Source organism: Sapajus apella, unplaced genomic scaffold, assembly GCF_009761245.1.
Source record: "Sapajus apella isolate SASKATOON/1434 unplaced genomic scaffold, GSC_monkey_1.0 scaffold2, whole genome shotgun sequence".
Classification (NCBI taxonomy): Eukaryota; Metazoa; Chordata; class Mammalia; order Primates; family Cebidae; genus Sapajus; species Sapajus apella.
This window is the reverse complement of record NW_022436942.1, coordinates 39,158,916-39,447,273: the sequence shown is the minus strand read 5'-3', so window position 1 is coordinate 39,447,273 and position 288,358 is coordinate 39,158,916. Positions and strand designations below refer to the sequence as shown.

At 35.2% G+C, this 288,358-nt stretch overlaps 3 protein-coding genes and 1 pseudogene across 7 annotated transcripts in view; 1 reads left to right on the top strand and 3 right to left on the bottom strand.

The window, feature by feature from the left end:
• The window catches only part of PTPRQ (protein tyrosine phosphatase receptor type Q), a 240,750-nt gene extending 199,332 nt beyond the window's left edge, over positions 1 to 41,418 (bottom strand). Inside the window, exons 1-17 of one of the 2 annotated variants that reach the window (XM_032296569.1) lie at positions 40,291 to 41,418; positions 38,530 to 38,660; positions 38,230 to 38,359; positions 36,738 to 36,888; positions 36,207 to 36,313; positions 33,791 to 33,885; positions 27,217 to 27,249; positions 26,600 to 26,762; positions 25,342 to 25,599; positions 17,006 to 17,166; positions 16,093 to 16,204; positions 15,223 to 15,449; positions 9,797 to 9,866; positions 7,682 to 7,881; positions 6,272 to 6,521; positions 4,450 to 4,578; positions 1,326 to 1,472 (exon numbers count right to left, since the gene is read on the bottom strand). In XM_032296569.1, the coding sequence (XP_032152460.1) occupies positions 1,326 to 1,472; positions 4,450 to 4,578; positions 6,272 to 6,521; positions 7,682 to 7,881; positions 9,797 to 9,866; positions 15,223 to 15,449; positions 16,093 to 16,204; positions 17,006 to 17,166; positions 25,342 to 25,599; positions 26,600 to 26,762; positions 27,217 to 27,249; positions 33,791 to 33,885; positions 36,207 to 36,313; positions 36,738 to 36,888; positions 38,230 to 38,359; positions 38,530 to 38,660; positions 40,291 to 40,483 (2,557 nt within the window). In that variant the 5' untranslated portion in view covers positions 40,484 to 41,418. Of the gene's footprint in view, positions 1 to 1,325; positions 1,473 to 4,449; positions 4,579 to 6,271; positions 6,522 to 7,681; positions 7,882 to 9,796; positions 9,867 to 15,222; positions 15,450 to 16,092; positions 16,205 to 17,005; positions 17,167 to 25,341; positions 25,600 to 26,599; positions 26,763 to 27,216; positions 27,250 to 33,790; positions 33,886 to 36,206; positions 36,314 to 36,737; positions 36,889 to 38,229; positions 38,360 to 38,529; positions 38,661 to 40,290 lie in introns of those variants that run through there. The other variant, XM_032296577.1, reaches the window with a different exon arrangement.
• A 5,008-nt stretch (positions 41,419 to 46,426) lies between these two features.
• Positions 46,427 to 79,297, bottom strand: LOC116563811. The gene is made up of 10 exons (XM_032296559.1): positions 79,217 to 79,297; positions 76,956 to 77,061; positions 57,418 to 57,465; positions 56,431 to 56,568; positions 55,885 to 56,017; positions 55,171 to 55,428; positions 53,601 to 53,811; positions 50,705 to 50,893; positions 50,277 to 50,582; positions 46,427 to 48,465 (listed from the first exon to the last, which is right to left on the bottom strand). Exons 2-7 carry the CDS (start codon positions 77,022 to 77,024, stop codon positions 53,630 to 53,632), a joined length of 828 nt encoding a protein of 275 aa, XP_032152450.1. The 5' UTR covers positions 77,025 to 77,061; positions 79,217 to 79,297; the 3' UTR covers positions 46,427 to 48,465; positions 50,277 to 50,582; positions 50,705 to 50,893; positions 53,601 to 53,629.
• A 4,160-nt stretch (positions 79,298 to 83,457) lies between these two features.
• On the bottom strand, positions 83,458 to 279,175 carry OTOGL (otogelin like). 3 transcript variants are annotated; one of them, XM_032296527.1, is made up of 60 exons: positions 278,682 to 279,175; positions 277,563 to 277,747; positions 255,060 to 255,157; positions 253,672 to 253,711; positions 252,563 to 252,611; positions 246,841 to 246,907; positions 244,630 to 244,728; positions 242,621 to 242,775; positions 233,717 to 233,838; positions 230,320 to 230,525; positions 224,220 to 224,347; positions 223,766 to 223,872; positions 218,599 to 218,705; positions 218,192 to 218,317; positions 216,980 to 217,088; positions 216,029 to 216,075; positions 215,337 to 215,482; positions 214,088 to 214,211; positions 212,549 to 212,726; positions 208,427 to 208,551; positions 205,007 to 205,216; positions 203,643 to 203,808; positions 202,929 to 203,003; positions 200,393 to 200,445; positions 198,627 to 198,789; positions 191,668 to 191,775; positions 190,777 to 190,915; positions 164,677 to 164,811; positions 158,507 to 158,656; positions 155,892 to 156,011; positions 152,726 to 152,842; positions 149,394 to 149,550; positions 148,705 to 148,731; positions 139,894 to 140,061; positions 137,905 to 138,183; positions 135,467 to 135,584; positions 130,886 to 130,965; positions 130,520 to 130,588; positions 126,041 to 126,114; positions 122,907 to 123,084; positions 122,490 to 122,632; positions 122,220 to 122,243; positions 122,034 to 122,126; positions 119,792 to 119,981; positions 116,860 to 117,074; positions 108,779 to 108,920; positions 107,660 to 107,845; positions 105,199 to 105,411; positions 104,633 to 104,737; positions 104,238 to 104,345; positions 102,804 to 102,905; positions 102,383 to 102,487; positions 102,258 to 102,298; positions 94,982 to 95,045; positions 93,888 to 94,066; positions 93,315 to 93,419; positions 90,629 to 90,748; positions 89,261 to 89,306; positions 85,245 to 85,324; positions 83,458 to 84,563 (listed from the first exon to the last, which is right to left on the bottom strand). In XM_032296527.1, the coding sequence occupies exons 2-60, from the start codon at positions 277,658 to 277,660 to the stop codon at positions 84,363 to 84,365; spliced, it is 7,179 nt and encodes a 2,392-aa protein (XP_032152418.1). In that variant the 5' UTR covers positions 277,661 to 277,747; positions 278,682 to 279,175; the 3' UTR covers positions 83,458 to 84,362. The 3 variants fall into 3 exon arrangements, with proteins under 3 accessions (XP_032152418.1, XP_032152428.1, XP_032152437.1); XM_032296537.1 differs by lacking the exons at positions 244,630 to 244,728; positions 246,841 to 246,907; positions 252,563 to 252,611; ... (2 more) ...; positions 277,563 to 277,747; positions 278,682 to 279,175 and adding an exon at positions 242,923 to 243,337; XM_032296546.1 differs by lacking the exons at positions 242,621 to 242,775; positions 246,841 to 246,907; positions 252,563 to 252,611; ... (2 more) ...; positions 277,563 to 277,747; positions 278,682 to 279,175 and having other exon boundaries at positions 244,630 to 244,696.
• On the top strand, positions 236,124 to 237,969 carry LOC116557249 (annotated as a pseudogene). The gene is made up of 2 exons (XR_004271442.1): positions 236,124 to 236,142; positions 236,852 to 237,969. The product of XR_004271442.1 is annotated as a protein FAM217A-like (transcript).
• Positions 279,176 to 288,358: the final 9,183 nt, after the last annotated feature.

The following is a 288,358-nucleotide window of genomic DNA, read 5'->3' as shown; positions in this document are numbered from 1 at the left end:
TCTATTTAGAAGCCCCAAAGTCAGCTGGTCTTGAAAGAGGACAAAATTTCAGGATTTGTTTAATTGTAGAACAAGAATAGAAATCAGTGGGTACATTGAGTTGGTTGAGAAAACTCTTATTAAGACCAAAATCAAGGACTCTGCTTTATTTGAAAGTATCCATAAATCTTCTTAGCTTCCTAGGAAATGTTTAAGAGTGGTTTTTATGGGGAAGATAGAAGAAAATTTAAGATTTAAGGGAGAAGCTATGCAATGCTAAGATTCTTCTGATAGAAACACAATGGTAAAATTTTAATACAAAAAAAAGAACATTTTCCTTATGAATATGTATAACTTTCTTATACATATACTGAAACTATATATATGTTAGGATTTTCATCTGAAATAGATAAAACATAACATTTATGTTCTTCCAACAAAATGTCAATGATTGTCGCTTTAAAGGGGAGAAGTACAAAATTTCCTAATACTTACTGCCCTCTAATGGTCAAATACTTGAATGATGAATGTATGACCAGTATGTCTCCGTGTGTGTGTGTGTGTGTGTGGGTGTGTGTGTACACATATGTATATTTCATTTATAAGTTACTATATGTTAGCTACCACACAAATGAAGGCTGGAAACTTTTCCAAATGTTAATGTGTTATAAGAAGTTACTGTTAATTTTTGTCCATAATTACAATCCCTAAGTAGAAATGAAGACATTTAACAAGTTCAGGGTAGGCCAGAAAAATATGTTGTGAAATAGTACAGAAACTTTTTTTTTTAAGTATAGTTCAACTAAAATAATGATATTTAATGAATACATATAAGGAAGTTTACTGAAGAAAAATACTATTATCATAATTTCAGTACATGCTGGTAAATCTGTATCATGCAACCACTCAATCTTCACTTGCTTAGAATACTGTTTTGATTATAAACATATTTTGTTGTAAGCACTGGGAATATAGGAATTCCTCTGAATAATAGTATGTGAGAAAAAAATAGATTCCACTTTTAAAAATGTAATTAAACAATACTAAATGTGTTTATCTTACAACTTCTTGAGGTTATGCTAAATTTTATTGTGAATCTCTAACAGGCCAATACTATATATGATATTTCCTAACCTTGCCTGATCTTAGGTCCCTATTACTATGAAGCATGCTATGAGTTTAATGTTCTGGAGAACACATGTTCAGAATGAATTAGGTAGTAATTTAATAAGGAAATAACATGATTTAAGTAAATATAAAACAAACTGCTTCTAATATCATGTTTTACTATTCAATGACATTCATAAGCATACCAAAAATATTTCATTCATTCCCTATGTTCTTACCATCTGGTGGCGTGAATACTGAAAGATTTGACTTGGGTCCAATCCCTGCACTGGTTTCAGCCGCAATATAGATGTCATACATTGTAAATGGTGTTAGGGTAGTGAATGCATACTTAAGGTCCTTTGTGCTGTTATCCAAAATGCGACCTATAAAAGTGGAAGATACCTATGGATTATTTTTTATCAAGCACGCAATCATTTTCACATTTAAGTACAGAACCAAGACAACAATTCAAGTGTTAAGTTGTGCACTAAAATTTGTTATTATAATATCAAAACTGGATATATTTTAAACATGTGTCTTAGTAGTACACTGATATCAATTTAATGAAAACAAATGAAAGAACATGAAAATGTTCCAGTGCTTAAAATTATTTTTATTTAATCAAAGAGCCCTTTTGAATTACCATGTTATTTTTGACATATTGAAAGGGGAAACATCAAATTTTATCAATTCCGAAAGTGACCAGATTTCAAACTCAAATTTATTCGATTAAAATGCTAAATAATGTCATTATCTTCTTAAGAGGATATTTTTAGGAAATATTTCTAGTTTAGCTTCTGAACAAAATTCCTTAGTCTGTTACCACAATTCTTTAAACCTTCAACTTTGCTTTGAATGTTTCCTTTACCTTCTTGCTCTAACTGCAAACTGGCTCTTTCCTAAGAACACTGCTTTTGTTCCCCTACAGCCACTTCAAATGGTGGCAGTCTATTTTTGCCACACAGCTCTCAAGTAACCAGGCCTTTCAGTATGGTAGACGTTGTCCTTGCTCCTCATTGCTCCATTTTATTCACTAATCTCCCTCCCTCCTTATAAAAGCCCACAGCTTTAAATTCTATGTTACCAATGACATCCACTAGGCCTCACAGTTGTAATCTACTAATCCAAGGGTCATTTACTCCCATGGTTTAGCTTTTGGTTCAAGGCTACCATCTTAATTTGTGCTGATTTTAATATCCTGAGAGATAGCCCTTAAATTGCTTAGATATTTCCTTAAATAATCTAGTTTTCTAAAATTTCAGCCACTCCCTCAAGATCATAGCTTAGACATTACTAACATCAATTATGGCATATCATTAAGAATGTCAGTTTCATGCACCTTTTTATAACCACTTTTTCCTATGTCCTTTACATTTCCTCTAGAATCCTAAACTGATAATTCTTTAAATTCACTGAAATCAACAATCCATTGATTTAATCACCTATTTTATTTTTGTTTTATTTGACCCCTCACCACTCGATTTCCCCTCTTTATCCAGCTTTGGTGTCAATTTCAATTATAATCACTGCCTTACACATGCCTCCAACCCCTTGCCCTTCTCTTCTTGAAGGGAGCTGGAGAACCTCACAAAACCATCAACTGATACCACTTTATTTGTAGCCAAACCTCAAACAAGCCCTACCTGGTGCCTGGAATCTTACTCAACTTACATAGTCAATGGTCCAATCACTCTACTCTTCTGAATGATTATCTTACACTTATCTTCTCTGCTCAGACCTCTAATATCTTCTGCCCTATCTTCACTCCCAGCTAATGGTCTTGCTTCCCATTACACTAAAAAAAGTAAACCAATTAGAAAATATTTGCCACAGGCTCCCACCAACACAACTATGTATTTACCAGCATCTATACCCATATACTCTGCCTTACAATGTATAAGAACAAATTATGGACAAATTATCTGTATTTTTATCTCAAACCAATCACTACATTTGAGAAAAAGATCTCACCTTCTGCCTACACAGACACCTTTCCAGTAATTCTCCTTTTTCTTACATCATTAACATTTTCCTTATTTTCCTCATTTCCATCAGCAAACAAACATGCTTTATATGTTCTTACTGAAAAGAAACCTGTTGACTCCACTTATCCCCACCCTTGCTCTCTATTCGCTGCTTTGCTTTGCAGCTAAACTCAAACGAGTTTCTACACCCCCTGTTCCAGCAATCTTCTCCCATTTACTCTTAAGCTAATTCAATTAGGTATTTACCCTACATGCTCCGCCATACTGGAAGCATGTGATCACTCCCATGTTGCTAAATGTAAACGTTGCTAAATGCCTCTCACTCGATTTATCAGCCAGCCTCACAAATGAAAGAGTACCTCAGATAAGTATTGAACAATAATATTGGATAGAAAAGACGTAGCTGTGTATCCATGTCTGTTTCTGTGTACTGGATGGGTGAGTGGAGGCAATTATCTTTTTTAGGAAGTAAAAAAAAATCAGAATTTTAAGAGCATGAGTTACTTAGGGATGAAAGGCAAAGGTTATTCATGATGGTGATGAGTGATTCATATCACAGAAATTGCAAAATAAAATAGTTGAAAGTCTGTATCTTTTTTGATGCTCCCAAATAAATGATACTATGTAGCTTTATGTTATTTAATCATTGTTAGAATAAAATTTCTTTCATAGAACCATAGGATCTCAATCAGGAGAGAATCTTAGACTTTACATAATTCACATAAATATTATATTAGACTTTACATTAAATATTATATTATTATATTACATAAAAATATAATATTTGAACCTCTCAAAATATCTCTGACAAGTGTATGCCCAGGTCCTGCTTCCTTACAAAGATGGAGAACTTGCCACTTCATAAAGCTGCCCAAAATTTTTAATATGTTTTCTTTTTTAAAGCAGTTTTAGGTCCACAGCAAAATACAGCAGAAGTCACAGAGATTTTCCATGTTATTTTTAGAGAGCTCTTTATAATTATTTTTTAAAAATGGGTTCCTAGCAGTAAATAGAAATCTGATTTAATATAGTCAAAGTCCATTGTTCTTGATGAATGAAAGCCAAGGTCTTCTTGTTCAAATATTTGAAGATGTGTAACTCCACTAACACTTTGGTCTTGAGGATTTATCACTAGTTTTTTCATGTGCTTCACATGAAATGTGGAACATGAATTGTGTTTTGTCATTCTTATACTCATTTATTATTTTAAATTAAAAAATCAGAGGACCTCACCTTCCTTATGACTTTCCTTTTGTTTGCTTTAATCTTAGGGTCTTTTAAAAAGAGTCTGATATTTTTAAAAAGAGTTTGATATTGGTAACATATTTTATGATTCTTACTCCAAAAGGCAAACATAAAACCAATTAAGACTTACCTGAAGGTCCATATAGTTCAACTCTATAACTAAATTTCCCTGTTACTATAGTTGGTGGGTCCCATAAAATTGAAAAGGACTTTCCTGTGATGTTGCCTGTTACACAGTTTTGTGGTGGTCCTTCAGGTACTAAAATGAGTATAGAAAATAAATACATAATGTATTTTAAATGAAAGAGCACCCTATTAAATACACCTAATAAAACACAAAGTCAGAGAAATAAAATAAAATACCGCACTTAAAAGCAGAGTTTTTTTAACTTAAAAAATAAAAAAAATGGAATATAATTGAAACTTGTGAATAACACAAGCTGGATTATCAGATTAATTTATTTGTAACAATTACTGATTTTATTTAATGCTTTATATTATTTCACTGTGCAAGTTTCATGCTAATATTCATTGTAATATATTTATTGTCAAGTTACATTGTCCAGAAACATTTAATACCTGCATTTATATATATACATATATATCTTGCAACAAAGGCTGGATATCTGGCTTGATAAACACCTTCTCTCTTATTAACGCAGGTAGAAGTTTCAAGAAAATAGCCCTCAAAAATTGACAATAATTTTTACTTTTTGTATCAATATTTGTATTTTGTTCTAAGAAGAAATTTATAACCTACAGTTGGAGGATTCAAATGTAGTATTGGTAACATATAAAAATAATAATGACATTTTAAATTAGTCAGTTTTTCATAGAAGTTTATTCTTTCTTTTAATTGAAATAAAACAATTCCAAATATTTTTCAAAACAAAATTAATGTCTACCAAATTTCACCTTGTATGACCCTCATGAAATTATTTTTTTATTGTATAAGGAGTATGGAAGAAGAAAATGATATAATTCAAACATGATATTTAAATTAACAAAACAATTCAAACATATGAAATGAAAAATGAAGCAAACAGCTTTGTTATTAGAAAAAAAATGCTTTAGTGAAATTATCCTATCAATAATTTTCAATAACTTCAGAAATTAGCAATTACAACCTAATGCCTGATGCTATGTATTATATGCATGATACATAACTGATATTAGATATGTATTAGATATCTAATATTAGATATTAGATATCAGTTATGTATCATGCATATAATACATACCTATATATAATGGGACTATATCAATAGCCATGAAATTTTATAAATATATCAAATATACAAATAAATACATATATTTACATGAATACTGATATAGTACCATAATTAAATATATGAATGCCTTACCTGAAAATATGTTCTCATAAAATTTAGTAGTAATAATAATATCTAATTATTCTCATTTAATTTTAACACTGCCACCATAAGGAAGGTACTACTACTGTCTCTATTTTTCAGATGAGGAAACTACAGTGCAAATAGGATATAAATAAGTACACATTTTAGCTACTGCTTGTATCTGATACTGAAATGTTAATCACATGTTTGTTCTGCTACTGCAGGTATCTTCGCTTTTGATAATGGCAATAACAGTGAGAGAAGGCTGTAGACAATTATCAATGATTTAGAACAGCAAAGATGATTACAAAAAATTGCTGAGATTATAAAGGATAAAAGCTTGTATTAGGATCATGGTTAGTAGCTCAAGAACTGTTTCTTTCAAATCTTCTTTCTCCTTTTAAATACTTATTTGTACTATAATATAAAAGAGTATAGAAATTTGAAGGAACCCCAGATGGGATGCCTATCGTATATTATTAAGGAAAAAAGTTACTGGAGTGTAAGGAAGATTAAAAATAAATATCTATATGAATAAAATAAAACATTATTCTCTAAAAAATTTAAATCTTTTTGTATACAAAAAGTGAACCATACCTGATTCCGGTGTTCTGACAATCGTACTATCAATATAACCTGCTTCAGTTGTAACTGCTGAAACTTCAAAAAGATATGTCGTATAAGGTCTCAAGTGTGTCACTACAAAACTGATAGGCTCTTCCCACACAGAGCTGATCTTATTCTGTGCCATCGTGCTTGATGAATACGTGGTACGCAATGGAGGTGTAACTCTACCAAGTGCTGGAGAAGGGCTGGCTGTACTCCATAAAAAAGATTCACTATTCTCCTAGTAAGTAAAATAATATCAATGAAGAAATTATGTTGTATTTCTTGGTGAACATGAAAATGAGAACATATCATTCATTTCTTTTTCTTTTATGCTATATATACACATATAACATGCAAGTTATGGACAAATTGGCTAGATTTTAATTGTACCCATTATGTCTGCAGTTTTAGAAGAGAATATATTTATCGTATTCCTTGTACCTTAGTATTTATGAATAGAATTTCAAGTGGCTTAAAATAAAGGTAAAACTATAGCAAAATTATTTGTAAGAATTTTTAACCTACCTGTTAACAGTGCAAGAGACAAAGAGCTGAAATAATTTTACTTTTGTGAATGTTCAAGTATAGGCTACTTTCTTACTGTTAATGATCGTTCTTTCTCATAAGTACTCTAAAGTACTAACATGCCACTAGCTCACGTGTTAGGTGTGTGCATGTGTTAGAAATATATCCTAATTAGAAAAATATTTTTAGACTTTTATAAAGTATTTACAACAAAAATAACTGTGACAGTTTTTTCATTAATAACAACGCAAAGATCGCAAAAATGATTTTAGGAAAAGCATTATGCTTATCATATAATAAATTATGATGCTTATTATGTAGTAAAGCATTACTATTATGAGGTTTATTATCAATGCCCAGAGTAATAACAAATTCTTTACCAAAGATATGTGCAACAAAAACAATCTACCTCCGCAAGTTTGACCTCGACTATTACCCTACATGTAATCTTCCCTCCTGCCACGTGGAAGTAAAATATTTTCTCCAATTATATCTTATACTTTTCCACCTCAGGGCTTTATAAAGTCTCCTCCACCTGGAATGCCCCCATCACACTATCTCTCTCTGTCCATGCTCCATGGTGTATCACAAATGCTACTCCTTTTATGAAGCCTTTTTAGAACTCCCTAATGATTTTAATCTCTCACTCTTGAATTCTCAAACCTTTCCTATATTCTACCTGAATAAGGCCAATTGCATATAGCATAATACTGTAAGTAATCAAATAATTAATAAAACTTTGTATATAACATGGTACCATAAGTAATCAATTAATTAATAAAATGGGTAAAAATACAGTATCTATATGTTAGAAGTGTGAAAATATGTTTATCTATGATTTTCAAGACATAGAAAGTGTTGTGTGATACTTACATTGCATTCTGGCAATTTCCCAGTCAAAATGTCCTCTACTCTGATTGAGACATCTTTCACTACTATTCCATTTCTGGCATGTTTGACACTAATCTTGAAGCTGGTAATTTTGCCATTTGGTTGCCGAGGTAAATACCAAATCAGGTTTACTGCTGAAGAGTTGTAGGCCTCAACTGTGAGATTCACCACTTTTCCTGGAGCTGGGGAAAAGAAGGATTGAGAAGGAAAAAATCTTGTTATAAAACTTAGAATTGCATTTATATAATTTCATGGTATATGAAATTAAATATACAATACACTGCATAAAATCTATTTGTGTAAGGCTTTTATAAATATATTTAATTAACCTGGGCTAATACATGCATTGATGAAATGCTTCAAATAAGTATGAAAAAAATTCAATCAATAGTTGTTTGTGAATACACAAAAAAGTTGGGATAAGCTTCCTATTTCTTTAAATATTTTGGAATAATGCATTTTCATTAGATGTGAAAAAAGTAGCAAATTGAATCAATTGTCCACCATTTTCACTAAAAAGTACATTTCTGGAATGTTTATAAATGCCTAGGGCCTAATATCAAGTGATACACTCCAATTGATTATTATTACTGTATTTAAAATTTTTTAAACCCTCAAAATCAACTTTCTTCAGAATTTCATTATGCTTTTCTATAACTTATTGATTATATAGAGTAATAAAAATAATAATCTGAGTTCTGTTTTAGTTGGCATGAAGCCAATATGAAGCTCAAATTAGGAGAAATTATGCCCATTAACTTCATGGTAATGTATGTAAAACTGATTGAGTAAAACACCAAGATCATTCAGAATATAAAATAAATGTGACAAGTCACTTTTGAAAGAAATCAAAACAAAACAAAACATCTGAGATAAAAACAATAAGTGATAATAAAGATGCCTAATATTAAGATGCCAAATAACCAGCATTTCAGTTTACACCGTACAGAAAAATGCTAAAATATAATTTATAAATAATAGTCACATAAATTACATAAGAAAGATCTTTGGAAGGAGGTCTATATATCAATGATATAAGGTAGTAATTAAGGGAGTTCAGGACAGCAGCATTCTAATAAAAATAAAACAAAATGCAACTGCTATTGGGAATAATGTTGGATAGGATGTTAGCAATGAGGGTGAGATTCAAAATACACTTTGATGATTGTGCTGGTAAGATTTACTGCTAGATTAGATGTGTACTGTGAGAGAAAAGAGTCACAGATGACATGAAGATTTTTCCTCTATGCCACTAGAAGAATGGAGGTATCTTAAATTGGTTTGATAATGACTAAATGTTATAGAATAATATAATAACCATTAAAACCCATGTTTCCAAAAGTCTATGTCATAACACGCCTGTGACTTAATGTTCAAAGGAAAAGGCAGGATATAAACTTGCATACATAGCACAAGCTAATTTTTGTTAATGTGTAGTCTCATAGATATATATTAATGGGGGAAATAGACCAGCCAGAAATGCACGAAAATGGTAAAAGAGTTTTTCATAAGTCTGTGGATAATTTTCATTTTGTTTTTTTATTCTTGTTTTTTCAAAGTTTTGTAAGATAACATTTACTACTCTTATAATCAGAAAGAATAATACATATTTCAATGAATAAATTAGCCATACGAAAGTACTCTAAAACTAATTGAGTGTCCATGCTATAAGAATTGTATGTATTTTAGTGTCATTTATACACACACACACACACACACACACACACACACACACACACACATATTTTGACGAAGTCTCACTCTGTCACCAGGCTGGAGTGCTGTGGCACAATCTTGGCTCACTGCAACCTCTGCCTCCCAGTTTTAAGTGATTATCCTGCCTCAGCCTCCCAAGTAGCTGGGACTACAGGTGCGTGTCACCATGCCCAGCTAACTTTTATATTTTTAGTAGAGACAAGTTTTCACCATATTGTTCAAGATGGTCTCCATCTCTTGACCTCGTGATCCGCCCACCTTGGCCTCCCAAAGTTCTGGGATTATAGGCCTGAACCACTGCACCAAGCCTATATTCTTATTTATTTTAAATGACAGAAACTCATGACTAGGTCAATTTAAAATAAATGACAGGAAAATTACCACTTTCTGCAGTTTGGAAGAGAAATGGATCACTAAACACTCCGATACCAGCACTGTTTTCAGCAGCAACCTAGAACAAAGCAAAAAGATTGTGTTCAAATGTTTTACTCCCTGAAAAAAGAGAATCTAAAATTTAAAAAACAACTTTGACTTATCCATAAGATAAATGCCAAAGATACTTTTGTAATACTGTCATGAAACAAGGTAAATATGGAGCTATCCATATAATTAACTTATAAAGTATTATTGTCAAAATTTTATAGATGAGAAAACTGGCGGAGAGAGGTCAAATATCTTGCCCAAGGTCACAAAGGAATAAATGGTAAAACAAGAATCCAGTCGCACTTGGGTTTATTTCAAAAGCTCAGTCTTTCTCTACTATATCCACTACATAAAAGATGCTACAGCTATTTCTGTAACAAATGCAAGAGACTACGTATACAGTACCTTAGAGTTCACAATCTAATCAGGCAAATAAATACTCAAAAACTTGTTTTAAAAATAAGTAGATTTAATTAATAATTTAAACTAAAAATTCTAGAATTTTAAAGATAAAAAAATTTGACTTCAACAATCTCTTTCAATTGATTAGAACAGACAGAGAAAATATCATAAATGAAATTAAGACTCAAGCTTTTGTAATTGCCATGACTGGAATCATAACTTGGCTTAACTGTAGCTCCACCAATTCTCAGATAAGTAGCTTCAAGCAATTTACTTAACTGTTGTAAGTAACATTTTTCTTGTCTTTAAAATGGGAATAGTAACGTATCTATGTTATAGGATTATGCTGAGGAGTAAATGAAATAGCATATGTAAAATGCTTAACAGGATTTTCCCCATAGCATGACTTATACTGAAGATATCAAATGTACCATGCCAAATACCCTTTGGAATTCTGCAATAACTAACATTTATTTGAACAGAGTAAAGGTTACACAATGATTTATAAAATGTGGGATGAAACGGAGACTAAGGGCTTCCCAATAGACCTTAAATAAGAGAATTCAAAGGAATAAAAATTCAAACTCCATAAAAATAGATCTAAACAGAACTAGGCTGACTAAATCACCTTCCTATCAGAAATAGTCTCTTATAGCACACATTAAAAATTTTTAATTATGCCCAATAGCATATATTGACATATTAATAATCTGAATATGTGCATGTTGACACAAAATACCTATATTATATGATACTCAGATGTCAGAAAAAGGTTGCCTATTCTTTAAGCTATGTTTCCTTCATAAAATAGTCATCAATAGTCTATTTTGACTTCTACATGGGTCAGAATTTGTTTCTTTCTTTTCTCATGGTGGGAATCATACTATTACTATTTGCTTTCTAGTTCCGACCGTGTTCTTAATTCTGCAAATAGGCATAGTTCCAGTAAGGAAAAACTTCCTGGCAAAATCTCTCCCAATATTTCTTATCCTCTAGGAAGAACATCTCAGTTATATAAAATCCCATATTTACACAGGTTTTGTATATTTTCTTCTCTATATTTAACTATTTTCAAGGCCTAAAGAAGATATTAATGTTATGTTGAGGGAGGATCCAGAAGATATTTGTATTCTTTATTATCTCTTGGAAATGTCATAGATATCCCTTAACTGGAAGCATTTTCCTATGACCTAACTAATTTAGCCCTGCTTTTTATAAGCTCATCTTTCTGTAGTATTCAAATAAGATTATGTTAAATTTTGCATATTAATTACATAAAGGACTAAACATTTTTATAAATGCAAAAGACATAGTAAATGTCCAAGAACTGTTTGTTGAAAGTAACTACATTGAGTTCACAATTCTTAGCAAAAGTGGCTCTTTAGAAATGTTCAAACCAATATCCAAAATGTCAACAACAGATATGTATATACAACAAGGTTGGAAGAAAAATCAAAAGTAAACTACAAGTTTAATTTAAAGATGAAATATTTTCACTTATAAAGGCAAAACTCTTTAATTTAAACAATTCATTTTTGAAAAAAGTCACTAAGCTAAAGTTTTTCAAAATAATTGACCAAGTTTTCTATTTCATAAAGTATCAAAGATAATTTGTAAAGACACTCTATAAAGTACAATGCGCAGAGATAGCTAAAACTGTTTTTAAAAGCTTTAGCTTAGTGACTTTTTCAGAAAATAAATTAAGTTTAAATTAAGTAATTTAGCCTTTATGAGTTTTGTAAGTAAAAATAGTCTACGTTTTTATTAAAGTTTTTTTCAATACTTTTCTCCCAACCCTGTTAGTTATATGATTATCTCAATGGATGGAGAAAAAACATTTGATTAAATTCAATATCCTTTCATGATAAAAACCCTCAACAAACTAGGCATAAAAGGAACATATGTCAAAATAATAAGAGCCATAATATGACAAACCCACAGCCAACATGAATGGAAAAAGTTGAAAGCATTCCCCCTAAGAAATAGAACAAATGTAGGATGTTTACTCTCACTACTCCTATTCAACACAGTACTGGAAGGCCTATCCAGAGCAATCAAGCAAGAGAAAGAAATAAAAGGCATCCAAATTGAAAAACACGAAGGCATACTACCTTTGCTCACTGATGACATAATTGTATATCTAGAAAACCCCAAAGACTGCTTCAAAATAATAATCATAGACTTGATAAACAACTTCCAGTGAAGTTTTGGGACATAAATTCAGTGTACAAAAATAAGTAGCATTTCTATACACCAGTAACATTCAGACTTAGAATGAAATCAAGAATTAAATTCATTTACAATAGCCACAAAATAAAATAAAAGATCTAGGAATACATTTTACCAAGGAGGTGAAAATCTCTACAAAGAGAACTACAAAACGCTCATGAAATAAATTATAGATGACACAAACAAATGGAAAAACATCCCATGATCATGGATTGGAAGAATTAACACACCATACCACCCAAAGCAGTCTACAGATTCAACACAATTCTTATGAAATTACCAATGTCATTTTTCACAGAATTAGAACAGCAATACTAAAGTTCATATGAAACCATAAAAGAGCCCAATTATAAAAGCAATCCTAAGCAAAAACACAAATCTGGAGCCATCACATTATCTTACTTCAAATTATACAGCAAAGCTATAGTAACTAAAATAGCACAGTACTGGTACAAAAATGCACATATACATTAATGGAAGAGAATAGAGAACTCAGAAATAAAACCACATACGTATAACCAACTGATCTTCAACAAAGTTGACAAAAATTAAAAAATGAGGAAAGGATATCTGTTCAATAAAAGGTGCTGGGGAAACTGGCTGGCCATATCCAAAAGAATAAAACTGGATCCCTATATCTCACCACACACAAAAATTAACTCATGCTGGATTAAGGACTTAAACATAAAACTTGAAACTATAAAAATCCTAGAAGAAAAACTAGGTGAATCTCTTCTGGACATTGGACTAGACAATTTATGACTGAGACGTCAAAAGCAAGTGCAACAAAAACTAAAATAGACTTAAATGGGACTTAATTAAACTAAAAAGCTCTGTGCAGCAAAGGAAATAACTCACAGAGTAAACAGAGAACATACAGAATGGGAGAAAATATTTGCAAATTATGCCTTCAACAAAGGACAGATATCCAGAATCTATAAGGAATGCAAACAATACAACAAAGAGAAAAATCCCATTAAAAAGTGGGCAAAAAACGTAAACACACATTTCTCAAAAGAAGACATACAAGTGGCCAATAAGTATATTAAAAATGCTCAACATTAAGAATTATCAAAGAAATGTAAATTAAAACCACAATGAGATGTCATTTTATACCAGTCAGAATGGCTATTATTAAAAAGTCAAAAAAAAAAAAAAAAGCAGATGGCAGTGTGGATGCAGAGAAAATGAAACACTAATATGCTGTTGCTGGAAATGTAACCTCTATGAGAAACGGTATGGAGATTTCTCAAAGACCTAAAACTAGACCTGCCATTCAACCCAGCAATCCCACTATTATGTATCTATCCAAAGGAAAGGAAAACATGGTAAAAATACAAAAAATTAGCAGGGCATGGTTGCGGGTGCCTGTAATCCCAGCTACTCGGGAGACTGAGACAGGAGAATCTCTTGAACCCGGGAGGCAGAGGTTGCAGTGAGCTGAGATTGTGCCACTGCACTCCACCCTGGGTGACAGAGTGAGACTCTGTCTCAAAAAAAAAAAAAGAAATAAAGAAAACATGGTATCGCAAAGACACCATCACTCATGTTTATCACAGCACTATTCACAATAGCAAGGTCATGGAATCAATCTAAGTATTCATCAATGTTTGATTGGATAAAGAAAGTGGGATGTATATATACCATAACATACTATGCAGGTATAAAAAAAAAATCATGTTCTTTTCAGCAACATGGATGGAGCTGGAGAACATGTCCTAAGTGAAATAACTCAAAAACAGAAAATCAAATAACATACATTCTCACAAGTAGGAGCTAAAAATGAGTATACATGGGCATAATAATGGAAATAATAAACACTGGAGATTTCAAAAATGGGGAAGATGGGAGAGGGTGAAGATTGAAAAATTACCTATTGGGCACAATGATTTCTATTTAAGTGACAGGTACACTAGAAGCCCAAACCCCACCATTACGCAATATACCCATGTAGCAAACCTGTACACATACCCCCAAATCAAAAATAAATTTAAAAAAAAAAACAAGATATTTCTTTGGAGTCTAAATTTTATATATAGATCAAGGCCATGTTCTTAGACCATAATATCTCAACACCTGGCAAAATTATTTTGACTGTTTGGTTTTATTATTTTACCCTTAGCTGTTATGGAAAGAAGTTTACAAAATCCAGTCCTGCAGCTATTAATCCTTCAATGAAGACTTTCTTTCCAATCTAAAGCACCAAAAAAAAAAAAAAAAAAAGAAATAAAAGAAAATATTTGAGCTCCCCTATGCAATTAGTATACAATTTTCATACATAAATAGTATAACAGATTTATTTCCCTTTTTACTTTGGTTCCTAGGAAATTGGAGAATAAAATTTGCAAGTCAATTTTTAATAACTGTGTAACATCCTACGGTTTACATATCTACATTCAAACTACCCTGGCCTCTTGTTTGAATTTAACCTTTCCTTCTTAAACTTTACATAATTTTTATTTTCTAGAGTATTATATTATATTCACACATGTATATATATAAATACAAAAATATTCATAGAAAAATAAAAAAGGCAACATATAAATATACATAAAAATTAAAATGAAAAGAGACAATAACATTTTACCAAGTTTTAAAATCCCAGGTGGGTGTGAGGCCATTTACTCTGACCACTGTTCATCAGTCGTGGACTGTATTTAGCTGTAAAGCCTTGAGAAGTTGGGAAAAACCTCTTACGCTTTTAAAATGAATGAAATGTTTCAATACTAAGTAGTCACATACAAAATAATTACCTTAATTTCATATGTTGTTCCAGGATTAAGATTAGTAAGAAGAACTTCCAGACTGTCTGGCTTTGCTCTAACTTGTGTATATACTGTTTGCATCCATGGACAAACTTCCTTATATTTGACAATGTAGGATATAATTCTTCCATTTGGATTAGTTGGTGTATTCCAAGACAGAAGAATCCCAGCAGATCCGACTCTTTCCCCGGCTAGGAAGACTGGAGGTCCTGGTTCTATTTTTTAAAAACTCATTTTGTTAAAAGCTCAAATAATTATGGTATTTTCACAAAAAAAACACGTAATAACAGTATTTACAAATGTAAAATTTGAAGTTTCCAAAGAGCAATATGAGTTTATACTCCCTAGAGCTCTGCTACTATAAAAAAAAATGCTATGGGGAATACCAAAAGCATTCTTTTATAAGAATGTAAAAAAATGGAATGCTACTAAATACTACATGCCAAATACACTTTTGATGCCAAATCATTTTTAAAAGAAATTCACTTAACTCAAGGCTTACACAGAAAAACTAACAAGAACAATCTTACAAATGGAATAATCCTTCCTGAGGAAATATAGCCAGTTTATTTTCATGGTTCTCTATTATTTAAATGTTAGCATTAACAGTCTCTCTGATCTATTTCCCAAACAAGTATAGAGTAATTATCTTTGCACTTTGAAAGTAAGGGAAGCTGAAGAAACAGCAGAATGCAGGTTCTAGGCAGATCACTTTCTTAAGTTTCCATTTTGGCTTAATTATTCTACACTGTTTTCATGAATTTAATGTACATGTTGCCAATATAAGTATTTCCATACAGTAGAATTATACTGACTCCAAATACTTTACTTAAAAACTAATTTAAAACATATACTCACTTGTTACATTTGTTGTCACTGTTCTGCTCATAGGTGAGCTGTATGTTGTAGCAGAAATTGAAGAGATGGTTATATCGTACCTAGTCCCAGAAACAACATTGGAAACATCAACCTAGAACACCACAAACAAATAATTGCATTAAAATTCTGGAAAGCAAGAGAGCTAAAATAAATCTAACACTTAAAAAATTAACACTTCACTATGTAACTCTGCACTGTTTATAACATCACAATGTTTCATATTATTGTAAAATACAGATTTGTTATATAACTACTTACCAAATAACTTTAAAATAAATATGTATAAAACATACTGTGTTATCCCAGCCTAAGTCAGCATTTCTATCCATCCTAGTTCACTGTCACAAGGAACAAATTCAAGTCTTGAGAAATCTATAGCCCATGGCTTAAAACTTGCTTTTAAAGAGTATATATGAAATACCTGTGTCTCTGAAGTCCCAATAAAAAGTAAAAGAAAAATGATAAGAAAATCCATCTTTATTACATTTTTCAGGCAGTAGAATCACACTGATGGCTCTAGAGAGAAATGTTGCCTGCATTAATGATTTAAAGACAGATCCTTCTGGCAAGTACACAATTAATGAGCCCGTATTACTCAATAGCTCTGCCTTTTCTTTGTTAAACTATTCATGAACGCTTGGATGACTGGCTGTAGGTTCAGGGTGAACTTAAAAAAAAAAAAAAAAGCAGCATAGATGTTGCTAAGGTAACAGTCCACCGATGCGCAAACTTACTCCCATCAATTTGACATCAATGTTTTTGTCTTCAACTTATGCTTTCAAAAACCCAACAAGAAGTAAGTTTTTGTAGTGGATTTTCATAAAGAACTTTTCTATTGGGACCAAAATATAAATACAACTAGGCTCAGCAAGTACGATAATGAAAACTATACCTGATATTCTCCACCTCCAAGATCTCTGATAGTAACAAAGCCACTGTCAGGAACAAGATCCACTTGATATCTTTCCACATGACCAGAGGGTAGTCTCCAGTGCAGAGAAAAGGAATGTGTGGAAATACTGAAGACTTTAAGTTTCCTAGGTTGATCTGGTTCTGATATTGAAAAACAGAGGTTTAAAATAAAGTTATTCTCCTAAAGTTTCAAAAAAAAATAGAAAAGAAAATCAATAGTATAGGTTTCTAGTTCCAAAATAATCATGTTGTTAAAAATCACTGAGTACAATAAATGATCTTTAACAATACTTGGGTGTTAGGCACGTAAATGTTTAACAATATCTAGTTTTTAGGTGTAACTATCAGAAATAATGTAACAATTAATTTTCTGTTTCTGGAATAGTTCTTATATGCCAAAATCTGTTGGTTGACCAGATTGTTTCTAAAAGCTTTAAAACTATTATTCTCAGCAAATTGACACAAGAACAGAAAATCAAACACTGCATGTTCTCACTTATAAGTGGGTGTGGGACAATGAGAGCACATGGACACAGTGAGGGGAGCATCACACACTGGGGTCTGTTTTCGGGGACTAGGGGAGGGACCGCAGGGGGTAGGGGAGGGATAACATAGGGAGAAATGCCAGATATAGTGACGGGGTGATGGAGGCAGCAAACTACATTGCCATGTATGTACCCATGCAACAATCCTGCATGATCTGCACATGTACCAAAGAACCTAAAGTACAATAAAAAATGTTTTAAATCATTTTAAAACAAAGTAAATATAAACTATTCATCCAATTACTTGGAAATTTACCAAACAGAAGATAATTGGAAAAATATATAAGCAATATCTTTCAGATTTTTTTAAGGGAGGGTATTTCTGATAAATATTTTTATTTTATCTTTCTAAAATTTTTAATGTCTTTTTCCCTTCCTATAGTGCTGATCTGATAAACGTTTGGTTAGATGCTTCTCTAAAGAAAAGTTTTCATATCAGAAATGAAATACAGTCATAAAATAAGTATCAATTGTTTTAGCCATTTCAACCATATTTTTCTATGTTTGCTTCTACTTTTTCAAAAATTTTGTTTATGCCGCCTGTATCTCCTTGAAGGGAGTTTTCACATAAAGTTCTTCTGATTGGTTGCCAGTGAGTCAAGTTTGCACTCTGCCTTATCCTTAGTACAGATTCCAGACAAACAACATAGGGAGAGGAAGAGAGATTATGAAGCCAAGCTTGTAAAAACATACCTGATGCAGATTCAATCTAACACTGTTTCTAAGAGAAAGGAGGCTGGAATTAATTTTGAACTTCATTTATCATTTTAAAACACCACTGCCAGAGATGATTTGAAAATGGATATAAGAAAATAAAATGCATATTTTCTAACAAAATTGATAGAGCACATAGCATATAACAGGAATCTTAACATAATAGGTCACTTTCTCGGTGTTTCAAGGGAGAATGTTTTTGAAATAGTTTTTCTTTATCTCCTTTGAAAATGCTTCTAATGACTATAACACAATGTTGTCCGCCATACCCAAGCTTACATCAGTTGATTAATGCTTACTCCAGCATTCTCAAAGTTCCAAGCATTCTCTTGGTATCACCTGCAAATTGTCCACTACACTTTTCTGGTAACTCTAGGAATACTGTAAACCAAAGGCAAAAGTTCAGAGAAATACCCAGATTGTGATGGGTAGAATTTCTTTGTCAGACCTATGCCCTCTATATTCTCAAGATTGAGAGAAAAGAGCTTGATTCTCCTCACCTGCTACATTGAAATAGACAAAAATCTACCATGACTGATCAGTCTAACCAACTCTAACTCACATTTACTGATTTGTGTGAAGGTTAGTATTATTTCTTCAGGGACTCCAGAAAGTAAGTAGTATCTATGAAGTCTTAGACAAGAAACTAATGAAGACATGGAATAAGACTTTGGAAGGAAAAGGAAGACATGAGAAGTGAAGCGCTAGTTACTGGGATGGTGGCAAAACAGGATGTGGTTTCCTGGACTGTGGTTTAATATTACATACTGAATGACCCTTGGCTACTAATGAAGTGTGTCTCCCTAAGAGAAGAAAGAATATATTGGTCTGGACAATTACCAATCTGATCAAGAGGGAAGGCCTGGAATCTTCACAAGAGTTTGGTAAAGGCCTTTCCAAATAGCAGAGTGTATGGAAGTCCTGGAATTGAATAAAAATTGGAGTAACTGAGGAAAGCCAGACTGAGTTCCTGGGATCAAATAAGAAAGGGGAACAGACTGATGGTCTTGTAGGTCATACTAGAGGTTTTAAGGTTTTTATTACCTAAATTCAATGGGAAGCCACTGAAGAATTTTAAGCAGGAGAGCATAAAGCATCAGAGCTTGTTTTTTGGAAAAATATAATTTTGAAATGTGGTATATAAATTGGAGTGAGGTAAAAATGGCAGTAGGAAGCTAATTAGTAAAAAATCATGGTAGTCTGGGCCAAAAGGAGGGAAGCTTGGCTCAGAAAAAGGTAGAGGAGCCACAGCCATGCTTAAATCATTATGGAAGAGTGCAGCTTTCTGGTTAAGAGCTAGAAGATTCAATTAACTGAAAATAGACTCCATAATAAATACATAATTTATTTTCCATGGAATTTAATCTCTCAAAAGATAGGAAACTAAAAAACAAAAATACTGTTCTTGACCTAATTCTTACTAACCAATAAAAATCACATCATGAAGTGGAAATGTTTGGAGTTTTAAGAGGAAAAAAAAAATTACTTCATATTCAATTTAATTAGGGCCAGCAAAAAGAATTCAAGGTTTAATTAGATGTTTCTTCCAGACAGTAATTTTCTAAAAATTAATCCTCAGAACCCTGTATCATTAGAGCTTAATAGATGTTCTTTAATCAAAACACTTTGTCAAATAAGTTCTTAAGCAGCTTTATTTATTGCAGGGTATTTCGAAGCCTCAGATATGCTAATATATCTTGTAATTCTCTAAAGCACCACTGTGCAATAAAACCATAAAGTGAGCCCACAATGTAATTTTGAATTTTCTAGTAGCCGCATTTAAAAAGTAAAAAGGAACATGTAAGAATTGTAATAATATATTTTATTTAACCCAATATATCAAAAGCATTATTACCATGTAATTACCATAAAATTATTGAGGTGGTTATATTAATTTTTTCATAGTAACTCTTTGAAATTTCACATATATTTTAAACTTACAGTACCTCTGAATTCGGACTCGGCATGTTCCCAGGTTAAACAGTCACATACTGCTAATCACTACATGTTAGACAGTACAGCTCTCACTATAGCATCTCTTAAATTTTCCCTTGGCATTTCAGTGAATTTACCTAAAATTTCCTTTAGCATTTCAGTGAGTTCACCTAAATTTTATTTTGAGAAGCTGAGAAATATGATCCTATGGTCTGTGTCTACACAGAAAACAGCTTAATAGAGTTGGGAAGACATCCAATATATACAAAATCTTACATATCTCAGAACATTCAAAAAGAGTCAGACCTATCAAAATGGTATCAAGAAAGGAAGACTACAGTGGGCAGAAATTTTTAAATAAAATGCTAAGACTTTAAAAGCTTTATCACCATCGTTAACTTTATATTTTCTCTGCACTAACACTGTATCTGACAAGTTTGGAATCTCACATTTTAATTTTTCTGTGATTAAATTATAGGTTGGGCATAATATATACTATGACAGATAATGAAATATTCAAGCAGCAGACATACAAAATAAAAAGAACTAAATCCTAGTAAGTTTATGATACACTACGCACTGTGCTTAGCACTTTCACATATTGTTTTACGTAACACTTGCAACAACACTGTAAATACTACTATCGACATTTAAAAATGAGAAAACTGAGGAAGAAAGAATTTAAGTAACTCCATCAAGTCTCATAGCTAACAGGTAAATGGTAGAGGCAGGATTTAGACCCAGGGGCAAAGTCTTCAAGTTTCAATCACTATGGTAACTGTGTGCTCCTCTAACTTTCACACAGTGGCTTACAAATAACAGCAGGTTTTAAAATACTAAATGAATGAATTAATATTTTAGAATAGATTCAACTACAAAATTGGATGATCTATAATTTTCTTTCAAGCCTAAGATTATTATTTAAAGTGACCTCTAATTTAGGTTTAAGGGATTCAGTCTAAGTATGTCCAATGCCAGGGCAATATATATTTATCAAGTGCCTGTAGCTTCCTCATATTTTAGAAATAGGCTAGAAATAAATTATAAATAAAATAAACATCCTCCAAAAAGTCAGCATTATACTGGATGCCACCAGGGCATAAAAATCTATTTTTAACAGAGACACTGGGCACAGGTCCTAGAGTTGGATTACTGGGTTCAAATCCTGACTCTGCCATATAAACAAGACTTTAGGCGAAATAGTTAACATCTCTGTACCTCACTGGCCTCATCTATATGGAGATGATAACACCTCCCACGTAGTTGTGAGAATAAAATAATACATGTGAAGTGCTTAGAAGACTGCCTTGAACATAGCAAGAAATAAGTACTAAACGTAAGCTATGGTTAATAGTCGATTGCTATTTCCACTATTTTTCTCTAAAAGCCCTGGTCATCTCTCAGTCAAGCCATCTTGTTAACCTGTTTTTTATTTCTTAGCATAGCCCCTTCCTCATATCTACTCAGTCAATGCTTTGCTCAAAATGGATCCCCAAGTATTGCTCCATCGTCACCACCCTTCTCTTTATAAAAACTAAAACAGCAAGATGTTTTTCTGCTCTGGAGACCTCCACCAGGGAACTTGGATTACCATCTTTTCCCATTTCCTTTTATTATACTCGTCCCTCAAGTCAGTGTGCTATTCTAACAGGGACTTCAATTACTTACCTATAATCTCCCAAACCATCACCTAAACCACACTAGGCAACCAAAACATCAAGTTCTTACTATTTCATAAGTGCTCTTTAAGTAAAATGAAAACAAATATTCTGTATCTTTTCTGAAACTTTCCTGATATTGATACCACCTTGGTCACTTTTTCTTCTGACAAAATTTTCTCTAAGTGAGCAAATCCTGCCATCACACTAACCATACTCTTTCCTTTGCCTGTGTATAAACAAAATAATTTTTTATATTTTTCCTTCAATCTTTGCTCAGTGATCTATTTGATCTTTGTATGTAACCAAATATATCTGCATTTACCACTAGTTGTAATTTGGAGGACCTGTAACAATTTTCTAACAAAATTTTGGGGGGCCTGTAGCAATTTTCTTTTTTTGTTTTTGTTTTTTTTTCTTAGTTGTACTTTAGGTTCTGGGGTACATGTGCAGATCATGCAGGATTGTTGCATAGGTACACACATGGCAATGTGGTTTGCTGCCTCCATCCCCCCATCACCTACATCTGGCATTTATCCCCATGTTATCCCTCCCCAACCTTCCCACCCAACCAATGTCCCTCCTTTGCCTCCCCCAGAAGACCCCAGTATGTGATGCTCCCCTCCCTGTGTTCTCACTGTTCAACACCTACCTATGAGTAAGAACATGCGGTGTTCGATTTTCTGTTCTTGTGTCAGTTTGCTGAAAATGATGGTTTCCAGATTTATCCATGTCCCCACAAAGGACACGAACTCATCATTTTTTATGGATGCGTAGTATTTTATGGTGTATATGTGCCACATTTTCCTTGTCCAGTCTATCATTGATGGGCATTCGGGTTGCAATTTTCTAAAAAAAATTTTGATTGGCTCAATTGGGAGGATCCTACCAGCATCTAGTGAGTTAAGGCCAGGGATGCTGCTAAACATTCTACAATTAACAAGATATATCCTCACAATGGAGAATCACTCAGCCCAAAATGTCAATAGTGGTGAGGCTGAGAAACCCTGCCACAGACTAAAACTTCTAGAATGGATTCCACTTTACTATGTTTGATCGTATACTTTACCTTTCATAATACTCTATAGAAAAAGACATTTGACACATGATTTAACATATTTGCTTTTTAGGAATAGGTGAGATGTATAATATCTGTTTAATATAAACAGATGTTTCTCACCTTACAATGGGGTTATATCCCATTCAAAATAGATAATATTTTCCACTTATGATGGGTTTATCAGATGTAACTCCAATGTAAGTTGAGGAGTGTACTAAATACAAATTGTGTTGCATCATTGTAAAGTAGAAAAATCATAAGTTAAAGCATTGTAAGTCATAGATTATCTGTATAAATAGAACAAAAATATGTAAAGTGTTAATAGAATGTTTAAAAGCCAAAAAGAATCTCAGAGGTCATCTAATTTAAATTTCTCAAAAAAAAAAATAAATAAATAAATAAATTTCTCCGAAACTTGATACCCGAAGACAAGAGGTAACTTACCTAGGAGTACTCAGCTAACCAGTGTCAAATCCTGGAGTACAGCTGGAATATGAATTCCAAACTCATTCCTTATTTTGCATTATCACATATATATCACATTTAGGAGAATAATAGCGTATGTGTTAAGCAGAATAACGCCCAACCCCACAAAAGATGCCCCAATGCTAAACCCTGGGACTGTGACTATGTTGTGTTACATGGCAAAAGGCACTTTGCAGATGGAATTAAGATTAAAAAACATAAATAGAGATCAACCTGGATTATCCAGGTAGGCCCAATCTCATCATGCCAGCCCAAAAAAGTAAAAGAGGAAGGCAGAAGAGTCACATATGATGCGGGGAAAGACAGGGAATTTGAAGCCTGAGTGGCAGTCAACCCTCCTTTGTTGGAGACAGGAAAAGGATCACAAATCAAGGAATGAGGCATCATCTAAAAACTGGAAAGAACTGTCAGCTAACAGCCACCATGGAAATGATTACCTCATTCTACAACCACAAAGAATTGAATTCTGTAAACTACTTGAATAAGCAAGGAAATTATTCTCTCCTAGAGCCTACAAAAAGAAACACAGCCCTACTAGTAACTTGATTCAACCAGAGAGAAGTACATTGGACTTATGACCTACAGAACTATGAGATAATAAAATTGTGTTGTTTTAAGCCACTATCTTGTGATAATTTGCTATAGCAAAAACAAGAAACTAAGAAAGTGTTGACAGCCAAATAATAAATACCCATACCCTGAGTTATCACCATATGTCTGGGATCTTTGGGTCGTTTGTCTAATCCACAGCCTTAAAGATCACTTAAGAGTAATTCCCATGTGTTACTCTTGCAATCTTGTTCTTTTTTGAAAAATTTAAAACATTCATAGGCTTCGCAGCTTTCTTTGAATTTAAAAATTACTCTCTAAATTATTCAGGATAGGATTTTATTCTCTTTATATATTAAAAAAACAATAAACTCTTTCAATATTGAATTGCTTATAGTTCCAAAAATATACCATATTCATTTACACATCCATAATTTTGCATGGGCTGTTCCTTACCTCTGTGAGTCCTCCTTTCCTTGCACCCTATATGCTCTCGATCTGATTAGCAAATTCCTAATCCTTTTACAGATGTTACGAGCCCCAAAGAGCTTTCTCCATTGAGGCCATAGAGCTAATCTTTTTCTCTTCTATGCAACCACAGTAACTTTGGACATCCATTGCTTAACCTGTCACATTGACTTATACTACATGTGTTTCCATGCTTGTATTCTTTACTATCCTGTGGATATCACAGACTGTGCTTTTTCATGTGTATAACACATATTAGAATGTCAAAGACAAAGAACAAATTTTTAGAAGAATAGATGATCCCCAAATATACCACATAATTCCACTAGCTATCTCTAATTTGAAGTGAAACTCAATATAACATTAACTTTATTTATTGATTACTGTGTGTCAGATAATGTTTATCCTATTTATATTTCACGTTATCTCAAAAATCTGCAGAACAGGCCAGGTGCAGTGGCTCACGCCTATAGTCCCAGCACTGTGGAAGGCTGAAGCGGGTGGATCACCTGAGGTCAGGAGTTCGATACCAGCCTGATCAACATGGTGAAATCCCAACTCTACTAAAAATACAAAAATTAGCCGGGTGTCATGGTGTGCACCTGTAATCTCAGCTACTCGGGATCCTGAGATAGGAGAATCACTTGAATCCAGGAGGCAGAGGTTGCAGTGGGCCGAGATCGTGTCATTGCACTCCAGCCTGGACAACAAGAGCGAAACTTCATCTTGGAAAAAAAAAAGTCTGCAGAACAGCTCACAAAAATGAGTACTTTTATTCTCTGAAATAGTCTATAGAGTGTATGTTTTCAAATTTCAAAAAACTCTACTGAAATTTTATCTTGAACAACACAATATATAACAGAAATGTGAATGTCTTAAACACTAAAGAGAATTTGCATACCTGCAACAACCCTGGTAAATGTGCCAGGTCCTCCAAGTTTGTCTCTTATTCTGTGTATCGTGATGTTATACATTCCACGAGGAGTCACATCTGTAACTGTGTGTTCAGTCACCATTTCCCAAATAAGATAATCTTTTGCAAATGTTCTGTTTGATATATAAACCTCATAATGAGTAAAGCTGGTCTCTGTTGTATTCCACATTAAATTTGAAGAAGTATATGCAGCTTTCAAGGTTAAGCCATAAATCCTAGATAGTTCTAATGAAAAGGTAAATTATAAGTAAATAGAAATTACACATCTATTAGCAAAAAAAAATGATTAATATTATAATTTAAATATCTATGTAACCGTCCTTTAATTTACTCATGTATAACATTCTATATGTTTATCTCTGCGAACAGAGAAATAAGACATTACGTATGGGTTTTAATCTAAGTGGAACAACAATATTCTCCCTAGCTCCCAAATATCTTTCCTTAGTCAATCATAAATGACTCGTAATAAAGTCATTCCTTTAGATTTGTGCCTCTTGAGAGCTTGTAGCCATACATATCCTTATATGACATGATCAGAATTGTGTTAGCTACCACCAAGCAGATAGCTAGATGCTGAATGAAGATGAAAGAGAGTAAGTTAGAGAGGGAGCGAGGGCTAGGAATAAGGGCACTTCCAAACGCGGCTTTTCTTGTTACATAAAGTTTTTACCATTCCTATCTTGCTGAATTTTCAATCTGTTCATCAATGGAACTAATGCTGCTACTTGCATTATCATTTAGTCTCCACAGAGAGGCAACCTCGCAAATTTTCACAAGAACTGTTGATAACTAATACTATTACTTCACTGCACCCAAAAACATTACAAAACCAATTTACAATAAATTTACAAACTTGGGGAAAGAGAAAATAGAAGTACTCTGTTTATTAACCCTCAGGTCAGTAGAAAATGAATTGTGTTTTCTTATTATTATGGCATAATATATATACATGTGTACACATATGCATTCCATGTATGTAACATATATGACAATATGTACCTAAACACATATATGCATACTTTGGCTTCAGATTATTTTTTAAAACTGTGTATAAAACTCTCAATATATCTAGATATACAAATACTTTTTTGAGTTCTCTTAATCACAGATCATCATCATTTATCAGCTTTTATGTCTTAAAACAACTATAATCATGTTTAGTCAAGACACTTTCAAGTGCTACAGCACTATAAAACTAACACTATTTATGGTCTTTCCTTACTTGTAGGCACTTTTTTCACAACAGATACACTGTAATCTTTGCTTTCAACTGTCTTCGCTTGAAACGTGTAGTACTCCAGAGTCAAATTTTTTACTTTGGCTTTGTTGCCATGAACAATGACCTTAATCAGCTTTTCCTTTCTGGGTGGCAGCCAGTAGGATATCTAGAGAAAGAGAAAGGTAAATTTATATTTCCCAAAGTTTAAAAAGCACTAACTCTGTAATAATCATATTTACAGTAATTACTACTGCAAGTTAGGTGTTATGATCCTTCCTATGTTCACTAAGGAGTAATTATGGGCTAGTAGAGGCAGAATAACTCAGTGAAGTTCACAGAGTAATAAGCATAGTGGATTGTCTTAGAAGTTTATGCACTAAAAGACCATAGTCTCCAAGTGCTTTTAAATTTCATATACATATCTATCTATATATATATACACACACACACACACACACACACACACACACACACATAAAACAGAAATACTGATTTTAAATGTATATACATATAATAGATATACTACATAATGAGTAGGCCTTACTCTTCTGCACATCTGAAACAAAAAAATTATGTATAAATATATTTTAGAGATAGTTAATCATTATGGTAGTAATTCCTATGTACTTTCTCAACTCCATGTAAACAGAAGACTATAGGAAGAGAAGGAAAAAAAATCAATGGAGTCCCAAGTTTCTGGCCTAGCGGAGAATATCATGGCTTTTCTTTGGCTGCCCAGAGAATGGGAAATAGGGTGCTTCTGCACACGTTCTGACTCCGGCTAAATGAGGAGGGCCCCATGTGTATCACTACCATAAATCTAGAGTGCCTGCTAGAGGGATTGACATCTCTCAATTGGACAGGTACTTAGGCAGATTTCCTTCTCTGCCCCTATTCCTTACTAAGAAAAAGGAAAGCAGAAAGAGCAGAACAAAGAGTTTCTGTGGAGCAATTTGTACAACTACCTTTGCCTGAACAAAAATGCCAGAGTCTCCCACGGGTCAAGTATGACCGCAGAGAGTGATCAAGCTTGGATTATCTTACCATCACCCCACCCAAGAAGGCTAGTCACTGTGCATGCAGACCTAGCTGCAAAACTCAGTAAGATACGATGCCAGAGGAAAGAGCCAATAGGAGTTACAAATGTTGATCCAGACCTGGGTCTGCCATGTCAAGGAAACAGATAATAGAAATAACCCCAACGTCCTCCAGAGAACTCACATATGTGACACAGGAGAGAGCTAGTGTTTGAAGAACTGTTAAACAGATGTCAGCAAAAGCCAGTCAGTATAGTCAGGGGAGTAGTAAAAAACAACATGAGAGAGAACTGCAATAATAGACACCTGGAATAGAAATGGCACTCTGAGTTCTTGTGGCATAAATTAGTGAATAAATGATAAATTCGCACTTCTTTCTGGCCCATCTTTCATCATAACCTAGGCCAAGTCTATGAATTATTCATTAAAGCTCTGAGAGTGAGCATTGCCTTTGGAAATTTTCAGTGGAGTAATCTGATCATTCCAATACCCTGGAGATTTTTTAAATCCATTAAAAGCTACAATCTTTATTCTTCTTCACTCCATACTTCATGTTTGTAGAGTGGAAAGAAAGATACATCAATTTTATAAGTTATTTTAACTTTATTATGTTTTGAAAAACAGCTATTATGTGGTAGAAATCAAACAAATTTCCTAAGCAGACATAGTTATCACTGTCCTGTGGGAAAAGTGCTTCATTAATGAAGATGATAATCCTGAGGTCTAGAAGCATACCATTGCTTATTGATTCATAAGGTGTCCATGATAATTACCTTCCTTGTCTGACACATGGAGTGTGTAGAATGCTGAGAATTTCTGATATGATAAAGGATGGCAGGAGAAAATACCATGCAATCATAGTAGAATACAATCTTAATGAAGTGCTAAATTCAGGCATAGTCACATTAAGACATTACTGAAGGATAGAAGGAAAAGAAACTGTAGTGATCTAATGATAAAAGTATTTGACTAAATTTTTTAAAATGCAATTCAAAAAATAGAGGATTATCTCTTCCAAAAATTACATAGAATACACATGCCTAATAGAAATGTAATTTATGCTTTATTTCTGCTTTTAAAGCATAGTTTAGAGGCATGTGATGATGAATTTTAAATGATTAGAGAAATGATCCCAATTATGCAAGTGCACTTTGCTAAGCAACCAGGATACTGTTGCCTAATTCATTAAAATTTAACAAATAACCTCACTGGCCAAGAAAGACTCAGATAACCATTAGTGATATAATGTGGTCAATAATAATATTTTGAACCTTAAATATTAATATGTTTCCTTAAAATCAGTTTCACTTAGTAACATACATATTTGCATCTCTCAAAAATGTGCTCATATACATTTAAAAGTAATTGTATGGCTATATATTTAACTGACAACAAATGATTTTATGGCCTCAGTTAACCCCATAGAAGATCATTTCATTTGGCATTTGCCTCAAACTATAAGAATTAGAACAGACAGGCACGGTTAAGAAATGTAAATTTTTTACAATTGATATTAAAAATGCGTAGGCTTTTCACTACGGAATACCTAGACCGAATATAGCAATGAATTGAACCATGCTGGAAAGGATGAAATTTTTCACGAGTGATTTATTATTCAGGATGCCCGTATCATTGAATGACAGTTACAAATGACAAATAGAATACTAATTCCTGACTTTGTGACCTTGCTAGTGTAGAATATCCTCACCTCTTTTCCATGAACATCAATAATACCTGTTATTAAAAAGTCATCTTAAGTTCCACCCTTTTCTGATAACTATATTCAGTATTGATATGTTCTCTCTATAATCACTCCAAGCATATATGGAAACACCAGGTATATAAAGTATTATTTACTCATCATTTATTGAACATCTATTAAAGGGGGTTAGCATTATTTTGGTACTAGGGATATTGTGTAAACAATAGAGAAAGGGCTTCTGATTGTAGGAAACTTACCTTTCTCCTGTGGCACCTGATAACAGGCAACTAAATAAACAAATGAATGTGATAACTCAGCTAAATAATAGAGTGACTACTAAGAGGGGTTTTATTTAGATTTGGTAATCAGGGAAGGATATGAGGAGATGATATTTGATCTGAGGACTCAATGCCAGAAAAAGGTTAACCAAAACTCGAGGCAAGATGCCCATGTAAAGTGAATGTCAAGCGTTAAAATCCTGTAGTGGGGATGTGCTTGCCATGTATGAGGAGGAGAGAGATAGATATGACTGAGACATAGTGACTGAGTGAGTTGGATAGTTAGATAAAAATCCAATCAGGTGAGGTCTTGTAAACTATGGCAAGTATAGATTTTATTCGAAAAGCAATGAAAATCCTTACACGAGTTGTAAGGAAATCACAAATGGAAACAGAGAAACCAGTTAAGAGGGGAAATGCTATCATCCATCATCTAGGCTGCTGATCTTGATAAGAAAGGATAGTGACTATGACAAGAGGAGTGCAGAGGAGATGCAGAAAAGTGAACACATTCAGAAGCTGTTTCAGAGGTAGAAATGGCCAAAATAGCCGACAGACTGATGGATAAGTGAATAGGAGGAATCAAAGACAGCCGAGCAAGTGATTGAAGAACAAAGGAAAGCTAAAAATTCAACCTTTTATTCATCAAAATATGTATTGATTCCTTCTATGCATTAGACATTGGTCTCAGTAATAGTAGATCACAGTGATCAAAGTAGGCAAAACATCTGACAACATGGAATTCGCATGTCAGAGTGTTTGCCAAGTGCATTATCATATTGAATTCTCACAGCAATTTTGTTGAAATAAAAATAATCTTCATTTGACAGATGAAGGACTAGAGCCAAAGAAGATAAAAATTTGCCCAAGGTCTCAGAGTAGGGAGTGAAGACAGAATTCAAAGCAAGGAATTCCAAGGCCATTATACTATACTGCCCACCACACCTTGTAAAATAATCGATAAACTGAACATACACATGTATATATGTGTATTGCCTTCTGAAGCATAGCTTTAGAAGACAACCATATGAGGTCTGGAATGAAGAAACTGTGAACAAATAAAAGTAAATACTACTTTATTCGGTACATAGTATAATAACTTTGGAACTCCACTCTTAAACTAAAATATTCCTCAAGGAAATGGCATAGGGATGCTAGCACTTGTGCATCAATAATAACAATCAAAGACAGCATGTTAAAAGTAACACAGAAAAAGTTAAAGGGAAGTTTCATAACAAGCTCTGTGTATGAAAATGTCATTCCCTGCAGATGGGATCAGAGAGGCACCTATGAGGAAGTGGGATTTGAGCTGGACACTGATGGGCCAATTTTTGCCAGTCTTCCACTTTATCATTTAATCTATATAACAATAGTCACTCTCTGTAACTGAGTTGTTCAGTATGATAGTCACTTGCCACCTGTGTCTATTGAGTATTTAAAATGTGTTTAGTATCAATTGAGATGTGTTCTAAGTATAAAAGAGACACTAGATTTTGGAGACTTCGTATGAAAACTGATATAAAAATATCTCATTAATGCTTTTTATACTGCTTACATGTTAATATTTTGAATATATTGAGGTAAATAAAATATACTACTATAATTAATTTCACTTTTTTACTTTTTAAAATATTTCTACTAGAAATTTTAAATTGTACCTATGACTCACTTTTGTGGTTCACTTAATACTGTATTTCTATTGGACAGTGCTGCTTATAATAAAAACATATTCAGCGTTCATAAAAAAACAGCTGAAAGGTATAAAAAAAGGAATGGCAAAATTACCTGAATATTCTATGTCAACTACCTGATATTTTCTAAATTCACAATGAGTTCTTTTACCTCTTAAATATGCAAGCCAATGTTTATCTTCATGCTAGGAATAGACTATACCTTCAGTTCCATTACAGTTCTGAGATTCTTTTTTTTTGAGACGGAGTTTCGCTCTTGATTCCCAGGCCCAGGCTGCAGTGCAGTGGCATGATCTAGGTTCACTGCAACCTCCACCTCCTGGGTTCAAGTGATTCTCCTGCCTCAGCCTCCTGAGTAGCTGGGATTACAGGTGCCCACCACCACACCAAGTTAATTTTTTTTTCTGTATTTTTAGTAGAGATGGAGTTTCGCCAGGTTAGCCAGGCTAGTTTCAAACTCCTGACATCAGGTGATCTGCCTGCCTCGGCCTCCCAAAGTGTAGGTATTACAGGCGTGAGCCACTGCCCCAGCCAGTTCTGAGCTCCTTTTAAAGGATATAAATCTCTTTGTACTCCCATCACTCATGAAAAGAAAGCCAGCAATCAAATACTTTCAGAGAATTACTCATTAGAACAAATATTTGGTGTTCAAATGAATTTCACAGCTTGTCCATACTAATAAATGTGCCTTATCTTTTGAACTCTCAGAATGCTGGGCAAAACAAATAGGATTTCTGGTTTGTAAAGAAACTCATATTATCAAATTTATTACCAGAATATTGCATGCAAGTATATCACTAAGAGCTAAATTCTTCTGAAAAAAAAAATTGATTGAAGTTAATATATGTGGATTTAGTAAAAATTTAAGATATATGTTTCCTTATGTTCTCTATAATATAGACTTTAATGGCCTTACATGCTAAACAGACCCCATTATTTTACACTGTTAGAGAATTTTTCCAGAGTTTGGTGTTCTGAGGACCCTGCAGAGCCAAATGGAATTTACACTGAAGTAGCAGAATTGATAATACTTGGTGACTGAAAACTGTATTTGTTTAAGATTGTTCCCTTTTGAAATTTACGTTGATGAATCATTCAGATCTTTAACACATAGTACTCCCTTTCATTTGGTTTTAGGGAAAGAGAGTTATCTGCTCTTCCCAAGAATAACGATACTTAGAAGCTTGATCTAACCTCTTCTAGTTCTCTAGAATATAAGCCCCATGAGGACAAGAAATTGTTGAAGGAATGAATTTTTTTTAATTTGAATGTTGAATTTGTTGAATTAATTTGTTTCATTCTAAAAATCATTCAACTAAGTGTAAAGGCATACATATTACCCCCATTCATTAAAAAAAAAAAAAAGGCTTCCTGCTACTAATTTCTTCAAATCTTAAATGCTAAACATTATAATAAAGTGGCCAGCTTCATTCGTTTTGTTTCACTGGATCTGGATTGGCTTTCTACTCCAACCTGGGATAATCACATTCCATTTTCTTCTTTGGGAACTTAGGGAGAAATTATCTTTCTTGGTGCCCATTTGCGCTTGGGAGTTGTGTATGGGATTCTTCTACTCACTACATGGATTGCTCAGCAGAAAAAGTTGGTCTTCAGAAAAAAAATAAATAAATAAGGCCAATAAGCAGAAAGAAGTAAACAGACAAAAAGAAAATAATCCCTGGGTTCTCAATAATCTTAAAATAGCCGATTCCAATTCTTTCTAACATCTAGTTATTCTTGCTCTTGGTCTTCATAAGGGACTGTGGTATAAATATTTTTTCCTTTATTGCTTAAACCATTTTAGGTTGTTTTCTGCTATTTGCAACTAAAGTTACCATCTCCTATCAATAGAAACATCGATTACCCACAGACTACCAAGCAATAATATTACACTAGAAGCATTTCCATTTGCAAACCATAAGATGCAGAGTGGGCATAGTTTGTCCTCATGCCCACTGCCAGCTTACATCATTAACAAAAAAGCAATGAAAATGTACATATTTACCTGATGAATAACAGGCACAGTTGGAAAGTGGCTCCTCTACATCTTACCCTCCTGCTTTCTAGATTGAAAGTCTCCATCCAATTAAATCTCTAGGATTGGACTGAAAGAGTGTGTGGCACATCACTTGGCTGTGACTTCTGGAGTCTTTGTATCAGCCAGTGCTGTCACAGGAGCATTATCCTGCAGTACCACCACTCTTTCATTCACTTGCTTGGTACTACACACGTACTTGTTTATGTCCACCAAAAACCCAGGCTCCTTGAAAATCAGGTATCAGTTTTACACATATTTAAAAACTTTTGATAACCACTCTGTACTTTTAAAGAAGTCCATACAAGAATAACTTGGGGGAGAAATCCTACACTAACAGGTGGCACAATAATTTCTAAAACCATTAATGTAAAAGGAAAGACAAAAAGAAGGAGTGAAATGAAGACCTGAATAAACATCAAGATGGTATGAGAGCAGGAATGTTCTTTACCTGAAACTTTTCAAAGCCTCCTTGTGGTAATTTCCAAGACAAATATGTCATGTTTTCTTCTTGCCCCAAATTAAACAAATATGATGGGTCTGGATCTAAAGAAATGAAATAAGACACTGGTACTCTTTTAAAAGACATTTCTACCATTATGTTATCTAGGCTGAACCAATAACCTTGACTTTGAAGAGTACTATATATGAGACATAAAACCTAGGCATCTCCAGTCAATTTTAGTACTATGTGACCATGCGCAAGTTATTTATCCCAAGTCTAGGCTTTCTATCTCTACAAGAAAAGAGAAAACAGAATTTTCTGGAAAGCTTCTTCCAATAATAAAATTATGGTTTTCCACATTTATTTTTCTTATAGCAGAATCCAATTTAAAGTTCTTACAACTGGTATTGTTTACTTATTATTCATATACTACATAAAGAAAAAAATATTTCCCCCTCCTTAAAGTCACATTCCTTTTCCCTGAACCACTTTACCTGAGATGGTTCTAGAAACTTATTTTCCTAATTGGTAACATGTCTCTATTTCAAACCTATATTTCAAATTAAACTATTGTATTGCTTTCCTCAACTAGAAGAAATGTAATATTAACATCTTATTAAAATAATTTCACCTTTAAAATTCAAATTTTGAATGGGATGTTTTTGTCCCTAAATATATATTAATTTAAGTTTGTTAGAATTCATCCCTGTGGCAGATTTAAACCTGAGTCACTGACTCATACTCGTTTATATTCGATTTTTCTATAATGCACATTCCCTTCCAGCTGGAATTTATTATTCCATAATATATTTAACTCTATTTTGTACATTTATTAATATTTCATTTACTTCCAAATTGACTTGAGGGGGTTTGCAAATAAATGAAGGTAGCTAAAAAGACAAAAATTTTAATAATATACAATAGAAGACAAAAGACAGATTGCAATATGGGAAACATAAAAGAAAGTTACCAGCCTTGTTTAAAAACAACGTAGTTAAAAAGGCAACAACATTACAAACTATGGAAAGTATTAGTATCAGCCCCAGGTTACAAATAAGGAACTTGCAGCGCAAACAGAAGATGATTTTCACAAAGTCACAGAGCTAGAATGGGTAGAGTTAGTCATTTCTATAACATAGTGACCTTTCCACTGAAGCACAATGGTTTCAAGGTCAGAATTTGATGTCAGAGAAATGTGAGTTCAAATTTCTGCCATCTTGTATAAGTGACTGAAATTCTCTAAGCCTTGTTTCATTTGAAAAATATGTTAAGAGTATACATCTCATTATGATTGGTAGAATAAAGTTTGTCATTCTGAATTAAGTGATATAAAGCATAGAAAATGCTTAGCAGAGTACCTGATAAAGAGGCTCTCAATGTGATGCAATCAACGTGATGATGACAATGGTGTTGATGTTGGTGACAGTGAGAATGACAACACCCAAATCTAAGCAGAAACTAAGCTTTCACTGATACATAATTATGAGCTATCCTTTTTAAAAAAATTAAAAATTTTTTTCATCTATTTCTGATGTTTCTTTGAATGGTCTTTATGAGAGGGAGTAGGGTCATATCAGCTTCAGATACCTGGGTTAAAATTTCACCTTCAAGAATGAGTTATGGACACCTCTGAGTCTTAAACTAATCTTGGGTAGCATGCAGAGATTTGATACAGTGACTGAAGTACATAATACCACACTTGTGTATAATCATCCCTCAAATTTTTTAGTTTATTTTCAAAGAATTGATTTGACCATTGCTGCATTTTTAAGTGCCTCCCTTCCTTCACAAGGCAACTTCTGAGATGAAGCATCCTCTCATAACTAAGAGGACCTTGGTATTGCGCACACTTTCATGGGACTGGGCCCCACAAGTAAAAGGACTCTCTGAAATAGCTGCATATGCTCAGAGCAAGCATATATGTCAAGTTATACTAATAAGGTCAGAAAAGGCAAACAGAGCCCAAATAATTCAATCAAACGACAGTATTTTTAATTTAAAAATTCAAAAAAGTCTATTTTTTTATACCCCAAGTTTATTTTCATAAAATGGTAATAGAGTCCACATACTAAAAAAATATTATTTCATGACAATTAAACCTTAGGGCTTTAGAATACCTTACACATTCATGAAGAGTTTCACATTTCATTTTAGCAACAGGTTATTTCACCTAGGTAGTAATAATTATTCTCATTTCCTAAGTGAGAACATAGTTGTTTTGCCTGAGGTAACATAATTAATAAGTGATCGACACAGGAATATATCTCAGACATTCTCCCTGTAAATGCAGTGCTCCTTCTCTTCCAGCGTATCATAAGCCACTTTCTAGTCATTAATTTCTAATTAGGCATTGGCCTTAAATATAACTATTTCTTTCCTCTTTTTGCCCATGAAAAGTTAATTAAATATAAAATGAACTTACAATTGCTAACCATGAGGACAGTAGGATGGCTTCTTTTCAGTCCCTTGTTAGACATAATACTAATTAAAATGTTGGTCCCTGGAGAAAGGCTATTAAATGTGAATGTCCTACAAGTTAAAGAAAAGTGACACATTAAAACATTTAGCTTAGACACATGTGGAGAACTCCATTTTCTCACCTGCAGAAAAATTTTTATGTTTCATTTTAAAAATATCTATCATGGAAATAATTTGCTATGCTTAAGCACAACTGGTTAATTAAAAATCATATATCTCTTCACAGAAATTTTAAGTCAAAAGAGTGTATATCATACATATACATATAATATTCTGAATTATTATTTATTTTCAGAAATAATTTTTTACAATGTGTCAGACTTAGTTATTCCGATCACACTGGAGTCCAAAAATTGTCTTGTAAAATTTTCTAATTTCTGTTTATAATAACCCATTAAGACAGTCTTCTAAAACATATATAAAATGCTAATTTTGTGTTCCATGTAACTTGACATAATTTATTTTATTTTCATACCTTTTAGTGGAAGGAAAAATTTCTTCTTTCGTTAAGTTTTCACTGGATATTGAAATAATGTACCCAGCCAGAAGACTTCTAGCTAAAGGCCAGCTAACAGTTACTGCATTTGGGTCTCTGCTGTGCTTCATAAATTCAGCGGCACTCAGGGCTATACCATTTAAAACAGACAGTAAGATAACATTTTCAATAGCACAAAGCACCTGCCAGCACTGAACCTCTCTCAGGAATTTACTCTGTGCAAACCCTGAGGATAACCAAAGCACTCCTTTTTTCAAAATATTTTATTTTATTTTAAGTTCCGGGATACATGTGCAGGACGTGCAGGTTTGTTACACAGGTAAACATGTGCCGTGGTGGTTTGCTGCACCTCTCAATCCATCACCTAAGTGTTCAGCCCCACAAGTATTAGTTATATATCCTGATACTCTCTCTCTCCCTCTGTCCCCTTGGCAGGCCCAGTATGTGTTGTTCGCTTCTCTGTGTCCATGTGTTCTCATTGGTCAGCTCCCACTTATAAGTGAGAACATGAAGTATTTGGTTTTCTGTTCCTGTGTTAGTTTGCTGAGGATAATGACCTCCTTTTATTCTACCTGATAGATACGAGAAGTAAAAAGTACTGTTTAAAAACAGCCAGAATTATTTTCAACTTTGAAATAAAATATATGTGTGCTTTAAGGGTAAGAAATGTGTCCAAGTAGTATTGTACTCAGAATGTCCCTGGCCTCTAAAATGCAAGAAGCAGATCGTATCTTAGCCTTGTATAACCACTGATTTCAGAAATATTTAATTATTTTTAGGACTCATCCTAATTAAATACCAAAGAGTGCTGAGGTTAACTGGTAAGAAAGTTAATTCCAATCTAACTATGAAATGCTCCCTTCTTTCCTGAGGAAAAAAGTTAAATAGTGTATAATGGGCATATTGTCTCCTCTTTAAAATTCTTCCATTTTTGAGAAAGGAATAAAATTGTGAAGATATTCTCTCTCAATCTCATTCTTTGCTATACGGTAAAATAATATCAGACATGGCCAGGTTCTAAATATATAAACCAATGTGCCCATTGCACCAGTGTGAAGATTACCAAAATAGTTTAGTAGAATAGCTGACAATTTTACTTTACTAGGTATGACAGTTTATACATTTGCATGCTTACTTTCCAGTCATCCTTTATTACATATGACTACCATGAGAATAAACTGTTTGTCCTGGCAAGGTGGCACTTCGCTGTTGGCCTAACAGAAAAATGCGGACATTAAATCACACATGGAAACTCTGGCCAGACCACAAGCAGTTAGCAATGCTACCACCTGACAATACATACTAAAAGGATGTTGTGATAACCCATACTAGGGAAAAAAATAAAAGATACAAGAGACACTACCCATAAAGAAAACCTGAAAAGAATGAACTACTTACTAAATCTTCCCTTAAAGGACCAAGGACAGGTTTGAACATGAAAGAAATGCCTCTGGTGCTACATAGGCTGTACCTGTCTGTATTTCTTTTCTGTTAGGAGTTCTGTCCTTAAAACCTTTTTTTTCAGTCTGAATTGAAAAGGTGTACACTGTGGCAGGATCCAGGTTAGAGAATGTTGCTGTTTCTGGAACTACCTTCTGAACCTATCAATCCAAAAGAATACATTATCATGTATGTATTTAAGAAAAGCTCCACAATTGAACGCAATTGGGAATTATTTAGTTTCACTACTATCCAGTGAAAAAATGCAGTGATGTTGATTTCAGCATGAAAAATTCAAGCTTAATTCCTCCAAGAACCATTTATAACATACCATGAAAGCAGCAGCACAGTTTATGCATGTGATCTCATAATGCTGAAAATTCCCATCAGCTTGATTCCAGAGAATTTCTATGGAAAAGTCTATAACTTTGCCTTCATAGATATTCAGTGGTGCTTCCAGACCTACCCACATACAACACACTTAAATTCCTCTTGAAAATTTCCTAATTGGTTTTTTAACTTATCCCTTAAAAGGGAATAAAAAGCACAATGTCAAAAAGAGCAATTGTTTATTAATTAACCTATGCTTCTATTCTAATTAAAAATAGTTATTTACACATACAATGACAGTTTGTAAAATATGGTAATCAGTTCCAATACTGAAAGCCATTGTAAACACCATCACATACAGCTAATTTTGATTCTGCAGCAAAAAAATTACGTAGGAACAAATTCACTGAAGAAAACACACAATATGTAAAGAAAAAAAAAAGAGATTAAAACTTCCCAAACTATTAGCATAAGCTGAAAACACAATAGAGAAAGAAATAGGAATTTAGGCAAAGAAGTGAAAGAATTCCCTTTGTATCAAATATTTGCTGAAGCTAACAATAAATTGTATCTGATGAATATTAATGTTTATTTTTCACATTTTAAAGATTTAATCTAGCATAAGAAAAGCATTATTTCAGAAAGTGGGGAAATGGCAGCTTTAAACTATCATCTTATATATTGATTTATTTTGCTGATTGATATCACAATATTGATGTATTTAGATAATGTAATAATTTTGTTTAAAGACAAGAACTGTCAAATATAAAGACTGTAGCCCATAAAGGCTTAAAAAGTAAGGAAGAGAGGAAGAGAATACAAACACTAAAAGTACATAGAAATTGAAAGCAAAAATAAACAGGTATTGAAATGATTATAAATACGCTAAAATGCTATCAAAATAATGTGATTTCTGACATCAGTTTGGGAATATTTTATAGACAAGTTGAATTTAAACAGAAATGGAAAGGTTACAACCTGTGGGGAAAAAAAGGTACATGGTAGCCTAATGATGTAGGCGGATATACAGAGAGACAGAAAAAGCAAATAATGAGAAAACTGAACATGTTATAAGTCAGAATTACGTTTTTAGGACTCCATGAGATTTTTGTTTGTATGGCATTTATTACTTTTCATTATTTATTTCTCCTTATACCAGATGGACATTTTAGAGAAATTGTTTGTGTTCCAAATGTTCAATGTTAATATATGCAGAATTTTTAAGTGACTTAAAGAGAAAATAAATATGACTCTAAAAATGCAAGTATTTATATAAACAAATACACAGCACATATGTATAGTAACAAGAATTAATTTTAAATATTCAAAAAGCTTAGGAAAATATACAGTTTTTTTCCAAACAAATGTCAGTATGGGATTACTAAGCACAGTCTTAGATCATGTGCTCTAAGATATTATCAGCTCTCCTAGACTCAAAAAATATAATCTTGTTCTCATAATTGGCTTTAAATTAGTCACATCCCTCACTTTTCAATAAAGTCATTTAAAGTTTTAGTTAAAATGCAAGCATTTCTTTCTGTAAAAGGACAGATAAAAAATTTCTTCACAGAGTTTCAACTTCACATAGAGTTAGCTCTACCTGTAAACAGGCAATGAAAGATGTGGTTCAATAGTGAGGCATTTAAAATTATCTTAAAAGTTCTTTGAAAATCATTGCATTAAACTAAGTGTAGGCTACTAGTTTGAAATAGTACACAAAATTGAAATCAAGAAAAAGCTTTGCAAGTCTTAAAATACTTACATGTTGTTACTGCAGGGACATAATGCGTATCACTTAATTTAGTCCCGCTGATAATGGAAACAAAGAAATTATATTCTGTACCTGGGGTTAAATTGTCAACAGTTAATTTATTATCATGGTGTAAAGGCATGGTGACATTTGGCCCCCCTTCAATTGCAATATGTATGCCATCAAACACTCCAACATTGGACATTTGAACAAATGAGATTACAGAGGTACTATGACTTTCATAGGGGATAAGAATCCAGACTAGTTTTGGCTCTGAAATATAAAAACGAGATTTAAAATTAGTACTTTTAAAATGTCAGTCATATTTCTCTGCATTTTATCTAGCACATTCCAGAATTTGTAAGAATATTAAATGTTTATACATTAAACTTACGTTTACCATACTAGCATTAGATAGAGAAATAACGTAGATATTCTGACAGACAATACATACATATATACTAGAAGCACATAATTAACTTTCATTTATTGATTCTCAATAAAAATCTCAAGAAACACTAATCTGAGATTTTTTCATTATTTTTTACCTTTTAATCTATTCATTAAGTAAATGTTTTTGAGAACCTATATACAAGGATTAGTGCTCAAATAAAGTAAATAAGGCCAGGTTCTTGCTTGCAAAGAGTTCTCAATCTCAGGAAAGAGATTCATAGACTACTAACTAGAATCTCAAATAGTCAGAGCTGTGCTAGCGACATGAATAAAAAGTTGCTTAGAACAGAGAAGGAAATCACCAATTTTAGCAGAGACCTTTCGGGAACGCTTTCCAGAGTTGAAGATATTTTATCTGATTCTTGAAAGTACAAGATTACCAGAAACACTATGTGTGAAGAGGAAAAGGGAGTAATGAATGAATTCCAGGAATAAAGAAAATCGTGGAAAAGGCATAGAAATCAAAACGGACATTGCCATGTGTTCAAGGAATACCAAGTTCTTTTAACTCTTTAATAGCAGGGTTTTCTTTGGTAAGTTACTTAGCCACTCTGTGCCTTGGTCTTCTTCTCTACAATGGGAAGGAGACTAGCATCTACGTTGCAGAATCACTGTGCTGATTACATAAGAAATTGCATTCATAGGCCAGGCGCAGTGGCTCACATCTGTAATCCCAGCACTTTGGGAGGCCGAGACAGGTGGATCACAAGGTCAGGAGATCGAGACCATCCTAGCCAACATGGTGAAACCCCATCTCTACTAAAAATACAAAAATTAGCTGGGTGTGGTAGCAATTCCTGTAATCCCAGCTACTCGGGAGGCTGAGACAGGAGAATCTCTTGAACCTAGGAAGGCAGAGATTGCAGTGAGCTGAGATTGCATCACTGCACTCCAGCCTGGAGATAAGTAAGACTCTGTCACGAAAAAACAAAAATAAAAATTTAAATTTAAAAAATTGTATTCATATATAAAGTACTTAGCATAGCGTCAAGCATGCAGCAGGCACTCTGGGTGGTTAAAAGAGGGGCTGCGTGGGAGGAATGAGACTGGGCATGCAAGGGCTGAATGCTGTCGGCAAAGGGCTTGGCATGCCATGCTGTGGAGGTCAGACTGCATCCTGGAGGCAACAGGGATCTTCATCAGGCATGTAATTTCATTTTTAGAAACACATTTTTGGCAACAGTTTGGAGGAAGGATTTATTTACATTTTACACTCTCTTTGACCTCTGCTAAAGATTTTGATTGTATCTCAGCTCTCCACTGTGATATTTAAAGCAGATTTAAAATTTGAGATAATTCCTAGTCACATTATTTCTGCCTCAGGTCAATTTTAATTTCAATTCTATTTGTGGATTATTGGGATAGCATCCAGTATTTCCTTAAGCCTGCATTTCTCCCAAGCAGATATCTTCTGCTAAAATATACATTCTGAAAAAGATTTTTTTTCCCTACACAGCATAATTAGATGGACTTTCTTTTTCAGTTTTATTTGTGACATCTGGTTTGATGCAATGGAAGCTGTTCCAAGTTACTGGAAAAACACTTGATAATGTTATTCTGCTACTTTTCCCAGAGCCAGTACTTTATGAAATAATGTCCACACACACCTATAATGAGAATTCTAGAACATAAAATCAATACAATAGCCCACAAATTTTTCTGAGCTGTAACTTGCAACTTTTTGCCTTTTCCATTCTTGCTGGTGATGAGGAAATGTTCAATAAATGAACCATAACCAATTCCATATGGTGTACTACTGGGTTCCAACGCACTTTTATCATAGTTTTCCTTCTCCAGTTATATTATTTTAACTTTTATTTTTCCATCATCACCAATATTTTCTGTGGGTTTTCTCTTTAAATTCTGCACAGCAAATTGCTTCAGGTTCTGAGGCTACCATTAAATAAAGCACACCAAAATCTACTTCAGTTAAACAAAAGTCAAGTTACTCTTGACTTTTCCAAAACCAGAGTAACATCCCACACACAACTAATACATCTGAATTTGTCTGCAGTGATCTATGAAAGCTTCCATGTGTGGCTTGAGCAGGAATTAAAAGGTCTTGGGATGAGAAATGAATGATGAGTATAATCACAGAACCAATTCTCTTCCATGCTCTTGGACACTGAAGGCATTTTCTAAAATGAGAAGAGACTTTAAACAGGCATGATCTAATGTAGGTTCCGAAAGTCTATAAAATTAACGTCACCCCCTCTAGTAGGTAAGCATGGGGTTTTCCATCAATTCCACCTGTCCAGGAAATAAGCTAAACTGGGTAACACATGAGACTATAGAGAGTCACCAAGGCTGGAAAGGTGTAGAAGAGGACAGAGTTTTGTCTTGTCTTAAAAAAATATGTCCTGATCTAGAAAAAAATCACGTGAGAAAAGATTTCAGAAAACAAAAGAATAAAAGCAACATATTGCCACATATTGGGGACTTTCTGCAGGTTTCTACCTCTGGACTGTGACTTCTATCCTTATTCCTTGTCCTGCAAAAGCTTTATCAAAAGAAACGGTAAGATCAGGGGCCATATAAGGTTTTTTTTTCCAATATGAAATGAACAGAACTGGGGCAAATTCAAAGGCTTTTTTTTATAGGCAAGGTAGAAGGAAGTCTGAGGGATGCTCCTATCATACAATTTATTCTCCTATAGCAAGAGAGGAAAAAAGGGAACTCAAACACCAGCTCTCCAATATTTCTTTTTCCCTCAAGAAAACCTGGGTATAGTTAATTCCTCCAACAAAGAGATCACACAGACTGCTGAAATGGCTTTACTTCCACTATTGATGGCCATCGCTCCCCAAGGCCGCCGCTCCATTCCTACTGAGAGATAAAAATCACAACAAACACTCTCATAGTGCTCATTTGGTTACATTACCTTCATAAAACAGATAGGCTTATTATTATTCCCATTTTAGAGAGAAAGAAGCTGAGAACCAAAGAGCTTGAGTGACTTTGCAAAGGATGTAAGAAGCTGCTGTGTCATGGAGCTGGAATTTAAACTCAGGCAATTTAGTTCCATGGTCCGTGCTCATAAGCACTGCCTTCTTCCCAAGGGCACATTTTATGGTTCAGGTGCACAGTCATAGCTAAAGATCAAGTTCTGCTGGTTATGTTTAAGACAAATTAGAGAGAGGCACAGACAGATAAGTTTCAAAGGGGAAAGGGAAGAAAATGTACGTGTAAATTTTATTGTCTTCTACATGCTCATAAAAGGCAAATGCGTCTCTTGCTTGACTATTTCAAAGTATAGGGCAGAGAAAGAAATACAATGTGGTGAATTATGTTTATCAATAAATACCTGTTGAATTAATACATGCAAAAAACTTGTTCCTCTGTACCTTGGGACAGATTAATATTTGCTTTAGGATTTTGAGGCAATAAAAATACTGCCTGATACATAGTCTGGTGATGCTAAATCTGATCGCCAGCATAGGAATTGAATAGAACACCCATGAGAAATAATAGAGTGTTTGAAGGAACTAAAGATAATTACCCAGAAGGAAAGAAAATACAGGAACCAGGAACACCTTATGGATGTCTCTAAACATTTGCAGCCTGCCATATGAACCATAGAGTGGACTTGCTTTGTCATGTTCTAGAGAGCAGACTAGGTCCATGACAGGGAAAATTTTGGAAACAAATTACAGAGCGCTGAATGACCACAGATACTGTGCTGGAAATTATACGTCCCATGAGAGCACTGGCAAGATCTCTGTCCTAACTACAAACCCCAAAATGCTATTATTCTTCATAGAATTTGCATCCATGTTGAATACCAGTTTGAAAAACAAATAGTTGAACTACATACAGCTAGGAACTCTATTTAGGCTGGAGATATGGAGCTGAACAAGATTTCACAAGAGGTCTAAAAAGAGAGGTAAAACAAGTTTATATCTTAGATGGCAGATGGATTGAAATATGCTAAGTACCCTAGAGGCAAAGAATTATAAGGCTTTTGATTTTGATCAGGAAAGAAATTTAGAAATAATGTATTCAATATCTCAAATTTTTTGAGAGATAAAACAGGCCCCGGGATGATATGGGGATATTCTCTAACCTCAGACTGCTAAAAAATGAGCTAAGAAGAAAAATCATTTTCCATCTTCACAGTTTACTCCTTCTGCTATGACAATAAGTATTTAGTGGGTTGTTTTATAGGCATGAAATAATTCTTCATGGTAATATCTCTTTCTTAGTCTTCTCTTTTATAACTATTTGATATTATAATGATCTTTAGGTAGCTTTTCTTAGAAATTTAAGCATGGAAGTTCCACGTGTACATTTAGTTTTAGTCTTTGGATGGTTAAATAGGAAGACATAGTGCTGGTTGAGTGTGGATATTATCATTGCATAATTTTTTGGACCAATTCTTATTTTTTCAATCACACTGCCTTTATTGTTAGCTAGAATGCCTGTAAGATCCAAGAATTTTCTCTTCCTGTGTCATCACCAAGCACCCAAATTGCTCAAGTCAAAGGCCTAAGTTTCTCCCCTTCACTCATCAAAAGCAGCCCATTTTGGACTTCCTACTTCCACACAATAAAATATGTCTCCTCCTTTCCCTCTGCACTGTCCCTACCCTTGATTAACATAATCTTTTACCTGGGTTTCTGTAATATCATCCTACCTAGTTCCTTGGCTTTCAGCCTTGCTGCTTTACAATTCATTCTTTACATATGGCAAGAGGGAAATTTTTGAAACATAGGTAAGATTGTCACTCTCCTGCATAAGACCCTTATGGCTCCCATTTCCCTCAGAACAAACTCAAAAGCATAGCCTACTGGATCTATGTGATCTCACCCCTGAGTGCCTTTCCAAGATCATTTCTTTCTACTTTTCTCCCTTCTGATTAGATGCACCCACATACACTCCTCTTTTATTCTTAAATGCACTAAGCTCTTTTCCTGTCTTGCATTCTTTATGCTTGTGTTCATGCCTGGAGTACCCTTTCTCCTGCCCCATGCCAGCTCCTTCTTATCCTTTGGCCTCCATTCAAATTTAACCTCCTTCCATTGCAGCCCATTTACAGTAGAACGCACCATCCATTTTCAACTACTCTCTATTGCATCACTTTCCTTTCTCCTCCTAGTATTTAACACAATCTACATATATTTATTGTATTTATGTATTCAATTTACAAATATTATTTTTTCTCCCTCCCTAGTAACTGCTTAATGATTACTTGAGTTAATTAATCATATTTAAGAAAAAACATGGAAACATCATTTATTTATTTATGACAGAGTTTCACTCTGTCACCCAGGCTGGAGTGCAATGGCACGATCTCGGCTCACTACAACCTCCACCTCCCAGGTTCAAACAATTTTCCTGCCTCAGACTCCTGAGTAGCTAGGATTAAAGATGTACACCACCACCAGGCTAATTTTTGGATTTTTAGTAGAAACAGATTTTACTGTGTTGGCCAGGCTGTTCTCGAACTCCCAACCTCAGGTGATCCACCTGCCTCGGCCTCCCAAAGTGCTGAGATTACAGGCGTGAGCCACCACAGCCAGCCAGAAATAGGCAATATCTAATGTAGATGATGGGACTATGGACGCAGGCAACCACCATCATGGCACATGTATACCTATATAACAAACCTGTATGATCTGCACAAGTACCCCAGAGCTTAAAGTATAATAAATAAATTTTAAAAGAAAAAAGCCTCCTCTAGCTTTTCTAGGTCTGCTTAGAAATGCTTTTTCTCTGGCCTTTGCCTACGCACATTCCGTTTGTTCTACTTGCAGCATCCTTCTCCCTCCCTACTGCCACCTGCTGGCTAATTTCTACTCCTTTATGATTAAGCACATCACTTACCCATGACAATCTGCACCCTGAGTTTGGGCTAATTGATTCCTCTCTACGTTCCTATAGTATCCAGAGCATAACTGCTATAATGGTAATTATAATGCAGCGCTATCACTGTTAACTTATTTGTCTCATTTCATTAGTGCATAAATCTACTGAGACTAGGTCTTCTTCATCATTGTATCTCTAGTGCCTAGCTCAATTCTTAATACTGAAAAATAATTCATTGAGTGAATGACGAATAACAAATATTCTTTGGGAAAAAAGAATATTGCCTCAAGCTTAAGAGAGTAAAGTAACACTGGATTACTAAATCCTGGACATGCACTGGTTTATCAGCTTACAGTAAATATACACAGTAAATGACCCAAAAAATTAATAATGCAGACTCACACTGTACCTTTTATGAAATAAATAGGTATAAGTCCTAGAAGATTTTAAGTCGACTTCAAAATTAATAGATATGTGAAAAATCCTCCTAGTCCATCTGTCAATTAAAAATGAAAGTGCCTTCCTAAAGTGTGAATGACCCAACCAAACAATCATTTGCCAATGGAAGGATACTTTGTCTGAGCTTGGGGAAGAGAAAACATCTGCTACCTAGTATCCAATTGGAAAAATATTTTTACTAGAATTTGCAATACTGAATACTTGTATGTTAAGCACTGGCTTTTAGTAAGCATTAAATTGTATCTATTATTGTTATTATTTTCAAAGAATCTTAAATATTCCCAATAAGTATAGGAAGGTTAATTAATCTACGGCTGTGCACATGAAGATTTTTCATTCTACCTACTTCAGCCATAGGGTGTTTTAATTTTGGCTGTTGAAATTCCAAAGAACTTTGCAACAGCATGACAAATACACAAACAACACACACTACACTTACAAGGATATACTGCCAAAATGTGCTTAGCTTTGCATTGTTTTGTAAGAAAATGTCTTATCTTTTAAAAAATACTTTTATATTTTAGGGAATAAATAGAATTATTAATTAAACAATCGATTACTTTAATGATTATGTTCCAGACAAAGATTCAAAAACTGCTATGTGGAGGTTAAGAGGAGGGTAGAAATACATTTGTCAAAAATGCCATGATGAGACTGCCCCCTAGAGGTCAACACATTACACTGTGTGAGAAAATAATGAACCAAGTACTGTACAACTGATTAAAATATGCAGACCTGTTCGTTGGGTCTAGTGTTACTAAAAAGAATTTGGTGAACTAATATTCATATGATAATTTGTTTATCTTATGATAAATAAAGATAAATTTATTTTCCACCTAAGGCTATGACAAAGAATATGTCTTCTGGGACTTCGGTAGAAAAAAAATGCAGATTGGAATAATTAAAGAATTCATGTAAATTTAAATAAATTTAGTATTTTGAATACATGCTTAGAATTGTGATTCAACATTCAAAAACATGTTCAACTTTATTTGTACTTGTGAAGAATTAACATAGTAAAATATTAGCAAAATTATACTTTGAAATATGCAGTTTATACTATTTATTATCATTTTAGATTTTGGGGTAAGTGTGCAGGCTTGTTATAAGGAAATATTGTATAACAGTGAAATATAAACAGAAACTATCAGTTTAGATGTTTTTGAGTAAAAGGCAACACACAGCCATGCTTACCTGTAATGACTGAAAGTGGTTTTTCCAAGCAACTTAAAGTTCCTCTTTCTGCTACACTGAATAGATATACTAGATAATGATGAAAAGGCTTAAGATGTCCAATTATTGTTGCTGTGTTGTGTTTCTCAACAAACACCTCTTCTGATGTATTGTTTTCAACATCCAAAACAGTAACAAGGTAATGATGAAAAAATACAGGCTCTGGAGGATCCCAGTGTAAAAATATTTCTGTTGGGGTAACACGTGTCACTCTGAAATTTTGGGCTGACAAAGGGCCTGGGAAATAAAAACATCCAAAAAATACATTGTATTAGTGACATGATTTGGCAGAATAATCTCTCAATTTTCAGTATTTCCAGATACTCTAGCTTGGAAAGGAAACAAACACTGGGCTTCAGTCCTGGCTCTTCCACTTTCAAGTTTCACTCCCTGAGAAAATTACCTACCTTCTTCGACTGTAAAGCAGGAATTATATCAGTAGGTACCTCGTAAAGCTTTCGTGAAGATTAAATGAGATGAAGAATGTAAAACACTCGGCACAGTGTTTGACACGTGCTGTTGTTCAATAATTATATTACTATCCTTACCACCAAAACGGCATGTATGGCATTCAGTGATCACACATTATATTACCTCTTCTGCCTTGTCAGGTTAGAGGGCAGAAACTTTGTTATTCACCCTTCATTCTCATTATCACTGCTACACAGGCACTCATCCTCTTATAGAAATGTTTCCCTACTCTAACCATTTCATCCAGTGCCAGTGATTGTCCTAATGAATGCTTCCAGATTACTTTTCTTAATATAGTACCTTGCACATGGCCTCAAACCTATATTCATCCCCCATTCCTCAATATATATGTACTAACACATTATTGATTCTTTTTCTAGGAGCAACAGCTCAAGAGTTACAATAAGATGATTTGGGTTCTTGTGTGGCTTTGTTGCTTAACAAAGCATGTTACTCTAGTCAGTTTACTTAACATTCTGGAAGTTTCGTTTTCTCATTTCTATATAGCTACTCCCAGGGTTGAGGCAAGGACTGAATGAGATAATCCATTGAAAGTGCTTTGTAAAATGTAAAACAAATGTTAGAAACTATAATCTTAATGGATTTCCATTGCTTTTAAGGTCAAACCCAAGTATCTGAGACAGATACCCCTGGCATTCCCAAATCTGGCACCATCTACCTCCCACACTGATTTTACCTTCACACCCAAGTAAATTCTTTTGTCAATCTGCACAAGTCTTCTTCCACAAATTCTTATCTCTGCACTTCTGCTCACAACATGCTTTTTATTCCTTCAAGTTTGACTCTAAGCCTCTCCTTGTCATGAGTCTTCTCCTGTCATCTACTGTATGAATCCAAGTCAGTATTTTTTAAATGCACTACTGGTTGGATATTTAGTTTATTATTTTGCTGTATAGTTTTGTTTACTTTTAATTTACCAATTCTCTCCAGTGTGAGCCTATTAAAGACAGGGATACATAGCTGTTCCTTTCCTGCTCTCAGCTCCATAAAATTGAAAATTCCATAATATTGGAAATTCAGTTCCATAAAAACTTATTGATCATCTCCTATGAGACAGGCACTAGTCTAGCTGGTACTATAAAACAAATAAGACATAGTTTCTTTCCTCCTGGGGTTTGTAGCTTAACAGAAAAACCAACACATAAACACATTCATTATAAATTATTTTTTTTTTTTTTAAGACAGAGTCTTGCTCTCTCACCCAGGCTGGAGTGCAGTGGTGTAATCTTGGCTCACTGCAACCTCTGCCTCCTGGTTCAGCCTCCCAAGTATCTGGGTCTACAGGCATGCACCACCACCCTTGGCTAATTTTTGTATTTTTAGTAGAGACAGGGTTTCACCACGTTAGGCAGGCTGGTCTTGAACTCCTGACCTCAGGCAATCACCTGCCTCAGTCTCCTGAAGTGCTGGCATGAGCCATCGCACACAGCCTAAAATCATCAAATATAGAAGTGGGTTCAGAGTTATATGAGAAAACACCAGACCCTCATAAAATATCTGCCAATGACAGTATTAAAATTTTTAAAAATTGTGTTTTCAGATGTCTTGTTACTTACGTGTTTCTACAGTGAATATTGGACTTAAAGTAGTCTTTGTCTCCCATTCATTTATTGCAAAGAGTAAAAATCTATAAATGTGACCAGGGAACAGTTGGGTAATTGTTTTTTCTGTAGTATTTGGGGGCATGCTTTCAAAATGTTGCTCTTTTGTATAATCTAAAGAATATGTAATGATAATCTTATATCCCAACTTCACCCACTTATTCAAATTATTCCAAAACTTCAAATTATTCCAACTAAATACAACTTCTGTTGTTCCAACATCCTTTAGATAAAACAAAAAGCTTTCTTGCAGAGAAGGTGCTGAAAAAATAGGAAAGAGAATGATTTTTAATTAGAAATTATGATTCCATAATGAAAATAATGAAATAAATATTAAATAATAAAAAGATACACGAATATAAGAAAGTAATAAAAATAATTACATTCATATTCACAAACATATGGCAGTGGAACATGACAAAAAATCTTGTAAAGAAATAGTTTGATCCAGTTGGATTTTGCTGTAAAATGTAGCAATGTGTTTCATTCTTGGCTAGCAATGAAAAAGAAAAGATTTCATTTTTCTTAAGGCCAAAAGATGATCCGTCTGCCCATGTAAGAAGACCTTCTTTCTGTAATAAAATGAAAAAATTAAGCCAATTAAAAGGAAAAGTCCATTATCTTCAATCACTGCATTTTAAATATGTATATTTGAAAATTTTAGTCATAACTTTATTATAAAATTTTTTAAGATTTAAAAATCATCAATCCCTTAATATTTTTATGTAGATTTCCTTCATGATAAAGTAGCTGAAGCCAGGCCAGTTGCTCATGCCTGTAATTCCAGCTACTTGGGAGGCTGAGGCAGAAAGATTACTTAAGCCCAGGAGTTGAAGGCTGCAGTGATCTCTGCTTCAGCCACTGCACTTCAGCCTAGGGGACAGAGCAAGACCCATTTCAAAAAAAATTAAAAAGAAAAAAGAAGAAGAAGCTAGAGACAGAGTTCACTTTCATTCACTCATTAGCCATACATCTTCGGGCAAATTGCAAATCTCACAATAAGCCTCTATTTTCTCATCTGTAAAATGAGTATAATAATAGAACCTACATCTCACGGTTGTTGTAATGGTTAAAGAGGCAGTACATTCAAAGGCTCAACACAATGAGGCACAGAGAAATTATTCATTAAATGTTAGTTATTTCATTTGAAATCATCAAATAAATTACATGCATCACGAGAGGTTGTTGATACCTTCCTGCTAAAGGATGTCCTTGGTGAACGTCACCAACCCAATTTTCACAAGTAATAAATACCTCTCTAGATAGTCACATATCTACCCTCCTTGAAAGGGGTGGCGAAAAAGAAAAGTCTACGCTTTGACCCAATTCTCCTGCATCCTAATGATATTTCTGCCACTTATTATCTACTCTTGGGCAATTACTAATCTTAGAAACTAAACTTTCTCACCTGTGCAATGGAAATAATCACGACTACTTTGCATCATTTTCAATAGGTTTAGAGAGTATGTTTGTAATACACCAAACACATAACAGCTCCTTAAAAAATAAATGTAGTACTTATAGAGATAATGAACACCATGAAAACAGATACTATGTCTGTATTTTGGTTATCAGACCATCCCCCAAAAATCAAGCGCAGTGCCAACCTAGCTGTATGGATGAGAATTAAAGAGACCTGTTTCCTCTGGACATTTTAAAGAGCTTTAAAATGGTACATTCGAATTCCACCTAACAATGAAGAAATGCCATAAAAGTCTGCTTTATTGCATATGTATTGCTACAGTTTAAAAATAGGCATAGAATCAAAGACAGTATTTCAAATGATTAGGGCATGAGAGTTGGTCAGACAGATACAGGTTCAAGGCCTGGAATGGGTATTGATAAGTTATGTGCCCCAGGATCTCTCAAAGATCTGTTTTCCTTGTATAAAATGGGAATAATGATAGCACCTTACAACTATACGGTTGTGAGAACTAAATAAACGTTACCTATGCAGGCCTCCCAAAATGGAAGAAAGAGACTATTAATCTTTCATTCATTAGGTTCTTGCCGAGTACCAAATCCCAATTTGAAACTAGGAATGGAATGCTGAATAAGACATACTCTTTATCCTTGAAGTCCAGTAACAAATTTTAACTTACTCAGCACAGATTTACTTAAAGGATTGATTACTTTCTGAACCTACCATGGGGATTATGATGTAGGAGGTAACTTTGATGTCAACCTCAAAATATTGTGGTTAAGGGTAGCATCTGATGCATGTCCATATAGGCAACTGAATATCCCTGTGCCCCAATTTCCTGATATATTATGCTAACAATAGGAAACACTATATACACATTAAGGGGTCTACTTACAAAAGAGACTGACATACTGAGAGAGAGAGTCTGAGATGTCTAAGATGAATTGGGCTTCAAAGGATCTTTATTAGAACTTTATTCATTGCCTATTAAAAGATAAAGAAAACTCAAAAGAATAACTTTTAAACGCAGTTAAAGATTCCTAGGGGTTTTCCCAAGCTTATGCAAAGCTCCACAGGAAAGTTGCTATCAAATTGGTAGGATCTGCCTGAGATCACTATAGATAAGGATATCTCATAGAGAATAGATTTATCTTTGAGTGCCAGGAAATAAAAGCCAATAGATCGTCAAGAATAAAACACAGACTAGACAGAGATGACTATGTTAGGTCTTGGGTTTTTCTATAAAATGCTGACCAAATGAAGTTTCATGAGACATTCCAAAGTGTTATTTCACTAGTGTTAAATAAAATCACAAGATCTTTCTGTATTGCTTTTAGTAAATTGAGCTTCACAAGTCTTATGTGTGGAGTAAAAAGAAGAAAATGGAAAACATTTTTCATGTTTTGGGGGTTCATATAATTGTACTGTTCGCAGAGGTGAAAAATAAAGGAAGTGAAACAGGTTTGATTGGAGGGAGAACGTAAGCTCAGTCTTGGCAATGTTACAGTGTCTGCAAGAAGTACCAGAGGAATGATCAGAAGAAAATTAGATATATGCCTGGACTCATAAAAGGAGACTAGACAAAGAATTTAGGAATAATTGGTTTAGGTGGTAAATTGAGTGAAGAAATGGATGAGATCATTCAAATGAACTTAGATATAGTCTGGGGAATACCAAAATTAAAACAAAATTAGGTTTAAAAAAAGATGCCTATAAAATATATTAAAATGGAGTACCAATAGAAAGAGAAACTGTATTGAATTATTAAAGAAATTAATGAATAAACAATGCATGAATGAATATAGATAATAAAGTTTCATTTGTCACAATATATGTATTTCTTTCTATTTACTGACCTTCACATCATTAAGACCAGTCCATATTATTACTTGTTTGACCTGAGATATGAAAATATAAAATTTTTTTCCTCTTTATTTTTTATATCCACAAGGTGTGCAGAACTTAAGGATAATTCACAATGTTGCTGGGCTATATTCCATGGCTTTCTTTCCTTGCTAATTCTATAACAGTTATTTTTTAATGCTGCCCATCCTTGTGAACATGATCCTACCAAAAGAAAAATGTCCTGTTAAAGATGAATTCAGTAATATAACATTTCATAATTATATTTATTAACATGTATACAAATTAATTATGAAAACCTCATAGTATTAAGTGTACATCTTCCCTGTACTACTCTCAAGCCAATAAAAACACTAAAGCTGTGTTTATTAATCAAGTAGCAAATGAATTACCACCAGTTAATAGTTTTTAAAATAGCTTTAAGAATTACACAGAATTATTGTCCAATTATAACTTCACTAAAATTTTTTTAAAACACAAATGTTTTTCTAAGGAAAACCTTACTTTAGCTTGCCTTTCCTCTCCCTTACTTTTGTACTGGTAGCAAACTTTTTATCATATTTTAGGTTTCTTTTTATTTTGGAGTACTAGACACAATGCTTGCTAAGAATTCTGCTCTCCGATAATTGACTTTGAAAGTGTTTACCTTCCAGAAAAAGCTAGAATGCTACTTAGCTTTCATGCACCACAGATCATGCACCACAGAAAGACTGGAGAAAATAGCAGCCTGTTCAGAGAAGATACTGCACATCAATTCACACTGATACTCTACCAGTGCCTCAACCCAACATAGTCGGAATATGTGAGAAGGATCTTCTGAAGATCTTCGTCTTTTTTTTTACCCCCACAGGAGATAGGATGCTTAATTACCTTATTGTATTTTTTCTTACTATTTGAGTGTTTCCATACTTCACTTGTAAAATATATTTTGTCTTTTTTACTATTCCTTTAGGGGATATTAAAATGGGACTCCCAGACTGTCACAAAGAGTGTCTTGCCCTCATCAGCTATATGATTCTGTCCCCTTCTACCTGTTCCCACCTATGGAGGAAAGACATGAAACTAGGAAGACCCCCAGAATGGAACACATTCACCTTTCCCTGAAACTTTTCCTAATTTTGCTCAGGTCTGATCATAGATGAGTAATAGAGAAGCTTTAAATGGGATGAAAGATCAGTGTGTTTGTAATATATTGTAATGGATCTTTTAATACCTGAAAATCTTACTGTTTGTTGATTCATTAAAGTAACCTAAAATGCTATGGAATTTGTATGACCCATTGTCAGAGTTAAGAAAAAGAGACCCACTCAGTACAGTTTAAAGGGAGTGCTGGGAAGAAAATAAAGTTGGTAAGTTGGTTTCTACCATTACTCTTCTAAGTCCAGCTTATTCAGTAATCAGTCAGATACCAGAATGATACAGTCAAAAAAAGGAAACTATGCTAATTTTGTTTACAAGCAGTCTGCGGTGATTTATCCTTTCAAAAAGAACAATACAACTGCCAACTTATCTACAAAATACATAATAAATATATAATTAATGATGAACCAAATATATCTATACCTGTTTCAACTTGAACATCCAGTCTCTGAAATATGTTTATGAAATCCAAGTGTAACTGTTTGAATTCAAATGTGAAAGCATATAAAGATGCAGGTTTTAAATTACCCCACTCAAAAACCATAACATTATTTTGCATAACTTGTGAAGAATTATTAAAAGATATTGACACTGATATGTCTTTGGAAAAGGGCATGCTCCAGTTAAAAGAAACACTTGTACTTGTTGCTATTGTTTTAATATTGCTAGCTGAGATTCCATCTAAAAAGTCAGGGAGAATGGTTAGTACAGATTCAAATAAAATTGAATGAAACACAGTTACAAGATTACAAGATGGGAAAACATATTATCTACCTATAAAATATTTTCTAGGCTATATGGGAGTTTCTTCTACTCTATATAGAATGAATGCATTAGATTACAGAGCCACATTACACTTTTTACATAATCTAGCTAACATTTAAAATCTCCATCATACCTATCCATTCATACTAGTACACATAAAATACCAAAATTGAAAACTAATTTCTTACCTTTGTTTATCATTTTTTTTAAATTCTGAGATTTATATTATGTAAAAATAATACTATTATAATTTTACGGTACCATTATATACCTGTTAAATACTGTAAAATTCAAATTATCTGGTAATGAAAATTTTACCTTTTATAATAGATAATACAGTTGACATAATTGATCAACATATATATTACTTACGAGTTTGAAATAACTTTTCACTTAAAATTTGTCCATATCTCATGGACTGCAAAATGATGTGATAGTCTTCATTTTCCTCTACTGTTATTAATTTTTGATGCCTTTGTGAGTCTGTAAGAATACTTTTTACATTCTGTAAATAATTAGATTCATCTGCTTAAAAAATGTTTATTCAACATTATCTCTATGCCACTCACATTAAATAAAAATTTGACTTTTGTATATCTCCTTCATAAGAAGCAGTTTTTCAATACAGAATATAAACATATACATGAAATGTTTATTTCTATATAAAAGATATTATTTTTTAAATAATTACTCTCCTTTGGTATATAAATTCTAAAAAGACAGTCATTCCTATGAAAAAGTTAAATACTAGTTTGATCAACTACTTATTGAAGATATTTCATAAAATGCTAGCATTTTATATATTAATAAAATAAGAAACCCTGATAACTATTAGGATCCTATTTAACATGTGGTATTTGGTAACAACAGATTTACATTACGCTTACTTGTTATCAGAACCAAGAAAAGGTTTCTTACTTCTTGAGCAAAATCATTAACAAGTTGATATTTTAAAAAATAAAATTCAGGATTTCCTCCCTTAGGAAATTCATCCCACTCAATAAAAACTTCTGTTGTTTGCTTATTCATTGGTTTATAATGAAAATTTTTTGAGATCTAAAATGGAAATGAGAAGAAACTGTAAAAACCAGTAAAAATGTACTCTTCGTTGTTCTTTTATAAACAGATTTATTAAAATGACACCTGAAATATACCAAATTATAATTTTAAAACATTTCAGTGGTGTCAGTGTCTACACATGAATTACTCTGTCAGTTATTCTATTTATAACTTTGAAAATGTAAAGCAAATAAAATAAGAACATGGAAATTTAAGATCCATGACTCTCGAACTAGGAAACATGTGTCCCTGGGTTCAGGGAAGGGGAAGAGACCCAAAGTCACAGGAAAAACACAGCAAATCCTCCTGGAATTCCAATTGTAAACATTGGTGATAATGTCTACAAAATGGAATTACTTCGCAGACATTCTTGACAACACATTTGCAAAGAAAATACATGTGGGTACAAAGTGTTTGACACTGGGTCATTTTAGACCCTCATTTCATTTATATGTAATGAAAATATTAGCAAACAAAGTACGATACACCACAGGTTCAGGGACCCTTAACGCTCCCTCAATGACAAAAAAGACTTCAACTCTCAGGAGAGTAATATTCCTACTATTCCTCAAAATTCCTACCAAAAACGACCCTGAAATGCGCTATTATACCCTTTTTTCTAGATTCTGACTTATCTCTATGATCATCCAAGACACAATTTTTAAACAATAAAAATACATATGTGAGTGACACCTAGTAAAGAAAACTTTTTTTCTTTCTGTATCCGATATTTAGGATTATTTTACTTCAATATACTCCTCATTTTCCAGAATGATAGACTCAATGCAATCACATCCTGCCCGTTAGCTAATTATTCCAAAGAGGGTGCACTCAAAAATGTCTTACCTTAACAACATATTGTAACCAGAGCAGTAGAATAATTAATTTCTCCATCTGGAAAGTAAAGTGTATGCAGTTCAGTTGAATATGTATATTTTTAACTTCAAAACTAAACTATTGGACATTTTTTAAATTGAGTGTAGGTATATCATTTTAATGTCACATCTTTTCAATTTAGAGTGACTGCTCATCCAATTAACTGTTAAGGCATTAATAAGTGAGTGCTGCATAATTTTTCCACTAAATAAAATTGGAAACATTGGTACTTTCCAACAAATAACAACTTGTTTCTAGAAACTGCTTTAATTAAGTATAAAGGAGGTGTTGGAAATAAAATGAATTACCAGGCAATTAGACAAAATTACATCTCATTGTGTGAAAGTATTTAACCTCAATTAATGGAAATCTAGAACACCTACGCAACTGCTGCTTCTTTGGAACTAATTCCTTACATTTTAAAATTACACCATCATAATGAAAAATATTTCACAATACTGCTGATGAAACTGAAACTTAAATAGAAAAAACGTTCAATATTCATTTGAACTCAATTTATTTTTTAAATATATTCCTCTAAAAAACTTGCCTAGCATTTCATAGAAACGTGGAGACCCGAGGACCTAAAAACTTTTATATTCAACTTAAGGTACAAAGAATAAAAGAATACTCCTGTATTTTATATATGTTTTTAAAACTGAAAATACCATTTTAATAGTAAACAGGTCCCCAGGATCAATTTTAAAGCTCCTTAAACCTCACTCTAAAGCAAGTTTCTTCCTATAGAATCCTCTTTAGTTCTTATTAAGCAGGTGTTCAATTCAGATAAAATGGAATCCAGTTAAAAATAAATGCCTAATAATTAAATCCAGACTTTTCCACAAAACTACAAAGCTTTAACCTTGCCCATTTTGCCAAACAACCTGAGGTGTTTTATCCCTAGGGCTGTGATATTAATTTCCTCCTTAAACCTAAGCGTAAACTAGAATTTTGAAGGCTGTGTGCCATAATAAAAATGCGAAAGTGGAAAGCTCCTGAATGCCTGCTCTTTAAGTCCAAAACCCCACTCAAATTCAGTTCTGTGAGTCACTGTGTTTGCCCTGGGTGTGCGTAAAGACCCCTTGCCCTGACGCGCACTGTTTTAGAGTCAAAAAGCGCCAACTTTTGAAATGGGGAGAGAGAGGCAGAGGATAAACCAAAGGAGGTTTAAACAATAGTTCGACTGGTGGAGAAAGAAGGAAAGAGCAGACACCTGGAAGAAGTCAAAGTGCAGGGGATGCCCGGCTGAGAAGTCTCAGGTGCCGCGGAGCTCCTGCAATCCGCCCTGACCCACGTCTGGCCCCAGCCCCCGACCTGCAGGCGCCCGGCGCCTGTGCTTTGGCAGTTTCGCGTGCCGGGGCAACTTGTCCGGGAGGTGCTGGCGCTGCTTGGGGTGAGGCGGCCCAGGCTGCCCAGGATTCCTGCCTGCGCTACAGCCCACCTCGCAGCCTGCCTCCTTTCAGCCTCCTTCTCTCTCTCTGCTCCAGCTCTTGCTGCAGCTGTTCTGGCGGCTTTCATTTGGGCCAGTAATGCGCTCTCCCTGCGTTGGGTTAATTAAGCGATGGTTTCCATGGAGACAGACAGGCAGCCTTGGGAAGGGAAAGGAGTGAGAGGCAAGTCCCAAAACATTGAAATGTGGAGGAGAATTGCATTCTGCATGGAAGAAGGGAGGAAAGGGAAGGGCGATGAAGGAGAACGCGAGTGGGAAACATTGGCATCTCATTTAAAAACAAAACAAAATAAAAAGCGGAAGTCGACTATATAGCTGTGAATAGCCTAGTTTTGGCTTAAGATAAAATATGTGGCTTTGTATGAAGCCCCGCTCCTTATTAACGTACGTGTGTGTGTGTGTGTGTGTGTGTGTGTGTGTGTGTGTTGCAGCATTTGACAATGCTGACTGAACCCGGAGATCTCAGCTTCCCTGACATCTCCCTTCCCTGGTGCTTCTATTTGCTTAGTCTGCGTCACTGTGTCCTCTGACATTGCCAGCTTAAAAACTGAGTTGACCCGTGGTGCCTTCCTTAACTGTAGGCTATTTCATTCACTTTTGTGATTTCAACCATATTCAAGATTTCCAATCATTCCGTCTCGGATTTCATGTCTTTCCAGGGCTTCAGAGAAGTATTTATAGCTCCAAGATGGGTATCTCCATCTGGATGTCCCTACAACTGATTCAAAACCATATTTTCAAACCTAAATTTGTAACTTCTTTCTCCAGCCCATTTCCTGAGGAAAGGATCCTTCACCCAAACAATCAAATGAAAATCGCCACCTCTTCATTCTCAGAGCCTTTTCTCACCACCCAATGTCACTTTATCCTCCAAATCTCTTTGATTCCACTTATAAACTGCCTCTTAGGCTGATTAACTCTTCATTATTACTACTGTCACAGACTTAATTGAAAACTTTAAATTTCTCTCTCTCTCACACACACACACACACATGCACGTGTGCTCTTGCTCTCTCTGTCTAGAAAACATGTATCATGTTTAGGAGTTTGTACCTCAGTGCAGTTCCTGTGGCTCCCTTTATGAGCTAAGCATCTCTGCAAATTTTGTTGTGGTGAAGAGTAAGCTTGAAGAGTGCTTAGCAGAGCATAAATACTTAATTGAAAGACAACCAGCATTGGTTCACTGCAGCTACTGCTAATACACTAACACTTGGATTATATCTCCTTGTTTGATACTCCCAATCTCTCTTACACACTGCTAGCCAGTGTGATCTTTCTGAAATACACACATGATACTATATAACCATGCATGGAGCTGTGAATCTTTGTTGTCTATAATATACCTCTCACCAAATTCACTTTTCAACCACATCTCTCTCCTCTCCTCCTTGGCACCCTGACTTATATGTACTCTCAGTGAAGTAACGGGCCATAAACATTTACATCTCTGTAGATCTTTGTTTATATTGTAGCATACAAATTTACTTTTTATACATTTATGTCCTCAGCTAGATTAGGAACTCCATGATGGCAAGGACCATTATTAATTCAAGCATAGTTATAGATGTGAACTATATTTTCATTCCTGGGGATTCTGCATATCTTTTGAGCCTTTACAAGTAGAAGGTATTGGCCAAGCATGGTGGCTTGTGCCTGTAATCCCAGCACTTTAGGAGGCCAAGACAGGTGGATCAGATCACTTGAGACCAGAAGTTGGAGACCAACCTGGGTAACATGGCGAAACCCCATCTCTACAAACCCATCTCTGTAATTTTAAAAGATAAAATGGTGGTGTGTGCCTCTGGTCCCAACTACTTGGGAGGCTGAGAGGAGAGGATCACTTGAGCCTAGGGGGTTGAAACTATAGTGAGCCATGATCATGCCACTGCACTCCAGCTGTGGTGACAGAGTAACATCCTGTCTCAAAAAATAAAAATAAGAGTAGAAGATGTCAAGGCAATTATACCACAAAATGATCTTATCACCATTGAATTAGCTTCTAGGCTTTGAGAAATATGATCAAATTCAAAATCCATCAAGTAGATTGAATAATGGGTATATATTTTCAATATGGCCTTCTACCTCTCATTTGCTCTGTAAACAATTTTATTTTAAATATGTAGCCTTCATAACATTATCATCAACTGTTGTTTACATCAGTCTCTCTATTAGGTCAATAAAGTAGGTAGCAAGCTAATCAATAGGGTTTCCTGCAAAATGTTTTCCTTGCTGAAGAGATGTCCTTTGAAATAATGCGGATTTCTTCCTGCCTTACCCTTTTATTAGGCCCTAGTAAATTAAGTATAGGGAAATTAAGTGAAAAAATTTAAAAGAATTATGGGTTTTCACTTTCAAGAGGAAAAAAAAGTATATCTTTAATGATATTTCAACATGTTTATTCCTAAGGAAAATAATTTATTTGCCAGATGGAGAAGCATAGATAAAAGCCATTTAGGCAATTAATGGAGGTAACCACTATCCTATGATGTGAACTCTCTATTTTTAAATATGTTGTTTGGAATCTCAATTATATATCTTTTATTGTGTAAATAAAGCCCATATCTTCACCAGCTGTTGGGTGAATATGTCTTCAAAACCACATTGCTGGTAGAAATGTGACAAATATACAAGTAAGTACAATAACTACCGCTTTTCTCATATTCAACTTCCCGTCATTTATTCATTCAAAAATATTAATTAATTTGAGACAGGAGACCAAGAAAAATGGCCACATAGAAGCCTCCACTGATCATCCTCCCAACAGGAATACCAAATTTAACAATTATCTACATAAAAAGCACCTTCATAAGAACAAAAAATCAGCTTAGATACCAGCTCAGCTATAGTCAAGAAGAGCATTGGAATCTCCAATTCCAAGCCTTGGCTTTTTTTTTTTTTTTTTTTTTTTGAGGTGGAGTTTCACTCTTGTTGCCTAGACTAGGGTGCAATGGCATGATCTCAACTCACCGCAACCTCTGCCTCCTGAGTTCAAGCAATTCTCCTGCCTCAGCCTTCTGAATAGCTGGGATTATAGTCATCTACCACCAGCTAGCACACATGGCTAATTTCACTATGTTGGCCAGGCTAGTATCAAACTCCTGACTTCATGTGATCCACCCACCTCGGCCTCCCAAAGTGCTGGAATTACAGACATAAGCCACCACACCCAGCCTAAGGCTTGGCTTTTAGATGGCATCTCTGGAACCTTCCCTGACCAGAGGGGAGCCCACTGCACTGAATTGTGAGTCCTAGGCCTGTCAGCATTCACCATAAGCTGACTGAGGAGCCCTTGGACCTTAAATGAACAGTGGTGGTAACCCTGGCAGTATTCCCCATGGGCCTGTGATAGTGGTGGACAAGGGGAGAGATTCTTCTGCCTAAGGAAAGGCTGAGGAAAGAGTGGGAACAATTTTGTCTTGTAGTTTCAGTGCCAGCTCAGCTGCAGTAGAACGACCACCAGGTGGATTTTCCAACTTCAGGCCCTATTTTCTAGTCAGTATCTCTGGACCTGTCTGGGGCCCAGGGGAACTCACCACCCTTAAGAGAAGGATACAAACCTGGCTGGCTTTGTGCCTGCTGACTATAGAGCCCCAGGGCCTTGAGTGAACATAGGCAGTAGCCAGGTAGTGGTTACATAGGGCCTTGGGCAAGACTCAGTGCTATGCTGGCTTCAGGTCTTACCCAGGGTAGTCCCAGTTGTGATGACAACAGGGGTGCTTGTGTCTTCCCTCCCCCAGCTCCAGTCAGCTCAGTACAGAGAGAGAAAGGTTCTATTTGGGGGAAAGTAAGGTAAAAGAACAAGAGTCTCAGCCTGATAATTCAGAGAATTCTTCTGGATCTTATCCAAGATCACCAAGCGGTATCTCTGTGAGTGTCCAAGAACCACAGTGTTACGGGGCTTACAGTAACCCCTAATCCAGATATGGTTGCAATGACCAACAACTTAGATCATTACACCCAAGTCTCTTTGAATACCCTGGAAAGCCTTTCCAAGAAGGACAGGTACAAGTAAGTCCAGACTGTGAAGACTACAATACATACCTAACTCTCCTAACACCCACAAGCATTAAAACCATGCAGAAGAACATGACCTCACCAAATGAACTACATAAGGCACCAGGCCCAATCCCAGAGAGACAGATATGTGACCTTGCAGACAGACAATTAAAAATAGATGTTTTGAGTATACTCAAAAAAATTCAAGATAACACAAAGACAGAATTCAGAATCCTATCAGATAAGTTTAACAAAGAAATTTAAATAATGATAAAGAATCATGCAGAAATTCTTGAGTTGAAAAATATAATGATCTACTGAAGAGTTCACCAGAGTCTTGCACCAGTGGAATTGATGAAGCAGAATTAGTGAGCTTGAAGACAGACTTTTTGAAAATACACAGAGGAGACAAAAGGAAAAAGAATTAAAAATGATTAAACATGCCTGCTGGATCTAGAAAATACTCTGGAAAGGGAAATCTAAGACTTAAATGGCCTAAATGTAAAATAATAATTATTGGCCTTAAATAGTATGTAGAGAGAGAAATAGGAGTAAAACATTTATTCAAAGGGATAACAGAGAACTTCCCAAACCTAGTTAAAGATACCAATATTCAAGTATAAGAACATTATTGCATGCCAAGCAGATTTAACACAAAGAAGACTACCTCAAGGTATTTAATAGTTTAATGATGACCTTTGGGAGTTCGACTTACGAATAATCAAACTCCCAAAGATGAAGGATGAAGAAAGGATCCTAAAAGCAGCAAAAGAAAAGAAACAACATACAATGGAACTCCAATATATCTAGCAGGAGACTTTTCAGCAGAAACCTTACAGGTCAAGAGAGAGTGACACGAAATGTTCAAAGTGCTGAAGAAAAAAACTTTGACCCTAGGATAGTATATCTAGTGAAAATATCTTTCAGGCCTGAGGGAAATAAAAGTACCTTCCCAGAAAAACAAAAACTGAGGAATTTCATCAGCACTAGACCTGTTTACATTTACGAGAAATGTTAAAGGGAGTTCTTCAATATGAAAAAAGAGGATGTTAATGAGCAATAAGAAATCATCCAAAGGTGGGGAGGTTGGGGAGGGATAACATGGGGAGAAATGCCAGATACAGGCGATGGAGGGATGGAGGCAGCAAAAACCACATTGCCATGTATTTACCTATGCAACAATCCTGCATTATCTGCACATGTACCCAAGAACCTAAAGTACAATAAAAACAAAACAAAAAAAAAAAAAAGGAAAAGAAATCATCCAAAGGAACCAAACACACTGGTGATAGTAAATACACAGAAAAACACAGATTATTATAACAGTATAATTGTGATTTGTAAACTACTCATGTCTTAAGGAGAAAGACAAAAAGATGAATGGATCAAAAATAATAACTACAATAACTTTTCAAGACATAGACAATACAATTAAGATATAAATAGAAACAACAAAAAGTTAAAAAGCAGGGAGACAAAATTAAGGTGTAGAGTTTTTACTGGTTTCTTTTTGCTTATTTGTTAGTGTATTTATCCAATCAGTGTTAAGCTGTTGTGATGGTTAATACTGTCAACTTGATTGGATTGAAGGATACAAAGTATTAATCCTGGGTGTGTCTGTGAGGGTGTTGTCAAAAGAGATCAACATTTGAGTCAGTGGGCTGGGGAAGGAAGATCCACCCTTAATGTGGTGGGCACAATCTAATCAGCTGCTAAGAATATAAAGCTGGCAGAAATATGTGAAAATGAGATGACGGGCCTATTCTCCCAGCTACATCTTTCTCCTGTGCTGGCTGCTTCCTACCCTCGAACATCAGACTCCAAGTTCTTCAGTTTTGGGACTCGGACTGACTCTCCTTCCTCCTCAGCTTGCACACAGCCTATTTTGGGACCTTGTGATCATGTGAGTTAATACTTAATAAACTTCCCTTTATAAAAAAAATAGCCAGATGTGGTGGTGGGCACCTGTAGTCGCAGCTACTTGGGAGGCTGAGGCAGGAGAATCACTTGAACCTGGGAGGCAGAGGTTGCAAAGAGCCAAGATCACGCCACTGACTCCAGCCTGGGTGACAGAGCAAGACTCCATCTAAAATAAAATAAAATAAAATAACAAACTAGAAAAGGAAGAGCAAACCAAACCCAAAGTTAGTAGAAGAAAATAAATAATAAAGATCAGAGCAGGAATAAATGAAATGAAGAAAACAATACAAAAGATCAACAAAATGAGAAATTGTTTTTTTGAAAGATGAAATTGACACACCTTTAGCCAGACTAAGAAAAAAAATTAAAAAGAGAAGAAAATGCAGACATTACAACCAATACCACAGAAATCAAAGGATCATTAGAGGCTACTATGAATAACTACATGCCAATATATTAGAAAACCTAGAAAAAATTGATAAATTCTTAGACACATACAATCTACCAAGATTGAAACATGAAGAAATCCAAAACCTGAATAGGCCAGTAACAAGTAATTACATTGAAGCTGTAATAAAATGTCTCTTGACAAAGAAAAGCCCATGAACTGATAGCTTCACTGCTAAATTTTACCAAACACTTAAAGAACTAATACCAATCCTACTCAAACTATTCCAAAAAACATAGGAAAGGAATCCTTCCAAATTCATTCTACAAGGCCAGTATTACACTTATACCAAAATCAGACAAAGATGTATTTGAAAAAGAAAACTGGGCCAGGTGCAGACGCTCATGCTTGTAATCCCAGCACTTTGAGAGGCCAAGGCAGGTGGATCACTCGAGGTCAGGAGTTTGAGACCAGCATGGCCAACATGGGGAAATACCATCTCTACTAAAAATACAAAAATTAGCCAGGTGTGATGGTGTGCATCTGTAATCCCAGCTACTAGGGAGGCTGATGCAGTAGAATTATTTGAACCCAGGAGGCAGAGGTTGCAGTAAGCTGAGATTGCACCACTATTCCAGCCTGGGAAACAGCAAAACTCTGTCTTGAAAAACATAAAAATAAAAATGAAAAAGAAAAGAAAAAAGAAAACTATCAGTCAATATCCCTGATAAACACTGATGCAAAAATCCTCAACAAAATACTAGCAAATTGAATTCAACAACACATTAAAATGATTATTCATCATGAACAAGAGGGATTTATCCCAAGGATGATGGTACAACATATGCAAATCAATCAGTGTGATACATCATATCAACAGAATGAAAAACAAAAACCATAAGATCATTTTAATTGATACTGAAAAACCAATGATAAAAGTTAACATCTCTTTATGATAAAAACCCTCAATAAACCAGAGATAGAAGGAACATACTTCAACATAATAAAAAGCCATATACGACAGACCCACAGTTGGTATCATACAGAATTGGGAGAAATAGAAAGCCTTCCCTCTAAGATCCAGAACACAACAAGGATGTCCACATTACCACTGTTACTGAACATAGTACTGGAAGTCTTAGCTAGTGCAACAAGAGAAAGAAATAAAAGTCATCGAAATTGGAATGGAAAAAGTCAAATTATCCTTATTTGCAGATGACTTGGTCTTATATTTGTAAACACCTAAAGACTCCACCAAAAAATCTATTTGAACTGATAAACAAATTCAGTAAAGTTGCAAGACACAAAATCAAAATACAAAAATCAGTAGCATTTCTATATGCCAACAGCAAACAATCTGAAAAAGAAATTAAGAAGGTAATCTGATATACAAATGCTACAATTAATATTAAATACCTAGGAATTAATCAAAGAAGTGAAGGAACTCTACAATGAAAACGTTAATGAAAAAAAGAGCGTTAATGAAAAAATACATAAATATATAGCACTGATGAAAAAAGAAGACACCAAAAAAATGGAAAGATATTCCATGTTCATGAATGCGAAGAATCAATATTGTTAAAAAGTTCATACTACCCAAAGCAATCTACAAATTTAATGCACTCTCTATCAAAATAACAATAATATTCTTCACAAAGGTTGAAAAAAAAAAAACCCAACATTTGTACAGCACCACAAAAGACCCAGAATAGCCAAAGCTATCCTGAGCAAACAGAACAAAATCAGAGGAGTCATATTAATTGACTTCAAATTATACCACAGAGCTATGGTAATCAAAACAGCATGGTATTAACATAAAAACAGACACATAGACCAAATGGAACAGAAGAGAGAACCCAGAAACAAATCCATATATCTATAGTGAACTCATTTTTGACTAAGGTGCCAGGAACACACACTGGGGAAAGGATAATCTCTTCAACAACTGGTGCTAGGGAAACTGAATGTCCATAGGCAAAAGAATAAAACTAGACCCCTAGTTCTCACCATGTAAAATAATCTAATAAAAATGGATTAAAGACTTAAAACTAAGATCTCAAACTATGAAAATACTCAAAGAAAACATTGGAGAAACTCTCTCAGACATTGGACTGGGAAAAGATTTCTTATGTATTCCACAAGCAGAGAAACTAAAGTAAAAATGGACAAATAGGATCACATCAAGTTAAAAAAGTTCTGCACAGCAAAGGAAATAATTAACAAAATGAAGAGATAACCCACACAATGGGAGAAAATATATGCAAACTATCCATCTAACAAGGGATTAAAGTAACCGGAATATATAAGGAGCTCAAACATCTCTTTAGGATAAAAAACAAATAATCTGATTTGAAAATGGACAAAAAAGTCTGAATAGACATTTCTCAAAAGAAGATCTACAAATGGCAAAAAGTCACACAAAAAGGTGCTCAATGTCACTGATCAGAGAAATCCAAATAAAAACCACCATGAGTCAGTATCTCACCCCAGTTGAAATGGCTTTTATTCAAACGGCAAATGTTGGCAGGAATGTGGTGAATATAGGAAAAGCTTGTACACGGTTGGTGGGAATGTAAATTAGTACAACCACAATGGAGAACAGTTTGGAGGTTCCTCAAAAGGTAAAAATAGAGCTACCATATGATCCAGCAATCCCAGTCCTAAGTATATACCCAAAAGAAAGAAAAGAGATATTTGCATTCCTATGTTTACTGTAACACCATTCAAAAGATTTGAAAGCAAATGCCAGATATAGGTGAAGGGGAGGAAGGCAGCAAATCACGTTGCCATGTGTGTACCTATGCAACAATCTTGCATGTTCTTCACATGTACCCCAAAACCTAAAATGCAATAAAAAATAAAAAGAAAGCAACCCAAGTGTCTATCAACAGATGAATGGATAAAGAAAATGTTACATGGAGTGCTACCCAGCCATACAAAGAATAAAATCCTGTCATTTGCAACAGCATGGATGGCACTGGAGGTCATTACATTAAGTGAAATAAGCCAGGGACAAAAAGAAAAACTGCATGTTCTCACTTATTTGTAGGATCGAAAAATCAAAACATTTAAACTCATGGAAATAGAGAGTAGAAGGGTCGTTGTCAGAGGCTGGGAAGGGTAGTGGAGAGGGTGGAGGGAACTGGGGATGATTAATGGGTACAAAAAAATAGAAAGAATGAATAATATCTGGGATTTGACAGCACAACAGGGTGACTACAGTCAATAATAATTTAACTGTACATTTTTAAATAACTAAAAGAGTATAACTGGATTGTAACACAGAGGGTAAATGCTTGAGATGCTGGATGCTCCATTTATTCTGATGTGATTGTTACATATTACATGCCTATATCAAAATATCTCATATACCCTATATATATAGCTACTGTGTGCCCACAAAAATTAAAAATTAGAAAATATATATTGATCAATAGCTTGATTTGTTTCATATTATATGCAGCTATTGTACCCTAAAATTAAACAATTATGATTTGTCAATTAAAATAATATTAATTTAATAATAAAATATAAATAATGAAGTAAAAAGAAATTTTAACATGTTAATTAATTGAATGCATACTGTGTGTGAAGCACAATACTAAATACTGAGGATCTAGCAGCACCTGTGATTGGTTCTCATCTTCATGGAGCTTACATTCTAGTGAGTGTTGTATACTCTAATACTGTACACAACTTTAGCTCCTCTTTGTTCCTGTTGTTACTACCTAAATCCAGGCCCTCTTTCTCTTTAATATGGATGCCTGTCATCCCTTCTTATTAGACTGATCTATAAACAGTTGTCTCCAGCTCTAGCTTTCCCCTCACTCTAATCCATTTTCAACTGTCTATAGATTAATCTTCCTAATGGTCAATTCTGATAATGTTACTTTCTTGCTCACAATATCTTCAAAGGCTCCTTAGCCTCCCTAATTCCTTATTCTGCCCATTGAAGTCCTCCACGAACATTTTCAGCTCACTTTATACATCTTCAATAGTTTCCCTTCTATTTCATCTTTTTCCTGAAACCTTTACTAGGAATCTCTTAGTTCATAACCCCTTCTTCTGTGCTTCTGTGGCATTTAGTGCCTCTCATTGTCACTCATGAAATCCTACATTGTATATAATTATTTGTATGTATCTTATTATCCCTACCAGGCAGTACACTTCCTGAAGGGAAGACTTGTATCCTACTGATCTTCCTATTATTCATAGAGCCTAATCAATATCTTACATAGTAGGCACTTAATGAATGTTTCTAGAATACTTGATGAAGATATATTATAAAGCTGTCCATCTTCTTGTTTTTAGGTGCCATTGAGACTTAAACCTCTGCAAAATATTTAAAATGTTTTTGGAAAAGCAAATATAAACTTTAACATAAGTCATATCACTCTGAAAAAAATCACCCATGATTTACAAGATTACTGTAACCTGACATTATCAATCATGGTTTTGCTTTGAACACAGAGTCCTTTTCAGAATTCTTGGCAGTATCCATAAGGATTTTTCTTTCTTGATGCTTTACTCTTTAGAGAAGCCAAGATCCATCACATTCTGGAGTGTGGAAAACTGAACTTTTGTAAGGTTAAAATGAAATCATACTTGAGAATTGAAGACTAGCATTAAAACATCCTTCTTTAAACCTGAAAAAAAGCAATGGTACAGCTTTTTGTCTTTCCTGGTCTCATTGTACTTCCTGTTCTTGCAAGTCTTTTTTACTGTCCTCCTTTAAAGAAAACATTTTACTCAAAAATTTGTCACAAAAATAACACTTTCATAATCTGTAATACATTTCAAAATTAGCCAGATTTCTATCACTATTTAAGGAAAAGCCATTGTTGCTATAAAATTCATAAGCTTTAATTAGGTGGCATGAAAATGAAAGATGGGTTAGCAGCATTATCCATCAGTATTTGGTTTCCTAAACAGGAAGCCAAAAGGTTTATTTATTTATTTTAGTTCGATAACTAGGCTTCGCCTTTTCTACAATGTAAAATTTCCTAAAAATTTATGGTATTATTTTTCTAGCATATTCATTTACACAGTATAAAAATAGTTATTGCAACAGATCTTTTATGAAAAGATATTCAATCAACCAAATTAATCCAAAGTAATTTACTTTGAGTGAATATGGTATATTTAATAAAGTGGCTTTACTTCAAAATCCAAGATAAATATTCAGACTTTTCTATATTCATTGTTGTAAGTTAAAATTCAAATATCATGTTAAAAATTGGGAATAAACAAAAAGAGTTTTTTACGTCTAAGTTGGTGCTTGTGAAGTAATTCAGAGCCCTGGTCCATTTATAGCTTTCCCGATAGATTTTTTCAAGGCATATTCCAGGACAAGTGGGAATTTATTTCTGAAAGGGATTATCAGCATATTTAACATGCATAATTAATGAATTCAGTTCAGCAACACTGAGAAATTCTGATGAAGAAAGTATCTTGAATGCAGGAACATGGAAGAAAAAACAGCAAAACCCTGACTGCAAAGGCTTTATATCCAGGGGAGAAGATCCATTATCCTTACACTTTGAAATGTCAGAGAAAAAGAAGAGAAGAGTAGAGGATAAGTGAGCTCTGTGAGGTTACAGGAATGGGCAATGGCTCTGACTTGTCCAAGGGTAAATCTTTAGCCCCTATGATAAGCCAAAATCTAGGATAACACCTAAGATTCCCACCCTCTGGTACTCACACTCTATATCATTCTTTTCCTGTGAGGGTGGGTGAAACCAATGAATTTAATGGAATAGTCACTTCCATGATTATGTTAGGTTATGTAAGACTTCATTGCAGTAGAACAAAAGAGGGGTTTTTCTGCTGGCTTTGGAGAAGTCAGTTGCCAAGATGTCAGAGGGCCAAGTGGTTAGCACATGAGCATGGCCTCCAGTAGCTGAGAGTGTGCCCCAGCTGACAGCCACCACAAAAAATGGGGATCTCGCCGGGCGCGGTGGCTCAAGCCTGTAATCCCAGCACTTTGGGAGGCCGAGGCGGGTGGATCACAAGGTCAAGAGATCGAGACCATCCTGGTCAACATGGTGAAACCCCGTCTCCACTAAAAATACAAAAAATTAGCTGGGCATGGTGGCACGTGCCTGTAATCCCAGCTACTCAGGAGGCTGAGGCAGGAGAATTGCCTGAACCCAGGAGGCGGAGGTTGCGGTGAGCCGAGATCGCGCCATTGCACTCCAGCCTCGGGGACCAGAGAAAAAACCCGCCTCCGCCAAAAAAAAAAAAAAAAAAAAAATGGGGATCTCACGCCTACATTCACAAGGAACTTAATTCTGCCAACAACGTGAATGAGCCTGGAAGAGGAAGATTCCAAACCTCAGATGAAACTACAGAATGAGCCAACAACTCAGTTTCAGCCTGTAAGACAGACCATGAGTAGAGAACCCAGCTAACTTACATTCAAACTCCTAAGCCCCAGAAACTGAGATCATCAATGTGTTTTGTTTTAAGCAACTAAATGTGTGGTAATTGGTTTTACAGCAATGAAAAACTAATACACACTCACAGTTACTGTGATTGGCCAGTCATTGCACTGGATTTTTTGAAATAGAGCACAGAGATAGATGTTCTCTTCTTTTTGTGGGCAAATGCATGAAGGTTGTTGCCTCAAAGGTAAAGGGCTGTGTGAAAAGTTGCAGTTGCCCATGGAGCAGCCTGCAATGCAGTGGGAAAAAAAGAAACTGGCAGAGCAATAGAAACAGAGATTAATGCATGCAAGTCCCCACATTTCATTCTCTCCTGCCTATCTTAAGTTTGGTTATTGTTAGAAGGAAATATTTATCTCAAATTCTTTGAAGGACATCTCTTGGAGTGAATTCATGCTACAACTACTACCTACCTCCCGTGGGTAAGTAAATATGACATCATAGGGATTTGAACTCAGGCTACTTCTAGAGACTGGTCTCCTTACCACTAAACACATGAAAAGCAATAGAATCTCTCCTTACTGATTAAGTAATTAATTTCCTCTTCCTTGATATAATTAAACCAGCTGCTGTTGGAGCAAGGAAATGAATACAACTATAACTAGATGTATTCTGGCACTACTTTTAGCATAACACTTTTATATGTTATGCTATGTACTCATTCTACAGTTAGAAATAATTTCCTAATTGTTGATTTTGTCAGGCATGGTGGCTCACACCTGTAGTCCCAAAACTTTGGGAGCCTGAGGTGGGCAGATCACTTGAGCCCAGGAGTTTGAGACCAGTTTGGGAAATATGGCAAAACCTCATCTCTACAAAAAAATTAGCTGGGCATGGTAGCATGTGCCTGTGGTTCCAGTTGCTCAGGAGGCTGAGTTGGGAGGATTGCTTGAACCTGAGAGGTCAAGGCTGCAGTAGGCCATGCAGGCTGAACTCCAACCTGAGTGACAATACAAGACCTTGTCTCAAAAAATATATATATTATACATAGATATAGATATAGATTTTAATATACTAATTTTAATATCAAATAATTCTCATGCATTTGACTACACATTTATTATCCTAATATTATAGGTCAGCTTATTTCCTTAAGACTCCTTTGCACAATTTTATGGATCTTTTGTACAATATTGATATTTGATTTTCAAAATTTGTGCTGTTCTAAAATAAAACAAGTGATAAGACTTGGAGTGCAAAAAAGTATACTATATTAATTACAAATTATATAGTTCTTCTCTTGAAAATAAAGAACTAAAAAATAAATGTTCATCACAGATGAGGAGAAAGCACAATGTTCTATTTCAACTTGGTATGCCACATAGATGTGCAGACCATGCATGTTATTTTAGCCAAAATCAAGTTGCTGAATATGCTCAGATTTATGCCATGACAGATATAAACAGTGACCTTTTCCAATATTTTCTTATTCTTAAACCAAGCAAAACAATTATGATCTTGGCAGATTTTAAAGAAGAAGTTGGAGTTTCTCTTTTAAATACAAACATTATTATCTTCAAATATGAGTTACAAATTTCACATAAATTACAATTTAGCCTCCTCTGCTCAAGCTAGCCAATATTTTTTTCTCTTCTGAAAAATGTTAGAAATACTTGTTTGAAGTTGGTATTACTCAAAATGGCTAATACTAAAAAATTTTTTTAATCAGAATTGTTTATGTATTGCTTAAATAGTAAAATGTATGCCTTGAAGAAATTTTGGTTTTTTAACCTTCGGCCAAAATCACTATTTTCTAAGAACCTCACTATCTCTTTACAAATAAAACCAAACAAAACAAACTCTAATTTTCTTAGATTCAAGATAAACACTTGCTTATTGAAGAGAATTTTGAATATATACAAGTAAAAAATATAGAAATTCACCCAAAATACCACCAGCCCAAGATAGCCAATGTTGAACATATTCATGTATTTCTTCCCAAGATATTTTCTGTGTAATGTATACATATCTTATTTTTAACAAGACTGGAATAATTAAATTATGTATCTTGTTTTTTCATAAAACATTTTGTGTCAGTAAAGAATTTTTTTAAAATATGATTTTGAATTAGGTATAATAATCCAAGTTATAAATGTCACAATTTATATAACAATAACCAAAAAATAGAATTGTGGAATATTTAAGTTGTTTCCAACTTTTTGATATCAGAAAAATGTTCAGATATGTCTTCAAGTATGCATGACAGTACTCCTTAATGTATACCTGACTAATGTTTCTCTAAACATTGAAGAAAAAGAAAAATAGAAAAAAACAAAAACAAAATCACAACTAAAATTGTGCAACAGAATAAAATTGAGTTTATTTACAGAAGAAAATCTGTAAAATAGAAAAAAAGTCAACCAACAAAAGTGAAAGGAGATAGCTAACATACCTTACATTTCCAATTCTTGAACTCAGAGTTTTGAGATCTATACCTACCAGAAACTGATCAGGGACCACATTGTTATACAACTATGTGTCTAAAAGTAGCTAAAGTTTCCCTCACTCCAACAATCTCCCTGGCTTTCTATTTTTATTCAGAGATAACAGCTCCCAGAAAACAACAGATTCTAGCCCACTATATTTTATTAATTGGTGACCATGAGACAAACATAGTAGATTAGAAAGAATCAGGAATAACAACAACCAAAAACAGCTGTTGTACATAACGGAAACTGGAACTTTCTCTATATTTTGACAAATCAGGATATTGGAGAAGCATGAATAGAGTTTGGAAAAGTGGCCACCTCTGTATAAAAGAGAAATGCTAGCGAAAGTATGGAAATGAAATAGAAATCAACTTTATCATCCTGCCCTATACTTTGAGATGTGAGAATAAAATTCGAAATTCCTCAAGCGGTAATAGAGTATAACCAAGGGTAACCCAGATACCCTAATCATTAATAAACAGTCAAAATGACATGAAAATAAGCCATATAACCTATGGAATATGACTGCAAAGAAAAGGAAAGAGAATAGCATCCTAAAACTTCAGAGGAATAACAGACAAATTAATATAAGCACCATGTTGGAAAATTTGGGAACAAAATACAGGAGAGTTTGGTTTTCTCTACAGAGTGCAAAAGACATGTAGAAAAATATTTAGAGGAAACAGCAGTTTGGTATAGATATAAAACAACCGGAGGTTACAAAATTCGATGATATAAAAATGACATCAGATAAAAAATTAATGCAAGTAAACTAAAAATTCTGCATTCACAGAATTATAATCAACACTAACTGAAGTAGAGTAAATATGAATTGGTATTATGGAAGGAAAACTTGAAAACCTCTGTAATTATACAGAACAAAAAGACAGGTGAAATATGAGAAAATGTCAAAGGTATGAAAGATAAACAACATACATATAATATTCCTGAATATAAAATGAGATTAACTGAAATGAAAGCATATCAAACAAAACATACTAGTAATATAATACATTTTATGTATTTAGAAAAAAACTGCGTGAAGATTGAAATATTTCAAATGTCTTAAGGAATATCGATGGATAGAGAACTATAACCATACATATTTTCACAATATCGTTGAATTCAAACCTTGAAAGAAATTTTCAATAAGCAACAATTTAGGAGACAAAGTAAAATATCTATAATGGAACCAAACATCAGCTAGAACCAGACTTTTATTTTGCAATACTAAATGCCCAAACACAGTGAAGCAATGTCTACTTTTTTGAAAGTAACTATGACCTGAAATTTTTATAACCAGTTAATATATATATATAAAATAAAAAATATATATACATATCAAGTTCTTTCTATGTGCTTAAAGTTCTACTAAGTGCTTTACATATGTTATTCTCATTAGCCTGACACTATTTCTATAGAACATTTGAAAAAATATGAAGTGTAAAATTGTTCAATTTATTTAGTCACAAATAACGTTATAAAGATTTGATGTTGTACCTATTTGATCTGAGAACCTCAGACCTTAGCTGTCATGCTATACTATGAATAAAACCTTAGAATATACAATCCATGTGCCTTTCCAGAGAAAAATCACTCGATGTTACATATCAAGCAACCAAGAAACAAAACAAACATAACAATTCAGAGATGGTGACAGTAGCCTGACAGTAAGGGTTATAGCTAATTCACACATAGAACTATTAGGTTGGGTTACAAAAAATACTAAGCCTATTTATGTGTTTGTGTGTTTATGTGCATGCATATATGGCTTTTAAGAGAAAATATTAATATAGACATATAATTAAATATGGATATAAAATACATATGGTTATAAAGGCAGAAAAATTTAAATTACATATTCTTTAATAAAAAAACATAGCCTTCTATACTTTTATCTATCCCTAAATTTCTGTAAATGCTGTATTTTTTAAATAGATGACTTTTTTGTAATATAATAATAAAATTTTATCTTTAGCTAGACATTTAAAACTTTCTCATTAGCAGCTGTTAGTGAATAAATTCTGAGAAATTTCTTCCCCCCACAAAGATGCAATGAAAAGACAAGATTCCAAGAGCTACAGCCATTTATAAGACTTTATTAGAAAACTATGAAGGCTAGTAACACAACAGTAGCTAACTTTTGTACAAATTACCACATGGTGCCTTCTCATGGCAGATATCTTAGGAAAACGCATAGTGTCTGGTGGGTGACAGGAAAAGCCTCCTGCTTCTAACTGCAGAAATTATAAAAAACAGCCTCCTCCCTCTGGGAAGATGTAGCCCCAAACAAGAGGACCATGACTTCATCTTTATGCAAAGAAAAAAAGACTTTCCTTCCTCTGGGTAGAAACAGCCCCTTGTCAAGGCACATGTCTTGACTTGAGGAGCCTGATCTATAATTCAGCACTACCTTTCTTCTGTAAGATAAGCACTTTTATACAATGCCCAAACTGTAAAACCATTCACAGCAATCCTGTCTGGGAATATTAGCACAAATATAAATCCTAACCCACTTGAATTTGGTCAATGATACTTATTCTATATTTTGAAATTATCTGAGTCTACATGTTGTATAACAACAATAAAATCCTAAGGCACCCCTAAAACAACTGAACAGGTCCCCTCTGGGCAAAGGGGACCGCAGAGAAACCTAAAAAACTGAATTCCTGGCCACAGTGTGAAAGGAGGTCATGCAAGTCTCATTATACCTCCTGCCTTTTGGACTTTAGGTACAACTGACCAGCATTAACATTGAGATGAAGACCATAAGACTGACAAAACAGACTGTGTGGCAATAAGATACCAAATTCTAATCGTAGTCTGGTATAGCATCAACATGACAGATAGCATATCCTAAAGGAAATAAAAGTAAATCTTACCCCAAAATATGTCTTTGACATATTGTAAAATGGTCCTGCAAAGTCTTCTCTTGTGGGGTAAATTTGCATCTGTAGAGAATCTCCTCTTTCTATGTCTTTCCCAGATCTAGGAGAGATTAAATGAGAGTCTAACATTTTTTTAAAGATGGTGTTTCGTTCTGTTGCCCAGGCTAGTACAGCGGGTGGCACAATCTGAGCTCACTGCAACCTCTACCTCCCGTGTTCAAGCGATTATACTGCCTCAGCCTCCTAAGTAGTAGCTTGGATTCCAGGCATGCACCACCATGCCCAGCTAATTTTTGTATTTTTACTAGAGACAGGGTTTCACCATGTTGGCCAGGATGGTCTCAATCTCTTAACCTTGCTATCCACCCGCCTTGGCCTCCCAAAGTGCTGGGATTACAGGCATGAGCCACCACACCTGGCCCTGACACTTTTTTAAGGTCTGAAAGAAGACAATTATCTACTGTCTCTGAAAGCTATAACCTGGAGGCTTCATCTACATAACAAGGACTTGTTCTCTACAACTGCCATTATTTTAACTCAAGCATTTCTTTCTACTGACTTCAAGTCTTTAGACAGAACTTAGCTCTTTCAACCAACTGCCAATCAGAAAATCTTTGAATCTACCTGCGATTTGTAAGACCCACACATACAATATATCCCGCCTCTTTAGGCCCGACCAATGTATATGTCCCATGTATTAATTTATGTCTTTGCTTGTGTCTCCCTAAAAGGTATCAAATCAAACTATAACCTATGTTAGGCACACTTTCTTAGGGCCTCTAGAGACTATTCTTTGGGCCATAGTCAATTGGCTCAAGATAAACAGAATAAGCCTCTTTAAACACTTCACAGAGTTTTGCTGTTTTTGGTCTACAATATCATAACCACAAACCTTCACAATATATCAATTTTAATTAGTTGATATATCTGGATTTCAAATATTTAGTGTTATTTTCTGTGTAATGTGAACATTAAGCATAAAACTTAACATGGTAATTGTCTAAATAAAACCCCTCAAAAACCTTACAGTTCCTATTAAGAGCCTCTTTTCTCCTGTTAGGCATAGCAACTCAAGAGACCGCCTTTCTCTTCTACTTTTAAGCTTCACTGAATTGATAAATTAGTAATTAATTTGCATTCACCTCTTAAAACTAACATGAATTACAGGTTTTATTTTGTTTATAATTCAACTTTTAAAAATGGAATCAAAATTCCTAGGTTATATTCATTGTAATATAACCTTTAAAAGGTAGTGTTAGGTAAGTTAAATTTTCCAAAATTGTTTGTTCTTCTAGAGCATAGCTTAAAATTACCAAGTAAGAAAATACACAAAGGAAAAATAGACAAAAGAACAACTACAGTAAGTATGTAAAAATGTTTCAATTCAATGGCAAGCTCAGATACATATACTAACATCATATGAGCTGATATTTTTTGCTTATCATATCAGTGAGTTCATCTGTTACTATATAATATTGATGATGATAAGGGATAAAGGAAACAAACTCATAAATAGTGTTTGTGGGAGCAAAAGTTGATTCACCAGTTATGGAAGACAAATCTGGCAACAGGAAAAGAAATTCTTCACATGTTGATACCATTTGATCCTTCAATTCCACTTCACACTTAAGGATTTATAAAATGAAAAAATAGAAACAAATCAAATATCCATTAATAGACTGGCTAAATCAATTGTGATATTCACTTAATGGATTACTATATAGCATATAAAATTTCTGCTGCAGAAAAGTGCACAAGAATATAAGAATTTTTACGAATTTAAAAATTACAGAAATATATGTTCAAGATCAGGAGAGACAGAGAGAAAGGAAAAAATAAATAACCAAATATTCAAAATAAATTATTTGTGTGACTATTTTGTTTTTACTTTCTACAATCAATACACGAGAGTCTGTTTTTTACTATTCTCCCTCCCAACATGACAGAGTATACAGTTAAAAGTCTTTATTGATTTAATAAGCAAACATTTGCATCTTGTAGTTTAAATGTTTATTTCTGAGCCTATCAGGAAGCACATACGTATGTATATGTACACACAACACACACACATGCAGTGTTAAGAGCTGTGAGTGGCCAGGAAAACTGGGAAAGAATGGCTATAGAGGTTGAAATAGAGCCTGAGCTGGGGAAGACTGGGAGGAAGTAACTTAAGGAAAGTGAGATGAGAGAGGAGAGGATCAAAAGCAAGTACAAGGCAGATTGTTAGACAGCAGGCCACAATCACACAGACATACCTGGAAAGGCCAAATGAAACTCCTACATCTTGGAAAGATTGCTGGGAGTGAGGAACGATGGTGAGCAATTCACTGGCTGACTTCTGGGCCTGTCAAACATCTGTCAGAGTTCACCCCATAGGGTATTAACTCCTGCTCTTTCCAGCTGCATTATCCAGCTCATGAAGGCATTCATGAGGGCCCGTGAGTTTTTCCAGAAGTGGTGGTGGAAGCCAGAGCTCCCACGGCAGACACTAGGCAGGGATGGAGTCCTTCCTCCACAGAAGTAGAGTGAGCAGTGATCAGAGGAAGGTGAAGAGGCCCATGGTGGGGACTGGGTCAGCTACACATGTGCAGTGCTATTCCTGTGTCCACCGTCTGGTGGGAAGAATCTTCCATGAAGGTGGAAGCAGAAGCGGATCCAGCACCACCAACTGCAGAAACATGAGCATGAGCCAATCTCTGCATGAGCAGAAGTGGAGGGGTGCATGCATCAAGAACAATTTATCACCTGGCAATCCCCTTTCAACACACTTCACTATGCTTTTGTACATAAGAAACACCAATTCATTCATAAATTCAGTGACTCATCATTTGACAGGCTGTAACTACAGTCCATTGTATAGCCCTATACTCCCTTGGCTCTATGACTTCCATCAAGGTTCCAGACTTTACTTCAACATCTATGGCCATTCTTTCTCAGTCCTTTTCTCTGGCCATTCTTTTTCTATATGAGTCCTTAGATGTAAGAGGTCTTCAAGACTCAATGTTAAATCATGTTTTCCTCTCACTGTATACTCTTGCCCTAGCTAACTTTGTCTATTCTCATAGTTTCATACAATTTATATGTTAACAAATCCTAAAAATACTTCAACGAAGATGTTTCTTGAGCACCAAACCAATAGAAATAGCCATGTTCTGATAACGGCACTCAGTTGTCTAATCAGCCATGTCAACATGCTCAGAATTGGATTCTAAATGTTCCCCATCCCACCCCTAAAATTCACCTTTCTGTTCAAGGTTTATTCATTCAGCTGCTGATCAAACTCAGAAACATTCTCAAAACACATTTCTGTATCATAGCGATTATCAAGTCCTTGACTTACATCTTACATAGTACTTTTCTCCCTCTGAAATATATCTTGTATAGTACGTTTCTCCCATCTGCACTGCCACTGCCATTTCTCACCTATCCTATAGCAATAGCATCATATCAGCCTTTTTGTTTATTGCTTAGCTTCCCAGTTCATCTCACCAGCCTCATTCTATATCACACTCCCCATTACTCAAAACAAACAAACAAAATTCTGTCTATCAGTTCCCTCATCGGCCTTTGTCCTTTCTTCTCAAAATACCTTAATATATGCTGTTCTCTTCTCTTGGAAATGCTTTATTGGTTGATTCACACTCGTCCTTCGGGTCTCAACTTACACATCAATTTCTCAGAGGCCTCCCTTTACTTTTCACCCAATCTCTGGCGTGTGCTGCATCCCACGCTGCATAAGGTTCAAAGACATAAGAGGGAATGGCAGGGGATAAAGAAAGATATACAGACAGACATATAAAGGTGGGCCAGGCGGTCCAAAAAGCTGATGGTGTCAGTCTCTTTGGCTCTGTCCTGCCTCAGAGTACTTTATTTTATATGTTCACAAAGCACACAGCAGAGGGAGGGTGCAGTTACCCAGAACAGCCTGTGGATATAATTCTCATATTTCAGTTAACATACCTCAGCTAACAACTATCTTGCAGCAAGGTCAGTGAAAGCTGGTTATCTTTTGCTAGGCCCAACTGCTCTTCTCCGAGACATACACATTCCCCTATTATGGTTTCGATTCTCTGGAGTTCACCCAAAGTTCACAGCAGCCTTGCTGCTGAACCCCCTAGAGGGGTTGGGCTACTCTGGCTCTCTACACCAACCCAAATTAGATTTTGCTATGTCACTGTTTCAGCAACCTCTACTCTTCCCTTGCAGCATGTCTCATGACTTAGAAGTGTTCATTTATTTATATTAGTATATGTTTATATCTAATTTAAATATTTGAAATGCAAAACACTCATAATTCAAAAATCAAAATGTATATTAAGATATACATGGAAAAGTCTCATTTCCATCCCAATCTTCATCTACCCTGATCCACCTCCACCACTGGTTTGTGCCATTTTATTAGCTCATTGTTTACTTCCTATGTAAAAATGATTATATTTTCTTATTTGAGCCCTTTTTAATTTATAACACCTAGCATTTTAATATGCTGTTCTAGGTTTCAATACTTTATTCAATTTAAGAATATGTTTTAGAAATCATCCCACACGAAATATACATTTCTTTTTCATTCTTTCTTCACAGATGTATAGTATTAGATATGTGGATTAACATACCTTATTCAACTATTGTTGGCTCTTTTCTATTACAAATGATGCTGTAATTAATAACCTTCACAAATACCACTTTGTATTTGTACAGAGGTGTTTGTATAGGATATATATTCTAGAGAGTTTGGTCAAACCAAAAAGCATTGCTAGGTTTTCCCTAGGCTTTCTACAATTTTGTGTTATCATCAAGGACATGTAAGAATGCCTATCTTGTAATTAAAAAAAAGAAGAAGAAGAATACCTATCTTCCCAGAGCCTTAAAAAATAAAAATATCATTAAACTTCAGAATTTTTACCAGTCTGGTAGGTGAGAAATTGAATTTTGGTGTCTATTGAATGTGAAATATTTTATTAATTAAAAGTGTGCTCAGTTATGTTTTTTGTTAAAGAACCCACTAGTCTAACTTCTTTTTCTTTCAACTACCAGTTTATATCTATGGCTCATTTTTTCAATTAGGTTGGTAATTTTTTTCCTTTCGTGATTTTTTTTCAGGAGTGCTTTATATACAGGAAGATTAGACTATGTCAGTGATATGCCACAAATATTTGGTTTTACCTTTTTTTGACTTTTTTTCTAAGCAGAATTTGTCTGCTTTCCATTTTCTTACTGTTAAATTTATGAATCATTTAGTTGGGGTATCTGGCTAATGAGTCACAATTAGAATGGCTCTCCCCAGTCTAAAATTTCTCCCCTATTTCCTTTTATAATTCCTATGTTGTTTTCTTTTGTTTTTGAACATTTAAACCTCTGATTCATTTGGAGGTTATCCTATTGCCAATGGATGTATGAATTCAAATTTTCTTTGTCTAAGTAACCATCCAATTATCCAAGCACCATTTATTGAGAACCAATTTGCACTCCTCTGCTGATTTCAGGGCCATCTTTATCATATGCCACATTCTAATAAGTTTTGGGATCTCCTTCTGTAATTTCTCATATGTATGGGTATTTAAGGCCTGCTGTCTTACCAGACTCTATGTAACATGGGGGTTAGGACTGTGTCTGTTTAGTTTTGCCTGTGTCCCTAGAGTTTATAATAGTGCCTGGCATATGTAGGCCCTAAATACATATTTGCTATATTTACTGAATGTTTATGAAGTTCTAGGAGAATGTTTCCCCTTTATCCACAAATGGGTTTAAAGATTACTTAATATTTTTAATGTACTAACAAATACTTTACAGAAAATGAAAATAAAAAATGGGCAATAGACAATATACAACATTAGGTACTTCTATTTGAGATATATGACATTTTCTTTTAAGTTAAATATTAATATATTTTTACAAAATCATTTAATTATATATATGTTAACAGGAATCAGAGAATATTGAAATGTTAACATTTCATGAACATTTATATTAAGCACATACAAGATAAATCAATTTCATATACAGTAAACACTGGGATTTGCAGATGCAATGTTAATTTTTTCACACACATTTAAATAACCCTAGGAATCCAAAATATTTAGTAAGTTGCAATATTTTGGGGAAGCATGATTTTGAAATGAAAATATTATTATGTGAAAGCACATCGTGTATCTCAAGCCTAAGCCCACCCTTAAGGCCCAGTATCTGCTTTGCAATGCGACTTTACTGTTCTCTTATTGATGATTGACTTCACTTGATGTAGGGCATTCATTCCTTTATACCAAGTAGAAAATTTGGACAATTTTTAATTATAGGAGGCAAAGAATTTGGGGATTCCCAAAGACCTCAAGACATCCTTCAAGTGCAGCATTCCATTTTAAAGTTATTAATACATGCAGATAAATTTATTTCATTCTTCATAGGCTAAGCAGGAGCATTAACAGCAAAATAGCACTCAATTTCAACAGTATGCAAGTACATCTTCAAGATTAAATGTTAATAAGACAGTAACTAAATGTTAAATGCTGACAACACTTTTAATAGCAGTTTTAATGATATAAAAAATAAAAGTTCAAGATCTCCCTTCTCTACTTAGCAAATGATGCTACATTTTCCTTTTCCTTACTACTAGAATAACAGTGTATGGGGGGGGCATTTTTCAAATATGTTGAACTTAAAATGCTTAATTGTATACAATGCAAGCTCTTTAAGAATGAAGTATTCTGTGATATACTCTTACCATACACTGTTGAGGATTTTTAAAGTGACATAGTACTGGAATAAGAGAGGCCTAGAATGTAATCCAACTGTTAACATGAATTTACTATATTATTACACTGAATAAATTGGTATGAGTCACACAGCTTCTCTGGTTACCTGTTATAGCTGCAAATTGAGGGGAATATATAATGAGTTCCCTAATAACCATTCAGGTTTTAAATAATCTATTATCTGTCTCTAGGCATATCATTTTTTATTGCTATCTAGAGGCCAGTTTTAACTAATCATATTTACCAGACTAAGGAGTACAGACTAAAGGGTATCTTAATCTGGATAGCTGTGGCAGACTTTGAAAATTAAGAAAAAAAGAGCTATTGAGTGAAATTGAAGGAATTTTGCAAAATAACCTTCCAAACAATGAGAATATACCATATCTGTACCAGGTTGCAATTAAATACCTAATAGCATTTCAGCTGAACAACTGAGTCATTTGATTTTCTAAAACAGAGTAAAGCAATAAATCTAATTTTGTTATTGAAACTATGTATATATTTTGAACCAATTGCTAAATTTCCACATTCCAAGTCTGAAAAATACAGTATTGTTAAACAGCATAAATCTGCCACGTGCCTAAGTAATAGTGATAAAAGTTAACTCTATTTGACATTATGACATTGTATACAGTTCTTGGAACCCAAGAGTTTAATTCCACTGGCAGGTACAGTCTATGGGTTCCTGGAGAGTGTACATGATTTCAGTGCCATTTCCTGAGCAATACAGAGGCACAGTCAAGTTTCGGATTCCATTTTCACGACAACACTTGCAGAATCTTAGGTGACTTTCAATATTGATGTTATATATGGTAGCTGATGGGCATTTGCCATCACAAGATGCAACATTTATCTGTAAGAAGTGACAATGAGAAAAAAGTCTTAAACTTTTAAAAGTGTTGGTTATTATTTGATTCCACTAAGAAAATCAGATGAAAAGCTTTCTTCCTCATCACTCTAACCCTCAAGCTCCTGCATGTTGGAAGATTGTGAAAAACAATAAATGAAATATCAATCATACAAGTCAAAGGGATATTCCATGGCAATGCTCAACATAGCAGTGTTGACATAACTTCAAGTTAAATGTGCACACATAACTCGACATATATATTTATATATATACACACACACATATATGGAATATGTTAATCACAACATAGTTATCTATAGTAACCTGTGTTATATCACGGCTCAAGTAGACTGTAGAATTGAGCAGGTCATATTAAAAGAGGCAGAGTTAGAAGCAGGACTCTTTTTGCTGAGTAAAATTGCAGAGTGAAGACAACATGTTGTCAAATACATTTAGATTCAATTTCTATCCGTCCCGATTGCAATTATCATTCAGAACTGTTGATTATGCTAAGAATAATTTATACTTCTTCATAAACAAAATTGTAATATCAGAATGTAGGAATAATTTCAGTTAAATATTGTAGGTGGTGGCATTTTGTTGGCTTACCAACTTATTCATCCTGTAACACATATACTTTGAGATGTGTACCATTTATGTAGCAAATGACATTTTTCCACTTACAGGGCTTTGGCTCATACAGTCCTGTTTCCTTATGATTGATTTAATGATCACTCTCTGGCATATTCTTTCTTCTTGTTTGCCTGATAAAATATTAAATGTATTTATTCATCAAAAGGCCCATGTTAAATTGTTTCTTAATTAAACATATGAATATATTTACAGTTAAAACTTCCCTCTTACATTTTTATATGCAATATTTACTTTTGCCTTCTAAATCTTATGTTTTGCCTTTTAAGTCATATTTTCTGGCTTTACACTTACTGATTTCCACTTTTTATCTTCTTGTCTTAGAATAACTATCATAATTAGAAATCAGAAATATTCCACACATGTAATAATGCTAACATCAACCTCTATGTGGCATATGTGTTTAAAATAATTTTTGAAATGAACCATCTTTACTATGACCTATAACATGCCTCACCCTCTTCTTTCTATCACCTTCCTCCCCTTACTTTCTGTGCAATAGCCACATTTTACTATTTCCTCCACTTTGAACACTCTTCACCGTCTGGGTGGCTTCCCAAGGACCTACTCAAATGACAACTCATCACCAAGGCATTTTCTAAGCTGCCACTTAAGTTAGCAATCCAGCTCCTCTCAGTCTCCATTCCTTTCATTCTACATTATTTGTCTTCATGCCACTCATCACTGCCCGACATATTAGAATATATTTATGAGTTCGTTGTTTCTTTCCCTTCCTGATAATGAACATTCTCCAGGCACATATTGCTTCATTCACTATTATGGTCCCAGTGGCTAAAAAGATCTTCATGATGTAGGCACTCAATAAAAACCCAACAAGCTAATTCATTCAGTAAATGAAACTGGGACAGCATTAATTTATTGTTAGCTGGTACCAAGAGGCATTTCTAATTAATTTCTCAAAAACTTTATTGTAACAGATTTTATTCAACACAGAGCCTGTGATCATATGCAACCTCCACAATCTCTACAACATAGGCTAGTCTTCAGATAGCAAAGGCAGCAGAAAAGGGTTTTCTAAAATGCCAGCAGGAACTATATTACGAGTCATTTCACGTTAGATGAGAGAAACTGAAGTGGCTTGTTGTTATTCTGCAACTTCAAAGAACTTAGCAGAGTTGAAAGATCCTGGGCCCAGACAGTGGACAGGCCTAAATTTATTATTGACTAGTATGATCAGCTTCTCTCTGAACCTTCTAGTTCTCATCTGTAGGGAAAACATACTGCCTCCCAGAACTGTTGTGAGGATTAGTTGTGGTCCTGTCAACAATGTGCTTAATAGAGTATCAATGTGTGGCAGGCAATAGTGGTCATTCATATGATTAGTCACAAAGTTGTTCCCCTGTCTGCCCTGAGATAACATAAATGTACTCACTTCTCTAATAATTAACACGGGATGCAGCAACCAGGACCTTAACATTGTCATGTGACTCTATTCCTGTATCTCTTACTTAAGGAAGAGTCTAGACTCTGAAGAAGATGGAAAAAAAAAGTGAAATCTTAAATTTCCTCATATTCTAAAGCTAAATTTTATTCTTTGAGTCCCTGATACAATGACTATTTGATACATCTTAGTTTATATTTGATTTAGAGAATATGAATTAAAACTTGCTTATCTCTAATGAACAGAACATTTTTAATCAGTGTATACCTAACTAAAGCCTTAGTAATTAAAAAATATATAGGTGATATTATACTATCCCCCAAAGTCTTAGCCATAAAATTATCATGGGTTGAATTATGTTTTTTAAAAATGCCTGTGTACCTTAGAATGTGATGTTATTTGGACACAAGATCTTTGCAGGGATAACTGAGCCAAAATGAGATCATTAGGGGACTTTGATTCAATAGTCCTGATGTTCATGTAAAAGGGGAAATTTGGAGGCAGACACAATAAAGAGAAAACACCATGTGAGCATGAGGACGGCTATCTACATGCCAAGGAAAGAGGTTTGGAGCAGATCTCTTTTACAATCTCTCCAAGGAACCAATCCTGCTGACATCTTGGTTTTGGAGTTCTAATCTCCCTAACTGTGAAACAATAAATTTCTATTTCCAACCACTTTTTGGTTTGTTACAGCAGCCCTGCAAACTAATACAACAACAAATTAGATGTCAGGCCATCCTATGTTGGACTTGTTTGCTTGTTGTAAGTGTGTATGTGTGCACTGAATTTGGCTTTTTACACATTATTTAAATAAAAGTTCAGTCATTCTAGCCCTGCCACTTCAGCAGAGCTCCTCCTTCATCCTCTGCCCTTTCCTAAAACTTGTCCTGGTAATGTTCCAGAATACCAGGAAGTGTTAAGAAGCAGGATATGAAATCAGGTCCGCAGTAGATTTCCAGCCTTACCACTCATAAGAGGTAGACTTAGACAAATTATTTAACCCCACTAAGCTGAAAATCAAGATAATATCAGAACCTATTTCATTGGATTTGGGGGAGAATACATCATAATATATTACATATTATATATTGTATATAGACAGTATATAGTACAGTATATTGTATTAATATTTTAATACATTCTAATATTTGGTTCAATATGACTCTATAGATCTAAAAACATAAGACTACTTTTACATATGTATGGGATTTAGTCCTTCATGAAATAAATTCAGAAATCTCCCTCGGGGGCATGCCTGTTCATATCTAAGAATCCGACCCAATAGCATGGTATTATTAAATTGAACTTTGTTGTCCCCCTTTCCTAAAGCCTTCTCTAAATTTTAAAATTACTGTCTATGCCAATTTTCTGAAAATTCCTATTTTTATATTGAGATAAACTCATAAACACTTTAGAAAGAAAAAGCAAATATGGTTTCATGGATAACCCTCTATTCTATTTCATTTTTTAAAAGTATTCAAAAGTACTATGAAATAGTAATCCCAGCACTTTGGGAGGCTGAGACGGGCAGATCACTTGAGGCCAGGAGTTTGAGACCATCCTGGCCAACACAGAAACCCCACGTCTACTAAAAATATGAAAATTAGCAGGTGTGGTACCTGTTATCCCAGTTACTCAGGAGGCTGAGGCATGAAAATTCCTTGAACCCAGGAAGCATAGGTTGCAGTAGGCTGAGATTGTGCCACTACACACCAGCCTGGGCAATAGAGCAAGACTCCATCTCAAAATAATAATAATAATTGGCCTGGCATGGTAGCTCACGCCTGCAATCTCAGCACCTTGGGAGGCCAAGGCGGGCAGATCACGAGGTCAAGCGATCGATACCATCCTGGTCAACATGGTAAAACCCCATCTCTACTAAAAATATAAAAAATTAGCTGGGTATGGTGGTGTGCACCTGTAGTTCCAGCTACTCTGGAGGCTGAGGCAGGAGAACTGTTTGACCCCAGGAGGCAGAGGAGGCAGTGAGCCGAGATTGCACCGCTGCACTCCAGCCTGGTGACAGGAGGGGGACTTTGCCTAAAAAAAAAAAAAAAAAATACTATGAGATAGGCCTTATAATTCAAGCTAATAAAAAATATATTGCATTCAGATAACTTTAATTATGAAAATAATTATGGGAATTTTTATGAAAAGGATAAAAATACAATTTACTAAAATGATATTATCACAAATTTATTCTACAAAGCTATACATTTGTTCAAACAGGTTTGAAAAATACTGCACCCCATATGTTGTCTTTGGAGTCACAATGCCATTCTAACTATAATCTACTTGTTGGTGTAAGTTCACCATGGTTCAAACAAATACGTCGCAAGACACTTTTAAATTTTAAATATATTGAAATCTAATGAAATACCTTTCAGGATATGCCACAATAAAAAAAATTAATATTTAAATTAAAATTAATCTAAACAAAAACACTTATTTACACTCCAGAAGTTAAAGATTAAATCACAAAATTATTAACCACAATATTCAAAAACCTTTATGTAATATATTTTATAAAATTTGTTTTTCTCTTTGCATCATAGGAATTGAATTTTGTGAGGAAAAACTGTAATCACTATGAGCAATTAAAACTAATCTATGAAGTAAATGCATGGAAGATGCTGTCACTTACAGATCTTGCAGCAGCCTTCATTATAAAGCTTCACAATCCCTTCATTCTAGAAAGAGAAAAAAGGAGTAAAGTCAAAGAATATGGAGTTCATCCGTGTTCTCTTATACTATAATAGAAAACTAACTTTTCTAAAACTTTTATCAAATATCACAAAGCCTTTATAGAAAAATAATTGGAATTTAACTATTACTAATAATAATTTATTTGTTTATAAAATCCGGAGTAGACATTTTGTTTAAAATTACATTATTTAGATATTGGTACTATGGAAAATAGTGAAAAAGAATTATTTTAAGTAAAAGAACACTTTAAATGTCACAAAATATTTTTACTAAAACAAAATAATAACAGCTTTTCTAACTAATGACCATTACATATTTTCAACTTCTTGAAATAATCTAATTCTATTTGACTTGAGTTTCTGAATATAACTGAATGTTAAAATGGCACATCTTTTTCTTTAATATTTTATTATTTACAAATATTTCCTTCCTCAGAGGACACTTGTCTAAGACTAAATTCTTACAAGAATTGCTAATTGCTTTAGCAACCTGCTAAGTGCAATTTGATTTACTCTATAAATATTAGTCTGTTAAATATGATGATGGCCAAGTTTTTTCCAGAGCTAAAATTTTGCAACTTTAGTACATATTATAATATCTAGCTAGTCAGCCATCCAACATCATTGGAAAGGTACATTCTGAAAAAAAAATTCAGTAAGACTAGGCTGTACTGTTTCTCTATATGACAGAACAAAACTTACTTTTATTAGGAATTATTATTGTCCAAAAAAATAAAGCTACAAAAATCATGAAAACTAAAAACTATATCATGTTCACAAATCTACTCCCCCAGTAAACTCTCCTCTGAGAGAATAGGGAAATTGATAGAGCAAAACTTAAGAATAGGCAATATTGTGACTTATACTAAATATTTCGGTAGACTGTGACCAGAAAAGCTAAGGTAAACTTAATATAGGCCAGCACGCACTAAACTCGAATGACATCATAAATCTTGCTGTTTAAGAAAGAAAATTGGCCAAGCTCTGATTCCTTAGCTTATTGATCCATATTAAAGGGAAGGCCAAAACTGCTGATGAAATGATTTTTCAATAATCTTTGGATCTATACATTAAAAACCTAACAATTGCAAAGTATCTATTCAAAGACAGTCAAATTTACCTGGAACACCATATATAACTCAAAATTTCAAACTCAACAAAATAGAACAGAGCTTTTATTTAGTCATGAAAATAACATATTCATCACAATGTATAATCCACAATGTAAATATGACCCTAGAAAATATCAATGTATATTTTCTAAAATATGTAATACTAAATTTTCTTAGATATAACAAAGTACAAACCATTTTGCATTCAGTCTCATTAAAAGGGGGACAGACCATAGTGTAGTTCAGAATTATTGCCCCTTCATCAGTTTTAATACATTCATATGTGGTGCAATTGTAGTGCCAGGTACTCCCTTCCTAAAAATCAAAAAGAAAGTTACTGTTTAGCATATTAAAATCTGCTGTATTTCTTAAGTACAATATATTCTACTCTACTGAATAAAAAGTCAAATCAAGATGCAGAGGCTTCTTGTGACACAAAATGTTCCATCTGAAAATGACCCTAAATTTATCTAAAATGATTAAAAATACATATAGATGTATGGTGTGTACTTCCCTAAAATGATAAAAATACATACACATGTATGGTGTATTTGTATATGCTAGGTTTCACACTAGAACTGAGAGGTAAATGTGAAACAAAATAACAGAGAGTGAAGAAGCAAATAGGTGTCTGTTTCTACTAGAAAATTATCTAATTTAAGTGTCAAAGGTCTTGCTCTAATATTTCCTCACTAATTATAAAACAACAAATCACATTATTATATACCTCCTTTCTTGAGATGTGTTTATTCTTCCTGCTACTCCCTTATTGCCAAAAAGTTTAAAAACGTATTTAAATGACAGTGTTTATTGGTTTGTGAATCTAATTTTGCATAGCTTACAACATTTTAAAATTTATCCGTATTCCTTCAAGAAATATTTAAATATAGTAACTGTTTCACTTCTGATTTCAGAATTTCTACTGAAAAGTAAAGTCAAATGAAATAATTGTTAATCTATATTTTTATTTTATAACTCACATCTAAAAAATAATAGTAGTTAATGTCAGCATTACTTAGGCAAAAAGGAAAATTTGATGGAAAATATGTCTCTTTTTCATTTTATTCTATTTTTTTAAGAAGGTTAGCCAGGGTCGGGGGCATGTTGTTCTAGGCCTCCTCAATTTATCATAGATTTTGCCATAAACTAATTAAGGCCATTCTTTTGATAAATTGGTACATCGGACCAGGTCGCCAGCTCTGATGAAGAAGGCTACATTTTTTGAATCTCAAGTAACTTTCTGTGCCGCTGGACAAATTGACTTAATTCTGTACAGGCAAACACTTTGAATCACAAGGCTTTTTATTGTCACTCCATCCTTACTACTATTCATGATTCAAACATCTACCCCTGTTCTGAATCAGGATGTTGACACTTTGTGGTTATTTTCAGATGAACAGTAACTGCTACACTCTTGAAAACACTTAAAGGAAGTGTAAGCATTTTCTGAATAGTCGTCAACCATTAACCTGGTAAAACATGGGCTTTTCTGTTTATTTAGGTATTAGACCAATATGTAGACATAATCTTAAAGGATTTTAAGCAGTAATGAAGAAAGTTTGGGAAAGGAGAAGGCATTTTAAGGACATGAAACCTTACATTACATGCTCTTGGTTATAATTTTTTTTTTTTTTTTTTTTTTTTTGACAGCATCTCCCTCTGTCACCAGGGTGGAGCACAGTGGCGTGATCTCAGCTCAGGCTCACTGCAACCTCCGACTCCCTGGTTCAAATGATTCTCCTGCCTCATCTTCCTGAGTGGCTGGGATTACAGACATATGCCACCATGACTGGCTAATTTTTGTATTTTTAGTAGAGATGGGGTATCACCATGTGGACCAGGATGGTCTCAATTTCTTGACCTCGTGATCCACCTGCCTCGGCCTCCCAAAGTGCTGGGATTACAGGCGTGAGTCACCACATTCAGCTGCTCTTGGATACTTTTAAACATAATAAGTTCATTGGATTCAGGCATTTTTTTCTTTTGCATTTTTAAAAATATGTATTTCTAATTTGTTTGCATATTTAATTTTGTCAAAGCTGAGAAATTCATGAATTGAATTTATAAATCAACTCTTCATTTGCAGCCAAATGAAGTATTTATTTTTAAAAAGAAAGGGTGAAGAAACCAATACTGATTTGTACATAATAAAAACGTATGTATGTGTTTACATACATATACATATATTTTTTTTCCTTGACACTACGTGCTCACGTGTATTTTTGTACATAATATATATTGGCTAGAAAAATGTCAATTGTCTATTCAAAGAATTCTATCTCTGTGATAGGTTATATTTATCCTAATCTGTTGATACCTCTGATAATTTGCTTTAAGAGATAAAATTTTATTTTTGGAATTTGCATAACAAAATAATAGTAATAGTCAAACTTTGGCTTGAAGATATCTTACAGATCAGTAAAGAATTCTAATGAACCTACTTTCTTGTCTCTAGATTCTAATTTTATGTATAGCTTAAGGTCTTCTATGAACTTCAATTAGAAAAGATCTATACATATTCAAATTCAAGGAACAGTAATATTTATCTGAAAACAAAAATTGCTGTCACATAAAAACATTAATTGTTCCTTCCCTTCACAATCAGAATTTCTCAAAGCCTATTTCTTACATCTATAAAAAAAGGAGTAAAGATCTATGATACAATAAGTTTGAGACATAAGTGAAGCATTTTTCTTTACAACATAAATTATCAGATACTTTACAATGTAACAAATGTAACTGTGTCTTGTGTGCTGTAAGTGTACTGTGTTTATTGCATGCAGTGCAGTGTGTGTGTGTGTGTCTGTGACATTTTCTGAACTTATTACTCAAGAACACCTCCTTCAAGAAATAGCACAGTGTTACCTTCCATGAAACATACCGCATATGTAACTGCTGTTCCATTTTCCATATGAAATTTACAGGATACATTTCTGCAGGTACCACAACAATCATAATCACTTTGGGATGGAGTGTATACCTGGTGCTGCATATAATAATGATATATTAGATTAGCGACACCATATCAATAGTTTTAATGAATTACTTGGGGAGAATTATTTCTTCTAAACATAACTAGAAGCTCTCTCCAGACAGCTGTAAGAATTTCTAAGGCTGAATATGAGAAACTTCCAATAATAATTGACTTTATATGGTTATATTAGAAGTGAGATAGATATTAACCTTTAGTTCTGACAGCCAAATTCATCAAGCAGATCTAACAACCTCAGGTAAAGCAATATGGCAAGCTGTAGATAATAAGGCTCCTGAAGTTCAAGGTCATACACAGGAAAGTGAAAGTATATGTTTTATAGATGTATTACAGAATAGTAGACTACTAAAGAACTATACAGTGTGTATTTTCAATTAATGGAGTATTCACTGTTTTATTCCATAGTTCTGTCATTTTTTAATACATTAACTCTCACCAGAATGACTTATAAAGAATACTTACAACATCACATTTTTTTGAACAATTCAGCAGTGTAAAATTCAGAGTGTGAAAGCCTGTATGGTTATCTTTTTCTTCCAGACACTCTATTGTACAACAAAAATCCCCTTCCAAATACTTTATCATGGATTGTCCAGGATTCAATACTGATACTTCTTGAAATACACACACATCATCCTTTTCTAAGAATAGAAAAAATGGTCAATAAGAAAATATACTATTGAATTTTAATCCATCACTGGAACTTATACTTGAGTCTATGTTTATGTTGTGATGTACCAATTTTTCAAAACTAATGAAGATCTTCACATTTATGTATTGTTAATAATCCAATAGTTTACTTGATAATTAATGTAGTACTATTCCTTAACATAAAATAAAAGTTTATCTGTAAAAGCAACTGCTGTTTACTGATTGAACTTCCTCCAAAAGCTATATTTTATAGCAAGTTTGGAATATGAGTTCTTGGCCAGGCACAGTGGCTCACACCTATAATCCCAGCACTTTGTGAGGCTGAAGCAAGAGGATTGCTAGATACCAGAAGTTTTAGACCAGGTTGGGGAACATAGCAAGACCTCAACTCTCAGAGAAAAAAAAAAAAAAAAAAAGCTGGGTGTGGTGGTGCACATCTGTAGTACCAGCTGAGGTGGAAGTATTGCTTGAGGCCAGAAGTTCGAGGCTGCAGTGGGCTAGGACAGGGTCACTGCACTCCAGCTTGGGTGACAAAGCAAGACTCTGTCTTAATAAAAACAAATTAATAATAATAACATAATGGACATAACTTCATACTCTTTATATGTCTATATTTTTAATTAAATATGGACATATTAAAAAGTGCCTAATATCAACTTTAAAGTAACCCGAGGCTTCTGAAAAAATATTTATATTTCTGTCCTGTTATCCAGGTCTCAGAACATTTAGAGATACTACAAAAGAGGAACTCAAAACATAAAATACATTTTAATACTCAAATATTGGCAAATGGCTTAAAATGTATAATATGTGTCTCAAAAAATGAGATTTTAACTTAATAATAAAGAAAAACAGATGCCAATAATATTTATTTATAATTTAAAAGTTATAAAAGACATAGTTACCACAGAGATACTGTATGCATCCACAATCACTCTGGAAGTTATGGTCTATTGTAGTAAATTCTCCCTATTGGAAATATATGACTATTACTTACCATTTAACTTATTATATAACAATTGTTTTATATATATATATGTACGTATATATACACACATACACATACATACTCAGTGATAACATCTAATAAGTTCCTTATCACACAGCCAGATACTTTAGAATCATATTGTTTGATTTTGAGCTTCTGTAGGGCAATCAAAGATAACATTTGCCAACCCTGGGAACTTTGCTTCTGGAAATGTTCTCAATCTGCTCTACGGAGGCAGCTCGGGGCCTGATGTCTGCACCTGCACAAAGCTGCTATAGTATATACAGCAGCAACGAATGAGTATAGTATAGTGGTTAATAGCAGTCTTACAAATGGAACTGCCTTTGCGCCAGTCCTGGCTCCATAACTTACTAACTTTTTTATTTAGGGTACATGACTTAATCAATCTGCTCCTCACTTCCCATATCTGCAATATGGAGATAACAATACTGCCTACCTCTTAGGATTGTTGAGAGAAATAAATGGATCAATATCTGTAAAAAGTTTGGAATAGGGCTGACACACAGAAAGTGCTATAGAGCCTTTTGCTGTTAGTACATTGTTACTATGACAGATGCTCAAACCTTGCCCTATCAGGACTGACAGAGATTCTTCCTACCAAATACAGGACCAGGCTTAAAGTTTCAAGAATGGTATTTAAAGCATCAGCTTTTTTTGGATGCATTTAATTTTCACATGACATTAGTAATAAAATGAATTTGATTCTTGACACAAATAAATGATTCCAATACATTCATATAAAAGGCATTTTTTCTCATAAGCTAACAATTTCTTGCTTTTCATGTGGCTTATAAGTTGTAAAGTAGTTTTATGAACATTAATTCATTTGATGTTTTAGGACTTTAGTCATTAGACAATACCAATGGGACTTGAAATAAATGTTAGAATAATGTAGTTAAAAAATAAATCAAATTCTCCCAGTGCATGACTACTCCAAAGATTTTAAAAAGATGGCATTAGGCTCACATTAACTCTTTTAGGTAACATATATGCCTGTTTTTTAATAGTTAAAGCCATAATGTTAACTCTGTTTCCTTGAGCTTAGGCTTAAATCTATCCTTTTATACTCATATCCTTTGAGCCCTTATCCACATATTAAATTACGCTTTTATTCTAAGTAGCCAGTTTGACCAAGAGGAAATGCCTCTTTGATTGCTCTACCAATATTAAATATTACCTGAAAAAATATGGTAATTTTTACTCCCAAATGATCATCCCTCTCCTTTAAAGTCTGCAGCAAAATCACTTTAGGCTGCTTCCACTTTGGGCTATCATGAAGAGTGCTGCTATGAACATTCAAATATAAGTTTTTATGTGGACATATGTTTTCATTTCTCATCAGTATATATTTAGGAGTGAAACTGCCAGGTTACATAGTAACTCTACATTTACCTTTCTGAGTAATAGCCAAGGTGGTTTCCAAAGCAGCTGCACTATTTTACATTGCCATCCGTAGTGTATAAGAGTTTCCATTTCTCCACATCCTTGCAAATGTCTTTTTTTTGGGTCTTTTTAGTGGGTTAATACAATGGGTTAATATACATGGAAAGTTATGTATATTTGGGCAAGATGTGCAGTGATATCTCCCTATAGTTCTGATTTGAATTTAAGTGATACTTAATGATGTTAAACATCTTCTCTTGTGCTATTGATCATCTGTATATTTTATTTGGATAAATGTCAAGGTATATCCATATGATGGGATATTATTAACAATAAAAAGAAATGAAGTCATGACACATGCAACAACATGAATTAGCTTTGAAAACATGCTAAGTAAAAAGAGTCAGATACAAAAGATCATATATATGATTATCTTTATAGGAAATACCAAAACCAGAAATACACAAAGAGACAGAAAGTAGAGTGGAGATTTCTGAGAGCAGGAGAGTTTGGAGAGAAATGAGGAATGACTACTGATAGGTACAGGGTTTCTTTTTTAACTGGTGAAATTCTTCTAAAATTGATTGTGGTGATGGTTGTGCAACTCAGTGAATATACTAAAAGCCACTGAATTGTACACTTTAAATGGATGTATTGTATGTTAGGTGAATTTGTTTCAATAAAGCTATTATTGAAAAAAAAATTGTAAAGGCCTAAAATACTCTTTTTAGGTTGAGATACATTTGTCTATGTGAATAAATTAATGTGATATTTTAAAAAATCACCTTAGTCACTGAAACAACATTAACCATTATTCAGAGTAAGTACCAGGAACAATGAGTCAGATAAATGCTTGTGTAGAACCATGAATGTTAAAACTAGATCATCATGGATAGAGGGTTATATATATTTGGGTAAGATGTTCAAAGACATTCAAGCTACCAGTTATGTTCTGTGTGTCTAGCACAGTGCTAACAATATAATAATCATTAAATAAATGCTTGGAATAGTGAATGCCAAAATATGATTCATAATTAATATTCAGACATTGAGAGTTGGACTGGAAATAAGCTAGATGGGCCAGCATCTAGCACAAGTGCTGGGGAAGGAAAACACAAGAAAAGACAAAGTAGAGAATGGTAGAAATCCACTAAGGAAATAAAAATACAGAGTTAAGGTCACAATGAGACCAAGGTTAATGAATGAACGTAGAGACCTCTACCCTCAAAAATTTCAAAGGGTCTAGAACAAAGGAAGTATAAAATCCCATAGGAAGAAAGGCCAGGATTTTCTTGTTACATTTGAAGTTATTGAAATGACTCAAGATGCTATGTCACGTTTTCCAGGCCAAAAAAAGGAGCTCTGAATTAGGTTGATTACAAGTCAAATACCAGGACATCTACACTCAGCTGTTCCTCTGGCCATTGGAATGTTTGTCCAAGGACCTAGTAATCTTGGACTGCTGGCGTGCAAGGATTGAAACCTTAAAGTTTTTTAAGATCGCTCTCTCTCTCTCTCTCCCACCCTCTCTCTCTAGCTTCCTATCCCCCTCTCTCTCTCTTCCCTCTTCCCTCCTCAACACATTTGTTCAATGTTACAAATGGCCAAGGTCTTTCATTTTGCCCTCCTAAATTAACACCGACTTCACAATACCCAAGATGTTTATACATGAGTGGCTATACCAGTATCTTTGCTGATCTTCTGCACTCTAATGTTTTATTGTCCATATCCTGCTATGCACTAATAGAAACATCTCCCTCAAACACCATTTTCATCATAATTTCCATCCTATGCACGACTCTTTCCTCTTCTATCATACAAAATTTGCACGGAGCTCCGCAGGGTAGGATTGTGCTTTTTCAAGTGTCTAGCATGATGACTGCCCATAATTGATCATCAACAAATGTTGATTGAATAAATAAATGAAAATAATGAATGAATAAATCAAATGAATAAATCAAATCTGAATTCCTCAGCCTTGCCTTTAAAGCCCTCCTGGCCAAGTGCAGTGACTCATACCTGTAATACTAGTACTTTGGGAGTCCAAGGTGATAGAATCACTTGAGGCCAGGAGTTCAAGGCTGCAGTGAGCTATGATTGTGCCACTGTATTTCAGCCTAAGCAACAGAGCCAGACTCTGTCTCTAGAAAATAAAAATATAAAATAACACCCTCCCCAAATATAGGAATTTGTATAGATTTTTATATCTCATTCTTACTTCAGTTAGCTCTTTCTGCATACACCTATTACCTCATACCTTTGTGAATTTACTTCTCTTTCTATTAGCCCCTGCCTGGAATCGTTCAACTGCTTTCATCCATTATTTTTAACCTATCATGTTCTTCCAAGCTTTTCTTGATGGTCACCATCTCTAGAAACTTCTTCACAATGATCTCTATAATGTGATCGACATCCTGAGCATCATGTTTAATTTGTAACAAATTATAACAAAGTGATTTAAGACATTAAGTTTTAATGTGCTCCCCAAATTTTATTGTTAAGATATCTATACTACCCAAATTGCTCTACAGATTCAATGCAAACCTTGTCAAAATTCTGGTGAGATTTTTTACAGAAATAGATAAAACAATCCTCAAATTTGCTTGAAACCATAAAAGACCCCAAATAGCCAAAGCAATTTTGAGCAAAAGGAGCACAGCTGGCAGCATCATGTTACCTGACTTCAAAATGTACTACAAAGCTACAGTAATCAAAACAGCATGGTACCAACGTAAAAACAGACACATAGGCCAATAAAACAGAATAGGGAACCCAGAAATTGATTCATACATTACAGCCAATTAATTTTTGGCAAAGTTACCAAGAATGAACAGTAGGAAAAGGATAGTCTGTTTAATAAATGATGTTGGAAAAATTGGATATCCACATTCGGACAAATTATATTAGACCCTTACTTCACACAACATACAAAATCAACATACAAAAATCAACTCCAAGGGGATTAAAGACTTAGGTGTAATGCTGGAAGCTATAAAACCACTAGAAGAAAATATAGAGAAAAAGCTCCAGGATATTGGTCTCAGCAATGATTTTTTGGATATGAACCCAAATGTAGAGACAACGAAAGAAAAATAGACAAATGGGAGTATAGCAAGCTAAAAAGCTTCTGCACAGCAAAGGAAACAAGCAACAGTGTGAAGAGACAACCTACAGAGTAAGAGAATAGATTTGCAAACTGTACATCTAAAATGGGTTAATATCCAAAATACATAAAGAACTCAAACACTTTAATATCAAAAAAAAAACCAAAACCAAATAACCTGATTTTTAAAATATGCAAAGGCTTGAATAGGCATTTTACAAAACATATAAATGGCCAACAAGTATATTTTTAAATGCTTAATATTAATAATCTGGGAAATGCAAATTAAAAACACAATGAAATATCACCTCACATCTGTTAGAATGGTTATTACCAAAAAGACAAAAGATAGCAAGTGTTGGTGAAGATGCAGATAAAGCACCCCTGCACGCTGTTGGTGGGAATGTAAATTAGTATAGTCATTATGAAAAATAGTATGTATGTTCCTCAAAAAATTAAAAATAGAATTACTATATGATCTAGCAATTCCACTACTGGGTATATGTCCAAAGGAAACAGAATGACTATATTGTAGAGATACCTGCACTCTCATGTTTACTGCAGCACTATTCACAATAGCCAATATATGGAATCAACCCAAGTGTCCATCAAAGAATGAATAGATAAAGAAAATGTGGTATATATACACAATGCAATACCATATAGACTTAAGAAAAGAAGAAATTCTTGTCATTTGAGACGACATGGATGAACCTGGAGGACATTATGTTAAATGAAATTAGTCAAGCACAGAAAGACAAAGAACACATGATCTCATTTACATGCAGAATCTTAAAAAGTTGAACTCATAGAAGGTAGGGAATAGAATGGTGGTTACCAGGCCCGCGGTAGGGGAGTAAGGTTATAGGACATGTTGACCAAAGGATGCAAAATTTCAGTTAGATAGGAGAAATAAGTTCAAGAAATCTATTTGATAACATAATGACTATCGTTAGTAACAATGTATTGTATTTTTAAAAACTGATAAGGGAATAGCTTCTGTGTTCTCACCACAAAAATAAAATGATGTTGTGAGGTAATACATGTGTTAAGTAACTCAATTTAGTTATTCCATAATGTAGACATATTTTAAAATAACGTCCTATACAATAAATATATGCAATCTTTATTTCTTAATCTTAAAAATAGGCAAATAAATGAAATGAAATTAAAATAAACACAAAGATTGTACAGTGCTTCCAGTTTGCCTTTAGAAAACCTATGTGTCCTAGAAAAGACAGAAAGTAGAAAAGGGATAGCTCTAACTTGTAAAGGGGAAAAAAATAGGGAAATTTAAGTTTTAATGTGCCAAAAAATAATGCTTATAACTAATACTGATTGAGCCCTTCCTATATGTCAGACACTAAGCATTTAAATTATGTTAATTTATTTACCGCCTATGATAAGGTATTGCTGTTATTTTTATGTTTCAAATGAGAGAAGTGAGCCACAGCTAGAGAAAGGTAGAAACAAGGCAGTCTCACATTCTCTTTCATTCTTGTTTCAAGTTGTGCCTTGGCTACATTTTCTAAGGGAAATGAAAGAGTTAAGGCTGAGCAGAAAGAATAAAGAATACACAAGCATGCACACACAAAAAGCAATCCTTGGTTGGAATCCTGAAAATCTCAGTCAATAATTTATTCTCTTGGACCTCAACTTTCTCACTTATAAAATGAGGTAAAGTACTGACTTGGTAAAGATTCAATAAGATAGTATACCTAATACGTTATGTAACTGTGAAGAACTAGAGAAATACATGGCATCATAATTCTACTCTTGTGTAGATGCATATACTGTGTCCTCACGAAATAATCAAATGAGAGAATTATTATGAGAATTACTTGTAAAATTTAAACATCCTCTGTAAACCATAGATGAGAGCATCATTAAAAAAAAAGTTGGATTAATGCTTTTTAAATAAAACAGTGGCATCCTAGGAGGGTTTCTGTTACTTTAAAAAGTACCTCATTCATTCTTTATAACATAGCTTTGAACTGGAGATTCTGAATAAATTCTCTAAGTGTACATATTGTTTGAGAAGGAAAACAAAGTAAAATGTCTTTGCAAAATAAAGCATGTCTTCTCTAACACACAGGGCCAGGAATATATTATCTTTCTGAAGACTTATCGGCATATCATGAATATAAATATTTAAAGAAAACAAAGACTTGTAAAGCAGCACGGGATACATTTAGTGATTAAATAAGTGACACCAGAGTTATCCTTGTTATTTCTAAAAATTAAATCCTTGAAATTTCCATAAGATTTACATGTTTGTAGATAACTGTTAAGAAGATACAGGCAGTTCTGTTTATATTCCCTTCTCCTCTACAACAGATGTGTTATTAGTGCACTTTCTTAAAGAATCATTAGAGACAACACTCAATATTAAGATAATTTTTTTCAATATTTTGCTTCAGTTTAATACCAGTAAAGTTAAATTGATATAAAACTAGTAGATTCTATTACCAGTTAAAAAAATAACATATTGTATTTTCCTATCTCAAGTAAAATATAAATTATTGGCTATTTCCTAATATCAGAGCACTTTGTTTTAATCTAGTTGAGTACAATTTGATATGGATAATTTTATTAGCTCTGAGAAGAATTTAGAAATGAGAGAGATAAAGGAAAAATAAACAGATTTAAATAAATATGACAAGTCAATCAAAATATGTGTTCTTACCACTTCACAAGTTGGCATAACAAGGTTTTCACAGTTACATTCTGAAAGGCAAAAATCAACATATTTACATTCCTCAAAATAATTAACTTATTATAATAAAACCTTAAAATATGAAAATTAGTTACCACAATGCCATGTTGGGCAACATTGACCAGATACATTTTCTTTCACAAGATTCATATCTTCTGTGCAGCTGAGTAATGGCATAGGACAAAGGTTTGGCTCACATACTAAAAAGAAAAATTACATGGGTAAAGATAAATTTTACAGACTTGCCATTTCTCATTACCTACCATTTAGTTCACTGCCATAAATGCATGGATTAAGATTTCCCAAGTGCTACCTCTCCCACCACCGGATTGCCATGTGTTGGTGAAGTTAAAACAATTGATACATAAACAGGTTCAAAAAGAGTACTGGTGCTAGGATAGCTCATCAAGTGAAAAACTTTGAAAATGGGTCTGATGTAACAGTCAACTAAGATGCACTGGGTTTCTTAAACATTGGACACATGGAAATATTTTTAAATAGTTAATATACACTTACCGCAGTAATACTGAGGACAACAGAAGTGTGTGCTATTAAGATCTACTGTAAGAAATTCCCCATCATTACATATTGGAACAGGTTCAGTGCAAGATTCACAAACTAAGGTGAAAAAAAAGCCAACAGTCAAAGCTGAGTTAAAAATGATGAATTATAATATGAGTTTAAATTATCACACACAAATCAAATCAAATCAATTTTGTTTAAGAAAATAGTAAAAGAAAAATAAGGTGTATCACCTTATTTGGTCACAAAAATGATAATGCTACCTGAGTATATTGCACTGTGCTTTCCAAGCACAGTGACATATAGAACACCATCTTACCAGAAAAGTAGAACATTCAGATTTCCTAGGTAATTTTTTCTTATTATGATCAAAATTTTATTTATTTATTTATTTATGTTTTCTTAATTCACTGTCATTGATTACTTGCATTTAGGGATGAAAATGTAGTAGGCATTTATTCTTTTGGGCTGTTTCAGCATGCCATTTCAACTTTGATAACTATTCTCTGGATGACCTTAAAGAAATGCACCACCCACATGGTTTTGGAGTGACTATCTTTAAAGATGCCTCACATCACGAGGCCACTCTGTAGAAACATAGAAGTAATCAGAATCCCTTTGGATGGAATTTGAGTTATATATCGAGACACATCAACTGAAGAAAAAAAAATGAAGTTGGCTCAGTCATTAGTTACCTCTACCTAGAGCAGCTGATTTCTCTCCTTCCTGGGGCTTGACTGTTCTGCTTTGTTTTGATCCTACTTCCCCAGATTCTTCCAATAATGGGTTGTGCTAAATCTAGCCAGAATCAATCAGTTTTGCCACTTGCAGTCAATGAATCTTAACTGATACAAAGAAAGTGTTTTGATTACTTCTGAATACTATATTAATTATCAAGCAATCTTTGATATAATAATTCATCTGAAAAAAAAAAACTGGAGAATTTTTTCTATTTCAATGTTCAGCTAGCCAGGCAGAATATTTAGCTCCAGTCATTTTCCAGACACTGTTTCTCCTATTCTTTTTTGAGGTCATGATAGCTCATACATGATATACAGGACATAAAGTTTTAAAGATGTCCTATAAAGTCTTTGCAGATCCCATTATTCAAGCTGGTTCTTCAAGGAAAGCCAGTGCTAAACTTTTCTTCAAAAAAATTAGGCATTGGCCTTATTATGAAAAAAAAAACTTGATTCAAATATCTGGGTTATATTTGGACTGATAGATATAGTTTTCGTTGATGGGGAAGGTATTTATCATAATTGTCTAGTCATTTAAAATGTCATACTTTATGATAGTTCTCATTCAGTTGAATTCCTATAACATCAGAATATTGGTTACCATCAGTCCCATAAAATTCACGTTAAATAAGAGATTTTTCCCTGGATCGTCTCTCTTCTTCCAAGAAATTGTCTCTAGAATACTCACCACAAAGAGGGGAAAAACAACAAGGTTCTTCCTGTTGAACTTGAATCATGAATTGGTCTTCTCTGCATTCTGGTGTTGAAACACTGGGGCATTTCAATGGGTCACATTCTGCAGAAACACAATGATATTAGAAAATTTGTATAGCCTGAGGTGATAAAATAATCACATTGTGTTTACTCCTCTTTGAATTTAGTAACAAATAACTTATTTTAAAGTTATTAAGCATATATGTATATATATACATATGATATGTACCAGGTTTAAAAAATTAGCAAGACAGTTCCACAATCTTCTATAATAAATCATTGTCTTGGAGACAAAAAGAATGAGAATCTAATTCACTGTTCCAAATAAACGGTGAACCTCATTCTTAATTTTCTATATTGATTACTTACCACATTTGTACTGTGGACAGCAAGAAAGAGGACTGTGGCCAACAATCAATTTTTGACTATTCGTACATGATGGGATGGTAGTTTCACACAAAGTCATGTTGCATCCTATAAATAAGAAAAACTGTTAAAATATTAGTGAACACAACTAAAATCTGCCAACTCAAAACAGAGAAATGACTGCCAACTCAAAGCAGGGAACTCAAAGCAGAGATATGACTCTCATTCTGCATGTTTTTACACTGCAGTTAACCCATTCAGCTAACAAAATGGACCATATGTGAAAATGCAGCAGTTTTGAGGTTTTTCGATTATCTTTCACCCTTGACTCATAAATCAATGATTTCAAGATCTTTCCTCTTCTCATGTTTTGTTGAGTGTTATTAATTGTAAATAGCCAGTTTTTCATGCTTATTTGACAAAATTGTAATGAAACAAAACTTACATTGAGAAAATGACATTTATGGCACATTTTAAAAATACAAATCATTATATGTGCTCTGCTTTTTCACAAAGAATATCAACATATTTTGTGGAATCAATTGACTATAAGGCTTCTGCATACATACCACAAACTCCCTTTGAACAGCAGGTCCATTTATCAATGATGCCCATGACAACTTCAGCTTCTCGTTCACAAACTGGAGTGGGCTCTTCATCACAGTCAGGTTCTATAGAAATAATGCTTCCATTCTCCAAACATTTGTATAGAGCACATTCATCAATGCACCCATTCCAAATCTCCCCAGCAGTGCGGGGTTGGTCTTCACTATCAGTGCATGCTTTAAAAAGATCAACAGTATTATAACACTCATAACCTGGGCACTAAAATAAATCATGCCACCATGTTTTGGTTTCAGACTGTGACATGACCCAGCAACATAGATGATGTGTCACAAGTCTATTGTTTTTCTCAGGTTTCTCTTTCATCATCCACTAACTTACATTTTTCTTTAATGAAAGTTTATACTTAGTCCACAGAAAATATTTTTTTCTCCCAGCTGGGTGCAGTGGCTCATGCCTATAGTCCCAGAACTTTGGGAGGCTAAGGAGGGAGGAATGTTTCAGGCCAGGAGTTTGAGACCAGCCCGGGCAACACAGAAAGACCTTGTCTCTACCAAAAAAAAAAATAATTAGCCAAGCGTAGAGGCATGCCTGTAGTACCAACTACTCAGGAAGCTAAGGCCAGAGGATCACTGGAGGCCGGGAATTTGAGGTCTCAGTGAGCTATGACCACTTACTCAAGCCTGTGCAACAGAGTAAACCCTGTCGAGAGAGAAAGAGAGAGAGAGAGAGAAAGAAAGAAGGAAAGAAAGAAAAGAATTTTTTTCCTTTTACAACCACCTGTAAATTTGTATGTCTTCTATAAATAAAATGATCTATTATTTTTGATACATTTTAAGTCCTGTCAATATAATTTATTTAGCCCAATCAAATTCAATAATATAAATTTAAATTAATTTGAAAATAGTAACTGTTAAAAATGAGTGGGATTAGAAAACAAGGTAGTCCCTATCTCCTATAACATTTATATCATATGAAAATTCAAAATAATTCTGCTTTAAAATCTAAAAGTAGAAAGTAGACAATCAAGAAAAATATTATTTAGTGACTATTATTTTTATGTAAAAGTTTTATTTGATGATAAATATGACCACCTAGTAGTACTTTTAAGGAATAATAATGATAAATGTTAATGATCTTATTCCCCCAAATCATAAATGATCAACCTTATCCCCAGCTTGCAGTGAGCTCTTATCCTATTTACTATAAAACTAAATCTCATAGATCTCTAAAGAACAAATATAAGCACACCTATATATCCTCAGAGTCTTCCACAGATACTTTCTATACTGGCAAACACAAGCTTATTTCTAAAACTATATATGCATTTCACTTCTCCTTGCCTTTTTCTTTAATTATTCGTCAATTCATTTTCTTTTGACCATAATAAAGAAGCCTATGACTCACAAGTCCTGTGCTGCAATTGTCTCAGTTTTGCACTTTTTCATCTGCCACCACCATGGAGACAATGATCAAAATAAAATTGTTTGAAAATAAAATTAGAAATACCAAATAAGTTCCCTCAGTGTCTTAGTCCATTTTGTGTCGCTCTAAGAAAATACCTGATAGTGAGTAATTTATAAAGAAAAGAGGTTCATTAGTCACACTTCTGCTGGCTGGGAAGTTCAAGGGCATGGCACCAGCATCTACTTAGCTCCTGGTGAGGGCTTTTCTCCTGCCTTGTACTATAGTAGAAGGTCAAGGGAGAGGTGGACAGATGTGTAGAGGAATCAGACATGAGGAGGAAGCTCCCTTTATGACATTCTGCACTTGAGGGAAAGATTCCATTTCTGCTAGAACTAATCCAGTCTCACAAAAGCAATAACTCATTCACAACCTTGAAAAGGAATTAATCTATTGATGAGGGCAGTGCCTCCATGACCTAGACACCTCCCACTAGGCCACACCTCCCAGCACTGCCACACAAGGGGTTCAAGCCTCAGCATGAGTTTTGGTGGGGACAAACCACATCCAAATCATAACACTCAGAGAATAATATGTAATCTGCCATTTCTTACATGCTTACTTTCCCAAGGCATCATGTTAAATGCAAAATGCTTTTTACTAAATTATGTAACCCCACGCTAACCTTATGAGATAAGCACTATAATTTTCCTCACTTTCCAGATGCATGACCTGAGACTCACAGGAGTAAAAGTAAACCACTAATCCATGAAATAACTTGAATTTGAGTTCAGTCCATTATCTACTCTTAATTCTTGATTTGCCATGCTCTTTCCCAGTTATTACAGGCAGAGGTAAAGATTAAAACACATTATCACTGATACTTTTATAACAATTAACTTCTTTTGAAATAATGTTAAAATCAAAAAAACAAATTCATTTCCTTTCTAACACTTAGGCTGTCTTTGATAAATCTTTGTTAGCACATCTCTCCAATGTCTCAAAAATTGTTTTTGTTTGTTTGCCAGATCCCTAAGAAGTCATTTGTGCTCTGCGTCTTACCACACTCTTTCTCTGGAATGCACTGGGTTGAATGTGGCCTGTGAAGAATAGTTCCATCTTTGCACACACAGTCTTCTCTTAAATTCAAACAGGAAGAGTGTCCATAGAACCATTGGTTCAGGCATGTTCTTGCTTCACAAGATCGCACACAGGGTTGATATTCCTTCCCTTCTGGACAACTCAGGGCTTTGAAGAATAGGGGACAAAATTTGCTAATAGTAAAAGCAACCTATTTAAATTTCTAGTAACAGAAAAAAATGTCAAATTTCTTTTAGAAAATAAATTTTGTAAATTTTAGTCTCTTCAAATTCCATTTTTCATTTACTCTGTAACCATAAATCAGAAATAAAGGCATCAATGTGTTTGGTTTTTTTTGCATATTTTTGCAATTTTTAAGCATCTCTAAGGGTCTACTGTTATTAGCTGTTATGGTGGGAAACACTCATCAGATGTACAACAAATAAATATGACCAACAGGCAGCCCAAGTCTGGTTGGAATAAACATACAATCAACTATTATGAAATTATTGCTCTGTGCAGTGAGAAGGGATAACAACAGTTTACTCAGAATTAAAACTGAAATACATTTTCAGTATATAACTCAACCAAATCATAAAAAATAAAAATGTCATATGTTTAGGTTTGATCCTTCACTGTCAAAAGAAATTACTATTGCTGAGCAGTTTATAAACGATGCTTTAGAAAATCCTTATGGATTGTCAATGATTGTAAAAAGTCATACTATTAAAAACTGAATGCTCAGCTGGTGGGATTATAAATTGGTACGATCTCAGTGGAGAATAATTTGACAGTGTCTAGTGAAATTGGAAATGACACGCATTCCCAGTGAATCAGCAATGCCCCTTCTGAATAGTGATTACCACTCAGGGAAAAAAGAGAGGAAAGGGTTGGAAAAGGCACACAGGGAGCTTCATGTGTGACTGTTTTATTTCTGAAATTGAATGATATAACTTTATTTGAGATATACTAGCTTCTTCTTTGCATTTTCTGCTTACTAAATTAGTTTGTGATAAAAAAATAAAAAGGAAGGAAAGAAGTGATTGCAAACATGAAATGTATTTATAATTGAAAAATATTATACAGTTAACAGTTACTTACAGCAGTAATCAGGTGTTCGCCACTGAATACAGATATCAAACTTGTTGCACAGAGCCACATATGCAGAAAGTGCATCACATTCATAATTCCAAAAATAGGTATAATTAATCCACATCTTTTCACAGAAGTCTTTTGGTGAAACCTAGAGAAACATTTTGCCTTGAAATTAGTTATGTACTTTTATTTCTCTGAAAGTCCTAAACTAGACTATGACTATTTGGAAACTCAAAGGGTAGCAAGTTAATATTCATTATACTTCATCAAAGACCTTACATTTTCAAAAATTCTTGATATTAAACATCACTCTAAACACATTTAAGTAAGATAATACCATCTGCACTAATCTACACAAATCTTTCTTATAAAAATGGAAAAGAAAATAGAGTATGTGGACCCAAGCAAAAATTTATTTCTAATATCCACTGTGGGCTACAACTGACTTTTCTATATACTGAATAAGAGTTTGAACAATTATAGATTAAATTGGAAGCTCCCAAAGCATTCTATAATGGTATACAGCACTGCTTATTAAATCAAGTTTATATGCTTCTCAAAACTTGTATTAATATTTAATGTTAGTTACATAATTTGTAAAATTTGGCACGCTTCAATTTAATTAGAGACTCATTTTTTTCCTATAGAATATGTTCCCTTTTGATGTAGAGACATCTAAAATATAAATAATGTAGCTTACTACAATATTCCATTTTTCTCTCAACTCATTATTCAGCAGGTACATGTTAAGTATCTAAATTTAGATGCCAAATTCTGATACAGGCCAAGGTAGCCAATCAAAATACTTAGCATTTTTCATAGCCCATCTTCTTTTCTCAGGGTCTGTATCTATAAAAACCAATGGCATGAAAACAGACATATAGACTAATGGGACATAACAGAGACCCAGAAATACATCCACATATTTACAGCCAGCCAACTGATTTTTGACAAAGGTGCCAAGAGCACACAATGGGGAAAGAAAAGTCTCTCCAATAAATAATGCTGGGAAAACTGGATATTCACCTCCAGTTGAATAGCATTAGATCCTTAACTCACATAATATCCAAAAAATCCACTCAAAAGAGACATGACTTAACTGTAAGACCTAAAACTACAAAACCACTAGAAGAAAACAGAGGAAAAGCTCTAGGACACAGGTCTGAGGGATAATTTTCTTCATATGAACCCCAAAGTACAGACCACAAAAGAAAAAATAGACACATGGGATTGCATCAAACTAAAAGTTTCTGCACAGCAAAGCAAACAGTCAACACAATAAAGAGATGACCTACAGAATGGGAGAAAATATTTGCAAACTACACATCTAATAAAGGGTTAATATCCAAAATACATAAGGAATTCAAACAACTTAACAAGAAAACCAATAACCCAATTTAAAAATGATCAAAGGACCTGCATAGATCTTTCTCAAAGAAAATGTGCAAATGTCCAGCAAGTTTATTATCATTCATCATCAGAAAAATACAACTTAAAACAACAATGAGATATTACCTCACAGTTGTTTAGAATGGCCATTACCAAAAGCACACACACAAAAAATATTTGAAGACGATGTAGAAAAAAGGTAACCCCTGCACACTGTTGGTGGGAATGTAAATTAGTACAGCCATTGTGGAAAACAATATGGAGGTTTCTCAAAAAATTAAAGATAGTACTATCATATAATCAAGCTACCCTACTGCTAGGTACATATCCAAGAAAATGAAATCAGTATGTCACGGAGATGTCCGCACATCCATGTTTACTGTAGCATTATTTGCAATAGCCAAAATATAAAATCAACTTACAGATCTGACAATGGATGAATGAAGAGAGAAAATTTGGTAAATATATACAGTGGAATATTATTTATCCTTTAAAAAGAAAGAAACCCTGTCATTTGTGACAACATGAGTTAAACCAAATAACATGATGTTAAGTGAAATAAGTAAGGCACAGGAAGACAAATACCACATGAACTCACTCAAATGTGAAAACTAAAAAAGTTGATCTTATAGAATCAACCAAGGAATTATGGTTACTAGGGGCTGAAGTGGTTGGGAAGATGTGAAAGGGCACATAAATTTCAGTTAGATGGGCAGAAGTCCAAGAGATCTATTGTACAACATGGTGACCATAATTAATAATGTACTATCGAAAAATGCTGAGAGTAGATATAAAGTGTTATCACCACACAAGTGATAATTACATGAGGTAATGCATTTGTTAATTAGCTAGATTTCATCATTCCACAACGTATATATACTTCAAAACATCACGTTGTACACAGTAAACACATACATTTTTATCTGTCAATATAAAAATAAAATTCATGTTTTTAAAGATGCAGAAAACCCCTAAGATTCAACTTTCTTTTTAGTGTTCTTTGTGAAATCTTCTCAGTTTCCAACCACCTTACTTTGCACAGAATACTTGCTTTGGTCATTAATCAAATGCAATGAAACTGATATTCTAAATCCTCCCTGACCTCAGAAGCCTATATTGCCATTAGGATGTCCACTTGCTTAAAGTGTTGTCTCCTTTAACTTCAAAGGTACCACACTCCGTTGCCTTTCCATCTATTTGATCACTGTCTCTTCTACTTGCCTCTCATTCTGTTTTACTACAGCCTATCCTCAATGGTAATGTTCTCTCACTGAAAATGCTCTCCCCAAGCTCATCTGTTCCCATGGTTTCTATCACCATTTGAGAAATTTAAACTTTTGTCTTGGTTTCTTCATGTGTGAAATAGAATTAATATTAACAACAACTACTACCTAATATTAATGTGAAAATTAAGTAAGCTATTATATGGAAAATGTACAGAAAAAAACCCTGGCACATCATAAATTATCATTATTTTTAAAAATCCATATACTAATAGCTCTTCAAACCTGATCTCTGGCCTCAACTCATCTCCTCTGAACTCCCAAATTATGCTCCAGAGTTTCTGCTGGATGTTTCTACTTTGACGATGCACACAACTTCATCTGCCCAAAATAAAAAATTGTATCCCTTCTCTACTTAGCCCACAAAAGCTGATTCTTCTGTATTCTCTACTTACTTATTAATTGATACACATTTTTATCATTTATTGAGTACCTAACTACATATCAGGCACTGTGCTATGCATAAGAATAAAGGTAAATAAAACAGACCTGTTTTTTGCTTATGGATCTCAACAATGACAAAAACAAAGCCTTTGAATAAGGTGAAGAGAAGCCACCATGCTAAAAAGGATTCAAAGAAACAAGTATTCCAGCAGGGGAAACAGCAAGAAGAATAGCCTTTTGGCAGAAAAAAATTCTTTGAATATTAAGAGAGCTGAGAGGAGGCAAAAATGGTTGGAGTTTAGCAAACAAGAAGAGCTTAGCACAAGATGTGGCTGGAGAAGTACATGGGCCACATCACAGAAGACATTGTCAGCACTGGTAAGAACTTCGGAATGTACTCTAAGTGAAAGACATTGAAGAATTTTAGGTAGAGAAATCACACAATCCTGTTAATAATTTTAAGAGATCATTCTGCCTGCTTTGTAGAGATTTGCAAATGAGGATGAAAGTCAGTGGTAGAAAAATGGAATTATAGGTCTTTGTCACTGGACCAGGCAAGAGATGATAGTTGTCTAGATTCAAATGGTGGTGGGAAGAAATGCATGGATATTGAAATATTTTGGGAGTGGACCCCATAAGACTTGGTGATAGCTTGGATGGCACAGATTGAGACTCAACAAGGCATGAAGAATTTCTTTATCTGGACATGTTACTCTGTGTAAGCTAGAAAGTTGAAGTCATCTATAAATGCTCACCCTCCCTTAGCACTAACATCTAATTGGTCCTTAAATCCTCCCCATTCCATGTCCCAAATGTCTCCCAAATGCCATCTTTCCTTTTTGAACATGCAGCTATCCTCACTTGCTTCTCCCTGACCAGCAGAGTCCACCATCATTTTCCCAAAGTAGATTTGCTTTAAAATAATTCAACAGGGGCGGGGTGTGGACAGAAGTGAGGAAGATAGGCAGAAAAAAAGAGAGGCAAATTTTTAAATGATTTTTTAAATCTGGGTGACGGACACCTAAAGGTTCTTATATTGTTCCCACCACTTCTGTGAATGTGTAAATATTACCGTAATAAAAGGTTACAATAAGCAAATAAAAACTACTCAAAGACCTTTTAATTAGCTACCTTGTTATACCTGTCTAGCCCATCTGCTTCAGGCCTTCATACAAATCTATTGAGCAAATTGTAATGATACTCCCATTTTTTTAGTTCTTAGCTTTCTTTTTTTCTTCTTGCAATAGGACTTTAATGAAAGTAACTCTTAGAAGCAGAAGGTAGAGAAGTGGAAACTTTATCTCAAGTTTGATTAGAGTTCAGCCCAAAGAAGTCTCTATAAACTCAAAATTTCTTTGAAGTATCTTTTTTGAAGTCATGCAAGTTTTACATTCTAGTGCTTAATAGTCTGTGTATTTTAAATAAAAATAATGTCTTAACGCTTGAGACTTTGAGAGAAAAAGAAAAGAAATACACCCTGCCTATCTCATGAATTAATGGATACTTTGGTATTGCATTCGATCCCTAAATATTCACTTAAGAAATCTGCAGTGAATTGAGATATGATGCCAAATATCAAGTTCAGCATGATGGCAATACTATGTCTTCTCTACCTCAGTTTTGCAATATCCAAGAACTATGTGAGTAACAAGAAAATGCATTTTCCACTATTGTATGCACTGTGCCAGAGTTATCACTGAATCATGATGACCAGAATGCAGTTAAAGATGTTGTCTGAAGACACAGGCTACTGTGTGTAGAATCCTCATAAGCTTTGTAAGAGTCTCTTTTAGTTTCTCAAGGAAACATATCTAGAGGCTTTGAGTACCTGAGAGTCTGAAAGTGCTAGTAGTTCCTACAGTCAATTATTTTTATCTTATTCTCAAACTTCTTTTATAATATTTTAACTTGGTCACACTTGAAAGAAAATCTGCTAAATAAGCCAAGTTTGTAAGCTCTTCTTTACCATTACAGTTAAAATAATTCATTTACATTATTCAGGTTTTATTTATCTTTTCTTTCCATGATGAAAAATTACATTTTCAACTCTGACTATAAAAATATTATAGCCATGGCTGGGTGTGGCAGTTCATATGTGTAATACCAACACTTTGGGAGGTCGAGGCAGGTGGATCGCTTAAGGTCAGGAATTTGAGACCAGCTCGGCCAATGTGGTGAAACCCCATCTCTACTAAAAATTCAAAAAATTATCCAGGCTTGGTGGCATATGCCTGTAATCCTAGTTACTGAAGAGGCTGAGGCAGAAGAGTCACTTGAATCAGAGAGGTGGAGGCTGCAGTGAGCCGAGATCACGCCACTGCACTCCAGCCTGGACAACAGAGCAAGACTCCTCAAAAAAAATTTTTTTTAATTTTATATATATATAAAATTATATTGACTATATATGTATATAGCCAATACCTTCTTTAGTTACACTAATTTATATCTCTGTAGCAGATAAAATGGCAAATTAACTTTCTTTTGTTGCAAAAGATATTCAAACTATAACACTTAAAAAAATTGTAAAAACTTATCCCATCATCTTTGAACAGCCTAAGAAAATATAAAAGCAAGATGTTCCTTGTGAAGAGAGTGTTGGATTTATGAGGATCTTGATGGACAAGCCTGACCTTCCAAATGATTCTAAAACTAGTTCTGAAGTTTTCAGCCAAGATTACTTATTATTTATAAAATAAACAATCAAGCAATATATTCTAGTAATAGTCCTTAAATTCTACATGATTGGTTTTTAGATTTTACCTTAGGAATAGTTTTGTAGTTGTTGATTTTGATTTTCCAGCATAAAACACAACATAACTTAGTGCTCATTTTATATTTCTACAATAAACAAAACCCACTCTTTAAGTAAGCATTAAGGTATCTATTATAATTGTTAGATTATCCATGTATGCTAGTGTCCAATTCCTCATGTATATTTGGATTTTAAATTTTTTTGCTGTCAAATTTACTGGAGGATTTTGTTTTGTTTTGTTTTTGAGATGGAGTTTTGCTCTTGTTGCCCAGTCTGGAGTGCAATGACATGATCTCAGCTCACTGTAGCCTTCACCTCCCAGATTCAAGGGATTCTCCAACCCCAGTCTCCCAAATAGCCAGGATAATAGACGTGTGCCATCATACCCAGCTAATTGTTACATACTGGAGGATTTTAAAGGAAAAGTAGAAGCTATCACAGACTAAATGGTATCGTATGTTGCTTCATTATGCATTGAATAGTCAAGCTGAAAGTTTCCTGATATAATCAACCTTTCAAGTTCCCAGTTAAAAATGCAATTTTAAAAAATCATGATGCTTTAAAAAAAAAAGACTAAAGTGGCACTGAAATGAGTTTTAAAGTATTTGCTATTTCTTCATGTTTACGTGTATGCATTTTAAAAATGTGAACATTTAAAACTTATTTTCATCCAAATCTCCAAGTAAAACTGAAACTCCATAAAGATATGCCATTTTCATCCCATGACTTCATACTTTTTGTGTTTTCCCTCAGGGAATGCATAGGGCAGCATCAAAGGTTATTCACAGTGAGCTCCTTCCTGACTTGACAATTCCCTTGCTTCCCTTCCCAGACTCTTCTCTTCATAGATATCGCACCAAACTCTTTCAATATTTTCCTTTCATGGCCTTTAAACCAAATTTTCTCTTGCATATACAGTCAGCCCTCTTTACCCAGGGGTTCCACATCCATATATTCAATCAACCATGGATGAAAATTATTCAGAAAAACCAATGTGAGAGCGATCTGGCTGCAACATGTCACCCTATTGACTGCCAGGATTGATTCAGATGATCTGGCTGGCTAGGCAAGTGTCCCATTACTCCCTCACCACTCCAAGTACATCCCTCCCAAAGTTGTGCATTCAGTTGAAGGCGATGACTATTCCTGATAGAGGACCGGTCTTCGGCCAAGGGTATACAAGCAGCTGCACTCCCCTGCTAGAACCTCCAAACAAGCGCTCAAAAATATTCAGAAAAAGAAATAAAAAGTAATACAAGAATTAAAATTATAAAGATGTAAAAACCAATACAGTATAAAAACTATGCACATAGCATTTATATTATATTAGGTATTATAAGTAATCTAGAGATTACTTAACATATATGGGAAAATTGTGTAGGTTATATGCAAATACTATACTATATTTTATAAAGGGACTTGGGTGTCCAGGGATTTTGGTATCTGTGGGGGTTGTGGAACCAACCTCCCACAGATAATAAAGGACCATTGCATTGATATCTCTGCCTGGAACTCCATCTCTCCCTCTTCTTTCCTGGCAAACTCATACTTCTAAACAATTCAAAGATCTAAAACTCCATGAAGCCTTCCCCAAACCTGTGCTCCTATGTACCTCCATAATGTATATTTTAATGTGTTTGCTCACAGACTTGCCTTCCTACTAGGCTCCTTGAGGGCAAGAAAAGCGTCCTATTCATTTTCTATCAAAGGAATCTAACAGTGATTTTATGTGCTAGATGATCACTAAATTTTAGTTAAATGATACATGAAATAGTGTATTTGTCCATTGTCTTTAGTAATGGATCTTTTTTTTAACAATACAGATTATTTAAAATTCCTATCTATCACTTAAACTCAGAAAGTTGGAGACTAATAAAGATGAAGTAAATTGAGTAAGTGACAGATTCTATTTCAAGTATATGCCTAAGAGGCCAGGATAATAAGGAACTGATTAAAGCCTCACTATCTTGGTTTTGATACTGTTATCAAATGTCATTGATCTCTGTCTCCTAGAGACATTTTTCCATAGGACAAACTTTCATTCTTTTTGAAAGCTGTAGATATAATTCTAACAAAACATAAAGAAAAGAAATAAAATTATCCTTCTTGTGTTTGTAAGCCTGTAAACAACAAATGATTCTGAATTCCGAACCATACTGACAGAAGCTTGGGGGTTTTGTTCTTAGTACAAGAACATCATAGCAAGAACAGTAATGTATTGGCCTTTACTCTCAAGATATATAACATGAAAGTATAATTTATGGTTGCTTCCAACTTACTTTATCATGACATGGAATGAAAATTCTTCTATTTAATAACTCAGTGCAGTGGCTGCAATCATGCTCAGTACAATTCCTAACAGGTCTTCTCATTGTTACTTCAAATGATTTCTCAATTTCCCAGCTCTCAATAAATAATCCTATGTCTTCCATATTTGTAATAATTGTGCCGTTTTGCATCCTTAGATCATCATCTGGATCTTCATTGCAAATTCCTTGAAAGAATATGTGACAGAAGGAAAAAACTTCACTTAAACCAGTGCAGAGAGCACAACAAAATCAGCTAAATAATTGATTTTAAAAGAATGAATGATTTACTGAATGAGATGCCAAGTTTATGCATCCTTGAACTTTTACATTGATAGAACTTTTTAAATCATGTTCTGATTTTTTGATAAAATAGTGCAGAACTGCCTTAACTCAATAAGAAATAAATCAAAGGCCTAGAAGTCAAGATATAAGAAAAGATCAGCGAAGATTAAGAAAGAAGATATTGATTCTGATCCTATATTCTTTCATTGCTACTACCATATTCTAACCTAGTAACTAGTTTTTGAGCCTGACAAGGTACTTTCTACAAGAATGGACATTTGGTGATTGGCTCCAAGGCTTCCGCTTCCCCATGAAAACTCTGCCTGAAAATATTAAATATTTTTATTTCAGGAACTATCAGTGCTCCATCACCTAGTGCACGACATCATTCCAGGTGAGGGCTCTCATTGGCATAAAGGTAATCTTCACTCCCTTGCATTAGCAACTGTTCCACATAATCCAGGCATAAACCAGCAAGCTTGTAGCAGTCACCTAGGCACATCGATTCATTCAACATTGGGACAACTATTGTCAAGCTCAGGACTTGACCTGGGAAATCGAGGACACAGACAATTTCCCTTCCTTGGGATGACATGACCTGTTGATGGCTATAATGGTTTGACCTGCTGCAGCCTCTATCTTCCTTGAGAAAATATAAACTGAAGAAGAGCTTACTTATCATTAAATGCAGGCAGAGCCAAGGAAAGTAATGATACCAGATCTATAATCATACCTTACCCGAATCCCACCCTACTTTAAGACATAATTTTTCTTAATTCCCAAGACCCTGGTCTATAAACTATATGAATACAAATTTTCTTCAAACATCAAATTTTAATCCCCAAAGAGATATATCAGGATTAACAAAGGTTGCAATGTCTCGCTTTTGTAAATACACAGGGTACTACGTGCAATTGAACATTAAAAAAAAAAAACTCAAGTGCACTACATTGTAAAATAGCTACTATTTTTTAAGTCTAAACTTTCCTGGAGAAAGGTAATAGCTAGTAAATATATGTTTTCACTGCAACTTCAGTCATCACTCCAGACTTCATAGTGCTGTGCAGAAAGAGATGTCAATATAGGCCTCTCAGTGCTCAGCCTCTGGATAACAGTCTTACTCACTATAAGTTCTTCAGCTAACACCTAGCCTAGTGGTCCTGACAGCACCCAGACTTCCCTTTAATGAAGCATATTTCTCTCATTGCAGAGATATAGGAATTTAGGGCATGAACTCTGGTTAGCAAAAATGTGATCCTAGCCCTCTCTCTGCAGTGTTTATTTAAGAATCCAGCTAGCAGAGTGGCTGTCTCATAAAGCAAGAGTAATAGTAAAGAAAGATAAAAAACCATAAAAATCAAACTGAAATAATATCCTTCAAAAATGGTAAGTTTTAGGTGAAAACATGCATTTCCAGTCTCAGTAATTACTTAATAATAAGTTTGAATGTAGTATATGTACTCAATAATGGCTATTTCCAAATAATAATCTTAAGTCACCATAGAAATTTATGCTATGTTTAGCATACTCTAAACAAGTGAGAAACTATAAAAACCACTTAAGCAAAAATGTCCAATAAATCTTTACATTTTTAAACAGGAAATTGGGATATTTTATGTAATTTGTTGAGGGCAAGGACTTATTCATTTCTGAGTTATTAGCATTAAGCATAATGTGATCCATAAATTTTTACCTATGGAAGCAGAAGGTGATCCATAAGCTTTTACTCAGTTAATATTTACTGAGATTAAAAATAGATACATTTGTACTAAATCAGCATTTATTGACTGTATGTATTTATGTGTTGTGTTTATATTAACTTTAACATGTCATTCAAACAATCTTGAAAGTAGATATTACTGTCCCCTTTTAAAGATGAGGAAACTGAGGTTCTCTTAAGAGCACACAGCTGTAAAAAGAATAACTTGTGTTCAACTTTCTAGCAGACACCAGAGCCAGTATTCTTTTTATTTCATTATGTACCTACAAATATTTCTAATTTGTTTCCTTTGACTTAAAACTCTTTATATACCTGTGTAATATATTGTAATATTAAACCTAGATGTAAAGGTACATCTAAGCTTTACATTTCATAATAAAACTAGGACAAATATTCTGTACGCTGTGTGCTTTCAAAATAACTTAAATAAGTTTTCCCTGATTTCAAGCTTTTAAAAAAAATTAAGAGGAAACAAAGACATGTAAGCCTTTCAAGTTTCTATGCCTCATTTGTATCACTTATAAATTGAGATAACACTAGCATCTACTTACTAGATCTTAAAATTAAGTGAGTTAAAATATGTAAAATAATGCCTGATGCTTCATTAATGCCTAATAAAGATGAGCTAGTGGAAATACAAACAGCATTGTAGTAATAGCATTAAGCATATATTTTCATAAAATACCCAAATTAAAGTGTTATTTCCTGTATCTTAGCACATTTATAGAAAATTCATTGCTTCCTTCAGTGTTTACATAGGAACTGAAAGTTAATATTATTATCTCAAATATGAAAAATTGGGCAACAGGGTCCAAAATGTCCAAAAATGGGGCAACAGGGCCTATAGTGTGTATGGAAAAAAAAATAAGACAAAATCGAGATTTGAAGGGCAGCACTCACCGCACAGTCCTTCTGTGTAGGATGACAAGTTAAATTGGGAGCTAAAATGAATGTCTATGATTCCTGTAAGATGAGACCACTTTATGATTAGTCCAGCTGGAGTAGTAATTACATACATTGAACCAGAATCCTCTATGGACAGTTCCTGATTTGAAAAGGGCAAAGGCACAACAATGGAATCCACTTCCACCTAGAATAACATAAATATACCTGTTGACAAATGCTTACTTAAATGTACAAATTAGGAGAATAGAGATTATTCCATTTATTCTTATTTAATGTAAACTATTTTTAATGTTTTTTTAAATGTATTTCTTACTGCTGCCACAGCTTCTCAGAGCCTTTAAACTCTTTTATTATTCCTTTGCTGTGCCTTGCTCTAGTCAATATTTGTTCTAACCTCATTGCTTTTCATTTTCCTCAAAATTTAACTTTCTTCCATGTTACGTACACTTTTATGTCTGTTTCCTTCAATCTATGTTTATATTGATAACACCATCCTTCTAATATGAATTTAAGATAATGTTATTTTCCAGATGTTTTCCTTAATCTGGATTCTTTCTTTGATCTTCTGAATCGTTTACTTAACTACAATGCTCATAACAATAATCTGTTAGGCTCATTAAAGATCAATATTCCCAGTGATTCTACTTTCTAGGTTTGCATTGGATTATACACTGTATTTTTAGCATGTACTATATATATATAATATATATATATATATATATATATATATATATATATACAGTCTATACAGGTATTTGATAATACTAATATAGGCAGTCCAAGAATTACACTTTGAAAAACAGTGCTTTAAATAATGGCAGTGACATAAACATGAGCTATAACTAGCAGCAAATTTCTTGAAGTTATGCCTCACCAACCATTCAATGTCTCATCTTTATATTTTGTTCACATTGCTGTCCTTGAACTGAAACATACTTTCTTTCCCTTCCCTCTTTCTATTCTTTAAGATTTGTGACCTCCTCCAATAAAGACCTGTTTGACCTGCCTATAAAGTATAAAACATTAAATTATTCTTCTTTTTATTTCTATGATATCTTGGTCATAATTCTATCACTGCACCTCTTATTGCTTTGTAATCAGCAGATAATTACATTATGCAAATTATGCACAAGTATAAGGTACTTGAGATCAGGATCTATGTTGTTTATCATGTTAAACTCTCACTAAGTGATTTTCAAAAATAATTTGTCATTAGCTGAATACAGTGCCTGACCAGTGAAGGACCAGTGATGAGTTCATCCGGGGCCAAAAAATAAGTCTTTCCACCCAAATGCTCCAAACAATGACATTGATCAGCTTTGTGTTTATTTCCCACCCACTTGCTGTAAGAATATCAACCTCATCAAACTCAAAGGTCTATGCATATGCTATCATTCAAATTAAGTACCTCACTGATATATTTTGTTTTACTTAATTAAATCTTTTAAATATCTTCTGACATTTTTTGGCTCATTTTAATATATTATTTTCAGTCTAGAATCTAAGGACCTATGCTAACAGGTGGAATTATTTCCAGAAAGCACATAGTACCTCAGTCATTTTAAGAAAAATCTTTACACATCACATTTTTTATAAATATATATACTTTAGAGAGAACAACTTAGAACTGAGTGAAGTACTCAGTTCATAACACACTCCTGTTTGGCAAACATATAGTCCTTGAGATAAGAGGTTTTCCTGCAAAACCAAATGGCTCCTTTCAAACTTTTTTATAATGTATTGTTCTTCCTTAATTTATTTCAAAAAGTTAAATATTTTTTTCATATGTTTCTTATTTTAGCTATCATTTATTCACCAAAAAATTAGTGGTGTCAACACTTCAAATCCACTCCTTCCATCTGTTCTTTTTTAATGGTCTTTATTCTGGTGTTCTTGGCTACTAAAATTTTCAACATTATCATCCCTCTCCTTCATATCATTTCCACTCTGTCTGATTTGAAACATGATATTAACTCTGACACAAAGAAGACTGGCTAATCACATTAAATCAGAGATCACTAGCGTATTTAACATGGTCCATGCAGTTAACCTCACAGGAGAAAATATTTGCAATAACTGGAAGATTATTGAGAGAGAAATATAATATTGAGAAACACATTTTTATATTGTCTATGAAATTATTATTATATATAATAACAATCAAATTCCACTGATAATACTTAATTTTTCCTCTTATTGGAAAAAAATGAGAAAAAATTCAACTTTGTTTTCTTACCTTTCTTGCTATCCGATTGACAATTATTTTATGTATAGATGTTGTCATATTTAACTTTTTAAAACAAAGACCAGAAATTCTTCCAGAGGAAGCCTTAATTTGAAAAAAAAAATAAAATTTCTTGGAGTTAAACATAATTGTAGTGATAAACAAAATGAATGTACTAAACATTTTACAAATACTCACTAGCTTTTTTAATGAGTTTCCATTCTGGAAAAAAATAAAGAAATAATTTTAAGTGCATTATTTCACTTTTTAAAACATTATTTGAATTAATATTATATGCCTGTAAATAGATTCATATGAAAGATTTTCAGAAATGTTTCTGAAACATTATCATAAGACCAATCTCAGTGAATTCTTGAGCTCCTTCCTCCTATGAGAATCCCTGATGTTGCAATAGACATCAGCTATAGATTTATGACAAAGTGACTGCAAAAATGAATTATGACCCACCTGATTCATGGAACATTTTTCTATATGAGCAATTATAATTTCACCAGGAATTCTTAGTAAGATATAAGAAGCCATGCTATATAATGCTGCATTATTTCCATCAAATGTAATAATGCTCAGTTCCGACAACATGGAACACCGACCTAAAAAAATGGTGGAAAGTGGATTTAGTCTATTAACTATTTCTATTTTTAGTAATAACTGCTTTTCAAAAAAAATCTGTTAAATTAGCTTTATTATGTTTGACAGGAAGCAACTCTAAAAGTCATATACTGTGAACCAAAAGCACAGTGTATACAAAATCAAAAAATTTCGAGAAAACTCAATTTTGGATTGATGAGGTGAAAGGTTAAAAAAGTAACAATCTCTCCAGATCAAACAAACAAAAAGATCATGATTTAGCAAATGCAGACTTACAAGGACATTCCCACTCAGGGCAGCAGATATCACTGTTCACTTGAACTGGCCTTCCTCGGAAACCACAGTCAGGCATTTCCACGTCCTTTGGGCAATTAAGAGACCAGTTGTATAACTGCCATTCCATATTAAGGCATATGTATTGGCTACAATTATAAACAGGATCAAATTGCTGAGGCTGTTAATGAAAAAAAAATTAGTGGGTTTTTTTTCCATTCTCAACTAATGTTTTTAACTGATTTTAAAATTTCACGTTCATGTTGCCCATGGTGTACATTTATTAAATACAAAATCTTTTGAAAGATAAAGAACTAAAATTTCACTACAATTTTTGTTGATGTATTTAATTTAACCTTTACCTTAATACTGATTGCTATTAGATTGCCCATATATTCAAACATCTGAAGAAAACAATGTTTTCCTAAATTCCCTAGATTAGTTTTTTGCAAGCAAATTTATACAATGACAGCTGACCTTGCACATTATGTTGTGTAAAGCCAGTATATGAATATAACTTCCATTAATGTCAACTTAAAAATTACAACTTAATGCTATCTAAATACTATCTAAACTTTTATTAATACTAACTAAATATTATCTAAACTTAATACTACCTAAACTTTTATTAAAAGTTAATAAATAACATCAGTTTGACAGTACCTAGAGTATATAATTATAAATTAATTTTTACATGTAACTCAAAATGTCTAGGTAAAAAAATAATAAATAAGTGGTAGATTTTTCAAAGTTTATAAATCATATTCCATTTAAATTATGGTAACAATTATAGCAATGCTAAACTAGACATTATTCTAATTAACCCATTTCATTCTCATAACCCTCTGAGGTAGATACTATTATTTTATATTTATTTTATAGATGAGTAAACAGGATAGGAGTTAAAGTAATTTGTCCAAGGTTCCACAGCTAGAAAGTAGTAGAGTCAGCATCTAAGTCCAGGCATTGTTACTCAGGAATCTGTCCTCTTGACCGTTACTCTCTACTGCATGTCTGGGGATTTTGGAATAAATGTTAACAACTATTTAGCAACTGTTACATACCATATACCAATAAAATATCTTCTTTCATTTGCTTTTCCTTAAATCTTTTGGATCAGTTTCTATCATTCCAATATAATACATGATTTTAAAATAAGGTTAAGACAAATTAGTAATTTTTTAAATAGTAAGACTCTTAAGTGAGGACTTCAAAATTTAAGAGTCCAATTTTCCAAAATTTTCTGTGTAAAAGTTGTACCAGTTCTCAGGTATTGACCTTACTTTTCATTTAGCAAGAAAAATAAAAGCAATTGGAAGAGAACTATGGCCCTCACAGACATCTAAACCATCTAAAGGATTTTAAACCTACCACTCTATTGAAACTCTTTTTAACAAGATCATGAACAACTCACATTGTTAAATCCAATGATCAATTCTCAGGTCTCATCTCAGACCTATTAATATATTCAGTATAGGTTATTACTCAAAATATTACTTTATAATTTTTTTCCTTGGATTTCAGATCACCTGCAGCCTCCTATATTTTCTTCTATTTCTCTGGTTAACATTATTTACATGTCTGTCATCTTCTCTCAGCCTATGAAAGTTGTAGTGACCCTTTTCACTTCTCTATCTGCACTTGCTCCCTTAATAATCTCAGTCAGTCTCATACCATTTATCCACTGAGAATTCCCCAAACTTTTTCTCAGCATGGCCTATATATGCTCCATATATGTCTACCAAATCTGTAGGTCCACAGCTTTTTGCTATCTGTGAGGAATCTCAAGCTTCATATGGTAAAACTGAACTAGTGATTAGACCCACCCCAGATATTCACTCCTCATGATTTCTCCATCCTGGTTGACATCAACCCGTTAGTTGCTCAAGGCAAAAGTCTTAGAATCTTTGTTGCTTTCCTTTTACTCATACTTCACATATAATCTTTCAGTAAGTTCTGTGGCCTCTACCTTCAAAATATATCCAGGATGCAGGCACTTTTCTCCATCTTCACTGCTATCACCTGAGCCAGGCCATCATCATCTCCGGCCTAAATTCCTGCAATAGCCTCCTAACCAGTTCTATTGTCTCCTTATACCTAATCCACAATACAGCAGCCAAAATGATCTTGAAACTACTCAGATAGTATAATTCCTTGACTCAAAAATATACAGCATCTTCCCATGTCATTTAGAACAAAAGCCACAGTCTTTACAATACAAGGTCTAACATAATCTACTTTATTGTCTACTATTTTATTCCTTTCTTACTTACTGGTCTCCTTGTCATTCTTTTAACATGTGAGGTACATTCTTGCCTCAAGGCCCTTACACTTGCTGGTCCCTCTGCCTGGAACATTGTTGCCCCAGTCCTCTACATTGTTCACTTTCTCAACATTTACAGACCTTTTCCTTAGAAGTCACCTTACCAGTGAAGATTTCCTGGCCATTTTATTAAAAATAGTATTATTTTTCTCCTGACCAGCACCTTCTGTCATTTTATATAACTTCATTTATTTTTCTTATTGGCTATCTCAGAAACTTCAATAGAACATAAACTCTGGAGAAGCAGAAATGTTTGCTTACTTTTATATTTTTTTCCATAGGATCTGAATAAGTGAATAATGCCTGGCCAGAAATGGCACTGAATAAATATTGGTTGAATAAATAACTCGTTTATCAGAGCAAATGGTATATTTGAAATAAGAAGATCTCTGCCCAAGTCTCAGCAGAGAAAACTGCTAGCTCTAGAGGCCAACAGCCTTTACCTTTTTCGCTTACCAGTGTATGTTTAACATCTTGCACAGTGACTGACATTGAGTAGATGCTTAATAGCTTATGAATGCCTGATTCACAGAGAAATCCAGACTAGATAACTCTTTATTAAGAAATCACACTTAAGATCTTTTTTCGATTTTGTTTTTTTTAGTGTGACTAGAAGCTAATTAATAAGAAATATCCGAAAGAGTTAAGAAAATACAATTGTTCCAATAAAATGCATATTTCTTATCATCTTTTAGCAAGGATAGACTAGAGAACATACCAAAAAAACTTTAGTAGCATTTGGATATTGACACAGAAATTTAAGAGAATGATATATGGAAATGACAAAGAACTAGAAGTTATTGTTCAGTCATACCTCACATTCCAAGCCTGTGGTTGGTGTTAGCATATCAAACACAGTGATGTCTGATGGAGTAATCATTTCCAAAACTGTCAGAAATGAAAATGTAATCCTCATTAGTGGAATCATTTATCATGTATGGAATTGACATGTGACAGAAACTGTGCTAAGAAATTTTATATGGATTATTTCACATATTCCTTCCTAAAATCCTGTGATGTTGGTAATAATAGTATTGACATTTTACCGATGAGGAAACTAAGCTGTAGAGAAATAAGGCTGTTAAGCAGCAGAGGCAGAATCTGGACTCAGAAATGAATTCTGATTCCAGAATTTTGACTTTTAATCACCATTCTATAAACACCTTCACCTTTTTAATGGTGCCAACAGAATTGTTGAACAGGTTACAGATAAATTAATATATCATTAACCATTCCTCAGGAGTTAAAAATTTTGTTGCATTTTGAAAATACATAATGAGGTTGACTCCTTTATTTTGGTGAACCTTGAGAATGTGTTCTTTGTAAGAAGAATAGATGTTGCTGTGGACCATGTGGAGACCCTAGTTGATGGGTGTGGTTTAGGGGTGACCCATGGAAAAGGGAGATGTGATTGGTAAACACATTTGTGAGGCACCTTCTAAAGGTGCCAGTATTAGAGGTACCTCTAAAATATTCAGTCTGAAAGATTACAGAAGAGCCACAATGAATGGCTGAAATTATTCTCAGCTATAATTGCAGTGCCCACAATTGATAATGTTTAAAAATAGCCTCATTAGTTATTGCAGCTATAACAAATTACCACAAATTTAGCAACTTAAAACAACACCAATGTATTAGCTGTTCTGGATCTCACTGTAGACATTTCTCAATGTATACATATTTCAAAACAACATGTACACAATAAATATATACAATCTTTGTCAATTTTTAAACTTAATTAATTTGTAAATGAAAGAAGTCCTAAAATCAAGCTATCAGTTGGACTGCATTCCTTCTGGAGGCTCTAAGGAGACTGTTTCCTGGTCTCTTCCAAATTCTACGAACTACCTGTACTTGGCTCATTGTCCCTTCCTTTACCTTCAAAACCACAGCACAATAGATTCAAATCAATCTCTCTCTCTTCCCCTTCTTCCTTCCCTTTCATTCCCCTTCTTTCCTCTAATTCTGCTATCACATCACCTTCTCTGACTCTAACTCTCTTGCCTCTCTCTTATAAGGACATCTGTGATTACATTGGCATCACATGAATATTCCAGGATAATTTCCCCATCTCATGATCCAGACATAAGCCAGTCAGCATCTTAATTTAGCCATATCTACAGCCATATAAGGTCATATATTCATAAAATCTGGGAACTAAGACATGAACATTTTTGGAGAACCATTTTTCAGCATACCACAGTGATATTTTATAAACTTTTACTTTTTCTGGCTTTGTGCAGTGGCTCTCACCTGTAATTCCAGCACTTTGGGAAGCCAAGGCAGGTAGATCACTTGATGCTAGGAGTTTGAGACCAGCCTGGCCAACATGGCAAAACCCCATCTCTATTAAAAATACAAAAATTATCCGGGCATGGTGATGCCCTGTAGTCCCAGCTACTTGGGAGGATGAGGCAGGAGAATAGCTTGAACCCAGGAGGCAGAGGTTGCAGTGAGCAGAGATTGTGCCACTGTACTCCAGCCTTGGTAACAGAGTGAGACTCCATCTCAAAAAATAAATAAATAAAAATAAAAAATTTTTTTAGCTAAATAAATTCTATAAATTACCCTCGTTTTATACTTATTTTATTGTTTCTAACTTGCAATGCAGGTAAAGTAGAACAAAAATTTCTACTTTTTTGTCCTATGTGCAATGTTGATATCTTAGATCTTGTATCATCTAAAGAATGTGATATTTAATACAGTCTTAAATATCTTTATTCCATCATTATAAACATTTAGGCAAAGGAAAAGAAGGCAACATTCTAGTCTAATCCAAGGACACAGTCACAAAAAAATTCTAATGACTGGGGCTGGACACGGTGGCTCCCGCCTATAAACCCAGCATTTGTGGGGGCTGAGGCAGGTGGATCACCTGATGTCAGGAGTTTGAGACCAGTCTAGCCAGCATGGTGAAACCCCATCTCTACTAAAAATACAAAAACTAGCCAGGCGTGTTGGTGGGCACCTGTAATCCCAGCTACTCAGGAGGCTGAGGCAGGAGAATCACTTGAACCCAGGAGGTGGAGGTTGCAGTGAGCCAAGATCACGCCACTACACTCCAGCCTGGGTGACAGAGTGAGACTCCATCTCAAAAAAAAAAAATTCTAATAACTGGGAATTTCAGTGGTCTTAATGAAAGAGTCCATTGTTATCTAAAATCATCAAAGGCTTATAAACATTATCTGGGTGTGGACTTACAATGACCAAGCTGTCTTGATAACTATAGCTTTGTGGTGTCTTCAAACTGAGAATTATGAGGCCTCCAAATTAGTTATATTTCAAAATTGTTTTGGCTGCTCTAGGTTGCTTGTACTTCCTTATGAATTTAGGGTTAACTTACCAATTTCTGCAAAGAAGTAGCTTGGATTTTGATAAGGATTGTATTGCGTCTATAAATACAATTTGGGAGTATTGCTATTTTAACAATATCAACTCTACTAATCCATGAATATGGAATTTCTTCAGCTTCTTAATTCTATCAATAATGTTTTATAGCTTTTATTGTACAAGTTTTACACTTCTTTTGCTACATATGTTCTAAGCATTTTATTCTTTTTGACTACTATAAATGCATTTGTTTCCTCCATTTCATTTTCAGATTGTTCAAGGCTGGTATATAGAAATATAATTGATTTTTGTGTATTGCTCTTGTATCCTGCAAACTTGCTGAACTCATATATTGTTGCTAATAGTTTTGAGTACATCTCTCAGAATAATCTAAGATTATATCATCTGCAATTAATAATAGCTTTATTTTTCTTATTTTTGAGGATGTGAAATATAGTTAGATTATCTACATATAGATTGTGGTGATTTAAATCGTTTTAGACATTTGAGATATATGTTGAATATTAATTTACAAGACATAAGAGAACTCAAAGTAGAGAGCAACACTTAGAATCATTAACAGTCTATGTCCCAGATGTTAAATCATGCAACCTTATTTCATAGACTTATTCCTCTTATAAATTGAATGACGTAGAAGTACCTCCACCTTCTCCCAAAGCGTGCTTTAAACTATAATAAATTCACTGATGCCTAAAATTCCACAACAGTATAGTAATTCCTCATCTCTACAAGGGTAATATCTCTCTCATAGGGCTCTTATCAAGATTAAATATATGCCAAATGCTTAATCCAATACCTGGCATATAATTAGCACACAAACGGTAGCTAACCAAAGAAGCAGCGGTACTAGTGATGGCTGTAGTAAGGCTATTAATTCCTTTTAAAAAATCCAGTTTCTTACCATGAGTCCTTTGTGATCTGCTCCTGATAATCTCTTTCACACCATCTTTTGGCACAAGTCCCCTCAAACTGCACATTCAAGACACACTGACCTGCTTAGGATTCCTTCATGTGACATATTCCTTCTCACTTCCAGACTTTGCACATGCTGTCCTTCTAATAGGAGCATAGGTCCCCTTCTCCTAGCCTACGCAACTCCTATCTTCAATTAGCCTTCTGAGACCTCCAAAATAAATATGGTGGCCATCCTGTGGGCTGCTTGTATTTTCCCCTGTTGTAAGATTGTCGTAGCCTCTGGTCTATCAGCAGTTTTAGGGTAAGGGCTGTGACTTGTTTACTATACCTCCTCACTGAGTGCCAGGACAGTGCTTGGTAGGGTTGATGCTCAATTAAACCTTGTCAAATAAACTGAAAGAATAAATATCTGAACTTAACCTACGTTATAATACATTGAAGAATAATACCGTAAGTTTAAGCCTCACTGTGAGTGGATTATTAAATCCTTTCCAGAGGCCAGTTTCAAAGTGCGGGAGGAAAGCAGGGCTAGGAGCCCGGAATGCCTCCTCCAGAGCCGGAGACAGAATGCAAACACGGAAATGGAGGCAGAAAGGAAACCCTGATTTACATCTATGTTTCATTAGAGCCAATTTAATCGCCATGAAAATTTAAGCGGGATTTAATCAAACCTAAAAGTAGAATTTAGGTTTTTAGATGTGAGGGAAGGCCAAGGAATCTATACGAACTGAAATAAAGAACGAGGTGGATCAAAAATAGAAGCCATTCACAAAATGAGGCATGCAGCCCAGCGCAGTGTGGCTCACGCCTGTAACCCCAGCACTTTGGGAGGTTCAGGCAGAAGAATGCTTTAAGGCCCGAAGTTCTAGAAAACATGGCATGCTGAGCCAATGAATGAGCTTAATGAATAAAAGTGACTGTTGGGTTTCCAAGCCCATAGGATAATATTAATAATAGCAGCTGTGATAAATGTACCAATACTCAAATTACATAATGCTACTTTTGTTGTCAAAAATTATAACAATACCTGTAAACATGGGTACAGTTGGCTTAGCTGGTGGTATTAATGCTGGTTCTGTGGGAATCACAGGTATGCCTACAAAGAAACAAAGATGCTCTTTTTAAAACTATATTTGCTTAAAATGAGATCCACATATTTCATAGAGGGCTCTTTAGCTTCAAGGAAAATGTTTTGGGAAAGAGAATATAAGAGGGATGTTAGTGAAAGATCTACATGATGTAAAAAGTAATTAGAAAAAAACCGCTATGTAAGGGATATTGAAGAAGAATCTTGATTATCTGTCTAAAACTTCTGTTTACAACCAATTGCCTCAGAGAGAAAATATGCAAGCATATCATTTTTCAGAGTAAATTAAGCAAGTTTCACACTTACAGTCTCCTGGATAAACACACTTGAGGGTGACCTCATCAAGGATCATATTTTTAGGGCAGTAGGGCAAGCATCCTTCAACCCTTTACATGAAAAAAAGAGTAAATCAAAGTGAAAAAAAGTTGGAAATACCAAAAAAGGACTGCATTTAACATATGCAACTAGGATATATTCTTCCTAAAATGCTTCTATATACCCTTGTCAAGCACTAAGAACTGCTCCATCTGCTACCAATCCATCATACTTCATTTTATAAAATCACAAGCTAGAGGATAAGAGACAGCTTTAAGATTAAGGCAGAACTTGAACACAGAATATTCAAACCATATACTTATGCTTGGGGCACACTTAGGCCATGTTGCATAAGTCAGTGGAAATGTGGAAGAATAATTTATTAATATTATGTTGTTGTTGTTGTTAAGAATAATTTATTAAGATTATGTTGTTGTTGTTGCTGGTGGTGGTGGTGGTGGTGGTGGTGGTGGTGACAGGGTCTTACTCTGTCACCCAGGCTGCAGTGTAGTGATGTGACCTTGGCTCACTGCAGCCTCTTCCTCCTGGGCCCAGGTGATCTTCCCACCTCAGCCTCCTGAGTAGCTGGCATGTGCCACCATGCCTGGCTAATTTTTTTTCTATTTTTTTGTAGAGATGGAGTTTCATCATGTTGCCCACGCTGCTCTTGAATTCCTGGGCTCAAGCAATCAGCCCGTCTCAGCCTCCCAAAGTGTTGGGATTACAGGCATGAACCCCATCACCTGGCCATTTTATTGAAATTTTAATCTGTATTGATGGCACTGTTGCTTTCCACTCTTATACTCCCCTCATATCCAAGCAGATTGGCGTGCTCTTTGACACTACCCTTGCCTTGACAGTGTTTGTAGAACAAATAGAGTACCTTCAGTGGCTCTCCCTGCCTGTTATTAAATCCTAAACTCACTGAAAAGATATTAGTGCTCTCTAGGTAGAAGGGGTGAACACAGCTGTAGCTCTTTTGAGAACAGGGAGAGGAAGGAGCAGAAGCTGTAGTTTTCAAGAGTACAGTGCCCTGAAAGAACATGGTTGTATAAGAGCCTGAAAAGATTCAGTTTCTAATCCTAGGATGTCTGGCCTTGGTAAGAATCCCCAGTCCTTGTTTGGAGCACAGAAGCCAAGGGAGAGTCTCAAATTTCAAGAGGCCATGTTGTAGGCCAAAGACAGGAGGGAACATGAGAACACTTTTCTTCTAAAGGAATGGAGACAAAATAATGACTGAGAGTACATTTTCTTCATGTCCAATTAAGGCTCAATTTATTCTAAATCAAAAGAAAAAAATATAATCCTTCAGGTGCAACCAACTCTAATTATTATACCACAGAGAATTCATGCAGATATTGTTATAAAAAGGCTTGCTCGTCTGCCTCTAGAATATTCTAGCAGTTTTTAATGATATATTTAAATATTTTAAAAACATTTCCATTGCCTTATCTGTAAAGAATTTGAATTAAGAGTACTGAAGGCTTCATTTCATTCCAGATGGAAACAAACTAACTCAACACTAAAGGTAAATGCTGCCCAGAAGACCCTTGTTCTTGTAGGCAAATCCAGGCAACACTTTTTAAAGACCAAGAAAAGTTAACTTCTGTCTTAATGAGGTTTAATGAAACACATTTAGCCATCTCTTAGATACCTCCTTCACAACTGATTTTTTAAAAACACAAAGAGCTCAGCTTATATAGCTATTTATTTCCTAAAATGAAGTTCAGTAATAAAACTTCAACTAGCATATGACATTCTTACTCTCTCCTAAACTTTGTGAAGTGGAAGAAAACAGAAAAAGGAAAGTTACTGGATCACTGAAAGCAGGGACTAGTTATTCATTATTTAATTGGGTCAAAATCAATTTTTATGCAACTCATTTTGCAGCTGTTTTATGCAAGTCGAAACCACAGCCATCCTTGTACAATACTTTTCAAAAAACCATTAACTTGTTCCTTAAAATGCTTTATTGTCAACATAGCAGGTTTGCTTTCTTTTATCATACAATTGGTATTCTACTCAATTTCTAACTGATAAGTTTAATGCCTCAGATGCAGAATGGTTCTTATAATAGGTATATTAGATGATAGGAATAACAGTATTTACATATGTGCTCTATGTATACTATTTGGCAACTTTTCTTATAAAATCTGTAATTTTTCAATGAAACATTTTTATTCTAAACACTTGCTATGTGCCAGAAACTGCAATCACCTAGAACAAGAGTTCTGGTTCTGTAGCGGACTTGGAGGAGGAGGCGAAAGGGCTCGCTAAGACCCCAGCTTAGAACTTATGTCCCCACTCAAGTACTGCAGGTACGAAGCATAATAATTAGCCACCTTGGCACAGGGAAAGTACAAGGAAAAAGAAATGAAGGTAGAGATGAGAATCAGTTGGACAAGGGCAAAATTTCATCCTGAGTCTCTTCTCTGCACCCCAGCCATACAGAAAGAGAAACTTATGGACAGCTACAGGCCAATACACTGGAAGCATTAAGGATCAGGGTTCTACCACCCCAGAGACTGGTCATGCCACAGAAGTCATAAACTAGCCAAATGCCAATTGAAAATGTAGCTCAATGTCTTCCCCAGTGCCTGGCCAGCTGTGCCTGCTGCTGTGTTCTCCCACATGCCCTCCCCATTGCTTAGCCTCACCCCAGGGCCACTGTTGCATGCTGTCATCCTGATAGTTACCAGAAAAGGCAGGAAATAGATTTGTGAGTGGGAGAAGTTCAAATGAATGATGAAGACTTGAGAAGAAAATAAGTGATTGTTTTCATTTTTAAGAAACTAAACAGAAATATCACGTTCCTTCCTCTGATCTCATAGCACTTCACATACGACAGAGTATAGCAGTCCAAACCCTGGCACTACTGCTTATGAACTGTGTGACCAGGGAGCCACAGTGGCTCAGGCCACTTGTCTTGGCAATTGAGGAGATGAGGCTGTGGGTTCGAGGCCAGCCTGGACAACTTAAGAACATCTCATTGATTTAAAAAAAAAAAAAAAAAAAAAAAGGATGTGACCAAGACAAATTGTGTTGCTTCTCTGTGCCTCAGCTGGTTTCTCCTCTGGGAATGACAGTAAGGAGATTACCCATTTTACAGCACTTGGCACATAGTTCATGTTTACTGTAAATACCTAAATGAGCTAGCTGTTGTGGTTACCCCTCAAGGCCTCCCTAGGCCTCTTTCCATTGCATTGTCATTGTTTTCTTCTGTTTCTGTCTCCTTCCAAAGATTGTGAGCCCCTTGAGAGAGGGGCTGGATCTTACAGAGGGGCTAGATCTTACCTATCGGCAATATTTGCCATAGAATAGAAGCTCATAATTGTTCAATGTAAAATGATTCTCCTAAAAATATTCCCTCCTACTGATTCATATCTCCTTTATGAAAAATTATTATATTTAAAAAAAAAGCTGTTTACACTCTCTGTCACTGTTTTGTCTCTTCCTAATTTTCTGACTTGCTAAATCCAATGAACAATTTTCCATATCAAACCCTATATGCTCAAAATCAAATTCCTGACCTTCCTCTGTTTCTTCTAACATCTTCTTTATCTCAGTAAATGGCAATGCAGTTCTTCTATTAGATCAAATCATTTGAAATTATTGCTGTTTGACCAATTTGGCTACCAAAAATGGCAAAACTTCATATTATTTCACCTAATACCTGCTGAGGCCAAAACTTGATTTTTTAACTCGTCTTTCTCTCATAAGTGATATTAACTCTTGTTTGTTCCTCATAACCTCCAGGGCCACCAACCTAGTCAAATCCCCTTCATTTCTGTCTGTCTCACTGATCAATTCTGCCCTGTCCTCCCTGTCTCCAAGAGCCCATTCTCAGTACAACAGCCAAAGTACACTTTTTAAAACATAAATCCTATCATGCTACTCTGCTGCCTAACAGGCTACAAAGCCTTATATGATTTGTCCACTACTGTTATTCTCTCATCTCCCACTTCTTTCCATTTTGCTCACTTTGTTCTAACTTATGGCCTCCTTGCTGATCCTCAAACACACCAAACACATTCCCACTTTAGGACCTTTGCACTATTCTCAGATTAAAGACTCTTCCTCAGATAACCACCTGGCCAGTCCCTTTACTACATTTAGATCTCTGACCAGATGTCACCTTGCCAGGGTGCTCTTACCTGACCACCAATATTAATTGGCACACACACACACATACACACACACACACCTTATGCTCTCCGTCTCCCTTACCTTCCTTTATTTTTCTCTGTGACACATATCCGCCATAACAATATGTTGCATTATATATTTAACATTTTTGTTTGGTTATTTTTTGCTCAATCCAACAATATGTAAGCTTCATGAGAGCAAATACTTGTCTATTTTGTTCAGTATGGTCTCCCCAGCAGCAAGAAGATTGCCTGCCACACAGTAGACTCTCAATAACTACTTCTTAATTTAAGTGAAATTAATATTATGAAAGAATATATAGCATATACAACTTGAGAATGGCTGTTTTTAAATCTTGAAACAATTCACTGAAAACAGAATTTGCTAAGGCTGGAATTTGATCATTTATTGGTAAATATTACTTACGGTGGAAGAAATTTACATGCTAGTGCTTCAGGGTCACTACAGGTTTTAAAACAGGGAGTAGCACAAGGTTCATATCTCCATTCACACATCCTCCTGTAAGGCACTGCTGTCTGGATTTCTGGGAAAAAATAAAGTTTAGATTGTGTGCATATTAAATACTTAACTTGAAAAACTAACAATTTCCTTTTTTTTTTTTTTTTTTGAGACAGAGTCTTGCTCTGTTGCCCAGGCTGGCGTGCAGTGGCGCCATCTCAGCTCATCACAACCTCCACCTATCAGGTTCAAGTGATTCTCATGCCTCAGCCTCCCAAGTAGCAGGAACTACAGGCACATGCCACCATGCCTGGATAATTTTTATATTTTTAATAGAGACAAGGTTTCGCATGTTGACCAGGCCAATCTCGAATTCCTGATCTCAGGTGATCCGCCCGCCTTGGCCTCCCAAAGTGCTGGGATTACGGGTGTGAGCCACTGTGCCTGGCTGAAAACTAACAATTTCTTATATGAATCCTCCTAGGGTTTGACCCCTCTTTGACTACAATGCTACAGGAAAGACAGACCTAAAGAATAAAAAAACACTGCAATTGCTTGGTGACCAAAGCATTTCATGCTCAGATTAAATATCTACATGTTCACCTATTTTCCAGAGATTTAAGAAACCAAAGGGGGCCAGGCATGGTAGCTCACACTTGTAATCCCAGCACTTTGGGAGCCCAAGGTGGGCGGATCACAAGATCAGGAGTTTGAGACCAGCCTGGCCAATATGGTGAAACCCCATCTCTACTAAAAATATAAAAATTAGCCGGGCATGGTGGTGGGTGCCTGTAGTCCCAGCTACTTGGAAGGTTACAAGCCTACAATAGGCTCCGGGAGTTTCCTAGGTTTCTGAAGCCTACAAAGATCAGCTTCTGATTTCCTAATGATGTCATGTGCTATAGTTCTCTAAGCCTCAAATGGAGGTACTAGGTCTGGTTCTAAGAGTACATATTTTTAGAGCAGAGGGGAAATAGAGGTCTGTAAAGGTCAACTTTGGGTAAATGCAAGTAAGCAAATCATAAGCAACTCACACCCACTCTATGGAATGCTATATAGATGTGTCAGTGGTTCTTTTTCTCAAGTGCACAGCACAGGAGGACAGGTCTACCCTTGGTTCTCCTTGCTTTCTCTCTCCCATGTGCACTTCTCAAAACAGCTATAAAAAGTTGTGAGAATTATCCTGAGGTAAGGAGAAATCCAGGCTCTGTTGCCATTCCCAACAGGATGTCCTGCAAAGTGTGTGCTCAGTGATTCCAGTTGCACCTGAAGCATCAAATCCAGAGCAGAGTGATTTCAGGGTACCTCAGCTGCAGTGCAACATGGGGAGTGTGCAGACAAGATTCAGTTCACCCTGGGCTTTTCTGAGTCTTAGAGGACTGGCTCACCATGAATCCTAGGCATCTGTTGATTCTTGCTGTCTATCTGTAAGTAAATAAAATTCCTTTGCCTGACTTGTTCTGTATCTCACCACACTAAACCTAGGAATGTAAATAGTAGAGATATTAGAGCTTCTTTTGCTTTGTTCTAAGCTCATTGACAGAGTATGAACCCTTGCAGAATTCTGGCATTCTGGTTTGCACAAAACCTCTTGCCAGACATAGGAAGCTTTGCACACAGGAACTTTATACAATAGGTAAAATTCTGAAGCTCAATTTGTACTTTCAAAAATCCATTACTGGAAGGGCTTGCAGAAATACATTCTCAACAGAAAAGACAAATTATTTGCTCTGTTGAACTGCTTCAGGAGGGTTCACTAGGATGAAACAATTTCTTGGGGAGACTCAAGATAGATATGAAGCTCCTGGATTTTGAAAACAAAGCATGACTTTTAAACATTGCATAAAGAAGTAAAGATTGCTTCAGAAAATTCAAAACTATAGACCTAAAAGTCTCTCTAGAAGTAAGATTAGGTTTCTGCTGAACTAGATAAATCTTCTAGAGGTCAATGGAAACAGACATACCCTATATCCAAAGGACAGAGATAAACATGTTGTCCTTATCACTAAGAATCAGATTAATCAAAAGTTGCCTTCTAGGAAAGAAAAAGTAGATATAAACATTAGACAACCATGCCACATGAGGAGGCTCTGATTCCAATGTCCAGACAGCACGGGTAGTAACAATTGGCGTAATAATAAAAAATCAGGTTATTTAGGATTGTTCTAAGCAATTTACACCAACTTATTCAATATTCACAATAACTCTACAAAATGGGCATTATTATTTCTCCAATTTTACAGATGAGTAAACTAGGGGGTATAGAGGTTGAGAAACTTACTTAAAGTCAAACAACTTTATCTGCTTATACACAGTAAGAATGAATTTTAAATTAAAGACATAAATATTCTGCATAATATAAATTATCTATTTGTTCTCTTTTTTGGAGATCTCAGAAAACATACCTTCTATGCTAAAACTACTTGAATGTTTAAATTCTTCGGAATCATCATATTTTGATGCTTTGACACTAGAATCTGTGAATATGATGAAAAAGCCTTTTTTGCTGTATAATTCAAATGCACTGTAACCAGGAATCCAGAGGCCCTGATGGTGGAAGAATGTTGCTCTCTGATGAAAGGCTGAATTTGCTTCCCACAGCTCCAAGCTAAGAGTGTCACTGTCATGGACATAGAGAAAGTAGTTTGGCCTTTCAGCAGATTCCAACGAAACAAGTGCCAACGCTGTAAAACACAGAGCAGTGCAGATTCTTAGGAGAAGGAAGATCATCAACATTGGCATCACAAAATGTACTTATAAAGTAAACAAAAATAGTACCACACAATTGCCAAACATAATTAGTGCCAATCACCAAGATTTCAGAAATAAATTAGGAGATGTCTCAAAGACGACAAAATGTAGTACTTTAAATTTAGTGAATAACAGTGACATCACTAAAAAAAAATCAGTCTTCGATGGCTTCTAATTTTTAAATAATTTATTTTGTCCTTGGGGTAAAAAAGAAATGCCAGTGAGGACTCCAGAATGTACAATTTCATACAAGGAACTGAATGATTAATTGGATATATATTTGTGTTTACAAACTTTAACATTTGCAAATGCACAAAATCTATAAGAGGCTAAACTGGATGATAGAAAAAAATAGAGAAATAGATTAATTTAAGGATATAACTGCATTTCAGTATCACTGGACTCTTTTAATGAGCAAATGTTTTCACAAGAGATTTTACTGCACCAAAAAATGACTATTTATTCAACATTATTGTCTATTTCCCAGAAGATGATCTATCAAGTGGCTAATGAGCAATTGGACTTTACAAAGCATTGAAGAAGTAGTGCCGTTTTTTGCTAGGTGCTTTGAAAATTTACCTTATATTGGTAAAATTTATGATACAAAAGTTTTTAAATTGAGATGATTTTAGGTTGATTTTCTTAAATAAACATTATTTGGATTTTCTTCTATTAAAATCATTAGTTATTACAAATTGCAAAATGAAGAGTTCTCTCAAATTTAATATGATCTCAAAGACATTTATCATGTTGTAAAATTCAAGTTCCTCTACTGAGCACCAAAAGATGCAAAGAATAATAAAATAAATTTTTATATGAGAAGAAAACGTAACCAACATAATTTAGAACTTGAGGGTGATAGGTGTTTTCAGAACTAAGAGAGTTCTTTTCACAGGAAAAAAATAATTTATTCTAACTGGAGAATTGTGAGAGTTCTCGGAAGAAGTGAAAGTTAAGTCTGATTGATTCAATTCAACAAATAAATTCCTAAGCTTATACAACATGCCATGCATGGTTCCAGGTAGACGTATGTAGACACAGGTAGCCTGAACATCATTGGATCAGAAGGGAAACTACCACCAATCAGAACAGGTGCCAGGTGGATACAACCAATACAGACCTACAGGTGCAAACCAGTAAATGTAAGGCTGGGTTCAGGACACTGAGGACATGTCCAGGAACAAGGACAGACAAGACAGGTAAGGACAACAGGCTGTCACGATGACTGTCTACACTCTGATTTATGCTCTTAATGCATAACTTATTTGGTATCAATTCACAATTTATTTTTACTTTTTTGGGCGTTAAAATCTTTTAAATGTTAAGAATCAGTGGATGGTTTTCAAAAAACGTCAAATTAAGTTATGTGACTAATGCTATGAAAATTTTAGATATATTTTATTTAACACCAAAAACTCAAACAATTGCAATTCTAACATATACATGCCAATAAATAAACAAAGAAATGATTTTTGTTTACAAAAGAGAAAGCTGGTTCATGCGCCAATGTTACATTTTATCTCACATCCTTTAGGGCACTTTAAAAAATAATATAAGCATATTAGATTCTCAATTAACATTTACTGGGTGACTAAATTTTTAAATTTAAATGGAAATCTAAATTTGTTTTCAATTATACTTACATGATACCTTCTCTTTAAAAAGGCCTGGAGTAATCATAAAATAAAAAAATAAATTAGGATGAACACTGCTTCTTGGCAAAGAGAAAATGCTTCTGCTGGTCATATTGGCCCCTAGAACAAGGCCAGTCTGCCCATAGCTTGCCAGCATATACGGTCCTTCTCCAAGTCCTAGTTAAATACAAATAAGAGAGCTGTAAATTGGCATAGATTTTTAAATTTTCAATCTGTCATTTCAAAGAAATGTTTTTAATAACAAAATACTTCAAAAAAATTGAGCAATTAGAAATCTATCACTAATAAAATAACTAAACTTTAAAATAATAATTTATATATACAATGATTTCTATGTATATGTTTGTGTTGTAGGTTATATAAAATGTTGATATACATGTGATCGGTTGTTTCATAAAAGTTTAACCTTGTTGCTCTCAGTGTATTTCACTTTCCCTCTCCTCTCAATTTTCTCAGCACACACTGAAGAAGAATTCAAAGAATATAAGGGCAAGATATTTCCTCTGAAGGACTTAAGGCCAGGCCTGAATAGAGGGGAAAGGATAATTGGATTGGAGAAGTGAGAAGTCTTCCAATTAGGAAAGGGGAAGGTGAACCAAAATTTCCATCATGAGGACCAGGAGAAGAACAGAAAGACTGAGAGGATATGTTATTTTCCAGTGGAGTCTCCTCACTGACCCATCATCTGGGACACATTACCATTGAGCAGCTGGGGACCCTTATAAACCATAAGGAAATGTGCTTCACTAGGGGCTTTGATACCTTGTATAGAGATAGAAATTTGAAACGGCTTTTCCCCCACATCAAGGTGGAGCTGAGCAGAAACGGCAGAGAATTTTTCTTAGCCTGGCTGCAGTAGACTCACCACTGCTGTCACAAATGTTATAAACACACAATGTTTCTCCATGAGCCAAAATACATGAGGAAAAAAGAAAATTATAGCAATAGTCTGTACCAGGTAATGGCTCATTTTCTAGCAGGGACAAGAGGAAAGTGATGGGCCCAGTATTCAACATCCTTAAAGAAAAGAACTTTCAACCTAGAATTTCATATCCAGTCAAAATAAGCTTCGTAAGCGAAGGGGAAAAAAATCCTTTATGGACAAGTAATTGCTGAGAGATTTCATCACCACCAGGCCTGCCTTACAAGAGCTCCTGAAAGAAGCACTAAACAAAGAAAGGAACAACCAGCACCAGCCACTCCAAAAAATTACCAAATTGTAAAGACCATTGACACAATGAAAAAAATGCGTTTAACTAACAAGCAAAACATCCAGCTAGCATCAAAATGGCAGGATAAAATTCACACATAACGATATTAACCTTAAATGTAAATGGGCTAAATGCCCCAGTCAAAAGACACAGACAGGAAAATTGGGTAAAATGTCAAGATCCATCGATGTGCTGTATTCAGGAAACCCATCTTACATGCAAGGACACACATAGGCTCAAAATAAAGGGATGGAGGAAGATTTATCAAGCATATGGAGAGCAAAAAAAAAGCAGGAATTGCAATCCTAGTCTCCAATAAAATGGACTTTAAACCAACAAAGATCAAAGGAGACAAATAAGCGCATTACATAATGGTAAAAGGATCAATGCATCAAGAAGAGCTAATGATTCTAAATATATACACACCCAAGACAGGAATAGTCAGGTACATAAAGCAAGTTCTTAACGACCTACAAAGAGACTTAGACTCCCACACAATAATAGTGGGAGACTTTAACACTCCACTGTCAATATTAGACAGATTAATGAGTCAGAAAATTAACAAGGATATGCAGGACTTGAACTCAGATCTGGACCAAGCGGACCTAATAGACATCTACAGAACTCTCTACCCCAAATCCACAGAATTCACATTCTTCTCAGCACCACATTACACCTACTCTAAAATTAACCACATAATTGGAAATAAATCACTCCTCAGTAAATGTAAAACAATGGAAATCATAACAAACAGTCTCTCAGACCACAGGGCAATCAAATAGAACTTGGAATTAAGAAACTAACTCAGACCCCAATCCCACCCTGACCCTAACCACTGCAGCCTCCCTCTGCCCCAGCCCCTTGGCTGAGTCATCTAACCCTTCTGCACACAGGCTTTAACACCTCAGACATGACCTCCCAGAACTGCACAGCTTCATGGTAACTGAACAGCTGGCCCCTGAATGTTGACTGAATAAACAATGAAAGGAATGCAGAAATAAAGATGGTCTTTGAAACTAACGAGAACGAAAACACAACATGCCAAAATCTCTGGGACACATTTAAAGCAGTGTCTAGAGGGAAATTTATAGCTATAAATGCCCACATGAGAAATGAGGAAAGATTGAAAATTGACACCCTATCATCAAAATTGAAAGAGCTAGAGGAGTAAGATCAAAAAAACTCAAAAGCTAGCCAAAGACAAGAAATAACTAAGATCAGAGCAGAACTGAAGGAGATAGAGACACACAAAAAAACCTTCAAAAAATCAATAAATCCAGGAGCTGTCTTTTTGAAAAGATCAACAAAATAGACCACTAACCAGATTAATAAAAAAGAAAAGGGTAAAGAATCAAATTGATGCAATAAAAAAACGATAAAGGGGATATCACCACTGATTCCACAGAAATGCAAACTACAACCAGAGATTACTACAAAAAACTCTATGCACATAAACCAGTAAACCTGGAAGAAATGGATAAATTTCTGGACACTTGAACCCTCCAAAGCCTATACCAGGAAGAAGTTGAAATCCTGAATAGACCAATAACAAGGGTTGAAGTTGAGGCAGCAATTAATAGCCTACCAACAAAAAAAACTCCAGGTCCAGACAGGTTCACAGCTGAATTCTACCAGATGTATGAAGAGGAGCTGGTACCATTCCTTCTGAAATTATTCCAAACAATACAAAAAGAGGGAACCCTTCCCAAATCATTTTATGAGACCAATATCATCCTGATACCAAAACTCAACAGAGACTCAACAAGAAAAGAAAACTTCAGGCCAATATCCATGATAAACATAGATGCAAAAATCTACAATAAAATGCTGACAAATCAATTGCAACACCACATCATAAACCTATCCATCAGGATCAAGTAGGCTTCATTCCAGGGATGCAAGGCTGGTTCAACATATGCAAGTCTATAAATGTAATCCACCACATAAACAGAATCAAAGACAATAACAACATGATTATCTCAATAGATGCAGAGAAGGCCTTCAACAAAATTCAACAGCCCTTTACTATGCTAAAAACTCTCAATAGACTAGGTTTTGAAGGAACATATCTCAAAACAAAGAAAGCTATTTACGACAAATCTACAGCCAATATCATACTGAATGGGCAAAAACTGGAAGCATTCCCTTTGAAATCCAGCACTAGACAAGGATGCCCTCTCTCACCACTCCTATTCAATATAGTACTGGAAGTTCTAGCCAGAGCAATTAGGCAAGAAAAAGAGAATAAAGGGTATTCGATTAGGAAAAGAGAAAGTCAAATTATCTCTATTTGCAGACGACATGATTGTATATTTAGAAGACTATCATCTCAGCTCAAAATCTACTTAAACTGATAAGCAACTTCAGCAAAGTCTCAGGATACAAAATCAATGTGCAGAAATCACATGCATTTCTATACACCAATAACAGACTAACAGAGAGCCAAATCATGAGCAAACTCCCATTCACAATTGCTACAAAGAGAATAAAATGCCGAGGAATACAACTAACAAAGGATGTAAAGGACCTCTTCAAGGAGAACTACAAACCACTGCTCAAGGAAATAAGAGAGGACACAAACAGATGGAGAAACATCCCATGCTCATGGAGAGGAAGAATCAATATCGTGAAAATGGCCATACTGCCCAAAGTAATTAGTAGATTCAATGCTATCCCCATCAAGTTACCAATGAGCTTCTTCTCAGAACTGGAAAAAAACACTTTAAACTTCATATGGAACCAAAAGAGAGCCTGCATAGCTAAGACAATCCTAAGCAAAAAGAACAAAGCTGGAGGCATCGTGCTACCTGATTTCAAACTATACTACAGGGCTACAGTAATCATAACAGCATGGTATTGGTACCAAAACAGAGATATAGATCAATGGAACAGATCAGAGGCCTTGGAGGCAATGCCACACATCTACAACCATGTGATCTTTGACAAACCAGACAAAAACAAGCAATGAGGAAAGGATTCCCTGCTTAATAAATAGTGTTGGGAAAACTGGCTAGCTATGTGCAGAAAGCAGAAACTGGACCCCTTCCTGACACCTTACACTAAAATTAGCTCCAGATAGATTAAAGACTTAAACATAAGACTTAACACCATAAAAACCCTAGAAGAAAACCTAGGCAAAACCATTCAGGACATAGGCATAGGCAAGGACTTCATGACTAAAACACCAAAAGCAATGGCAACAAAATCCAAAATAAACAAATGGAACCTAATTAAGCTCCAGAGCTTCTGTACAGCAAGAGAAATAATCATTAGAATGAATGAGCAACCAACAGAATGGGAAAAAAATTTTGCAATCTACCCATCTGACAAAGGGCTAATAACCAGAATCTACAAAGAACTAAAACAGATTTATAAGAAAAAACAAACAAACCCATCCAAAAGTGGGCGAAGGATATGAACAGACACTTTTCAAAAGAAGACATATATGAGACCAACAAACATATGAAAAAATGCTCATCATCACTGATTATTAGAGAAATGCAAATCAAAACCACATTGAGATACCACCTCATGCCAGTTAGAATGGTGATCATTAGAAAATCTGGAGACAACAGATGCAGGAGAGGATGTGGAGAAATAGTAATACTTTTACACTGTTGGTGGGAGTTTAAACTAGTTCAACAATTGTGGAAGACAGTGTGGAAATTTCTCAAGTACCTAGAAATAGAAATTCCATTTGACCCCGCAATCCCATTACTGGGTACATACCCAAAGGATTATAAATCATTCTATTATAAAGACACATGCACAAGTTTATTCACAGTGGCACTGTTTACAATAGCAAAGACCTGGAACCAACCCAAATACCCATCAATGATAGACTGGACAAGGAAAATGTGGCACATATATGCCATGGAATACTATGCAGCCATAAAAAATGATGAGTTTGTGCCCATTATAGAAGCATGGATGAATCTGGAAACCATAATTCTCAGCATACTGGCCCAAGAACAGAGAACCAAACACCACATGTTTTCACTCATAGGCAGGTGTTGAACAATGAGAACACATGGACACAGGGAGGGGAGCATCACACACTAGGGTCTGTTGGGGATGCCAAGGAAGGGACAGTGGGAGATGGCAAGGTCTGAGAGGGATAACATGGGGAGAAATGTCGGATGTAGGTGATGGGGGGATGGAGGCAGCAAACCACATTGCCATGTGTATACCTATGCAACAATCCTGCATGATCTGCACTATACCCCAGAACCTAAGTATAATTAAAAAAATAAATAAAATAAATAAACAAATAAGAAAGTGACACAAACCTCCAAGATGCAAATATGCTTCAAAGTATAAATATGTATATTTGTACAAATATGGAAATAATATACAAATAATAAGATAATTATAATGAGATACAATTCAAAATGAAAAAGATGTGTATATAACTACAACTTGAGGGCTTGAAGCACCCTCATGAATATTCAGCATAAGAATGAGAAAGGAGACGGACAGTGAAATAAAATCTCTCCCCTGCTGCACACGCCCCCTAATACAGCAACCTGAAAAGACAATTTCCAACTGAGAAATCTGTTTATACAAAAACCTAAAGCTTTTGAATTGACTCTCAGTTAATTGGCAGCTTGATTCTGGACTATTTTTGTCAGCAACTGAGAGACAAAAGTCATTGATCTTATCATTAATTTTCTGCAGAGAGAGGTGTAATTTCACCATCTACTGAAAGCAATCATTTCCTGCAGTGATCCTTTAAAAACAGAAATAAGCATATCCTATCTAATAAAATTACTCTGAACTTAAAAATCACATGACAATTTTAATAGGAAATTGAAGTTCTCCCTCATCTACAGAAATAGCATTTCAAATGCAAGCTTTACGTTTTTAGTTTAAGTCATATAAATGAATACAAAGATATATAGAATAATTGTACTAAGGATTATTGAAATAATCTCAACAATAACTTTTAAATTCTCCTAATACTTTTTAAAATTCTTCCTACAGAATCACAATTATTTATTTATGCATGTGCTTTAAATATTATAAGTATCTTAATAACATAGTGTCTGGCATGTAGCAAATAAAGAAAGAGGCAATATTCCAGCTATAAATGCCCAAAAAGGACTAGGTAAATTTACAATAGCGTGAAATTATTTGGGATGAAACAAATTAAGAATAACCATTTGAAATCATTTTCTTTTTATTATTACTTTCCACAATCATCAAAATTTTATATTCTCCTTCAATCATTGTTGTGTTGCTTTTACAAATTCTGACTTCCCTTGGCATGTTGATGCCTTTCCCTATTACTCTGATCATAGGAAATTTATTTTCCTGCCACTCTACTGAGCCTATTAGTCTCATGAAGGCCAAATGCCCCATGTTCACTCTCTGATATTATCAATACAGTATTATAAATGAACTAGAAGAATAAGTTTGAAGGATTCTGTAGCACATTAGAAGAACGAACCATGGCTAGAAGTGCAGCGGACTTGTTAACAGAGAGCAAAATGTAGCAAGAGGTAGAGTGATTCAATACGTATAGAAAATTCTGCTTCTAGGTCCACAAGTCTGCAGAATAAATGCCAGAAAGTACAAAGGCACAGATGGAGATTGTCATAGCAGAACTGGGTGAGTCAGGAATTTTTTTAGTGAGGAAGTTATTGAAGCATTTTCTCAGATTGTTCTCTGTGTACTATGTAGAACCTGTGGTAACAATGTGTGGTGATCATCCCTACACTAGGATGTATTAACCATACAGTAGTCCATGTAGCACGGAAATCATGCTCACTGGCTCTGAAGTAAAACTGTTTACAAATCCCAGTTTGCCACATTTTGGCTAAGTGAATTTGGCAAAGCTATTTGATCTCTTCTTTTTGCTTCAATTTCTTCTGTAAAGTGTTGATAATAGTAAAATGCTGACAATAAAATAAAATAACATATTTTGATGTTTAAATTATATAATATAAAGAAAGCAGTTAACACAAGAAAAGCTACTGTTATTATTATTAGACAATAAATTGCATTTTAATTATGGAATCCAATAATGTGGAGTGTGTGTGTGTGTACGTGTATGCATGCATGTGTGTGGCAGTCTCTTTAAAATCTTGAACAGGAAATATTGTTACTTAGATTTTCTTTAACTACCACAGATATTTTTAAATGTTGAATTTGTCTCCTCTAACAAACATCCATAAATAAAACAAATATAACTAAAATAAAAAATTCTCATTTTCTTTTTAATTCATTATATCTATTTCTCTAAAATTATCTAGCTGTCGAATTTCTTCCTAGTCTAATAAGCCACCTGAAGTGCCTCAGATTGGTTGCTTGGCCCAGATTTCCTGTAACTATTATTCTAACTGACACATCCATCATGGGTCCAGGGTTTGCCCAGTTACTGACTAAATGGATACTTCCCTAGATCACCTTACTTGTCTGAATTAGGTTTTGGTGCCTGTGCCTTCCTCATTAAATAGATTTGAGAAAAAGACTCCAATTCTGCCAAATTCAAGCATTTTCCTTAAAGATGTAATTCTCTATCTTTTCTTACATCTATGCCTTAGTTTTAGACAGCAACACCTCTCAGATTTCTTATTGCAAATCTGGATGTTTGCTGAGACCAGGAGATCTTCATTATTATTTTATCAGTAAGTTCTCATTCCAATAAAATGTAAAGAATGATTATTGCCTATAATCATGTCAAAATAAAATCCTTATGTTAATTCTTACATAATTACATTTATACTTTGTTTCTTTGATTTCCACAACATAAGAAAAATGTGACTATAGTCACCATGCTGTGCAATAGATAAGAGAACTTATTCCTCCCATCTACTTGACACTTTTTGTCCTTTGACCAACATCTGGCCTTTCCCTGTCCTCTTTTCCACCACCAGCCTCCAGTAACACCATTCTACTCTCTATTTCTAAAAATTCAACTTTTTTGGATTTTGCAAATAAGTGAAATCACATCATATTTGTCTCACTGTGCCTGACTTATTTCGCTTAGCACAATGTTCTCAAGGTTCATCCATGTTGTTGCAAATGATAGAATTTCTTGATTTTTAAAGAATGAATAGCTAAAAGAAAGAAACTTAAATGTTCTCACCACAAAGAAATGGTAAATATTTGAGGTGATCGATATGCTAATTAGTCTGATTTGATCATTCCACAATGTGCACATGTATCAAAACACAAATTGTACCTACCCCATAAATATATACAATTATATGTGTCAATTTAAAAATAAAATAAAATTTTTTTAAAAATTTGAACAATGTTTACATTTATTAATGGTAAAGTTATGCTTTTGATCTAAAAAATTAACTAACTTCACCCATCCATTCATTCATGTCATTCTGAAACTGTACTGAGGGCTCTTAAATGCTGAGAACTTAAGTTACACATTATTTTAGTTTTTGGGAAATAAATCTTAGCACGAATACTTAGAAATTTTTTAAAATTTTAAAAATGAAAAGCTTTTATGGAGTTATACACCAAGTTATAAACAATTTATAGTTTGTTCACAGCACAAGTTGTTTAAAAACTTTTAATCTGAAAATACACCCAATAGAATAGTGATATTTTTAATTCGAATGTCACATACCTTCATTGTAGTATTCACAATCAAGTGCTAAAAGAAAAAAAGAATACATATTAAACTACATAAGAAGCCAATCACTTATCTGAATGTAGGCTTGATATAGCCACATATTTGTCAATAACTATGTGAAAGAATATGGAAGGGTATTACTTAGGAACTTTTTCTGAGAAAAACAGATTATTTAAGTGACGTAGTATAATTAATTAAATTTCATATAATTGTTTTAAGGTAGGAAAATGTATCTGCCAATTTAGAAAGGTCAACTGAAAGTGTTCAAACTGTAAGTTTGTTCAGATGTTTTACCACCTACACAACTAAATTAAAAGTTTAGTCAAATCTTGAAGCAAATTCAAGGTGATTTTTTAAAAACATGTTTCTTATCATCAGAACAATGAAACTTCATAAGCATATAAACATTAAAGTCATAAACAATTTCTCTAAGGATGGTGTATAATTTATATTTCAAATGGTATAGTGACTAATCAAACACAGAACAAAATATTATAATTTATTTTTATAAGTCCTTTTGGTATTCTATAATTTATTATTGTCAAAGGAATATAAAATTTAGTCATTTTGATTTGATTCTATCTCCATGAGTTTTCTGGCAATTATTTCTAAGATAAACCAACAATTAATATGTATTTCTGTATCAGGTCTTTACATAATGATGGTCTAAGTAGGATACTCACAACAAACAGTAGATGACCTCCAATGAATTGATATTCCTTCCTGACAACACTTGTATGCATATGCAGCTATACTAGTGCACAGACACTCACAGTCCCCACCAAGATTACAGTTACATGTATCTTCATGACAATTTTTGGCAAAAGAAGTAACATCAATCTGAAAAATGAGGTGAAAGATTACTTAATTTCAATAGATACTGATTAAGATTTAAAGTCAGCCCTCTAAAAGAAAACTATGCGTTTTCAAAATTTGATATTATCAGCTTAACACTGCCACCTAGAGAATTCTCTTTATTTCAAACCTTTTTATTGCCCAAAGGGGAAAGAAATGTATTAGGAAAATGTCACATCAAATAACTAGCAAAAGAAATAATAAGATTAATAAATACATGTAACTTCAACATCTGCAACATAACAGATTACTTTTTTGGAAGCTTCTTTCATTACTAGTATATGCACATGGCATTAAAAGAAGGGCATCTTCTGCTTCCAATTACAATTTTATGTAGTTTTCTATCTTCCTTCTTTCTTTCCTTTCTTTTTTGTCCCTATTCTAATTGCTATTAATGGTAACAGCAGTCTTTTAAAAAAAACTTATCCTATTTATTAATCTATTTATTTTATTTGCATTATAGTTAAGTAGCTGACAAATTTTAATATATTGACAATGTGTTAAAAAAACAAAAAAGAAGAAGAAGAAGAAGAACCAAGGGACCAGGTGCTATGGCTCATGCCTGTAATCCCTGCACTTTGGGAGGATGAGGCAGGTGGATCACTTGAGGTCAGGAGTTCAAGACAAGCCTGGTCAACATGGTAAAACCTCGTCTTTACTAAAAATACAAAAATTAGCTGAGCATGGTGGCACATGCCTGTAGTCCCAGCTGTGGGACACTGAGGCAGAATTACTTGACCCTGAAAGATGGAGGCTGTATATCAAGTCACTGCCTACGCCATCTCAAAAAAAAAAAAAAAGAAAAGAAAAGAAGAAGCAGGTTTTTGTGCCACTGAGCTGTATTTTATTTTGTAGGTCAGTTCATGGGTTAATTTTTCTTTTCAAGTGGAAAAGAACCAGCAGCCTCTGTGGTTCAGGACTTGACACAATATTACTTGTCAAGCAACTGTGGTCCTTGGAAACTCTGAAAAGTCTCAAAAGTAACCCTTTTTAGACAAGACTTTAGTTTATCTACATGCTTCTAAAATTGCAGTCTTCAAACTTTTCTGTCTCAGAATCCCTTTACACTATAAAAAAATCACTGAGATCCCCAAAGAGGTTTTGTTTGTGGGATTATATCTACCAATATTTACTCTATTAGACATTTTAAATGAGACACTTAAAAAATAACAACAGTAAACTCATTATATGTTAACATGAATAACATGGTTTTAGTGTTATTATCCCAAAAAATAGTGAGAAGAGTGCACTGTTGTGCATTTTTTGCAAATCTCTTTAATGTGTGGCTTAATATCACACAGCTGAATTCTCATATCTGCTTCTTCATCTGGTCTATCATAATGTTTTTGTCTTGTTTGGATCTGGGTTGAAGTAGATGAAGAAAATTCAGTTCCACACATATATTTAGTTGGAAAAGGAGTACTTTAATATCTTTTTCAGGTAATTGTGATATTCTTTGCTACTGTATCAAAACTCAAAAAATATTGTTTTCTTAAAAGTTCACCGCAATGTGAAGTCTAAAACCTTATTAATAAACTTTATATTTTGCTGTACTAAAATTTTTTATTTGAGTGGATGTTTTACTTCCGCATGATTTTGTAACATCATGCACTAGCCATGTGGAAAATTTATGGACCTGTGCAGATCTTTGAAATGTTGACATATTTAATTATATACAATAGCTACAAGTCATATTTGTTAATATTATCATCTAGATCATCAAAAAACTCCTTAAGTATAAAAAAAAACCTCATAAGGTCGCAGGAATGGATCTAACTTTTACAAAACTCTAATTTTTCTTTGAAAGTAAATTTTGTCAAAGACAACAGACACCATCGGGTGTTTCCTTAAAGCCACAGACTCATTTCACTCATTTTAAGAAAATACCAGCTTGGCGCAGTGGCTCACCGCTGTAATCCCAAGATTTTGGGAGGCCAAAGTGGGCGGATTATCTGAGGTCAGGAGTTCCAGACCAGTCTGGTCAACATGGTAAGACCCAACCTCTACCAAAAATACAAAAATTAGCTGAGCGTAATGGCTAATTTTTATATTTTTAGTAGAGGCTGAGTTTTACCATGATCACATAATCCCAGCTACTTGGGAGGCTGAGGCAGAAAAACTGCTTGAACCTGGGAGGCAGAGGTTCTAGTGAGCTGAGCTGAGATCACGCCACTGCACTCCAGCCTGGATGACAGAGCGAGACCAAAAAAAAAAGGAAAAGGAAGACAGAAAGAAGGAAGGAAGGAAGGAAGGAAGGAAGGAAGGAAGGAAGGAAGGAAGGAGGGAGGGAGGGAAGGGAGGGAGGAAGGGAGGGAGGGAAGGAGGAAGGAAGGAAAGAAGAAAGGAAGGAAGAGAGAAAGGAAGGAAGGGAGGGAGTGAGGGAGGGAGGAAGGAAGGAAAGAAGAAAGGAAGGAAGGGAGAAAGGAAGGGGGAAGGGAGTGAGGGAGGGAGGAAGGAAGGAAAGAAGAAAGGAAGGAAGGGAGGGAGGGAGGAAGGGAAGGAAAGAAGGAAGGAAGGGAGGGAGGGAGGAAGGAAGGAAGGAAGGAATGAAGGGAGGAAAAATATCTGTCAAGTACCCCTGTCTGAATGTCTGAATAACCATATGTCATTTTATTCTTTGAAATAGAATGGTATTCCAAGAAAAACAACCGACTTAGCTCACAACTCAAACAATCACACCAATGATTTCTCTCAAGACCTAGCTTTGTATACAGCAGAAATGTTACTTGATTTTTACCAATACATTGAAATATCGTTTAAACTTCTATTGGGACCTAAAATAATGACGCTAGGAAGGAGTTTTGAAAGTGAAATTTCTATATAAGTTACATTCCATCTTAGGATGCGCTTCTAAAACCATTTCAAATGTTCTAAAAGCAATACTTTTAAACTATACGTTGAGTTGAGAAGAATGCCCATTTGGCAGTGTTCTCCAAAGAAAAATAAACATTTATACTCTTAATCATAAAATGATATATGTAAATAATGTTCCATAAACTAGAACAAATTATTACAAATATGTACAAAGGTAAACTGTTAAATTAGATGGAGTGAGGGAGAAAGTAAATCAACTAAATGCACCACTTCTACAGAAAAACAAACCAACACTTATGTCCCCCTGACAATAGTTAGGTGGTAGATGTTAGAAGTGTTCATTTACCACATTGCGGCAAGAAGCAAAAACATCGCTGTACAAAATGGAGCATTCTTTCTTGGCATAAGGAAATTTGTTTTGATGTGCCTCACAGGGTTTAATCATTTCATCTGGATTTTCACACTGTCAAAAAAATTTGAGAGAGAAAAGAAGTTTTTAAAGGGATAATTTCTCAAGCAGAGTAACCTACCCGACTTCACTCATTACAATTGCACCTAATACATTCTCATTCTTTTAGATAGGATTTGCATAAAGCACCTGCTCACATTCAATTCAATGTTAATTGCATATATTACTTTTGAACGCAACTAAACAGAATAATAAAGTCATGGCAATATTAGAGATAGAGTGGTGATAGATGATTTTTAAATTCTCTTAAACACAACATTTGCATGCCTTAAAAATTACATGAGCATGATCTCTTTCTTTCATTTTCATCTCCTTCATTTCTGTCACAAATCGTCTGAGGGGTTATATGTACTCAAATCTCTGCAGACTCAATTCCCATACATGCAGCAGTTTGGCCTCTTCCTTCCCTAATCCACTTCCCTGACACTGCCCTGAAAAAAATATCATCTATGACCTCTTCATTACTAAATATAAAGGCAATTTTTCAGTCTTCCATCTTGCTTGACTTTTGCTGCCTTTGATTCTATTTAATACTTTACCCTTGTTAAATGTCTCTCCTCATTTGGTTTTAGTAACATAATTTTCTGCTGGGTTTCCTTACATTGGCTGTTGTTCCCTAATTTCTTTCTCCTTCCTTTCTTTGCAAAGCTTAATCCTCAAATCTCTATTTTTCTCATTCTGTACTTGTGTCCTGGCTTCAATGCCCTGAATATATTAGTAACTGCAAAATCCATATGTCCATCCAACATCTCCTTCCTGAATTTCAAAACTGGACATTTCCACCTAAATATCTCTGTCATTCTCTCTCAGCAGATCTTAACCATCCCTACCTACACCATTGTCCTTCCCCGGCTATCCATATTCATTGCCTCCTCTTTGCCCTGCCTCGGGGAGAAAAAGCAACATCTTCCTAGTAAGCCAGGAAAGTCGGAGACTTCTTGAAACCTCCAAATTCATCCTTCCTAATACAGTCTTTCAGCAGATGCTAATGATTTTTATCATTAATGCTTCCCAAATTTATACCGTTTTCTAAATCTCTACTGACTTAATATTTCTAGCTGGCTCTTAATATTTCCTCTTGGCTCTTGTATCTTGCAGATCTATACTTTGCATTTCAGCTATTATCTATTTCAAACCTTACACCACATCCAAAATGAACTTCTTGAAATTCACTTTACGTACCACACTCTCTCCAGCCTGACATCTTCTAGGTGGCTGCTCCCTCCTTTGCCTGTTATATTCTTTCCCATAAATTTTACTTTCTTAGCTCCTATAAATCTTATAAGAGTCATCTCCAGGGTGACTTTTCCAGGAACCTTTCTTGGACCATCACAATCCCTGCTTTGTGTGCACTTCTATCAAAGCAACTATCTTACTATGTTCTAACTGTTAACATTTCCACCTCTAAATTTTCCACCTATAGACTCTAAATTCCTTAAAGGCAAAGACTGTGATGTATCCATATTGTGTCTGTATGTAATGGAAAACATTAAGTGTTATATAAAAGGTAGTGAATTTTTTTTTTTTTTTTTGAGATGGATTTCACTCTTTGTTGCCCAGGCTGGAGTGCAGTAGTGCAATCTTGGCTCACTGCAACCTCCACTTCCTGGGTTCAAGTGATTCTCCTGTCTCAGCCTCCTGAGTACCTGGGATCACAGGCACCTGCTATGACACCCGGCTAATTTTTGTATTTTTAGTAGAGACAGGGTTTCACCATATTGGCCAGGCTGGTCTCAAACTCCTGCCCTCAGGTGATCTGCCCACCTTGGCCTCCCAAAGTGCTGGGATTACAGGCGTCAGCCACTGTGCCCAGCCATGAATTTTTTTTTTAAATGATATGAATTCTAGCTTTGTCATCAAGTATGAATAACAAACTCATTCTGAGGGGTTGTAAAATTATTTGACTACACCAAATATTTAAGTATCACTAGAAATTAGTTACATCTTAATTCATTTGCAGATAGAAAAAATGTAAAATGATTTTTTTTTCAAAAAAGTCTAAAGGTAAAAAAATAAGATAGCCACAATTAAAAGGATTTTGTCTCTCTCAATATAGTAGATATTTTAGATATTAAAAAGTACAATTTTGTACTCTTAAGCTTAGACCACACTCAAATATTACTGAATGGAATAAATGTTTTACTCCATCCCCTCTTTATTCTTTAAAGATATTTAGACATATTAGTAAACTAGGCAAAATACAGAAGTAACGAACCAAATGGTAACCAATCAGGAAACTGTGATTTCCTATCAAACACTCCTATCAATTAAAAAGAACAATAGGCTAAAAAGAAAGTAGAAGAAAGAATAGAACCAATTTCCAATTTGACACTGTTTTCTGAGTTAGCTCATCATTTTTCAAAATGTGTTTCACATAACACTATTTCCTTGAGAATTAATAAATAAAATATAGATTCTGTCAGTAAGTTTGGAAAATCCTTCAAACATATCTCTCCTTTATAGGCTTACAATGCCTCAAGAAACCCTTTAAAAGATAAATATGTCAAAATTAATTTATCTAACTGCTGCCAAAGGCAGTTGACCACAACCTACACACACACACGCGCACACACACACACACACACACACACACACACACACGTGTCCCCCTTCATTTCATGTAATACTAATAACATGACTGTTAAGAAATTCTGTCTTCATTTATTTATTTATTTGAGCTGGCAAAAGTTCTAACATCCTTTAAAATGCAGATACATTGATAATGCAATTTGCTATGGTGAGGAAAACATGACGGAGAAGAATTTGAATGTCACCTCTGCTACTTTCTGGCCATATAATATTAGACAAGGCCTTTAACTTCCCTGATCCTCAATTTCTTCATCTATAATAAGGAGACAACATCCTCTATATGATAAAGTTATCAGAAAAATTACATGAGAAGATAAATATGCAAGTTTATCAGCTATAAATTACTATGAAAATAGTATGTAAAATAATATTACCTAAATAAGAATAAAATGTTCTAGTGAAAAATATTCTTAAAAATTTTTGTTGACTTCTAAAATACATTTATGTAACTTACCTGTCCTAATGCCCAACTATCTCCAAATACCTGAGCATTTCTCACTTCCAAGTTATTAGATGTGGTCATATCATTTGAAGTACATTTATCAAAGTTTCCACACAACCCTGATAGCTTGTTCTAAAGTAAGAGAAAATCACCAGGAAATAGTCTATAATCACTGTAACATTTAAGGACTCATATTCATTAAAATTTTTGAGACATTTCAAATATACATTTAAGAATTTTTAGATCAATCATTTTAAAAAATTAACTTGAACAAAGTGGATTTTCTTACGCCAATTGAATTATAGTTGGTGATTATTTTAAATTTACAGAAATATTTTACCCAATTTCAAGTCCTATTTATCCACACTTACCAGTGTCTTAGCATTAATACAACTGATAACATAAATAACTTGGAAAAGTTTAATTCAAATAATACAGTACATATGAAAGTGTATGTGTATACAAGTGTATATGTGTGTTTATACATAATTCATGCATATATATATATATATATATATATAACTCATAATTATATACATTCCCATCCTTGTTAGAAACAAGGATATAGAATGAAGAATGGCAGATATATTCCCTACTTGCTGGAATATATCATATTGCCCACTTGTTGAAAACAAGTTAACCATTTGTTTTTCCACATCCCCCTTCCTGATGCCTCAGCTTTAGGATAACTACTGTTAGTGGCCACTGTCTTTGAACAGATGTGATCTCTGAAAACAGAGGCCCCATGGAAATAAGTGGTTATAGCAGATGTAATTCTATGATTATTGCCTGCTTTGCCAGAGACATAGGCAGCCTACTTCACCAATAAGGGATGCATTCTATTCTTCAATATTGAAGAGAGCGTTCAGCATGTTTAAATTCAAGGTTTTAAGGAGTGATTCTATTGCTTTTAGGAAATATCACTGCAAGTTCTCCTCCTTCATCTACTAGTAAAATATATTCTTATTCCTGTTGGAAACAAGGATATAGGATGAACAGCGAAGAATATTAGTTGAAGAAAGACAGCAATGACTAAAGGTTATTTCAGATTCATCAAAGAAGTGCAAGATGCTACCATACCTAAGAATAGATAGATCTTCAGGCTTTATTCTTCTTAAAATTGAAAGACTATAACTTCAATATACAATCATATCTTACATTTACAACATATCAAAATCTTTTTTAAATGTATCTTTTCTATATTTTTGAGAAGATACTGTTGCAATTCTAATTTTTCTCTAATTTGACAAAAATCATATCCACGAGTCTCAGTCTCAATTTCAGACAAACTAGAGTTTAAAAAATACATCAGTATTTTGAAAACAACTTTAATATATTAATTTAAAATATTCAAATAAATATTCAAAATATTTAATCAAATCTTAAATATTTTAAATAGTAAACTACTTAACAATATTTAATAAAAATATGCAACAGGGAATAGTATATAAAATAATTTAAAATGTAAATTGCCAAAAATTGTAAGCAACTCAGATTGGATATTCAACCAGGAATGGATAAATAAACTGTGTGGTACATCCGTACAACATAATACTACCCAGCAGTATAAAATTCATACAACAACTTATATAAATCTTAAATATACTTTGCCAAGTCAAAGAAGCCAGACCCAAAAGACTATACATTGTGCAATTCCATTTATATGATGTCTGATAAAGGTAAAACCATAGCAGTGGAAAATATAATCAGTGGTTGTCTGAGGTTACAAGGTAAAGATAGGGGTTGACAATAAAGAAGCAACATGAAGTAAATCTGCAGGTTGATAGGTATGTTCTATGTAGAACAGTTGCGGTGGATACAAGGCTCCATGTATAATATGGTTTGGCTCCGTGCCCCCACTCAAATCTCATCTCGAATTACAATCCCCACATGTCAAGGGAAGGACATGGTGAGAGGTGACTGAATCATGGGGGTAGTTTCCCCCAAGCAGTTCTTGTGATAGTGAGGGAGTTCTCACAAGATTTGATGGTTTAAAAGTGTGGCATTTCCTTCTCACGTTCTCTCTTTCCTGACACCTTGTGAAGAAGGTGCTTGCTTTTCCTTTGCCTTCCACCATGATTGTAAGTTCCCTGAGGCCTCCCCAGTTATGCAGAACTGTGAGTCAATTAAACCTCTTTTCTTTATAAATTACTCAGTGTCAGGTAGTTCTTTATAGCAGTGTGAAAATGTACTAACACAATGCATTTGTCAAAATCCGTAGACCTGGACACAATAAGAGTAAATTTTTTTACATTTTAAAAATAATTTTACTGCATGTAAACTTAAAAAGAATATCCAGAATGTGGAGAAAAACATAGAACGCAAATTGTAAGAATGGAATCTAGTTGTATCAAGAACAGATCACATAATCAAGCTGAAGAAAGAGAGAAGGAAGCTGGCCTATGTACCTTGGAAAACTGGAAACTGCAAGGTTAAAGTCAAAAAGAACTGTACACAAATGCTGTACTTAGTTGGCAAAGTACTTTTTCACAAGGGTATGAGTTAGTAATTCTGAAAATATAAACTACTTCTTAAAGAAAAACATTAATCATTTTATTTTCATCAAACATCAAAAAGTAAATGTGATTTTATTCATTGCATCTCATTTGGAGCTTAGGTTGACTTACCTTCCACTGTGGCCCAACTTTGATATGAATAGTTGTCTTCCTATCCCAAAGAATAGTGATATCTTTCTCTGGGAAGTACACCACAATATAGTAACCAGCCTTCCAAAGTTGGTAGGTAGGTTTGTTTTCCAGAAAAAAACCTGATCGTTTCTTTAAAAAAAAAATAGAAAAGAAACAAAATGAGTATGTTCTCTAATCAAAATATATCAAATTAATTTAGTTAATAGTTACCAACAACTATCTATGTACTAATATTGTTATTTGGTCATGTCTTTTCTGAATTCTGTAAGAAAAGACACAACAATTGCACAAAATAGGAAATACATAAAAACTGATAATCAGATACAAACTAGCAGATGAACTCCACATATATAAATGGGCAAAGGGAAAAGGTATTTCAGTTACATGTGAGGAAGAACAAAACAAGGGAGTGGACACAGAATACATTAAGTGATATCCCTGCCGAACTGGAAATTCTACATCTGTGATGAATAAATATGACAGAATGAAAAAAGGTATGGCCTTGCCTGCAAAAGAGAGAAATTTTGTCCTGCTTATGTTTCTGAGGCGTTAATGAGAGCATAGAAATAGTCTACTGACTTCATTAAATATTTACGGAAAATCAGAATTATTAAGTTTGGTAGGAGACATAGCCTTCCCAATTCAGAAAAAAAGAAGCTGCGAGTGCTTCCTTTAAGTGAAAAGGTGAAAGTTCTCTACTTAATGAGAAAGAAAAGAAATTGCATGCTGAAGTTTCTAGGCATACAATTTCTAAGATCTATGGTAAGAATGAATCTTCTACCTGTGAAATTGTGAGGAAGGAAAAAAAATGCATGCTAGTTTTGCTGCTGCATATTAAACTGCAAAATTGACAGCCACAGTGCATGGTAAGTGCTTAGTTAAGATGGAAAAGGCATTAATTTGTGGGTAGAAGACATGAGCAGAAACGTGTTCTGGTTGATGGCAACTTGGTCTGCTACTATCTACGGTTTCAGGCATCCACTGGAGGTCTTGGAGCCTAACGTTCATAGATAAGGGGGAACTACTGTATGTGTGTAGTGGGGTGGGAAGGGTTGAATTACCATCAGAGGGACTCAGGAAGGCTTCTTGCAAGGGGTGGGTGTGAACTGATCTGCAAGAGATTATGCATAGCAAGCCATACAGGGTTGAGAATGAGAATGCAGAAGAAATCCTTCCAAACAAAAGAAATGGCTTGAATCAAGACATGGGGACAAGAAAGTCAAAGATTTCTTCAGAACTAAGGAGAGTACCAAAAGGTTAGAGCATGAATTACATGATATATCATAGCCTGAGACCTTTTGCAACCAAGTGACCCATACAGAGTAATTATCACATGTGCAAAATGTAGTCAATAAAGGCTTTCGAACAGGGAAGTGGCAGACCATGGTTGGTCTATTAAAAGAAGATAATTTATGCAGTAGAAATGATAAAGCAGAAAGAAACGAGAGATGGAACACACCAGGAAATGTTAGAGTACTTTTATCATAAAGTCGGAATACACAATATTCTTCATGAGCAAGGGCTATCCATGGTTATATTGAATCTGACATTGAAATTAACTCATATAATAACTTCAAAAATGCACAGTTAACATCAAAGTAAGACAAATTTGGCCAGAAGCAAAAAAGTTGGGAAAAAGATAGGAAATTCTTTGGTTACTTTTCTCCTTCAAATAATAACAAAAGCATAGTTTGAAAATACTGCACTACAGTAGACTTTTTAATAAATATTTCAAAGGAAAAATGAAATAAATTTGGTCATATCCATAAGAAGTTTTCAGTCTCCTAGACCAAGGTCATACTTAAAACAGGTGTACAATATATTATACAAAACAGTATATATTGTATATAACCATATGTTTTGTTAACTAGCTCTCCCTGATTTCATATCCTTCCACTTCCCAATCCCCACCCTCACTGACTAGGCTTCAGCTATGCTGACCCTCTTTCTGTTCTTCAAATTTACCTAAGCTTTTACCCATCTCAAGTGTGCTCTTGGCATTCCTCCTGCTAGGAGCTCTGTTCTCCCAGATCTTGGCATCATGGCCTCATTCCCATCAGTTGTGACCCATTTGCTCCCTCCTCTGTGAAGCCTCCCCGTTTGCCCCAATAGAAATTTCATCCTCAAGACAGGTTGGATTGGTGGACATTTGGACAGTGCAATGCTCTTCTGAGCAAGGGTAGTCCCTTGTTCAGAAGTGGACCCCCCTACTTGAGGTTTCATATTCTGTAATTGCCAACTTGAAATTCTAATTTTAGCTGTGAATTAGTGTTTTGTCAGTGAAGTTCAATGAGACAAAGAATTATGTGTCTGGGCCTTGAAGCCACGTCTCACATCTCCTGCTATCCGCCCAACCTCCCCGGGATTGGTTCTCAGGTGCCTGCTTCTCTGCAGCCACCCAGAGACCACTGCTTCGCTCCATTCGCAGCACAGAGGCAGGATTAGTTGGACTTATGTATGTACACCTAAGTGCCAAGTTGGAATTATGAGGCAAGGAGGGTGCACAGCACTGACAGGGTGTGCACTTACCTCAGGGCTATCCCTATACTTGAGTGACCATGGCATTCAATGACGATTCTTTAAAAAACACCATGACGCATCAAGAAAGAACATGAAACAAGAAAATAAAACATTTTCCCTGTTTTGAACAAATTGTATAGCTTGCCCTGCCCCCAAGTTAGTCTCTGCCACAAAACCTACTTCTGTTGTTTCCACTGCACTTTTTAGTATCTTTCTATCATCTTGTCTTTGACTTTATTATTTCTCTTTTGCTCAGTTTAGTTTTGCATCAGTTATCCTGACACAAATGTACATCTTTTCTATTTGGCTTTAGACATAAAATCCTTCATTTCCATTAGCTAGGGCAGTTTACTACAAGAAAATCCTCTTCAGTCAAAGGGAGTTGCCATATGCCTTACTTTTCAGATTCATAAGTAATATGTCTCATTAGAAAAGTGAGGTATTATGAATTGTCCAAAATAGAGATCTTCACTTCAGATGAGAATTAGAGCACTTTAAACAAACTCTAATGATGTTAGCAAGGCAAGTTAGAAATACGGAGAATTAAAATATTTAAAGTACAGCTTAAATAAATCAAAATATGTATATCTTATACATTTGATAATATTAGAATTGTACATTTACATATGAAAAATAACAGAGCTTTTTTTTTTTTCTTCCCCTGGATGGGTGATCCATCTACCATAAAATAAACAGCACTTATTTTTCACTTTTCATGTTTGAGAAAAAAATATTGCAGGGGATTTCTTTAGAGTCAAACTCTTTTTATGCCTTTTCATAAAAAGATTAACTTATGTCATACAGCCTATTTAAAGGAGATTCATTAACACCTTCATACAAGTGAAAATTGGAAATTGAAAGTTATGTGGAGTTGTAATCACCACCAAATGTGTGATCAAATGTGTTAAACTGTCTTTATAAGACCCTTTACTATTTTCTGCTTCTTTTTTTAACATCCTTGTTTTTAGAAATAACCTTCAGCTATAAATGACTATCTGGTTGGTGGTTATGACAAACTGCTGTAATTACTTTAAAAACATGTCAACACGATTGTAGAAACTCTGTTTTGCCCAAAGTTTGATTGCTGCCCAGTTAGTTTCAATGTTTCTGACTGAAAGATGAGTTACGTTTTAAGGTAATTGTTCTCAAACTTTAGCGTGCACAAGAATTTCAGGTACCACTAAAAATGTCAATTTTGTTTTCAACATCAGCCATTCCAATTACTGAAGTAGGTCTCAGGAACCAACACTTACAAGAAAAATTCCAGATGATTTTAATGAAGATTTGTAGACCAAACTGAGAGAAAACACTGCTCTAAAAAAAATCTCAGAATATAGCTCAGTTTTTAAAGGCCATTTGTCAAATCATGTACTTTCTTTTTTTTTTTTTTTTTTTTTTTGAGATGGAGTTTCACTCTTGTTACCCAGGCTGGAGTGCAATGGCACGATCTCGGCTCACCACAACCTCCGCCTCCTGGTTCAGGCAATTCTCCTGCCTCAGCCTCCTGAGTAGCTGGGATTACAGGCATGCACCACCATGCCCAGCTAATTTTTTGTATTTTTAGTAGAGACGGGGTTTCGCCATGTTGACCAGGATGGTCTCGATCTCTTGACCTCGTGATCCACCCGCCTCAGCCTCCCAAAGTGCTGGGATTACAGGCGTAAGCCACCGCGCCCGGCCAAATCATGTACTTTCTAGCTCTAAAATTTCTCGTCTATAAAATAAGGTTCAAATATCTTGTACCATTCGAGAGCTTCCATAGTCGGGACTCAGCCCCCTCAATCCATTGCCTTTACCCAATGTCCCCTGAAAGGCAGCTGGTCAGGACGCTCCTCAGTGAATCTCCTTGCCACTTCCTCCATACACTGTCCTATACAGTGTGCTTCCACCAATCTAAATGGCCTGCAGTTATCCAAACATGCCATTTCATCTCTAAGCTCTGCCCCATTGAGTGGGTTTATTCCTCTGTACTGATTGCTACCCTACTCCCTCTCTTCACTCAGCTAATGCCATCTCATCCTTTAAGACTCAGTGCAAATCATTTCCTCCAGAGCATGTCATCTGAGCCTTCAAAAATAGGGAAGATAAAGGAGATCAGAAGAATCATTTCTTCAAATCCTTTAATTTATATTTTCATTTCAATCCTCACACAAACTAAAGAAATAGATTCTAAAATCTTCCCAAATTAACAGATGGGAAAGCTGCAGCTTGGAGAGGTTAAGTAAACTTGCCCAAAGTTACAGAGCAAGTAGGTGATGGAACAGAGGTTCCAAGTTAGTACTGAGTGAGTCTGAAGTCTATGCTCTTAACAACCACCCTAAGTGCCCCAGGTTGCTTTACATGTTCTTCCCAGGAGTTCCCATATTATCCTATATAAATTCCTGCCAGAGGACACCATGCTGCACATCATTATTAACCTGACTGTATGCCTCACTTGAGCAGAAACTTCTTAAAAGCAAACACAGTGTTATTTCGCTGTTGTGGCCCCGATAATTAGCACGTTTTGATATTCAGTAAACATTATAAAAGAATGTATGACATGAATGAATGAATGAATGAATGAAATTTATTCATTCTTTTAAATTGGGCAGGCTCCAAGAATACAAGAAACAAGAACTTGGAGACAATTGGGGAAGATAACCTCACAAGCAGTTTGATTAAAGTATGATACACGTTCTAATAGGGTGCTTGAGAGTATGAGGTGGAGCTCCCTGGAGGAGGTATGATAAGACATATTGCATAAGAATAAATTAAATGAAAAGACAGATGCAGGAAGGAGTGATAATATTAATGAAGGACTAATAAGATGCTCCACCTTCTTGAATATGGGCTTAAAGCAGAAAGTGGTAAAAAAGCAGGCAGGAGAGGTGGGTAACAGCCAGATTGGCAAGGCCTTGGAGGAGCAGTGGGAAGGCATCTGAAAGTCTTGAAGAACCAGAGTGACATATTAGATTTCCATTAAAAATGTACATGTACAAGGCCAGGCACAGTGGCTCACGCCTGTAATTCCAGCACTCTGGGAGGATGAGGCAGGTGAATCACCTGAGGTCAGAAGTGCAAGACCAGCCTAACAAACATGGTAAAACCCTGTCTACTAAAAAACACCAAAATTGGCCTGGTGTGGTGGCACACATCTGTAATCCCAGCTACTTGGGAGGCCGAGGCAGAAGAATTGCTTGAACCCAGGAGGCAGAGGTTACACTGCACTGCAGCCTGGGCAACAGATTGAGACTCAGTCTCAAAAAAAAAAAAAGTACAAATAAAACTACCCATGCTATAGTATGTGAGGAGGGATTAAAGGTGAAAGACTAAAACTAGAAGCCAGGAGTCTAGTCTGGAAGCTACTGAACTAATCTGAACTAATTAAGGCAACAGATGAGGATTACAAGGACCCAAAAGGAGTCTATAGGAATGAAAACAAGAGGGAGGAATTGGCATACAGAGAAGGAAAGTAAGAAGTAAGAAGAGAGAAGTCAAGCATAATTTACCGAAGCCACACAAAATGAAAAAGAAAAAACAATGTAGATCTCCTAACCACCTACAGAGAGAAGCAGCCCAAATCATTTCTATTCTATTTTCAGTATCCTCAGGACAAGTTCAAATGATCCTGAAAGAAATAATTCACTAACCTGTTTGTAAGGAGTATCATTCAGGTAAATTTCAGTATCCCCAACTGAAATCAAAACACTTTTAGAACAAACAATATCGTTGTCAAAGCATTTCTTGTTCTGGGCAATGACAGATATATCTGAATCATCTGTACTCTGAAATGTCAAAAATATTTTATTAATATAAATACATACAATCTATATTATTTTTATTTTTATTAAGAAATCTTAAAGATCAATATTGACAATGGATTGCATCAGAATTGAAAAACAACTTACCTCTAAAATAAAAAGTCATTTTAAACTAACAATGTGAAGAATTTTATAGAAATATAGTAGGATAGCTCGATCTTTAGACACCTAAAATATCTTTGATAAAATTTTGTTGTTCCAGCCAAGTTTTTTACCATTTAATTACTATAACTCAAATGTATAAACCAATTTCATTTTCTTTATCAATAAATAATCAGCAAAACAATAGATCACTTAGGGGAATCTTTAAAAAAATATTCACTTGAAACATGTCTTTTATCTTAAGCATATTTCTGGCTGAATAATTCTGTGTCTACAAATTAGATTTCAAATAGACACAAAACTTTGGTATTTGTTAGTAAATAAAACAATGTGTATTATTTGAGAGCTTGCTTTGAATTTTACATATATTATCCAATTTAATTATTATGAAAACTTTCTGGATTAGGTATTAGTTCCATTTTACAGAAGAGAAAACTGAGGTTAATGGGGATTAATTGATTATCTAAGGTCGAATAGCTAAATAGGTGCAGGGTCAGCTTTCAAATCCCTTATCTGTTTTGTCTTGTCTTGATGCCACTTGTAAAGAAATTAGGAAGGGTCTAGCAATGGTTGAGAAGAAAAGACAATTTTAGGTTATAGGGAATGCCTAACTTCAAGGAACATTATTTATTCTCTCTACTCTAAACAAAACATTTCACCTCCAGTTAGACCCCTTTCTTTGGCAACTCCCCAGTCCATCCACTAAGTCACTCCTTAGAATCAAAGTTTCTAATTTCCTCTCCCAGTTTAATGGATAGGTTTCTTCAATTGTACTGACTCTGGAAATTTTATTATAAAATATTTTTAGTATTCGTTCTTTTAAAGTTTTAATTGGTAAATTATACTTGTATATATTTATGAGATACAATGAGATGTTAAATGTATATAATGTGAAATAATTAAATAAAACTAACATATTCATCAACTCATATACTTACCATTTTTCTAGGAAGAAAGTACATGCTTCTTGTCAAATTTTCAAAGTGGTCCTAATCCTCCCCAAAGTTAAAAGCCACTGCTCTAAGAGCCCTTTCACTAACTGTGGACAGTAGAGATCTCATTAAAAGGCAAGGAAGAAATGTGACATTTCTCTTTGGATTCAGTGTCCAATTTTCAAAGGCCCACACACGTTTTCTGAATCTTTTCCATTTTGAGACATATGGGTCAGTGTTTATTTTCATAGTAAGAAAAAGTCATTAAATGTTTGGCAATCATAGGCCAGGCATGGTGGCTCACGCCTGTAATCCCAGCACTTTAAGACCCAAGGTGGGCAGATCACTTGAGGTCAGGAGTTCAAGACCAGCCTGTCCAATAGGGTGAAACCCTGTCTCTACTAAAAAGACCAAAATTAGCCGGGCATGGTGGTGCACAACTATAGACCCAACTCCTAGGGAGGCTGAGGCAAGAGAATCACTTGAACCTGGGAGGCTGAAGTTGCAGTGAGCCAAGATCACACCACTGTACACCAGGACCCCAGCCTGGGTGACAGAGTGAGACTCTATCTTAAAGAAAAAAAAAAAAAAATGTTTGGCAATCATTCATAGTGGTCTCTTTTTTTTTTTAGAGAGAGATGGGGTCTTGCCGTGTCACCCAGTGCTGGAGTACAGTGGCATGATCATGACTCACTGCAGCCTCAACTTTCAAGGCTCAAACAACTCTTCCACCTTATACTCCTGAGTAGCTGGGAGACTACAGGTATATGCCACCACAACTGGCCAATTTTTAAAACTTTTTGAAGAGTCAGGGTCTTACTATGTCACCCAGGCTGGTCTCAAACTACTGGGCTCAAGCGATTCATTCACTTCAGCTTCCCAAAATGCTATGTTTAGAGGTGTAAGCCACCTTGTCTGATGATCATACAGGTCTAATGTAAATTCTCCACACCTAGTTTTCCACAACTGGCAATATGAACACTAGCTCAATACATCTCTTATTTTGGCTAATATCTTTCTGTCTTTTTAATAAATATTATAGCATAGTGCCTAGAGGATAGGTTTTTAATGAATGGTATTGATGGAGTAATTAATGTGTCCCTCTGTAACCCATTTTTCCTTCATAAATGCTGGGAGCTATTGCTTCTTTTTAAACAATCCTTTTGCAAAGCATTGCCTAAATTTTGAAAAGTGGAATAATAAGGGTCATTAAGATGATTATGCCATTGCACTACTCAAAAAAATAATGTTATACCTTTCTGTCTTTCTGAATAATTTCAAAGAAGAAAAAATACATAATTCAGGGTTTTGTTTTGCTTTTCCTTTTGGGAAAAGTTATTTAGATTAAGGGATGTGAAAAGCTGATTGAAAGGCTTTCTGTTGCCTTATATTTTATTACCATTAATTAAAGTGTTTCAGTGTTAGTTTTATCCTTTATATTAAATCTGAAATGTCAAGAAATATTCTATTTTGTATGGTTTGTCTTATAATATCATGTTATACTGACAGTAATTTGAAACAATAGCAATATACCTAACAGTCACATTTCTATACTTTCCATTTCTAATGTATTTCAAGTTAATATTAGGTTTAGAAATAATGCTGCAGAGTTGCTAAGCAACACAGTAATAATGATAACACAGCTGGAGGAAAAAGGTCAACACCAATGTACCACATGGACTCCTCAAAACACTTTATTCTCAGATACTAAAAGCTTTAATACAGAATATGTCCCAAAATAATTCTGAAATGGAAACTGTCAGAACCTTTCAAGGTAGAATATAATTATACTTGACATGTCAGTATCAGCACCTGTCATAGTCCCAGCCCCTTTTAAGGGTAATTATCCCACACAAAGTCCCTGCTGATACCATAGCCTCAGGCAGCATGGCTTATGTTCCAAAGCAGCACATTCATTGATAGGCAAAGGGACTCCAAAGCTGGCAGAAAAAAAACAAATATACACTACTCAATTCTTTCTCAAATTTGAACCAGAAAATACTGATTCTTTTTAATGTTTTGCAGTAAGATCTGAGGGTGAATAAATACGGAAAGGATATAAGGTAGAGTAAGCTGAACAGCTGAAAACAAGCTGAACATATGAGGAAGTAGAAATGATGACTGAGCTGAAAAAAAAGTAGAGAAAAGACACATAAAAGAAAGTTAGATACACAAGCCTGAGTAAGCAGAAAATAGAGCAGTCACACAAAGATTGTCCAAGTTGCAAGAATGACATCAGGTCATCCAGGAATCTCTGTTGCCTGGGGCCAAAACCACACTTCAGTTGACACATTCCTGAGGTTCTTGTTGGAAGACATACAAAGTTGGAAGAAAGAATAAGAAATATTGTAAGAGGTTACAAAAAGTTTTCAAAAATCTTACCTTGTGATCAAACTAATTAAAATTGGATGGATTTCTTAATATTAACTTTCGTGTTAATAATACAAAATGCAAAGGTAAAATTTGGTTTTCTGTTTGAACAAGTTTTTGTGTTATGTTTTTTGACATTAGATTTTTTTAATTGCACTTTAGGTTCTGGAGTACATGTGCAGATCATGCAGGATTACTGCACAGATACATACACAGCAATGTGGTTTGCTGCCTCCATCCCCTTGTCACCTATATCTGGCATTCCTCCCCATGTTATCCCTCCCAAACCTCCCTATCCCCCACTGTCCTTCCCCTAGTCCCCCCAAACAGACCTCACTGTGTGATGTTCCCCTGCCTGTGTCCATGTGTTCCCATTGTTCCCGCCTATGAGTAAGAACATGCGACGTTTGATTTTCTGTTCTTATGTCAGTTTGCTGAGAATGATTGTTTCCAGATTCATCCATGTCCCTACAAAGGACACAAACTCATCATTTTTTATGGCTGCATAGTATTCCATGGTGTATATGTGCCACATTTTCCTTGTCCAGTCTATCATTGATGGGCATTTGAGTTGGTTCCAGGTCTTTGCTTTTGTAAATAGTGCTGCAATGAACATTCATGTTTATGTGTCTTTATAGTAGAATGATTTATAATCCTTTGGATATATACCCAGCAATGGGATTACTGGGTCAAATGGAATTTCTATTTCTAGGTCCTTGAGGAATCGCCACACAGTCTTCCACAATGGTTGAACTAATTTACTCTCCCACCAACAGTATAAAAGTGTTCCTATTTCTCCATATCCTCTCCAGCATCTGTTCTAAGATTTTTATTTACCTTGAGTATACAACAAAAAAAGGGAAGAGAGAGACAGATTAAATTTACCTTTTTAGCTGTCTTTATTAAGTTTTGAGATTATCTGAGAAACTAAGTCTCCTCTCTACCAAAAAGTAAATGTTTTTGCTTTTCAAAATATTTGAATGGTCACTTTGATTAAATAAATGACATATTTTACAGTTATCTGTGACTCTAGTTTATGATACCAAGTGTTTTAAGCCTTTGATATTTGATACCTTTCCAAATTCTAAATTTATTCTTTTGGCCTCAAACTAACTTTTTAGATATTAGGGCTCCTAAAGTCCAAGACAGGCATATTCATCTTCATTGGTATGTTAAAATCATACCAGAATCATTGTTAAATGTGAAATGGTGTTTAACTTTCTTTGGGTTATATTTATGTGCATGTGTCATTAATATATGTTCCATAATTATATGAAATTCACATAATTCTGGTATGTCTTAATACATGTTATCAGGAATAATTATGACTATTATGTTAAATTATTGTATTCCACAGAAATAATCAAATTTCCTTGTCAATTGTGTCTTTAGCAGCCATGGCTATTCCAAGACTTTTGTCACTCACAGACAATTATTGTTTTACTTTGATTCTTCTCAAATTTATAATCAGCTGCAGTCCACATCTTGCTTCCTTAAGGAAGTTTATGGAAATAACTCTGACAGGTGCTCTTGAATGCAGGTTTATAACTTTCAAGATTGTGCCATTGGACTAGAGAGAAAACTTCTGGGACTCTCATTGGAGAGCAGATGTGTTTGTGAGGATTGCTGGCCCCATACTGGGCAGAACGGGAGTTAACTGCATGGGACTGAGCTAATAGAAGGCTGAAATAATTTTTTATGACTTCTTTGTTTGAAACTTTGGGATTCTTTTTGTTTTTTTTTTCTAGAGTCAATTATACATTTCTTTCTTTTGAGCTGTTTATAGCTTACAACAATTTGAGTGAAGTATGCTCTTGTGAGCAAAATTTGAGGCATATTTCTTCCTCTCTGATTTCTCCAGAATTTGAAAACCATTTGTGAGTATTCTTAAACTATGGCAATATAGTTATTTGCATAAGTTCAATTAGAATCTGTTTTCTGTTGTAACAGGACACAGTTAGAGATGCTGGTTATTTTACCAAGGCTTTGACTAGGATGGAATATTTTCAGATATGATTGGACTACTTTGGGGAATTTAAGCTGACTTTGCAGAGCTGGCCAAAGCCTATTGCATAGGAATTTTCTAAAGGAATAAGACATGGAAATACAGAAGCTGTATTTGTTTATGCAATCTTTTTACAATGTTCATGACCTTTTATAAGTAAAGCACATCACTTTCTGACAGGCCTAGGAACCCCAAGTTATTTTGGAACCTCAAGAAGAAAGAAAATAACCCAATTCATACAGGTATTTGCAGGCACAGATAAATCCTTAGCTTTGCTAACCTCAAGAGGCTTTTAAAAGGTCTAACCTGAGGTTATAAAAAAAGTTAAAACAAAACCAATGTAAAAGAACCTATACGAACAATAATTATTCTTGCTGCATTTTGTGCAACTAATCAGGCCAAATATACTAAGATTAAAACTTATTTTGCAAATAAATTGGTCCTATTATGATTTGTCTTTCAAAGAAATGAGGAACTAGAGAGAGGGAAAAATATCGTTTAAGAATAAGCTATTGTACGTCTTTTATTAGATTCTAGCCTTGTCCATTATTTCTTAGTTGTTATTATTTGTCTACAATTCAGATTAAATCCTGAATTCTCTATTATCTACAAGCCTCCAAACTAACATTTTCACTTTTTTCTCACATTTTTCTGACTTGAAATCACTAGAAACTGAAACTGCCTTTGTGCCTGCCTACTGATATATTGACTTTTCAGAAAGTTCACTTCAACATCTGATTGAAACTGCAACACAGAAAAATCTGTCAGACTGCTGATAAAATTTGAAAATGCTTCAGCTGAAAAAACTCATCTATCAACTGCTCCAGACATACAACAGAGTCAACACATAACTAAATGATTAAAACGATGATTGCCCAAAGAATTGCTCTGAATGAGCAGGTGGTAACATAACCTAAATGTTTCCAGAATTGCTTTCCCTTTGTTGTTAAAATTTGGCCTTGATCTCCTTTTTTTCTCCATGTTTTCCTTCCTCCCTTCATTCTTCTCTGTGAGACATAAGACATCATGACCTCCTTGGAATGAGCCTTTCCTAGCCTTAAGCAATCAAACCAAACCCATAACCTAGAGACTCATTTTCTTCTTTAAAGTTTTCTCTAAAAGATTTTGAGAATGGGGAGAATGTGAAAGAAAATAGAATCACAGGATTCTAAACTCACTATGCCAAAGGGAAAGTTAAGCTTGGGAACTAAGTCACACTATACTGCTTTCCTTTTGTTCTCAAACAGATAGCTGTAATTTCACAACCCTTTGTCATAGCTTCATCCATAAGTCAGTTTCCCACAATGATAGGAGGCCACATATCTCCCCATATGGCCTCTCTCACAAATTACTCACAGGGAAATACCTTGTGAGCCCCTAAATCTTTCAGGATACATATTCTTTCTATAAACTAGTCCTAAAATCTAGTTTTGTTGAATCTCACACTGACAATATCCATTACCAGCTTAACTTCACAGGGTTAGGACAAGGACAAGACCAGAAATCATTCCTCTGCCTACCCTGATATGAATGCATAATTGACCTTTTCCTCTACTCCCGCTTTTCACATGTAAAATGCAGATTTACTGAGGCTAATCAGAACCTCACAAGAAGGCTCTGATGAGTCTTACTTGCCTCACTTCCTATTGTGCCTCCTTTTTGTCTCTCCTGCTTGGTCTTTCCCCTTTAAATACTGAAGTTCCCAAAACCCTCTTCAGAAAAAGCACAGGTCACAGATATTCCTGTGACTTGTGTTTGTGTTTGTTTTTTTTGTTTTGTTTTGTTTTTCCACCCCAGGTACATCCTTAATATCCTTAACGTTGGCTAGATAATCTCTATTGATTGAGACCTGACTCAGTCACTTTTTGGTTAATAAGATGATTGGCTTCAAGATGGTTAATACTTATAAATGATACTTATATGGTGAAATTTTTAAATTGGCATCTTCTGAGTCTAAACTTTTAAGTTGGTTTTAAAATAAATTTTCTTCTATGGGACTAAGATAGAAAAAAAGGTTTGAAGACAGAATTGTTAACCAAGAAGTCAGCTAAAAATATCAAAAGTTTTTTTAAAGGAGAGTGACTTCTCCAGTCACATTCAAGATAGGCTAAAGAAGAGAAGGTAATAAAAAAAATAGTATCTTTATCATTTTTATCATTTTACATAAGAAATACCTGTGTATAAATGCTATAATGATTTCAGGGCCTCAATTTATTCCTTATTTCTACAACTTCCTTTTTCATTTAATTTTATTCCCTTAACATACATTTAATTTCTTATTTGATTGATTTTATTATATCTTGCAAAACTTCTCTAAGGCAGAAGATATTCTTACTTTATGGGGAGTAAATTTTATTCAGAATGGAATTTTCATTTGATATTTACATACCATGTCTTTTTCACTGTTTCCTCTTTCTTCCTTTATCCTTCCTTTCTTTCCTTTCTACCTTTCTTTTTATTTTCCTTCCTCCCGTGTCCTTCTTCCATTTCTTTTTCTTTTTTCTTTCAGAAGTGCTATGCCTTTTGAAATGACCTTGCAATTAATTTGCATTTTACTCTCATTTAACAGAAAGAGCTCTATCTAATTTCATTTAGCTCTTTATATTTGCCAACAGCATAATGATTTCCCTTGACTTTCCTCTTTATCTATTTTAATTCTCTATGCATTAATTAATTAATTAATTTTAAAACCAAGGTCTGTACCTTCAAGGTATTATAAGTTCACAGACAACTAAAAGTTTTGTGAAGGAGTAAGACATGGAAATACAGAAACTGTGAGGTCCAATGTTTTTTTTTATTATTATTACATTTTAGGTTTTGGGGTACATGTGAAGAACATGCAAGATTGTTGCATAGGTACACACATGGCAGTGTGATTTGCTGCCTTCCTCCCCTTCACCTCTATCTGGCATTTCTCTTCATGCTATCTCTCCCCATCTCCCCACCCCCCGCTGTCTATCCTCTATTTCCCCCCAACAGACCCTAGTGTGTAGTGCTCCCCTCCCTGTGTCCATGTGTTCTCATTGTTCAACACCTGCCTATGATTAAGAACATGCGGTGTTTGATTTTTCTGCTCTTGTGTCAGTTTGCTGAGAATGATGTTTTCCAGGTTCATCCATGTCCCTACAAAGGACATGAACTCACCTTTTTTGATGGCTGCATAATATTCCATGGTGTATATGTGCCACATTTTCCTGGTCCAGTCTATCTCGATGGGCATTTGGGTTAGTTCCAGGTCTTTGCTATCGTAAACAGTGCTGCAGTGAACATTCATGTGCATGTGTCCTTATAGTAGAACGATTTATAATCCTTTGGACATATACCCAGTAATGGGATTGCTGGGTCAAATGGAATTTCTATTTCAAGGTCCTTAAGGAAACGCCACACTGTCTTCCACAATGGTTGAACTAATTTACACTCCCACCAACAGTGTAAAAGTGTTCCTATTTCTCCACATCCTCTCCAGCATCTGTTGTCTCCAGATTTTTAATGATTGCCATTCTAACTGGTGTGAGATGATGTCTCAATGTAGTTTTGATTTGCATTTCTCTAATGACCAGTGATGATGAGCATTTTTTCATATGTTTGTTGGCCTCATGTATGTCTTCTTTTGCAAAGTGTCTGTTCATATCCTTCGCCCACTTCTGAATGGGCTTATTTGTTTTTTTCTTGTAAATCTGTTTTAGTTCTTTGCAAATTCTGGATATCAGCCCTTTGTCAGATGGGTAGACTGCAAAAATTTTTTCCCATTCTGTTGGTTGCCGATTCACTCTAATGACTGTTTCTTTTGCTGTGCAGAAGCTGTGGAGTTTGATTAGGTCCCATTTGTCTATTTTGGCTTTTGTTGCCAATGCTTTTGGTGTTTGGTCATGAAGTCCTTGCCTATGCCTATGTCCTGAATGGTTTTGCCTAGATTTTCTTCTAGGATTTTTATGGTTTTAGGTCTTATGTTTAAGTCTTTAATCTATCTGGAGTTAATTTTAGTGTAAGGTGTCAGGAAGGGGTCCAGTTTCTGCTTTCTGCACATGGCTAGCCAGTTTTCCCAACACCATTTATTAAACAGGGAATCCTTTCCCCACTGCTTGTTTTTGTTAGGTTTGTCAAAAATTGGAGAGTTGTAGATATGCTGTGTTGCCTCCGAGGCCTCTGTTCTGTTCCATTGGTCTATATCTCTGTTTTAGTGCCAGTACCATGCTGTTTTGATTACTGTAGCCTTATAGTATAGTTTGAAGTCCAGTAGTGTGATGCCTCCCACTTTGTTCTTTTTGCTTAGAATTGATTTGGCTATGCGGGCTTGATGCAGAGAAGGCCTTTGACAAAATTCAACAGCCCTTTATGCTAAAAACCCTCAATAAACTAGGTATTGACAGAATGTATCTGAAAATAATAAAAGCTATTTACAACAAACCAACAGCCAATATCATACTGAATGGGCAAAAACTGGAAGCATTCCCTTTGAAATCTGGCACTAGACAAGGATGCCCTCTTTTACCACTCCTATTCAATATAGTACTGGAAGTTCTAGCCAGAGCAATCAGGCAAGAAAAAGAAATAAATGGCATTCACATAGGAAAGGAGGGAGTCAAATTGTCTCTATTTGCAGATGACATGATTGTATATCTAGAAGATCCCATCGCCTCAGCCCAAAATCTCCTGAAACTGATAAGCAACTTCAGCAAAGTCTCAGGATACAAAATCAATGTGCAAAAATCACAAGCATTCCAATACACGAATAACAGACTTAAAGAGAGCCAAATCAAGAATGAACTTCCATTCACAATTGCTACAAAGAGAATAAAATACCTAGGAATACAACGAACAAGGAATGTAAAGGACCTCTTCAAGGAGAACTACAAGCCACTGCTCAACGAAATAAAAGAAGACACAAACAGATGGAGAAATATTCCATGTTCGTGGTTAGGAAGAATCAATATCATGAAAATGGCCATACTGCCCAAAGTAATTTACAGATTCAACGCTATCCCCATCAAGCTAGCAATGACCTTCTTCACAGAACTGGAAAAAAACACCTTAAACTTCACATGGAATCAAAAAATGTTTTAAGATACTCTGGGAGACAGCAACTGCCACAAGAGACTGAGTGGTGATCAAAGAGAAAAGGCCAGAATCAACACGGGAGGAAAGAGAGCTAGTTGTCAAGGAAGAATGAATTAAATCTGCTATTCATAGAGTTAGTTCCTGCCATAGGAAAGCAACAAGTAAATGAATGGTGCTGGCAGCCATCCTATCCCTCTCAGAAGACATACTGATTCTTCTAGAAAAAGGATGGCTCGGTCACAGAAAATCTTAGCAGACAGAGTAAGCAAAATATTACTAAAGAAAAACTGAAGCAGAAAAAAATTCAAGCACTGAAAAATTTACTGCCTAGCATGATTATACTTCAAGATGATGGAAATTACATTGCACTAGCAAATCACTAGTTTATCTTTGATATGCAATAATTATCTGTTTCAAAGTCAAATAAAATGTTTTTCCATTTATCACATGTGTTGTATTCAATTTGTCCTTAAACATTTTCAGGGCCTAATTCTAGTTTTATTAATTTTAATAAGATTACCCATTACAGTATCAAAAATATACTAGTATAATTATAATTAATTGTTAATGTAAGCTTTCTTCAAGTTACCAAATTAAATTCAATAAAAGTCTAGTTCTGAAGTCTACTGATTGCAAACAAAATTTCTTTTTAAAATAATACCATAAAATAATAAAATATTTCTAAAATATTCAAAAAAGGCATATGCAATTCTAGAACTTCAAAATTTAGAATCTTAATACTCTTTGTGTCTTATGCTTACTAAATTATCCCTGATGATAGATTTCCATCCAGGTAGTAAACTCGTGATCCAAATTTCATTGCTGTTAAAAAATTGGAAAAACATTTCCTGTGACATGTTTCCTTATATACATGTAGGTAATCTACTTAAAATTTGAAACTGAACATGATGGATTTATTTTAGCAGAAGAATACAGTTACAAATTAAGATGAATACAGGAATTCCAGTTACATAGGCTAAATGCCAAACCGTAACACTCTTACCTATGAAATGGACTGGCATCGTTAGATTGCAGCAATAAAGAAATATTGCTATAACCACTCAGCATCAAATACAAGAATATACTTTCCGCTTGCCAGGACTCAGAGTTAAGACAAATACTCGAAATATTTTCTGCACAATCACTATTTGAAATCACAATGATAAATACTACATTTTCTCTACAATAAAAGAAAATGAGGGTAACAGGAGAAAATACTAATAAGTAGTTATTGAGTTCACCAAATGCCCAGCATTCTGCAAAATGACTTGAAAAGAATGATAAGAAATATAAGGCTTTGTCCTCGCCACCAAAACCTTAGAATTTTCTTAGTGAAATCTGTCTTAACATGAAGTATATATAGTAGATACATCTTTACTGGCATGCTTTATATTTAATAGGCCCCTAAAATTGTTTTATTAAATAAATGTAATAATGTGAATGAAGGTCACCACCATACATTGGAAAACATTTGTAGAGATGATGATACACAAAGTTTTTGGGCTTTTTTTTTCTCTGAAACGCTGCTGATCTATAACCTGGGTCACCATATTTAGTTTAGCATCTCTGTTCTTACAAAAGTGGGGCTTCAGGTTTTTTCCTTGTCATAAATTATACTGTGATGAGAGTCACATAAATGTGACTTTCTGGTTTCTTTGTGATATTTTTCTTTTTCTAGAAGGGGAATTGTTGGGTCAAAGCAACAGAAGAGAGTGTTTATGGTAAGCATGGCCAAATTGCTTTCCACTGATGCAGGGCTGACCCACACCTCCACCAGCCACCCACAGATGGGCTGCGCCACTGCACTGTCACCAACACTAACCACCACCACAAAAGTGGACATGTGCTGATTTGATGGGTGAAAACTGGTACTTTCATTTTTTTTTTTTAATTTGTGCATTGTGGTGCACCCTGAGGCTGAACATGTTCCTAAAGTGCACGAGGTGTTCCAAATTTGCTTTCTTGCTTTGACTGTTTATATCTCTTCTATTTGGTTTTCATGTAAAAAAAATAAAAATAAAAATAAAACAAGGTTTTTAATGCTTTTGGTAGAAATGTGCAAATATTTTTTCCATATACAAAATGAAAAAGTTTTGCAGAATCTCTTACTACTTAAAGATACCATAAACAAACATCTTTAACAGAAATGACATATCCAATGGGAACAAGTCATTTTACATGAGATTGTCAGAGAAACTTAATTTTTCCAAATGTGACTTAAATTTGACTATGCAGAAGAAGATAATAATTTCAAAAATAATTAAATCATATTTTTTAAGGAAGTAAAATGTTCTACATCCTTACTACTTAACATATGGTTCGTAGACATGGAGCATCAGCACTATCTAGTAGCTTATTGAAAAGGCAGAACCTGGGAGATTTGGCAAGATGGCCAAATAGGAACAGCTCCAGTCTGCAGCTCCCAGTGAGACCACGCAGAAGGTGGACTATTTCTGCGTTTCTAACCTAGGTACCTTGTTCATCTCATTAGGACTGGTTAGACAGTGAGTGCAGCCCACAGAGGGCAAGCAGAAGCAGGGTAGGGCATCACCTCACCCAGGAAATGCAAAAGGCCAGGGAACTCCGTTCCTTAGCCAAGGGAAGGCATGAGAAACTGTGCTAACCAGCCCAGATACTATGTTTTTCCTACAGATTTTATAACCTGCAGACCAGGAGATTCCCTTGCATGCCTATAATACCAGGTCCCTGGGTTTCAAGCTAAACTGGAGGGTTTTTTTGTACACCAGAAGTGCCTGGAACCTCAGAGAGACAAAACTGTTCACTTCCCTGGAAAGGGAGCTGAAGCCAGGGAGTCAAGTTGTCTCACTCAGTGGGTCCCACTACCATGGAGCCCAGCAAGCTAAGAACCATTGGCTTGAAATTGTCACTGCCAGCACAGCAGTCTAAAGCCTTCCTGGGATGATTGAGCTTGGTGTGGGGACAGGCATCTGCCATTACTGAGGCTTGCATAGACAGTTGTCCCCTCACAGTGTTAAAGAAGCCACTGGGAAGTTTGGACTGGGTAGAACTCACCGCAGTGTGGCAAAGCAGCTGTGGTCAGACTACCTCTCTAGATTCCTCCTCACTGGGCATAACATCTTGAAAGAAAGGCAGCACTCCAATAAGGGGCTTACAAATAAAACTCCCATCTCTGTGGAACAGAGTACCTGGGGGAAGGGGAGGCTATGGGCACAGCTCCAGCAGACTTAAACATTCCTGCCTGCTGGCTCTGTAAACGAGCAGCAGATCTCCCAGCACAGTGTTCAAGCTCAGCTAAGGAACAGACTGCCTCTTCAAATGGGTCCCTGAGCCCTGTGCCTCCTGACTGATGGCATCTCCCAGCAGGAGTTGACAAACACCTCATACAGGAGAGCTCCAGTTGGCATCTGGTGGGTGACCCTCTGTAATGAAGCTTCCACAGGAAGGAGCAGGCAGTAATCTTTGCTGTTCTGCAGACTTTGCTGGTGATACACAGGCAAGCGGGGTCTGGAATGGACCTCCAGCAAACTCCAGCAGACTTACAGAAGAGAGGCCTGACTTTTAGAAAGAAAACTAACAAAAAGAAAGCAATAACATCAACATTAACAAAAAGGATGCCCACACAAAAACCCCATCCAAAGGCCAACAGCATCAAAGACCAAAGGTAGATAAATCCATGAAGCTGAGGAAAAACCAGCACAAAAATGCCAAAAATTCCAAAAGCCAGAATGCCTATTCTCCTCCAAACAACCTAAACTCCTTTCAGATAAGGGCACTGGACAGAGAATGAGTTTGACAAACTGGTAGAAGTAGGCTTCAGAAGGTGGGTAGTGACAAACTCTTCTGAGCTAGAGGAATATGTTTAACCCAAAGCAAGGAAGCTCAGAAACCTGATAAAAGGTTACAGAAACTGCTAACTAGAATAAGCAGTTTAGAGAAGAACATAAATTACCTGATGAAGCTGAAAAACACAGCACAAGAACTTTGCAAAGCATACACAAATATCAATAGCCAAATCAATCAAGCAGAAGAAAGGATACGAGATTAGAGATCAACTTAATGAAATAAAGTGTGAAGCCAAGATAAGAGAAAAAAGAATGAAAAGGAAAAAACAAGGCCTCTAAGAAATATGGGACTATGTGAAAAGATCAAACCTACGATTGATTGCTGTAGCTGAAAGTGACAGGGAGAATGAACCTAAGTTGGAAAATGCACTCCAGGATATTATCCAGGAGAATTTCCCCAACCTAGAAAGACAAGCCAACATTCAAATTCGGGAAATACACAGAACACCAACCACTAAGATAGTTCCTGAGAAGAGCAACCCCAAGACACATAATCATCAGATTCCCCAAGGTTGAAACAAAGAAAAAAATGTTAAGGGCAGTCAATGAGAAAGATCAGGTTACCTACAAAGGGAAGCCCATTAGACTAACAGTGGATTTCTCTGCAGAAACCTTATGAGCCAGAAGAGAGTGGGGGCCAATATTCAACATTCTAAAAGCAAAGAATTTTCAACCCGGACTTCTATATTCAGCCTAACTAAGCATTATAAGCAAAACAGAAATAAAATCCTTTACAGACAAGCAAATGCTGAGGGATTTTGTCACCACCAGGCTTGCCTTACAAGAGCTCCTGAAGGAAGCACTAAATATGAAAAGAAAAAACTGGTATCAGCCACTGCAAAAACATACAAAATGTAAAGACCAATGACACAATGAAGAAACTGCATCAACTAATGTGCAAAATAACCAAATAGCCTCATGATGACAGGATCAAATTCACACATAACAATATTAACCTTAAATGTAAATGGGCTAAATGCCCCAATTAAAAAAAAAAACAGACTGGCAAATTGGATAGAGTCAAGACCCATCATGTGCTGTATTCAGGAGACCCATATCATGTGCAAAGACACGCATAGCCTCAAAACAAAGGGAGGAGGAAGATTTACCAAGCAAATGGAAAGCAAAATAAGAAAAAAGAAAAAAAGAAGCAGAGTTTGCAATCCTAGTCTCTGATAAAATAGACTTTAAACCAACAAAAATCGAAAAAGACAAAGAAGGGTATTACATAAATGGTAAACAGATTAATGCAAGAAGAAGAGCTAACTCTCCTAAATATATATGCACCTAACACAGGTGCACCCAGATTCATAAAACAAGTTCTTAGAGACCTACAAAGAGACTTAGACTCCCACATAATAATAGTAGGAGACTTTAACACCTCACTGTCAATATTAATGACAGATCAACAAAACAGAAAATTAATAAGGATATTCAGGACTTGAACTCAGCTCTGGACCAAGCAGACCTAATAGATATCTATAGAACTCTCCACCCCAAATCAATAAATATCCATCCTTCTCAGCACCACATAGCACTTATTCTAAAATCAACCATATAAGTGGAAGTAAAACACTCCTCAACAAATGCAAAAGAACAAAAATCATAACAGTCTCTCAGATCACAGTGCAATCAAATTAGAACTCAGGATTAAGAAACTCTTCCAAAGCTGCACAACTACATGGAAACTGAACAAACTGCTCCTGAATGACTACTGGGTAAATAATGAAATTAAGGCAGAAATAATGAAGCTCTTTGAAACCAATGAGAATAAAGACACAACATACCAGAATCTCTGGGACACAGCTAAAGCAGTGTTTAAAGGAAAATTTATAGCACTAAATACCCACAAAAGAAAGTGACAAAGATCTAAAACTGACACCCTAACATGACAATTAAAGGAACTAGAGAAGCAAGAGCAAACAAATTCAAAAGCTAGCAGAAGACAAGAAATAACTAAAATCAGAGCAGAACTGAGGGAGATAGAGACACAAAATATCGTTCAAAAAATCAATGAATCCAGGAGGTGGTTTTTTGAAAAGATTAACAAAATAGATAGATCATTAGCCAGCCTAATAAAGAAGAAAAGAGAGAAGAATCAAATAGACACAATAAAAAACGATAAAGGGAACATCACCACTGATCCCATAGAAATACAAACTACCATCAGAGAACAATTTAAACACCTCTACATAAATAAACTAGAGAACCTAGAAACAATGGATAAATTCTTGAACACATACACCTTCCCAAGGCTAAACCAGGAAGAAGTCAAATCCCTGAAAAGAAAAATAACACAATCTGAAATTGAGGTAGTAATTAATAGCCAACCAACAAAAAAAAGCCCAGGACCAGATAGATTCACAGCTGAATTCCACCAGAGGTACAAAGAGGAGCTGGTACCATTCCTTCTGAAACTATCCCAAACGATAGAAAAAAAGGGACTCCTCCCTAACTCATTTATAAGGACAGCATCATCCTGATTCCAAAACCTGGCAGAGAAAAAACAAAATAAGAATATTTCAGGCCAATATCCCTGATGAACATTGGTGCAAAACTCCTCAATAAAATATTGGCAAACCGAATCAAGCAGCACATCAAAAAGCTTATCCACCACCATCAAGTCAGATTCATCCCTGGGATGTAAGCCTGGTTCACCACATGCAAATCAATAAATGTAAGCCATCGCATAAACAGAACCAATGAAAAAAGCCACATGATTATCTCAAGAGATGCAGAAAAGACGTTCGATAAAATCCAACATCCCTTCATGCTAAAAACACTCAATAAACTAGGTATTGATGAAACATATCTCAAAATAATAAGACCTATTTATGGCAAATGCATAGCCAGTATTATACTGAATGGGCAAAAGCTGGAAGAATTCTCTTTGAAAACCGGCACAAGACAAGGATGCCCCCTCTCACCACTTCTATTTAACATAGTATTGGAAGTTCTGGACAGGACAATCAGGCAAGAGAAAGAAATAAAGGTATTCAAATAGGAAGAGAGGAAGCCAATTTGTCTCTGTTTGCAGATGACATGATTGTATATTTAGAAAACTCCATCCTTTCAGCCCAAAAACTTCTTAAACTGGTAAGCAACTTTAGCAAAGTCTCAGGATACAAAATCAATGTGCAAAAATCACAAGCATTCCTATACACTAATAATAGACAAACAGAGAGCCAAATCATGAGCGAACTCCTGTTCACAATTGCTTCAAAGAAAATAAAATACCTAGGAATACAACTTACAAGGGATGTGAAGGGCCTCTTCAAGGAGAACTACAAACCACTGCTCAAGGAAATCAGAGAGGACCCAACCAAATGGAAAAACATTCCATGCTCGTGGATAGGAAGAATCAATATCATGAAAATGGCCATATCTCCGAAGTAATTTATAGATTCAGTGCTATCCCCATCAAGCTACCACTGACTTTCTTCAAAGAATTAGAAAAAACTACTCTAAACTTCATATGGAATCAAAAAAAGAGTCCGTATAGCCAAGACAATCCTAAGCAAAAAGAAGAAAGCTAGAGGCATCATGCTACCTGACTTGAAACTATACTACAAGGCTACAGCAACCAAAACAGCATGGCGCTGATACCAAAACAGATACATAGACCAATGGAACAGAACAGATGATTCAGAAATAACACCACACATCTACAACCATCTGATCTTTGACAAATCTGACAAAAACAAGCAACAAGCAATGGGGAAAGGATTCCCTATTTAATAAACAGTGTTGGGAAAACTGGCTAGCCACATGTAGAAAACTGAAACTGGACCCTTTCCTTACACCTTATACAAAAATCAACCCAAGCTAGATTAAAGATTTAAACGTATTACCTAAAACCATAAAAACCATAGAAGAAAACCTAGGCAATACTATTCAGGACATAGCCATGGGCAAAGACTTCGTGACTAAAACACCAACAGCAATTGCAACAAAAGCCAAAATTGACAAATGGGATCTAATTAAACTAAAGAGCTCAAACTAGTGTCAGAGTGAGTAGGCAACCTACAGAATGGGAGAAAAATTTTGCAATCTATCCATCTGACAAAAGGCTAATATCCAGAATCTACAAAGAACTTAAACAATATACAAAAAAAAAAAAACATCAAAAAGTGGGCAAAGGATATAAACAGACACTTTTCAAAAGAAGACATTTATGTGCCCAACAAACATATGACAAAATGCTCATCATCACTGATCATTAGAGAAATGCAAATCAAAACCACAATTAAAAAGTCAAGAAACAACAGATACTGGAGAGGATGTGGAGAAATAGGAATGCTTTTACACTGTTTGGTGGGAGTTAAATTAGTTCAACCATTGTGGAAGACACTGTGGTGATTCCTCAAGGATCTAGAACGAGAAATATCATTTGACCCAGCAATCCCATTACTACATGTATACTCAAAGGATTATAAATAATTCTACTATAAAGACATATGTACACATATGTTTACTGTAGCACTATTCATAATAGCAAAGACTTGAACCCAACCCAAATGCCTTTCAATGATAGATTGGATAAAGAAAATGTGGTACATATACACCATGGAATACTATGCAGCCATAAAAAAGAATGAGTTTTTATTTTTTGCAGGAAAATGGATGAAGCTGGATACCATCATTCTCAACAAATTAATGCAGGAACAGAAAACCAAACACTGCATATTCTGACTCATAAATGGGAGTTGACCAGTGAGAACACATGGACACAGGGAAGGGAACCTCATCACACACTGGGGCCTGTCAGGAGGTGGGGGTAAAGGGTAAGGAGAGCATTAGAACAAACACCTAATGCATGTGGGGCTTAAAACTTATATGACAGGTTGATAAGTGCAGCACACCACCATGGCACATGTATACCTATGCAACAAACCTGCATGTTCTGCACATGTATCTCAGAACTTAAAGTATAATTTTAAAAAAAAGAAGAGGCAGAATCCAAAACCCTACTGCAATTCTATGAAAACAGAATTTATATTTTAACAATATCCCTAGGTGATACACATGCACACTAAGGTTTAGGAAGTGCTGCTCTAAACACTTGACATTGAAAGGTGGCATATGTGTTTATCACAAGTGTTAGATTGCTAGAACTAAAAAATAACGTTTAAGCTTGTGGTCTCTATTCTCTAGTGAAGACTGTTGAAAAATTTAAACAAGTAATTTTTTAACTTCATAACTTCAGTCAAAATTGTGCTAGTTCCTATGAGGAACTCAGAAGAAGTGTACCACACAGTTCTGACATAAAATGATATACAATCTAGATGACTACAGAAGAATAATCAGAATATAATGAGCTGCTTAATTTTGACATGATTACTATAAACACAATGGGGTATAAGAACAGGACAGATCACTGTGAGCTGAAAATATGACTTTGAGGGAGCAGAGGAAATCAGATACAGAGAGCACAATGAGAAAAGATATAAATGAGGGATGGAGTTGACAGAACCCTTTGAAAGACTAGCATAAGAGGTTTCACTTTATGAGGCTAGTGGAAGCTACAGGAAGCCATTGGAAATCCCTGTAGTTCTTAATAAGCAATGACATGATAACAACCTGAATCTTAGAAAGATAAATAGAAAGAAAGAGTGTATTACTGTAAGGATGAATCTGAATCAGAAATATAGTCAAGAAATTGAGGCTCAGAGCTATATATATCAATTTGGAACTCATCAGTGTGTAGATGTGGCTATGATTTTAGAAGCAGATGAACACACCAAGCACTAGGAGAAAGGGGTAGAAAGCCACAAAAAGATGTCCAGTTCAGTTAACATTCAGTGAAAAACTATGTCCCCAGTATGAAACGATAATGAGAAAGACTTGGTCCTTGCTCTAAAGGAGCCAACTCAGTCATCTCTGGGTGGGGGCTTATGCAAGAGGAAAAGGCAACACAAGACAAAGACAAAACCAGAAAGAGACTGAAAGACTCACAATATCCAGAAAGTCAAGGGTGGAGGTAACTTAAAGGAGTGTCAGAGGCATGTAAATATCAAGGAAAATGAGAATTTGATATAAAATCAAATCTGATACATTTTGGGAATGAAGTATATTTGTTTATGTTTTCAAATTCCTAAATTGTTATCTACTTTTCTAAGCCTCTAAATTTATATTCTAAACCTCAGGGGATGAAAGCATTCTAATATAAAATTGTTTGCTAAAACAGGCTTATTCAAAGAAGACACTCAGAGAATGTATATTCATTAGTGTGCCTTCCTTAAGCTCCAAAAATTATCCAGATAACACAAGACCAAAAACAAAAAATACCCTACAGGCAACTTGACATCCACTATGATTACTTGACTGTCAAATCCATTCTCAGGTATTTATTCTTTAAGAAACTTCAAATAATTCGTAAAGGAAGCCAAGACAAGTACCAACAGGAAAATGCAATGATGTAAAATATAAGCAAGAGCCTTGCTTCAGTTTAAACGGCTATAGATTTTATTATTCATTTTTTATATAACAGAACTAATATAAAATGGAAGATAGCCTATTTTCTTGACTTAGACTTAAATAACAAAATCACACACAAACTTCTAATAATATAAAAGTCATATCCAGAAAAAAATGCATTAATCATAGGTTAGTTTGCTGAAGGAAAAATGTTATTTTGTTTATTCTTGTGTGACTTCTTTCTAAAGCTTACATTTTTTTTATTTAGAAATGTAATTCTGTGATCATTAATGTCTAAAATTTAAATATATAGGTAATTGAAATGCATTCAATGTAAGCAATTTTAAGGATTTTATCAGATATATAAAGCCTGGAGTTTACCAAAGCATATCGTCGAAATAGCATTTCTAGAATTGAACATATATCTTTTTATTATCAAACCACAAAAAATGCATAACTCAATTATGGTTTAACATGATACATTTATATTCACCAAACCAAGTTAATAACAATAAAAATGGCTGACATTTATTGAACATTCACTTTATATCAAACACTGTCTAAGCCTTTTATGTATATTTATCTTATTTAATCCTCAGAACTATTTCACAATTACTTTTCACATCTTATAGGTGAGAAAATGGAGGCACGAAAGTTTAAGAACTAGCCCATTACTTATAAATAATCAAAGTTAAGAATGAGTTAAGGAAATACCAAAACCTGGCAAAGACACAGTGAAAAAAGAAAACTTCAGGCCAATATTCCTGATTAACATAGACTCAAAAATCCTCAACAAAATACTAGCAAAGTGAATCTAGCAACACATCAAAAAACTAATCCACCACAATCAAGTAGACTTTATTTCTGGAATGATAGGTTAGTTCAACATACACAAATAAATAAATGTGATTCATCACATAAACAGAACTTTAAAACAAAAGCCACATGATCATCTCAACAGACGCAGGAAAAAGTTTTTGATAAAATTCAACATCCCTTCATATTAAAAACCCTCTAAAAATTGGGCATCAGAGGAACATATGTCAAAATATTAATAGCCATCTATGATAAACCCACAGCCAAAATCATTTCAAATGGGCAAAAGCTGGACCCAATCCCAGTGAGAAGTGGAACAAGACAAGGATGCCCACTGTCATCACTCTTATTCAACACAGTACTGCAAGTCTTAGCCAAAGCAATCAGGCAAAAGAAAGAAAGGGCATTCAAATAAAAACAGGAAGTCAAAGTATCTCTCTTCACAGACAATATGATTCTACACCTGGAAAACCCCACAGCCTCTGCCCAAAGGCTCCTAGAACTGATAACTTCAGTAAAGTTTCAGGAGACAAAACCAATGTAAAAAATAAGCAGAATTTCTTTTCTTTTTTTTTAATTGTACTTTACATTCTGGGGTACATGTGCAGATCTTGCAGAATTGTTGCATAGGTACACACATGTCATGGTGGTTTGCTGTCTCCATCCCCCCATCACCTACATCAGGTATTTCTCCCAGTGTTATCCCTCCCCCACCTCCCTGTCCCCCGCTGTCCCTCCCCTGGCCCCCCCCCCCCTAACACACCCCAGTGTGTGATGTTCCCCTCCCTGTGCCCATGTGTTCTCTTGTTCAACACTTGCCTATGAGTGAGAACATGCGGTGTTTGTTTTTCTGTTCGTGTGTCAGTTTGCTGAGAATGATTGTTTCTAGATTCATTCATGTGCCTACAAAGGACACAAACTCATCATTTTTTATGACCGCATAGTATTCCATGGTGTATATGTGCCACATTTTCTTTGTCCAGTCTATCATTGGGCATTTGGGTTGGTTCCAGGTCTTTGCTATTGTAAACAGTGCCACAATGAACATACATGAGCATGAGCCTATAATAGAACAATTTATAATACTTTGGGTATATACCCAGTTATGAGATTGCTAGATCAAATGGAATTTCTATTTCTAGATCCTTGATGAATCACCACACTGTCTTCCACAATGGTTGAACTAATTTACACTCCCACTAACAGTGTAAAAGTGTTCCTATTTCTCCATGTCCTCTCCAGCATCTGTTGCCTTCAGATTTTTTAATGATCGCCATTCTAACTGGTGTGAGATGGTATCTTAATGTGGTTTTGATTTGCATTTCTTTAATGACCAGTGATGATGAGCATATTTTCATATGTTTGTTGGCCTCATATATGTCTTCTTTTGAAAAGTGTCTGTTCATATCCTTTGCCCAATTTTGAATGGGTTTGTTTTTTTCTGGTAAATCTGCTTTAGTTCTTTATAGATTACAGACATTAGCCCTTTGTCAGATGGGTAGATTGCAAAGTTTTTTCCCATTTTGTTGGTTGCCAGTTCACTCTAATGGATTGTTTCTTTTGTTGTGCAGAAAATCTTATGTTCAGTTACATTCCATTTGTCTTATTTTGGCTTTTGTTGCCATTGCTTTTGGTGTTTTAGTCATAAAGTCCTTGCCTATGCCTATGTCCTGAATGGTATTGCCTAGGTTTTCTTCTAAGGTCTTTATGGTGTTAGGGCTTATGTTTAAATCGTTAATCCATCTAGAGTTAATTTTAGTGTAAGTGTGAGAACGTGGTCCAGCTTCAGCTTCTGCACATGGCTAGCCAGTTTTCCCAACACCATTTATTATACAGGGAATTCTTTCACCATTTCTTGTTTTTGTCAGGTTTGTCAAAGATCAGATGGTTGTAGATGTGTGACATTGCTTCTGAGACTTCTATTCTGTTCCATTGGTTTATATCTCTGTTCTGGTACCAGTACCATGCTGTTTTGATTACTGTAGGCTTGTAGTATAGTTTGAAGTCAGGTAGTGTGATGCCTCCAGCTTTGTTCTCTTTGCTTATGTGGGCTCTCATTTGGTTCCATATGAAGTTTAAGGTGGTTTTTTCCAGTTCTGTGAAGAGGGTCATAGGCAGCTTGATGGGGATAGTGTTGAATCTGTAAATTACTTTGGGAAGTTTGGCCATTTTCATCATATCGATTCTTCCTAACCATGAGCATGGAAGGTTTTTCCATCTGTTTGTGTCCTCTCTTATTTCCTTGAGCAGTGGTTTGTAGTTCTCCTTGACGAGATACTTTACATCCTTTGCTAGTTATATTCCTAGGTATTTTAGTCTCTTTGTAGCAATTGTGAGTGGGAGTTCACCCATGATTTGGCTCTCTGTTAGTCTGTTATTGGTGTATAGGAATACGTGTGATTTCTGCACATTGATTTTGTATCCTGAGACTTTGCTGAAGTTGCTTATCAGTTTAAGGAGATTTGGGGCTGAGATGATGGGGTCTTCTAAACACACCATCATGTTGTCTGCAAATAGAGACAATTTGACTTCCTCTTTTCCTAACTAAATACCCTTTATTTCTTTTTCTTGCCTAAAATTTAGCAGCATTTCATACACCAATAATATTCAAGCCGAGAGCAAAAGAATAAGATTGCAATTCCATTCACAATAGTCATATACACACACAAAAATACCTAGGTATACAGCTAAACAGGAAAGTGAAAGATCTCTATAACAAGAATTACAAAACACTGCTGAAAGAAATCAAGATGACACCAAAAAATGAAAATACATTTCATGCTCATGGATAGGAAGAATCGAAATTGTTAAAATGGTCATACTTCCCAAAGCAATCTACAAATTCAATGCCATTCCTAACAAATTACCAATGTCATGTTTCACAGAATTAGAAAAAAAACTATTCTAAAATTCATATGGAATCCAAAAGGAGTTGTACTAACCAAAGCAATCCTAAGCAAAAAAAAAAAAAAAAAAAAAAAAAAAAAACAAAGCTGGAAGCATCAAACTACCCAACTCAAACTAAACTACGAGGCTACGACAACCAAAACAGCATGGTATTGGCACAAAAATGACATGATGGAAAAGGTTAGAGAACCCAGAAATACAGCCATGTATCTACAACCATCTGATCTTTGACATAATCAACAATAATAAGCAGTGAGGAAAGAACTCCCCATTCAATAAATGCTGCTGGGATAACTGGCTAGCCCTATGCAGAAGATTGAAACTGGAACATTTCCTTTCATTACTATTCTGGATGTAGGCCTTCTCAAAGATTTTATAACGAAGACACCTAAAAGCAATTGCAACAAAAACAAAAATTAACAAGTGGGGTCTAATCAAACTAAAGAGCTTCAGCACAGCCAAAGGAATATCAACAAAGTAAAGAGAAAACATACGGAATGGGAGAAAATATTTGCAAATCATGCACCCTATAAATGCCTAATAACCAGAACCTCTAAGGGACTTAATAAGCACCAAACAACTTCATTAGAAATTGACAAAGGACATGAACAGACACATCTCAAAAGAATACATACCTGCAGCAATCAGCGTATGAAAAAATGTTCAACATCATTAATCATTAGAGAAATGCAAATCAAAACCACTATGAGATATCATCTCACACCAGTCAAAATGGCTACTATTAAAAAGTAAAAAAACAACAGATGTTGGTAAAGTTGCCAAAAAAAAAAAAAAAAAGAAACACTTATACACTGCTGGTGAGAAGGTAAATTAGTTTAGGCACTGTAGAAAGCAGTGTGGCAATTTCAGAATTATCATTCAACCCAGAAATTCCATTATTGTGTATGTACCCAAAGGAATATAAATTGTTCTACCATAAAGACATATGCACGCATACATTTATTGCAGCACTATTCACAATAGCAAACACATGGAATCAACCTAGATGCCCATCAATAGTGGAATGCATAAAGAAAATGTGGTATATATACATCATGGAGTACCATGCAGCCCTAAGAAAGAAATGTCTTTTGCAGCAAAATGGATGCAGCTGGAGACCATTATCCTGTGAATTAACACAGGAACAGAAAACCAAATACCGCATGTTCTCACTTATAAGTGGGGGCTAAACACTGACTACATCTGGACACAAAGAGGGGAACAACAGACACTGGGGCCTACTTAAGGGTGGAGGGTGGGAGGTGGGTACCAGGATGATGAAATCCTTTGTACACCAAACCCCAGCAACATGTAATTTACCCACAATAACAAATCTTCACATGTACTCCCTGAACCTAAAATACAACTTGAAAATATATATTATTGTTTTATAGGTTTTATAAATAGCACATGAATTCGATGTATCAGGGACCAGCATACATGTTTTTACATTAAGTCTTTACACAAATGCAAATAAAAATGTCTAACTGCAACCTACCTTTATCAAAAATACCTGGCAATCACTGATATAGTCATATTCTAGTCCATCAAAAGAATAATAATGCCGGTCCCCATATATTGTGCACACTGCTGGGCATGGATAATATGTGCAATTGAACATTCCTCGTCGACAAACACTATCGAAAAATAACACAAGTTACCTTTCTAAAGAACTTGACCTTAACTAGTGATTTCAAGCGACAGTAATAACAGAATGTTTGTATTCAAGAGAATTCATGAGCAAATATTCCTTATGAATATTGCCAGTTCATTCTGATACCACCTCTTACATTGACAAAGAAGCCACATATTTATCACTTTGTTTAAATAAATTATCAGACACCAAAACAAACTCTAGGAATTGTGCATAGGTCACACAGAAAATAGATGATGGAATGAAAAACTGAACACAGATCTGCTGGTGGCTGAAAGAGCACAATGCCATCTCCCACACTTGAGTAAATTTAAATGTATTAGACATGACATTGCTCATGAATTTAGAACTTTTGTCCATATTTTAGAGAAATTATATTTCAAATTTTATTTTATGGTATTCTTTTGACTTATCTCGAAACTTGAAACATTCCATTAAATATGGTCTTTTCTTTGTAATATTTAGCACTTTCTTATAAACATGATTTTTTCCTATTAAAATTTTAGGTTGTTGTATTTCACACTTTTCTTCTGAGCTGAACAAATATGCATAAAGATAATGATATGGTTCCCTGTGGATAGTAACTGTCCACCAACTCCTACAAGCCTTTAAAATCTTATTTGCTCAGGCTTGATTTACTTTTTGCTGATGTCAGTCTCATTAAATAAATACAAGATGATTGAAATTAACACAATTACTTAGGAAAATATTTGTGAAATAAATGGATCTCCTTACCAGGTGTAACATGGTGTAGCAATCACTTCTCCTGAGAGATACTCCCAGTCTTTCCAGATACATGGGCAGCTTTCAGGAACATAACACTTTCCTTTGTGCTCTGCCATTCTTCCAAATGAAGAAGTAAAATGCTATTTAGTATGAACTACCAATTTCAGTTTTAAAATATCAGTAACCTTAGCACATTAAAACGATCATCTACATTTATTAGACCTGTCTAAGACACTCTATCTGACCTGCCGAGGAGCTGAATCCAGTCTTCCTCCCTGTTTTTCCACGGAATACCTTACACATCACAGTACTAAATGACAGGCAAATGACTAGATGTGGTATCTGTACCTTTTTGTTATTCACTAAGTGCATAAAAAGAAGACAGAAGCCTACATTTCTAATGTAGTGAGTCATTCCAGAAAAAAAAAAATTATAGAGGAAGTGAGAGTCCCTTTCTTTAATATCTGCTACTTAGAAGAGTCTGTGGGATCCAACAATTTTTTGATGAAATAGTAAATTATCAAATGGTTAACATTTTTATTACGAGATGTAGAGAGTATCAAAAGCTTCTTTCTGAGTGCTTAAAGTTGAAATCAGGAGAGTTTAGGTATGTGTGGAACTAAAAACATTATATTGTTTCACATTATTTCTTATTTACTTTTTATTTCACTCAAGGAGTGTTTAATAACTTGAATACTAGGAATTACAAGCAATTATCAAAAGCAGAAACTCATATTCATAAAACTTTATACATGATTTGAACTAAAAGACATTTACACTACTAAAATCAAACATGCATCACCTTCAAACATTCTTATATCATGATTTTTACATATTATATTAGTTAACACCATTCCTCATCACTACATAAATTTTATCATACAGTTGTACCATTCTTCTCGAATTTTTTTTATCTTTGTGTTCATTCTTTACATTATCCTTCTTGAGAACAGTGTGGATTTCATCCATTACCTTAGATACATTTCTGATTGTCTTATTCAGTTGGTTTTCAAATAGTAAATTCATGTTTTCTGAAATCTTTAAGTTTTCTTGTAACTGACTATGGTCCTTTTTAACTTCTCTGAGTTCACCAGAGAGGACTTTTGTTGGAATTCTCCAAATTTAATGTGGTTTTTTTCATCTTCATCTGTTTTTTCCTCCCAGTAACTGCAGCTTCTTTTCTACCTCAGTGTTTCTTATTTATTTAATGTAATAAGTTTTGAATGTTGGTTTCAAGTGTTATTTTCTTCTGGAAAGATTGTTTCCTGAAATAGTGTCTAAAAATGTCTATGACAATAAAACTTAAAATATACAAATGTTATATTTTAATGTACAATTTAAATATAAATATAAAATTAAGTATAAAATTTTAATATAAAAATTGAACTAATCTCAGAGAAGAATAAATTTTGGTGTGTTATTTAAATATTTGGTGTGAAGATTAAATATATACTACATATAATATCAAATCCTTTAATATAAATAAACATATATTTCAATATTCTTACATTTTTTTCTAAAAGTTTTAATAAATAACTTAATAATTATATAGTATAATAATAAATAATTTTGTTAGTAATAAAATATAAATATAATTACATATATAAAATAGCAATAAGGATAAAAATAACATTAAATTTAAAAATCTGTTGTAATTTAAATAATTTATTATGAATTAATCTATAATTTAACTTATATAAATAACAAACAATAAATTAATTAAAATGAAAATCTCCTAAAATAGATAAGATGTAAAATTTTTTTTACATTTTGCTTAAAATGTAAAAATTTAATATTACAAAAATTAACATGGAATTCAGGAACCCGAAGTTATTTCCTCTTCTCTAAAACAGAAATAATTCCTCATGTTGTTTTAGCACTCTGTTTTCTCTCTCATGACTCTTTGTACACAGTCTTGTAATTCCTTATTCAATGGAGAGCATATGCTATCCACTACACTTTCAGCTTCACTCAAGAGGACCATAAATATCTTGTTAATGTTCATGTCACAATGAGTAATGCATAGAAGACAACTGCTGAGTAAAGGTGAATAAAATTATTTATATAAATGATACATTATCTCATTTAGATTTCTTTCAGACCAACAATGCCCCAGATCTCTCACCTCGGCCCTCCCAAACTTCTAGTCACTCATCCTGGGCTTTGAATTTTTCTTCTGCCTGGAAAATTCTTTTCCCATGTTCTGTCTGGGAAACTTATCATTTAAGACTCAATTCGGTGCAATCTTTATGTCCCTAATTCCCTCACATACTCTGTATACTTTGTAATTTTATAAACTTTTATTGGAGGATTTATCGCAATAAACCGTTAAATATTTCATTAAATATCTTATAATGATAAAAATAATAACAAAACTCATATTTTTGAATGCTTGCTATGGCAAGGCACTATTCTAACCATTTTAACTATGCCACTAACTGATCTTATCCTAGTGACAATCCCCTAAGGTAGATTCTATTATTATCTAATAAATGTATTTTACCACTCCCCATTCCTATAGCTTAACACAATGCCTCAAACATCACATGCATCATAAACTTTAATTGTTCAGTTGTTTAAGTGAGGGAAACCTCACCAAAATGAACCACAATTCTTATATCTCCAGACAAAGTCATGGTTTTAACTGACTTTGCTAATGACTGATGAGTTTTTCATAACTACTCAAAACTGGAAGAAGGAAAGGGAAAACTTCAAATCACTGTAAATTATACGTGTATTGCCAATTTGGTTCTAGACCACAGCAATAAAGTTAATATCATTAAAAAGCAAATCACACAGATTTGTTTCATTTCCTAGTGCATATAAAAGTTATATTTACATTATAGTCTATTAAATGCATAATAGCTTTATATCTAAAAATAAAAAAATAAAAAATACCTTAATTTAAAAATACTTTATTGCTAAAAAAAAAAAAGTTAATGATCATCTGAGCCTTCAGGGAATCATAATCTTTTTGCTGGAGCAGGGTTTTACTTCAATGTTGATGGCTGCTGACTGATCAGGGCGGTGGTTGCTGAAGGTTGGAGTGGCTGTGGCAATTTCTTGAAATAAGACACAGTGAAGTTTGCCACATTGATTGACTCTCCCTTTCACAAAAGGTTTTTCTGTATTATGCAATGCATTTGATAGTATTTTACCTAAAAATTTCTTTCAAAATTAGAGTCAGTCCTCTTAAACCCTATCACTGCTTTATTCAACTAAGTTTATGTAACATTCTGAATCCTTTATTATCATTCCAACAATGTTCACAGCATCTTCACCACGTATAGATCCCATCTCAAGAAACCACTTTTTTTGCTCAACTGTAAGAAGCAACTTTCAAGCAATATTCAAGTTTTATCATGAGATTGAAGTAAATCAGTCACATCTCCAAGATTCACTTCTAATTCTAGTTCTCTTGCTATTTCATTCATATCTGCAATTACTTCCTCCACTGACGTCTCAAAACCATCAAAGTTATCCATGAGGGTTGGAATAAACATCTTTCAAACTCCTGTGCATGTTGATATTTTGACCTCTGCCCACGAATCACTAATGTTCTTAATGGTATTTAGAATAGTGAAAACTTTCCAAAATATTTTCAATTTTCTTTTCCCAGATCCATCAGAGAAATTACTATCTATGGCAGGTATAGCCCTGTGAAATGTATTTCTTAAATAATAAGATTTTAAAGTTGAAATTACTCCTTGATCAATGGCTGCAGAATAAATGTGTTGGCAAGCATGAAAACAAAATTAATAGATACTCCTGCATCTCCACTGGAGCTCCCAGGTGACCAGGTGCACTGCCAATAAGTAGTAATATTTTTAAAGGAATCTTTTTTTTTCTAGGTATCAGGTCGCAACAGTGGACTTAAAATATTCAGTAAACCATGCTGTAAACAAACATGCTGACATCCAGGCTTTGTTGTTCCATTTACAGAGCACAGGTAGAGTAGATTTAGCATAATTCTTAAGGTCCCTATGATTTTTTAAATGGCAAATGAGCATTGACTTCAACTTAAAGCCACCATCTGCATTAGCCCCTAACAAGAGAGTCAGCCTGTCCGTGGAAGCTTTGAAGCCAAGCATTGCCTTCTCTCTAGCTATGAAAGTCCTAAATGGCACCTTATTCCTATATAAATCTGTTTCATCTACATTGAAAACATATTGTTTAGGGTAGCCACCTTCATCAGTTATCTTTGTTACATCCTCTGGATAACTGGCTACAGTTTCTCCATCAGCATTTGCACTTTTATGTTATGGAGATCGTTTCTTTTCTTAAAGAAACGATGAGCCAACCTTCTGTTGGCTTCAAACTTTTCTTCCACAGCTTTCTCACCTCTCCCAGCCATTATAGAATTAAAAAAGTTAAAATTTTGCTCTGGATTAAACCTTTGCATAAGGGAATGTTGCAGCTGGTTTGATCTATCCAGAAGACTTTATCCGTATCAGCGATAAGGCTGCTTTGCTTTCTTATCATTTGTGAGTTCACTGGAATAGTAACACTTTTCATTCCTTTCATGAACTTCTTTGCATTCACAATTTGGCTAACTGCTGCAAAAGAGCTAGCTTGTGGACTCCCTTAGCTTTCGATACGCCTTCCTCACTAAATCTAATCATTTCTAGCTTTCGATTTAAGGTGACAGATGTGTGACTCTTCCTTTCTCTTGAACTTTTGGTGGCCATTGTAGAGTTATTAATTGGCCTAATTTCAATATTGTTGTGTCTGAGGTAATAGAGAAACCAGAGAAGAGGGAGAGAGATGGGTAAATGGCCCATACATGGAGCAATCGGAACACACACAACATTCATCAATTAATTTTTCCATCTTATATGGGCACAGTTTGTGGTACCCTGAAGTAATTACATAGTAATCAAAGTTCACTGTTTACAGATTACCATAACAGATATAATGATAATGAAAAAGTTCTGAAATCTCGCAAAAAAATTACCAAAATATGACACAGAGACACCAAGTAAGCACATGCTGTTGGAAAATGGCACCATCAGATTTGCTTGATGCAGGGTTGCCACAAACCTTCAATTTGTAAAAAAAGAAAAAACGCAACACTTTTGAAGTGCGATAAATCAAAACACGATGAAACAAGGTATGCCTGTATCTGCTTTAAGCAGGTTTGGGCAGTGGGATAAGAAACATTTACTGAGTACTTACTATATAACTGGTGTGCAGCATATACGCAGTCATCCAAGAAGTAAATATACTGTTATATCCATTTTAAAAAGAGAAACTTGAGATTTCAAGTGGTGTAGTAACTTGCCATGAGGTACCTCAGCTAATAAGGAAGCCTAGCATAGAAGCCATTTCTATCTGACCTTTCCACTATACTACTTTCCATTTCTTCAACCCACAGTGATTTCTCAATTAGGGTTCTGTGGTCCTCTTATAGTCAATAAACTGCTGGTACTTTTAGAAGACACATGAAAACAAGTCACACTGGACTACTGTGCCAAAGTGAGCCAGACAAGGTCACATGGAAGACATGGCAAATCATATTACCATAAACAATGTTGTAAGAGAAAGTTATCTTAACAAAATATTTCCAAATCTGTCAGATGCCTCGAAGTCGATTCCAACGACATTTATTTCAATACAGTCAGAGAAGGTAGGGTAGGAGGAAATCTCCTTAACATTTTGTAATGAGATTTAGCCAGTAAATACATAAATCATTGTCCAACTAAACGTCAAAGGTGACAGTAAATATATTTTAAAAGATAATACCTTAAGCACAGCATATAAAACAAAATTAGGAAATGGCTTTAATTAGCCATGCAATCCCAAGAGTCACAATCAAATCAAATAAATCAAGCAATGTTGTGGGTTTTAATTATTCTACCATAATAAAGGTTTTATTTCCCTTCTCCTTTTTACTAAAATGTCTTCCTTGCTTATCTGCTCTATGGCCTAATTTCTACCTGTCTTTATTTTCCCAGGCACAGGCACTTGTTCTTTTGTGACCTTTTTTCTCTGCCTCCTATGCCCTTTCTTTCTAAAGAGATTAATACCAGTCCCAACTTACTTGGCTCTTCAACCTATTCCAGATGGGGGCCATTTAGACAAACGTGATTCTCCTGGGAAACAAACCACAAGACCTCACTTTTCTTTGCTCCTGGTTTATATGAGCTGATCCCAGGAATCCCTTTGTGTGAACATGTTCATTGAGGAAGAATGGGTGACCTGTTTGCCTTAGATGGCACTCCCTCTGCACTGACTCTATTTCATTACCAGAAGAGGGAGGGGCAGGGAGGGCAGATTATATGTGCACCTGTGAGGAAGCCAATAGCTACCAGATTCTGTGTTTGTCTTTCACACGTACTAGGTATTTCTGCAATGGAAGACCATTTATGAAGATAAGAGTAGAATATGCTGCCACAAAATAGTGGCTCATATTTATTAAATACACACACACACACACACCACATCTCACAATGCCTAACTGAGGCTTAAAAGGAACTTGCAGAAGAATCACTTCACTAACAGCATCAGAGCTGGGATTTGAGCGGTGATGTGTCTGAAGCCAGACCTCCTACTCTTACCCATACCCTTTGTTGCCTTGATACGCTATTTTCTTTAAAATAAAACAGTTGGCATCACTAGTACAACTTTACATCAACACCAGTAACTGCACAATACAATATTTTACAATGTATTTGAAGAGTGTTTTGAATGAAGAGTGCTTGTGTCACTTTCCCAAAATTGCAGTTTAATCAGGGGAGAAATTCCAAGTTCATCCAGAAATGAGTTTTCAACTCAATTCAGTATATTACATTAATAATATTTTACCATGTTACATAAGCCAAGCAAAATAATTACAATAGTCTAGCTACCAACCCAGTTAACCACTAGTCAGAACAACAATTCTGGCTATTTCTGTAAATAATATTTTCAAGAGATTTTGTGCTTTCAGTCAAAACCTGAATGTTCTGTATTATGAAGAAGAGGCTTACCCTGGTGCACAAACACAGCCACTTATACAGGGTGAGGATGGGGCACAAGTGAAGTTCATGGCTAGGTTTGCACATGTAGTCTCACAGTTAATACCACCGGCTGGCAATTCAGGGTCAGGAAACCTGCAGTCGAAATATTCTTTTCCCGCTGGGCAGACGTGAACTTCAGATATAAGCACAGACAAAATGTCCTTAACTTGTATCTGCTCCATAGACAGATAATCATACTGGCATGTACTTGTCATCAAAACAAAATTCACCATAAAATATTTTAAGAATTATGATTAGATAATGCTCTTACTCTTGATTTTTAGTTGATGAGGTTATAAATATTCCCTAGCCAAATTCCCTTTAGTCACTAAATAGGTTTATTCCAAACCTAATTAGAGTTTGAAAATGTTAGCTGCCTTCCATAAGACAGTAACTAATTAGAATATAATTTTCTGAAGTCAAGAAACAGGATATTTTTATTAATTCATACATACATAATCAATTTTTAAAAATATATTATCAATTTTTATGCATAACATAAAAGCATTGTGACTTTTTAAAAGCCACAATGAACACATGATTCTTCTAAATCTTGCTTCAACTCGAGTCATTGTTTATATCAGTTCTCACTATACCACAGAAGTGCAGAGGTAGACATAATTATAGTCAAGACAGGGGCTCCATATTCTTCTAGAAAGCTTCTGGGCTTTTACAGATCAAATACATTTCCTCATGTGGGGCCAGAGGGATCAAATCTTGTGGGTTCCTCTGTGAGAAGGCTAGCCACCTGGGCTTCCCTTCATTGACCGTGAGTCACCCTGAATCAAATGGGACAGAGTCAGGATGGCTACTGAGTGTGTGTGGTCCATAAACATGTCTTGCAAAGAAACCCTAGGCTTGTCTGAATCCTTGTAAAGTAGATTCAGGACACATACTTCAAAGCTCTTTAATAATAATGTATACCAGGCCATTCAAATATAGAACAAAGCAGTAATAGCTCATAATTACTTTTATCAGCCTACACTCTTCCTGCCCATTAAAATCTATGAAAGCAAGTGTTGTTTATTATGTGCCTAGAATTTGCCCATGGTAACTAGGAATTTGAGGCTCTTTATATGATGAAAATAAATAATATATAGGATGCTAATATATAAGATCTTCGGAAAGATATTTAAGTATAAAATGACATTCTGAAGGGATGACAGTAGATGTCATTTTACATGCCATGTTAAATTTATTGCTACTAGTCCCAGAGTCTTGCAACTCATAATGCAGCCCAGGAACCAGAAGTATTAATGTTACCTTGGCCACTGATAGAAATGTAGGATCTCAGGTGTCACCCCTGACCTAATGAAGCAGAATCTGCACTTTAACAAGATCCCCACATGAGCACACTAAAATCTGAGAAGTGATGGTCTAGAGTAGAGTTTCCCAATTTCTTTCCCACAAATGGGTTACAGCAGGTGCCTAGATACATATCCCTAAAGTCCTTGAGGTGTCTGAGGTGCTCTTGTGGAAGGCAGCATCTAGGCAGCATCTCTAGGGTTGATTTGCTCTACCCCTTAACTGACTTACATGTTCAAAGAAGACTATCCTAAAAATATTACAATTTTCAAGGTGGATAAAGTTGAGAAGCCCTGGAATGCCATGCATTCCCAAGGCTATAACCATGCACATTGGGAAGGAGGGCTGTGAATGACTGACAACATCTCCCAGGAGTGGAGGCAGAATCAGAGGTGCATCCTCCTTCAGGAAAACATCTTTTGAGATCTTACCAGCAGAGGGCGTTGCTAATTCATCACACTGCACAGTCCCATTTGAACACTGGCTAGAAGTAAATAAATAGTTAATTTATGGAATCAAATCTGGTTTGTTTGTTTTTCTCCTGAATTTCAACAACAATCTAATGTACAAGAATTGATTGAGTATATTATACAAATGTTATTTTTCCCACAAATTTTTTTTACAAGTTTTTAGCTTAGGTCCGATTTCAGGAGCACTATTTCAACACAAAACGTTTTTATCAAACACCTATAAGTGTAGAGCATTGGAATAGGCATGGGAGACATGAACACCAAAATTCATAGTCTTTACCATAATTTGTCTCGTATGAGGGGAAGGAGCACAAATAAATAATGCATGCAGAGTGACACATGTAACATAGAAATATGTTAACAGATAGAAGTAAAACAAAGAAAAATGTTTTTAAAATCTGTTGGCAACCAACATCAGGTAGTCAAAGGAAGTAAAGTCTAAACAGTTTTGAAGAGTGGATGGAGGTCATGGCACACCTAAGGTAGGAAGGCTGTAACATTCAGTGGAAACACACAAACCATGAAGAAGTAAAACAGCATTCTACATGGCAAAGGGCAATGCAGGAAGGGACAGGCAGTGAGAATGGCAAAAGAGGCAGAGGCTAGCTCCTAGAAGATGCTAAGTAAGATTTTGCCCCTGAGGTGAGCCATTGAAGACCTTAAGCAGAAAAGTGATACGGTTGCTTTGAATCATTCTGGCAGTAGCATTGAAGATAGGGTGGAGTCACAGCTTCCTTGCAACTTAGATTCTAAAGTCAGGGTAAAAGGCAAGAGCCACATATAGGCAAGATTAACCTTGACAATCCCTGAAGATAACATGACAGGAAACAACACATCAGTTCTCAATAACTCCAATACAGTTTTCCTTCAGCTTTGGACCTGATTACATGTCCTATATTTAAGCCCAGATGAAGAAGCTGACTCACATGTACAGGCCACATCACATGAAAAATATACTATGCACACTTGAACACTAGAATGACACTCAGAGTGTAATTCACCACTGAGTCACCTCTGATCGAATTTGCTCACACTTTGAATGGCACAGAAGAACTGACACAGACAGGTCTCAGATCACACATCCAGGTCTTCCATATCATACTTATTCTGGGACAAAGGCTTTTAAAAAGGAATAGCAAACAAAGTCACTATATTAAGTGAATTTTTCTTTTTCTCATTGAGGAGGGATGGTTACTTTGTTTTTGCTAAGTTTACATAGATTAATTATATTAAATCCAAAAAGATATGACACCTCGGCAGAACGAAAGAGGGGAAACTCTAAAGGCAAGAACCCCAGAGAGGAAGGTCCAGGGAAGAGAGAGTGAGACACACTAATTGCCAAAGCAATGAAGATAGAAAGGAAGAAATGACTTTTGACTATACGTAGAAAGTAAAACCAAGTAAAATCCAAAGTTGTTAGGTATTTATTGATTAGGTGTTTTGAGAAGGAGGAAAGAGTGAAAAATGACTCCTAGAGCTCTGGCTTGGAAATCTGTGTGAATAGTAATACTGCCTACCACAGAAAGATCCAAGAGCTAGTTGCCATTGTGTCTTGATGTGGAGTGAGAGGAAGAGAGGTAGAGATAAAGATAAAGGTAAATTGAGCATAATCTATATTCTGCTGTAAATACAAAATCAGCTGCAGAGCAAAGTAGGCAGGAGACAAGCACTGCAGAGCCAGGTTGACTGGGATTAACTCCCAGCTTTAGTATCAGGTTCCTTAGCCACCTGTATCCCGTTTTCTTCACCTGTAAATGAGGATAAAGCAACATCGCCTATCACTTAGGGTTATGGTAATAAGTAAGTATTTTAATAATAAATATTAAACACTTAGAATGGTGCCAGCACAAAAGAAGGCACACAGTAATTGTTAGATATTATTATTATTGTTATTATTATTATCTACTATCTATTATTATCTGCGGGCACCTATGGGGCAACTACAAAAGGGAGGTTAGGAATTACATGTAAGTATGGACTGCTGCATGGACGTGCCTAGATTTTCAACAGAAAAGTTACAACCAGAATGAATGTTATCCTATGATTAAGTGTTATCTTTCTAGTATTGATGGCCCTGGGGAGGAGGCACACTTACTCTTATGCAGGACATTTTTCAAATCTATTTTGAAATGCTTTTTTTGAGCTCACTCAGCAATCCTATAATATTTAAACACCTACTTCACCCCTAACTTCTAAGAACCAAAAATGATCAGACTCTCATTTCACTGTGAGATACTTAAATTCATAACTCCCTTCTGCAGTTATGAGTACAAAACTTGGTTATTTCACTTTGAAATGTCATATATGCATGCATTATGTATATATGTGTTTGTACATATGTATACGATCATATATATGATTATAACGTACTTAAAGATTACATTGTTATCTTTATTTTTTAATTACAGAGGTCATATTTCAACTTATGGTTTGGGTTAAGAAATTATATTAACACGTACATCATTTGTGAAATATAATCCCCATCATCAAAACCTACCATAAGCCTGAGGGTGTGGGGATGAGCTCTCCAGGTTGATAAATACTGCCCCTATAATGACACCGGCAGTGGAATCTATACGAAAAAAAAAGTAAATTAAATGGGATATAATTTTTTTCAAAAGCCACTAAAATTCAATCCGATCCTGTGCTCTCCATAGGTCACTGTAAGGCACACTCTGAGGTCTGCATGATTCTCCGAGACTGCATGCAGTCCTGTTACACAAATGGCAGAGCTGCTTAGACATGAAGTTTTGTATGGCTTCAGGTTTTGTTTTCTAAAATACAACTCACAAAACAATGTTGTTTTTTTACTCACAAGAAAAATCACTGAATGCAATTCAGAGAAACATAACTGATATATTATTTAGCACTATGTATAAGACAAAAAGCTTTACTTCGTGTGTAAATTGAGAAATTTGTGAGTGCTATGATATTAAAGTCCTGTTACTGAAGTTTGCCATGTGACAATGAAACATAAACCTTGTTATTAATTTGACTGTGGTAAAAACAAGCAGGAATACACTTCAAGATCAACCATCAGAGATTCCTTCACTCTTTCTGTAGCTATTGATGAACATGTACAGGGTTAAAAAAAAAAAAAAGTAAAAACAGTAAGAAATATTTTTTCAAAAACTTCCCTGAAAGCTCATTTAGCCCATAAGAAGAAAAAGCAATTAAAACAGGATGCTGCCAACCTATTTCTGTGACTTACATGGGTACACAAAAGCTAAGAGTATCTTCATAGAATTTGCCTTCTGGACAGTTACAGCCTTCAGCACAGTCATCATTGCACTGCTCCGGGGAGGAGACAGAAATGCAGGAACGGAGGCAGAATGAGGAACAGTGATGGTACAGCATGCCCTTCTGGCACACCACAGCTAAGGACAAAGGAGCATTGTTTGAGAAAGATTTCCACGGCACATAGAAACATTTTATGCCTGCTTAGAAGTCTATGATAGAAAATGAAAGCTGGTCCATTACAAGCCAAGGAATTGGGAGAAGCTTAACTTGGATGCTCAAAGAGCAATATCCTCAGTTGAAATGAAAGACTAAAGCAGGGGTTGGAAATCTCTTTCTGCAAAAGGCCAAATGATAAATATTTTCAGCTTTGCAGATCACACAGTCCCTGTCACAACTACTCAACTCTGCCCTTGTAGCACAGAAGCAGCCATAGGTGACACAAACACAAATGGACATGACTGTATTTCAATAAATTTTATTCACAAAAATGCAGGAGACCCGATGGTTGAAGTTTGCCAACACCCAGACTGGAAGGAATTGGCTCATAGTATAGGCAGATGATAGAAAAAGTTCTCTAACTGCTGGGTCTGTGATTTAAAAGTTACCTCTAATAAATCAAAATCCAAGACTGACATCCTGCACATATTTGGCACATGAATGTACATTACTTTTATATTTACATTATTTTTATCTTAGAAAGCCAAAATTGAGCAGTTAACATCAATACCAGCCAATGATATCCCTGGAATAACTGGAAAAAGCTTTGTGAACCTACTGAGGGAGTGAGGAGGTGGAGAGGGTGATGCCCCAAGACAGCGGTGGAGGAGGTGCTGGTAAAAATTAGCTAACAAAAAAAATTATAAAACACACAAGGAAACAATCTACCATGAACAAAAATGGCAGACAAGATAAGTGTGAAAATTAAAGCCCCAACAATTGATAATAACTGCCTGTTGCATAACATCTATTTAAGTAGAAATCAACTATATTACCATATTCCACAATCTTTTTCAATACTTTCCAATATTTAGGTATGATATTTCCATGATAAGAATTTTTCAAATGTTTTAAATTATTTCTGTTGCGTATTTCAAAACAGTTACAGTAATTTCATTTATTACAAAACTAGTCAAAAATTATTGGTCTTATCCAACATATCTCCCATCTTAAGAAATTAAATATTTCATTTGTTTTTCATGTTTGTACATTATGAAAATATTTCAAGTAACTTACATGCAATATTGACACTTCATTTAAAAAATAAAAGCAGTCATTATAAACACAGAGGTCTCTAAGGTATTATCTGATAGCCTTTAGCTGTGCCATTGTACTCACCACAGAAAGAAATCTGAGCTCTGAAATCAATGGGAACACCGCGCTGGCCGCAGAGGTAGGCGTAATGGGCAAGAGCATTGCACAGGCAGGAGCTTCCACACTTGCATGCATCATGGCGGCATAGCTGATAGTACAGCCCAGGGCTAATATAGATGTGGCAAGGAGCAAAGAGGTCCTGGTGGATGACATCACAGTGTGCTGCATACCCAACTAACAGACAAAGAGCCCCATTAGCATCTTATTTAACAGTTCAGATCTTAGCCTTAAGTATCAAGTTCCAGAATACCAAAGCATTTTGCTTTCTTAGAAATACACTGTAGTGCATATTACTTTTAGTACAAGAGTGAACAATTTCACCTTATACAGTGTTTGTTTTTTATCATATTGGTAACAGCACTTAATCTATATTCAACAGTCTTTTAGGGATTAAAAAATAGTGCATTTTTCCTGAATAACATGAGTAACAGAAGGATTAATAGAAGCAGTGGCCTCAATCATCCCATTACATGAGGATCATCTAACAAACCTACTATAAAGAATTGGGGAGTATTGGGAGGCTTATTTCCAAACATCCACACATAATAAAGTGGTTCCAGATTGTGGATGTTATGGCAACTCTGTGTAATACACAATTGTCTGGGAAGAATGGGGAATCATCTCATTTCAACGGAGTCTCTGAAATGAATGGTAATGTGTCCGATGCCACATAGTCATTGAACTCAATGTCAATGTGTTCATTGTATAGTGCTTACATATATATTCTTAATGCGCAATGCATAGTGTACAATGTCCAGCAGATATTAGGAGCTCAACAATGTTTGATAAATAAATCTACAAATCCATGAATAAGTGAATAATTAATAGAAATTCGGGATTGGGGTATATGATAAGGGCCATAAGATATAACTATAAAATCACCTGGGAGGGGAGGGCATCTGTGTAATCATTTCTTGAAATTTGTTGATTTTTCCCTTGAGAATGACTGATCAGATATAATCCTTTATTGAAGTAACCAAGTTTGACAAAACAATTGGATTCCATCTTTCTAAAAGAGGGTGGGTTTGTAGTTTCTTGATGTAGTGGACCTAGTTTGCATTGGTTTCCTAACAGATAAAATTAATCAATCTTTCATTGTCATTGTCTTTGAGAGTCCAGATAAGCTGCTGGAGATCAGTTTTTTCAATACTAAGGAATTACACAGAACTTACTTTGTTGAGTATATTACATACATTTATTATTGATAAGGAAACATAATTGCTCAAGTATGATATTTTTGCATTCAGTATGTATATGTATATAAAAACAAATGACTGAAGCTATAGGAGTGTAGTGTTTACATATATATTCTTAATGCCAAGGATCCTGAAAGAGCAAAGTAATACACCAAAGAGGCCTAATAATTTGTAGACCAAAGTATATTCCCACTGACATTAAGTTAAGGGTAACTAAAGAAGATCTTCATGAAAAAATATCCTTTAGAATCTAGATCAAAATTATTGACTTTTGTTTATTTATTTTCCTTTCTTTGGAAATCTTCCTGAATTTACCCATTTGAAATTTTTTTTTTAATTACAGCTGATGGCAAAGCTAAATAGAAAAAGCTAATATTAAATATAATATTAAATATACATATATGTATATAGCATGTGTGTGGTTTAGGATGCATGTGGGGAATTTAGTGTGGGTAGTTCACATGATTATTTTCAAAGTAAAGGCAAATATCTCAAAATATAAATAGCCTATATATCCAGTTCAATATTTCAATTTCCATTATAAGATCATCACATATATATAGAAGACATGGGGCATGGGGAGAAAAGTGGTAGAAAATAGAGCAAAATGGTATATAATAAAGGAGATAACTAAAGAAATGATCACAGGGAAACTGATTTATCAATTGAGCTCTACTTCAACTTTCACGTTATTAAAAAATAAAGTTACTGCAATATTGAGGAGGACACCAAGAAAGAAACAAACCAAACAAGAGTAGTCGAAGGAGGAGGCGTAAATTAGTTGAAAGTTGGGGACAGAATAGAGGAAGGTATTGTTAAATGGGAGTGAGATTAAAAGTAATCATTCATGAAACTAAAAAACTTTAGTCTTTTCCTGTTATTACCGATAAGAAAAATGATCAGAGAGGTTAACAATCTTCAAGTTTAAAAGCTGACTTAGATTTTAAAAAAGAAAAAAATCACCAAGAGCAAGAGTATCTTGTGCTTTTTCCAGTATATCAGAATTCTATGTTAATACTAAAAACAATATGTCAATCAGACCAATCCTCCCAACAACAACCACACAATCCGTAAACTGTGCTGGCTTCTTATGAATGCTTAACCAATATGAGTAATATATTTTTTAAAAACTACATCAAAATACTGAACTAGCCAAGATGATTAAAGAAAAAAATAAGTTATAAGAATATTTAAGCATGTATATTAATTTTTTCACTATTATATATGTATGTCTTGTATTTATCTTGTATCTAAATATATACATGTATATCTTTTTTATTGTGAAGTGAACTAGGTTTTAACATGATTTGCTGGGGCTTTAGTTTTCAAAAAAAGGCAACCAAAAATTGTTAGCATGTGAGTTGTCCTATCATTGCAAATTGGAACTCTGGAGCATGCTCATCTCAAATTGTTGCTGACTCAAAGGCACAAAGCCTCTCTCTTTGGATCACTGGCTTCCTGCTTATAAATATGTGCTATGAGTAGGGACTTGTAATGAGATGGTAATAACTGACATTGAACATCTCGGGACTATCACCGCATTCTCAGAGGATCCCTACAGGCTTTTCTTTAGCATTTAAAGGCTCTAAAAACTCCCAAACGCTAGTCCATAGAGATTTCTTTTTTTTTTTTTTTTTTTGTACTTTAGGTTCTGGGGTACATGTGCAGATCATGCAGGATTGTTGCATAGGGACACATATGGCAATGTGGTTTGCTGCCTCCATACCCCCATCACCTACGTTTGGCATTTCTCCCCACGTTATCCCTCCCCAACCTCTCCACCTCCCCCCACTGTTCCCTCCCTTCCCCCCCGCACCAACAGACTCCAGTGTTTGATGCTCCCCTCCCGTCCACAGGGATTTCTAAAGACCTAAGAGAAGAAAAATTATGAATGCAAAGTAGAAAATAAAAGTTTAGAAACAGGGATTTCTAAACACCTAAAACAAGAAAATTTATGAATACAAAGTAGAAAATAAAAGTCATTATCAAGTTTTAAAAAATATATAGATTACATGAAAAGGCATATGTAAAGGCACAAATCATATTAAGTAAAGAAAAATACATGAGGAATGACATTGATTTTACCATAATGGAGAAAATCAGAATTTAAAATAAGTATCTAATTTTATAAAATTATAGTAATACATAGAACTTTTCCCTAAGTTTACATGCAGAAAAGAAGACTTACTGTTTTGTTGATTGATGTTACAGGGATCCACCATTGGGACATGAACAGGTGCAAAACAAGTAGAAGAAACTCTCCACGCATTTGCATGAAGTTGTGGTGTACCTTCTATCATTCCCGATGGAGAACTAGAAAGCAAAGATAATGCTTATCTTCATGTATCTCTCATTCATTTGTTCGTATCCTTCAAATACTTAAATAAGAGAATACTATTTTTCACAATGCCCAAGGAAATCTTAGAGCTTGAAATTTTCTTCTACCAGTTTAAAAAAAGTACAATGGCAGTAAGCTTCCCATTGTGACATTTTACAATGTAACAAATTGTAGATATACATGATTTTATTTAATCTTCATCTCAGCTTTATAAGAAAAACATCATTTATCCCCATTTTACAGAGAAAGCAAACCAGAAGCTCAGAGAAATGTTAAATTACACTAAGCTGATAAGTATCAAAGCCACGATTCAAACCCAGTTCTCCCTGACTGAACCATACACACACAACCAAAACTTTAGCATGTGTGTGGTTTAGGGTACATGTGGGAAACTTAGTGTGAGGTAGTTCACATGATTCTTTTCAAAGTAAAGACAAATATCTCAAAATATAACTAGCCTATATATCCCATTCAACATTTCAGTTCCATTATAAGATCTGAAAGATCAAGATGCCATCATGAAGCTGGCAAACCATATGAAAAAAATCTATCTTAAATACTTTAACAGTGTTTAGGAGACAAACACTGCAATTCCACCCCCCACAGCCATTCAGTTGTATTGATTCATCAACCAGCACTTATTAAGTGACAACCCCTATTGGACAATGTGCCAGACACTGTCAAAACTACTTAGCGATTCAGGCTGAACTAGGTCTCCTGCAGAAAGTTTTGACCACACCACAGCCCTGACTGTGTTAATTGTTCCCATATGGCCAAGTAGAAAAGTAGCCATCTCAGCTTTCTCTAGTGTCCTTATAGATTAACTATTTTCATTGGAGCTGCTTACCAGTAACTAAGAGAGGACAAATAAAGGAGCAACACAAGCCATTTCCTTGTCCCTACCCTTTTGTTCTTTTCTTCTTTTCCTATTCCTCAAAATCAAACTAGTCCAGGACTGTAAAGAACTACAACAAATACCCTAGTGCAAAATCTCCTTTTATTTATTTAAGAACACAGAGACTCAACGTAATTGCATGATTTGTGCTAGCTCATTTCTTCTCATTCTTTCCCCTTCCTTCTCTCTCCACTCCTCATAAGGACAACAAAATAGGTCAGGGTGATACGTGTAGTCAAGGTTTTCAGTTCAAGGTGGAACTGACTTAGAGCTTTGTTCTTTTATTTCATTTAGTTTACCTTAAAACAATAAATTTTAAAAATATGAGCTAAAATGTGGACCTATTTATTGTCTTTCATTTTATAAAATAACCCTTCAGCTTATCATAGTCAACTTACTATAATAACCCATACAAAATATATTTTCAAGTAATTAATATTTTCTATTCCATTATGTCTGCATATTCACATTAACCTTCATGAAGAAAGAATTACAACTACTTAAGTTGAAAAGCTAAACACTGTTCACAAGTTATCTCTGACTCTGAAAGATCATCCTGCACTCTTATCACGCCTAAAGGTTTATACATGGTGGAGACTGCTGCCTTAGAAAGAGGCAGCCAGATCTGCCATCTCTTAAACATTGACTGCTGACCCATTTTGACAAAGAAGAGAAAGCGGGATTAATGTCTTTTCTGAACATCACAGCCAAACCACTTAATATAGTTTATGTCTCTCAAATGTGGTAAAGACATCAATATTTTGACCCACAAATAAATAAAACAAAAAACTGAATTACCTAAAAACAAAGCACAGGAAGACAAGGAGACAAGATACAAGAAATTAAAAACTTTTTTAAATTTCAAATGCCAGTTCCTTTTGCCCATCCAAACTATCTTCCTGATGCCCCATTAAACATTCCACCTCAGTTCAATTAACTGTCAATTCTGTGTAAGGTTCTATGCTAGTTCCTAAGAATACAAAGGGAAAGGACATGACTTTTAGTCTCAAAGCCCTCACAGATAAACAAGACAAGAAACCAGACAGATAAACAATAAATTTTCATAGATAAGGCATTGTCAGATTTAACTTTGTGTGTGTGAGATATGAATCAGTTTTTTTGGGGCAAATAATGTATGAATTGGGGTGAACAAAAATGGGAAGTCACAAGAAAGATGAGGAGCAGGGTTCTGAGAGCCCAAGCAGGAAGAAGAGTATGTGCAAGAGTGTTTTTTAAAAAGCACATATGTTTATTGCAGCACTATTTACAATAGCAAAGACTTGGAACCAACCCAAATGGCCATCAATGATAGACTGGATAAAGAAAATGTAGCACATATACACCATGGAATACTATGCAGCCATAAAAAAGAATGAGTTCATACCTTTTGCAGGGACATGTATGAAGCTGAAAACCATCATCCTCAGCAAACTAATTCAGGAATGGAAAACTAAACACTGCATGTTCTTACTCGTAAATGGGAGTTGAACAATGAGAATACATGGACACAGGGAGGGGAACATCACACATCAGGGCCTATCAGGTGGTAGGGGGCTAGGGGAGTGAGAGCATTGGGAAAAATACCTAATACATGTGGGGTTTAAAACCTAGATGGCAGGTGGATAGGTGCAGCAAACCACCATGGCACATGTGTGCCTACGTAACAAACCTGCATGTTCAGCACATGTACCCCAGAACTTAACATAAAACTAAAAAATAACAAAAATAAATTTAATTTAATTTAATTTAAAAAAGAAACAAAACAGTATTTGAAGAATGGCTTCTCCACAAAATGTCCTCTGTCTGCTCAGCCCACAATGACCTGCTCTAACCCTCTATCATTCTTCTAGCCATAACAACAAAGCCCAACATTTAATTTTTAGAATCACCTCTCTCTCTCCTCTCTCTCTCTCTCTTTACATATATGTGTGTGTGGGTGTGTGTAGTTGATTGATCCTTGCCTAACACTAAATATTCATTTTTAAACTATCTTTAAAATTAAGGTATAGTTAACAAAAATTGAGTGCATTTACAGAGTATAATATGATGTTCTGAGGTATACATTGTGAAATGGTTAAATCAGCTAATGAACATGTCCATCACCTCACATTCTTATTTTTTGTTATGAGAGCATTTAATATCTACTCTCCTAGCAATTTTCAAGTACACATTAAATCAATTATAGTCATCATATAATTAATTGATCTCAAAAGATCTCTCAAACTTACACATTCTGTCTAGCTGATACTTTGTACCCTTTGAGCAACATCTTCCCACACTCCCACCCCACCCCTATGCCCTAGCAAACACCATTCTATAATACTTTGCTTCTGTGATTTCAACTATTTTAGATTCCACATATTTCTTAAAGGCTGTTATCCTCTCCTGATCTGTGACACAAAGCTCTGTGAAGATGAGAACCACAGCCTGCTGCTTAAATTGCTCCCAGTGTGCTTTTAGCATGGTATCAAGTGCACAAAGCATTTATACTAAATCATAAACTGCTTCTTTTCACACACAGGTGAAAAGTACCTGGTCAATGTGAGGGGTACAAATATATGTTATTGCTTTTCGTACAGTGAAACACCAACAATCACAAAATCTAACAAGATAACAAAATGTTGCTTTAGAGGTATTATTGATACCAAATGATATCAATATTTATAGAGTATCATTTACTACCACTAATACATAATGATATTGGGGTTTATTTTTTAGGCAGCAGTGTTTCAAAAATAAAATACTATTAAGGTTGATAGGTGGCAGAGAAGAGAATAGCAGAGAGCAGTGAGCATAGCTGAGCCACACTGCTGAAATCCAAAGCCCAGCTCCACTGCATGTGAGCTAAGTGACCTTGAATGATTTATTTGCCACTTTAAGGCCTTGTTTAGTTTCCTTTTCTATAAAATAAACATATTAATCGGAGACTGCTTTATATTTTAAATGTGATGATCCATGTAAATCTCTTGGAATAATGAAAACTAAGCTATTATTAGTTAAGTAAACACTTTAATTAATTTATATCATTTAAATAACCAGTCATTAAGTTATATTAACTATGCAGAAATCATACTTACAGAAAGTCATCCCTTATGTTCCCATTAAAAGTACCACACAGACCTAATGTTCTTCTTTTCCACACGCTAGTGAGCTGAATATAAATTCTTTCCCCATCTATAGCAAACAGAATCTTCAAACCAAATGTGGTTCTTAGAAGTATAAATAAGGATGACAGAGTTTGAATTTCAACAATACCTGCAGGAAAATAACATATGTAAATCAGCTTTGACATTCCTAGACGGTGTTCTGAAAGAGCACACCACCAGGACACTCCTCCCAAGACACAAGGGAAGCAGGGGAGGCAGACTAGCAGTTCCTGCCTATGCTTCAGGGCCAACTTTTGCCACCTATGGCTGCTTTTTTTTTTTCTCCTATTCCTCTGCTTTTCTCCCTCCTTCCTGGTCTTCAGCAAACATTTTTAATAGTTTTTCAGGTCAACACGTAATTTCAGTTTACAAGCATCTCACAAGTAAGGAGGCAATCCTTAGACACTTGAAATCCAATTCATTACCAAGTTCAGACTTTGTTCTAAATGTTTTTTCAATCTGTCTTCTTCTCTCGACCTCTATCATCACTGCCCTAGATCACCTCCTCCTCATTCCTCACATACCCTATTTTTATGGCATCCTAACTGTTGTACATGTTTCCTATCTAGCAGCTCTCAAAGTCACTTCTACACTATTGTCATAATGATCTACCAAAAAAAATCTCCTTAAAACTCACCATTTATTTGTTTGAACCATATGAGATTGCCCTCTTTGTACAAAAAATGATCAAATATGACAATTTCATATTTGTTTTGTATCAAATTCATCTTCCCTTGCTGGACACCTGAGTAGCGTGAGCATGCAGTTTGTAAGATAAATCAGGACATTTCTGAGAGTGAGAGTGTTATTAACAGTCATGCTGGAATGCAGGCATGAACAGGACCTGCCCCAGAAATCCACAATGTAAAATGCCTCCTACATAAGCCCTTCTCATCCTTACCCATGTCCAGACATTCCCCTTTACCCTCTCTCTGCTGTAGCAATACCAATCTAGTTCTAGTTCCCTCAAACTATGCTGCAAAATTCAACACCACCCTGATCTGCATGAAACATGTTCCTTATCCCCTTCAACCCGGTAATTCCTCACTCTTAAATGCTCTTTCAGACAATAATTGTACAATCACCTCTTTCAGAAAACATTCCTGACCATTTCAGTACACTCCTTTCCAGGGCTGAGTGAGCTGCACCTCATTTAGGCTCCCAAAGTCTCTATGTATATCTTCGAGTTTATCACATTTTATTGTAAGTGGCTATCTATTGCTTATCTCTCTTTCCTTCCAAAGTCTAGGTCACTTGAGGTAAACACTAGGTCCCATAAACATCATCATCTTCACTATCTGTAGTTGATGACTTGTGACACACAGGAACTCAATAAGCGTAGGTAGTCAGCCTAACATTAGAAGAAGATCTCATTTTGTTTTTGTGTGTTGTTGGGTTGTTGTTGTTGTTGTTGTTTTTTTTTTTTTTTTGGTAATCTAAAGAAAGTACACCATTAGCATTGTTTCTTACCATTCAGGTTGAAGCCTTGGTTAGGACTAGTGAGAATTTGTCCTCCCCTACCAAGGGTCACTTGTTTGTTAAAATCATCCTCCAGAATCAGAGTTATAGACTGAAGGCAGACTAAGCCGAGATTCTGCATAAAAATCAAATTGCCAATGAAAGGAATGGGAGAGAGATAGAGCCATAGAAAGACATAGGAAGAGAGAGAGGGAGATGGGAGAAAGGGAGAAAGAGAGAGGAGAGAAAGAAGAAAGTGCATGTAAATTAGAATTTCTGATATATAAAAGGCTTGAGTATAAGTAATGTAATAAAGTAGTTGTTACATAACCCATTTTATGTAGCCCCATTCCTAATAAAATATAATTTTATATAGTACATTAAATATATCATGTATATACATACATTTTACTTAGAACATTAAATTAAAGTGTTTCAGTAAAGTAACTATAATTATGTTTTCCACGGCATATAAAGTACCTCTCTAAATTCATTTAACTGGCATATTAGACATAAAAAGTCAATAAAGCAAAGAACCAAGAGAATTAGACTTACACATAGAAAGCTAATCAGATTCTAATATATTACAAAGAAAAAATAAAACTGGAAAAAAAAGCATATAAAGCAGTTCAGAATTTTCACTGGAAATAATTATTTTCTATTAGAATAAAACTAGAAAATTAACTATTTTGGTAAAATTTTGACTACCTGCTTAAGAGATATGAATGAAAGATTAGGATTTCTTTATTTAGAAATTATTTGTGAGTTTATACTTTCAAGAAAAGATCTAAATAAATAAATATTCCAATATGTTAAGAAATTCATTATATCTGTTTAAATTGCTATGAAACCAGTTCAAAACTGTCAAAAATAATCTCTTTAAAATAGCTAGGTTGAACTAAACAAAAAACTTAGTTCCATTATACCACCATGCATAAAATGTTCAAAAACCTATACATAACAAACACTACTTTTTAAAAAAGAAAATGCAATTAAATATACAGTATTTAGTCTAAGACATACTTGCTTTCACAATTTAATATCTCTGAAATTAAGATGCCTCATGTAACCAATGGTATGTCATAGAATAATTATCAACACTTCTTTCTAATATGTAGAATGATGTATCTTAATAATCAACGTTGTCTTAATTTTAAAGAAAATAGCTATATCCATTCATGTTACCATTCTTAGTCTGAAATGAAGTTTAAGTAAAAATCAATGAATCCATATTCCTCTGGTCATTTTGAAATGTTCTTACCTGCTCACAGGGAGCTTTCTGTAAAGTAATTGTGAATTTATCTTTTCCACTTCCTTTCACGAGGATGTATTGGCACATGCCAATAAAAGAATAATGTCGACCATCAAAAGTTGTAAAGTGAGAATCACCTACAACTGAACATTGAACTACCAAAAAAAAAAAAAAGAAGAAGAAGAAGGAGGAGGAAGAGGAGAGGAGGAGGAGAAGAGGAGGAGGAGGAAGAAGAGGAAGAGGAAGAAGGAAGAAAGAACAAGAAGAGAAAATGAAGTTAGAGGAGGAGAGGGAGGAGGATGACATGGTTAGGTTAATCCTTTAAAAGAGGAGATCAACTTAGGGTAAATAATCATGCATCAAAAATTTGAACATCTCTGTTGTGTTTAAAATTTACTGCTTTGACAAACTTTCTAAACTAAATTACATTACTTCATTTAATTTAATGATTATAAAATGATATTTATCCACATACTTTTTAAGATTTTATAATATTTATACCATTTTAATAAAGTTTTACCAAAGTTTCCCACTCAACACTATCACTTATTTAATTTTCCTTGTATCCTCTGAGTAACTGCATTTACAGATTATTATAGCCCTTGGTATACATGAGATGTCTTCATAAAAATCAGTGCTATCCTTCTCCCCAATCTAAAGAAATTTGAAATATTCTCTATAAAAACATTTTAAAAGATTACCTGGACAGTCATGCTCAGTGCAGTTCCAAACGCCACCAAAACACACACTAAAAGAAATTATAAAAATATTGATCCATTGGCATAAAAAATCTGCAGTAATGTTTGTATCCATGTATTGATGAATATACCAAAATATATCACGTTTGCAGGTTCAGAATAATCTGACTTAAAAAACATCTCTGCAAAAGTTCTAATGAACTGGTAATTTTGGGCTGGTCAGCACTTAAATTATTATCTCGTAAGTCATATGCGAAAATCACTGACTTTGATGAGGATCAATAGATATTAAAAAGAGAAAAGAGATGTCCTCTTATGTAAGATAAATTATGCCTTCCACCCTCACAAAGGTGTGAGATTTAGAGGACAAAAGTAGAGTCCCTGTAAAACGGAAACAGAATCAGCATCTGAGAACATGGTTAGTTATCCCATTACATTTCAGTTATATACACTGCCACCAAAGGGGAAAGTGTCTGATGTTATTTAGACTTCTGTTTTTCTTTTTTTTTTCTGGACTATCCTGCAGGGATTTCATGTTGGCCAACGGTGTTAGTTAGCAAATTTAATATGGCATACTAAATATTTCTAATCATGGACCAAAAATTGATCATCTGGGGAGTCATGTGTTACAGTATGTAATAGAGAAACCCAGAAGCACCACCAAGCTCTAAAAGTCTGTATAAATTAGTGATTACAAATGATTTTTTTTAAAAAGCAACAGACTCATCATATGGATGTAAGATATTATAGAATTACCAAGGTAACTGATAAGAATTATATCATAAAAGGAAATATAGATGTCCCTTTCCTAAAGAGTTTAAATAAAATGCAAGTTTTGTGTTGGAATTTGGGGAAGCAAATTAGTAATGAGTATATTCCTTTAAACATCTGTCACGGTAAAGTTGTCAACTAGCCAAGTAGCCAGAAGTAATTGGCTGTACATTGATGACATACCATTCAGTACATTCTTGTTCAATTTTTGAACCAACTGAATAAGCTAATCCATGAAAACTGCATGGGCAATTTTCCAAGGAGATGCAAGTCCCATTCTCCATTATAAGACCTGTTTGAGAAGAAATAAACATCAAAATTTCAAAAGAAATATTTATGAGGCTAACAATGAAAAAATGCTCATCATCACTGATTATCAGAGAAATGCAAATCAAAACCACATTGAGATACCACCTCACGCCAGTCAGAATGGTGACCATTAAAAAATCTGGAGACAACAGATGCTGGAGAGGATGTGGAGAAATAGGAACACTTTTACACTGTTAGTGGTACTGTAAATTAATTCAACCTTTGTGGAAGACAGTGTGGCGATTCCTCAAGGACCTTGAAATAGAAATTCCATTTGACCCAGCAATCCCATTACTGGGTATATACCCAAAGGATTACAAATTGTTCTGTTATAGACACCTGCACATGTATATTCATTGCAGCACTTTTCATAATAGCAAAGACCTGGAACCAACCGAAATGCCCATCGATGATAGACTGGACAAGAAAATATGACACATATACATCACAGAATACTATGCAGCCATAAAAAATGATGAGTTCATGTCCTTTGTATGGACATAGATGAATCTGGAAACCATCATTCTCAGCAAAGTGACACAAGAACAGAAAATCAAACACCACATGTTCTCACTGATAGGTGGGTGTTGAACAATGAGAACACATGGACACAGGGAGGGGAGCATCACACACTGGGGTCTGTTGGGACTAAGGGAGGGACAGCGGGGGTTGGGGAGGGTGGGGAGAAATAACATGGGGAGAAATGCCAGATATAGGTGATGGGGGGATGGAGGCAGCAAACCACATTGTCATGTATTTACCTATGCAACAAGCCTGCAAGATCTGCACATGTACCCCAGAAAACAATTGAAAAAAAAAGTGAAGATATACAAATTGTTAAATACCATTCAATATTAACAGAACAAAAAATTTCTCATGGCTAACTTCAGGACTGTAGATTCAAAACTTCCTGGGAACTTTACAAAGTAATGAACCTTTTAGCAATGAAAAGTAGCCATTCCTCCTTGTCACTTCAAGGACCAAATTCTACAAGAACAGAAAATTGCAATAGGACTAATGTGATCCTTAGGTCACTGGGTATTAGTTTCCATGAGTGCAGACATGGTTTCTTCATGAAGCACTTACCATCTGGGCAGTAACATCCATCAAGACAATGAAGATTGCTCCCAAGACATTGCTTCTCAAATGTGCAGGTTGGTGGACAACAACTGATACAATCCCGATGGACAAAGCTATCATCACATTTATCAGCTAAAATGGGAAACAGGGGAGCGTAAGTCAATTTTATTAGCCTCTATTTCTTTTAAAAAATTATAATTTTATTTTTTACAAAAAAAATTTGCAAAAAATAACTTTTAACTGCTAAAAAAAAGTGCATACTTGTTTCAAAAGTATGCAAGTTCACATATATAATTATATCAATAACAAATATTTGCAATGCATTAGTATTAAGTAGTACAGTAAGTTTTGAGTTCTAAGGTTAACCCAAAACTGGCAAAAGTACACAGGGTTTGAAAAATAGCAACACATACTGCAAGCTGGAAAGTCATCTCTCCAGTCTTGAATAGGGTAGCCAGCATGAGAACAGGCTCTAGCATATTCAGTGGCTGCTCGACAATAGGTTTCATCATCATCAGTTCTAGAAAGTGAAAAGACAGAGCCAGAATCACATAGGAAATACTGACAGAAACCATACCATTGAGGTCCTGATCCCTAGAAATGCTGAGTGCATGACTATTCCAATGTGAATCAATGTCAGCATATGTATCTCTCATAATATATCTTATTAAGTACAACAATGAGAAAACACATGAACATGGGTCCTCAGCTAATTAGGCCTAGATAAATAATCTTCATCAAAGCATTTTAATAATTTCATCACTATTCTTTTGAGTCAAAGGAATACTATAATAAAAAAAGATTTATATTTTAATTATAACAGTTTCCCCATAATTTGTGTATGTATTTTTTCACTCCCACACTAAACATTCCAGACCTTTTAGAATTTAATAAGTCCCATTAAAACAGATAAAATTCTATCACAACAAAAACAATAAATATGAAAGCTGTTTCCAAAAGATCATACTCCGGATTGTCCACATAGTAGAATAAAAACAATACCAATAATCTATAGTACTCAAAAGTATTTCAATGGTTCCTCAGCTATCTTTGCAAAAACATTCCAAAACATAGTATTCCATGGTGTATATGTGCCACATTTTCTTTATCCATTCTATCATTGATAGGCATTTGGTGGGTTGCTTGAAAGAGTGAATTAATAGCATTTAAGATTTAAAAGTGGATTTTGAATTATTTCAAGCTGTGATTACTAAAGCTAATTATTTTTATAACATTGCCAAGACTAAATAATCTTTAATTGTTTTCTTATAATGTCTTCAGGAGCTTCCCCCCAAAATAATTTCTTCTTAGAACTCTGCCAATTCTCAAAGCAGATTTAAAAAAAAAAAAATCAAGTAAGCAGACCAAGGTAAAGGGCTTGTTTTTCAACCCAATTCAAACTCAAAATTGAATAGTTAAATATCTTGGAAGATAATGATCTTAAGAATGCTGCATTTTGTGAGACTCAACATTTTCAGTGTCACATTGTAAAAGACACCATCTCAAATTGCCCTTATCCTGTGTTACTGTAATGGGAGTCATGCAGCTTATCTAGTCCAATTAACTGAGCTTTAGAAGGAAAAAAGGACTGAGCATATAAACTCCAGAGGTTCAGAAAATATTCTAAACCTACAAACAAGAAGTCTTTTCAAGAAACAGTATAGGCTAAAATTGCTGAATTCCTGGAAAGACATTACGTTTATGATTTACCTTCCAATATGTGCATTCTTTCCTACATTAATGGTGGTTTTAAAAATTAGCGAAGCAACTGAATATAGGTTTTCCAACCTAATGCAACTATTATTACAATACTTACCATTTATTGTTTATGTTATTCTAGGAACCATGATAGGCACATTAATATGTGGCACCTCACAAAAACCCATAAGAATTAGGCAAGAAAGAAATTATTATCAAGAAAGAAATTACAATTTGCTAGGGGGGGAAAAAGTTTATTTTTTCCATCTTGAATGATAACTTTAATAGGAAAATGGGCATTAAAAAATCATAGTTTTCACGTCAATTTGCTTTGGCATGACAAATTAAAACCATTTCCTTGCTGCTGGGTTTGGCATTCTTAGAAGCAGAAACAGGAGGGCATAATTCAAGGACTGATAAAGTATCATGCACCTTCTAAGTCAAATGTCATCTCTTCCAGGTAGCCTTTGCAGGCACTCTCTGATAAAGTCAATAGTTCTGTCCTTCTCATCCAAAGCACTTTGCAGTTAGGGCATTGTGTCATTGTTACAGACCTGTTTCCCCACCCTATTAGAATATGAGTTCCTAGGACAGAGATCAAGTCTCCATTTTTTCTGTTTCTCCAAGAGGTGGCAAAATACTCAGCTCAGAATAGATACTCAAAAGATATGTGCTGAATTGAATTCAATATACTATCATAATCCAAGCAGGAAATTAATCTGTGTTCAACCAATTCGCATTTTCATTCTCATGGTATGCGACCTTCCTGATGCAGTCCTCTAATACAGGAAATGAAGAGAATCATTCATTTCCTACAGAACGGAAGAAAGAATGTAAGTAGGTCTAGTCCTGAATGAAATATTGAGGGGAGTGAAGAAAGGCTGGCTCTGGCAGCTTCTCACTTCCATTTTCTCAATGTCCACTTAATTATAATGTCCTTCTTTTGATATTACATGTCTGCTTTGCCCGTAAACCCAGCCTCTCTACAAGAAAGGTAGCTCTTAAGGTGTCAGCTGATTTCATCCAGTACAAGTTGTTTCTCTATCCTGCTATTTTTGTTTTCCCTGGAGAAAGCATCAAAGTTTCAAAAGTCAAAGTCTAAAAACTATCCAAATTTCAAAAGACAAAAATGCTAATTTCTCAATGATGAAATTTCAGTTGAAGTGGGTGTGGCAGAGACTGAGTTAGTTTCTAGTTGCCCCTTCTTCTTTTTAGTATTAGAACACCCAAGTTTTTGCCAGGTAGATGGCTGCCAGCCAAAGACAACATTTACAGCTTCTCTTGCACCTAAGTGTGGCCATGTATCAAGTTCTGACCAAAAGGTTAAAAGTGGAAGCATGTATGAAACTTCCACATCAAAAATCCCAGCCCTTTTGTTTTTCTCCTCTTTTAAGGACTAAAATGTGGGCATGGTATTGGTGATGCAGTTTGGACCATGAAATTGAAAATAATACCCTAGACAAAAGGAAAAATGTAGTAACAAGATCACTCAGTCACTGGAATATTCATGGAGCAGAGCCATGATGCCAACCCAAGACCACTAACCAGCATGGATTTTCATGTGAGAAATATAAACATTCCATTTAATTTAAGTCACAGTCATTTTAGCTATTAAGGCAGCTAAACAATATCCCAAACTAAAAAATGAAGAATGACTTTCCTGGACCTAAAAACAATATTTTATCCCAGACTACTTGACAAATGGGCACTAAAGATATTAAAGATAAGACGATTGAAAAGATGACTGGAGGGCAATCCAAGACTGAGTCACTGTGGAATAAGAGCAATTTTTAATTCCATATATATGGCTAAAAGAGGACTATGGCCTACCTACAGGGATCCTTAAAAAAGTGTGAGAAACAACAAAGAGATATAGCAAGTAGCTCTTAAATTAAAAATGAAACCAAATAGGGAACAGAATTTTTAAAAATATGTAGTTAGGTCACTAGCCAATATTTTAGGCAGAGGGGGAGCTCTTTCAAAGCACCTGCATTAGTTCAGAAATCCTTGAAATTTAGAGACTATACATATAAATCTAGGGTATAACTGTACTTTGTTCAAAAGTAAGAGATGTCACAAGCTTATTTTAATATCTGGGAAATAGTATATTCATTACTTCTGTAATAATTTCAATTTAACTAAAGAGGAGTAGTTATAAATAACACAATTTCCTACTACCTCGACCTTTCCTCTTTGTTCTCACCTTTGATAAACCTTTTAATGAGCTACTCAAGATGACATTTAAGTGGTTTTACTAAACTAAAAACTAGTCTTTTTTTTTTATTTTAAAAGTTTCTATGCATCGCTTATACTTCTTGGAACTCATAAAATATACAGACATATTACAATTTCTTTAGATAGTCCTAAACATTCAAGATGAGTAATCACCTATACTTGGTAATGTTTTGAAAGAAAAATAATCTTAAAAAATTTTAATAATGGGTAATTTATGGTAGGTTCTATAATTAACTACCATATATGAACATAGTATGGTGAGTCTCACTGAATTTGTTGCTTATTCAACTACCTATCCTAGATGTTCATAACCTGAGATAGAATGCAGGGATCTGTGACCTTAGGTAGAAAAAAATATTACTTGTTGATTTTCACTAATTTCCATCAGAAACTTAGCATTTCCTTCAATTATGCCTATAGGAAATACATCACAATGTTCTTAGCGATATCTGTAACTTTGTCACCAATGTGTCTCAAATCTTCTTTTTTCATATTTTTATATTTTTCTTTTCCATTTTTCTTTTTCACAAAGCACTGTTTACACTAATCACTAAGTCAAATTTCAGTAGTTTTTAGATTTGAAATGTGTATTAAAAGCATATATATCAGAAATACTTTTTTTATTATTTTGATAACTATTTTATTAGAATTAGTTTCCTTTGGTATTTTATGTGTTTTATTTTGTGCACTTCAAACATTGTTTTTCAAAAGGGTCTATAGATTTTTCTAGACTCCCAAAAGGGATTCATAGCATAAAAAGGCTTAAGAGCCACTGTATTTTGTTCATGCTGGTTACATAAAACATTTAGAACTACCATCCATATATAATCTAGCAGTTCCACTAAAGAGTATATATCCCCCAAAAAATGAAATCAACATATGGAAGAGATATCTCCACTCCTGTGTTTATTGTAGTATTCACAATAGTCAAAATATGTAATCAATCTGTGTCCATCAGAGGATGAATGGATAAAGAAATTGTGGTATATATACACAATGGAATATTATTCAGCCATAAAAAGAATGAAATCCTGTAATTTGCAACAACATGGATGAAACGAGAGGTCATTATGTTAAGTGAAATAAGCCAAACAGAAAGACAAATATCACACATTCTCGCTCATATGTGGGAACTAAAATAGTGAATCTCATGAAGATAGAGTGTAGATTGATGGTTACCAGAGTCCAGGAAGGGTAGGAGAGAGGTGGGGAATAAAGAGAGATTAATTATGGGTACAATGTACATGAAGAAGAAATAAGAACTGGTGTTGGATAGGTAAGAAGGGGGGCTATAGTTAACATTAATCAATTGTATATTTCAAAATAGTAAGAAGATAATAATTTGAATGTTTCTAGTATAAAGAAAAGATAACTAAGGTGACGGATATCCAATTCACTTTATTTGATTACATGAATGTATGAAATTATCACATGTACCCTGAAAATATGTACATCTACTATGTATCAATTTAAAAACTTTAGACTGTGCCTGTTATATAGCAAACTTTTAATAGCTCTTTGTAGTTTACATTTTACATTTCCCATAATATTTTGTGAACAGCTGAAATGGTTAAATAACAGAAGTAGTTGTGGGTCTCCTTTTTACATAAAGAAAATTTTATTATAACTACAAATCATTTCACTTACTTGCAAAGATCATTAACACAGCTGGCAATATACAAATATGGATCAATATACTCATGGCAGCTCAGAAAAGGAAACTGCAACAGTATCTGACACTTGAAGAAGATTGCCTGTGCAAAAAAAGATGCCAGTCACTAGTTTCATGGTATGTATATAGTCTTATATTATTTTTACAGATCTATTTGCAGGATTTTCAGTTCTCACAAGGAAAAATATGGTAATTTATAAATTTTAACCAACATTTTTCTAACTACAGATTTTCATGAGTACTGCATTTATGAAATTCCCTACATTTACTATTTCGGAAATTAAAGTGATTCCCTATTGCAATTATGTTTCCAGGATATAATATTTTTAAATTAAGTTGTGTTTGCACTTAAGAATGCTTAGGTAAATATATAAATAAGGCATATGTGTATTCTGTCCAACATGCTCACATTTCTCACATCAAATTTACCTCAAATGCTGGCATTCCACTGGAGCATGGATTTGGAAAATCTGAGGGTGTGAGTACACATTTGGTGTCATCTGGAGTTTGCACCGACCAACTATTTGCAAACATAGCGATGTCTTCTGTGTAGTCCTCTGTTTCACACAAGCACACACACACACAAATAGGTGTAATCATATCATTTTCCACAAACATAGACATGGTTCTTTAACACAAACTTCCTGGTCAAAACTTTAAACTCAATAACCTTATAATTAATATGTGATATTGGATAATAACATTATTTTAGCATAACAAAAACAAATTGAACAAATTGTGACTACCAAATAAAAGTTAGTTCCACTGGAGAGAAAAAGCAAACTACATTTAAACAACATAGGGAATGATGAAGGACAGTGAGTACAACGTACACATCACTGAATAATTAATCACCAATGTTCAATCTGTGCTATTGAGAGGAGAAAAAATGTGCACAAAATGAAAAAAAAAAAACACAAATAAAAGTTTAGTGTAAAAATTATCAGACAACTCTCTCATTATATTTAATATTAGTAAGAACCTTATTAAAATTGCAGTTCCATTTGGTGGGGACAGTCCACACAAAAAAATCTTGTCAAATTCTTGGGGACACTTCAGAGGACAGTCACATAGACAATGAAAGATTAGAAAATACATCTATAGGAGAGAAGACTAAGAAGTGAATCTATTTCATCTAAATATGATGAACAGTGTTTCGAAACATGCTCAGGAAAGACATCCCGATTGAGAACCCTGAAGCTAATTCAGCATTAATCTCAGGCAAGATTCAGGGGTTAATGTGTTGGCAGCAACAAAGTCCAGTGCTCTAGATTCTTCATTCCAAAGCAAGGTTTTTTATTTATTTATTTATTTTGAGATGGAGTCTCACTCTTTCACCCAGGCTGGAGTGCAATAGCACCATCTTGGCTCACTGCAATCTCCACCTCCTGGATTCAAGCAATTCTCTTGCCTCGGCCTCCCGAATAGCTGGGATTACAGGCACCTGCCACCGCACCTGGCTAATTTTTGTATTTTTTGTAGAGATGGGGTTTCACCATTTTGGTCAGGCTGGTCTTGAACTCCCGACCCTGTGATCCACTTGCCTCAACCTTCCAAAGTGCTGGGATTACAGGTGTAACCGTGCCAGGCCCCAAATCAAGTTTTTAAGTTATCTTTCTACCTGATCTGAGAACAAGTTCAGGGAATGATACAGAAATTAATCCTTTCCCTCCTCCATTCAGACAAAGGCTGAATGTCAAAGCTCGAAGACTGGGCGGGACCAAACAAGATGACGTCTCAAAGTTCCATGTAAGACAGTTAGACTTCAGATTTGAGGTTGGAGTTCTCCACCACCCAGATTTGCATGGTCAGAAGTCTACCACTGATGACAATCCATTGCACCACTAGAGTCAGAAATCTTGAGCCAAATGTTTACCAATTTCTCTGAGTAACTTCAAAGTAGAAAAATAATGTGTGTATGCCATTACCAAACACTGGGAAGATGAGGGACTTTATTATCTGTAAGAATGCTTTGCTCTCTTGGTGTAAAATACTAAAGTTTATCATAGCCTAGAAGACTTTCATGAGCTGGGCCCTGCTCTCCTCTTACTCCCACCCCGTCCTGCCCCTCCTATATCTTCTGCATCTATTCTTGCTCAACCTACTCCAGTCATATTGACTTTGAGCTGTTCTTCAAACACTCAAACTCACTCCCACCCCAGAACACTTGGTCTTGTTCTTCCTCCTTCAACACCACTCCTTCCTGAAATCTCTCTGTTGCCTCCCTTACTTCATGTAGGCCTCTGTTTAATATACTCCTCAGAGAGCCCTTCTCTGCCATGTGATCTAGACTAGCATCAATCACAGACTTACTCCATCACTCTTTACCTTCTTTCTCCACCTTTATTCTTTCATGGCTGCTATTGCTCACAAAAATTATATTTCAGTGTGTTTATCTTGTTTTCCATTACAGTATGTACTACATGAAGGCCAAAAGCTATTCTATTGCTGTATTCCTAGTTTAGCATCTGGCATATAGCAGGTATTCAAAATATATTTGCTGAATAAGTGAGTGAATAAATATAGGGGAATTTGTGAACTTTATTAAAAAGATTATTAGAATCCAGCTTTCAGCCTGGATGTGGTGACTCACACCTATAATGTGGTGTGGGTGGCTTACATGAGGCCAGGAGTGTGAGACCAGCCTGGCCAACATGGAAAGACCCAATCTCTACTAAGAATACAAACATTAGCCGGGCATGATGGTTCATGCCTGTAATCCCAGCTACTCGGGAGGCTGTGGCACGAGACTCACTTGAAGCTGGCAGGAAGAGGTTGTAGTGAGCCAAGGTCATGCCACTGCACTCCAGCCTGGGCGACAGAGTAAGACCCTGTCTCAAAAACAAAACAAACAACAACAACAAAGAATCCTTTGTCTCTGATATCGTTGAAATGTTGCACACCCAAGAAAGTATCAGACTGCTGTAATATACTTTTTAAAAATGGAAAAACTGATGAGTCTTTTAAGTACATATATAGTTACATTTCCTTTCAAAACACCATTTTTTAAAGGTCTGAAGAAACAAAAATATTTCCGTAAAACCCACTTATTTCAATACTATGCAAGAATTTTAATGTTACTAAACAACATGGCCAATTCCTTAGAGTTCACTTTAATTGCAGCTTTGAACCACATATTTATCTATTTTATATAGCATCAACAAGAGTCATAAAAGTTGTTTATCATGAGATTTTAAATCCATATCTAATGGTGGAATGGGAACACACTAAACTAAAATTAAAATGTTTTGTATAAAATATGCTCTAAGTAGAGTAATTTATTGTCCATATTGGACATTTTTGAGAATGAAAAGAAGGCATTATTAATTATTATGCTGGGAAAAGTGAAAGTAAACCAGGACTTATATGTTGGTGTATAGCTAGCTGTAGTCATGAATTATGGAAACAGAATTCTCAACTAGGCAACAAATTAAAATCCTCCTATGTGTACAGAAATTCTGACAAGTCTCATTTCTTTGTGAAATCATCCCTGAAGGATGAGTTGGAATGCAGAGAGAAATGCAATTTTAATCACCATTAAGAACCTATGCATTCAGCGGCATTCAATCAAACTCACTCTCTCTTAAGATTTTTCTAATCAGCAAAATACAGGTTGAGTTTCAAGAAAATATCAGGCTTCTTAAAGCTAAAGGTAATACTGCTCATCTGTAGACATTTTCTTGCATTATTATACCATGGGAGGAAATAGGCAGCTTCTTATCAAAGTTGTTGTAAGTTAGGTTTTTAAAAAAATTACTCTGCCTTATACTGTTAAGCAAATAACATTGTGAAGAAGGTGAAATATCTCCTTATGTCTTTCCCATGTACTTTCTGGAATCCTTCTTGCCTTCTGCCAGTTCAGTCATAATTGAGCTCCATTGCCTTCTGCCAGTCTTCATCCACTTCTAATCCACTAACGCCCTTGTGCATGCTGCCCCAGTTGGCTCACTGTGAACAACCATTTCATGTTCCAAGTTATCTTGAACATGTAAGTCTGTCTGTGCCTTAACTCAAATCTAAGTCTTCCTACCTCTAACAAGAGCAGATGCTACTTTCTACCCTGACCTCCACACCATGTTCCCTGGACGTCCCAGGGGAAGTTGCCCAAAGCAGCCTTTTTTATTCTTTTTTTCTTTTTTTGAGACAGAGTCTTGCTCTGTTATGCAGAGGCATGATCTTGGCTCACTGCAGCCTCCGGCTCACTGCAGCCTCCACCTCCCAGGTTCGAGCAATTCTTCTGCCTCAGCCTTCCCAGTAGCTGGAATTAACAGGTATCCGCCATCACGCCCAGCTAATTATTGTATTTTCAGTAGAGATGGGGTATCACCATGTTGGCCAGGCTGGTCTTGAATTCCTGACCTCAGGTGATCCACTTGCCTCATCTTTCCAAAGTGCTGGGATTACAGGAGTGAGCCACCATGTCCAGCCTACCCCAAAGCAGTCTTTTCTAACTCTAACACGAAGAGCTGGACTAAGGATTTTTTTTTCATGAAGCTTTGATACAGAACAAAAATAAATCAGCAATTACCATCTGGTTCATTCTTCCTGCATCCAAAACTCTACTTCCTAATACAATCTCAAGAGTCCAACTTTGTGACCCCTCTCATTGCAAATGCCAACTGGATGCAAAACACCATTTCAGGGTGGTCCCAGTACTATACATTTGTATTGTGCTCAGAGACTTTTAAACACTTTTATTTACATTTTCTCATTCAATATTCACTGGCTGGGACGCTCCCAGAGTCATTGTCATTATCCCTATTTTACATATGAGGAAATTGACTTTTTGGAGCCCTGCTCTGTACTCTAGCTGCTAGTAAACTAATCCTGATGATGCATCATCTATCTTGAGCAAAACATTTGCATTTTAATAAGGCTTCTCAAAGGAATGTAAAGATATTTTCAAATGCTTTTATTTCAGCCCCATTATAGGCTTGTGGTGAAATACTTGGAGATGGCTATAAATTAAATTAAATGTATTGAGTATTATCTACGTGCTTAGGTACTGTACTGTTTTACACTGATTGTCTCATTTAATCCTTGCAACTCTTATGAAGCATATACTCTTATAATATCATTAAACTTACAAACTTTAATAAGGATAAAGGAGAATTTGAATCACACAGTCTGACTCCAGAGCCCACAGTCTAAGCAGTCCCTTCACCATCGTTTAAAAGACAACATAGGGGCAACTCATCTCTGTTAATTTTATAATATAAAACAAAAGTATTATATAGCATTTACAGCTTCAATGGCAAGTGCTCAAGCACTTATCTAAGCACAGGATTGGGAGCCTCTCAGATCTGTAATCCAACCCTGACAGTATCAGTTACAAGCTATGTTACACTGGACGCATCACCTTGTGTTCTTATCATAAAATTAAGAAAATAATACTGGCTGGGTGCAATGGTGCACCTGTAGTCCCCGCTACCTGAGAGGCTGAGACCAGAGGATTACCTGAGCCTGGAGCTCAAGATCAGCATGGGCAACATAGCAAGACCCCATCTTAATGAAAAGAAATAGCAAGACCTCACCTTGAAAAGAAGAAAAGAAAAGAAAGGAGAGGAAAACAAAAAGACTACTCACATTACAGGATATTGTGAGGGTTGGAAATAATATAGCTATGTGCTTAAACTAACTATTGTTATAAATATTAGCAAGGTATATTATTATTATTACTGGCTACTCTGTGAGTTCCAAATTATTATAGCCCTATTTTCCAGCTGAAGAAACAGAGCATAAGAATGGTTAAATTAGTGTTCTCAATTACAGAACTTATAAAAGTTGAAATGAGATTCAAAGCCAAGTTCACTGGTACTAAGAACAGTATTCTTTTTTTATTGTACTTCTATGTGTGGACCTAAATCAGGATTATGGTTGATTCTCTTATTCTATTGCCATTGCACACTAGTATCTGAATTGATATAGAACCCATTTCTAATAACTCAGTTTTAGTTTCATAACTTAGATTTAATAGATGATCTTGTAGGTATATAAAACCTTTCCAAGTTACTATTCAACTTTCCCACTCACATTTTATTATTTTTGCAAAACTATTATTTGTCAATTATTCAATTTATTCCTATCAAGAAGGGATACAAAAATAGTTTTTGTCTTGACAAAGACATATTTAAGCCAAATGGATTTGAATCACTAGAATATAAACTTCAGGAAGTGAAACGTTTTGTTCACTGATGTATTCCAGTTAATACATCAGTGAATACAGAGGTATCCCTCCCAAAGCAGTGGATACAGAGGTATCCCAAGCTTCTAACACAAAACAAATGCTCTGTTAAAATGTGTTATAAGTGCTTCATGCTAATTTAGCAAAGGAAACTAGTTCATGGTTTTCAAGAACTACACTAAAATATTTTTCTATTCGACCTTTACTTAAAATCACTAAAGCAGGCAATGACAGCCACAAAATTTCCCCCCTATCTATGACAAGTCTTCTGGGTACAAAACAGCTTGGTCAGGGGAAAAAAGAAGGCTTTAGAAGATATACACACATTTCTTCTGCTTCACTTACCTTGCAGAATTATGAAATCATCAGACTGAATGTCATTGTAGTTTCCACATAGGCCACATGATTTCCCCTTATGGTCCTCAGACAGCTTGAGGTAGATCCCAGATATCCCATCCCAAGCCAATGAAAAGCCAAAGGTTGTTTTCACGAGAATGTAGTCAGCTAGCTTCTCGATGAAAATCTGTCCAATTGTCTGAGGCAATGTTAAACTTGAAAAATAGAACAAAAGCTATCTAAGAATGATGATAAGAGCTCAATTACAGATAATATGTTTTTTAAGTGACTGAGATATAATTAAAAGAAAATGATTACTCAAAATTATTGAATAAACTGTGCAGCAAGATCTCCAAAGCAACCATCCTCTGGAAAATCTCAACATTTTTGAAAACTTCAGTATTGAAATAAAAATACAACAAAAATGATACTGTTTTCTTATACAGATTTAGATTTTGTACTTATAATTAGATGCTTCTTTGAACGAACCAAAATCACACAGCTGCTAAATACTGGTGATTTGTTAAACCTGGAAAATAACCTTGCCTATTTAGAATAGTTAGAGCTTAAATGTGTTTATTATTATCTAAAGAGTTAAAATGATCTAAAAATGCTGCTCAACAATTTTGAAGTAAGGATAAACAATAGTCAATATATATAAACATGATGCTTGAGTTCTGATTTTGCTTAATTTTACTTTAAACATGGCTATAAGGAAATAGGAGTTTCTATCTTTAAAATGACACTTTGACATAAGTCATTATTTTCTAAAAAATATCAAAGGATGATGAATTATAACTTAAATTTTTAATGCTGCAAAGTACAATATTAGGACTATAATACACTTTGTCATACTGTGTTATATAGGGGTAATACTCAAAATTTTTTAATTGGATACAATTTAGCCTATTTAAACAAGTGTCACATAAAATATTTAAGCTCCTGATACAATGTCTAATTTTTCCATTTTTCAGAAGCATATGTACATATAAAGGAAGTGGGTGGCATAAGGTAACTGAAGAGAACTAAACAATTGAATATTTTGAAAGCACCTAGAATATTTTTGAAAGAACACAGTTATCCTTCCGTCCATCAGTATTGCCAAAAAGAATAAGTGCTGATAATTAAATAAATTGGAAAAACCTCATTTATATTAAGATAGCTATGTCAAATAAAAATTATTTGTAATTATATATAATGTGAATAATATGGGTAGCTAATAGGTATATTCATATATTTCTCTCAAAATTTTCAAATTAGTGAGTTTCTTTCCAGGAAGAGCATGGCTTGATGAACCAAAAACTACAAAACTGAACAGACTAGCTAACAAAGGGAGAATCCCCAAAGAAACAATTAAAAAGATGTGTAGTCATTTACACAAAAAAAATTTTTTACAGATACTTATTCATAGAAAAATATTTACAAAAATAGAATACTAACTAAAAGTTTAAAATGGAGAATAGATTTAAAAAAAAAGACTCTAGCTAACTACTGCCATAATACAGTCTTAATAAAAATTATAAATATGAGGAATTCATAGTAAAAGTCAACATGAAATAACATTAAAGAAATGTCACTTGCTTTAAATTTGTAATTTTATGAAAGAAGTAAATCACATTTACAACTACATTTCAGAGTAATAGACAGCTAAACTTATGGAAGAATAATTGTACTATTATGTTTACTTTTTTGTTTGGTCATTTGTCACTTGGTCATTTGGTCTCCTTAATAGTAAATTTAAATAATCAGTTTTTGAAAGTAAAGGTGGATAACTGTGATTATCCTGAAGTTTATAACATAGAAGGATGCTAGCAGAATTGGGAGATAATAGTTTAAACTAGACAATATCCAATAGGTCAAATAAAAACATGAAACCTAGGTAGGACACATTAAAATGTAAACCTAAATGAATGCAGAACTGAATGCTGAAAAGTATTCAGGGATTCATTTGTATTGAAACCCCTTATTTTCACAGGTGAAAGAAATGAAATCCAGAGAAGTTTTACACACAGAGCCACCCATGTTTGATTTTTTTTTGGCAAATATTTCTGTAGCATTTGCTATGAGTTAGGCCCCAAGTCAGGAACAGCATTTGTGAAAGCAATATTGCTGAATAATAAGAAAACCATCCTTTTTCTATCACATAATCTGAAATCCTCATAGAAATGCTTTTGTGAGTTAAAATTAAATATTATGTTTCTGCTTTAATAAAGAAATAATATTCTTGAAAAATCAATCTGAATGGTAAGTATTATGTTTTACAAAACATAATAATTGTTTAAATGCCCATTTTATTACCCAAAATTCCATATAGAGAAGCCTAAATGACTCTTTAAATTCAACTCTAGGAAATACACATGGAAATGCATTATCTTCTTACTCAATTGCCTAAACTTTCTTTTATGAGAAAATGAGAAGTACAGAACCCAACTGACCAAGAAAATAAGCCTCAGACAGCGGGAAGAGCTGTTCTAGGTTGTCTGGCTGTTTCAAGGCTCCTCTGGTGCTCTGTCCACTGCCCCTTCTGCTACCACCTGCTACCACTGCTGCCTTTTGAGGAATCTAAACCCAGAAAAAGCAACATGGGTTGATAAAGCCATTGCACTGGAAAGTATTCCTATAGTTCAAACACTTGCTAGTGAATTCTGAATGATGAATAGAATTGTTCCAGCCCACAATTTCCTTGATCTGGCATAATTCAGCCTGGAAATATTTAAAATTGAGTCTCTCTGTAATTATTTAGATTGGAAGGCAGATTATTCCACAGTATCTCTAGTTTAAAATGTGAAAAAAAAAAAACCACACCCCTTTTGCCAAATACATAAACATCCCCTGCCCCAAAATTGTCATGTCATATTCTTGGCAGATAGGAAACTGGAAGTGGGCTCCTCTCTGATCTATCTGAGGTCAGTCATTTGTTAACTCTCAGTCAGAACTTCCGTGGAAAATCTCAAGTAACACCCAAACTCCATTCAAACAAACTGGAAAGAACTTCCAGAATCCTTTCCAAAATAAAAAAATATATATTTTTAGGTTTCTGCATTAAAGAAAGAAGAAAATATTTAAGAAAGAGGGGAAAAAAATCAAGAATTAAACTCAAGATATCTCTTGAATCTCTCATTTAAAAAAAAAGAGAGAGAGAGACTCTCATCTCCACCCATGTAAACATATTATATTTATATTCTGCACACAAGCAATCAGGAATGGTAAACCGATTATACTCCTGACTGCCTGGATGGCCTCAGAGCCCACTAAAGTTTTGATGTCTGTAAGTTATATCTTTAAGAGTATTGTTAAGGAAGAAATCCTCTCTTCATACCCTCCACAGTTCACTTCCAGCATGCGATGTTTGGATTTTCTATTAATTTGGGGTGTTATTGACATTTTACTGTTTCCCATATCCTACCTGATTCCATTCTTTTTTATTTCATGACCATAAATTCGAATTTCCTCTTGGTTTGAAAAGAACAAGCTGATTGACCGATAACAAGAATACACCGAACCAAGGCATTTAGGGCTGTTATGAACCTTAAGGGGAGAAAAACAAAAAGAAAGCATAGGAACAAACAACAAATTCGAGTTACTAAAACCACAATGTATGTTTACAATTATACTGCTTCATTAGTCCCATGGCACTTTACAATGTTATAACTACATTTGGGATTTCTGAGAGAAAAGAAATATTTACCTCAAATATTGGACAACGAAATTAGCTTCCTAAAATACAAGTTAATTAGCATACTTTTGGAACGATTTGAATCTTCATATGTTGGATGTTAATATTCTCAAGCTACATGGTATGCACTGGGAGAAATTAGTTCTGATAGTAAAACTGTAGAGCACCACAAAGAAGCGCATTTATCATTTTTACGTCTGTATTTTTACCTGTTAGAGAATCATAAAACAGAGCTTTGAATGGAACTCTACACAAAGCAATATTTAAAGGTTGAAAAGTGACCATGAACTCACTAAAAATAAAATTGATATTATTTTTATTTATTCCTAGACACTTTGGGGAAGGCAGAGATTATTTTACAAAAAAAAAAAATGGGAAAATTCGTTTAAGAAAAAGAATGCAAGGAAGAAAAGAAGAAAGGAAGAAAAGAGAAAAGGAAGCTTAGATTCTTTTACCTGATACCAAAATTAACAAAGATTACAATTAGAGGTGGAAAAGAACTTCCTAAGCCTCAAAGTGATTTTAAAAATTATCAATAGTGTAGGCTTTTTAAAAATTTGTTTGTTTTTAGGGTGCTTTGTTTTGTTTTGTTTTTGAGATAGAGTCTCTCTCTGTTGTCCAGGCTGGAGTGCAGTGGTGTGATCTTGGTTCACTGCAACCTCTGCCTCTCATATTCAAGTGATTCTCATGCCTCAGCCTCCCAAGTAGCTGGGGCTATAGGTGTGTACCACCAAACTGGTTAATTTTGTATTTTTTCAGTAGAGACAGGGTTTCACTATGTTGGCCAGGCTCGTCTCCAACTCCCGACTTCCAGTGATCCACCTACCTCGGCCTCTCAAGTTGCTGGGATTACAGGTATGAGTCACCATGCATGGCCTCAATAATATAATTTTAATATTGTAGTGATTTAATGTATATTAATTTTATGCTTGATCAGCAAATTTTATTGATCATTTATTATGTACCAGGCACTGTTTGTTCTAGGTTCTGGGGATATAGCAGCCATAGCTGAAATAGAAAACACAGCTATGTAAAGCTAAAAGATACACTATGTTAGATGACATTAAGGAGAAATATTAAGCAGGAAAATGAGATAGGGTGTGTATGTGTCAAGGTCTGGGGGAATTTTCAGAGTGAGTGGCCAAGAAAGGCCGTGCTGAAAAGATGAAATTCTAGCAAAGATGTAGCATGAGAGAGAGAGAACAAGCCATATGGGATATCTAGAAGACCATTCTAGGCAAAGGAAATAGGAAGTACAAAAGCCTGAGGTAGGAGTAGGCATAAAATGTTCTCAGGATCCACGAATTCAAGCATCTGACCCCAGACTAGATATTGGAAGATTCTTCTCTGAAAAAACAAAATGGACAAAAAAGACATAGATACTAATATTTGGGGGCTTATCTAATGAAAGCAGCAGATCCTTGCTCAGTCTCACACTAGTCCAACAAGCCCCAGAGTTTCCAATTTGCTTTTAGAGCCTTATTTTCTAATGTGAGCAAATATTCATGAATCATTAGTCATTTGATGAAAGTCTGTGACATGAAAGACAGTCATCAAATAAACAAAAAAAAAAAAAAAGAAAATCAAAGAAATCAAAAACAATTCAGAAAAATTCAAAACCTCCTAAAAATACATAGTTGTTTTTTATATCTTCTGAGAGACAAAATAATATATGTCATCCTTTAAGAATAAAATGCTGCTAAAAATGAAATTCAAAGAATAAAAACAATTGAATACTGACAATATAAAATGAGTAATGTATAACTGAAGTAGAAAGGTAGAAAGATAAACATCTCAGAATTGGACAGAAATATCCCAAAATGTAGAACAAAAAAGAAAAAAGCTAGAAAATAGTCAAGAATCAATAGGAAAATTAAAGAGTCACTCCACTCCAGAGCTCCTATATACGTGCTCCAATATAAAAGCCCATCAAGTGCCCAGCACAAAAAAAAAAAAAAAAAAGGGAAAAGAAATTCACATAATTACAAAATCTCAGAACACTGGAAATTAAAAGATCTAAAAGTTTCTGGAGTTCAGGTAAGGTTATATGCAAAATGATGAGAAATCAGTGAATTTAAATTTAAAATTCTGAAAGTGATTTTTAAATTAAAATCAAGGCTTCAAAAATTCTCTTCCCATGCACACTTTCCAGGAAAGTATCTTCCCTTTCCAGAAACCAACTTAGTCAGTTAAAATAAGTGAGTAAACAAAGAGGAATGAGTCCCTGCTTAATCACCACTACAAACACTGGCCACATATTCAGAGCATCCAATGAGCTTTTCAGAGCCTATCTCTCCGGTATGAACAAAGTTAAATGACCACTAGACATTAATGGGAACCAAGAAAGAGGAAAACTGATGAGAGAGAAGAATAAAATTCTCCAGTAGGATGACGAAAAGAAATCCCAAGTGATAGGTGTGCAGTAGACTTCAAAAGCAGCCCATCTCAATTAAAAGATGGGAAGGAAAAACTGAGGAAAGGATGTCTCATGAGGAGAAAGAGAAGCTGATAGATTGCTTAACGCATCTGACCATATTGAAAAGAGTTTTATAGAGGTAGAGAGTTAGAAAAAATATTGGTGACTGGAGTAAAGAGGTTATGATACAGGTTTCTTGGGTCTGATGTACAGTGTGAATAAATGCTTGCAGCTCTTAGCCCTTTATTGATCAATGAGGAACTTTTTTATTAATATTTTCCTTTGTTAAAGGAGGAACCATAACTCTCCGTAGCTGTACATATAACCCTTTTCTCCTAAAGAGGAGTCAGTCAGTGCTCCTGTATTTTTAATTTTTTTGTCAAAGCAAGAAGTAAATACTTTAGAATTGTTAAATATATAAATAAAGTGAATAAAGTTGAAAAAAATAGTATTTCCATATCCTGACTTTCTCCCTCCTCCTTTCAGTACTCTAGACTTGCACAATTTAGCCCTCTCAAAATCTGAAAATTGGAAAGCGACAGTGGAACCTGCAGAAAGTTCTCTTGAACACTTGATAACTCGTTTACTGGAACTGGGAAGATTACAACATATGACTATTCAAAAAGAGAGGCCCAGGCTACAAACTACTCTCTATACTCCAGCAGTTACTGAATGATCCTTTTCCTCCAAAGTTATACCAAAAGTGAGACAGCCAAAACCTTGTGACTCTTTGAGTCTTCAGATACCTTGTGTAGATAAAGATCAAGAAAAAAGAAAAAACAATTCTGGTTCTTGCAAGCTTGAGCAAAATTCTTTAAAATGGAATTGGAGCAATGCTGGCAAACAGATGGAATTCTAGACCACCATCTCTAAAAAGTTCTTCCACCACAAAACAATTGATTGCAACTGACGATGATAAGAATCCCAAAAGTTCTATTTTAAATCCATGCCAAGACCTCTCATCCAAGCCTACTGCTGGCCAGACAACTCAATCACTGGTTAAAATGGTCTCCATAAGATGTCTGCCATCAAGGTCTCCAATGCCAGTTTCACCTATACTTCTGTCTTTTCCCGAAAATCAGAAGGAAATTAAGGCACTGAAGAGAAACTTTGGAACCAAAAAGAAACATTACCGACAAAATATAGTGTTGAATAGACCATTCTATATTCAGAAGCTAAACTGTTTGTCACCTTCCTTTATTGCTAAGGATAAGTGCTCACCCACTGACCAAAAATTACTCTTTTCTTTCATACACCTCAATGTGAACAGATCTATTCTAAGAAGCCCAACTAAGATATGGTTAATTATTCCAAGACACAGGTATTATTAAAAAAAAAATCACATCAAACAGTTGCTTGATGTGATATGGAGTGTAACTTGTGAAAAGCACTGCTGGGACGTCTATATATAAATCCACAGGCTTCTATACTTATACGTTTGACAATCTTTTGTAATTTGTGTTTCAAGGAAATGGTTCATTTAGTAGACTATTCTATTCAAAAGGCTATTCTTTTTTTCAGTGATCGTTTTCCAGTATAATTCCATCAATAAATGGTATAATTGGAAAAAAAAGTTCTAATATACTTGTATATTAGAAAAATACACAAGTAGAGATATAAAATTATCATAACCTATTTTGATCAGCTCTAAACAATATTTACATGTGACAGTAATATAAAAAAAGGCATATTGATTTAACCAAAAAATCGTGACATAACTCTGTTAAGAGCAGTGAAAGGAAGTGTGTGTGTGTGTGTGTGTGTGTGTGTGTGTGCGCATGTGCACGCATGCGTGCATGTGTGTGCATTTTAGGGGCAGGAAGGGTGGTATAACTAATAATTTCTCAGTTTCCATAATAGGAAGTGAACGAATAAGGCCTAACTTTGAAAATTAAAGAGATAATGGCATATTTTGACGTGTAAGATAAAAACCAGAAGAAACAGCTAAATTAGTTGAAGTAATTGCCACTGGAGAGCCAGACTTCTGCTAGGGTGGAGAATGAAGGAAAGCAGAGGCTATTTTTACTGTATATTCTGGGATAAAATCTTTCACTATGCACATATATTATTTTCACAAAAATAAAATTTAAAGAAGAAAAAATAATCAGGGTACAAATAAAGGTATATGTATAATAATGTCTATCAATATATCCTTTGAAATTCTAATTTTAAAAACCTAAATTTCCAATATAAGGCATCATTAAATTATTTGAGTATTACAGAAGTTAGAAAAAATACAGCTAATAGTATTTGGATTTATCAAGAATATTTGACATTGAAGGAAGTTGAAGACATAATAGTAATTGAAAGTATAGGACAGAAAACTATATACAGTATGATTTAAATTTTATAAATATGTATAAAATTCAGAGGAAAAAAGTTGAGAAGAAAGTAGATGAAGCTGTTAACAAATGGTAACTCTTCAGTGATAATTCTAACATTTTTCAGACTTCTCTGAATTTTCCAAATTTTCTACAAAAGAAGTAAATTGCTTTTATAATCAAGGGGAAAGATGACATTTCAAGTAATTGATTTATTTATTTGAAAGCAAATTTTACCATTCAAAACCTGGCCAAGTAGAAACAACATCTACTAACTCCAGAGGCATAGTTCAGCATTGTGTGCTACTATCGAAGGACAGGTTATCTCATTGACACCTCAGTCCTCAAAAGAGTGAGACACTGAACAAGAACATTTCAAAGAGAGGGTCAAAGGGTATTCAAGTTATAAAACAAGTGAGGGAGTTGGGGAGTAGTGGACAATGAGAGAACTGAGAACAGGAGACCTGCAAGCACAGAAGATACATTTCACCAACTTCCCTATGTAAATAGACCTCTAAATTTTTATTCTTATGCCCCATAAGTTAATTTTCATTTTTTTTATTGCATTTTAGGTTTGGGGGTACATGTGAAGAACATGCAAGAGTGTTGCATAGGTATACATGGGGCAGTGTGATTTGCTGCCTTCCTCCCCTTCACCTATATCTGGCATTTCTCCCCATGCCATCCCCCCACAACTCCCCACCCCCCACTGTCCCTCCCCTATTTCCCTCCGATATATATCATTTCTTTTTTTTTAACTTTTAAATACATTTATTATTTTGTTTAATTTTTTTAAATTTTTGTGGTTACATAGTAAGTGTGTGTGTGTGTGTACATGTGTGTGTGTGTGTGTGTGTGTGTGTGTGTGTGTGTGGTACAGGAGATGTTTCAATATAGGCATATAATGTTATATATTAACATCATGGAGAAAGAGGTATGCATCCCCTCAAGCATTTATCCTTTGTGTTACAAGCAATCCATTACACTTTGTAAGTTATTTTAAAATGTACAATAAGTTATTATTGACTATTGTCACCCATTTGTGCCTTTTCTGAGTCACAAAGATTTGTAGCCTTAAAAAGTTTCAGGACCTAAAAGTTTCAGGATACAGAATTAATATACACAAATCAGTAGCCCTACTATACACACCAAGAGCGACCAAGCTGAGAATCAAATCAACTCAACCCCTTTTACAATAGCTATAAAAAAATTAAAATACTTAGGAATATACTTAACCAAGAAGGTGAAAGACCTCTGCAAGGAAAACTACAAAACACTGCTGAAAAAATCATAGACATGAAAAACAAATAGAAACACATCCTAAGTGCATGGATGGGTGGAATCAATATTGTGAAAATGATCATACTGCCAAAAGCAATCTACAAATTCAATGCAATTCCCATCAAAACACCATCATCATTTTTCACAGAACTAGAAAAAACAATCCTAAAATTCATATGGAACCAAAAAAGAGTCCACATAGCCAAAGCAAGACTAAGCAGAAAGAACAAATTGTGAGGCACTACATTAACTGACTTCAAACTACAGTATAAGACCACAGTCACCAAAACAGCATGGTATTGGTGTAAAAACAGACATATAGACCAATAGAGAATCCAGAAATAAAGCCAAATACTTACAGCCAACTGATTTTTGACAAAGCAAACAAAAACATAAAATGGGGAAAGGACACCCTATTCAACAAATAGTGCTGGAAATAATTGACTAGCCACATGTAGAAGAATAAAACTGGATCCTTATCTATCACCTTATACAAAAATCAACTCAAGATGAATTTAAGATTTAAATCTAGACCTGAAACCATAAAAACTCTAGAAGATAACATTGGAAAAATCTTTTAGACACTGGCTTAGGCAAAGCCTTCATGACCAAGAACCCAAAAGCAAAAACAACAAAAACAAAGATAAATAGATAGGACTTAATTAAACTAAAAAGCTTCTATGAAGTAAAAGAAATAAGCAACAAAGTAAACAGACAACTCACAGAGTGAAAGAAAATCTTTGCAATTTATACATACATCAGACTAATATCCGGAATCTACAAGGAACTCAAACAAATTAGTAAGAAAAAATAAACAATCCCATAAAAAAGTGAGCTAAGGACATGAATAGACAATTTTCAAAAAAGATATACAAATGACCAATAAACTTATGAAAAAATGCTCAACATTGCTAATTATTAGGGAAATGCAAATCAAAACCACAATGCGATACCACTTTACACCTGCAGGAATGACCATAATTGAAAAATTAAAAAATAATAGATGTTGGTGTGGATGTGGTGAAAAGGGAACACTTTTACACTGTTGGTAGGAATGTAAACTACTACAACTACTATGAAAAACAGTGTAGAGATTCCTTAAAGAACTAAAAGTAGATCTACCATTTGACCCAGCAATCCTACTCCTGGGTATCTATTCAGAGGAAAAGAAGTCATTATACAGAAAAGATACTTGCACACGCATGTGTTTCACAATTGCAAAAACATGGAACCAGCCCAAATGCCCATCAATCAATGAGTTATATATATATAACATTTTCTTTAGAAATGAAATAGAAATAGAAATGAAATGGAAAATACATATATTTTCTATTTTTCTATTGATTATTATTGACATAGAGTCCTATCTTAGACACTGTGGATAAAAGGTTTATTAAAAAAAAAAAGGCTCTGCCTCTGAAGAAGTCTCAATACTATTTTTTTTTACATACAGAATGTACAGTGAATTAAAGGTCCAAAAGGATGACTGGCTCCAAATATATATATAAATAGAAAATATATATATACAAATAGAAAATTGTCTATTCATGCCCATATATATATATATGTATATATATATACACACACACACATACACACACCATGGAATACTACTCAGCCATAAAAAGGAACAAAATAATGGCATTTTCAACAACCTAGATGGAACTGGAGAGCCTTAGTCTAAATGAGTAACTCAGGAATGAAAAACCAAATATGGTATGTCTCACTCATAAGTGGGAACTAAGCTGAGAATGCAAAGGCATAAGAATTATATGATGGACTTTGGGGACCAAGGGGAAAGGCAAGGGGGCGGTGAGGGATAAAAGACTACACATTGGGTACAATGAACACTGCTCAGGTGATGGGTGCACCAAAATCTCAGAAATCATCACTAAAGAACTTATTCATGTAACCAAACACCACCTGCTCCCCCAAAAACTTATGAAAAAGAAAAACCCAGTTTCAGGGCCTACTTTTAATATTTGCATCACCAAGGAGAGGAGGAGAATGTAGGCAACTCCAACATCAGTAAAAAGGGAAGGCATAACAGAGGTTCAAACATGTTTTGGCTGTGGAGATTTGTAGCTTTTAAATGGAACATAGCAGTTTACTGGTAATGATTGAAATACCTAGAAATTCAGAAGACGGTGGCTGGGAAAGAGGTCCCTGATTTCCTTATTCATCTAGAGCCACTCTGCAGCTTATATTTTTGAGAGATCTCCTAAGAATTCATTTGAATCAAGAATTCTGCAACTAAGAATTAATTCTCTGAGCTCAGTCATATAGTATCAAATTACCCAGCAATTAGCTGTCAGTCGTCACATCCTATAGCCTATGCTTATGTATCTCATATACTCCATTTTATAAATGTTAGCCTCAGGTTCATACTGACAGTGTCATTTTAAAAAAACTAAACCAGCTGGACATATCTCACTGGAAGTATCAGGAAGGAAGAAAGCATGAGTAATATGGTTGGTACATGAACCCAGCCCCTCTTCAAAATAACTATTCAATCTATGATTAGTATATATGTTGCATCATTTGTCCAGTACTTTTAAAATACATACTTTTCTAGAGATAATATTTTTAGGTTAACCATGTCCTAGGATCACCTACCCATACAGTGTACCGAGGTTCCAAATCACCACAGTCCTTTGCAAAAATATAAGAACAGTTTCCTGGGAAGTAATAGTAGATGCCATCAAATGTTTCAAAATGATACTGTCCCCAGGTTTTGCAAATCCCATCTCTGCCGTTGCCCATGTTTGGGACTGAAAAGAAACAGGATAATATTTTGTAGACAAAATAAATTACACCTTTCTAGCAATGTTCAGTCATGGTAAACAATTCTAATTTTCATTCAAATTTCCTTCCTTGGTGGTATGTATCATAGGAAGAAATAACTAATATAAAATTACCAGTTGCTCTCAAAACTTTCAAACTCCCCTGAAGAAAAACAAGGTCTCCAAGTAGTTGTGAAGAAAAGATTTATGTTAGAAAGTTCCTTAATTTTTTTTCCCAAAGAAAGACTCTAGAAGAAAAAAGGTATGGAAAATGATACAGTAAAAGGTCATAGTAATAAAGCAAGTAAGATGTCTCAGAAAAGAGAGAAATGTCACCACTGAATGTCCTAAAGATTAACATAGGCAGCATCAGCGTGTTCCAGTCTTTCACAAATGTCCTTTTATGATATCCGCAAAGAAAAATAACCACTGAGAAAAAAATCATGTTTACGTGTCTGGGACCTGGATGTGGGGAGCATTAGTCATTGAAAGTATGCTGGAATTTGGCCATAGCAGTGGCTTGTGCCTGTAATCCTAGCACTTTGGGAGGCCAAGGTGGGTGGATTGCCTGAACTCAGAAGTTTGAGACCAGCCTGGGCAACATGGTGAAACTCCGTATCTATGAAAACACAAAAAATTAACCAGCATGGTGGGGTGGCACGCATCTGTAAATCCCGGCTACACAGGAGGCTGAGACACAAGAATCGCTTGAACCCAGGAGGCAGAGGTTACAGTGGGGCAAGATTGAGCCACTGCATTACAGCCTGGGTAACAGAGTAAGAGTCTGTCTTTAAAAAAAAAAAGGCATACTGGAATTTAACAATTCATGACCTCAAACTGGCCAAATTTCAAGCAACATTTACCTTAAATCATACAACTGTATCTCCTGTTGTCATGCCTTTTTTCCTACCCTTGTAGATAGTCTTCTATTCAATTTTTGTTTTCTAAACTCTTCTCTTTAGAATAGTATGGAAATCAGTAACATTCACTGGCACTCAGTGTAAAACATTTTGATATACTCTAGGGGGAGCATAAAGATAAGGGTGACTCTTTACATGTTGTATTTTTGTGATTCTCACCTAAATTTATTAGCCTTGGCCAACTGTGGCCTTTTCAGGAAAAAAAACACAGAATGATTGATTTTTCAGGCAGTCTTCCCTGACAGTATGGGTCACTTCTGCCTCATATTTTCACAGCATCTTGTACTTTCCTTCACAGCACCTGTCACAAGTGTAATTATTGTGTATCTGTTGTGTATTTATCCCCTTCTCTAGACTTCAGCCTCCAGGAGGACAGGAACATGTTTGTATTTTTCACTGTTGTATCCCCAATGCCTAGCCTGGGATCTAGATGCTAGTAACTATCAATTAAACAAATGAATATTTATTGATTATTATTGACATAGAGTCCTATCTTAGACACTGTGGATAAAAAGTTTATTTTAAAAAATAAAAAGCCCCTGCCTTTGAAGAAGTCTCAATACTATTTTTTAACATATAAAATGTTCAATTAATTAAAGGTCCAAAAGAATGACTGGCTCCAAATAATAAATCTATTTTATAAAGCAAAAGAGTGATGAATGAGAACCTGGTTTTAACAGGCTATTACTATAGAAAGTGGAAAAAAATACTTGAAGAAATAGGAGAGCTCAATGAGAAGAAAAAGTAGGCCTATCTACTTTTGTTTTACATTGTTTCTAAATTACATCAAATTACTGAGAATGAATTGTGGGCTCCCTAGTTAATATACAGCTCCCAGTGGATGAACATTATTATAGCAAATTATGCTTTAGTTTTCTCTTTGATATCTCATAATTCTCTCATAAGCATCCCTGAAACTTACTGATCTGGCATCTTGTCCCAAGCGCCTGAAATATTTGACAGTCACATGTTCCAGTCTTAGAACAGAAAGCTCCATTAAGGCATTCATAAGGACAAGAACCTGAGGGGCAAAAAAAAAGTTATCTTCTGGCACGCATTTGTTCTTTTAGGCGTAATATGTCAACATACAGCTTGGACAAATTGTAATCACTATTAACTTAAACAGAACTCTGGGCCTCTTGCCTTGCTAAGCTAAAGAACTAAACCCATCAAGTCTCTATCTAATTCATTTCATTATGTGTGCTGTGAAGCAAGAAAGACAGGCTTTCACATCTCAAACTACCCTGAGAGCAAAGGTTAGCCCCTTTCAAGCAATTCAAAGGTCAAGTTCCCATGTAAGGAATCTCTGTCCCAGATGATGAGAACCAGAAATACACAAGCTGCAGATGATTCCGTTGACGGAGTTTGGCACTGGCTGCACATCCCATCAGCTCCTCTTCCAGGAGCAAACACTATATTAAAGAATGGGGTCTCTCACGTCTATAATCCTGTCACTCTGGGAAGCCAAGGCAGGCGGATCATTTAAGGTCAGGAGTTCAGATCATCTGGGCCAGCATGGTGAAACCCCATCTCTATTAAAAATACAAAAATTAGTCATATATGGTGGTGCATGCCTGCAGTCCCAGCTACTCAGGAGGCTGAGGCAGGAGAATCACTTGAACCCGGGTGGTGGAGGTTGCAGTGAGCCGAGATTGCACCACTGCACTCCAGGCTGGGTGACAGAGCTAGACTCTGTCTCAAAAACAAACAAAAAAGAATAGGGTCTATCATTAACTTGAGGGATAAGGCAAAGCATAAAACTCAAAGGGAAACTCCTGCTTTTGAAGAGAATGATTAAACATTTCATTTGAAGTTGGTGTGTTAATCCTCAGGCTCAATTACAAATGACACATTCTTTGAAACCTATGCTACTGTGCATGGTGGCGCACGTTTGTAATCCCGGTTATTCAGGAGGCTAAGGTAAAAGTCACTTAAACCTGGGAGATGGAGGTTGCAATGAGCCAAGATCATGCCACTGCACTCCAGCCTGGGCGACAGAGCAAGATTCTGCCAAAAAAATAAAAGAAACCTATGCTTAATTTTGATGAGGCAGAAGCCAAAGTCACTGCTGTCACCAAAAATATTCTTTCATGGAAAGAAAAATTATAAAATTTTCCCTAAGAATTATGCTAAAAAGAGGAAGCAAGCAACTATGAGCTGTAACCCCAATTTTACCATCATCTCCTGAGTAAATTTTAAAAATGCAAATGAACCAGTGAAAAAAATTTCCTCTAATAAGGAGAGGACAAGAAGCATCTGGCAAAACTCAAGCAGGAAGAATTTAAGTTAACACATGAGGAGAACTAGAGGACATCTTAGTTCCTGGAAGATAGTTATCTAGTTGATCATTTAACCAGAGTTCTGCCAAAGGCAAGGATTTGAAAACCCTTCTGATTCATTCCCACCTTAAGATCCACTGATTTAAAATGTCTCTTTACTTTAAAAAATGCACAAATCTCCAAGTATACCTTGAGGAAAAAATATGTTGTTTTAACCTAGTTCATAAATATGGGTAAAAAAAATAATGTTTTTAATAAACTTAAATGCAGTTTTTCCCCCTAGGGGGGCATGTATATTTACAGTTTATCTTAGATCACAGTGTTGCATTTTTCTGATGAAGAGATGTTAAATATTTAGATAAACAAATGTATTGCCTTAAATATATTTTCAGTTCCATTTATTCTCCTGAAAACAAATATCAAAGGAAAACTGGTAAGGATCACTGTTATTTTAAAGACAACAATGAGATTTTCTATTTCATAGTTACCACTCAAATTAAATTTCAAACTACCATCAGCATTCTGCTTAATGGAAATGGAGAATTGGTAACAAAAAAAAAAAATAGGGATTAAGGGGCAAATAACTGATTCACAATAAAATAGTTTCTGACATCCAGTGACATCTTCCTTGGTTATGCAATTATCAGCTTTGTCTAAATGTTTGGCCCTGGTTATTCTCAGAAACAATTCAAATTTCTCTAAGATGTGAACTTAAATGATTACTAAGTATTATTACCATCCTGGCTCACTTTCCTTCATGTCATATGTGGAAACAATAAAGACTTGATTCAATATATCCCCTAAAACGGATTTTCTGAGAAAGCAAATAAAAAAACATAGGTATAAACACTGACCTTTTATTTTGCTCTCACCCCAATTAATAGCATCATGGAAAAAATATCTCGGAGAAGTAGCTTCAAACTTTGAAAGAAAGAAATGAGAATACAAGACAGTTAAACTATTCAATTCAAGCCAAACATGCAAATTGGCAAATCTAGAAAATAGCTACAAATACAGAAATGATAAAGTGCTGACTTTAAATTTTCTGGGGTTATCAAAGCTTATCATCTCCATGAGGCAGAAGGGATTCCTCTGAGGTTGTGGTTAGAAGACCTCATTCAGTCTTCGTTTTGCCTCTTACATGACTTTGACAAGTCAATTACTTTGTCTGCTCTCTGTTCTGTTCTCACTTCCCATCCTCCCCTACCCTTCTCATCATCCACTCTTTCTCCCAGCGCCCCATTCTCCAACCACCTCGAAACCTCCTGAAAGGAGCCTGATTGGAGTCTAACCTTTGGAATAATTGATTGCTTTGCCTGCAGAAATAGCAATTCTCTGACACTTCCAGGTGCAGATAGGTTTGGGAAAAAAATGTACAGGTTGACAGACCAACAGATGGTGATGTCCTGCCTGCCTGCACACCAATTGGTAAAGAAAACATCCACAGAAGCATCTGCTGTTTTGGTGCCAGTATGTGTTACCTTCAGCCTCCAAAGAGCTGACTGACATTTTAAAGTTCCTAGAACATTTAAATGTATCTTTTTACAGAGCCCAAAGTAGTTCAGAGTAGTGGTAAAGGGCATGAATTTTAGAATCAAACAGAGTTGGATTAAAGTCCTGACTGTCATTACTTACCCTTAAGCAAGTTTCCTAACCTCTTAGTGCCTCTGTTTACTCATCTATAAAATAGGAACAATAATGGCACTTCCCTCGTTACATAGTTATGATAATGAATTAAAGCCATGTACGTAAAGCCTCATACATAGTGTCTCACACAGAAAATTAGCAATAAAGGGATTTATAGCAATCAATCTAAGCAATCCAGATGAAATCATAAGGTTTTTAAAAGAGCTATATAGCTTAGTAGCAAATAGTTGTGGCTTACTAAAACTAATCAATCATGGATTATTATTCCAACTCCATACCAATTGAGGGTATGATCTAGGGCAATATTCTTTCCAATAGCACTTACATTTCACCAGAATAAACACACCCAAAACTTGCCAAATAATCATCAAATTAAATAGCAGATGGTATTAGAAAAACTGAAGAAAAGATAAGAAGCATGGGAAAATGAGGCCTGTGACTTCAGGAGCCAAGTTCTTTCTCAGCAGATTCTGCTGTCCCTTATGTGAAATTTTATTTTGACATTTTCCTTCTCAGTATTTTTCCTCTTAACAAGAAAATGTACTCATGCTATATCTTTTTTTTTTTTTTTTTTTTTTTTTTTGAGAGATAGGGTCTCACTGTGTTTCCTAGGCTGGGCTCTAACTCCTAAACTCACTGTGTTTCCTGGGCTGAGTTCTAACTGCCAGACTCAATCTGGGACTGCAGGTGCATGCCATCATGCTCAGCCCATGCTATATAAAAGACACACTCTCTCACTATTTGAAGATTTCATTCTAAACTCTTTGCCCCACATCATGGTTTCAGGTTCATTGTCTCCTGTTCTCAATACTTCCAGGTTTTATCCTCACTATTCAATCTCCCCTTTTTGTCCTTGCCTCTGCCTTCAAACTAAGTTAGACTCAACAACAGTCTATGATCTCGATTCCCTGAAGACAGCAAGTCTTATTCTCTCTTCAGCCGCATGCCTTCTGGATGCCTAAATCTAACACAGCCCCAGATATTACTGGACACCAAAACCTTCCTCCTTTGGCTCCAAAACGGTTTATGCCAATCCCTTTAATGAAAGCCAGTCATCTCTGATACTCACAAAAAGCATATGAAGACTTCAACTCTACCTCACAAGCCCTATCACCTTGAACAAATTATTCAACCAGGTCAGCCTCAGATTCCCAGTCTACAAAATGGAATAAAACTACCTGCCACACAGAATTCTGAGGATTCAGTGAAATGATATAAGCAACGCAGCAAGAATAGTGCCAGGCACATAATAAGAGTTTTAAAGATACAGACCATGCACAGTAGCTCACGCCTGTAATACCAGCACTTTGGGAGGCCGAGGCAGGTGGATCTCCTGAGGTCAGGAGTTCGAGACCAGCCTGACCAACATGGTGAAACCCCATCTCTACTAAAAATACAAAAAATTAGCTGGGCTTGATGGTGTGCACCTGTAATCCCAGCTACTCAGGAGGCTGAGGCAGGAGAATCTCTTAAACTCAGGAAGCAGAGGTTGCAATGAGCCAAGATAACCCCATTGCACTCCAGCCTGGGCAACAAGAGCAAAACTTAGTCTCAAAAAAAAAAAAAAAGAGTTGCAAACATGCTACCTGTTTTTATTATTAGATAAAAACAGAAAACATTGGATAACATTAGAACAAGATAAAAATATATAATTTGTTTTTTGCTCCATATCCTTTAGCCCAATTCAATCCACATCTCCTTTATGTAAATTAGAATGACTCCCTAGCATACCACCTTTCTGGCTACCACAACATCCTATTTACCTGGCATACCATACATCATAATACATTTCATAAAACATGTCACTAAGATGTGACATGCAGATTTCATTAATTTATTTATTTATTGACATATTTGAACTCAGAATGGCATCTTACATTTATAATTGGGAGCATATTTACTTTTCATGTCACATGAATAATGGCAAATGATTGAGGCTGCCTTGGATTTAATAAACCCGTTACAAAGAAATGACTTCTTTATAAGCCTACCTCCATAACAGATGGAGTCTCTAGATAACAGGCATTGCTATTCCTGTTTAGATCTCTAGCACTGTTCTTGGTATGTCATCAACAAATACCAAGTGAACTGAAAAAAGACATGGTTCGAATGGGAATCTGTCTCCCAAGGGTGTTTAGAGCTGTGACTGTGGCCGACTTTGTTGATACCTCTCCCTTCATCCTCTCAGCCCATCTCTGAATTCACCTTGGAATTCATCTGGATTTCTGTGCACATTGAAAGCCTCCAACTTTCTGTCTTTGCCTGAGGGCAAAGTCCAAGCAGAAAAAACTATAGAAGGTGTCTTACTGGGGATTTTAGGCTCTCCAGAGGCTTCCCTCAACCAGAAATGATTCTAGGACACATTCTACATGGTTCTTCAGAAAATCTCCAGTAAGACTGAGCTCCAGCTGCCTACTGCAGAAAGCCCCTCATTAACATACCCCATATTTTATTTTCTCCCTTCTTCACATATTTTCTTTTTTCCTTTCTTTGGGCACTTCCCAAATAAATGACCTACGTAGTATGTCTCTTAGAGCCTGCTTTCAGGAAAGGAATTTTTGGAATGTAATGCAAATGCAAAAACGTCCCAGGCAGCAGGTGCATATATTGATGTAACTGATAAAAAAGAAGGGCCCATCCTTCCTCTTTCCTGATTACATCTCCACAGGACAGGGAGAGGCACAGGGAAATACTATCTCTAGATGGGAAATCACTGCAGCGCACAAATGTGCTATTTACAGAAGTATGGGTCTACACTTTCTTGCTCACCTCACTGCCAAAGTATTTCTGAGTCCTTATTTGCATACTTATCTGCCCATCAGTGCTCTGTTTTCCTGGGGGTAGTGAATAATCTATGGATAAGAATGGCCTTGTAACACATGAAATGCCAATTCTAAACAGCGTAGTGTAAGATTATGACCTCATTGACCATTGTTGAAACTTCTTCTTTTAAAAATTGTTCAGATAATAAATGATCTTGACAGGTTTTCTAGCCTTAGGATGTAGAAGTACAAGTCTCCTGCTCTTCATTCTCCCTAAAAGGGAGTAAAGTATACAAATTCTAAAAACATCTAAATGGACAACAGTATAACCCCATCCATTGGGCACTTAATGTGACATCTTTGGGGCATATTTCACAGTTTCTTCAATCTAGTGGGTTCACCAGAATGCAGTTTTTCTCAAAATCTGATTTTCTCCTGAGTCATGCATAAGTCCTTTTGTGGGTAATATGGTCTACTGGCAAATATACACTTAAAATTTCTCAGAGAAAAATCATTTTAACCACTTTACATGATACTTAAGTACTTTAGTACACAAAACACTCTTTTTAAGAAAAATAAAATGTGTTTCTATTCCACAGACAATCCTTTGCCTATTCTGGTGTCAGAGGTACTCCAACCAGAATGGTTCCATCTTGAATAGGGGCTGGATAAAATGAGTCTGAGATCTGCTGGGCTACATTCCCAAGAGGTTAGGCATTCAGTCACAGGAGGAGATAAGAGGTCAGCAGGACTGGTATCACAAGATACAGGTCATAAAGATCCTGGAGGAAAGAAGCTGGCCCAATCCTGCCAAAACCAAGATGGTTATGAAAGTAACTTCTGGTTGTTCTCACTGCTCATTATACTCTAATTATAATCCATTAACAGGCTAAAAAACACTCCTACCAGTGCCATGACAGTTTACAAATGCCATGGCAATGTCCAGAAGTTATCCTATATGGTCTAAAAGGAAAAGGAACCCTTATTTGTAGGAAATTCCTGCCCCTTTCCTGGAAAAGTAATGAATAATCCACCTCTTGTTTAGCACATGATCAAGAATACAAGTATACTCAGTCAAGCCCCTCATGCTGCTTCTCTGCCTGTGAAGTAGCCATTCTTTTATTCCTTTACCTTCTTAATAAACTTGCTTTCACTTTACTCTATGGACTTCCCCAAATTCTTTCTTGCATGAGAACCAAGAACCCTCTCTTGGGGTCTGGATCAGGACCCCTTTCCAGTAACACTGGTACAAAAAAGGTCACTACTCTTGGTAAGAATAAATCAGTTCTGTCTTCTAACCAGAAACAACAGCATATCAGATCTGTCTTCCATATAACCACTAATTCTCTTTAATTAATACTACATAATATAAATATGCAGATATGTATCACAAAATAAAAACTATTTGCAATTTAATATTTAACAAAGGCTTCCTTGAATATTTAAGCTGTTTGCTACATAAATACTCAAATCATATTCCTTTTCAAAGAAATGCCTTTAGTAAGTTAGGATTCTGTATTTTTCCATCCATCCTTTAGAGAAGGTTTTTTAAACCCATCCACTTGAGCATTCCAACCAGTTTGAAGAAATTGCAATTATCCAATATCCTTCATATAAAGGCACCCAGGCAAGAAGTTCTCCTCAAACGCAGTGCTATGCTGGCCCTCCAAAAAACAGGTACTTATTCAGAGATACCCACAATTTAAATTTATCATACATTATAAAAGCTTTCTGTCAAAACATCAGGACGTATCTGATGCCCTTTTTGCAGTATTTAACTCATATCATTTACACTTTTCTGGCCCCTTTTTGTGTGTATTTGTACTGTTGTCATTGCTCTAACTGATATTGTGCTTAATTTTTAAAGTACTTCTAATTTTCCAGCAAGTGCACGGATTAAATGCCTCAAGCCTATTAGTAGGTAACTGAGCTAAATAACAACAACAACAAAAAAAAATGTATTTTATTCCAAACAAGTTGATGTGACCTGAGCATCAATTCGATGGTCACAGAAAAGCAATAGAGAAGTTTGCTTCTTCTTCCTCTTTCTTATTTTGTTCTTAGGTTTTATTCCCCTCCACAAAGGTCTCATTGTTGAAGTGACAGCAGAGTCCAAAACAGAATGGCTTATTTCTCTGCCTCTCTCTCCATCTGAGGCATAACCTACCTGTGCTGCTAAAAGAGCTCTTTTCTGTCGATTTTCATTAAACCCGTTTCTGGAAGAAAACAAAAAGAACTTGTATAGTCAAAGGCCCCTAGGCAACCTGAACAAGCTTTTCCCAAGAGAGAGCTGGTGTTTTCCTTCTGATTTCCATCACTTTATCAAAGAGGTCTTTCTTGGTTTAACATTTAAAAGGTCCCCCCTCCCCGTTCTGGAGGGGTTAGATTTGGGTGGTGGTACTGTCTCATTTTACAAAATTCAGGAGTGTCCCCAAATTTCTCTAGTCTTTGATATAAACTGAATTTTAGGAAGGGACTTCGAGATGGAAAAATAAACAAAATAGTGAAACACTGTAGCACCAACCCTGGCAATATTTTCTCCACAAGACTTTGCAAATCTGGTGAGGTCAGTATTTACACTTTCCCTTTTTTCAAACATAGTACTTAATTCTCTCCTGTGCTATGTCATAAAGGGCAAGTTAACATTAATGTGAGTAAGAACATCAAATTGTAATTTATCAAAATTAAATGGTTAATAATTCACTAAGGCATATATTTTGTTTATAATGTTTTCTGTTTTTGTGTTTTATTTATCAATGAACATTTTATTTTAAAAAACTCAAACGGTAAATAGAATTCTGCTTTTCATTAAGCAGATCAGTTTAGTCCAAAAAATGATTTTAATTATTTACTGCTAAAACAATTTTTTCTTTTTATCATTAAAAACTGTGTTACTCTGCTAAAAGTAAACATAAGACATTTGTTAGCAATAATGCATATTAATAAAGTAAAGGATAACATTATGGAATATAACTTTTTTTTCAAACCTTTGAAGTGAAAGTAATATCTTTTTAGTATCTACAGTCACCAAGGACTCTTGCAATTAAAATGAAAGAAATTATTTTGTAATTAAAATGAAAGGAAATATTTTCATAAATAAGGAAATGAATGCTTGATCAGTTTAATATGTAGAAATGTTTTCTTAAGTATATTTTATGCTTTTTTTGTAAAATATTTCACTTATTTTTTTCAAAAACCGATATAGTTGCCTGCTGAGGTTTGCTCATTCCCATTAACTTTATGTTTTAGAAGACACGAAGAACAAGAAATACTTACTTTGATGTTCCTGTCAGTATAGATGATGTGCAAATATATTCTGCCAGAGACAAATATATAAGCATGAAAAAAAATTAGCCAAATATGTTGGCTACATGTTCTAGTTGTTTAAAAGAACATTTTAACCTAAATTCTAAAATTCTGATTGAAGTTTGCTGTTATTTTTTCATTTTTAGAGGGATTTGACCAGCAAATTTCCTGTGAGACAATGAGTGACTGATAAGCTAAAAAGAATGGGTTAGTGTACATGGATTTACATAGAGACGCAATGCAATCGAACAGATACTAGACTTGGAATCAGAGATCCAAGTTTTTGTTCTAGTCCTACCACATAGTATATTCCAAGCTTAAACAAAATACCAAGCACACCATTAAATGATGGTGTTGGACAGTTATCTGCAAAGTCTCCTCAGCTCTCAAGATTCTGTGACATTTTTCTCCTTGAGGTTTCAGTCACAACTGGAACTGGAAAACAGCGCCTTTGACCTCTGTAGTCTTTTATACTTAAGCAATTTCTCCCATTTCTCCTACAAGCTTTAAAGCATACAGACCTTTACAGGGATTAAAAATTAACAACTGAAAGTAAATAAATCCTCTCCCCATTTTGTTAGGTGTGATAAAGTGCTTATCTATTAAAAACATAGCATGTATTTCACAAATTTAAAATACTCCAAGAAAATGTGTTACAGCGTAAAACTAGTTCCACAAAATGCCCAAAGTATGGAACCTGGCTGAAGGCACATGGAGGTGTGTTATGTCATTTTAATTTTGTGTATGCTTCGAAGTTTTCCGAAATAAAAAAACAATCAAATAGCAAAAAAATTTATTTAAAAAATTACCATAAAAATAATTAAAATCAATTTTTATCCCCAGATGTTAGACATTCTTAAAACATTTTTTACTATTCTTTAGGTTTTTTACTATTCTTTAGGCATGAAGAAAGTTTGAGTACTCAATTGCTCTTAGTTTATTATAAAATTTCAAATGTTTAAATTGCAAATAGGCAATTACTTTAAATCATCTTTTAGGAGAGAAAGTTAGAATCAGAACTGCTTCTAACACAATTGCATATCATGATAAAAGCATGATTTTTTAACCAGTCATTTAAAAAAGATTCAAGAAATGAAAACTAAAAAGTTCTAGTACAATTGCATATCATAATAAAAGCATGATTTTTAACTAGCCATTTTAAAAAGGCACGCAAAATGAAAACTAAAAGGTCTAAATTATCTACATTATTAAAAATTTTTTTAATGTGATCTTAGTATTATTTAGTACAATTCATCCTAATAACTTCAAAGTGCTTTATACAAGAAAACTATTTGTATAAACTGTAAGAAAAACAAAAATACAGTAAATTAACATAAAAATTTAATCTGACTTCTTACCTTGTAATGAAAACAGCAGTACGTGAAGCAAGAATATACTCCAAGGTATCATTAAATTGAGTTTTCTTACAACGTTCATCTCAGCGTAGCCTTTCTCCCTGAAATGTAAACAAATTGTTGGTCTTTATTATAATGGCATCTTAGAAGTATGCTTATTTGTGGTGTACTCAAATTCTAATAAATATAGCTATATAATAAAGTAATTCAAACAGGAATTCTAGGCTTTCCAACTACATACAGCATCTGAAGCTTTAGAACTTGCAGGCAACCCTTTGGCTGAGTCTCTCATTAGTGATGCATGGCAGCTTCTTACCTGAGCCCGTGTTAGTCACACCCACACCTGCACATCATAGGCCTTTTTAGCCTATATCAACCTTTTATACCTTCTCAAGACAGCAGAATTAAAATAAAAAGAAACACCTCTTGGTATCTCCTGAAGCCATAAGAGGTAACCATTATTCCTAATTGTTGATCTAATCTTTGCATTTTAGAATTTTATTCATAAAATAATTACTATACTTTGAAAAAGAGTGAAATAAAACCCTGTCAATATTTCCTAAAATGTCTACATGTTCTTTAAGAATTAAAAATTTTCTTTAGGAATTAAAAATTACACTAAAACGATGTGCATATATTTTCAAGTACCATTACAGTGTAGTTTAAGCTGACATGTTCATGGACCCACAGATATTTCTGTTAAACATTCTGCAACAAAAGTAACAAATTTTTTTAAAAGATAATATTCTATATTTGACTTTAAAAAGAAAATAAAGTAACTCACTCAGCCCTGAAAACCTTCCATTCACAACCTGTTTTTCCAAACTTTGTGACAAATGCCCAATTAAACAACAGATATTATTGCAGTAGTAGGAGCACTCTTCTTTAAAAGGGACTGACTGCCTACATTGGCATGAGAAAAGAGCTCTAACATGTCATAATGAACTTTATAGATCTGAGCCCCATGTATTAGTGAAAACCATCCTTATATAGTGGGTGCACATTTCTACACCAGATCCCATGACTTACCTGCACTATTATCAAAGTCATTTAACAGACGGTGTGCAATAGTAAAGAATGGCTAACGACACAGGAGTACTTTATGAAACAAAAAGCCACAGCAGTTCTTAACATCCTGTCTCCAGATAACGCTTCTGCAATGACCTCTGAGTCTTTTCTATTCAGTATCCTTGACATCCTAACATCATACATAGTCCAATATTCCTTATAGAAACAGTCTCCTGTTTGTGTTCCAAATCCCACAATCATTTACTCTTGCTCTAAATAATCTTAATTCCTTTCTTTATAATAGCTAATTCCATGAGCCAACAGATGTTTGTCTATAAAGGAAAAAGCTTAACCATGAAAGAACAAACAAATTTCACTAAAATTATAAAATAGCTATGTGCCTGTCCACCCCCAGCACACACATATGTATGCATACATTCACATAGGTTTAAGTAATTATAGTGTTTAATATTATTTATTGAAAGGTTACTAGTCTATTACTCTTGAACTAATTAAAAAATCATAAAAATCTAACATAATTAACTGACGTATAGTTACATTCTAAATATTACTCCAAAAATACATATTTACTCAATAAGCAAAACCATAAAATATTTTAGATTCTTAAGAAGATGTGACTATAAAATAAATTAAAAGGCTAATATTGAAATCTATTTAGAAGACAATACTTTTCCTCAACAAAATATTTTTAATTAAGGGAATTAAGTTTGTTTATGAAGAATGTTTATAGACTCTTTCTGGAAAAGGTTGAGATGTATATAACCAATATGCATTACTAAGTCCCATCCTTATTTTACAATAGTTGCTTTTACTTCAGGATTATTTTTCCCTATCTAGCAACTGCTTGACTTTTTTGCTTGAACTTAAAAATTTCCAAAATTAACAGCCATATGGAAAGATCTCAAGCATAAACCAAAGTTAAATTTTACAGTTCAATAAAATAAACATTTTGATAATAATTACAGTTATTTCTAACACTACTAGAACTTTGTAAGAAAAAGTTAGTAAGCAGCAACATAAAGTCATGTGAAAATCATGTATTTCTGATACAAACTTTGGTATTTTTATGTACTTAATTAAAATGTAGTAACTCTTAACTTTTCATCTCAAATTTCATATAGTATAATAAAATTTTTTATTCAAAAGCATCACAGCCATTTTCACTGAATAAAGTTGAAAATTTCAAGCCTGTATTACTTGACGTTTTTATGAGTGCTTTTCTCTTTCAAACTAAATGTATTTAAAAACTATAAGTAGTTTTGTCTGGTAGAATTTGGCCAGGCATGGTGACTCACGCCTGTAGTCCTAGCACTTTGGGAGGCTGTGTTTGAGCTCAGAAATTTATGACTAGCCTGGACAACATGATGAAATTCTGCCTCAGAAAAAAAAAAAAAAAAATTAGCCGGGCATGGTAGCATGCTCCTGTAGTCTCAGCTACTACGGAGGCTAAGGTGGGAGAATTGTTTGAGCTCAGGAGGTCGAGGTTGCTGAGGTCACACCACTGCACTCCAGCCTGGGAAACAGGGCAAGACCCTGTCTCAAAAAAGAAAGAAATAAAAAATAGTAGAATTTGTAAGAGGAAGCCTCAGAGTTGGTTGGCATTATTTTATAGAAAGAGCTTTGCTGTATGTCTTCTCTCTGCTCCTCTTCCATCCAGGCTCATAGTAGGAAAAAAGTTAGAAAAGGAGAATAAACAATGGCAAAGAGAGGAATAACAAAAATCCCAAGGCCTTTTTCAACTAACTACATTATGAACTCATTACATGAAATGATAGTCTGCATGAAAATAAGCAAAACAGACTTCCATGAATAGCTACAATAGAAGAGAGTTTAGATGAAAGATTAGACTCAGAGCCACAAAAAAATGGAATTTATGACTGTTGTTACATGTAATTATTACTGTCAAAATGTAATTGACAGCTTTTATATTTCATTCCACCCTGACAAAGGAACTTTGACAAAAAGTAAGTCAGCCACCAGCTTGCAAAGCGATACTACGTTCATAAGAAGTCTGAGACAACTACATAATGCAAGCAATAAACAGTTCCCTTTCTGCTACAAAAGCACTGCACATTTTCCCACATGGAATACGATCTTTTGAAAGTTGACACCTGACAGCCTGTTGGCCTCAACCCAACATATTAAAACAACTGGCAAGAATGGGAAAATTTTGATCGTATAGTCAAGGATAATAAAGGGATATATTTAATGAAGCTCATCATCTTTGAAGAAAGTTAATTTCTTTGGTGATTTATATAACACTCATTCTTCATTAATTGACAACAAATCTAACGTAGACAACATTTGACTCCCATAATATCTCATTCTGCTAGTGAAATGCAAATACTCTTCACTTGTGTTACTAAACCTAACACATTTCAAGTTCAGAGATTTTATCCAGAATTTATGTTATGATTGAGCCAGCAAATAGAATCCTATATCTTTAAGATGATGTTTGCCGCTCTGAATGTAACTGTCATCATAGTACATGATGATTTGTAGTATTCTATTTATGCTTTCTGGATGTGTGTTGCTTGGCAATTTCTGGGATGTTTCATATAATTTTAGAAGTGGCATCTATCTTAGCTTTTCTGAATAAGGATATGATTATATTTTATAAACTGTATTTGCGTTGGTCATGATTTCAATTTAACACTCATTCCCATAAGTTAATGTGTTAGGTTTTATAGCAACATTGGTTTTTCAACTTGCTGTGATGCCATTGATTTGCAATATCTAATTGATACCTTGAAAGAAGTAACGTTTCTCCAACTAAAGTTTTATCTTGTCAATATTTTAGCATCAAGTTCAAGATATAATACCAATAATTCCTGTAGCAGTCTTCATTCTCTGAACTACTACAAAACTTTGCCCTTGTACCATATAGTGAAAATATTAATGTAAGGCATTATGTAATAACATAAAGTTGGCTTCTCATGCTTTGAATTCCATTTTATATCTTCAATAATTTTTACATATTTATTTTAGAGTTGTTGAAAAAGAATGTTATTTCTGATTTTTAGTGGGGGTAGGGTGGTTCTAATCTTGTTATTTGTTTCTCTCACTTAGATGGCTTCACAGATTTTGTAATTTTGAATTTGGGGTCCATGTCTGGCAGAGCATTTTTTTTTAATTGCATCTATGGGAATCCTTTACCACCAAAGTTAAGGATGTTCCCATCCAAAAAAGATTTTGTACCAACTTCTGCCAAGTGCTCCAGAGAACTTCATGATAATTTCTCAGCTTAAGGGTTCACAGGCCACAGAGCATAAATTCAAATCCCAAACATCAAGTGAAGGAAAACTAAGTCCAGTTTCTGTTTTGTTTTTGGTCTCTGGTAATGTCCCTTCCATCCTAGTAAACTCACTCATCCATTTACATGTGACTATTTTATTAAATTCAGTACTTCCAACTACTTTATACTTGGGAGATTTTTATATCATGTAATCTGCCATATTATTAAAACCAAACCACCAGCATCAAAAATTACATGCTTTTTTTTCCCTAGGTTACTGTATATATTTTCTTTCTTACTTTTTCAGCTTAATTACAACTTATTTTCTTAGCTTACTTGCAAACGTTCTTCAAAACAAATAACTATAAATTTGAAAAGAAAGCATGTTATACTTGGATCCAATTATTTAAACTGTAAAACAAAACCTGTCAAATCCCAAAATGTCATGATTGGATGACTTCAAACAACACCATAGTTCCAAATCAGACACCTGGCAACCTGGTTTATGACAACGGCCATTGGAGTGTCAAGCGTCAGCCTATCATCTTCTGCTTCCTTGATATTGGCAAGATTGATGTGGAAAACTGCCTTTGGAGATATGGCATTACTGTGATATTCGAAACAACACAAATCAGTATGAAAACATAACTTAGAAGGAACTATGCCCTTCATTGTGATTTGAGAGTTAAATAAAGCTTGATCAGTCCAAAAAAAGGTTTCCCCTTTATCTTAACATGACCTCTTCCTGTACCCCCAGGCTGAATAGAGTCTTACTGAGTTACATGCAAAACTGTTATAATTATCTCCCAAAAGCTGCAGTGAAAATACACTAGTTCCCTTGGAAGGTTTTCTTCAGTCTTCTCTTCTAACAAGATAAGCTTATCAGCTTTACTTAGAATACAGAGGTAGTTCTTAAACTTTGGTGTGTGCAAGAATTACCTAGTGAACCTATTAGAAGCATAGATTCCCAAAGCATCCTTCATGGCATCTCATATTTTGTCATCAAGTCTAAGGGGATCAGGAATCTGCATTATGATAAAGAGAGAATCTAGCTTTGAGAAAATTAAATACTAGTTCATGCTAGTAAGAAAAAGAAATGCAGGCAGATTACAAATGTGAGATTGCTGACAGATTCCACTGGAGGGGAAGGAAAGAGAGGTTGGAAAAATCTCACTACTAAGCAGTTTTCTGTTCAGGAAAACAAAGTAGATATGTTATTTAATTTTCCTACTTTTATCTCACTCTTTATGAAAAGAAACTCCTCCCACTCACAGCCTCGGTGTCATTGGCAACACATCTTTATGACCCTCACTATGATTGGTGGAATAATGGTGTTCCCCTCCAGCCTCTCAACAAAGATGTCTGTGTCTTAATTTCCAGAACTTGTGAATTTTACTTTACGTAACAAAACAGCCTTTGCAGATACGATTAAGGATTTCTAGATGAGGAGATAATTCTAGATTATAAGTGTGGGCCAAATATAATCACAAGAGTCCTTACAAGTGAAAAAAAAGATTTGACAATGGAAAAAGCAGTCAGAAATGAAGCAGGCAGCTTCTAGCAGCTAGAAAAGGCAAAAATGGATTCTCCTCTAGAGCTTCCAGATAGATACAGTCCTGCCAATGTCTTGATGTTAGCCCAGTGAAACCTATTTCAGCCTTCTGATATCCAGATCTACAAGATATATTTCCATTGTTTTAAGCCACTAAACTTGTGCTAATTTGTTACAGCAGCAATAGAAAATAAATGCATTCACACTCTGGCCACCAGGAATACACACTTGATGCTAAGCAAAGTAACACATTGGTAGTCCTAACACTGATCTAATTCTCATTCTCAGGAATTGAAATGTAAATCACAGAGATAAAAGTCATGTGTTGACATAAGGCTGTGGGCCCTGGAGCTTTGTGGTCCAGCAGAAGTGGAGATGGCAACTATTTGTTAGTCATGTGCATGCTATTAAATAATAAAAAAAATAGGGCTATTCTGCAAAAAGAAGTAGGAGAATGGAGCAGATGTTCAGAAGGAAGCAAAGAAACAAGCAGTGGTTTCTGTGATTATTTCTTTCCAGTAACTTTTGGTTCTTTTTCTCTGGAGAACCCTAACTAATAACATGGCCTTCTCCTGAGGGTTATTAGGAATTAGATGGGGGTCTAGTACTCCAAGGTCCCCAAATCATTCATTTAGACAAAGAAAAAAACCAGAGAATTGAAATGTATACATGCAAAAAGATAAAGGTACATATTGCCAGAAAAATCTCCTTGAAAGATACTAGCCAGACTCGGTGCGGTGGTTCACGTCTGTAATCCCAGCAATTTGGGAGGCCTAAGCAGGTGGATCACCTGAGGTCAAGCATTCAAGACCAGGCTGGCCAACATGGTGAAACCCCCTCTCTACTTAAAAATACAAAATTTAGCTGGGCATGGTAGTGTGAGCCTGTAATCCCAGCTACTCAGGAGGCTGAGGCATGAGAACTGCTTGAAACTAGGAGGCGGAAGTTACAGTGAGCTGAGATTGCGCCATTGAACTCCAGCCTAGGCAACAGAGTGAGACTCTGTCTCAAAAAAAAAAAAATTTTTCTTTAAAAAGATACTAGACAAGAGGGCAGATAAATGTTGTGAGTGAGAACCCGAACAGGAACAGAAATGAAGTGCTGTGAAGTGATCTCAGTACCACCAAGCCTTCTGCTGAGTCCAGCTCACTCTTCTGCTATCAGGAGTCAGAACCAAGAGAACCTGTGAGTTCGATTTCTATTAAGTACTCCATTGGTGGGAGTCAGGGAAACTTCAATGACACAGGGAAGTTCTGACAAGATTGGAGAACTGTCAGGCTCTTTTTGGCACTGAGTGGCTTTAGGATAAAAGCATTCATTTAAGAATCGCATGGTGGAATGCAGACAGCAGAGGGCAGGAATGCTCTTGGATAGATTAGGTTGTTATTTCCAGTTCTTCATTCACTGCCTCCGTGACGTGGAATTACAGATATGCCTTTGCTTTTCTACCGGTACTTTTATTATACCTCCCATTGAGGTAGAAAAATTATATTTTCCCTGCTCATTGATGTCTGAATTGGCCAACTGACTTTCTCTGGCCAGAGTAATGATAGCAGGCATAACAGCTATGTGATTGAGAGTTTTAGATGGTTCTCTTTCATTTGTGATATCCATTAGAAATATATGTTCTGGGTAGCCACTCATCCAAAGAGAATCAGGAAACATGTAGAGAGGACTCTGGTGGGTTTGGATGTATGTCACCTCCAAATCTCACGTTAAAATGTGACCTCCAATGTTGGATATAGGGCCTCATCAGAGTTGTTTGGGTCATAGGAAACAGACCCTTCATGAATCACTTGGTGCCCTCCCTGTGATAATAAGTTGCCATGAGATCTGGTTGCTAAAATAAAGGTCTCAGATCTTCCCGCCTTGTCTTTTGCTCTCTCACTGTGTGGCACTTCTGCCCCCCCTGCACCTTCCACCATGATTAGAAGCTTCCTGAGGCCCTCACCAGAAGCAGATACTGGCACCATACCTCTTGTGCAGCCTGAAGAACCATGAGCAAAATAGGCCTCTTTTCTTTATAAATGACCCAGTCTCAGGTATTCCTTTATAGCAAAACAGAGCAACACTGACTCCAACCAGAAACATTCCAAGAGGTTTCTTTAGCAAGGAAAATAATTCACTAGGCCTAGAAGAAAGCATTCAGTTCTACTTTCCTTCATAGGTTATGCCTAAGGGCTACTCACTCTGGGAAAATAGATGGGAGGTGCCACAGGGCTGTGGCATCTCTATAGGCAAAGGAGCACTAATATCTACTGTACTTTTCCATGAAAGCAAAGCTACTTCTTTCTTCTCTTCTAGATTAAATTGGAACACTATCCTTTCATTGTAGCCTTCCTCCATTGCCAAGGTGTTCAACCTTCTCTGTGATGCATATCATTCATACCATTGCCATTTTTCTCATCACAGTGTATTATATATTTATTTCTGTATGAGTCTGTTTTACCTGCTATGAATTTTTCAGGGCATGAGACATATTATAATATCTTCTTTTCCTCATTGCTGAAGGCAGTATTTCAAAAATATTTGTTGACTGAGTGAATTAATGTATGCCTCTGCTATAAGACCCTGGGGGAAGCAGAGTTATCAAAGCGTCTTCTTGCTCAGTGCTTTTGCGCATGGTCTCAATCCAATAGACGAGGCTAACTCCTCCAAGTTGATGAATCTAAGCATTGCCCTCCACAGATCAAGCTAATATATTTGAGCTTGTAAAATGACATCTCCCCAGTTCGCAAGCCAAGTCTGCAAGGAGTCTTGGATGAAGGCTCTCACTCATTGAAAAATATCTATTCATTTGTATTATGAATTCAGGTTGCAGTTACAATAGTTTTGAAAATGAGGGAGAAGGAGGAGTACAAAAGCAATGGATAAATCACAGGCATTCTCTTCATAGATAAAAGTGGAACACTAAATATTCCCTCTTTACCTTTCCTTGTTTCTCCACAGTCACATTTATCTGTGGACACATAAACCTAAGGCAGAGCACTATTTCACGTCTTGGGAAATTGTGCTCCCACTCTTAACTAGTCTTTGACACTTACAATTTAATTAATTTATATTTCTATTTATCTTTCATGTGTATGTCTGAAACTACTACTAGGTTTATAGGTGATTGAGCTGGGATCTTGATTTATCCATCTTTGTATGTTCCCTCAGGCTCACATGCAGTGTTTGACGTAGATTAATGTTTAGTAAATGTTGTTAGTGGCAATGATGATAACGATGATGTGAATGGTCATCTCCTTTTCCTGATGTGCTTACAGAACTTGGTGGGAAGGACTGGAGCACGGGATGAAGTGTGACGGGAAATAAGATTAGAAAGGGAGGAAAAGTTCAGATGCTACAAAGCCCTATGTTTCAACTAATTTGTATGGACTTGACCCTGTAAACAATTGAGGTTCATTAAGTTTCCAGTGTCATTTTGTTTAAAGCTATCTGATAGTAATGTGCTGCAATTCAGAATCTAACATCTGGCTTGCCTCCTGGTTTGAGCTACATTGCATGCAGCCTCACACAAATATCTCACAAAGATCTCTTTTCATATAGATAAGAAAGAGCAGAGACTCCTAGAGCCAGGCAAACAGAAACAGACAAGAGATCATGAAAATTATTAATAATTATTGATATAAGTTCTGGGATACTTATGAGTAAAATCATACATTAGATGGTATGAATTCTATAAAAATAAAACTTATACAAATCATCTATTAAGCTAATTCAATAGGCACTATTATTCTATTGATAGGCAGAAGAAATAGATAAATGAATAAGATTGCCTCTCTCTTCAAAGATTACAATTCAGTGAGAAAAACAACATTAAAATCATTATAAAAATAATCATTCAACTGCAATTGTGTGTTACTAAAGAAAAATACAATATGCCCTGAAAGAGTCTTGCAGGAAAGGGGAGGATCTAGAAGGTCTTCTAGGAAAGGGTTTTAAACTGAGAACTGGAGTTAGCCAGAAGATCAAGACTTTACCAAGCAGAGAAAATAGCTTATGTCAATGTTTTAATAAGACAAAAGCCTAGGAGGTTTGAGGAAATAAAAGATCTAGTATGGCTAGAGCAAAGTAGGGAGAGAATGGTGCAAGGCTGGGATGTGGGTGTGGCAAAGTGAGGTCATTCAAGTGCTTTGGACCATTGTAAGATTTTGAAACTCATCCCAATAACAGAAGCTAAAGGAAAGTTTGAAGCAAAGGAGTGTTGTCAACAGTGTTACATACATGTACATATGTACACATATACAAATATGTTGCACATAAATATGCACACACATACTTAATACAGGTTATATATATTGTGATTTCAAGATCACTCTGTATTCAGGGAGAACAAAGCTAAATGGAGGAAAACAGCCACAGGAAAACACTGTAGTCCACAAGAGGTGATAGCTATTTCATCTAAAATGGAAGATGTGGAATTAAGAAAAGAGACTAATTCAAAACAGATTTCAGAAACAGAGTAATATAATTTGCTAGTTAATCAGACATGGAGCATGAGATGAAAGAAGATGTGAAGGATAATGTTGTCTGGCACAATTAATTAAGTTGATGATGATGTCATTTACTGATATAGGAAACATTAAAGCAGATTCAGATTTGGACAGATGTGAAGTCCATGGAGAGTTGTTTTGTTTGTTTATTTAGAGGGATACAAGTAATTTTTTTTCAATATTTCTTTTTTTATTATTATACTTTAAGTTCTGGAAAATCTGTGCAGAACATGCAGGTTTGTTATATAGGTACACACCTATATAGGTGTACTTCCTATATAGGTGGCTTGTTATACAGGTGGCTTCCTGCACCTGTCAACCCATCATCTACATTAGGTATTTCTCCTAATGCTCTCCTTCCCCTAGGCCCCCACCTCCAACAGGCCCCAGTGTGTGATATTTCCTCCCCGTGTTCATGTGTTCTCATTGTTCAACTCCTACGTATGAGTGAGAACATGCGGTGTTTGGTTTTCTGTTTTTGTGTTAGTTTGTTGAGAATGATGGTTTCCAGCTTCATCCATGTCCCTACAAAGGACATGAACTCCTTCTTTTTTATGGCTGCACAGTATTCCATGGTATATATATGTCACATTTTCTTTATCCAGTCTATTATTGATGGGCATTTGGGTTGGTTTCAAGTCTTTCTTATTGTGAATAGTGCTGTAGTAAACATATGTGTGCATGTGTCCTTATAGTAGAATGATTTATAATCCTTTGGGTATATACTCAGTAAGGGGATTGCTGGGTCAAATGGTATTTCTGGTTCTAGATCCCTGAGGAATCACCACACTGTCTTCCACAATGGTTGAACTAATTTACACTCCCACCAACAGTGTAAAAGCATTCCTATTTCTCCATATCCTCTCCAGCATCTGTTGTTTCCTGACTTTTTAATGATCACCATTCTAACTGGTATGAGGTGGTATCTCATTGTGGTTTTGATTTGTATTTCTTTAATGACCAGTGATTATGAGTTTTTTTTCATCTGTTTCTTGGCTGCATAAATGTCTTCTTTTGAAAAGTGTCTGTTCATATCCTTGGCCCACTTTTGTATGAAGCTTTTTTTTTTTCTTGTAAATTTGTCTAAGTTCTTTGTAGATTCTGGATATTAGCCCTTAGATGGACAGATTGCAAAATTTTTCTCCCATTCGATACAGGTAATTATTTTTAAACTAATAGGAAGCCGACCACAGATAGGCAGATATTGAAGGCACAGATAAAAGAGGATACTCAAAAGACAACAGTTCTTGAACAGCAGAAGAGCCTTCTCTCAAAAAGCTTCTACTCCAAGGGTTGAGAGAAGTTAAGTATATGTAACAGGGAAAATATTTTAAGTATATCAATGTGGGCTTCTCTTTTGCAATTTCATGTTGCCTATTTCCACACATCTGCCTTGGGGGTTTAGATGATTTCAGCCAGAAACAAAGAGGAAGAAAATAAAATATAATATTCAGCTTTAAACATACAAAATGGAGTATTTTGTCTGACAAAAAATAATAAGTTTGAAAGCCAAAGAAAGAAAGAAATTTGTATACAACTTATGTCCCCCTTGTACATATTAAGAGGAAAGATTGAGGGACTGGATCTTAGAGTTTCATTATGATAGAGTCCCCAATGAGGAAAGAGGAGGAATGAATTCCACCCCATTGCTCATATCCAGAGGGACTGTGGGAAGGAGAAAGATGCCACCACATGCCTCTGAGGGCTGCCCTGGAGAGCTGAACTAGACTCATCTCTTTGCTTATCCATACTTTGTTTCTGCCAATGGAATGCCTTTTGTGGAGTCGGCTTTCCTGCCTCTGTGCTTCAGAGTTTCAAAAAGGCCTCTGAATTAAGAAAGAATCACCTCAGTAGCGGAAGTCTGCAGGCTAAACAGCATGGCCAAGGATTCACAGACAGACTTCAGTGGCGTTGACAAAAATCATCAAACTCTGTAAGATATTTTATAAGATTTATTCTGGCTAGTGGTAGTGGCTCACGCCTGTAATCCCAGCACTTTGGGAGGCTGAGGCAGGTGGATTACTTGAGACCAGCCCGGCCAACAGGGTAAAACCCTGTCTCTACTAAAAATGCAAAAGTTAGCCAGGCATGGTGGCAGATGCCTGTAGTCCCACCTACTTGGGACCTGAGACATGAGAATCACTTGAACTCAGGAGGCAGAGATTATAGTGAGCCAAGATCAGGTGCTGCACTCCAGCCTGGGCTACAGAGACTCTGTCTCAAAAAAAAAAAAAAAAAAAAGATTTATTATAAGCCAAATATGAGTGGCCATGGCCATGATACATCCCTCAGGAGACCCTGAGAACATGTGTCCAAGATAGTTGAGACAAAGCTTTGTTTTATTCATTTTCAGGAGACATGAGCCATCAATCAAATACATTTAAGATATACACTGGTGCAGTCCAGAAAGGTGGGACAACTCAAAGTGAGGGGCTTCCAGGTTATAGGCAGATTTTAAAATTTTCTGATTGGCAGAATTATTATCAATAGAAAAGAATGTCTGGGTTACATAAGAGCTTGTGGACACTGAAGGTTTATCCTGCCAGTGAAGCCTCTAGGTAACAGGCTTCAGAGAAAATAGATTGTAAATGTTTCTTATCAGACTTAAGGTGTACATTAATGTTAAATACTGGCCGGCTTTTCCTGAGTTCTAAAAGGGAGGTAGGCATAATGAGGCATTTCTGACCACCTTCTTCCCTTCATGGCCTTAACCAGTCTATCAGGTTACATTTGGAGGGTCCTGGCCTGGAGGAGGAAGTCCAGTTAGACTTCTCACAAAGCCAGTAAGAGCTGTTATAGAGCCCCAAATCATCAGAGAAAATAGCTGGAACAAAGCAGGAGTGACCGCAGCTCCCATCAGCAGGCGCAGACATCAGCAGAGCCCTAGGGAGAAGACCATTTGTATAGCAGAAGTCCTATACAAATATATACAGACAATACCCTATCATGGCTCTTTTTCTACATATCTATATATATGTAGAAGCTCAGAGCAGACAACCGCAACAGAGAACCACGCTCCTCTGAAAAATGATGTCCAGATGTAAGAACCAGTCTTGCTAAGATAGACAAGGACAAGTGAAACCCCCTCCACTTCCCACACCTAGTGGTCAGCAGGCAAGGGTCTGGAATTCTGAAAGACATCTACCTAAGTCATCCAAATAGAGCAGTGAATGACAGTCATAAGGTCAGCTACAGAAAAATAAAAATAAAAACCTAATTGTTCATTGTACATCTTAGTGTAGTATTAACACATCTGAGTCCCTATCTACATTTATAAATGTAATAATATTATTATTATTACATTTATAACAATAACATAACAAATAACAATATTATTACATCAACAATGATGGATGTCATGTGATATACATAGTTGAAAGGCTATAGATAAGATAACCATCCCTGGGAAAAATTGCATTGACTACATTTTAAACAGAGGGTTTAAATTAAGCCATGGAGAAAAGGAAGGGGACTGTAGCTCACTGTTCATGGATACACCAAGGCTCACAGATACACCAGGATACTCCCCATCTCATCCACCTGCATGCCAAACACCAGTGGCTCCAGAATCTACCTCTAGACCCCACTCACTTATTAGTAGAGAAAGAGCCAGATTGAACTCCCAATATTTGAAAGATGAAATTAAACTTTCAAGGATGATTTTTTGCATACCAGCCGGGCTGGACAAGACAGGTATGAACAGGTAGGAGAATGTATTCATGATTTTAGGTGACACAGTTCTCAAGAAAATTCCCTCTTCTGTTATGTTCACTGATAGTCTGGTAACCGTTTAACAAATGTGTAGTGTTTGCAGATGTCCATGGTATAAATACTCCCGCTATTGCCAAATTTGAGCTACTAATGTGATTTCACCTGGCTCACAAAATTTCTTCAAATGCAATAATCGGCATTCAGAAGCCACCAGGGGCTAGCTATAGCACATCACTGTGACCCAGTTAAAGAGCCATGATAGGGCACTGTCAACATCAAAATCTAATTTGAGTGGGTCCCACAAACTGCTAAGTTTTTACCTGCACTTCTGCCTAAGTAATACACATTGTGATCTTCAAAAAGGTAAGTCAAATATTAGGTTGAATTAAATCATATAAACTTCATTCTACTGAACAACCGATCTATTTTATGTTAAGTTCTTGTCTGTCTTCATTCTACTAACCAGCCTGTTTTATTTTTATTTAACTTGTGTATAGGAAATTGAATTCCCTTTAACATGACCTTATATTTCATAAAGTAGTCGTTCTTCAACTGTGCTAGGAATCTGCCATTAAAAAGTTGCTTGTTTCAAGTACAGAAAAGCCCTCTACTGGCTCACTATTGAACACCAATGTGCATGCTCTCAGGCTGTTAAAGCATTCTTTTCCCTGCCTTGCAAAGCTGAGCCAAACTGCAAATTCTGTGGTAAAATGCCATTAAGATAAGAGTGGCCTGTTTCTAGTAGATTTCATTGTTGATATATGAGATTTGTCAGTTTATGAGTCACATAATGTTGAACCATTCCAAATATTAGTTACAATAGCCTAAAGAAACTTATAAACATCAAGCTCCCTTTTAAAAATTGTGTTCTGAGATATTAAAAAGGGAGAGAGGGAGGGAGGGTCCACTTTCTGGGTACATTAAAAGGAATTACATTTTTGAAAAATGAGGTTTTTGCAACACTTTTTCTAAATAAGAGGGTTAAGTCAAATGCTTTTTGAGAAGGAATTTGAAAAGGAAAAAAATGTAAAGACCTGATTATTTCACTGTTATTTTAGTCTGATTCAAATATCATAAGGTTTGTTGCTTGTATAGTTTTGCTCTTTTTCTCATTTCTAATAGGAAAACAAGCAAAAGTTTATCTTTTTAAAATTTTTAATTTTTAAGATAAACCTGGGCAAAATAAATTGGTATTACTTTTATAATCAGAAAAAATACATGTAAGTGCTACATTAAAATATTATTTTAGAGTGCTCTCTAGTATAATGTTATATAATGGAAAACTTTTTCTCATTCAGTCAACAAATTTTTATTACAGCAGTATTGTCAGATTATTCTTACTATAATTGAAAGTTTGTCATGACTCAAAAGATCTAGAACATAATATTCTGACTATGATTTTGGTTGGGGAATTAGGAGTGTTTTTGTTTTCCCTATATGAATGTCTTAAATTACTCCTGGTGACTTGTGGTGATTCTGTTGGGTGATTTACATTTGTAATTAGAAGGTTTTGCTTCATTGATGGGCAAGGGAGTTACTCAAGGTTCCTTGGTTGTAAGTATCAGAAGAAACTAACTCTGCCCAAGAGTTAAGAAAAATGGGGAATTACTGGGTTATTGGAGACCCACAGAACTAGTAGGAAAGTTAAAGAATCATACTTAGTAAAATGAATGGTAGGCTATCATCTGAAATAAATGAATTACAACTGTTTCTTTTTTCCTTATAAAAACTCTGCTGAAGATTTGAAGTCCCTTGAGTGCCTGACTGGGTCACATGCCTAACCTTTGACTATACAGGAGTTTCCAGGGACCCCTAGCCTTCCTTTATTAGCTTTCCAAGATTCCATACAGTTGGAGGAGTATAATTCCCAAAAGAAAATCAGTGTTGTTAGTAAGAGGCAGCTAAAACAACAAAGGTCCACGACACTGCTTATCCAATTTTGTTCTGTGCCACCACTTACTCCACTGATGCAAGAGAATGACAGCTACCTCTCTGGGTCTTGGCATCTTCTTTTGTAAAATGTGGAGGATGTGTCAGATGACTTCAAGCTTTCTATATTTCACATTCACAAATACAATTTAGGCAGACACTGAAACTATCTTTGGAAAATGCTTCCGTCTAAACAAAAGGATTTCTCAGTCCTCATTATTCCTCCCTCTCAGTTATACTCACATCTTTAGAGAACATCTGTAGCTTCCTGGCTCTTGCACATGTACAGCAAGCCTCCAGAACTCAGTGGGTTTCACTTGGAGAATTTTTAAATTAAATGCATTTTACTCCAGCATATACGAGGATAAGCTACTTTGTCTGAAATATAACATTTCCTCATCAAAGAGTAGATATTCCCAACAACGTAACCTAACCTTATTCTTTTTTTTCTTTTTTCTTTTTTTTTTTTTTTTTTTTTTTGAGATGAAGTCTCACTCTGTCACCCAGGCTGGAGTACGGTGGCATGATCTTGACTCACTACAACCTCTGCTTCCCAGGTTCAAGCAATTCTCCTGCCCCAGCCTCCCAAGTAGCTGAGACTACAGGTGTACACCACCACACTCAGCTAATTTTTGTATTTTTAGTAGAGATGGGGTTTCACCATGTTGGCCAGGCTGGTCTCAAACTCCTGACCTCATGATCTGCCCACCATGGCTTCCCAAAGTGCTGGGGTTACAGGCGTGAGCCACCGCGCCTGGCCCGCTAACCTTATTCTTAAGAATAAGCTTCTTTAAATTATTTTCTGTTTAAAATGAAGTTCTGAAGTTCCTTTCACAAAAATAAGAATTCTTTGTCTTAACAAAGAAAAAGCCTGCTGCTCCATCTAGAGGACATTTTATATTTTCCAATTTAAGGGGCTTATGGAGCCTATTCTAGATGTTCAATGTTCCAAATCTTGCTAAAAAATTTCACAGTTTTCTCAAATTCAACTGATTTTTTTAAAAAATATTTTGAATGAGCCCATACTATGTAAGAATGAAGAGGACATTTCCCTCATCTCCCAATTTCAACCAAAGATTGTCTAAGTAATAACTTTTTTTGTTCATGAAATATTTGGGCACACACTATGTACTCACTGTACTTACTTATGGTATTTTTGTGGTTTAAAAAATGATTTCCAACAATTACTTACGAGGCCATAATCATTTCATCAATTATTAGAAGTTTTTTTTGGCAGATATTTCCTTTAGTTTAAATATACTAAGACATTGGACAAAAATACTCATGTTCTTTTTCATTTAGAATTACACAGCATTTTTCTCCAAAAAGACTTGTCTGTTAAGAGAGTATGCTATTTTTATTTTTAGTGACCAGAGTGGCAGTTAAGTAATGTTTCACAGCACCTTGGAGAAACTTCCAAACTTCCTTTTTTTCTGTAAAATCTAGGACCTTATTTTAGTGAAGCAATGTTTCCAGCATGGAAATTCACTTTTAACCACATGGAGGGCAAACATAGCCTCTATTTTCCCACAAAATTCTGTGAGAAAGTCAGATCACATGGTGAGGGCAATGAAGGGGGGCTAGGAAGAAGAAGCTGGGAGAGAATTCCATGGGGGAGGAGGGGTCCCTGGCTGATCTTAGACTATGGCCATCTCAGTCAGTGCAGGGTAGCTGACCATGACCGGACCAGCAGGCAGGAGATGTCCTGGCACTGCACTGGTTTTGTTAGAGGTAGAAAATCAACCCCACAGCAAAGTGTATGGGAACAGAAACAACTGCTGAGCAGAAAGTTTTGCTCTGAGGTCTGACTTGTCCTACTGAGCTCATCAAAAAGTTTGCTATATATCCTGTGGGTATTCAAGAGTGACAAAATAATGTATCCAAACATGCAAGTTACACAAGCCAGGAAAGTCAATTTTTCTCATAGACAGAAAGAAGAAGAGGAAAACAACAACAGTGGTTAGAGTCAGTCTTGATACCTCTTTCACAAACAGTGTTCTACATACTCTTGAGAAGAATTCTAAGTGATATCACTTGGAATCATTCAAGCAATTCTCCTGCCTCAGACTCCTGAGTAGGTGGGATTACAGCTGCCTTAGAATTCTAAGTGATATTTCAGTAAGATGTAAATCTCATCTAATGGCCCACAGTATTTAAAGCTGGTACAGCAGTCTCTACTTCCTCTCTTGCCATTCACAAGGGATTCAGATGATTTGTCCAAAGTTAGTGAGCTAGTGAGCTGCAAAGCTGAGCCCAGGACTCCCTTACACTTGCTGATCCCCAGCCATCATTCTTTCTATTACAATGTAATTTGTATAACACTAGTTTAACGCCACCAGTTGTCAATAGATTCTCAACATTCTGTCCCAGTAAGAGGCCAACTGTTTAAATGTTGCATTCTTATTTTGAAGGACAAATAACAAACAGAACAAAACTTTATAAAATGTAACCATATTTGGTTTTTTGAATAAATGTGAATATATTAAGAAACACATTATATGGTTTATAAAAATTCACTTAGCTCTTCCCTGCCTTGTTCCAAAACAGTATCTGGACAGTATCCAATAATTTATTTATTTATTTACTTTTTTGAGACAGAGTCTTGCTCTGTTGCCCAGGCTACAATGCAGTGGCACAATCTGGACTCACCGCAACCTCCGCCTCCTGAGTTCAAGTGATTCTCCCGCCTCAGCCTCCTGAGTAGCTGGGATTACGGCTGCCTGCTATCACGCCCAGCTAATTTTTTTATTTTTAGTAGAGACAGGGTTTCGTCATATTGGCCAGGCTGGTCTCCAACTCCTGACTTCAGGTGATCCTCCTGCCTCAGCCTCCCAAAATGCTGGGATTACAGGCATGAGCCACCTCTCCCAGCCAGTATCCAATAATTTTAAAGCCACAATATGAAAAACAAACTTGAAGATGTCTTATAGCCAGGTTTCATCTATCCTAGAAGGTAAAGGAAAGGTGGTCTAAGGCCAATAGGTTACACTACTTCTGTCTATTCCCAGCCTACTCTCCTGCAATAACAAAAAGCCTAAACAGTGAATTGGCCTGCCTGAGGTGGAGAGGCTGGTCTTTTTCCCTGTTAGCTACAACATTACTTAGATTCCTTCGTACCACTCTGGGAAAGGCATGAACGACAAAGTAAAGGAAGAACTATTTTTAAAAAAGAACCAGTAAGGATGCTAACATGAAACAAAACTTGGATTCACTCTCAAACTGAGAAGTCAGTGTTCACTTTGCCCACGGTTTTGGCAAAAGATAAAGTTGTGAATAGATTCTTCCCAAATGGCAAACAGTGATTTGATACCAGTGATACTTTGGTGTCCAAAAGAAAAAGCAGACATCAGCTTTAATTATTTTGTTGTGCTTTTTGAATTTATTTTATAGCTTCTAAGTATTAAAATATTTTAATTAAAATTGTACTAATTGAAACCTGCATTTTACCAGACTGGGGGAGCTCTTTCATGTATCAGTTAAGATGCACAGCACATCTTGTTCCCAAACAAATGACTCAGCAAATATCAGTGATATGCATACATAAAGCAGCCTAAAAGTCACATCCAAATACAATTTGCTATTAATGCCATCATGTGGCAAAATAAATTATAAAAACAACTGCATTGCTATGTATCCTAATTAAAATGCAGAATCTACAATATTTCAGCTGGTTACAAAAATGGTGCCAGAGATGCTATGCTCAGGGTCAGGAGACCCTGTCAACCTGTGTCTCCCACTTCCAGTCACCTAAGCTACCATGGAGGTCTAGTCAAGTCTCACAAAGTAGAAACCAGTTTGGGGTGAGTCTTTTTATTACATCCAGCTGTTTTCTATCCCTCCAAACCTTTTTCCCATATAGCTAACTGATTTCTTGGTTTCACTTCAAATTATTCCTGAGCAAAGACGACCACCATAGGAGAAAGATGACAACCTGTAGACCCGCTGTCCTTGTGAATGATATGCTCCAGGTGCATCAAACAGTTGTTCTCAAACCTAGGAGACACAGGTTGACAGGGTCTCCTGACCCTGACCACAGCATCTCTGGCACCATTTTTGTAGCCAGTTGAAATAGTATAGATTCTGCATTTTAATTATGACATTTAGATTTATCTCGGAAAGCCCTATCTAGACCAGTGAAATTCTACTTTCTAGGTGTGGGGTTCAGGCATTAGTGCTTTGTTTTATAAGCTGCCCCAACATTCAGTAATATGAGTTTTGCAATCTATTTCTTTTGGTCTTTTATAACTATATTGTCATTTTAGAAGCTTCCTAGAAATACACTTCTTCCAAGATATAAATAAGTACTAAACAATTTTTGCTAAAGGGGGCAGGAGAGGTTAAAGAAAAAAAAAGTCCAATCTCATTCTTATGAGACTTGACCAACTTCCCAGCTGCTGGGTCTTGTTTGGTCAATTGGTCAAAGACCGGATTCTCTTTGTTTTACTCAGAGGCATGTTTGCTATCCATGCTTAAAAGAAAATAAACATTAAGTTAAAAACAATGTTGAGTAAAAGATTATTCAACTGGGATTCACAAAATCTGGATTATGTTTAGCAGTTAATAGTTGTGGGACACGGGACCTTGAACTTAGCTCTCCATGTTTCATTTTCCCATCAGAAAAATGGAATCCTATATTTCCTTCTTCCAAACTCTCTATTAATCTGAATATCTATTTATGATTCATTAATCAAGAAGCCTTAAAGGATGTACTGTTCTTCACATTGCCAAAAATGGTGGGGTAGACTTTCTCCCTATGTACTTACACAAAGACATTAGATTAGGGAGTCCAAATTATAAAATCCTTGCAAGATTAAAAACAGAGAAAATAATTAAAGCAGAGCTGTGGGAAAGCTTTACTCAAACTAAAATACTGAAAAGTCTATGGAAGATCAATTGTTTATGATCCTATTCTCTAGAGACTGAAATTCTTTGTCTATACCGGATGGTTTTATTTGTATAAAAAAAGTTCAGCTCTAGCGAGGTGCTGCTTGCAAATTCACACGCAAATAAAAGAAACTGTATTTATGTTTGTACATATCCTTGCTCACAAGAAGGAGTTTCCTCTGTTTTTTATGGACATTTGAACACATTTTGTATTTATAATGCTAAAGAGAAGGCTCACCTCTTTTTATTTTTTATTTATTTTATTTTATTTTATTTTTTGAGGCAGAGTCTTGCCCTGTTACCCAGGCTGGAATGCAGTGGCGTGATCTCAGCTCACTGCAACGTTTGCTTCCCGGGTTTAAGCAATTCTCCTGCCTCAGCCTCCTAAGTAGCTGGGATTACAGGCACGTGCCACCACGCCTGGCTAATTTTTGTATTTTTAATAGAGATGGGGTTTCACCATGTTGGTCAGCTAGTCTCAAATTCCTGGCCTCAAGATTCTCCTGCCTCGTCCTCCCAAAGCACTGGATTACAGTTGTGAGCCACCGCTCACCTCTTTTTCAAAAGGAACAGCAGCCTCCCAGTATAACCAAGTGATTCCCAGAATATACAATTTAACACAGAAAAGTTTCTGACTTTTGTGGATCCCCTCTATCCAAGTGCATGACAAATATTTAATTCACTCTTCAATGTTCATATTCAATTCTATCTCTTCAAATAGCATCATTGAAAATTAAAAAGAAATCTCAACCCTCTCTCCAAGTGAATATTTCAAGCTGCATCCTGTGTCAACTCCTGGCACTGAGTCAGCCTTGTCAGCCCAATTTAGAGCACATGGCAGTAATCCAACTCATTGTGGCTGTTTGAGGCCCCCAGATCAGGTTTCAAAAAAGAAGGGGCAGCAATCCGGTGACCTTCTCAAGATAGTAGAGAACAACTCTGGTCATGACTGACACCTGATCTTTCTGCTAACATTAGCTCCTAACCAAAGATGGTGCCAAGCTTGTATCCAACACCAGCCCACAAACCTTTCTGCTTTCTGTCCTTCTCCAAGAGATGCGGGCATCCTGTCACCCACTGAGTTTCAGTTTTGGAATGACTATCCCTTTTAGATCCAAGGAAGTTTCGTTGTATTGACATTTGAGATAAAGCTCAAGGCCTGTCTTAATTGAGCTTTCCAGTTATTTATAATGCATACATATTTACTATTCATCGCCTTTATACTTAGAGAGGTTCAATGTGATTCATAATAAAGACATGGTTACAACGTTCTAAAATTAACAACCCCAGAATATTCATATTATAATCAGGAGATGGCATCCACTTGAAAGCTTTTTTTCTGGGCATCTCTCATCCTGTCATCCTTTCTTAAAAATGTATTACTCTTCCTGGGCTTCATGTCATCCTTCCTCCATACTTCCACTGGATCTTCAGGACTGGCTCAGGCATGGCCACAAATTGGCCCCAGTAGGGTCTGCAGAAGTAAACTTTACCTTCTAGACCAGGCCTTATTTTTCTTATTTGACCAAATACTAAGTATCAGTATAAAAACAAAACAAAACAAAACAAAAAAAACGACCTGGCCACTTGCCTAAGTTGTCCCTAAATCAGGAAGCTATTTTTAATGTGAAGAGGCCTTTAGGGAACGCTGTTGTTTTCTCATCCCTTACCTCTTATATAGAAGTCCATGTTGAGGCCTGAAGATTCTTGGAGCACTGGATGTGTTCAAAGTAACTATTGGCTTTGCCCCAGCTCTGAGTTTACACATAATATATGATTTGAATTAGTCAAGTTCCAAGTTTTCTATACAGAATTTTATCTTCTTTCTATCTCCATAAACAAACAATCTTTGAAGCTAGATAAAACGAGAAAAGAGGATGGAATTATTTCACCCTGCCTTGTTTGTTTCCATGAGGATTCTAACCAAAAGGAAAAGATGAGTCATTCAGCATCATTTCCTATGTGGTGGCTTGGACTCTGTGCTATCTTAGCCAAAAGAGGGCAGCACTCTATGGGTTTTGAATTCACGGGAAGCAAAACTTCAGTTTTTAATTGAACTCCTAAGCAAGGCATTGTACTCTATTACATGGGATAACAGAGATGAATAAGACCGCCTCAAACAAGCAGGAGCAGGAAAGAACAGTTGGGGAGAGCAGTTAAAACATTGCCATGTGTTTGGGAGTGCTAGCCTATGTCAGAAAATAAAGAATGGATGAGATTGTGAGGGTTCCTTGATGATAGGGCATTTATTCTTTATTTTAAATGCAGTAGGGAGCCTCTCAAGGTTTTTGAACAAGTTAATAATATGATTAGAATTCTGTTTGGGGAAGATATGTGTGTTAGGGATGTATTAGAGGGTTGAATCAGGGTGAGACCAAGGAGCAGAGGGAAATATGGATAGGAAAATAATAGTAGAGACATCTGAGAAGTGGCGAAGATCTAAACCAGAGGATTGGCAGAGAGAAGAGGAGGTCAGCAACTGCTGCGAGAAACCGGCTAAGCAGGAAAGATGGACTTTAACGGACTTGATATAGGGAGAAAGGGACCAAGATAAACCCAGAGTTTTATATCTGAGTCCTGGGCATACGGTAGAGCCTTTAACCAAATTAAGAAGAAAGAAAAAAACAACTGTTGGAAGCAAACATAGTGAATTTGGTTCTGAACACATTTTCCCTTCAATGACAGTGAGATATGACTAAGTTGCCAAGATATAAGGGGTACAAGATAAAAATATAAGAAGGGTATGACTCTAAGGACTACCTTGGAAAGAAGTAGCCCCAAATGCTTACCTGAAAGCCCAGTGCTGATATATGATCCACTGGCAGGTGCAGTGTTGGGCTGTAGTGGCCTGTGTTTCTAAGTCTTCTTGATGTCATCTAACTCTCCTTATTGGTTCCTTTGTTCTAATACTTTTATACTTGTATCTTATGGTAGTGCCACCTCAAATCCTTTTGTGAATAAATTGGAATAAGCAGCAATTAGTCAATCCTGATTATTACATTTTTCTATATAGACTTTAAGATACAGCCATCTTCAGTAAGCACATAGGACTCATATGTAAAATGCAGACTACTAATATTTACTGAAAACTAATATTCTAGGTAGTAAACTAAAAGTTTTATACACATCATTTCATTTTATATAATGATTAACAAAACAAGATTATGAAGTAATCATATTATTATCCCTTTTTGCAGATGAGGACATTGAAACACAATGAGATTAATACTTATTTGGCCAGGCACAGTGGCTCACACCAGTAATCCCAGTGCTTTGGGAGGCCAAGGTGGGCAGATCACTTGAGATCAGGAGTTCAAGACCTGTCTGGTCAACAAGCCGAAACCCTGTCTCTACTAAAAACACAAAAATTGGCCAGGCATGATGGTATACACCTGTGATCTCAGCTACTTGGGAGGCTGAGGTAGGGGAATCAGAATCGCTTAAACACAGGAGGCAGAGGTTGCAGTGAGCTCAGATTGCACTGCTGCACTCCAGCCTGGGTGACAGAGGAAGACTCTGTCTCAAAAATAAAAAATAAAATAAAAAAACATTGGCCAGGCACAGTGGCTCATGCCTGTACTCCCAGCATTTTGGGAGGCCGAGGTAGGCAGATGATGAGGTCAGGAGATCAGGACTATCCTGGCTGACATGGCGAAACCCCATCTCTACTAAAAATACAAGAATTTGCCAGGTGTGGTGGGACACACCTGTAGTCCCAGCTACTCAGGAGGCTGAGGCAGGAGAATTGCCTGAACCTGGGAGGTAGAGGTTGCAGTGAACCGAGAACACGCTACTGCACTCCAGACAGGGTGACAGAACAAAAGTCCGTCTCAAAAAAAAAATTAATTTGTAATATAGCAGAACTTACATTATAACCCAAGCAGTCTGAACTCAGAGCCAGTGTACCTAACCACTATGCCTACTTCCTCTCTGTCCACATTGCCTGTCTCATTATACCACCGCATTTTCCTGATTCCTCTCTATATGTCTCATGCTCCACTTTAGGATGCAATTTATGCATGTTAATAGAACATCAGCTTCTGGCGATGTGTGTTGCCTCCATATACAGAGGATAAATTAGTAGGTTTAAGAAAAGAGATGCCACTTTATTTTTCTAAAATTAAATCAAATCTACCTCTGAACTCCTACACATCACGGTAGATGAGTGACAGTTCAATACTGGTCATATGGGAGACTCAGTTCCTTCTCCCATGACGTCATCCAAGAATGCTGGACTTAGAAGATGTCAAGAAACAAATGGGAGGAAGAACCCAAGGAGCCACATTTACCCTTTTTGTCATCCAATTTGCCTGATAGTAGGTAGCCTCAGAAGGGCTCCTCAGTAGTGTTCTTTTGTCTGTTAATGAACTCAACCACTGAAGTCCTCATCACTGATTCAGTGGCACAGTTCTTAGGGTCCAGTCTTCCTGTTCACTCAACTATTACATGACTCTGGCACTATTGGCAACAGAGGCCCACTCAGATTATCTCAATTTTAGGGATGCTCATTACTCTCTCCCCTAGATAAGGCCATTCTCCTCCTCCTCCCAGCCTTGAGAATCTTCCCTTTCCTAAAAAGTCTGGCTTCAGACTTTAGAAAACAATTTTTGTCTATTAAATTGTCACTGAGGTTAATGAAACCCAGATCTCTAAGACACAAAATCGTCTCAGTATGAGAGAGAAAAAAAAAAAAGCTCTTTTACTATCGACTCCTTTACATTAGCTAGAATGAAAAATATTGATATATATTATTCTGCCACTTAACTATAGTGGAAAAAGAAAAAAGTGATGAATTAATACTAAAAGTGCCTTGTCTTCTTTTGTAGTCAGAAGTTAATCCTGGTGTGGCTAATATATTTCATCTAGCCTGATGACTCATTGCTTAGTAGAATCTGCCTGAAACAGAACATTGAGAAATAGTTAAGGTCTTGACTGGGTTTGACAGAAAGGGGTTTGCCATTAGTATAGGCAAGGGAAATGCAGGGCAACATTCTACATATTTTCCATTCTAGTTTAAACATAAACTACTTTGCTTACTAAGCAAACCTATCTAGTCCCAAGTACCATAACTATGGGGAAAAGGGACCTATTTGAAAAGAGAAACACTTTAATATACATAATAATCACCTATAAAGAGTTTCTGTGAAAGAGTCCCACACCCAGGTAGTGTAGTCCAACAGCTCTAATAGCTAGGAATATATACTATTGATAAAATGTCCTTAGGAAATCACGTCACCACTTGTCCAATGACCACAATTTGAGAAACACTCCTGTGGAGAAAGGGTCCTATTTGTTCATCTCCATCTGCCCTGCTGCTTTTTAACAGCCAGCTGAACACCTCCAACCTAAGCTCATTCATCCCTGGGCCTATCCTAACCTATTTAGTAGGATGGTGCCAAGCCTCAATCTTGATGTTCTAAAGATAAATCTCATGGAATGTTATACATTCATGTGTCTTTTACAACCATCAATGCATTAGCGACTATGAAATCTATGGCTTTAGCCCATGCTGTTTCTTGAGATCCAGATCAACATATTTAATTGCCTATAGAAAATTCCACAAAGACTACAAATTTAACATATCAGAAACTAAACAGAACTCATCATTTCCTAATATGCTCCCCCAAACAACATCCTGATTCTGTCTTTCTTACCCATTTTAGTAAGTGACATAATTATTAACCTGATTTCTCAAGACCAAAAGAAATAAAAAACCAAAAGAACTTGGAGTCATGTTAAGAGTCTTACTACTTCGAATCTTACAACTAGAGTTTCAAATCTGAGGAAACATAGATCACAAACCCTTGAATTGTTGCTGCTGTTCGCTGAGAGAGAGAGAGAGAGAGAAAGAAAGAAAGAGAAAGAGAGAGAGAGAGGATATACGACCTCAGCAGGAATATCATCTCCAGTCTAAGCTATTGCAGTAATTACCTAGTTGGTCTCCACAAGGCAATGATACATGTTTATGCAGTGCGTGCTCTGCATAGTCCCTACGTTTCACTTTGTTGATGAAGTCACCATTTATATTGTAAGCATTATAGATTTATAAATTTTTAATTTTCTCACTTTTCAGTGAAATGTCTGTTGTAATTATTGGTACAAATATTTTCCAAAAAATGAAAAAGCAACTTAAGAGGGTACCCTTCCCTGATTCGTACAGAAGTTCTACATGGGGTATCAGCAGCCTTGGGTTTCCCTGATTCTAGATTTTCTAAGCTATTCATGCATTTCTGCCATAATGATCTTTCTAAGTGCAAACTTTATTGTGATTTTTCTTCAGTAAAGTACAAAGATCTGCATATCTGCTGCAGCCTACCTGCTGATGTGAACTCCCTATGCTTTAGCCATCCGGAACTTCTTAAATTACTCATGTGTATCATTGCACATATTCAACACTTGCAATTCTTCAGCTATTAATTCCAATCTACTTCATCCCCACTGCATTCTATCTGAAAAATTTCTAATCTTCCTTCTAGACTAGCACAAGTGTTTCCTTCTTTGAGGGCTCTTTGCTCCCTCCTTCTCTGCCCTAGAAAAGCCAGCTATTCTCTTTTGTGCCCTCAGTCAACCTCTATGTTAATTAATCATACTGCATTACAATTCTTTGTTTTTTAATTGATCTCTTATAGCAAGCCAGGAGCTCCTTGGTTTAGTATAATCATGTGCTATTTAACTTTTCGTTTCCCATGGTGATGCAAATTGGTATAGATATTTTAAAGGGAACTTACTGGGTCAGTTGGATCTTACTGGCTCTATTGCTTGCTGTCTAGCATGTTCTTTCAGTTTTGTTTCTTCCTGATGGCAACTTTTTACTTTGAGCTGTGATGCTTTCTGCTGCATTTACTGAGTCCTACCAAGCCTCTGTTGTAGATTTCACTGACATGAATAGGAAGTTTTGATAACATTTAGGGACAAGAATACATGATTGGGGCTGTGTTTAAAGTATATGTCTCCTTTTTAAAATTTTCTTTTTATCCCTTTAAAAACCTGCTTTTGAGACAAGGTTTCACTCTCTTGCCCAGGATGGAGTACAGTGGTGTGATCACGGCTCACTGTAGTCTCAACCTCCTGGGCTCATGAATCCTCCTGCTTCAGCCTCCTGAATAGCTGGGACTACAGGTGCATGCCACCACACCTGATTACTTGTTTATTTTTAACTTTTTTGTAGAGACAATGTTTCACTATGTTGCCCAAGCTGGTCGTTAACTCCTGGGCTCAAGCAATGCTTCTCTCTTGGCCTCTCAAAATGCTAGGATTACAGATGTCAGCTACCACACGCAGCCTACATAAAGTATATGTCTCATTCAGGCATTGGCCCCTATTCTATAGAGTGCTCAGGAGAAAGATAACCTGTGACATATACAAGCCTACTTACACTGTACACAAACCGTTTATAGTTGGTCAGTTATGCAAGAAAGAGTAGTCACCATGTGGCATGCTGCAGCCACACTCCTAAAGCAGACAGGCTTACTAGGACCCTACAAAATGACTTTGCTGATGTTGTTGCCTATGACTTTATGGCCAAAAAATATCCTGATCCTCAGGATTATATAGAAAACACCCATGATTCTCCCATGGTACAACCAAGGCATTAATTCAAACCCGACTTAAACCTGGAGTCTCTAAACTCTATAAAGCACACATCGTCATGCAGAGGCCTCTAATCCTGATGACCAATGATTGGAGACTCTCTGGGGGAAGACACTTAAAATATGAGCATAATAGAAAAGAGAACACCTCACTCCCACCAAAGTATATTCAAAAACCACCAAAGATTGGGGGGGGGAAGTCTGCTGTAAGGTAATTATTACAGAGAGAGAGAGAGACAAGTAAATTTAAAAAGAAAAATCTAAACACAGGGACGGGGGAGGAAACAAAAAACTGAAACATAGGCCCACAATTGGACCCAATCGGAAATTGAAACCTCAAATGAAAAGAATTTATACAATCAATAAAAAGATAAAAGGATGCTAATTGGTTTTTATGCCTCTACAACAAAGCATCTAAGCTAATTACAATATCTTCTGAAATGTATCAATTGGCAAACTTTCATGATTATAATAATGGAGCTCAAACTAGTTATACCTGGGCATACTGCTAAATTTGAACAAGATAACCTCCCTGCCCTAAGGGAAGCTACTGACCATGGACCAGTGGTCAAACTCATATGCCTCACCTTAACCATCAGAACTACTGCCTCGTCTAAATTCCCCATAGTTATAGCACACTGATGAACTCCTCTTCCAAGAGAACTCATTTCGCATACTCATTCAAGAAATACAGATCCTCACAAAGAGGCTCACAAAAAGGGGATAGATTATTGACCCATACCTTGTACAAGGTCATGGCACCTTGGTTAAATTCCTGAAAATTATTTGGTAGACCACCCCATCCTTGACACCATCAGGGCCACTCCATGCCTGATGCTGGCAAAAAACATTATTGGCCCTCTCAGTTCCCACAGCGCTAAAACAAGCTAAACACCTTTTAGGTCTTTGGGATTTTGAAGGTAATATATTCCTCATTTTAAAATTTAAGCCCATATACGGGATTTCTCACAAACTGACCCACCTTAAATGGGGCTTCCACAACAAAAGGCTCTTTTCTGTGTTTAAGTATAGTAGCACTGCCCTTAGTGTTCCCCCAGAGACTCCGTCACTGCCAAGTCCTTTGCAAACTCCTCTCATACCTGTTAGAGTTTATGGACTACATATGACATGATGGCCATAAGTTGCCTAGGAGCTTTCAGTGTTAAAAACTGCTTTCCTCAGCTACATACTAAATACCACTGGAGAAAAAGTCACTTGCCACATACTAGTCATCCTAGGCCCAGAGCCTATGACCCTCTACATCCAGATGCCCATTGTGCCTTGGAATATGAAAGTAGCAACCTGCAGGTTCATCATGGCCACCAAGGCCTTCTTGCTAAAATAGTAATAGCACTTGTAGAACAAAACCAAATCTTGATAGACCCAAATCTGTATCTTCTGGCATATCCCACCTGCAGGATACAGAGGCTTCTTTTGTCTTCCATCTTTGTCAAACACCACAGTTCTGGAGGAGGTCATGCCTCCTCTCACAGAATGTTTGGCTACCTATGAGTCCCCTTAAGAACAACTGAGTGAACAGCAAAAGGAGCTTGTATATTTCCTTGTATATTTCCTGGACAGTAGCACCATCAATACATGATGGTTGCTCACTGGATAGCTGCTGCTTCAATCAAGATGTCCCCAGGCAAGGACGGGCAAAATCGTCCAAGAGTGAGCAAACTTGGCCAAACTTCATGCAGTCCTCTAAGCTCTGAATGACGTGGCCACATTTTTTCAGGGTCTTGAGCCAATGCCAATGGTCTTTCCATCTTGTCTATCAATGATTCCTTATTCAAAGATTCCTCCATTAGAGTAAAGAATCCTGGGAATCTCTTGCCTCATAGGTCTTGCACGTCTGCACATACTAAAGCCATGACACAAGGTTTCATTATAACACTCCTTATCCCCTCCAAAGTTCAAAACATTACTTAAAGTGACCAAAGCATTTATTTTTAGGTTCCTTATTTTTTTTAAGGCATTTAATGAAGTTTTCACCTCCATTAGTGCCCTCAGGCTACAGGCCTTGCAGAAAGCCATAATGAATGATTTACACAAGCTCAAATTCAGTTTAATGAAACATGGCCCATTTTCTTTCATCAGCCAACGTCAGGAGTGAGCTACAATTAAGAGCCTGACTCTATGTCTGATATTTGCCCACTGACTTTCAAGTGTCATCATTTGCCCTTCTCCTGTCCCACATGTGAGTACACTAATAAGAAAGCTCTTTCAGCCCCAGCAGGAAATTCAGACCACATAAGCCTGCTTCAATGAGTTGTCACTTTGCCTCCCCCTATTACAATAGAAACCAAGCCAGTCTCCTTTTCCCTCCTTTCGCAAACTATTTTCAGACCTGCCTGGGAGCCTGCGCTTCTCTCCTTAGAAAGCTTCATTGTGCTAGTAATAAACCTTTTCACATCCACAATATTATATTCCAATTTAATATCAATATTAAATTCAATATTATATTCCAATTCTTTACTGAGTTTCAGTGATTTCAGTATCAATATTATATTCCAATTCTTTACTGAGCTTGGAGCCTTACCTAAAACTTCTACCTCAAGAGCAATAGTTAAAATAAAAGAGTCATTAATTTCCACACTAGGTAGAGAGAAGTAGCCTTCAAAATATAAATGTACAAATGCAAAAAGATAAGGATAAAAGAAAGATATATAAAGTTAAATATTACTTCTGGCTCTGGCAGTTAGAGTACCAGAGATCAGATTTAACTCCCTAATTGAAACAACTAAAAACCTATACAAAATATATGAAACGTATTCAGATACTGTACATCAGGCAACATAGGACAGTGATAACTGAGAGAGGTCAAACTGTGATAAACATTTTGATTGTCCCAGCTTACTGCACGTGTAGAGAGGACCCAGGTGTAGCCCGTGCAATTTCTAAGTTGAGGAGACAGGGCTGAGAGGCAGGGAAGGCCAAGGCAGCTAGAGTTTATATGGAAGAATAAAAATAGAGAGCTAAAAAATAGAGAACTTCAGAGAGATCTGCAAAAGGTCCTTCCTGAGTATTCAGTCGAGTATTGATTTGTGCATGTATGGAGGTATGTACTACCTGAGGTTGGCCAAAACAAAAGCAAAAACAAAAATACCAGAAAAGAGGCTGGGCACTGTGGATCACGCCTGTAATCCCAGCACTTTGGGATGCTGAGGCAGGCAGATCACTTGAGGTCAGGAGTTTGAGACCAGCTTGGCCAACATAGTGAAATCCAGTCTGTACTACAAATACAAAAATTAGCCAAGCACGGTGGCAGGTGCCTGTAATACTCAGAAGGCGGAGGTGGGAGAATCTTTTGAACCCAGGATGCAGAGGCTGCAGTGAGCTAAGACGGTGCCATTGCACTCCTGCCTGGATGACAGAGAGATACTCTGAAAAAAAGAAGAAAGATGAAACAAACAGATAGCAGAAGGAAGGAAGGGAGAGAGAGAGAGAAAGGAAAGAGAGAGAGAGAGAGAGAGAAAGAAAGAAAGAAAGAAAGAAAGAAAGAAAGAAAGAAAGAAAGAAAGAAAGAAAGAAAGAAAGAAAGAAAGAAAGGAAGGAAGGAAGGAAGAAGGAAAGAAGGAAGGAAGGAAGGGAGGGAGGGAGGGAGGGAGGAAGGAAGGAAGGAAGGAAGGAAGGAAGGAAAGAAAGAAGAAGGAAGGAAGGAAGGAAGGAAGGAAAGAAAAGAAAGAGAGAGGAAGGAAGGAGAGAGAGAGAAGGAAAGAAGGAAGGGGAGAGAGAAAGAGAAGGAAGGAAGGAATGAAGGAAGGAAGGAAGGAAGAAAGGAAGGAAGGAAGGAAGGAAACTAAAAGAATTAAGAGAATAATCTCCAAAACTCATGTAAGTCTACAAATAGTTTATGTTTCTGTAAGACACAATGAAAAATCTTGTAATTCATAGGGCATAAGCTGGAATATCAGAAGGGTATTACTGCAGTAGTGGAGCAAAATTAGCCCTAGACTAAAGGTTGCTCTGCTTCATCCTAAAAAAGCTTAAAAACAACCTCAACCTCAAAAGGACAAATGTAATATATGTAAGACCTGTACACTAAAACTATAATACATTGTTGCAAAAAACTTAAAAGACCGTAAGAAATGGAGATATATAACATATTCTTGGATCAGAAGACTCAATATTGTTTTATATATTTTCCCCCAAAATTGATCTATAGATTAAATGTCATCTCAAACAAAATCTTACTGGTTTTTGGAGAAATTCAAAGGACATAATATCAACAAAACAACTTTCATTAAAAAAAAAAAAAAAGAAGAAGAGGGGAGGAATCCAAGATGGCCGTTTAGGAACAGCTCAGGATTGCAGCTCCCAGTGAAAGCGCAGAGGCTGCTGCAGGTGATCCCCAGGCAAGCAGGGCCTGGAGTGGACCTCAGCAGACCTACAGCAGAGGGGCCAGACTGTCAGAAGGAAAACCAAGAAACAGAAATAACCTCATCATCAACAAACAGAACGTCCACTCAGAGACCCAATCTGAAAGCCAGCAACTACAAAGACGACAAGTGGATAAATCCATAAAGATGCAAAGAAACCAGCGAAAAAAGGATGAAAACACCCAAAACCAGAACACCTCTCCTCCTAAAAGGGATCACAACTCCTCACTGGTTGGATGGAGAACAAGTGCGATGAAATGACAGAATCAGACTTTAGAAGGTGGGTAATAAGAAATTTTGTGAACTAAAAGAACATGTTCTAACCCAATGCAAAGAAACTAAGAAACCTGAAAAAAGATTTGATGAAATGCTAACGAGAATGGACAAAATAGAAAGGAATATAAGTGAATTGATGGAGCTGAAAAACGCAACAAGAGAACTTCGCTAAGCATGCACAAGTATCAACAGCCAAATTGACCAAGCAGAAGAAAGGAT

Bases quoted from the DNA above. Each gene is read 5' to 3' on its own strand.
- LOC116563811 (XM_032296559.1), bottom strand. From the start codon at position 77,024: ATGCAAATTTACCCCACAAGAGAAGACTTTGCAGGACCATTTTACAAT. The intron at 55,429-55,884 runs GTAAGTAATATA...CTGACTTTTTAG, and splicing joins TGAAAAGTTATTTCAAACTC to ATGGAATCTCAGCTAGCAAT. The intron at 53,812-55,170 runs GTATAGATATAT...TTCTTTTGGTAG, and splicing joins GGATGTTCAAGTTGAAACAG to GATCATGTTCACAAGGATGG.
- OTOGL (XM_032296527.1), bottom strand. From the start codon at position 277,660: ATGTGTAAACTCAGAGCTGGGGCAAAGCCAATAGTTACTTTGAACACA. The intron at 152,843-155,891 runs GTAAGTTACATA...TTTTTTTGACAG, and splicing joins ATAGTTGGGCATTAGGACAG to TGTGAAAATCCAGATGAAAT. The intron at 108,921-116,859 runs GTAAGTTGGAAG...ATGTTTCTCTAG, and splicing joins TCATTCCATGTCATGATAAA to GTTTCACCAAAAGACTTCTG.